Source organism: Myxine glutinosa, chromosome 4, assembly GCF_964187855.1.
Source record: "Myxine glutinosa chromosome 4, kmMyxGlut1.1, whole genome shotgun sequence".
In the NCBI taxonomy this organism is placed as follows: Eukaryota; Metazoa; Chordata; class Myxini; order Myxiniformes; family Myxinidae; genus Myxine; species Myxine glutinosa.
The window spans coordinates 123,650,388-123,938,745 of NC_136264.1; the positions used below are offsets into that span (position 1 = coordinate 123,650,388).

Genomic DNA, 288,358 nt, shown 5'->3' on the forward strand with positions numbered 1-288,358 from the left:
TAAACCCTTATATTATTTTTGTACATATATCTGAATGCAGTTTACCGGGTGGTTGATTTTCACAGTTAAGGCTGCGGGGACTCTCGCCGCTTCCCTCCATTCCGCGCGCTTAGGGGCTTTAGGTTTTGGAATCCGCCATTGAGTTTCCGCCTCTGAGTTAAAGCCTTCGTAATCGGCAATCCGCAACTCTGGTGTTAATCGGAGTTGCACGACAATATGCACCTAATATTATGTAATATTACTGGTGTTATGACCTGGCCCTTGGGTAGAGGGCTCGGGGTATGGCCTATTGCTCCAGAGGTCCTAATTAATGTACTCGGGAAGCCAATACATTCGCCTTGTGTGGGTTGCACGGTTTAAGCAGTCAGATGTGACCGAGCGGAGTTATCATCCAAATGCTGATTCAACTTTACGCCCCCACTCACCGACACACAGTATGCAAATGTATGCAAATCCAGTAATGCCATGCAAACTCAAAACAGTGGAATGAATGTAAATCTATACTCAGGATAAACCAAAACAGGATATACCACCAAGCAATACAACAACCAGAGGAACATCCCACGGACATGTGGTGGTAAAGAACAAGTAATTAAATAATGACAGACAGGCACCAAGACAATGCAGACAAGACAATCAAATCGTTATTTGGCCACGTAGTTATTTGGGTGCTGTATAAACAACAGACCGCTGCCTCAATCGCTGAGGCCTATCTTCACAAAGCCAGTGCCGCATATCGGCTCAAAATCCTTTTAAACTGTCGCTTTGGTCATTTTACACTGAACGGCAAACTTATAAGGGAGGGCATTGCGATTGTGAACATGACAGCTTTGAAGATATCTTTGACTTTGCATGGCAGTAAGCAATAACATGGCAGCCATAGTATAGAAATTGTGGGTGGAGTCAGGCAAACTTATCCAAACAATGGGTGGGACTCACACACATGCATGCACGGCTCCTTTTATAGTAGAGATTTCAAGCCTACTCAACCAGAAAAGGGGCATCTTGTTGCTCAATCCTCTCAGATTTTGCAAGAAAATGTGATCCTCTCAGAAAATTTTGTGACCTGTGACATGGCTAGTGGTTTTGACCAGGAAAATCACCTGGACTCAAATTGAATGCTACCATCGTGTGTAGCACCTCATTCGACTTGTAATGAATCAGGCTTTCGCAAAAAAAGATCAGGTGCCCCAAAACTCATTTTTTGGCAAGTTGCCAGACAAGGGGTAAGTGAGGAGTTTTTTTTTTTTTTTTTTTTTTTTAACTTCAGCGCTATTCTTTACCCTGTCAGGGACGCAAGTCCTAAAGTATTAGTATTGCTGTAAGAATCTGAGTGACTAGTCTTCCAAATTTTGTGAAACACTTTTGGTTTGAAATCTTCCCATTTGTTTATTAAACCCTGAGCTGAATTTTTTTTTTTTACCCTTGCCATTGGAGAAGATATTGCATTTGGGTGTGTCTGTCTGTTTGTCCGCACAGAATTAATATGATTTTCTCTGCAACCGTTGGTCTGATTGACAGGAAATTTTCACCATAGGTGCAACTCCACTTGTATAATTTTTTAAATGATAATTATGACGTCATAGGTCACGTGGTATGGGCGCCATCTTGTAAAAAACGAAAAACTTTGCACCTCTCTATCTACGAAAGCACTGAATAGAAAAATTGACATGGCTCATTGTAAAGAACACTTCATGGGGAATAACATATGTTAATGATGATGTCATAGGTGCCTCCATTATGACGTCATAAATCATCATGTACAAAACTTCATCCGATGAAGAGGAAATTTCTTGAACGTCGTCTGGGGATACATTGGTGGAGAAAAAAAAAAAGATGTCATCGGTCACATGGTTCGGCTGCCATCTTGGAAAAACTGAAAAACCTAGCAACTCTATATCTCTGAAAGCGCTGCATCGAAAAAATTGAGACATGGCTCATTGTAAAGAACTCTCCATGTGGAATAACATATGTTAATGATGATGTCATAGGTGCCCCCATTATGACATCATAATTCAACAAGTACAAAACTTTATGTAATAAAGATGAAATTTCTTGAGCATCATCTAGGGATAAATTGGTGGAAAATAAAAAAGATTACGTCATCTGTCAAGTGGTTCGGCCGCCATATTTGTTTTAACACAAAAGCCTTAAAAAACACTAAAAACACGTCATGGCGAGGGTGTGCAATCTCCGATTGCTCTTTCTTGTTTTCGTTTTTGCTATTGTTACCAAGTTTGGCCCAATGTAACTCATTTGTGGAGTGGGGTGAAGGAGAAGAGCTCCAAAATAAATCATCCTCTCGCATGGTTGTTAAACTGGGCATCCTGACTGCAGGCATTGGTTGGTGTACGTTGTAGATCACATGGTGTCCTTGAAGAGTATGTGAGCACTGACACCCTAAACAAAATCCAAATTCCTTCCCTAACTGCTGCTGGGAAGGCAATGGCAAACCCCCCAGAATAAACTCGTCAAGAAACTGCTTTGGCAACACCGATGTTCTTTAACAGAGTATGCTACATCAGAATCATAAAAAAGTTAATCACAACTCAGCCCTTCTCATCAGAAACAGCCGCATAAAGCAACCACCTGAGGTAAGCCATTTGCTACTCCACAACTGCAGGCTTTACATGCAACACATGCCTGAGAACCCCAATGCCGTCCTCTGTTGCTCCAATAATTGCAAAAGACAAGGCCAGAACATCATTGCTTTGTCATATTTTACACTGGATATCTTCAAACATTTCATTCTTGTATTTTTATTATATTGTGCCACTATTGCAGACCGCTTGTTCTTTTTTGGAATGAACAATTGTTTTTGTTCCGTATTAAAGTCATGTGTACACTGTGATTGGGGGAGCATCCACAAAAGGAAAAAAAAAAACTAGCAAAGAGTGGAAGTGTGCGCATTAAGCCTGGATTTGGAAGTTTACCCTGGAGCAGGTTGCTGGAAGAAATTGTGCATTTTGGGGTTTCTGGGGAGGGTCTGAGAGCTGAAAAAGCTTAGTGAGCTGGACTAGAGGATACTCGATAAAAACAGACATCACCTGTGTGTTACCAACACAAGTCCTTGTGTTTCGGTGTCATTACAGAAGATGCCAAGAATGCTGGAAGCTTCAGATTCCCCAGGTTCCATAAAAGACAGATGTGATGCTGGGGTACTAGCCCATAATGGAGAACAGTACAACATTAAGTTATGGACAAAGGCCTTGTCAGCTGTGAGTAGAAAGGAATGACTTGGCTAAACAGAGGATGCCCAGCTTGTGGCTGACTGTGAAGGCAAACTTTGTGATGTGGTCAGCCCAAGAGAGGTCATGGCTAACGATGATGCAGAGAGGGTAAAGTGATTCAACCTCTTCCTGTGGGTGACCATGCAAAAAGATAGGCTGGCTTGTTTTGACAATTCTCATGGAGTGACAGGGTGAGAATACAAGATTTTCCATGAGGAGAAGACATGTTCCATTTATTAGCATCACTGCACCCGAGGAAGAGCTCATGTTAACCCACAGCAGCACCACCGCACCCCTGCAAGACTAATGCTAACCAACAGCAGCACCTCCGCATCTCTGCAAGACTGATGCTAACCCACAGCAGCACTGCCGCATCCCTGAAAGACAGATGCCGACCCACAGAGGCACCACCTCATCCCCGCAAGACTAATGCTAACCTGCAGCAGCACCGTTGCATCCCTGCAAGACTAATGCTAACCCGCAGCAGCACCGCTGCATCCCTGTGTTACATATTTAGGTGAATGTATGTAAATTACCATGCAGGTCTTTGCTTCCGTGTGTAGTATATTAAGTTGTTGTGTAGTTGTTGTGGTTGGAGGGTCAGGAGCCCTTCTGAAAGAGTGGCAGGAAACGGAAGTGGCCGGAAGCGGAAGTGACGAAAAGGGAGGAAAAAGACACGAGGGAAAGGAAGGTTTTTTTCTTCTTCCTCGCCCCGCGACGACGAGAAGGTGGAATCGACCTTACGCTGCGCGGAAAACGCGCCGTTGCGAAACGTCTGGCGAGAGGAGTTACCTGGGCGGTAAATACCTTTTGACACGTCCAGTCACCGTGAGTTCGTGCACGAAACCAAGCGTCCGGGACAGTTTGCCCCGTCTACAAAGACGCGTACGGGTCCGCACGTTGGGCCTCGCTCGCGTCGAAAGCCGCGCTGGGTTTTGCCCCGTCTACAAAGACGCGTACGGGTCCGCACTTGGGGCCTCGCGCACGTTGGACGCCGCGCTGGGTTTGCCCCGTGGCTTGGCAAGGAGGTGCGCTGCAGCCGCGGCCCCAGTCCGAGACGGCACGTTTAGAGCACGTCCGCCCGGGGCTCGTTCAACCGCCCGTGTGCGGAGAGGAGAGACATTGACCACGGAGGGAGTCAGGAGTGGGGCTCACGTGAGGAATGTATAAGATTAAGATGGCCATCTTAGAGTTTGTGTAGATGAGTTCACATGGTTGTAATATTGATTGTGCCTGGTTGTGTATTGTTGATTGCTCGGGGAAAATCTCCGTGGTTGTGTCTTTGAAAGTGTTTGGTATCATTACCATTGGAAATATATACTTGCACATCAGTTGTCGCCTGGGTGAAATTCCTATGGATTGCGGGGCGAATGCGCCTATATAATACTATTTGCTGGCGAAGGTCCTCTCACGGTCCGGGGGTCACCGAGACCTGGTATGCACTGAGGGGACCACGTAACAGAATTGGGGGCTCGTCCGGGATCTAAAAGTGTATAAAATAATAAAATAATAATATTTTTGGTAATTAAAATTTATTAATTAATTATTAATTGGTAATATTTTTTTTTGAGAAATTGGGGAAAGTCTTGGGGTGAAGGTTAACAGGTGTTAACGATAGGCACCATGGCGTTTGTGGCACAGAACTTTGGGGTAACCCCGAGTGAGGCACAGTTCCGAGCGTTGCTAAAGTCGGATCTCTTGAAATTGGCCAAACATTTTAACTTGGAGGTCCGAACTAATTTGAGGAAGGCAGAGTTGCAGGCCACGGTGATACAATCTATGGTGGGATTAGGAACATGGGACGAGTTAGCCTGGGAGTGGCTACCCGAAGAACCAGAAGACGTGGAGCTCCGGAAACTGGAGTTGCAATTACGGAGCCAGGAACGGATCAAAGAAGAAGAAAGGAAAGCAGAAAAGGAAAGAGCAGAAGAAGAAAGGAAAGCAGAAAAGGAAAGAGCAGAAGAAGAAAGGAAAGCAGAAAAGGAAAGAGCAGAAGAAGAAAGGAAAGCAGAAAAGGAAAGAGCAGAAGAAGAAAGGAAAGCAGAAAAGGAAAGAAAAGAAGAAGAAAGGAAAGCAGAAGAGAGGAGAGAAGAGAAACAAGCAGAGGAAAGGAGAGTGGAACGAGAACTCCAGGAAAGGAGAGCAGAAGAAGAAAGGAAAGCAGAAAAGGAAAGAGCAGAAGAAGAAAGGAAAGCAGAGGAGAGGAGAGAAGAGAAACAAGCAGAGGAAAGGAGAGTGGAAAGAGAACTCCAGGAAAGAAGAGAAAAGGAACAAGCAGAGGAAAGGAGAGCTGCAAGGGACCTCGAAGCAGAGGAGAGAAAAGCGGAAAGGGAGTTAAAGGAACGTGACATGCAGCTTCAGCAAGAAATCAAATTCAAGGAGCTGGAGTTAATGAGAGAACGGGGAGAGGCACCACCCTTGCTGACGGGGTCGACACCTAACCAGAAAACCTGGGATGTGGGCAGACATGTGAGGCTGGTTCCACCGTTCAGTGAAAAAGAAGTCGCGAAATTTTTTCCACACTTTGAGAAAGTGGCTCGACAATTAAACTGGCCGGAGGAGGCATGGACCATACTCGTGCAAAGTGTGCTGGTGGGGAAAGCTCAGGAAATTTATTCGGCGCTACCAATGGACCAATGTGCAGATTATGAGGTACTGAAGAAGCACATCCTCAAAGCCTATGAGTTGGTTCCGGAAGCTTACAGGCAAAAATTCAGGAATGCCAGGAAGAGGGAGAGTGAGACCCATGTGGAGTTTGCCAGAGTGAAAGAAAACATGTTTGATCGGTGGTGTGAGTCAAAAGGAGTCGGGAAAGACTTCGAGACATTGCGGGACTTGATCCTGGTGGAGGAATTCCAGCAGTGTGTCCACGAGGACATCAAAGTGTACCTGCAGGAAAAGAAGGTACCAAAGTTGTGGGACGCAGCCACCATGGCAGATGATTATGCCTTAACCCACCGAATAGGGGTCCACGAACCTAACTCCTCGCCTAGATCTCCGCAGGGGAGGTGGGGAACAGCAGGTGCGGAGAACGACCATACATGGCGGCGGCCTCGAGATGATTATGGGGACAACTATGATACCCCACCGGTTCGAAATCAGAGGGATGCGGGCCCAAGACAAACTTATAGTTCGGGGGGCCCGAGGCAGACCCCGAGTTTTTCCTCCGGGCCTACTTGCGCGTTTTGCAAAAAACCTGGACACTTGATGTCCAGTTGTTACCTCATGAAAAGGGACAACCCAGAGCGGAGTCCGACTATTACAACTCCGAATGCGATGGCTAGCGTAAGAAATCGCCATCAAGAGGGTTACCAACCATTTATTTCCGAGGGGTTTGTGTCACTGGATGGAGCCTCGACTAACCGGAGACCGGTTAGGATATTGAGAGACACAGGGGCCCATCAATCTTTAATGCTTGAAGGCATTTTGCCATGGTCCGAGGAGACGGCAACGAGGGATAGTGTTCGTTTACAGGGGATCGGGGGCGGTGTTAGTGCTCCCCTTCAGGTCATCCAGTTGGAGTCCGATTTGGTGTCAGGACCGGTCACCGTCGGTTTACAAGCCACGTTTCCTGTAGAGGGTGTATCTGTGGTTCTCGGGAATGATTTGGCCGGGGGTCAAGTTTATGGTAACCTGAGGGTTGATAAAGAGCCCAGCAGGGAAAATAACACCACACCAGCTCGGGATGGTGACAAAAGTGCCAAGTTATTTGTAGGGGGACTGAACTTCAAAACAGAGGAAGAAGTTCTGACCTCTGTCTTCAACAGATATGGGCCGCTGGTGGAAGTGCGGTTGGTAAGAGACTGGGAAACGCAACAGTCAAGAGGGTTCGGCTTTGTCACGTTTGCCAGCACAAAAGACGCCAGAGAGGCAGAGAAGAATTGGAATGGCAAGGATTTGGAGGGTCGGACCATAACAGTAGGGAAGGCATTTCGTAGGCGTCGAGAGGTCTACAGGAGAGGACAACTGGGCGGTAGTTTTGGTGGTGGCCGCAGTCAATATTATTATGGAGGCTCCCTGAGTTACGGCCGCTCCCGAAGGAAGAATTGGCAAAGTAGGGGCCGAGAAGAAGACCGGTATTCAGGGGACTACAGGGACCAGTGGTCCCACCCTAATTATTAGGGACGTTCTGAGAAGTTGAAGCACTGAAGGCGGCGGAGCCGCCGAGCCAAGATTCCTACACGAATTAACCGTGAACGCCGTTCCTAAAGGCGTCCATGTAGTGAACTTTCCTGCACGGACTAACCGTGAACTCCACGTTCCTCAAGGCGCCCATGTAGAGAACTTTCCTGCACGGACTAACCGTGAACTCCGCGTTCCTAAAGGCATCCATGTAGTGAATACTCGGCTTGGCCTCCCGGAAAAGTGCTATCGAGTGGCTTAACTGGCTTTATTTTTAAGTGATAACTGTGCCCGGGGGGAACTGATAATGTGGGGGGGTTGAGTTATCTGGTTGTTTCTCCAAATTGGCCGGCAAAGAAAGTTTTCGCTGGGTTCAAACTTTCTTTCTTGAAGGGGGGGAGTGTTACATATTTAGGTGAATGTATGTAAATTACCATGCAGGTCTTTGCTTCCGTGTGTAGTATATTAAGTTGTTGTGTAGTTGTTGTGGTTGGAGGGTCAGGAGCCCTTCTGAAAGAGTGGCAGGAAACGGAAGTGGCCGGAAGCGGAAGTGACGAAAAGGGAGGAAAAAGACACGAGGGAAAGGAAGGTTTTTTTCTTCTTCCTCGCCCCGCGACGACGAGAAGGTGGAATCGACCTTACGCTGCGCGGAAAACGCGCCGTTGCGAAACGTCTGGCGAGAGGAGTTACCTGGGCGGTAAATACCTTTTGACACGTCCAGTCACCGTGAGTTCGTGCACGAAACCAAGCGTCCGGGACAGTTTGCCCCGTCTACAAAGACGCGTACGGGTCCGCACGTTGGGCCTCGCTCGCGTCGAAAGCCGCGCTGGGTTTTGCCCCGTCTACAAAGACGCGTACGGGTCCGCACTTGGGGCCTCGCGCACGTTGGACGCCGCGCTGGGTTTGCCCCGTGGCTTGGCAAGGAGGTGCGCTGCAGCCGCGGCCCCAGTCCGAGACGGCACGTTTAGAGCACGTCCGCCCGGGGCTCGTTCAACCGCCCGTGTGCGGAGAGGAGAGACATTGACCACGGAGGGAGTCAGGAGTGGGGCTCACGTGAGGAATGTATAAGATTAAGATGGCCATCTTAGAGTTTGTGTAGATGAGTTCACATGGTTGTAATATTGATTGTGCCTGGTTGTGTATTGTTGATTGCTCGGGGAAAATCTCCGTGGTTGTGTCTTTGAAAGTGTTTGGTATCATTACCATTGGAAATATATACTTGCACATCAGTTGTCGCCTGGGTGAAATTCCTATGGATTGCGGGGCGAATGCGCCTATATAATACTATTTGCTGGCGAAGGTCCTCTCACGGTCCGGGGGTCACCGAGACCTGGTATGCACTGAGGGGACCACGTAACACCTGCAAGACTGATGCTAACCCATAGCAGCACTGCCACATCCTGCAAGATTGATACGAACCCATAGCAGCACCGCCGCATCCCTGCAAGACTATTGCTAACCCGCAGAAGCACCGCCACATCCCTGCAAGACTAATGCTAACCCATAGCAGCACCGCCGCATCCCTGCAAGACTATTGCTAACCCGCACAAGCACCGCCACATCCCTGCAAGACTAATGCTAACCCATAGCAGCACCGCCGCATCCCTGCAAGACTATTGCTAACCCGCAGAAGCACCGCCACATCCCTGCAAGACTAATGCTAACCCATAGCAGCACCGCCGCATCCCTGCAAGACTATTGCTAACCCGCACAAGCACCGCCACATCCCTGCAAGACTTATGCTAACCCACAGCAGCACTCTCACATCCCTGCAAGATTGATGCTAATCCGCAGAAGCACCGCCACATCCCTGCAAGACTGATGCTAACCCACAGCAGCACTGTCACATCCCTGCAAGACTAATGCTAACCCACAGCAGCACTGCCGCATCCCTGCAAGATTGATGTTAATCCGCAGAAGCACCCCCGCATCCCTGCAAGACTGATGCTAACCCACAGCAGCACTGTCACATCCCTGCAAGACTGATGCTAACCCACAGGAGCACCCCCGCATCCCTGCAAGACTGACGCTAACCCACAGGAGCACTGTCACATCCATGCAAGACTGATGCTAACCCACAGGAGCACCCCCGCAAGACTGATGCTAACCCATAGGAGCACAACCGCATCCCTGCAAGACTGCTGATAACTTCCAGGAGCACCGCCACATCCCTGAAAGACAGATGCCAACCCACAGAAGCACCGCCGCATCCCTGCAAGACTAATGCTAACCCACAGCAGCACTGCCGCATCCCTGCAAGACTGATGCTAACCCACAGGAGTACTACCGCATCCCTGCAAGACTGATGCTAACCCACAGGAGCACTGCCGCATCCCTGCAAGACCGATGCTAACCCACAGGAGCACCCCCGCATCCCTGCAAGACTGATGCTAACCCACAGCCACGTGCTGCATATGACATACGACGACAAAGAGTAGATCATTGTGTTCTGGTTTCTGCCTTTTGTTTTCTACCTCTTTCTCTGCAATATCTCTCTGACATAGTTATAGAGATTACCATGAAGCATCACTTTAAAGGACCGGTGTGCAATCGGCATATGGGTTTTCAGATGTTCACATTTAACACGAATCCTGGACAGGGCTCTCTCGGCCTTAGTGATTACATTAGCAGAACAAAATGGTTCATGTAATAGTTACGAAAACAAGTCTTTTCACTCCAAAATAGTCATCCTGTGGTTGATAAGCAGAGGGATCACTTTAGCCCCCGTGCTGTTTCTTCTTATAAACCTGAACATTTGATGGATGGCTTCCATGAAGTTTTAAGTTCAAGACATCCATCTGTTTTGATGTTATCAGTAGTAGTTTGGGCGTTTGGCATTTCCCAGTGATGGAGTCACGACCTGGCCAGGAGTTATAAATAATGAGACATCGAAACGTTTTTGACGCATCTTGGATGCCCTGGTGCTCCCAATGAAGCATGGAGGAGCAACAGCAACAAACATTTGAAATGATAACATTGACATATGGTGGCAAAGACAGAAACCAAATTGGTGAAGGATTAGTGGGTTCAGGAACCACAACCATATTGGCATCATGGTCACGTACCCAAAAAACGAGTTTTAAAGCTAAATATGAGGACAATTTCTTTCTGTCAGCCAGGATCTATTAATTTTTCACCTTCTCGGCTATAAATCTCGCAATGTTCCCAATTTAATGGAATACAAATCGGGTATGGGCTACAGGAAGAGTTGTGCAGTTCGTGTTGAGCAAGCACTGCATCATCATAAAGTGCAATGCCACATGGGTAAACCGTGGTGACCCGTAATCCAACAATGGATGCAATCTTCATGGAAGAAAACCTTTTCGTCCGAGGCTATACAATATGTATGGTCTTTCACCTGAGGCTGCACAACGCAATAAGCAATCCGACATAGACCCATCAGGAGAGTGAAAAATGCACCTGATTGTCTTCATTACATGCATCACCATGTCTCAGGATAGCTCAATTGCAGGGGAGCAATGGATGCAGGGGGCAAGGGGTTACCACACTTTGGTCATAAAACGTTAACAAATATATCTTCTGCTCCATATTCAATTCATTTATAGTGATTTCTGCTACTTGACAGACATTGTGGAACCACACCCCTCCCACTCCTCCCACGGAAACATTCTGCTTGCCCTCTTGCTCATTACCTCCACAACCAAATGTGGATTGAGGTTATGTTTTCACCCTTGCAATGTAGGAAGTTAGTACTTTTGCATTTTTTTTTTGCTAAAGAAGGAAATAATGTGACTTTTTTTGTAAATTATGTCTTAGCTGGAATGCCATTGGTAACATTTATTGCATGATGTTATTTGGCGGCCATCTCGGATTAAAAAATGGCCACCATTTCAGAAGTATTTGGCCCATAACTTTGGCGTTGAGCTACCAACTATTCCTTTCAAATCAACACTTAATAGCTGAGTTTCAGTTTATATTCACAATAAATGTTAAATAAGTTATCTTGAAGGATCTTCCAAAAGACATCATTGGCACTTTGTATAAACAAAAAAAGCCAGTCAAAGGTTTCAACTTGTGTCACATGGGTGGGACATTATTAATATCATGAATATAAAGTTCAATTACTTCACTTATACATCACAGATTAACACTAGGACAGCACTCGGTAGACCAGTTTAGGTTTGGATCCCACGGATGGGCTGGAACTGGATCCGCACTGTAACCAAAATCAAATCGGCTTGTTATTGTCATTTTCCTAACTCATCCACCTAGTTTTGTCATAATCCGTCCACAACTTTTTGAAATATCATGCTACATATCGTTTTTAGCCCTATCACTCAATGGTGACGAACCACTTAAAAAATTTCAAAACATTATCGTTTCTGGATCCGGAGCTTCACCAAAATCGAATTGATTCGTCCTTGGGTAAACCGTGGTGAGCCGCATCTCCATCAAACACAACCTCCGCACACAACCTCTCCATCAAATTTCGTCCGAATCCGAACACAACTTTTTGAGATATCCTGTTCACAAACAAACAGACAGACAAAGACAGACAGGGGTGAAAACATAACCTCCACCCACATTTGGTCGCAGAGGTAGTAATGGTACATGGACTTTTTAGAATATCGAGCAGAGATCAAATTATAAAATAAAGAGATATAAGAAAAACTGTCACACAGTAAATCTAAAGAGCGAAGGAAACTGTCAATTTTTAAAAAAGTATTGTCGTGTGACTACCCTGTAGTGAACACCGCAGGGCGACACAGATGACCAAACGAGCTTTACTCCAAGGCGTTCAATCCAAAAGTGACGGTATTCTTTACACGCGAGGGAAAGGAGGATGAGGAACTTATCTGGGCAGCTTCCACCCGATGTCTTCGCACCTGGATAACCAATCAACTCAAACGACACAGAATTAAAATGTACAAAAATACCGGCTTTATTGAAGAAATGCCGGTAACCAAATGATGCATGATAAAATAAAGTCCTAACTGGAGCGCCCCATAAAGACTCAAATACAAACAATGGGGAAAATAAATGCATTAATTTGTGGGCACTTAGCACCGAGCTGCTCTTGAACCCCGTCAGGGATCGTCACAGTTCGTCACAGGCCTCTACGTCCTTGCGTGGGAAACCGCAATCTCGTTCATCTCACGATCTCGTTCACCAACACCAAAGCCAGAAGACGTGAGGAAGTTCAGAGCCTCGACCGTTCTCGATCAAAGTCCGGACCCAAGAGACAAGGAAGAGGAGAGCAAGCCAAGAGCGAGGAAATGTCGGGCAGAGCGTTCTTTTATACTCAAGGCTCTGACGTCATCCCACGACATCTCCGTGTCTGCTGCTATCAGCGAGTGCCATCTTAGCAGTCCTTACTTGAACCAAATTCCGGACCAATCACTGCTCTTCGGGGCGTCGCCTTACAAACCTGCCTGTACCTGTGTGCTCGCCATGTTGGTGTTATCAGTGGGAGTGCTCAATGTGCTGCTTCTGGTTGGTTTTTATTTCGTGTCATAAATGCGCGATTTATTGGCTATGTGTGTGTGCTGCATGTGTCATAAGGAACAGAGGAAAAATAACAGAGGCCATTACGTACAGGGGATTACCATTAATCCCTAACTAATTAACATAACCCCACCCCTCGTGATGGGAATGAAGATACGCTCTTCCACGACATACGGTCCACTGGATCCCTACTTATGATATATGAGGGTTTCTTCTTTTTCACGAAAGTCGGAGCACATTACCTATGCAATTCTACCTGGACTAAGGTATTGCCTACCCCCCACAAACATAACAGTACAACAAATACAACAACAACAGGCATTTTAAGGCCATTTTCCCTGCTAGAGTGGGGGTTAGCCTCGCGTTCCCCATGACAATCTTCTCCATTTTGCCCTATTTTCTGCATCTCCCCTTGGTAACCCCCTTGCCCGCATTTCTTCTTCGACCATCTTTAGCCAAGTCTTTCTCGGTCTTCCCCGTCCTCGACTTCCTTCTACATTCATTTCCATCACTCTTCTCAACCAGTCACTTTCATCCTTCCTCAACACATGACCAAACCATCTCAACCTGTTTCTCTTCACAGCATCAATCACAGGCTCTATTCCCATCATCTTTCGCAATTCATCATTTGTCTTCCTCTCTCTCAACGATACTCCACACATCCACCGAACCATTCGCATTTCCACCCTTTCCAGCCTTCGTTGCTGCTCTACGTTCATTACCCATGTCTCGCTCCCATAAATCATAACACTTCTCACACATGCAGCATACACCTTTCCCTTCAGCTTCAACGACACTCCCCTCCTCATCAGCACGCCACTCAGTTCCCGAAACTTCTTCCATGCACATCTCACTCTAGCAACCGTTGCCGAGTCTGATCCACCTTCTCCATTCAGCATGTCTCCGAGGTAGCAAAATGTTTTCACACCTTCCAGCTTCACGCCATCTCCAAGATCCAAGTCAACATTTCCTCCATCTGCAGCTCCCTCTGTGCACACCTTACACTTGAATGTAGCTGCCACACTGGTTAATGACCCTCTCAGCCCACTACATTTTTGATGATTAATCTAATTAAGATTCATTAATCTACTAATCAACGAATTGATTCATCAAAAAACAAAAAACCCACCCATCCCATCTCAACAAACATAACAGTACGAAGGCCAATAAAGAACAAGCATTTGGTGAATTGGAAAATGTATATAATTCAATAATTAAATCAATCTGAATAGAAAGGGAATCATAATGTGGAATCTATCCATGTCTGGTCATCCTTCATTATTTCAGCTAGATTGTTGTTACTAAAAGAAAAAGCTGCTCGTTCTTTCACGTCAACAATTATATCAACTGCTCATTACCTCCGCCACCCAAGGTGGATGGAGGTTACGTTTTCACCCCTGTGTGTTTGTCTGTTAACAAGATATCTCAAAAGTTGTGGATGGATTCAGACGAAATTTGGCAGAGAGGTAGTGTATGTAACAAGGACGAAATGATTAGATTTTGGTGAGGATCTGCATTCGGCCTATCTGTGGGATACAAAACATAAACGGTTCAGCTTGGTGGAGGTGTGCGCTCTACTGAGTGCCGTTCTAGTGTTTCATATTGTTTTATACAATACATGATGGCGCCTCCCAAAGAGCTCCCGCTGTACAAATCAACAACAGATTTTAAGCTCTGCTTTTATTGCCAGACAGATACTTGTGAAAAGTTTGTTGATACTCAATCCAGAACCTTCTATAGGAATCAGCATTTTAAACTTTTCTAAATTGTGTACAGAAAAAGGCAGATTATTGCAATCCAGAACTTTTGCGAGTTGCACAAAAGCTACTAGGAATTACAGTAGATGAGGTTAAAGCTAAGAAAGCTACCTGGCACAGAGAAAACAGAGTGCAGTGCCATAAAACACAGCGAGTCACCTGGACAGAGATAAAGAAGGAAAATTTCTGTTGCTTCACAAGACACAACGTTACTGACAAACAGGAAAACAAGAAGACGTCATGCAGAGCACGATACTTGCAGAATCCGCCCCCCCCCCCCCCCAAATATGCAAATGCTCATTCAAAGTCAATCGGATGAAAATTGAGGATTTTAGAAATTTGGCCTATGTTGACCTTTTGGCCTATGTTCACCTAAAATATAATTTGTGGTTGAATTCAGTGACGAGATATGCAAATGCTCATTCAAAGTCAATCGGATGAAAATTGAGGATTTTAGAAATATGGCCTATGTTGATCTTTTGGCCAATGTCGACCTCAAGAATACTTGGTGGTTGAATTCAGTGACCAGACCTCTAGTGGACCGTATGTCGTGGAAGAGCGTATCTTCGTCTGGTGATTGTTTTGTATTTATTTATGTGAAAGTGTACTTGTATATAACTGTCATCTATCTATAATTCCAGTAATCTCTGTTTGTACGTCTGTACGTTTGTACGTCTGTACGTTTGTCTGTGACCGCTGTTTCTCGACAACCACGGGTCCGATATACTTTTAACTTGCCAGGTATATTGCTGGGGACCCGAGGATGTGCCTTTTCAAGGTTTCATATTAATCGGACAATTACTTACCGAGCTATGTCCAAAAAACGATTCAACCAATCAGAGAGCAGCGAACGATCGCGTGTGCCGAACGTGGAGGACACACTCTGCCTCGGATGGCACATTTGAGAGCGTATTCATTTATTTCACGTTTGCAAACTATGTTGGCGTTAAACTATGTTTTAAAACTAATAAAACCGAATTTGCGATTCATTCGCTTTCCTGCGCGTTTGTGCACGCGATGGCGATTTCTTTACCAAACTCCGGAAGCCGTTCGCTTTGGACCAAACCATTTCATGTAAATAGAGGGGGGGGATATAATTTTAGATATAGATATAGTACGGGCAATGCCCTAGTCTATCTATAATTCCAGTAATCTCTGTGTGTATGTTTGTATGTTTGTATGTTTGTATGTATGTATGTATGTATGTTTGTCTGTGACCGCTGTTTCTCGACAACTACCGGTCCGATATACTTGAAACTTGCCAGGTATATTGCTGGGGACCCGAGGATGTGCCTTTTCAAGGTTTCATATTAATCGGAGAAGTAGTTACCGAGCTATGTCCAAAAAACGATTCAACCAATCAGAGAGCAGCGAGCTATCACGTGTGCCGAACGTGGCGAACAGACTCTGCCTCGGACGGCACATTTGAGAGCGTATTCATTTATTTCACGTTGGAAAACTATGTTGCCGTAAAACTATGTTTTAAAACTAATTAAAACTAATTTGCGATTCATCGTAACTGCGATTTGCGACCTTCCGGACAGTGAAGACTGCACTTCCGGCAGCCAATCACAGAACGCGTTGTTGCGGTTGTGAGAGCGAGCCGAGCTGAGCGCGTGCGCCATTACGGTTCGTAATTCGATTTCTTCCGGACAAAATAATAATTTCTCGATTTCTTATGCGCATTATTTCTCCCAATTCAGTCAGAGCGAAGGGCGGAAGCGAAGAGCGTTGTTTTTTTTGTTTACGGGCGTACGGGCGGGGTAGAGCGTACGGGTAGCGTTTTATTTTTTTTTTGGCAAGGAACGGGCACCCACGTACGGGCATGCCCTAGTTAATTTAAAATAGGCTTCGGCACCATCGAGCAATTTTTTTTTTTAACTCCCAAAAAAAAAATTTTTTTTTTGCCTAAAACACTCCCAGGCACTCACTGATGAACCTATGAAAGTTTCACGAAGATCCGTTCAGCCATCTCTGAGAAAAATGGCGACACACAGACAGACACAACACAGAGACATCTCTCTTATATAGTAGAAGATTCGTTCTCGACCCTACACTTCTATATGTCCGTCTGTGAGCACGATATTTCAAAATGTGGACAGGTTGGGTGCGTGAAAAGGACCGATTTATTATATTTTGGTGAAGATCCAGATCTGAATCCAGATGCGAGAATTTTTAAAGCGATTCTTCACCATTGAGTGTTATGGCCAAAAATTTTAGCCTACATAGCACGACATCTCAAAAACGTTATGGACAGATTCGGACAAAACTTGGTGGACAGGTTGGGTGTCTGACAAGGACTAATCGATTAGATTTTGGTGATGATGCAGATCCGTAACCGAGAGTTTTAAAAGTAATTCTTCACCATTGAGAGATTGGGCCGAAAATGATATATAGCACGATATTTCAAAAGGTTGTGGATAAGTCACGACAAAACTTGGTGGATGAGTTTGGTGGTTACGTGACTGTAATAAGAGATTCGATTTTGGTTCAGGTCCAGATCCGGCCTATCAGTGGGATACAAAACATGAAGTGTTCAGCTTTGGAGGTATGCGCTCTACCGAGTTACTTGGTAGTGTGTTCACCATCATGTGCACTTGATCCCCGACTGAGCGAAACAAACCTTCTGTCTGCTGCTGTTCAAGTACATCAATGCGCTGCATCTCAACGCACCCCATATTTTGGATGGGGACACAAGCTGGGTGTCCAGTCTCCATTTAGGCTTTGGACGTGTTCTTTGTGTTTGAAGAACTGACATGGAGAGGCCAGGCAACTCGATCGTATGGAATAAATCCACCATCAAAATAATCTTTATGTGACGTTTTCATAATGAGAGTCAAGTAACAGCTGCAGCCTCGGAATATTGAAAAGCTCATATCGGAAGGCAGTCGCAATAATTGCACAATTTCACAAATTGCTCGAACATTTTTATATTGCTGCACTTCCACTAATTGCTCCAACAACCAAAAGGTTGTAATGCTTTGTTATTTTTTCAACTGAAATACTGAATGTTCCATCCAATTACTGGCTCAAATTGAGTCTTGAGAGAGGAAGACCTGGGTGAGAGAAATAGAGATATCTGAAGAGTTCCTTCCACTTGTCGGACACTTTCAGACAGACAAAAATTCGTACAACTCAGACAACTCATACAACCAAGGCAGACAAACGAAAGAACTACCAATTTATTTTTTTGTATACAAAGTCGAGGCTCGTGTAAGAGCAACACATAAAAAAGACACAAATAGAGAGCACATACAACGTATAATAAAGGGAGCGCGAGACAGAAGGGGGAGAGAGAGGGAAGCACAACAGTAGAGAACAGGGACTTCGGGAGATCTGTGGAAGGGAGAGGGCTGTGTGTGTGTGTGTGTGTGGGGGGGGGGGGGGGGGGAGATCTGTGGGAGGGAGAGGGCTGTGTGTGTGTGTGTGTGGGGGGGGGGGGGTTGGAGGGGGGAGGGAAGGTGGGAGTGGGGGGGGGGGGGAGCGGTATAAAACAAATGGATACTACTAGGCGTTTCAAGAAAGTGAAACAGAATTATTTTGAAAAAGGTGGATTCGAGGTGTAACAAGCGTTACGCCGAGGTCCCCCGTCGGTGAAGTGATGCGAGTTGACAAAGTGGAAGACGCGAGGCGGCCATCTTGGATTTTGACGTGGCGACCCAATTTTCAATAGCGTTCTTCCTCATGCCTCGATACACCCACACACCAGATTAGAAGTTGGTACTTCGCTTATTTTTCAGGATATTCCGCTCACAAGGTTCAGACATACATGGCGGTGGCCATCTTGGATTTTGACGTGGCGACCCAATTTTCAATAGCGTTCTTCCTCATGTCTCGATACACCCACACACCGAATTAGGCGTTAGTAGTTCATTTACTTTTCAAGATATCACGCTCACAAGGTTTAGATATGGTGACAGCCATCTTGGATTTTGACGTGGCGAACCTAATTTTCAAAAGGGTTCTTCCATATGCCTAGTTGCACCCACACACCAAATTAGAATTCGGTCCTTTGCTTACGCACGCACGGACGCACGTACAGACGGACGCACACATGGATGGAGGGGAAAACCATAGTCCCCCTTTCGCTACGCGGTGCGACGGGGGACAATAACGGGGGTAGAAAAGATATTGACCCCATCATATGGTAAAAAGCCATCCCAGGTACACTCTTCAGATGCTTAGAAGGCTGCGATCAATGCTGCAGCTGATATTCAAAGTGTGGGTACACACGCAAGTCTGAAAAGCTTTTACCTCTTTACCTGGTGAACCTCAAATTCTTAAGGCAAACTTAAATTTCAAACAAAATTCAACAATTACAGTGAACTAACTTAACCTTTGCAATTAACTGACTGACAAATACAATGCCCCGTCAGATCATCAGCTGGGAACAGAGAATAAAGAGGAGAAAGAAGAGGAGAAAGAGAAGAAGAGATGAAGACCAAGAGGAGATGAGAAAGAGAGGAGAAAAAGAGGAGAAAAGTACAGATACATTCAAAGTACACCTCCCCCATGCCAAATAAATAAATAAATAACATCCTTCAGCACGTCATTGCCGGGGCGCCTCATATCAGGTATTATGCAGCACAAAGAGACGGTATTGGGAGGAACAAGTGTTTTTTTGGGGGGTTTTTTTTTTTTGTATACAAGATCGAGGCCCGTGAAAGAGCTAACATTAATCACACAGAAAGACAAACCAACACAAAACATATAACATGGGGAGCAGTAGACAAGATGGGGAAAGGACACAAACACACAACATTTGAGAGCAGGGACATCGAGAGATCTGTGGGAGGGATAGGGCTTTGGGGGGGGGGGGGGGGAGGCATGGAAAGGGGGGTGGGAGAGGTATAAAACATATGGACACTGCAAGGACTTCCAGGAAAGAAGTTGGAATTTCAAACAAAGTGGATCTGGGGTGAATTAGCGGGGGTAGAAAAGATCAAGGTTTTGGATGGGGGAAGATAAGAGATGGTGGTGAAAACAGCTGTTTTAAAGACCTGGAGGGAGGAGTGGGATTGAAGGGAGTGTGGGAGTTTGTTCAAGAGGTGGGAGAAAAGAGGAATGAAAGAGCGAAGGCGAGCAGAGAGCCTAGATTTCGGCAGTTTAACCATCAGAGGGTTGCTGGCAGATTTTGTGCGACCTGTAGGAATATTTGGGGGACAAAGCACAGAGAGAGCTAGGGGAGCAATGCCGGAGACGAGTCGGTCGAAGACAGAAAGACCACGTGCCTGCTGCGGTGAGTGAGTGAAAGGCCCTCAGAGATAGCTTCATCGCAGGAGCTTCCGATGATTCTGAAAGCTTTGGTTTCAACAGCGTGAAGCCGAGTGAGGTGTGAGGCAGGAGCACTGGTCCAGAGGGGAGAACAGTATTCCATTGAGCTGCAGATGAAAGCCTTGTATGTGGTGAGGAGCTCAGGTGTGCCAAGGAAAGACTTCGCACGACGGAGGATGCCCAGTTGGCGACTAGCTTTGGAGGCCAGCTTGGAAATGTGGTTTTCCCAAGAAAGATCATGGCAGATAGTGACACCCAAAAGCTTGAGCGACAGAACTTCTTGGAGAGGATTGTTGAGAAAGTAGATGGGAGGGTTGTCCAGTCGGTCTTTTCGGAGAGACATAGTAAGAGTGTGAGATTTGTCAGGATTGAAAGACATGTCCCACTTGTTTGACCAGTCTGTGATTTTGTCCAGGTCTTCAGAGAGTGAGGAGGCTGCAGACTGCCGATCTGAGGGAAGAGTAATGGAGCGGCAGAGAGTGGAGTCATCAGCAAAGAGATAGAGACGATTTTCCAGAGAGTTGGAGAGATCATTGATAAAGACCAGAAAAAGCACAGGGCCCAGAACACTGCCTTGGGGAACTCCAGCCTGAACAGGAAGGGGAGATGAGAGAAATCCATTCAGGGCCACACGTTGACTACGACCAGAGAGGAAGTCCGCAAGCCATGTGTGGAGATTTCCATGAATACCAAAGGAGGAGAGTTTGGTGAGCAGAGCGGGGTGCCAGACCGTATCGAAGGCACATGATATGTCAAGGGAGACAGCTCTAATTTCCTGTATGGCATTGAGGACCTCCATCCATTGTTGAGACAGCAGAAGCAGCATGTCCAGAGTAGAATGACCTGGTCTGAATCCAAATTGATGATCGGAGATCAAGCCATTGGAGAAGAGGAAGGATTTGATATCCGAAGCAATGATGGATTCCATGACTTTGCTTATAATTGGGAGCAGGCTGATTGGTCTGAAGTTGCAAGGATCTGTTTTAGCACCTTTTTTGTGCAAAGCGGTGATGTTGGCTGATTTCCAAGCAGATGGCAGATGACGTTGAGCAAAAGAGGGTGAAAAGAACAGAGAGAGGGTGAGATAGAGTGGCAGAGCAGGATTTTAGGACCCGTGGGCTGATGCCGTCTGGTCCAGTTGCAGAACCAGTCGAGGTTTGACAAAAACTTCTCCACCTTGTCAGGAGAGGACACAGAGTCCAGGAGCAGTGTACAATAATTGATTGATTAATTGCATAATTAAAATAAATAAAAATCATTAAATAATTTATTAATTAATTGGTTAATAGCATACCTCAACCACCAGTGTTTCATCCGAAGCTGTAACTTTTTGAAAATTAATTAAATAAGTCATTAATCTAAAAACAAAATTAATTATTCAATAAATAACAAATCGATTAGTTAATTAATCAATAAATCAAAAATATCCTTTATAGCCACATCACTTGGTCACTGTCGTGTCCAAATATCAGCTTCCTTGCTCAAAAGGTGCCTGAGATAATGCCCAGAAGAGAAAGAAAATAAATAAGCACTTAATTAATTGATAATAATTAAGAAACTAATCAACTAATTGATTAATCAAAAAACCCACCCATCCCATCTCAACAATCCACCCCACCTGCCCATCCCAACAACCCACTCCACCCATCCCATCTCAACAATCCAGCCCACCTACCTTTCCATCTCAACAATCCAGCCCACCCACGTTTCCATCTCAACAATCCACTCCACCCACCTATCCATCCCACAATCCACTCCACCCACCTATCCATCCATCCATCCATCTCTACAATCCACTCCACCCAGCTATACACATCAGCAATCCACACCACCTACCTTTCCATCTCAACAACCCATCCCACCCATCTGTCATATCACACCCATCCATCTATGATCTATCCATACACCTCACACTCACCGAACATCACAGATACACCTGCGACCCATCCACCAGACACCCACCACACCGAGACAATCCATCCTCTCCCAACCATGACCCACCTTATCCATTCGCCTCCTTCACCAAGACCCATTTTGACACTGATGATGGCATGTCTTCCTCCTCCAAGGGCGTTACTTCATATAAACCCCGCAAAGGGGTTAGCATTTGCTTTTAATCGGTAAATTAACTATCTGTCTGTTTTAATTAAATATTATAGTTATACACCGAATAAACACTCAAATAAGGTCACAGCGGCCCTTTACATTTCACGACGACTTATTCGGCATTCTCATTTTTATTTTAAAAACTTCAATTATTTTTATGTTGAAAACTCAACGGATGTTTGTAAAACATGGAATTTCCATTCAAACCGACAATCCACGCAGTTTACCGAAGAACATTTCAAATCGAGAATCCGCAAATTACATGTAAATGGAAAAACTGTTAACGATGTAAAGGATGTCTGGGACTCACGGGGGATAGAGGGATGTTGGGATCAAAAAATGAGGACAATGTTGCGTACGTAATATGAAAATGGTCAAGAGCAGCAAGGTCATCCATCGACCACCCTCATCAAGGATCCTGATCCCTACCTCCCTATTCCATTCCCCACCACATGCATACATATTAAATAGACAGCATCCTAAATGTACGCTGAAGTTTTGTTTGAGAGTGGCGGTTGTATTGTCGTTCATTTTGTTTTCCAGTGCGTGGATGGAAACTCTTCTCCCAGCAGTAATTTTGGCGTTTCTCGTGATCATTGCTGCTTTCTCTGCTCTACTTGCTACCAGGGCTTCACAGATCTGCTTCCCCAGTCAGCAGGGAGCAAATGGTACATCACAAACACAGGCCACTGCCGCCCTCTAGCGGTGACGATGCACGGGAGGAGTTCCAGTATTACCTGGTGCTAGAAATCCACCTACAAGTTGTGCTGCGATATCAACAATTATCGTAACGTAAGCGGGGCCAGAACGGCTCTGCTGAATATCTGGAAAACAATGTTGTAGTTTTATAAGGTGATGCGTCTGTTGCCATACACATCCGAAGAGGCTGTTCCCATGAAACATGCGAACTACCTGGTCAATTCGTTTGTAGTGCGGAAGCTGCTGCCCAGACATCAACCACACTCTGAGATAGCAAGCTGTGTAACCTGATGTCAAGGAACCTCAAAGAAGATCAGACCACTTGCTACCTGTAGTCCAGGCATGGATTTGGAATATGTTCAGGGTGGTGGAAACAACAGCCCACTCTTCGGGAAGGATACCTGGATTCTTCAGCATTCACCAATTAACGCCAGCAGCTGGGACACCCAGTTTAACCTCCCTTTGAGGGACTGTGACTGCCTTTCAGACACCCGTGTGACAGTTCATCACTGGGTTGAGATTCGAACCCAGGCGAGTGCACGCACCTCCAGTTTAGGCAATACTGGCATGCCCCAAGGTGATATAATCACCTTTGTAAAGGAAGATCAGATCAAGTCGTGCTGAGACGAATGCCAGAGGTCTCTGAAGCCATCATGAGCTCAGCATCCCAAGCAGCACCTGTCCTGTCAAGATGGTACAGAAGGAGCATCTTGTTTGGATTCAATTCCTGACCCGACTACAAACCATCAGATTGGTGCATTGCATCAAAGTGTGCCGTCCCTCGGATGGACAGTTAACTAGAGGCCCTTTTGTCGGTGAACGCTAAAAAATCCCAATGTCTAATGCCAAGAGTACAGTTATTGTCAACATCCTGAACAAATTCCTACCCTAAACTCAAGCAGTTACTGCATCGGCACATTTGGTACCCCCATTAATGATGCTACCTGTGGACCGAATCCGTAACCGATATGCAATCCAATACGCAAACGAACAAACATCTGTTGTCGCATCGCGTTGCATCAACCAGGAACAGAGCATTCCACTCGAGAAAGCATCGACTTGTTTTCTCTTTGTATCCTCGCACCTGCCAGACAGCTGGCACACACCTAATAGTCACCAGCAGCATGTGGTAAACCTCATTTACTGTATCCAGTACCACCAACACATCTTTCGAGATCATATGCTCCATTTTCATCAAGAGATTTCAGACAAAACAAACAACAAATGGACACTAATACAAAGTAAAAGTTCTATTTTGTGTGCTGTATTTTTTTCACCAATTTACACAAAATGATTTGATGTTTTAAACAGACTCATCATACATGTGAGTGTTGCATTCACAGGTAAGCATGTATGACAATACAAAGGGTGATACGAAAGAAAATAAACACCTTGTCAGTTACGACGCATATCAATTATATAGCATAGTCGATCGGTTTCCATTTTAAATTCCTGCCAGCAGTTCTCAGTTCTCACCCGGGACGAACTTGTACAACAAAATCTCTCGAATATAGCATTTGTCTAATTACGATTCAGGTTCGGGTTGACCGCGCCCTCAACTCCTCAATCTCACCCGTTTTGTATCCCATCAAAGTCATGAAAACTCCTCCGCCATTGTTAATCACAACACATTCACTCCCCCCATTCATCCTCTCCGCCATCTTCAGCTTCGCCTCCAGGTCTGGCCGGCAGAGCTGGGAGCGAATTAACCATACGTGCAAGTGCACCTCCAGCCCCCTCCTGTGCACGACCTCCTCCTGTGCTTCCACCACTCCCTGCAGTCTTCTGCCCAGAAATACCTGAAGGTTAGAAGCCAGAGACCCATTTTTGGTGGCATTTATTTATTACATTTGCAAAACCAGTAGAACACCTGATCCTTTGTTTCATATTTCCCTCCCCCAACTCATATCTCACTAGAGCTTTTTGTTTCAGAGCAAAGGGACGAGAATTACACTTTATGAATGCTGGGATAGATTTCAAATCGAATATCACTGATAATTCCAAAATTTATGCATTTTGAAGAGCTCGTCAATCGAGACATAGTATGGCAGATAGGTGCAGGAATTGTGCCTTTGATGATGCAAGCATGGCATTTGGCACACAGTCAGAGTATGTCCTAAGAAAGATATTTGGCTATAGGGCCATCGCAGATTTGTCCTTTTTTGAAAAATGGCCGCCATTGTTGTCACAGGACAAATCTGCGATGGCCCTATAGCCAAATATCTTCCTTAGGGCATACCCTAACTGTGTGCCAACTCTCGTGCTTGTATCATCAAAGGCACAATTCTCCCAAATATTTCATCTATCTGACATACTAAAAATTGGGCGCCATTTTTATTGGACACATCTGTGATGACTCTAATAGTCAGAATATTTAACTGTGTACCAAATACCATGCTTGTATGATTCAAACAACAGTTTATACAAATTAATATACCATATACCATATTATACCATATAAATGGCAGCCATTTTAAAAACATTGTCACAGGACAAATATATGATAACCCTATAGTTAGGGGGTCTTGAATTATGTGCCAAATGTCAAGCTTGTATGACCACAACAACAGTTTATACACAGTAATGTACCAAATACATGTAAAATAACAAGCAATGGAGGCCATTTTGAAAAATGGCCGCCATTGTTGTCACAGGACAAATCTGCGATGGCTCTACAGCCAAATATCTTCCTTAGGGCATACTCTAACTGTGTGCCACATTCTCGTGCTTGTATCAAAGTCACAATTCTCCCAAATATTTCACCTATCTGCCATACTAACAATATTCAAGGAAAGATATGAAAAAAAAAAAAAGAGGATTTGTGTTGGTCCTTCAATTTTAAATAAAGATTGCTGAACATTTGCCATGAGCAGGTTTTGTTGAAGCAAAATGATTACAACTACATATCGGGGATAAATCTACAATGTCTTTGCATTGCTCCACATTCAAGCCCATAGGGTGACGCTTCTATCATGGAAGATGCCAAAAGCCAAGTGCTGACCTTTACGCCTCATCGCGAGTTTGCTGAAAAGGTCTGCCATCAGGTCTCCTCCACCACTGCCTCCTGCAGCGAGAATCATGAGGGCAGGAAGTGTTTCTAAACCATGTAAAAACGTTATTAATAACAAACAAAACAAGGGTGCGTTGACGATTGTACGACATGGGTTTGGTCCAAAATGGGACGGCATGATAGCTCAGAGGTAGCACACTCTCAAACGAGCGATATAGTCGTCCGACCCAAACTAGACTCCAAGCTGTCATCCTGGTTCTTTGTATCCCTCCTTCGGAGGCACGTTGAGACAGGTTTCTTGTCGCTGATGAACGCTAAAGATCTCAAGATGCGTTTCAAAAAGAGCAGGCCATCGGTACCAAATTGCTACCCCAAAGTGCAGGGGCACTATATGATGCAGCCTGCAGTCAAAATTTGCAATCGGATGCTCGTTCAATATGCATTCACGATAAGAGAAAGTGCACAAATGACTAAGTACAGACAAGTAATGGGGAGAAAGAGTGAGTTGCAGAAGAATGTGAATGATGTTCGACCAGAGAAGTAGCAAAGATGGGGAATGGGAAAGAAGGAGATGGAATCAGTGTGGATCCAAATAAGACTTTACTGGCCAGAAACATTCCAGCTTACAAGTGCTCATAAATTACTGCTAAGAAAAACCAGGTCGGCTATCCAAGTGGTCTCAATGCACTCGGCCACCTGGCTCTGACCCCAGCAAGCATGAGCTGAACATCATTAGAGTCTTCTTGGTGCAATATCCTGCTGTTCGTGCTTCTCCCTCTGTATAAATAGCAGGAGAACGGTACATCCTTGCAACAACATAGGCCAGTATCTAAAAGGTGTAGAGTGCAATGGTCACGTGGGTTTGGAAGGCCTTTGTCAGACCAAATATCTTCACCAGCAACACGGCTTGGAAAAAATATGTTAAAAAATCATTAATGGAAGCAGTCATAATGAATAATTAATTATTCATTATATTGAATGAGGCAGACGTCTCACACAGAAACAGCTTCACTTTTCTCTTAATCTGAAAAAGAGTTTTCAGACATGTTCAGCTCCATATTAATAACAAAAACAAACAAAACCCAAATACTTGTTTGTGGTTTTAACCTTTTCTCCACAGCACCTTACAAATGCAGCTCAACAGATTTGGCAAGCACATGATGACAAGGTGCTGCATACACCTGTGATAAAAGAGCTTGCACCTAATAACCCATAAGCAAGAAAATTCGATCCCCCTCTCCATGTAAATTCACTTTCTTACCCTCGAGCCTAAGCTGACCGGATGACCAACAAGTCTGCTCTGATCGATAGCTGCACAGCTCTGCAACCGGTGACCTTTTCCTTTCACCGCTGGTGACTATGGTCACGTGGCATTCGTGTAAAATCGATACGAGAACGTTTGTGGAGAAGAGGAGGGATTCTGAGAGAACCAGCAAGCGAGAGCATTGGAAAGAAAGAGAATAGTGGAATGGGAAAGGTTGGGAGAGAGAGAAAAAGGAAACACGAGGACATTTCCTCTTCACCTGAAAGTTGTTCTTTCTGCTTCTTCTTCTCAAGCTTTCGGTTAGAGGGGTTTCTCAGCTTGCCTCCTCCGATGCCACCGGCTTGACGAATGGACTCCAGTAGAGATGCACGGTCGTTGGAAGGACAGGCGACCTCGCTTGGCATTGCACCTGCACTGCCACAAGCACATAAAAATAGTTTCATTACGTTGCCACAAGCACCGACTTTGGCAGCTGGTTTGCGAGACGCTTTTATGGAAATCGCCCCTAACAGGGCAAAAAGCCACTTGAAGTAAGTGGCTACAGGAATGTTCGATAAAGTTAAAGCAAAACAAAAAGAATGAAATAAAATAAAAAAGATGAAAAGAAGAAGAAGAAAACATTCAAGACAACCACAGAAGTACCAAAAACGCATTCACAAAAGAGGTGGTGACAATGCCAAGTCTCACCAAGGTAAGCAACCACCTTGAAATACAAAACAAAGAATAATAAAAAGTAAACAGTTCAGCTGCAAAAGTCTGGCAGTAGAGGATGAAACTTCAAAGATGTAGGAAGTAGGAATTGATATTCCTCTTAAAGCTGTGTAGATCATAGGATGATGGGAAGCACATTGCAGGAAGTTAATTTACTTGGGACAAAAACATGCCCAAGCTGACACAAAGAAAGTGGGATCGATTGTAGCATTTAAAGTACCCCGGAATGTTACGTGACTTGCTCCAAGGTCACCGGCTTCACCTGGTGTTATGTCACTGGCTGTGTTTGTCTGCAGTCAAGTCCTGCATGCCTGTTGTCGCTGCCTGCACGTGCGCATGGATTTGTGTGACAGCTATTCCATAAGCCTTGCACCATTAAAATGTTTAGTAGTAGTAGTAGTAGTATTAGTTGTGGTGGTAGTAGTCGTAGTAGCTAGGAGCTTCACGAAGCATGAAGCAAATTCAGCTCCGGAAGCAAGGTGGCAAGAAAGATTCGTCTTTCGTGTTCCTTTGATGAAAGTGATATGATAGAGTACAACAATAAAATGCTACCACTGCAATCCAAAATGCTACTGGCCATGCTGAGATGACATTTGCGTATTCCACTAAGTATACATGCATTGCAATGTCAGCACCATGACGAGAGATAAATTTTCGAATTGCAACTGCATGGGCCCTTCTCACCAGGGCAGTGCCTGTCCAATCTCGTTCATTGCAAGATTTCAGCAAGTGAAGCACAAAAACGCAATGTTCGGTAAAAAGAATAAATTAACCCCAAACAAATCTTTTAATTTTTGTACTTTATTTGTACTTTGGTTAAAGTAGAAATGCTTGCCTTTCTGAAGATTTCGGTGAAAAAAAAAAAAATGCTCCGCACGTAAGGTGGATCAAACCAAAAAAATCCATCAGCAATTTGGATAATTCAGCCTGAAAATCTCCAGCCAGATCGCAAATTAATTTTGATCAAACAAATAATAATAGGGCGAAAACATTCTGTCTCAACACAAGCGTTAATTCAGTTTGAATATTTATTTACATACTAAGATGTGTGACTTGTACAACTCGATCTCGGTTACGTCTTAGAGTCTGGTGCTCCTTTCTCCTCCAGCACAGGAAGGTCTTTATGATTCGAGGACTAAAACTAAAATAAGCTAGGCCCAAAAGATGAAATCTCTCTGAATGGTGAGAAAATAAGGACACAATGTTCATTCTTGCGGATTAATGGTAAAGATGTGCGTGGTTGACTTTGGCTCATAGATTTAATAGGCTCGTTCTGAATTAGTTTTTTTTGTGATTTTACAACCAACAAAATTCAATGTTTCCGACTTTTATTCATATTTGGAAATTTGGCTCCAGAATACACAAAAGGCAAAATATTTAAACTGACCTTCACATCAATAAATTTAAATGTCACTTCAACAACAAACTACTATCAACCCTGATATTACTACATAGCAAGTTCTGTATCTGATCGTGGTGGACATTTGTCTTATGCCTATTCCGTAAAAGCTCATCAATGCTAAGATTCCTGTCATTGTATCATCCCAGCATTGTTAATTACGTTCCCTGCAATTTTTGTGTTTTATCCATACCTCCTTGATTCATGATAGTGTGTTTGAGCGAACTCTCCAGGCCTAAGCTAGAAAACATCCCGCTAACCCCCTCCACCGCCGCACGTCCCGCTAACCACCTCCCCGCCCGCACGTCCCAGTCACCCTCTCTCACTGTGGGGTCTGATAAATGGAACAGGTCCTTCAAACCAGGAAAAATCTCAGTCTCACCATATCACTCTGGAAAGATCATTAAACTACCCCACCTATCTATTTATTAGTCATCCACTGGAAAAGGTTCAGCCTCGAACTTCCAAGCCTCACCATCAGCCATGATATTTCCTGGACCACCCACAAAGCAAAGCTTTCCTCCAAAAGCAGCTGCAGAATGGGCATCCTCTTTTGGTCGAAGTATTTCCTTGGAAAATAAGAGCGATTCAGTCTATAAGGCCTATGTCTGTAGTCCAATGGAGTAATGCTCTCTGCAATAGGCTGGGTACCCCAGCATTACATCTGCCTCTCCTGCATTCTGTAGAATATAAAGCTCTCAACATTATTGAATCGCCTATGATGAGGCTAAAACAGAGTCGACAACAACAACAACAACAACAGGCATTTTAAGGCCATTTTCCTTGCTAGAGTGGTGGATAGCCTTGCGGGCCCCATGACAATCTTCTCCATTTTCCCATATTTTCTACATCTCCCCTTGTTAACCCCCTTACCCGCATTTGTTCTTCCACCACCATTAGCCAAGTCTTCCTCGGTCTTCCCTGTCCTCGACTTCCTTCTACATTCATTTCCATCACTCTTCTCACCCCGTCACTTTCATCCTTCCTCAACACATGACCAAACCATGTCAACCTGTTTCTCTTCACAGCATACATCACAGGCTCTATTCCCATCATCTTTCGCAATTCATCATTTGTCTTCCTCTCTCTCAGCGACACTGCGCACATCCACCGAACCATTCACATGTCCACCCTTTCCAGCCTTCGTTGCTGCTCTACATTCATTACCCATGTCTCGCTCCCATAAATCATAACACTTCTCACACATGCAGCATACACCTTCCCCTTCAGCTTCAACGACACTCCCCTCCTCGTCAGCATGCCACTCAGTTCCCAAAACTTCTTCCATGCACATCTCACTCCAGCAACCATCGCCGAGTCTGATCCACCTTATCCATTCAGCATGTCTCCTCGGTAGCAAAACGTTTTCACACCTTCCAGCTTCACACCATCTCCAAGATCCAACTCAACATTTCCTCCATCTGCAGCTCCCTCGATGCACACCTTACACTTGAATGTAGCTGCCACACTGGTTAATGACCCTCGCAGACCACTACATTTTCGATGAACCCACTCAGTGCACATTGTACATTGAATGGAGTTCACTCCGACACCGTTCCTGCACACAGCCACTTCCCAGTCCGACACACCTCACCACATACTTTACCACTTGCAATCCCCAAAGTCTTTCCGATATTCACCTTCAGACCTTTTGCCTCCATACATTCCTTCCACTTGTTCATCTTCTCCTTCAGTCCATCCATACTCTCTGCAATTAACACCAGATCATCTGCATACAACAACTCCCACGGTAAACCGTCCTTTACGTTCCGAACCAGCACCTCCATCACAACTACAAATAGTAGTTGACTTAGTACCAACCCCTGATGCACTCCCACCTTCACCTCAAACTCACCATTGTTCCCTTCATTCGTCCTTACAGCTGTGCGCACTCTCTCGTACATTGCCATCACTACTCTGATCGACCATTCCTCCACTCCTAACTTTCTCAATGCCCATGTCACTACTTTGTGTGCAACCCTATCAAATGCTTTCTCCAGATCAACAAACCCAAGAAACAACTTCTTCCTTTTCTCCATGTACTTCTCCTGCAACTGCCTTACAATAAAAATTGTGTCTGTCGTTCCTCTTCCTGGCATAAATCCAACTGCATTTCTTTGATCTTCACTTTCTTCCTTCTTCTCTTCTCCAACACCCTTTCCAATACCTTCATTCCACGCTCTAATAACTTTATTGCTCGATACAAGCCACAGTCCAGAGGGTCACCTTTCCCCTTGTATCGAGGGACGAGGGTACTCGGTTCCCAATCCACTTGAATGCGGCCTTGTTTCACCACCAGATTACAGATCTCTGTCATTCTCTTCACACCCGAACTTCCCGCTGCCTTTAACATATCTCCCACTACTCCCGTCGGCCCTCCCGCTTTTCTACTCTTCATTGCTTTTATCGCTTCCTCAGCTTCCTTCTCAGTCATGTTCTCTGCCGGTCCTAAAACTGGGTTACTCTCTATGTTGCCGTCCCATTCATTCTCTGCATTCAACAGCATTTCCATACATCTCTTCCATCTTCCTTTTTTTTTTTTTTTTTGTATACAAGATCGAGGCTCGTGAACGAGCTAACATTAATCACACAAAAAGTCAAACCGACACATAAAACACAAAATAAGGGGAGCAGTAGACAAGATGGGGAGAGAGGGGGAAGGACACAAACAAAACATTTGAGAGCAGGGACTTCGAGAGAACTGTGGGAGGGAGAGGGCTTGGGGGGATGTGGGAGAGGTATAAAACATATGGACACTGCAAGGACTTCCAGGAAAGAAGTTGGAATTTTGAAAAAGTGTATCTGGGGTGAATTAGCAGGGGTAGAAAAGATCAAGGTTTTGGATGGGGGAAGACATGAGATGGTGGTGAACAGCTGTTTTAAAGACCTGGAGGGTGGAGTGGGATTGAAGAGAGTGAGGGAGTTTGTTCCAGAGGCAGGAAAAAAGGGGAATGAAAGAGTGAAGGTGAGCAGAGTGCCTAGATTTTGGCAGTTTAACCATAGGAGGGTTGCTGGCAGATCTTGTGCGACCTGCAGGAATATTTGGGGGACAAAGCACAGAAAGCTGGGGGAGCAAGGCCGGAGAGGAGTCGGTAGAAGGCAGAAAGACCACCAACCTGCCTGCTGCGAGTGAGTGAAAGGCCCTCGAAGTTAGCTTCATCGCAGGAGATTCCAATGATTCTGAAAGCTTTGGTTTCAACAGCGTGAAGCCGAGCTGGGTGTGAGGCAGGTCCATAGGGGAGAACAGTATTCCATTAAGCTGCGGATGAAAACCTTGTATGTGGTGAGGAGCTCAGGTGTGCCAAGGAAGGACTTCACATGACAGAGGATGCCAAGTTGGCTTTGGAGGGCAGCTTGGAAATGTGGTTTTCCCAGGAAAGATCATGGCAGATTTTGAGACCCAAAAGCTTGAGTGACAGAACTTCTTGGAGAGGATTGTTCAGAAAGTAGATGGGATGGTTGTCCAGTCGGTCTTTTCGGAGAGACAGTGAGAGTGTGAGATTTGTCGGGATTGAAAGACATGTTCCACTTGTTTGACCAGTGTGTGATTTTCTCTCGGGCTGCAGGGAGTGAGGAGGCTACAGACTGCCGATCTGAGGGATGAGGAATGGAGCGGCAGAGAGTGGAGTCATCAGCAAAGAGATAGAGAGGATTTTCCAGAGAGTAGGAGGGATCATTGATGAAGACGAGAAAAAGCACAGGGCCCAGAACACTGCCTTGGGGAACTTCAGCCTGAACAGGAAGGGATATGAGAGAAAACCATTCAGGGCCACACGTTGACTACGACCAGAGAGGAAGTCTGCAAGCCATGCGTGGAGATTTCCATGGATACCATAGGAGGAAGTCAAGAGAATAAAAGAGAAAATGTCGGGGTGAGCGTACTTTTATACTCAAGGCTCTGACGTCATCCGTGCCTGCTCCACCAATCCCATAGTCCCATCTATGCAGTCCTTGAGCCAATCAATCCCGGACCAATCACTCTTCTTCGGGACGTGGCCTCCCGCACCTGCCTGCTTGAGTTGTGATGTGACGGCTGTGGCACCAGCGGCAGTTGAATGTCCCAGTTCCGGTCGCTTTTAATTTTATTTGGTGTTATAAATGTGGGATCCATCTGGGTCTTTTTGGGTCATCTGATCTGGGTCATCTGATCCATCTTTAATTCCATCTGGGTCCACAACGATTTGTCCCACTTCATCCTTTAAGCAACTCACTCCCATCACATCGCACCTTTCTTTCACTATCTGCTTTGCAATCCTGAATACCACTCTCTGACCCTCTTCTGAATCCAAGCGTTCTCCGAACATTTTCCAATATGCCTCCTGCGCCTTTGCTACTTCTTTTTTGCAGCATTCCTGGCTGCCTTATAACTTTCATGCTCTGCCTCTTCTGCCCCCGTACCCTCCGCCTTTTGCAACCCCTTGAACTTCTTCCGCTTCTCGTCAATCCTCTTTCCAACTTCATCATCCCACCATCATGTTTCCGAGTGTCTCGGTGGTCCATCCACATACCTCACCGAAAGTACCTCCCACATACCTCATTCTAAAGTCCATCCACAAACCTCACCAACGGCTCCCAGCAGACTATCTTTCATTGACATCCAACAACTTTCAAGCTCAACCACATCATCCTCTACCATACTCAGCCTCTCTTTTAATGCCTCCCTCACCGTCACCTCTTTCAACCTCCACACCTTCATTCTCGGTTGGTACTTCACCCGCCGAACTCTCCTCGCACCTTTCACCCTTATGTCACAAACAACCAAGTGGTGCTGTGAAACAGCCTCTGCCCCCGGGATCACCTTTGTGTCCTGGAGGTTCCCCCTATCTCGCCTACACACCAGCAGGTAATCAACGGTTGTCGTCGACCCACCTGACGTGTATGTAACAAGCTTATTATCCGCTTTCTGGAACTGAGTATTACAAATCAACAAACCAGCTCCATCAGAAAACTCCAAAATCCTTTCACCTTCTCCATTCCTCACACCGTATCCGTAACCCCCATGGACTCCCTCAAAACCATCAATACTCCTTCCCACATGTCCATTTGCTAAAACACAGAGTATGTTTATCTCAAATTGCAGGCAGGTCAGTGCTCTGTTTACTGACCGTCTATTCTCCGATATTGCTCCTTTCCTCCCCAGTCCTCCAACCCTCCATATCTACTACAGGATACACACATTCTTCCCACAACCCTCCTCATTAAAGTTCCAAAATCCAGGCTGACTGCACACCTCAACTCTTATTCCTCTCTTCTCCCATATGTGGAACCACCTTCCAGAGGTTGCTCTGTTTCACTCTTCCCCTTCCCCACCCCAGAGCTTCAAGCAAGTAATACACCACCATCTTGTCATCCAATTCTTACCCACGATCTTCCTTACTCCCATTAACCCTGACTTGCTAGTTTCAGTGTTCCCTCTCCTCCTCCCTTTGCCCTGTACCTTAACCCACTACCCCACCCCACCCTACGTAGTCCCCTTAGACCCCGATGGTTTTCACCCCTCGCCCTCAGCCCAAATTGGGCAAAGGGGTATTGTCGTCACGGGCGTCCGTCAACTTTTGGTTTCCGTCAATTTCTAGCAGAACGGCTTGTCCGATTAAATCCATTTTTGCAGTGTGTGTTGGGGTTGAGTAGAGGAAGGTTCAAGGGCGCGCTGCGATTTTCAATATGGCCGCCATCTTGAAATTGGTTTGTCAATTTCAAGCAGAACGGCTTGTCCGATTAAATCCATTTTTGCAGTGTGTGTTGGGGTTGAGTCGAGGAAGGTTCCTTTCGAAAATTGGCGTGCTGCGATTTTCAATATGGCCGCCACGGCAGCCATCTTGAAATTGGTTTCCACCATGCATGGGCTGAGGGGTTACGCCCGCTTTGCGGTGCTATTTATTAATGTTGTGAACAAACGGTAAGTAATGGGTGATGAACATTGTGGTCAAGTTGCATCAGGATTGTGTGTGTGTAGTTTGTGAGAAGAAAGTAAATACCTATTTTGGAGTGGTCAAATCTGAACTCACTTTTACCCCCGTTAGACCCCCTTGTACCCCATTTTTTTTTAATGCCGTGAACAAATTAGAGTTGCAACATACGAAATATAATATTAGCCAAGTTTGGTCACAATCCCATCAGCATTTTCGGAGAAGTTGAAAGTGTTTACGGATTGACGGACGGATGGAAGGACACATGACTGGCCATCCCATAAACTCCTCTGAACTTCGTTTCAGGTGAGCTAAAAACAAAGGAAGAAAGCTTAACAAGCGCACATGCACGAGCACTTACTCCTACTGACCGAGGACAAAAAGTGTGAGCCAGTGGACCGATGTATGTATGCATATATATTACTTCTATCCACTCATCCCAACTCTCTCTTCCTCATATGTGGTGACTTCAATTGTCATCATGCCACCTGGTTGGGTGTGGGTTCCTCTCTCACCAGTCATGGCACCTCAGCAAAGGACTTCTGTGACTCACTGGGATTGACACAATCTGTCAATTTCCCGACCCGGATCTCAGCCAATGGAGTATCTTCTCTTCTAGACTTGGTTATGACTAACTTCCCTGCTAATGTCTGCTGCTCTTCTTCTGCTCCAATCGGTTCTTCTGATCATGTGCTTGTCAAAGTGGACATCTCTCTGGCCATTCTCAGAGAGCCTCCTCAGCGTCGACGAGTCTGGCATTTCACTCAGGCCGACTGGGACGGTCTTCAAGCAGCCATCAATCGTCTGGATTGGTCTCCCATCTCCACTGCCTCTGACATCAATTCTTCCTGGGAATTCTTCCAAAGCAAACTGATCTCTCTCATGCACAGATTTATCCCATCTCGCCTTCAGTTGTCTTACCCTTCCTCCCGTCCATGGTACACTGAATCTTGTGGTGAGGCAGTTGCCCTGAAACAACTTGCCTTTGCCTCTTGGAAGGCTAATCCAACTGAAGGAAATCTCAGTTCCTTCCACCAAGCTCGGAACAAGTGTGTGTCTACCCTCAGGAGTGCCAGGAAGCACTATCTCTCCTCACTCAAGAATGAACTCTCAAACCTGTCTCCTTCCTCCAAATCCTGGTGGCGTCTGGTAAAATCCGTTTCTGGTGTTTGTTCCCCCTCCATCCCCTCCCTTACCTCAAATGGCCACACAGTTGACATCGCACGTGACAAAGCCGAATGCCTCAACTCTGTGTTTGCCTCAAAATCCTTAGTCCCAAACCCATCTCTCTCTGTTCCCACCTTTCCCAGTCGAACCAAACTGCTCCTGGACTCTGTGACCTTCTCTCCTGACAAGGTGGAGGAGTTTTTGTCAAACCTCGACTCTGATTCTGCAACTGGACCAGATGGCATCAGCCCACGGGTCCTAAAATCCTGCTCTGCCGCTCTATCTCACCCTCTCTCTGTTCTTTTCACCCTATCTTTTGCTCAAGGTCATCTGCCAGCATCCTGGAAATCAGCAAACATTACCGCTTTACACAAAAAAGGTGCAAAAACAGATCCTTGCAACTACAGACCAATCAGCCTGCTCCCAATTATCAGCAAAGTCATGGAATCCATCATTGCTTCGGATATGAAATCTTTCCTCTTCTCCAATGGCTTGATCTCTGATCATCAATTTGGTTTCAGACCAGGTCACTCTACTCTGGACATGCTGCTTCTGCTGTCTCAACAATGGATGGAGGTCCTCAATGCCAAACAGGAAATCAGAGCTGTCTCCCTTGACATATCACGTGCCTTCGATACGGTCTGGCACCCAGCTCTGCTCACCAAACTCTCCTCCTATGGTATCCATGGAAATCTCCATGCATGGCTTGCGGACTTCCTCTCTGGTCGTAGTCAACGTGTGGCCCTGAATGGATTTCTCTCATCTCCCATTCCCGTTCAGGCTGGAGTTCCCCAAGGCAGTGTGCTGGGCCCTGTGCTTTTTCTGGTCTTTATCAATGATCTCTCCGACTCTCTGGAAAATCCTCTGTATCTCTTTGCTGATGACTCCACTCTCTGCCGCTCCATTCCTCTTCCCTCAGATCGGCAGTCTGCAGCCTCCTCACTCTCTGAAGACCTGGACAAAATCACAGACTGGTCAAACATGTGGAACATGTCTTTCAATCCTGACAAATCTCACTCTCTTACTATGTCTCTCCGAAAAGATCGACTGGACAACCCTCCCATCTACTTTCTCAACAATCCTCTCCAAGAAGTTCTGTCGCTCAAGCTTTTGGGTCTCACCATCTGCCATGATCTTTCTTGGGAAAACCACATTTCCAAGCTGGCCTCCAAAGCCAGTCGCCGATTGGGCATCCTCCGTCGTGCGAAGTCCTTCCTAGGCACACCTGAGCTCCTCACCACATACAAGGCTTTCATCCGCAGCTCAATGGAATACTGTTCTCCCCTATGGGCTGGTGCTCCTGCCTCACACCTGGCTCGGCTTCACGCTGTTGAATCCAAAGCTTTCAGAATCATTGGAATCTCCGCGATGAAGCTATCTCTGAGGGCCTTTCACTCACTCACCGCAGGCAGGTAGGTGGTCTTTCTGTCTTCTACCGACTCCTCTCCGGCCTTGCTCCCCCAGCTCTCTCTGTGCTCTGTCCCCCAAATATTCCTACAGGTCGCACAAGATCTGCCAGCCACCCTCTGATGGTTAAACTGCCGAAATCTCGGCTCTCTGCTCACCTTCACTCTTTCATTCCTCTTTTCTCCCGCCTCTGGAACAAACTCTCACACTCACTTCAATCACACTCCTCCCTCCAGGTCTTCAAAACAGCTATTCACCACCATCTCTTATCTTCCCCCATCCAAAACCTTGATCTTTTCTACCCCCACTAATTCACCCCAGATCCACCTTGTTTGAAATTCCAACTTCTTTCCTGGAAGTCTTGGCAGTGTCCATATGTTTTATACCTCTCCCACCCCCCCCCCTTCCCATGCCTCCCCCCCAAAGCCCTCTCCCTCCCACAGTTCTCTCGATGTCTCCATGTCTCTCGGTCCCTGCTCTCAAATGTTGTGTTTGTGTCCTTCCCCCTCTCTCCCCATCTTGTCTACCGCTCCCGATGTTATTTGTTTTGTGTGTCTGTTTGTCTTTCTGTGTGATTAATGTTCGCTCTTTCACGAGCCTCGATCTTGTATAAAAAAAAAAAAAAAGAAAAAAAAGTATGTATGTATGTATGTATGTATGTATGTATGTATGTATGTATGTATGTATGTATGTATGTATATATGTATATATGTATATATATATATATATATATATATATATATATATATATATATATATATATATATATATATATATACAGTGGGGAGAACAAGTATTTGATACACTGCCGATTTTGCAGGTTTTCCCACTTACAAAGCACGACAAGGTCTGTAATTTTTATCATAGGTACACTTCAACTGTGGAAGACGGAATCTAAAACAAAAATCCTGAAAATCACATTGTATGATTTTTAAGTAATTAATTTGCATTTTATTGCATGAAATAAGTATTTGATACATCAGAAAAACAGAACTTAATATTTGGTACAGAAACCTTTGTTTGCAATTACAGAGATCAGACGTTTCCTGTAGTTCTTAACCAGGTTTGCACACACTGCAGCAGGGATTTTGGCCCACTCCTCCATACAGATCTTCACCAGATCCTTCAGGTTTCGGGGCTGTCGCTGCGCAACACAGACTTTCAGCTCCCTCCAAAGATTTTCTATTGGGTTCAGGTCTGGAGACTGGCTAGGCCACTCCAGGACCTTGAGATGCTTCGTACGGAGCCACTCCTTAGTTGCCCTGGCTGTGTGTTTCGGGTCGTTGTCATGCTGGAAGACCCAGCCACGCCCCATCTTCAATGCTCTTATTGAGGGAAGGAGATTGTTGGCCAAGATCTCGCGATACATGGCCCCATCCATCCTCCCCTCAATACGGTGCAGTCGTCCTGTCCCCTTTGCAGAAAAGCATCCCCAAAGAATGATGTTTCCACCTCCATGCTTCACGGTTGGGATGGTGTTCTTGGGGTTGTACTCATCCTTCTTCTTCCTCCAAACACGGCGAGTGGAGTTTAAACCAAAAAGCTCTATTTTGGTCTCATCAGACCACATGACCTTCTCCCATTCCTCCTCTGGATCATCCAGATGGTCATTGGCAAACTTCAGACGGGCCTGGACATGCGCTGGCTTGAGCAGAGGGACCTTGCGTGCGCTGCAGGATTTTAATCCATGACGGCGTAGTGTGTTACTTATGGTTTTCTTTGATACTGTGGTCCCAGCTCTCTTCAGGTCATTGACCAGGTCCTGCCGTGTAGTTCTGGGCTGATCCCTCACCTTTCTCATGATCATTGAGGCTCCACGAGGTGAGATCTTGCATGGAGCCCCAGACCGAGGGAGATTGACTGTCATCTTGAACTTCTTCCATTTTCTAATAATTGCACCAACAGTTGTTGCCTTCTCACCAAGCTGCTTGCCTATTGTCCTGTAGCCCATCCCAGCCTTGTGCAAGTCTACAAATTTGTCCCTGATGTCCTTAGACAGCTCTCTGGTCTTGCCCATTGTGGAGAGGTTGGAGTCTGATTGAGTGTGGACAGGTCTGGAGACGGCTTTGCGGTCGGTCTTTGCGGTCTTTGTGGTCGGAGACGGTCTGGAGACGTCTTTTATGCAGATAACGAGTTCAAACAGGTGCAGTTAATACAGGTAATGAGTGGAGAATGGGAGGGCTTCTTAAAGAAAAAACTAACAGGTCTGTGAGAGCCGGAATTCTTACTGGTTGGTAGGTGATCAAATACTTATTTCATGCAATAAAATGCAAATTAATTACTTAAAAATCATACAATGTGATTTTCAGGATTTTTGTTTTAGATTCCGTCTTCCACAGTTGAAGTGTACCTATGATAAAAATTACAGACCTTTACGTGCTTTGTAAGTGGGAAAACCTGCAAAATCGGCAGTGTATCAAATACTTGTTCTCCCCACTGTATATATATATATACATACATACATACATACATACATACATACATACATATATATATATATATATATATATATATATATATATATATATATATATATATATATATATATATAGGGCCTTGAGATCCCCCTCCCCCTTTGGCTTTATGATGTTTGAGCAATGAACAAATATAACCAATTATATGCTTGCTTTGCTTAAATTATTATATCCTTTATATCCTTTGAAACCCTGCTTTTGTTTTATAAAACTTATGTTACATTACTTTTCCTGTTATGTCTCTTAAGGATTGTATACTTTGTGTGACTTTTATGCCTTGTGATGGCATGTTCTCTTACTGTCGAAATATTCCTTTGGAAACTTGCTATATCCTCATAAGGAGTTATATGTTTTGTAAAAGCCAGGCCCTGATGGCATAATCCTTCACTCTGTGAGAGACCAAACCGTATCTTTCCAGTCTCCCATAAGAATGTGTTAGATCACTTTCATGTTGGCATTTTTACGACTATCCACCCTCGTTGAACTTTCCCTTAAACAGGGTTCTAGAAAGTCATCAACATGTTGATTGACCTATGGGTGACCTCGGAGGAACCTATGAGCCCACCCTATCTTTCTCTTTGTCTTGAGAGCTAAAACCACACCCCAATATATTCCTTTATAAAGTGAAGCTAGATCGAATTATTTCAGAGCATCTTGTTGGAACGTTGGTCTTTGTGAGCTTCTGTTCGACGTGTTTTGCTCTCCACAAGCTTGTGTGTATAACGATTCCAATAAATATATCAGTTGTTCCTTCTCAGTCTTGAGTCCTAAGTCAACAGATCCAGTCATATATATATATATATATATATATATATATATATATATATATATATATATATATATATATATATATATATATATATATATACAGTATATATATATACAGTATATATATATATATATATATATATATATATATATATATATATATATATACAGTATATATATATATATATATATATATATATATATACAGTATATATATATATATATATATATATATATATATATATATATATATATATATATACAGTATATATATATATATATATATATATATATATATACAGTATATATATATATATATATATATATATATATATATATATATATATATATATATATACAGTGGTACCTCGGCTTACGAGTGCCCCAACGTACGAGTTTTTCGAGATACGAGCCGTCGCTCGGGCGGTTTGTTGCTTTGGGATACGAGCCGAGATCCGATGTATGAGCTCAAAAAATTTATTTTTTTGAATTTTCCGGTTGTGGCTTCCGGTTCCGGTCACGCAGTTATCTTGCCGTGAAAGCATCTCTGCCGTGTATCGCTGCTGTTTTGTTTGTGAAAGTGGTTTTTTCTGTAAAATTTCGCGTTTTCAACCATGGGTCCGAAGAAAGTGAGTGCCAAGGGTGGGCCTGAGAGGAAGAAGAGGATGATGAGTTTGGATACGAAACACGCAATCGTCGAACAACATGAGCGAGGTATGCGTGTTGTCGACTTGGTGAGGCAGTACGATCGTACTACTTCGACGATATGTACGATTTTGAAGCAGAAGGAGTCGATAAAGGCTATAACGCCAGCCAAGGGCGTTACGACCATTTCAAAGCAACGGACCTCTGTCCATGAAGAGATGGAGAAGTTGTTGTTTGTGTGGTTGACGGAAAAGCAGCTCGCAGGAGATACCATGACCGAGAGCATCATTTGTGAGAAGGCACGAGACATTTACAGGGATTTGGTGCAGCAGACGGCGGGAACATCAACGGACGAGGCATCGGAAGAGTCATTCAAAGCCAGTCGGGGATGGTTTGATAATTTTAAGAAGAGGACCGGCATTCACTCCGTCGTCAGGCATGGTGAGGCAGCAAGCTCGGATGTGAAGGCAGCCGAAGAGTTTATTATAACTTTTGCCGAACTGATAAAAGCGGAAGGATACATCCCCCAGCAAATCTTCAACTGTGACGAGACAGGGCTCTTCTGGAAAAAGATGCCGAGGAGGACGTATATAACGGCAGAGGAGAAGAGCATGCCAGGCCACAAACCCATGAAGGATCGGTTAACCCTTGCACTGTGTGCGAATGCGAGTGGCGACTGCAAGATTAAGCCGCTACTGGTATATCACTCTGAAAACCCCAGAGCGTTTAAGTCTCATAAGATCCTTAAAGAAAAACTGCAGGTTATGTGGAGAGCAAACGCAAAGGCGTGGGTTACCAGGCAGTTATTTGTGGAGTGGGTAAACCTGGTCATTGGTCCTGGCATCAAGAAGTACCTTTTGGAGAATAAGCTACCCCTGCAAGCCCTTCTCGTCCTTGACAATGCTCCCGCACACCCACCAAACCTCGTAGACGACATCCTTGAAGAATTTGCATTCATTAAGGTCCGCTACCTTCCACCCAACACCACCCCTATCCTGCAGCCCATGGACCAGCAGGTGATTTCCAATTTCAAAAAGCTCTTCACCAAGCACCTGTTCCGGCGCTGCTTTGAGGTTACGGAGAGCACAAACCTCACCCTTCGAGAGTTCTGGAAGGATCACTACAATATCGTGGCCTGCCTCAGAATTATCGACATGGCCTGGCAGGGTGTTACAAGGAGGACCTTAAACTCTGCATGGAAGAAGCTGTGGCCTGAGGTTGTGTCCGAAAGTGTTAGTGCTACTGAGGAAGTGTTAGTGGTGGAGGAGATTGTGTCCCTCGGAAGGTCCATGGGCCTGCAAGTGGATGAAGACGACGTTAACGACCTCGTCGAGAAACACAATGAGGAACTGACAACGGAGGAATTAAAGGAGCTACAGCAGCAGCAGAATACGGAGGTTTTGCAGGAACTAAACGCGGAGGAGCCAGAGGCGGAGGAGGTTATCGCGACAAGTGAGATAAAGGAAATGTTGGGAATGTGGGAGAAAATTTCAGAATTTGTTCAAAAGAAACACCCTGAAAAAGTTGCAACAGGTCGTGCGTTGGCGCTGTGTAACGACACTTGCCTCACTCATTTCCGAAAAATTTTGAAAGGGAGGAAGAAACAAACCTCGTTGGACAGGTTTTTAGTGAAACGCCCGGCAAGTGAAAGCGAGGACAGTGTGGCGAAAAAGGCAAAAGGTATCTCCTCCACCTCTGCCAGCATCTTCGTCTGATCTTCAAGGTAAATACATACAGTACACTTAATAAAACCAGTTTATTTCTTTACATTCTCTTGTATTATGTACAGTATATACGAGGTCGTGTTTGTTTATACATTATTTGTTATTTATAAAGTACATTTTTGTTATTTAAAAGCACCTAACAAAAAAAATTGGTGTTTTTTTTTTGAGGCTGGAACGGATTAATAGCATTTCAATGCATTTGAATGGGAAAATTTGCTTTGACTTACGAGCGATTTGGCTTACGAGCTCCGTCACGGAACGGATTAAACTCGTAAGCCGAGGTACCACTGTATATATATATATATATATATAGTTGTGGTTTTGGAATAAAGGTTAATTCCCCCTCGTAGGTAGACGCACCACAACATGAAGCCTCGTGATAGTTCAGTTATTTCTTCGTGAATGTAAGCGTTGTCCTTTCCTGTGTTTAGTTTTGCGTTGAGCAGGCGCGTGGGTAGGGCGGTTCTTTTGGCGATAGCATGCCACGTGGCAGGCCTGAACAAGTCTAGCGAGGCCGAAGGGAGGCGCTGCAGGAGGGAGTGGTCGGTAAGCACGAGCCGCCAATCAGGGCTCGAGGGGAGTGGCTAACCACGACGATGAGGTGGGGTTTTGGAACATTCGATTAGGGCCGGGGCGGAGCCATATAACCCTGCTCCGAGTCCCCCCCCCACCCTGCCCCCCCCCCCCCCCACCGAAGAGGTGAGGTGAGTCCTCAGTATAGAGTCCCTGTATAAAGAGAGTTGCGCCATGCGCTGACCCGAGATTTCTGGTCACGTGATTTCATGGCGCCATTTTGTGTCTAACTTCACCGTGCGTGAACGTCAGCTTGGTACAGGAATGTTGTTTATTGCCAAACAAAATGACTGGTTGTTCTGCTTTTGGTTGTTCAAACCAATCTGGGAAATATAAGATGTATAGATTTCCAAGTGATAAAGTCAGAAGACAAATTTGGGAAGCGAAAGTCAGACGAAAGAGCTGGAAAGCGATCGACTCCTCGAGACTGCCAGGTAGGCCCACGCCGCTTGATGATCGATGTTCAAAAGCAATTCTATCTGCTCGGTTTTTTTTTGGTTGTCTGTCCGTTGAAAACCCTTTTAAAGGGAAGTGATTTGTGTTTGTTTATAATCTTCAAGGAGCTGACCAAAAATGCATTTCCGTGGGAAGAACCCTGCTCAATTTTTTTCGGGTAGTCCTAGCGGACCGCATATTGTCATTGATTGATGAAATGTCCCGGTACAGTGACTGTAGTGAAATTATACCAAGGTGAATCCAGGGGTGCTCGCTACGGAAGGGGCGTCTATAAGACCCGGGACGCGCGGACACTCCAGCGGAACTCACTGTGACATAGTCCTGTAGTTTGAATGGTATGTACGCCCCTAAATGCTGCGCTGACAGTCCTCTCTGAAGGACCATTGTTATATTGAATCTACCATTGCTGCTCATGAAATGCTCTGATTTTAATGCCTGTTGCATGCATGTATTCTTACAGGATGTACTACAGATCTAAATGATATTAAACCTACCCAGAGGTCAAGTCGTGTCTGAGCTTGATTTTCACGACATTTAATATCATTTAGATCGCCGGAATGGCTGACCACAAGATGATCGTGGTACCGATTCTCGGAGCCGACCCTCAAGCTGAGGGATCAGCATCGGAATTCGCTCACTGGCTCAACACGCTGGAGAATTACTTTGCTGCTCACGAAACAGAGCCCACCGCTGCGATAAAGCTGTCCGTGTTACAGTCGAAGGTCTATCACACTGTTTTCCGGAACATTTCTCAATTTGGGACGTACGCTACGGCTCTAGCCGAGCTGAAGCGCCTCTACGTAAAGACACGGAGCGCTGTGCACGGCCGGCATCAACTCTCTCAGCGGCGACAGCAACCATCTGAATCGATCGATCGCTTCGCGCAGGAGTTGCGCTACCTGTTGGCAGACTGCGTGCAGGACGTCCGGACCCACGAGCAAGTGCAGGACGACTTGCTCCGAGATTCATTCATCTCCGGAATTAATTCTGGAGTCTTGCGGCTCCGACTCTTGGAGGTCGCGGATCTGACATTTACAGAAGCACTACGGCTGGCACGCGTATACACAGATGCCCGAGAACAATTGACCGCATATGATCACCCACGAGTCGTGGCGGGGACCTCGCAACTCGCGCGACCTGAGAGGGCTACCGCCGAGGATACGGAGGGGGACCCGACCACCACTACGGCCGAGTCTCTGGGAGCTCCTGAAGCGGACTCCGCTTCCGGCCTCACTGCTGCCGCCGCTGCCTGGCCACGGCCTGACCGGTATGCAAAATGTTATTTTTGTGGAAATCGGCAGCACCCTCGCTCTGAATGCCCGGCCCGGGAGGCGACATGCCACCTGTGCTCCACCAAGGGCCATTTTGCAAAGGTCTGCAGGAAGGCCGCTCGGGGCACGCATCCCCGCGCGACCTTGAATGGGCTCATCGCGGAGCCAACGGATCGAGCGCCGGACGGGGCGCCTCACTCGGCTTTGAAGAGCCGCTCTCCTTCTCGCGGGCCTCTGGCTACCCGCCCGACCTTGGTGAGATACACCGGGCCGCCGAAACAAATGGCGCGAACGCGACCGGTCACAGCGCGACCGACCTTGACTGGCGTTCGAACGCCTACTTCAAACAAGCGACATGCTCCTGCTTTGGAAACTCCTCTCGAAGTGCGGCAAACGCAGCACGTGACACGAGCCCCATCTGACGGCAGCTTTTACGAATTACATGCACCCACTTTGGCATGTGAATCTGCAGACGGCAGAGATCTTTCTCACGTGACGCGAGCGCCATCTGGCGGCGGCTCTTACGAATTACATGCACCCACTTTGGCATATGGATCTGCTGAAGGCAGAGATCTTTCTCACGTGGCTCGAGCGCCATCTGGCGGCTGCTCTTACGACCAACACACACCCACTCTGGCGAATGAAACTGCTGATGAGCCAACTGACTTCAATGCTCCTGCTGAGGCCCAACCTGCGGACGCTGCCTGAAGGATTGCAGCCGGCGTGGGATCCACCCGCGAGGCGCGATCTTCTCGCCCGGCCGGTACTATACCTGTCGGGTCTGCCGGCCTAGCGCAGGCCATCATTCCGCTCACGGTCGCGGGCGTTTTTGCGCAAGCTTTGATTGACACGGGGTCCACGGATAGTTTTATCGATCAGCGACTCGTGCATCAACATGGGTGGCCGGTTCTCGGGACAACCCGCCGGATCTTCATGGCCTCTCAGGGACTTCGGTTGAGCACAAAAGGGGCGTGTCGATTGAAACTTGTGATAAAGGGACGCACGTTCCCGGACGTGTATCTCATGGTATTACCGGCCTTATGCGCTGACGTTCTGTTAGGACTTGATTTCCTTAAGCGGCATGGACGTTTGGAAATAGACTTCGGAGGGCCGGACACGCTCGCTGTGTGCGCCCTCGCTCAAATGGACATGGAGCCACTCTCACTGTTCCCTAACCTGACCACTGATTGTACCCCTGTAGCCGTCAAATCGCGGCGCTACTCTCGCGCGGACGCGCAATTCATTGCGGAAGAAACGGCCCTGCTCTTAAAGGACGGTATCATAGAACACAGTAGGTCACCGTGGCGGGCCCAAGTCTTAGTGGTGCGGAGTGAGGCCCACCGCCGGCGTATGGTAATCGACTATTCGCAGACGATTAATCGTTTTACACAGCTGGATGCCTACCCCTTACCGGGGATGGACGCCCTGGTACGCCAGGTGGCCCTGTATTCCGTTTATAGCACTCTCGATCTGCGTAGTGCGTATCATCAAGTCCCCATCTCTAGGGCTGATCGCGTCTTTACAGCCTTTGAATCGGGTCAGCGGTTGTACCAGTTCACGAGACTTCCCTTTGGGGTAACGAACGGCGTTGCTTGTTTTCAGAGAGCTATGGATGACCTCGTTGCGAAGGAGAATTTGACCGATGTCTTTGTCTATCTGGACAATCTTACGGTTTGTGGGTATGACCAGGAGCATCACGACGCTAATCTGAAATGCTTCCTCGAGGTCGCGCGGAAATATCGCCTAACCATGAATGCGGCTAAGTGTCAATACTCTCTACGCATGGTAGACCTTTTGGGGTACACCGTGACCCATGGCTCCGTCTCTCCGGATAAGGAGCGTCTGCGCCCTTTGCTCGATATGGCTCCGCCTAGCGACCGGGCTTCGCTGAAACGCGCTCTAGGGCTGTTCGCCCACTACTCAAAGTGGGTGCAAAATTTCTCCGCGAAACTCCGCCCCCTCGTGGCCTGCGACACTTTCCCCATGGGCCCGGCCACCCTGGCGGCCTTCGAGGGCCTTAAAGTCGACATCGCTGGCGCCGCTGTCGCGACGATTGACGAGAGTGCCTCTTTCGTTTTGGAGAGTGATGCCTCGGATCATGCGATAGCGGCAACTCTCTCCCAAGGAGGCCGCCCTGTGGCTTTCTTCTCGCGGACTCTCACCTCCGCCGAGCGGAGGCATTCGTCTGTCGAAAAGGAAGCGTACGCGATCGTCGAATCAATTCGGCGATGGCGGCCGTATCTGCTTGGGCGGAGTTTCCAAATCATCACGGACCAACAGAGTGTTGCGTTTATGTACGACACCTTACATGCTCAGCGCATTAAGAATGAGAAAATCACCCGTTGGCGTATCGAACTCGCCGACTTCTGCTACACCATCAAATACCGCCCGGGGAAGGATAACCTGGTCGCTGACGCCTTATCGCGGCCGGCCACTTGCGGGGGTTGTAACTTTGGAGGGGCTGCACACTATGTGTCATCCCGGGGTAACGCGCTTCGCGCATTTTGTGCGCGCGGGCAATCTGCCGTACTCGATTGAGGACATCCGCCGCATCTGCCATGATTGCGCGATCTGTGCGGAACTCAAACCGCGTTTTTATAACCCCCCCATGGGGACACTCGTTAGGGCTACTAGACCGTGGGAGCGCTTGGCGATGGACTTCAAAGGGCCGCTGCCACTGTCGAGCAACTCTCGCTATCTGCTCACTATCGTCGATGAGTATTCCCGATTCCCCTTTGCTTACACGTGCGGGGATATGTCGGCTGCCACGGTTATTCGGTGCCTGCAGAATTTGTTTTCTATGTTCGGGTATCCGGCCTACGTGCATACCGATCGGGGTGCGGTGTTCCTGTCCCAGGAGGTGAGGGGCTACTTGCTCCAGCATAATGTCGCTTCGAGCTACACCACCCCGTACCGGCCCCAAGCGAATGGACAGATCGAACGCTTTAATGGGATTATATGGCGGGCCGTCATGCTAAGCCTTCGGACCCTCGGCCGAGGCCTCGATAAATGGGCGTGGTCACTACCTGCCGCTCTAAACTCGATCCGGGCTCTCCTATGTACTGCCACCAACCAGACTCCTCACGAACGACTGTTCCACCACCCTAGAAGCTCCGGCAGTATCCAATCTTTACCCAGCTGGCTCGCTGAACCGGGGCCCGCCTATCTCAAACGAGCGGTTCGCGCTAGCAAGTACGACCCCCTTGTTGACAAGGTGCAGGTCCTCCAGGCTAATCCCGAGCATGCTCGCGTGTTAACGGCGGATGGCCGCGAGTCTACTGTCTCCGTACGCCATCTCGCCCCATGTGGGGACGACGACAGGGATATCGACGAACCCGTCTACGAGTCTATGGACTCTATCGAAGCTTCCCCTATGGAACTACCACTGTTACTCCCGTCGTCCCCCACTCCCGTGCCCAAAGGCGCAGGGGCGCCCCCTCCGACTCCAACCTCCGGCAGCTATTCCGACGCGGGGGACTCCGGGCTTGGGGACGCCGTGCCCGGTAGATTCCGAACACGAACTGGCAGGGAGGATCGCCGCCCCGACCGCTACGGGTGGACCGACTGACGTGGATTGACGTGCCCATTCGTTTATTGCTGATGCTTGCTTGCAACCTGCCGAGCGGCAGTATAGTTCTAACGGCGGGGAGAATGTAGTGAAATTATACGAAGGTGAACCCAGGGGTGCTCGCTACGGAAGGGGCGTCTATAAGACCCGGGACAACCGGGGCACGCGGACACTCCAGCGGAACTCACTGTGACATAGTTCTGTAGTTTGAATGGTATGTACGCCCCTAAATGCTGCGCTGACAGTCCTCTCTGAAGGACCATTGTTATATTGAATCTACCATTGCTGCTCATGAAATGCTCTGATTTTAATGCCTGTTGCATGCATGTATTCTTACAGGATGTACTACAGATCTAAATGATATTAAACCTACCCAGAGGTCAAGTCGTGTCTGAGCTTGATTTTCACGACAGTGACATTGCCTGGTCTGCGGTTGGGTAGTCTGCGGGCAATGTCACTGTACTTTTTCAGAGGGAATTACTTTTGATTTTATAGGGGTGGGAAACCCATGGTCCGTTTTGTTTTCAGTTGTCTGTCCGTCCATTCAAAACTTATTCCGAGGCAAGTTATTTTTTTGGTTTAAAATCTTTAGCCTAATCGGCAATCATAAAAGCAATTTTAGGGGGGGGACCTGCTCAATTTTTTTGCGGGTTGTGCAGCCATCCATACATCCAAAATTTGACGAGTTATTGTTTGCTTTGTACAGTGCTCATGCGTCTTGTGAGGGGGATGCTCACTTGTGAGGAGTGAACGGAGTAGTGATGAGTTTCACTTGTGAGGAGTGAACGTAGTGGGATGAAGTGTTGGTCTGGTCAGAGTGTTGTATTACGGGCAGAGTTTTCTTACGGTCTGAATGTATGAATCATGTTCTGTACTGAATGTATGAACCAAGTTTTGTACTGAATGTTTACTGTGTTGGCCTCATCGTGTTCCTGGTGAAATTAAACAAGTTATGGCGAATACGACGTCTTATCTGTGCTTTTCCATATCTGTTCGACTCGACGAACCTTGAACACTGCAGGTATTTTTTAAAGTTTTTTCTCTGTTTAATTACGGCTTGGCGCAGTCGAAAATTAAGTGTTAATTAAGTCGCCAGCTATGAAACATATTAATCGATCAGGCAATATCCATCAGAGTTCTGGGCAAGGGTGTAGTAATAAATGAACGTTTCAATCTTACTAGATGCCGATGACGTTTTCCTTATGTCAGAGACAGAAGCTGACTTGCAGCTTGTTAAATCATTACAATGGAAATTGAATATAAATGTCGATAAAACTAAAGTTGTACACTATAGAAATATGGCAATACCACGTACAGAATTTGTTTTAAGTGTGTTAGACTATATGTCGGCTGGAAGTCCTACACCGGAATTGCTCTCGGCACCCTTTAAAAAATATTGGATATGCCCACACTCCTTTCTAAAAGTTATTAAAATTCAGAGAACGACAGCATTGGTTTGTCTTACTTATAATGTTAGCTCTTATATGCAGTGTTGGCTTGTAATATGCATTGCCATACCACTTTTAATATCACCACACAGCTCTTTTTCACGGCAATAGCTGAGTTTTTGACAAAACAAATATCACCTGTATGTAATAATAAGACTAAATATGTGTAGTAAATTTTTTTTTAGCAGGTTTAGAATATACACAAAGAATTAAGTTAAGCACCCCTACACAACGAATTAAGGTAAGCACCCCCTAATATATATTCTTTGTGTATATGTATACATTGGCATATATTCTAAGGTATGTGAGATCAAATAATGATTGGTATGACATTAGCAATTATCCATTGATGAAATTGAGTGATCAAAGTGAAAAAAAGTGATTGGTTGAGTCAGTGATCCGATCACGTGGGTCCTACACACGTTATTGACGCAAAGATCGCTAGAGGTCTTCTCAGAACAATGACTGTACGTTAGAAAACATAAACGTCATCCACACTGTCCGTGATGGACCTATAGCTCCATACTTAAATTGAGGTGAAAATATGCCTAAAATTCCCAAAAAATTTCACCTTAAATTATTCAGAATAAAATATTGAAAACGGCATGATTGTTATGTTTTTATGTGACCATAATATCACTTCTCCAGAAAATATAGCAATATCATGGGTATATTACACTGTTTTGACGACAACAAACTTGTAATGTGCGAGGTTGTAAAAAAACGGGGGGGGGGGGGGGGGGGTGCTTAACTTAATTCTTTGTGTATATATCACCCCATATCGCGAATGTACATGTATATCTAATCCGACACACTTAGACACAAAATGGCGTCCAAATTTGAGTTGACACAACTCTCTATATACAGGGACTCTAGTCCTCAGTTCTCAATCAGAGCCGGAGAGTATCGTGAGTTCAAGTGCTGAGTTACAGTTCCCTGTGAGACGAGTTCAAGTTCTCTGTGAGAGTGATTGGAGTTGGGTTGAGCTTGAGCACGCACGAGAACGCGCCGCCGAACGAGGACATTGAATTGCGGTGATCGAGATTGTACACAAACTTTCCCTGTGCCCCGTGCTCTGCGCTGTATTAATCGCGCGCTCGAGAGGACGACCCATGCCGGGCCACAGACGCGCGATCTCCTCCTGCCTGCCTTCTCCCGCATATGTGCCGTGAACATCAGAGAGCCACGCAGGGCGAGCTGCCCCGAGTGACCGACGGCAAAGCACGTTTGGCGCGCGAACTTCTTCTCTTCTTCTCCCCGTGTGCGAGAGTGGGCCCTGCGTCTGGGTATAAGTTAACATTGTTACGTGCCTGCTCTGTGTCTCTGCGAATCATTGTACATTGTGTAAATAAATTGTGTTCTTCCTCTGATTTGACCGTTCCCGTCCCTTCATCAATTGGCTTCGCATGGTACGAATAGAACCGCACGAATCGGGTTCCATAAAAGTAACAGCACGAGTCACGAGAGATGCATACTAGGCTGGGCCAAATCGGAGGTGATTTTCCTAATTCAATGTAATTTACCTAAAAGTTGTGAGTGAGTATCAGGAACAAAATCATGAAAAAAAAATTCAAAAATATTGACGTTTTACGGTCAGACAGCCCGTTACCATAGCAACAGTTACAGACGACTCAAAAAATGCCTAAATTGACGATTTCTCAAGCTGTGTTTGACCCCCAGAGTTGATTCTGGTACCAAAAGATGCATAATTGAAAGCCAAGGATGATTGGATAGCTTAACAATGTCTGTGACACAATTCAATACCACTTTTATCCAAAAAACTGATTTTTGTCTGAAATTTCAAGCATATTTATGGAAAAAAATTGAAAATTTTGCTTTTTAATCATAGGATAACCATTAATCAAATTAAATTTACTTTAAATTGTCTTTTACAACCTTGTATTGTCCAGTTTTTATAACTGCTATAACGTTGTTTAAATTTGGCCATCTTAATTTCAATAAAAAAAAGTTAACAAAAGCAGCTTACAATCATTAATTTTAATGCCTGCTTTCGGTTGTTACTGTAACCATTCATCAGGCAAGTATGCTGTTTTTGTTTACTTTTCTCATTCAAACATAATATTAATAATTGTTTTTTTTATTGCAGTGCATCACATAGGCAATTAGGCATGGATACAAAAGCCAAGACCGTGTTGTGGCTCTTCGAAAAGTGTCCCCCCATCTTCAATCTACCAGGAAACCAGGGATTCACTGGCCCTTATCCACCAACAGGGGAACTGGTTGTTCTCCAGTACCATGGGTATCACAGACATCTGCAGGAAACCAGCCACCTTCAGTCTAGCAAAAAGGATGCAGTCAAGCTTGTAGTGAAGGACTTGCAGGACCGTCGGCAGCTGGGAGATATCTACACACCCGAAGAGCTGGAAGACATAACCAGTCTCGCTGCATTCATGTCAGTCTTCTACACTAAAGCGTGGTTGACATGTACCAGTGCTGCAGATGCACCATCTAACGACCTGTACCTGATGAAGAACCTCCTCAAGGCTGAGGCCAGCATCGCAAAGAATCCAACAAAGTGGCCTGCCAAATTTCTGTCCTTTGTGACTGTGGCCCGAGAGAAGCTACAAAACCATTTGTGGTACCTCTCAGAGAGATTGGTCTCTTTGGCACTCTTCTCGGACAGAACGTCATCTGACAAGCAGACTATGAGAAGGGCTATGCTCAGGTACCATGGGTCTGCACATAACATGATACAGGAGATGCCAGCCTCACAGCAATTGGGGAGTAAAGCCCTCAAAGACTTTGCTGGTTACGACTCTTGGAGCATGTTTGAACTCTTGGGTATTGACTCCAGTTTTGTCAAGCTCCCCGTTGCACAGTGGCCCACTGCAGACAGCTATCGTCATGGCAAGGAAGTTGTGGCCAAACTCCCAGTTGTCAATGACGCAGCAGAGCGGACACTTGGACTCGCCACAGATTTGAACACTAACAAGGCCCCCACATCTGAGGCACAGCTCCAGGCTCTATACAGGGTTGTGAAGGGCGTCAGGGAGAAGCTGCATGGACTGGCAACATCCACTGAGGTTGTGACTAAGAAATCATTGGCCTCCATTGATTACAATTGGGACTAGGTTTTTTATTTTGTTATCAATGTTCAATGTCAGACCTTAAATTTGAGACAAAAAAGCTTAATCAATGACAAAAGTTAATTTAAAGTACATTTAATTTGACTATAGCTCTGATTAATGATTATCCTATGATTAAAAAGCAAAATTTTCATTTTTTTTTCAAACAAATGCCTTAAATTTGAGATGAAAATGAGTTTTTGGGATAAAAGTTGTATTGAATTGTGTCAAAGACATTGTTAAACTATCCAATCATCCTTGGCTTTCAATTCTGAATCTTTTGGTACCAGAATCAACTCTGGGGGTCACACACAGCCTGAGAAATCATCGATTTAAAGAATTTTTTGAGTCGTCTGTAACGGTTGCTATGGTAACGGGCTGTTTTACCGTAAGACGTCAATACTTTTGAAAAAACATTTCATGGTTTTGTTTCTGTTACCCAGCCACAACTTTTAGGTAAATTACAAACTTGTAGTATGAAAAATTGAGAATCACCCCTGATTTGGCCCAGCCTAATGCATACCGCTCGGGCGTACTCGATTAACACTATCGGACCCGTTCCACTAAAGCGAGCGCTGCTCGTGAGGACCAGCCACTTCCAGCTGTGTCATGCAGTTATATGAATGGTGAAATTCATGTCAGAAGGTAGAGTATGGCCGTGGTGACTAAAGTCGACAGCGGGTCCGATAGGGTTAAGCGTGGCTTGTGCGAGGTTCGGTCCCCGCTTTCGTGGCCGCGTGGGTTAAAGGTACGTGTGAAGTTGACCTGATACCCTTTTTCATGTTTGCTCCGGAAGTGGCGATTCGGCCTCGCGGACCCGAAGACCCAGTGGGGAAAAAGGGGGTTAAACCCCCCCCTATGTAACGGGAACGGGCTTCGGGAGATCCGCAACAAATTGGTGTCAGGAGTGGGATTTGAACCCTGGGAAAAAAAAATTTTGGACAAATTGGCCGCAACAAATTGGTGTCTGGGTGTGTGAGATAATTGGACCTAGAGTGCGCTTCAGACACGAAATTTAGTTTTAAAATCAAATTTGAATTCGTACCATGGCTGGCCAAGGCGGTCAAATGCCGGTGAGGGGAGTAGAGGAAGAATCGATGACCCAGGACCGACAGGGACAGTTGGTAGTGGAGGAAGCAGAAGAGGGGGCAGCAGTTGGTAAAGAAAATGGCGGCTCCTCGCACATGGCGGCGAGAGCCGAGCCCGCGATGCCAGGGTACATGCAATTACTCATGACGCAATTCATGGCAGAAATGAAAGAAATGTGGGACAAACCAAGAAGGGTAATGGAAGAGTGGAGTTGTGATATGAAAGAAATAAGAGAGACATCAACCAGAGAAAGGAACGAAATGTTTGGTCGAATGGATAGGAGGGAGGAGGCGAGATGTGAGAAGAATAAAATGACTACTCGGATGGACACCGAACTAATCGAATCAAGGTGTAACATGGAGGGGTTGAAAACAAAATGGATACCCAGATAGAAGAGTCAAGAAGGGAAAAATGGAGGTGTGACATGGAAAAGATGAGGGAGGAATACAGAAGGGACATGGAAGAGGCAGGGGAGGAGATAGGGCACATGTTGGGCGAAAAGGTCGCGGTGGTGCACGACGAGGTGACGCGGTGTGGGGAACGCGTGGGGAGCGAGCTTGAGCGAAGGACAGCCAAGTTGACCGGGGCTATGGGAATCGCGACGCGGGGTGTAGAGGAGCAGATGATCGTCGAATTGGACAAATAAATTCTGGGGGCGCCGGCGAGGGTTGAGTTGGAAAAAGAAATTTTAGGGGCGCCGACGATTGTCGAGCTAGAAAAAGGAGAAAATTGGGGCTGAAGAGACGGGAGAGACAGGGAGCAAATCGTGGGAGAAAGAGATGGAATGTGAACAAAGTCTGTATTCACACCGTGATGCCGTGCTTGCTAACGAAATAACAAGTTTGCAGGTGATGGCGAAGAAGCCGGGGAAGGAGGTCCCCAAGGTGAGTTGCGAAAATGGCGCGAATGTGTTTGGCGCGAACGTGTTCTCGGCGCGCTTGGGAGAAAGGCGAGACACGGGCGTTCGTGATGGGCCCATTGTGCGGTGTGAGAGGGAGTCCGTACCTGAGTGTGTGAGAGAAAAGTGTGTGCCAGAGTGTGCAGGAAAAGAGTGTGTGCCAGAGCATGAGCGGGAGTGTGCACCTGGGGGTGTGGAAAAAGTGTGCGATGGCCGAGTGTGTTACGGAGTGTGTAACGAGAGAGTGCGCACCTGGGGGTGTGGAAAAAGAGTGTGCAATGGGCGAGTGTGTTACAGAGTGTGTGCAGGAGTGCATACCAGAGTGTGTAACGGAGGGTGAGCGAGAGTGCACACTTGAGTGTGTAAAAGAAGAGTGCACAAAGAAGTGTGTGGGGGGCGCGTGTGCGCCTGGTTGTGCGGTAAAGGAGTGTGTGGAGGAAAAGTGCACACCTGAGTGTGTAAAAAAGAGTGTGTAACGGAGTGTGTGGGAGGCACGTGGGCGCCTGGGTATGCGAGTGCGGAGTGGGTCGCGAGTGGTGAGGACGCGGCTCAAGCATCGACACCGACCGGGGTAGCGCCTAGCGGGACGGGTAGCAGACGCGAGCCCCCGGTGAGTTGTGTGCTGCAGGGACTGGAGGGAATCCGTGCTGCGTCGGTCTCACAAGGACCGGCGTGCACGATTCGTGCCTCCGGGCCCGCACTGTATGGTTGGTGCCGTGCCGGCAAAGGCGATCAGCGAGGTTCAAGGGGAGGTAGGAGTTTCCGGAGATAGGAGTTTCACAAATCCAGAACCACTGCTCATCTTCACTCGTTAATTCTTCTTTTTTCCCCATCTGTGGAACCAACTTCCATACTCTACAACTATAGGGCATGCCTCTTTGTGGTGGGTGTACCCACCAATGCAAGTCAGGGGCCAAATGTTCCCCATTCTTCCATGCTGCCTGGATTTGTCAGAGTGCCGATCGGTCCCCATGGACCAGCCCTTACCCTAGTCTTTCCCCCTCTCTTTCTCTCTCTATAACTCTGATGTGGCCCCGACTTGGTGAAGGCGGGGATATACCATCCTAGATGTAGGGAATATTGGTGCTCCTGGAATATCAATAGGCTGTTTCCGTGCCGCAGGCTTGTCCAGGAGAACTGTCTGGGGCTATACAACACCAACAACAACACCAATTTCCATACTCTACAATCTCGGTCTTCCCCACAGTTCTTCAGGACAGCTGTTCACCACCACCTCAGATAATTCCCCATCCAAAACCATGATCGTTTCTACCTTCGCTAACCCTCCACCCCACCCCCCCCCCCCTTCGACCCCCAAACCCAACTCCTTCCAAATTCCAGCTTTTTTCCCCCCAAGAGTTTGCTTCTGTATCCATCTTGTCCACACAATGCATCCTCCCCTACCCTCTTTCCTCCCCATACCCATATTCCCCCCTCTCTTTCTGTTGTTTTGGTGCGTCCTGATCTGTTCAGTGATCTAGCTCTTCCAGGAGACTTTGTATCCAAAACTAAATAAATAGCACCGCAAAGCAGGCGTAACCCCTCAGCCCATGCATAGTGGAAACCAATTTCAAGATGGCTGCCGTGGCGGCCATATTCAAAATCGCAGCACGCCCATTTTCGAAAGGAACCTTCCTCGACTCAACCCCAACACACACTGCAAAAATGGATTTAATCAGACAAGTCGTTCTGCTTGAAATTGACGGAAACCAATTTCAAGATGGCTACCGTGGCGGCCATATTGAAAATCGCAGCGTGCCCATGAACCTTCCTCTACTCAACCCCAACACATACTGCAAAAATGGATTTAATCAGACAAGCCGTTCTGCTCAAAATTGACGGATACCAATTTCAAGATGGCTGCCGTGGCGGCTAATTAATTGCTCGGCTAATTGCTAATTAATTAAAAAATTAATTTATTGCTAATTTAAATTAAATATTAATATTTAAATTAATTTAATTTAATTAATTTAATTTAATTATTAATTAATATTTATAATTTATTAATTAATAATTAATTAATTAATTGCTAATTAACTGCTCGGCTAATTGAGTACCAGTTCACTGGTAATTCTCTGTTTGTCGTTAAAGGCGGCAAAAAGGGTTGGCGTCAGGAAGGGCATCCGGCCGTAAAACATTGCTTCAAAAAGGGGACCAAAAAACAACAACAACCATGGTTCCCGAAAAAGGCCAACCCCCGCTTTGCGGGGAAAAATGGCCTCTAAAGGTGGTTATTATATATATATTTATAAGCCATTCTGCTTGAAATTGACGGAAACCAATTTCAAGATGGCTGCCGTGGCGGCCAAATTGAAAATCGCAGCGTGCCCATTTTCGAAAGGAACCTTCCTCTACTCAACCCCAACACACACTACAAAAATGGATTTAATCGGACAAGCCGTTCTCCTTGAAATTGACAGAAACCAAAAGTTGACGGACTCCCGGACGACAATACCCCTTGGCCCAATTTGGGCTGAGGGGTGAAAGGGACAGATACACATTGATTTGCAATGCAATACACTTTCACAAACTTTTCACATACAGTATGCTATATCATCACACTTAACACATTGGTTATTGGTTGTTCGCAAGGTCAATTACAATGATGTAATCTATGTGTAGTTTCACTTTGTTTGTTTCTAATCTAAGATTAAAATTCTAAACTGAGGCTGGTGGTCGAGCCTGCACGTTGAGACTGCGCTGTTGCTGACAAAATGTCCAAAATAACCACAGCAGACAATGCGTGGAGCACAACGTGTAAGTCATGCTCACAGAATTTGATGGTGATCAGATTTTCTTTTCCTGTTTATCATTGCCAAAGTTCTCAAGTATTATTTTATCCTTTCACAACACTCACAAAAATTTTTTTCTGACGTTTAATAGAAAACAGGTACAGATACATTCAAAGCACACCACCCTCATGCCAAATACATAAATAACATATCATCCAGCGCACGACATTGCCAGTGCTCCTTCGCACATGGAGACAGAATTGAGAGGGAGCGGTGTGCAATTAATTGATTCATTGCGTAATTAAAATCAATAAATAGTAATCGTAAAATAATTCATTTCTTAATCAACTGGCTAATAGGATACCTAAACCACCAGTGTTTCATCTGAATCTGTAACTTTTTGAAAAAAATAAATTAATTAATCAATTAATCAATCAATAACTAATCATTTAATTGATTAATCAATAAATCAAAAATATGCTTTATAGCCCGTTCGTCCGTCTGTCTGTCCGTCTGTCCGTTCCCAGGTACCGCAAAAACGGCTGAACTGATAACAATGAAATTTTGGGTGGGTAATCCTGGGACCGCCTGGAGTAAAATAGGCTATATTGTTTTTCCAATTTCAGCTTTGGTCTCCAGCATTTTCAGGTTTGGACTCCCGCCTAACGTTATTGTCCCGGGTACCGCAAAAACGGCTGCACCGATCGCAACGATTTTTTGTGTGTATTCCTGGAACCCCTGCAGTAAAATAGGCATAATGCAAATCTTCCAATTTCAGGTTTGGTCTCCAGCCTAACGTTATTTTCCCACACCTCTGGATACGCTTTTTTTCTTTCGAACTTACTGGTTGACATGAAACGCAATCGGTGGATAACTCCAAAAGACCCCAAAGACCCAAAAGCCCCTGTAAGACCCCAAAACCCCCAAAGACCCAAAACACCCCAAAGACCCAAAACACCACAAAGACTCAAAATACCCTTACAGGCCATGGGGCTCCAAAATACCCTGAAGACCCAAATGGCCCCGAAGACCCAAAAGACCCTGAAGACCCAAAATACCCCAAAGACACAAAACACCCTGAAGACCCAAAATACCCTGAAGACCCAAAATACCCTGAAGACCCAAAATACCCCGAAGACCCAAAATACCCTGAAGACACAAAATACCCCAAAGACCCAGAAGACCCAAAAGACCCCGAAAACCCAAAACACCATGAAGACCCAAAATACCCTTAAAGGCCCAGAGGATCCAAAAGACCCTGAAGACCCAAATTGCTTTGAAGACCCAAAAGACCCCAAAAGAACCCAAAGACCCATAACACCCTGAAGACCCAAAAGACCTGGAAAACCCAAAATCCCCTGAAGACCCAAAATACCCCAAAGACCCTAAAAGACCCTTTATACCCAAAAGACCCTTAAATACCCTGAATAACCAAAATACCCCAAAGACCCTTAAAGACCCAGAGGAACCAAAAGACCATTAAGACCTAAAAGTCCATGAAGACACCAAAGACCCCAAAGACTCCAAAACACCCCAAAGACCCAAAATATCCTTAAAGGCCCAGAGGATCCAAATGACTCTGAAGACCCAAATGGCCCTGAAGACCCAAAATACCCTGAAGACCCAAAAGACACCGAAATGGTAAAATATGCCTATCCCTCTGAAACGATGTGTGGTGAGGCGTGCGGAGCGCTCCGAGTCACACTAGTACCAATTATACGATAAAACTTGAGAATAACTGATAAATTATCCATCAACTAAAATACAAGCCATCTTACCACAATCAAAATGACACCACACATTTCAGAAGGGGAGCAGTTGTGAAACAAGATTTATTATAGAAAAACATACATGAAAAAGTATGCTGGAGATAGAAAAAGGTATTTGTTAAATGAAGGGAGGAGAGTGCGGTAGATGAGTGAACTTGAAAAAACAGGATTGAAAATCTGCCAGCAGGGGCGGGGGGGGGGGGGGGGGGGGGGGCGTTGGTGGATGTTAAATATCCCATATTGTCTTTCACAAAGAGTGGGAAAGTTATTGTGGCACCCTCAACAAATTACAAATTACTGCCCCGACTGACTGACTACTGGGAAGGCAACCTCAAACCAGTCAGCACAACTATTTGCTGAGAGACCGCTTTGGCAACACCAACGCTCTGTCAAGAGTATGGTATGTAGATGTCCTTAATACGGCACAAAAAATGTTTAAAATGGCATTTCTGTTCAACTTTTAACACTAAACGTTTCAAGTGATCGCCAGGTTATACCATGCCTACTTAGCTAATGTGAACAACATTAAGGCTATATGGTATTTTTAAAATCAGCATTCTCAATGATAGCAAAGTTAAAAAAATGAATAACTTCCAATTTGAGAGCAAACCAGATTCTAAGGAAAAAATAAATAAATAATTCAGGAGCATATTGAAGTCACGTAAGTAGAAGCAGAACGCACAGGATAGATATCCAAAGGGTAATCTCTCCAGCAAATACATAATTTCATAAAGTAGTCAAATATATTGTTGTGGTTTTGGAATAAAGGTTAATTCCCCCTCGTAGGTAGACGCACCACAACATGAAGCCTCGCGATAGTTCAGTTATTTCTTAGTGAATGTAAGCGTAGTCCTTTCCTGTGTTTAGTTTTGTGTTGAGTAGGCCAGTGAGCTTAGGTGTTCTTTTGGCGCTGAAATGCCACGTGGCAGGCCTGAACAAGTCTGGCGAGGCCGAAGGGAGGCGCTGCAGGAGGGAGTGGCCGGTAAGAATGAGCCGCCAATCAGGGCTCGAGGGGAGTGGCTAACCACGATGACCAGAGGCGGGGGTTGGAACATTCGAGTGAGACTGGGGCGGGGCAATAAAACCCTGCTCCGAACCCCCCCACTGCAGATGAGTCAGAGTCGTGCAGAGGTCAGTCAGAGTCGGAGAGTATCTAGATTTCAAGTGCTGAGTTACAGTTCCCTGTGAGACGAGTTCAAGTCCCTGTGAGAGTGGAGTTGAGTTGAGCTTGAGCACGCACGAGAACGCGCCGCAGAACGAGTGCATTGAATTGCGGTGATCGAGATTGGACACGAACTTTCCCCGTGCCCCGTGCCCTGCGCTGTATTAATCGCACGCTCGAGAGGACGACCCGTGCCGGGCCACAGATGCGCGATCTCCTCCTGCCTGCCTTTGCCTGCATACGTGCCGTGAACATCCGAGAGCAACGCCGGGCGAGCTGCCACGGAGCGACTGACGGCAAAGCGCGCTTGGCGCGCGAACTTCTTCTCTTCTTCTTCCAGTGTGCGTGAGTGGGCCCTGTGTCTGGGCTATGTTAAGATCGATAAAGCTTCTGCTCTGTGTCCCCTTTCCTTCATCCTGATCATTGTAAATAATAATAAATCGTGTTATTCCTTTGATTTGACTGTTCTCGTCCCTTCTATCCATTGGCTTCGCATGGTACGAATAGAACCGCTCGAATCGGGTTCCATAAAAGTAACGGGACGAGTCACGTGATACGCATACCGCTCGGGCATACTCGATTAAGCGTGGCTTGTGCGAGGTTCGGTCCCCGCATTTGTGGCAGCGTGGGTTAAAGGTACGTGCGAAGTTGTCCCGATAACCTTTTTCACGTTTGCTCCGGAAGTGGTGATTCGGCCTCGCGGACCCGAAGACCAAGGGGGGAAAAAAGAGGTTTAACCCCCCCGCCCCCCTTTGTAATGGGAACGGACTTCGGGAGATCCGCAACAATATGTTAAAGAAATAGCATCCATTACATTATGACAACACAAACAAGTCACCCTGTACATCAGTTCCCCAAAATGCCACATTTGAGATAATGTAGCAACATGATTTTGCATTGGGATTTATAACATGACAAGTCTCGATTCTGTATATATATACACTACCGGTCAAAAGTTTTAGAACACCTCAATTTTTCCAGTTTCTATTGACATTTACACAGTTTAATGTCTCAATGTACTCTGAAGTTAAGCATAGAACAAATAATCAATTGGAGATAAAAAAAAAATCATAGAATCATTTTGTTTAACAAAATTTAATTTAAATTTTTGACTCAGCAAAGTAGCCACCTTTTGCAGATGTAACCGCCGAACACACTCGTGGCATTCTTTCTACAATGGAAATCAAATATTGTTCGGGAAGTTCTTCCCAACACTGTTGCAGCAGTTCCCACAAATGTATTGCACTTGTAGGTTGCTTTGCTTTCACCCTTCTGTCCAGTTCATCCCAAACCAGCTCGATGGGGTTTAAGTCTGGAGACTGTGCTGGCCATTCCATGATTTGAAGCCGACCATCTTGTTCTTTTCCTCGAAGGTAGATTTGACATAGCCTGGAGGAGTGTTTAGGGTCATTATCTTGCTGCAGGATGAACCCCTGACCAACTAGGCGTATACCAGAGGGTATTGCATGGCACTGCAAAATGCTGTGGTAGCCCTTTTGGTTCAGGGTGCCAGTCACTCTGTGCAAGTCACCGACTCTGGATCCAGCAAAAGAACCCCAGACCATCATGCTTCCTCCTCCATGTTTGACAGTTGGTGTCACACACTGAGGAACCATCCTTTTGCCTAATCAACGGCATACAAAAACCCTGCGTGATGAACCAAAGATTTCAAATTTTGATTCATCGGTCCATAAGACCTTCTTCCAGTCTTCAGTAGTCCACTGGCGGTGCTTCATGGCCCAGGCAAGCCTCTTTTTCTTATTTTGCCATCTTAGCAATGGCTTTCTTACTGCCACTCGACCTGTCAAACCTGCAGCTCGAAGTCTTCCCTTCACAGTTGAAACTGAGACTTGCTTACTTTGACCAGTATTAAGCTGTGCTTGAAGCTGTTGTCCTGTGAGACGCCTATCACGCAAGCTGACTCTCAGAAACTTGTGTTCTGATTCTGTTGTGGCTTTGGGTCTGCCAGACCTCTTCCTGTCAGAGTTTCCTCCAATTTCCAAGTGCCTTTTGATGGTGCAGGAAACTGTACTCACTGACACCTTGGCTTTCTTTGCAATTTCTCTAAAGGAAAGACCTACACTTTTAAGGGTTATACTGGTCTGTCTGTCTTCCCTTGTTAATTGCCTTTTTCTCGCCATTGTGATAGCAATATACTACTTCCTGCAGTGCAATATTGTCCAAATAATGCTTCAGAGGGTGTAATAACAGTCTGTTCCAATACTGCTTTTATACAGACAGGGGGTTTGTAATCAAGTAATCAGCACAGATTGGGACACCTGTAGGAATTGTTTGCATCAACTTTCAAGGCTTAATTTACTTACATTGCTGCAGAACAGCTGTAAGTTGTTAACCCATTACTTGCTCGCTGAAGAAGGCCTTTTTTTACAATATACTGTAACTGTGCAATTTTCATTATTTTCCCGTATTTGCGAACCTAAACTTTTTTTAAACCTCAAGCAGTTTACTGCTTACCTTTGTACAATTTCAGGTTATTCATTGGACTTGAATTGCTTAAATTTCAATAAAAACTGGAAAAATTGAGGTGTTCTAAACTTTTGACCGGTAGTGTATATATAAACAAAAAGTGAACATTCTTCAGCTTTGGTTTATCAGAGGATTTCCGGTACGGAATTTCCCTGTGTGGATTTTAGAGATTTACAGTTGTGGTTGAATAAAACAATCGACTCGGAATCTGAATGTCTCGGATATTCAGCAGTTTGTCAGTAACCACCACACTACCTTCGACCAGTCACTCCTTTGTGAGTTGTTCTTGCAACATTTGCCACCACACCTCCGCATGATTTTTTTTAATGTTGAAGGCTCCAGTCACGGATTATATAATCCTCATCGAGGCCAGGCCTTAAATAAAATAACGGCATTGATTAATGTGAGAAAAGAGAAATAAAAAATGGAGAAGGTGAAAGGATTTTGGAGTTTGCTGATGGAGCTGATTTGTTGATTTGTAATACTCAGTTCCAGAAAGAGGACAATAAGCTTGTTACATACATGTCAGGTGGGTCGACGACAACCGTTGACTACCTGATGGTGCGTCGGCGAGATAGGGGGCACCTCCGGGACACAAAGGTGATCCCGGGGGAGGAGGCTGTTTCACAGCACCACTTGGTTGTCTGCGACATAAGGGTGAAAGGTGCGAGAAGAGCTCGGCGGGTGAAGTACCAACCGAGAATGAAGGTGTGGAGGTTGAAAGAGGTGACAGTAAGGGAGGCATTAAAAGAGAGGCTGAGTAGGGTAGAGGATGATGTGGTTGAGCTTGAAAGTGGTTGGATGTCAATGAAAGCTAGTCTGTTGGGAGCCGTTGGTGAGGTATGTGGATGGACAAAAGGACCACCGAGGCACTCGGAAACATGGTGGTGGGATGTTGAGGTTGGAAAGAGGATTGACGAGAAGAGGAAGAAGTTCAAAGAGTGGCAGAAGGCGAAGGGTACGGGAGCAGAAACAGCAGAGCATGAAAGTTATAAGGCAGCCAGGAAGGCTGCAAAGAAAGAGGTAGCAAAGGCGCAGGAGGCATGTAGGAAAATGTTCGGAGAACGCTTGGATTCGGAAGAGGGTCAGAAAGCAGTATTCAGGATTGCAAAGCACATAGCGAAAGAGAGGTGTGATGTGATGGGGGTGAGTTGCTTGAAGGATGAAGTGGGACAAATCGTTGTCGACCCAGATGGAATTAAAGGAAGATGGAAAAGATATATGGAAATGCTGTTGAATACAGAGAATGAATGGAATGGCAACATAGAGAGTAACCCAGTATTAGGACCGGCAGAGAAGATAACTGAGAAGGAAGTTGAGGAAGCGATAAAAGCAATGAAGAGTGGAAAAGCGGGAGGGCCGACGGGAGTTGTGGGAGATATGTTGAAGGCAGCAGGAAGTTGGGGTGTGAAGAGAATGACAGAGATCTGGAATCTGGTGGTGAAAGAAGGCCGCATTCCAGTGGTTTGGGAACTGAGTACCCTCGTCCCTCTATACAAGGGGAAAGGTGACCCTCTGGAGTGTGGCTCGTACTGAGCGATAAAGTTATTGGAGCATGGAATGAAGGTATTGGAAAGGGTGTTGGAGAGGAGGATAAGGAAGAAAGTGAAGATCGACGAAATGCAGTTTGGATTTATGCCAGGAAGAGGAACGACAGATGCGCTTTTCATTGTGAGGCAGTTGCAGGAGAAGTACATGGATAAGAGGAAGAAGTTGTTTTTTGGGTTTGTTGATCTGGAGAAAGCATTCGATAGGGTTCCACGCAAAGTATTGACATGGGCATTGAGGAAGTTAGGAGTGGAGGAATGGTTGATCAGAGTAGTGATGGCAATGTACAAAAGAGCACGCACAGCTGTAAGGACGAAGGACGGGAACAGTGGTGAGTTTGAGGTGAAGGTGGGAGTGCATCAGGGGTCGGTACTAAGTCCACTACTATTTGTAGCTGTGATGGAGGTGCTGGCTCAGACCGTAAAGGAGGGTTTACCGTGGGAGTTGTTGTATGCAGATGATCTGGTGTTGATTGCGGAAAGTATGGATGGACTGAAGGAAAAGATGAACAAGTGGAAGGAATGTATGGAGACAAAAGGTCTGAAGGTGAATATCGGAAAGACAAAGGTGATGGCAAGTGGTAAAGCATGTGGTGAGGTGGAAAGAACTGGGAAGTGGCCGTGTGCTGTGTGCAGGAAGGGTGTCGGAGTGAACTCCATTCAATGTACAATGTGTGCTGAGTGGGCTCATCAAAAATGTAGTGGTCTGAGAGGGTCATTAACCAGTGTGGCAGCTACATTCAAATGTAAGGTGTGCACAGAGGGAGCTGCAGATGGAGGAAATGTTGAGTTGGATCTTGGAGACGGCGTGAAGCTGGAAGGTGTGAAAACATTTTGCTATCTCGGAGACATGCTGAATGGAGAAGGTGGATCAGACTCGGCAACGGTTGCTCGAGTGAGATGTGCATGGAAGAAGTTTCGGGAACTGAGTGGCGTGCTGATGAGGAGGAGAGTGTCGCTGAAGCTGAAGGGAAAGGTGTATGCTGCATGTGTGAGAAGTGTTATGATTTATGGGAGCGAGACATGGGTAATGAACGTAGAGCAGCAACGAAGGCTGGAAAGGGTGGAAATGCGAATGGTTCGATGGATGTGCGGAGTATCGTTGAGAGAGAGGAAGACAAATGATGAATTGCGAAAGATGATGGGAATATTGCCTGTGATTGATGCTGTGAAGAGGAACAGGTTGAGATGGTTTGGTCATGTATTGAGGAAGGATGAAAGTGACTGGTTGAGAAGAGTGATGGAAGTTAATGTGGAAGGAAGTAGAGGACGGGGAAGACCGAGAAAGACTTGGCTAAAGATGGTGGAAGAAGAAATGCGGGCAAGGGGGTTAACAAGGAGAGATGCAGAAAATAGGGCAAAATGGAGAAGATTGTCATGGGGACCGCAAGGCTAACCCCCGCTCTAGCAGGGAACATGGCCTTAAAATGCATGTTGTTGTTGTTGTCACAAACCTAAAATTAGAATCAGGTGCACCAGCTCAGGTGCAAATGATTAGAACATCGTTAGAGAGGATCTTGGAGGAACCTGTCTTATTTAAACCTCAGACATTTAGTTTGGTTTGCTATTTGTTCTTGAAGTGTGCGGCGTCACCATGCCTAGATCAAAAGAGCTTTCCGAGGCCTTCAGAAAGAAGGTTATAGATGCCTACGAGTCTGGGAAGGGATTTAAAAATATCTCCAAAGAATTTGAAATCAATCATTCGACTGTCTGGAAGACAAGTGGAGAAGATTCCAAACAACTACCAACTTATCCAGGCCAGGCCGCCCCAGCAAGTTCAGCCTGAGAGCAGACCACAAGATGCTGAAAGAAGTCTCGAAGAACCCCAGAATGTCATCACGGGACCTACAGGTAGCTCTTGCCACTGTTGATGTCAAAGTGCACGAGTCTACCATTAGAAAGAGGCTGCACAAAGTTGATCTACATGGGAGGTGTGCCAGGAGGAAACCTTTGCTGTCCAGAAAGAACATCAGGGCAAGACTAATGTTTGCCAATGAACACCTAGGCAAAGACCAGCACTTCTGGAACAATGTGCTCTGGACAGATGAGTCAAAGGTAGAGCTATTTGGCCACAGTACCAGAAGACATGTTTGGCGAAATCCAAAGACAGCATTTGACCACAAGAACCTGATACCAACTGTAAAGCATGGTGGTGGAAATATTATGGTTTGGGGCAGCTTTGCTGCATCAGGGCCTGGGCAGCTCACCATCATAGAATCCACTATGAATTCTTCATTGTACCAGAGGGTGCTTGAGGATAATGTGAGGCCATCTGTCGGAAAGTTGAAGCTCAACCGAAGGTGGACCTTGCAACATGACAATGACCCTAAACATACCAGTAAATCCACCAAGGAATGGCTGAAAAGAAAGAAATGGAGGGTTCTGGAATGGCCAAGTCAAAGCCCGGATCTAAATCCCATCGAGATGTTGCGGGGGGACTTGAAACGAGCTGTGCATGCAAGAAACCCCTCAAACATCGCACAGCTGAAAGAATTCTGCATGGAGGAGTGGGAACAAATTTCTCCCAGTCGATGTCAGAGACTGTTAGACAGTTATAAGAAACGCCTACTTGAGGTTGTTTCTGCCAAAGGAGGCAATTCCACCTATTAGAGCCAAGGGTGTACTTACTTTTTCCACATGCAAAATTTGCATTTATGTTTATTTAAATTATACAATGGACTACAAAATGTAAATGTTTCATGATATTTGTTATATTATATCACCCTTATCTGTCAATATTGTTGAAATGAAGATCAAATAGCTGTATGTTGAAATATGTTGAAAAAGTCAAAACTTTACATGGGGTGTACTTACTTTTTCACGTGACTGTGGATTCAAAATTGATACAAAACTAAAAACAAACAAAAAAAAAAATTGCAATGCGTTTCGGAGGACCTCCGCCGAACCCCTGAGACTGGCTCACTGAACCCCTGGGGTTCGGTCGAACCCAGGTTAAGAACCACGGCTCTAAAAGCAATTTAGTTGGATTGGGCATCAAAATGCTACTCATGAAAATGCCGAGCTCCTTAAAAATTGCCCTCAGTAAAGAGAAAACAAAATTACCCAGTGCAAGATATACCTTCTCTTGCTCATAACTGTTCAGCTAGCCCTACCATTTAGCAACCATAAACTGGAAGGGGGGAAGAGTGGCTGTGGTTGGTAGAGGTGCCAAACGCACATTTTATTTTGCAGCTGTGAAAATAAATACACTCTTTTGTTATTAAATATGTGCTGTGTTATGCACAGATAATTATTAACCTTTCACCTGTTCCAGAAGGCAATGGAGAGACTATTGCAATCGGTCTGTGGCAGCATGCGAGTCTGCACAAATATCTACCTTGTTATAGATTATTAATTCTCAGATCCAATGTAATCTATTCAATTTAAATTAATTGAAATTAATCCCAACCTTCAATTTAAAATTATAGACTCAACAACAAAAGCAGAGAAAACAAGAATGGTACTGTGGCAGCATGCGAGTCTGTGGCAACATGTGGCAGCATGCAATCGGTCTGTGGCAGCATGCAAGTCTGCAATCAGATCTACCTTGTTATGCAGCATGCAATCGGCCTGTGGCAGCATGCGAGTCTGCACATATATCTACCTTGTTATAGATTATTAATTCACAGATACAATGTAATCTATTCAATTTAAATTAATTGAAATTAATCCCAACCTTCAATTTAAAACTACAGACTCAACAACAAAAGCAGAGAAAACAAGAACTGTACTCGGTAGAGTGCATACCTTCACCATGCTGAACAGTTTACGTTTTGTATCCCACTGATGGGCCAGACCTGGATTCGGACCTGAAACAAAATCTAATCGGCTTGTTATTTTCACCTACACAACTCATCCACCTAGTTTTGTCATAACTCGTCCACAACTTTTTGAAATATCCTGTTATACATCGCTTTGGCCCTATCTCTCAATGGTGAAGAATCACTTCAAAAATTCTCGGATGAGGATTCGGATACCAAAATCAAATATATTAGTCATTGTCACACATCCAACCTATCCACGAAAAATTCGGTCGAATCCATCCACAACTTTATGAGATATCTTCTTCACAGACAAACAGGTGGTGAAAACATAACCCCATCCACCTTGAGTGGTGGATGTAAAATAAAAAAAAGGAAGGAATAAACTGTCCCCACCTCTCTCCCGCTCCACCCCACTACCACCCCGCCCCAGAATAAAAAAAAGTAGATAATCTTTTTTATATAGAAACCCATAGATAGAAGCAAGCAGAAAAGATTACGTCTCATTTAAATAATATTTTTCTGACATGCAGAAGTTACATTAAAAAGGTTTCATCTCCAACATCGGCAACAATCAGCAACACTTCAAAACAGTTAAACATGAAGATTCTGAAAAACCTAAGGACCTCAGAATAAATGTAGTTTGAGGGATTTGGTTGAAGTAAATGCTTAACTGCAGTCTCTGATTGGGCAAGACGATGAACGTGCCACCATATATGATCTTGCATTAAAAAATGTACAACTTAATTTGAGTTTGCGGGGCAATGCAACAGAGTACAGTTTTGCAATTTCACGACAACGTCTTCTTAGGTCACAGCTCAACACAATGAAAGATTAAAGGAGTCCATAGGAATAATAAATAGCACCGCAAAGCGGGCGTAACCCCCCAGCCCATGCATGGTGAAAGGAAGCCATGGCGGCCATATTGAAAATCGCAGCGCGCCCATTTTAGAAAAGCCCCTTCCTCTACTCAACCAATCGCAGCGCACCCATTTTCGAAAGGAACCTTCCTCTACTCAACCCCGACACACACTGCAAAAATCGATTTAATCAGACAAGCCGTTCTCCTTGAAATTGACAGAAACCAAAAGTTGACGGATGCCCGCCCGGACGACATCCCTGACAACAATACCCCTCAGCCCGATGGGCTGAGGGGTGAAAAGGTGTCATGACAGTGGGGGTCAAATAGAGAACAATGGGGATTTATCCTCAGCCAAAGCTACATCTCTCAGAATTTGACTGGCTCCTTTTCCTTTTGTGGCATTATTGTTATAAAGAGAAAATAAATAAAGACAAGTCAATTTTCAGCAAATAAAAAAATAGTTTGTTCAGTTGACATGCTCAATAAAGTGCAATGGAAATAGCGGGTGATGGTGCTCGTTATACTTGCCTTTTTTCTTGGGATTATCTTGGACAAGTGCTGCATTCTGGGAAAATTCCGGTAGGGGTGGTGGTGGTGGTGGTGGTGGCGGTGGCGGTGGAGGCAGTGGGGGCCCAGAAGCTGCTGGGTCAGCTGTGGGGAGAGGAGGTGCTGGTGGTGGTGGTGGTGGTGATGGTACTCCAGCAGGAAGTGATAGATTTGAAGACTCAGTATGACCTGCAGAAAAAAGTTAAAATTACACAATATATCATAGCAAAATACAAATAGCAATCTATATTATAATGCACGAACTGTCAAGAATGGGGGTGGGGGGAAGGGGGAGGAGGGGGAGGGAGGGATGGTCGATCCTTTTGGAGCTAAAGGATTTTTCCTCCGGACACAGGGTCGAACGCGTCGGACGCAGGATGTCATCCCATGGTGCAAACCACTTTCATTTTCCCGTTGCAGTTGTCTTCGGTGCTCACATCGCTAATAATGCCAACTTTGCTTCCCCGTTAGTGTGTTGAGCAACAGTATACATATATGCATAAATTAGTGCTGGACGATAATCGTGCTTTCGATTTACTATCGCGATAACGATAATGGAGATTTATTATCGCGATAACTGCTGCTCATGCTGTAGAATGTAAATCACACTTTGAACCCAGATATTGACTGTGTAATTACTGCATTTAGCTTCTCTCAAAAGATATGCCCATACGAAACGCAGCTCTATAAAATAAAAGAGGTGATATAATATGGAGTGTGTATTCTCCAAGATTTCCGAGGAGGCGGCGGCAGGCAGTGATGAGGAAGAGGTGCCGAGGGCTTGTTGTGATGAAGGCGACTGGCTTCAAGGATGAATGTTGTGATGAAGTTTCATTGAAATAGTTTGTGTAGTTTCGGAGAAGAGAGCAAATACCTATTTTTATTTTTTTGGGGGGGAGGGAGGGGGTTAAACCGTCCCGCCTCCTCCCCGTAGACACCCTGAATAAGTAATGAGTGCAGATTTTGATGCGGTAAATACACCTTCATTAGGCACCATATATGAATGAAGCTTGTCGCCAAGTTTCATCGACATCATGTATTTGGTTCAAGTGATATTGACTGAAGTGTTTACAGACTCACTCACTCACTGACTTACCTACGGACACGGCTCGATTACATAAGTTCACCGGACTAAAGTGCAGGTCCACCTCCCGAGTACGGTCACCTTCTCAATATTTGAGATGATTTTGCCTTCAGTGCTTAACTTCACACACAGAAAAAGCAAACTCAAACAGATCACCCTTGCCTTCACCTCATGGAAGGCTAATCTCATTGAAGGTAATCTCAGTACCTTTCACAAAGCTCGGAACAAGTGTGTCTAACCTCAGGAGAGCCAGGAAACAATATCTCTCTACTCTCAAGACTGAACTCTCAAACCTGTCTCCCTCCTCCAAATCCTGGTGGCATCTGGTCAAATCTGTTTCTGGTGTTTGTTCCCCTCCATCCCCTCCCTTTCCTCAAACGATTAAGGTGGGTTTTCACGGGACACGCGCACGGTTCGCGAAGGATGCGAATGTCAAAAAAATGGCAAAGTCCAACATTCGTATTTTAGGCTCCAAAAGTTCGCCAAACATGCGCGGGGGTTCGGAAGAGTCGTCAATTGTTCGCATGAGTCGTTTTTTGTTCGGCGGGTATTTCAAAAATGTTTGAAATGCCCGCCGAACAAAAAACAACTCCTGCGAACAATTGACGACGCTTCCGAACCCCCGCGCATGTTTGGCGAACTTTTGGAGCCTAAAATACGAATGTTGGACTTTGCCATTTTTTCGACATTCACATCCTTCGCGAACCGTTCGCATGTCCCGTGAAAACCCACCTTTACAGAGCTAACACCACACGTGAAAAAGCTGAATAACTCAACTCTGTGTTTGCCTCAAAATCTTGTGTCCCGAACCGATTTCTCTCTCTGTACCCACCTTTCCCAATCGAACCCAGCTGCACCTGCACTTTAGTGTCCTTCTCTCCTGACAAGGTGGAGAAGTTTTTGTCAAACCTCGACTCATTCTGCAACTGGACCAGACAGCATCAGCCCACGGGTCCCAAAATCCTGCTCTGCCGCTCTATCTCACCATCTCTCTGTTCTCTTCACCCTCTCTTTTGCTCAAGGTCATCTGCCATCTGCTTGGAAATCAGCCAACATTACCGCTTTACACAAAAAAGGTGCAAAAACAGATCCTTGCAACTACAGACCAATCAGCATGCTCCCAATAATCCGCAAGGTCATGGAATCAATCATCGCTTCTGACATCAAATCCTTCCTCTTCTCCAATGGCTTGATCTCGGATCATCAATTTGGATTCGCACCAGGTCATTCTACTCTGGACATGCTGCTTCTGCTGTCTCAACAATGTATGGAGGTCCTTAATGCCAAACAGGAAATCAGAGCTGTCTCCCTTGACATATCACGGGCCTTCGATACGGTCTGGCACCCTGCTTTGCTTACCAAACTCTCCTCTTATGGTATCCATGGAAATCTCCATGCATGGCTTGCGGACTTCCTCTCTGGTCGTAGTCAATGTGTGGCCCTGAATGGTTTTCTCTCTTCTCCCCTTCCTGTTCAGGCTTGAGTTCCCCAAGGCAGTGTTCTGGGCCCTGTGCTTTTTCTGGTCTTCATCAATGATCTCTCCGACTCTCTGCAAAATCCGCTCTATCTCTTTGCTGATGACTCCACACTCTGCCTCTCCATACCTCATCCCTCAGATCGGCAGTCTGCAACCTCCTCACTCTCTGCAGACCTGGACAAAATCACAGACTTGTCAAACAAGTGGAACATGTCTTTCAATCCTGACAAATCTCACACTCTGACTATGTCTCTCCGAAAAGACCTACTGGACAACCCTCCCATCAACTTTCTCAACAATCCTCTCCAAGAAGTTCTGTCACTCAAGCTTTTGGGTATCACTATCTGCCATGATCTTTCTTGGGAAAACCACATTTCCAAGCTGGCCTCCAAAGCCAGTCGCCAACTGGGCATCCTCCGTCATGCGAAGTGCTTCCTTGGCACATCTGAGCTCGTCACCACATACAAGGCTTTCATCCGCAGCTCAATGGAATACTGTTTTCCCCTCTGGGCTAGTGCTCCTGCCTCACACCTTGCTCGGCTTCACGCTGTTGAAACCAAAGCTTTCAGAACCATTGGAATGTCCCGCGATGAAGCCAACTCCGAGGGCCTTTCACTCACTCACCGCAGGCAGGTTGGTGGTCTTTCTGTCTTCTACCGACTCCTCTCTGGCCTTGCTCCCCCAGCTCCCTCTGTGCTCTGTCCCCTATATATTCCTACAGGTCGCACAAGATCTGCCAGCAACCCGCTTATGGTTAAACTGCCAAAATCTAGGCTCTCTGCTCACCTTCACTCTTTCATTCCCCTTTTCTCCCGCCTCCGGAACAAACTCCCCCACTCCCTTCAATCCCACTCCTCCCTCCAGGTCTTTGAAACAGCTGTTCACCACCATCTCTTATCTTCCCCCATCCAAAACCTTGATCTTTTCTACCCCCGCTAATTCACCCCAGATCCATTTATTTTTAAAATTTCAACTTCGTTCCTGGAGGTCCTTGCAGTGTCCATAAGTTTTGTACCTCTCCCACCTCCCCCCCAAGCCCTCTCCCTCCCACAGTTCTCTCGATGTCCCTGCTCTCAAATGTTGTGTTTGTGTTTCCCCCTCTCGCCCCATATTGTCTTCCGCTCCCCTTATTTTGTGTTTTATGTGTCGGTTTGACTTTTGTGTGATTAATGTTAGCTCTTTCACGTGCCTCGATCTTGTATACAAAAAACAAACCAAAAAAAAGTATGGCGGGTGTAAATGTCGAGATTACACCTTGGTCGAGTGGCTGTATCAAGGAGGTGGTGTTGGGCAGCAGGACAATCGCTTGGATGATCACCTGGACGTTCGGGTGAGCCACATCCAGGTCCATTGTCCATGAGCAGGAGAACCTTGAATGCAAGGTTGTTTTTCCGCTGGGTAGCTCTCCACTTGAGGGACGAAACATTTATAAATCCAGTCCATGAAGATTTCTTCCGTCACCCACACTTTCCTGTTGGACCGCCAAAACACAGGCAGCGTTTGTTTGTTCTTGCCCTTGAGAGCACGTGGGTTCAGGGAACAGTACAGCATCATGGGTTTGACCATGCAGTCCCCTTTTGCGTTTGCACAGAGGAGATACCTGGTTCTTGGCGACCTTGAATCCTGATGCTGTGCCCTCGCACGTGCTTCGAGATGAAACTTCTCGTGGGCATCTTTTTCCAGAAGAGGTCGGTCTCGGCAGTGTTGAAGACCTGTACTGGGAGGTATCCCTTCTCGTCGATCAGCCTCAAGAGTTGAGCAGGGAACATTTTTTGGCCACGTCATGGAAGCATGCTCCCCTGTGAGCTTAATATTTTTGATACCATACCGCTCTTTGAAATGGTGCAACCATCCCCTGCTAGCTGGGAATGAACGCACTGCTCCTACCATCATCGCTTCGTGCATGACTCGTGCTTGCATACCCACGCCAGATAAAAAAAAAAAAAAACACCTTTAGAGACCATTTTTCCCCGCAAAGCGGGGGTTGGCCTTTTTCGGGCACCGTGGTTGTTGTTGTTTTTGTTTGTCCCCTTTTTGAAGCAATGTTTTACGGCCAGATGCCCTTCCTGCCGCGAACCCTGTTTGTCGCCTTTTACGACATTAAATAAGTATTTAATGTCGTACTTTCGTACTGTCGACAGTACTGTCATACTGTTGTACTGTCGTAAGTTAAATAAGTACTTAATAAGTATTTAATAAATATTTACGACAGTAAATAAGTTTCGCCTTTGCAAGAATGAGAGGTCCACTCAAAGGCACGTTCTCCTGCATGTTGTCCTCTATCCATATGCTGAGAGCCTTCTCCATCCTTTCTGTGTGGATGTCCCGGACTTGGGCGACCACCTTGGCGCTCGATACAGCGCTCGCTGCAACACTTTTTTGAATCGCCTTCTCATTCTCCCGTATGTAGTGAACGGTGGATTCGTTGATGCCATAATGCCTGCCCACAGAGGCCGGACTCTCACTTCTCTCGAAAGCCGGTCGATCAGCTCCACTTTCTGGCTCAGGCTCATCACTTTCTTCTGCCTCTTGGTAGTCAACAAATCTCCGGCAATGGCCTTGCGCTTTGGAGCTATGATTGAACGATGAGCAGAGTGAGGCAAAAACGCAGGTCAAAGCAACGGGAGAAGAATGATTGAGGCCCAGGACATGGTGGGCACATATACGCATGTGGGCATTGTTAGTAGCTGTGGGAGGGGTGTGTAGTCTGCCCATTGTTTGTGGGGGATGTTATAGGGTGATGCTGTGTTCGGCAGCTGGTAATAGATAAGGTGAAGTATTTTCATTGTGGAACAGCTGGGATTATGCCGTATTGAGCAGCTACTAATTGCACTAATAGATGCAGTGAAGTGTTTTCATTATATAACTCACATGGCATAACGTGTTACACAGCAGGTCATAGATGTTGTGAAGAGTTTTCATTGTGAAACAGCTCGGATGATGCCGTATGGAGCACCTACTAATTGCACTAATAGATGCGGTGAAGTGTTCATTCTTCAACTCGCAGGGCATAACATGTTCTCTGCAGCTGGTGGGACATTGTGCAAAGCTATGTTCATAGTGAGACTGGTAGGACATCTCATGAAGCTCTGTTATAGCATGGCTAAAATATTTTTATGTGACCACGAAAAGCCTGAAAACCCAAAGCGCACGGCCACGAATGTAGAAGCAGGTCAAGCTCGCGGCTGGAATATGTTTTTGTATATGTCTGTCCAGCTGCTTTGTGTGTGGCTGGAAAATGTGTTTTAGATTTGTGTTAGGCTTGTGGCTGTTTTTTTTGTTTTTTTTTTTGCGCCTGCGAAAAACCACGAAAAACCACACGCTGTTCATTGCTGACGAGACCAGGCGATTGCTGCGAGAAGGGATCATAGAGCCGAGTACTTCCCTGTGGATGGTTCAGGTGCTGGTGGTGCATTCGGACAACCATAGGAAGTGCCTAGTCGTCGATTATTGGCAGACTATAAATAGATTCACTCAGTTGGACGCGTACCCGTTACCCAAGATGGATGATCTAGTACACGACGTGGCTAAGTACCGAGTGTTTAGCACCCTGGACTTGAAAAGAGCATATTATCAGATCCCGATACGCGAGACGGACAAACCCTATACGGGTTTAGAATCTGACCAGAGGATATATCAATTTCGCCGCATACCCTTCGGGGTGACAAACAGGGTGGCATGCTTTCAACACACAATCGATGACATTGTGGCAAAAGAGCAATTAAAAGACATTTTTGTGTGCGTTGATAATGTGACGATCTGTAGGCACGCTCAGGACGATCACGACGCCAACTTGTGGCGATGCCTGGATGTGGCAAAAAGTACAATCTGACCTTCAATGAGGATAAGTGCCACGATGCGGCCAGGACAATCGATCTCCTCGGGTGCACGGTGACCGAGGGGGGGGGGGGGGAGGAAATAAAACCCGACGCCGAGAGCCTGCGATCTTTGCTTGACATGGCGCCTCCAAGTGATAAGGCCTCGTTGCGACGGGTCTTAGGGCTATTCGCCCATTATTCTCGGTGGGCGCAGGGTTACTCGGAGAAGATTAGGCCTTTGGTTGATTGTAATGTGCATGGTTATATGATGTGGCAACCAAGATGTGGCAAGAAGATATGCCCTTATCTATGGCTGCCAAGGCCGCTTTCCAGCAGCTGAAGGAAGATATCGTCGGGGAGGGGGTGACCTCCATAGACGACGCAATACCGTTCTTGGTCGAGACAGACGCCTCGGATTGTGCGATTGCAGTGACTCTCACACAAGGGGTGTTCGACCTGTGGCCTGCTTTTCATGCACCCTGACCCAGAGTGAACGCCGCCACTCTGCTATCGAGAAGGAGGCATACGCTATCGTGGAGTATAAAAACCTTACTAACATTTCCTTATATATATTCCAACTGATATATATGGTATAAAAACCATATACACTCAACCCTCGGCTATCGCGAACTCAGCTATCACGTTTCTCTGCTATCGCGGCTACCTAAAAAACTGCACAACACACGACTATCGCGCCCCAAATACGCGCTATAGCGCACCGGAAATGGTGGAAAGGGCGCTACGTCATCACCAAGCGTGGGGAAAGAGAAATCAAGAAGAGGAAGAACTTAACTTACGCTCAAAAATTCGAAATTGTGCAGTTGATAGACAATGGTGAAACAAAGTGAAGTGTTGGAAAGAAATTTGGGAAAAATGAGTCAACAGTGCGAGGTATTTACCAAAACTGTGATTATCGTAGAAACGTAGATAAGATTTAACAATCAACAGTGAAGCAAGGTGCTCCTTTATTAATACGGCACTGGCAGGTTACGAGGAGCAGTATCATGCCCACGTCAACTCCCTCCGCCAAATCACCGAATTCTTACGGCCAGACTCGGCGTCAGAACAAGTGTAATCGGGGGACATTAGGGTAACCGCGGGGGGGGGGGGGGGGGGGGGGGGTACAAACTGCCATTCGAGACCTCAATCTATGATGTAAATGCTTGATAATAAGAGTTTGCCATCAACAACCAACACACCAACCCAGTTCCAATTTAAAAATATGCTGCAACGTCTCTCTCTTACACACACATACACACACACACACACACACACACACACATAAGCAGACACACACACACACACATAAGCAGACACACACACACACACAGACACACACACACACAAATGCAGGCACACACACACACACACACACACACACAAACGCAGGCGCACACACACACACACAAACGCAGGCACACACACACACACACAAACGCAGGCACACACACACACACACACACACACACACACACACACACACACACACACACACACACACACACACACACACACACACACACAAACTGTGTTTTATAGATATACAGACTTGGCAGTTTATACAGTTTTATATATACTAGGGCGTGCCCGCACGTACGTGCTTGCCCGTACGTGCGTGCAAAAAAACATGCGTGCAAACAACAACAACAAAAAAAAAACTTTGAAACCACGTGGCAGTAACGACCACAGAACCCCCCCCTCTATTTACATGAAATGGTTTGGTCCATTCGCAACCCCCCCCCTCTATTTACATGAAATGGTTTGGTCCATTCGCAAAGCCAAAGCGAACGGCTTGCGAGTACGGTGACCATACCTTGGGAACCACTTGTCCGATTAATTTCAAACCTTGAAAAGGCACATCCTCGGGTCCCCAGCAATATACCTGGCAAGTTTCAAGTATATCGGACCGGTAGTTGTCGAGAAACAGCGGTCGCATACAGACACACACACACACACACAGAGATTGCTGGAATTATAGATAGATACAGTTTTATATATATACAGACTTTTATATATATATATATACAGTCGTCAATACGACTCCACCCAAGCCTCAGAACCTACCCAACCACCTCAGCCCCTCATCGTCCCCAAAAAGGTAAATAAAATGGTTTTTTTAAAAAGTACTCTTTTTACCATTTTATTTTTATTTACATATTGTGATTCTTGTTTTATGGCAGAAATGGTAGAAACATAGGTCTTTATGTTTACATAGGTAGGTCTTTATATGGTAGAAACACTATTTACTTCATACAACAAACACTACTTTATATGGTAGAAACAAAGTGACAAAAATAGGTTAAATATGTGGTCAACTTGGGGGTCCTGGCACCAATTAGAATTATTACCATACGTTCTTCAGTTCGGTTATCGCGATTTCGGCTAACGCGCGCCGATAGCGGCACCAATTAGGCGCGATAGCCGAGGGTTGAGTGTATATATATTAAGACTCAAAACACCCCGAAGACCCAAAACACACCGAAGACCCAGAAGACCCCGAAGACCCAAAACACCCCGAAGACCCAAAACACCCCGAAGACCCAAAACACCCCGAAGACCCAAAACACCCCGAAGACCCAAAACACCCCGAAGACCCAAAACACCCCGAAGACCCAAAACACCCCGAAGACCCAAAACACCCCGAAGACCCAAAACACCCCGAAGACCCAAAACACCCCGAAGACCCAAAACACCCCGAAGACCCAAAACACCCCGAAGACCCAAAACACCACGAAGACCCAAAACACCACGAAGACCCAAAACACCACGAAGACCCAAAACACCCCGAAGACCAAAAACACCCCGAAGACCAAAAACACCCCGAAGACCAAAAATACCCCGGAGACCCAAAACACCCCGGAGACCCAAAACACCCCAAAGACCCAAAATACCCCGAAGACCCAAAAGACCCCGAAGACCCAAAATACCCCAAAGACCCAAAATACCCCAAAGACCCAAAACACCCCAAAGACCTAAAATACCCTTAAAGGCCCAGAGGATCCAAAAGACCCCGCAGACACAAAATACCTCGAAGAACCAAAACACCCTGAAGACCCCAAAGACCCTTAAGGACCCAGAGGAACCAAGATATCCTCAAGACCCAAAAGCCCCTGAAGACACCAAAGACCAAAAAGATCCCGAAGACCCCAAAAACCCAAAAGACTCTGAAGACCGAAAAGACACTGAAATGGTCAAAGATGCCTATCCCTCTGAAATGACGTGTGGTGAGGCGCACGGAGCGTGTCGAGTCATGCTAGTCAATCTAATTCGGCATTCAAATTCTGAGAGAACATTTTCCAACATGGCTGTAGGGATGCATAGCAATGCATCAACAATATAATGTTTAACTTATTCAAGGTCCCTTGGTTCGCTAGTGTGGACTTTACTTTTTAGAAACCCCAGAAATAAAAATCTAAAGGTGTTAAGTCGGGTGAACAAGCGGGACATTTCATAGGTCCTCCTTGCCCAACTCCATCGGGCTGGTAAGGTTGGATTTAAAAATGCTTGTGCGCGTACATACGTATGTGCGTACTTTTGTATTTACATACATACGCACGCATACAGTATTTGCAAAACAAACCTCTGCATGCCAATGAATGGAGAGTTGAAAATCTAACTGTCAAATATGAGACAATGTTTTCAGCTTCATGGAAATACCAACGAAATATATTTAAAATAGAATACAGGAAATGCGTTTCCATATTATCATCTTTTGGAATGGGACTAGGTTGTGCATCAATACCAAAGTTGGGGAGCTCTGGCAGCATAGCCGTTAGCAGAGAGGGTGCAATTCCAGGGCCCAGGTCCAAGGTGCATGCGAGATCGTCAGCCACACCAGGAAGGTCAGGAAGGTATGTTGGCACGTCAAGCTCAGGAACTTCTCCGAGATCTGGCACATAGAAATATGACTCGTTCCGCTGGAAAACGACAATCAAATAAGAGAACAAGATTGTACAGTCACTTTACAGCATCTACTCAGATGAGGAAGAAGCAGATCATGTGACCTACATGAAGCTGATAGATAAATGAATGTGCTTAATGCTGGGATGGCAAAGCATTACGTACAGCATTTCCGATTTGCTCCTGTTGCCCAATCGAGATAGGAGCTGCTCCCGGTCCTTTTCCTTGTCCCTCCTGCAGTGCTTTCCTTGTTCTGGTCACAGCTCCCCCGAGGGGGTCAAGCATCACATATTTCTTGTACCTTTATGGCCAGATGAAGAGGGGATTGTGAGAAGGCAGGGAGGCATGAGGGGGGGTGGGTAAGGGGTTGGAGTGAAGGTTTGATTGAAAAAATAAGCAGTCATTAACTCTCTGAATTACCTCTTTCCTAAAAAAGCAACTATCTCTTTCCAAACGTTTTACGAGCAAGCACACTTACATTTCCTCCAACACAGACACATGCACTCACGGGTTCTCAAGTGTGTTAAAGAGCAACAAGGAGCCAACAGATGTAAGATTTTTGGGGAGAGCTCCAAGACCTTCTTCAGCCTCCTCATAGTCGTTCTGCTTTGCCCCACCAGTGGTCACATGGAAAAACTGTAACTTTTCCTACCAAATGCAAAAGAGGGAACGTCCAATCACAGAGGAGTAGTTTGGTTGGTACTTTTTCTTTGAATGAAAGAAAAAGAAATGCAAAATACAATGGTTACAAAAAAAGAGAATGAAAAATACTATCATTATGAAAAAGGGAATGAAAAATATTATGAAAAAGGGAATGAAAAATATTATGCAAAAGGGAATGAAAACTGCTGCAGTTGACAAAAAGGGGGATGAATTGCTGCAATTTAAAAAACTAGCAACGGTACCCGCCTTATGGGCGGGGCTTCAATTGGGAAGCCGAAATGAAAAGGCAGAATTTTTTTATTTTAAACGATTCATATAAACATCCGTCAAATCATATCACACGTAAATCATCAAAATCAAAACAGTATCTTTAGAATTTCAATAAAAGCCACATCACTGTTCATATCGGTAACTATTATTCCATCGCTTCAAATCGATGTCATGGCCAAGGCATTGTTGAACTGGCGTATCTTCTCAATAAACTCCTTTCGGTTGAACATAACTTTGAAATCTTCAGGGTAGGTCTCGAGCAGATTGATTGCAATTTTGCCCTTCTCACAGCAGAATCCAGGTCATTCGTCATTCCAGCAGTGGGCCTTGCAGAAGGGGTACTTAATGTCCTGTATCATACAGACTTGGCAGCTTGTGACCTTGCTGCTTTGCTGGATAGTCAGCTTCCTCAAAGTGCTGGACATCAAACACTGCTCCAGTCCTCCTCTTTTGCGTTAGAGCCACTTTAAGCTGGACTTTCCTAGCGCTCTGGTGTGCAGCTGTATCACATCCTTGTTCACCAGATCTGTATTCCTCGGACTGCCTCCGAGACTGGTGTGTAGCTGTGTCACGTACTTGTTCCTGCCTCCGATAGTCCTCGTCTAGGCGAGCCTTCTTTCTCGCAACAGCTTTCTTGGACGTTTTCGTTAATGATGCTTTCCATTTGGGAGGCATTTTACCGGTTTATCTGAAACAGTACCCGCCCAGAAACACATACCAGAGAAAACAAATCGTTTTGGCAATGGCCTCTCCAATATCCGTTTGTGACGTTTGTCACATTGTCTCCAGTACACGTTTGTGACGATGTTTTCATTGTGACGAAAATATTCGAATTTCACGAATATGTGAATTGTATTGTGTTTCTTTGTGATGTTAGTACAAAATCATTCCATTTTTTTTCCTAAAGAAAAGTGTACAGTTGATATCACGGTTTGAAACACGATGGAATAATAAAATAATAAATAAAATAAAAGGTCTTTAATTTAAAAAAATAATAAAATGTTTAAAGGAATATTTAAAAAAAATTATTTAAATTTAAATTTAAGAAAAGGTTTAAAGGAACAATAAAAGGTCTTTGTCCAAGGTCACCGAGTTCGATAGGTGCAGCTGTGCAGCGATCTGTGCAGCCGTTTGTGCAGCACCCGGGAAAACAACATCGTCACAATGAGAACAATGGACGTTATGCGAACGTGAATGTTATGCGGGAGTCCAAACCTGAGAATACTGGAGACCAAAGCCTAAATTGGAAAAACTAAATAGCCTATTTTACTCCTGGAGATCCCAGGATTACCCACCCAAAATATCGTTTTGATCGGTTGAGCTGTTTTTGCGGTACCTTCGAACAGACAGACAGACATTTGGTGAATTATAGTAAAATGGAATGAAACACTATAGTTTTAAAAAGGGAATTGTAAATGATGCAATTTAAAAATGGGAATCAAATGCTGTGACTTAAAAAAAGGGAATGAAAGGCTGTAATTTAAAAACGGGAACAAAATGCTGCAGTTTAAAAAAGGGTAATGAAATGCTGTACTTTATAAAAGGTAATGAAATGCTGTCATTAAAAAAAATGGAATAAAATGCTGTCGTTTAAAAAAGGGGAATGAAATGTTGTAATATTAACAAAGGGGATGAAATGCAGTGATTTTTAAAAAAGGGAGTGGAATTCTGTAATTTTAAAAAGTGGAATGAAATGCTGTAATTTTTAAAAATGGAGTGAAATGCTGTAGTTCAAAAAGGGGAATGAAATGCTGTAGTCTAAAAATGTAATGAAATGATGTAACCTAAAAATGGAATGAAATGATGTAGTCTAAAAATCGAATGCAATGCTGTAGTTTAAAAGGGGTGAAATTAATTTTAAAAAAGAAAAGAAAACTGCTGAAGTGAAACAGAAAAAAAAAATAATGGAAGGTAAGATCTACAACTGCTACACAGAAGAAAATGGGCACAAATTGACCAACTCTTCAAGTACAACTCCAACAAACATGGCTCATTGTCATCAGTTAAAGAATAATTAAATATTTTACACCCCATTAACCCCATATAATAGACTGAGACTAGTCAGAGTATAATCATAAACTCATGCCAGAAAGGTTGTATTCTCTTGATTGTGTTACATTACCTCGACATCCAACAAACCCCATTTCTTGAGTTGCACATTTCCAGCGTTTGGAAGTGGCAGACCCTTAAGACTCTTAAAACACTTTTTCGGAAATATTTGCACCCGAACCTGAATATCATTTTATGACATCAACATTAGATACTGAATACAAACCACATGCGCAAGAAATAAAAACCACCAGCATATGCATACAACAAGGACCCTTATAAGGGTTCACAAAGGATGTTAATCATAAATTTTCACCAGAGAAAACTTTTTGTTGCAAACTTCTCCCTTCTAATGGTATGAAACAAAAATGCAAGATAAGAAAATTTCTGACCTGTAACTTTCAGATAAGAAGACCCTTAGGCTTGACGTGGTTAGAAAGGGTCTCGGGGGAAGAAAAAAAAAATTAAATTGCCGAGACCGTTCAAATTTCCACTTCGAATACATCAGAAAGATGCATGTGAATAATGATTCAGTGTGTAAGAAGTTTTCATGTTGGTAATTTGCATACAAGAAGGACCCCCAAAAGGGTTCAAAAAGGGTCAAATCAGAAATGCGCACCTGAGAATTTTTTTGTTGCAAACTACTCTGTTCTAATGGTATGAAACACAAATGCAGCGTAAGAAACTTTCTGAACAGGCACTTTCCGATAAGAAGGCCCCATTAGGCTTGAAGGGGTTACAAGACTCCATGTACCATTCCATTAGAACGTATGGCCAAAACACAGGTGGCGAATGAGATGAGAAATAACATGGAGTGGAGTGTTTCAACAATTGAACAAAATTCATAATAACAACACTTCAATGGATTCAACCCAATTGTCAATTAGAGGTAAAAGCCCATTTATTCTCTCTCTCTCTCTACCATGGTGCAAGATGAACCTGTGTTTCCTTAACACACACGATTGTTTAAAGTCTACATACATCTGATCTGAAGTAGCAGTGTTCATAAAATTCTAATTATTGTCATCTTATGTAATGGATAAGTGGGTTTTGAAGTCAACCATTGCCTTATATGTACTCCATTAACAAGCATCATGCATGTTCTCACTGTCATGCACCAATTTGCACCATATTGCACTCAGCTCTTGCTTTTGTCGAAAAGGGTCGGTATTTCATTTGATGTCTACGGAAAGCCATGGATAAAAGACTGCGAGAGAGTGAGACACGAATAACTCACTAATGACAACTGATGTGCAATGCTTCACGGTCACTGGAACTGAACAAATTCACCCTTTCAAAGATATTAAGAAGGGAAGTTCCCAAGTTGATGATGAAGGATTGGACTGAACAATACCATGTCTCAGTGTTGGAAGACAAGGAGATTTATTTGGGTGTTGACGACGAATGCAAAAAATTATCGGTATTGATGGCAATGTAGAACGGGAATTTATTCCATCATTGGCATGTAATCATCCAGAACCAGACATTCACATTGTGTTTCACCTGCTACATGCAGACAGCACACTTAATGAGAAAAGGTGGCGTCAGGAGACACTGATTCCACTCCAGCAGGAGACACTGTTATCCAAGCAGCAGACATGGACATCTTGGTGATCCTACTTCACCATTGCCATAAAGTGAAGGCTAATGTCTGGATGCAGATTGTTACAACCAGCCGCAATAGGCGATACATCAACATGTCGCGCATCGCAGCCGAGATTGGTCCAGAAATGTCTGCTGCACTACCTGGATTTTACACATTTACGGGTGTGATTACACAGCCGCATTCTCATATAAGGGAGAAAAAAAAACGAATGTACGACATTGTTACGCAGGATGAATGGTACGGTACATCTGTGCATTCAAATTACTAGCTTTGGGATCACAGAGTGATGAAACAATTGAGGCACTATAGGATTATACATGCAAGTTGTATGATGCAAAGAAGAAGATACAGGTCAACCCATTGCAAAACTGAGTGTCTGAAAAAGCATTTGGACCAAAGGACACATCAAAACCACTTGACAAATGAAAGGTGTTGATGCAAGCAGCATCTCGCCCTGCGAAGCTGAAATCAGACTATATATCCATCGATCATGCATTGTCACCAGACTGTGGCAAACCGCAGCCAGTGACATCAATACGAGACCGCACTTCGGATGGGAACTACAAAATTAAGCCTACATCTACATCTGGTTCGGTGGACCACAAATGCCAGGTACACGTTCCTCTGCGCAATTTGTGCTCAGCTGATAGTTATGATCATGAGACAGGGGCAGAAGAAACCTAGTGTTTGTCACGGCCAACAGGTCTTTTTAGTAGCTGCGCCAATAGAATGGGAAAAAAAAGTTCCAAAAGAACTATGTGCAATATCAAATACCGATACTTTTAAATGATGTCCTAAAACTCCTCTTTTCATTGCTTACAATCACTCATTTTCAATATCATCCAGTGACTCCTTGATAATTCTGCCTTGATAGATAGACAGGGCATAATGTCTTACGACGCAGCTGGTAATATATGCGGTGTAGTGTTTGTTTTCATTGTATAAGAGCTCGGATGATGCTGTATTCCAGCAGCTGGTAGAAGCACTAATAGATGCGGTGAAATGACTCCTTGATGGCATCAATGCAGCGGGCAATGTTGAACTCTTTCCAACACTGCCGGACGGTGAGCCCCTGGTCGGAGTCCATTTAATCCAAAATGAGGCGAAAGGTGCAGCTGGTGCAATAGGTTTTAAAAGTGGAGATTATACCTTGGGCGAGCAGACGCATCAGGGAGGTAGTGTTGGGTGGCAAGAAGATCAACCTCAATGTATGGGTGGGCCACATTCAGGTTTGAATGCAAGGCTTTGTTTTGCCTGGTACCTTTCCACCTGAGGGACGAAACAGTTATGAAACCAGTCTATGCAAATTGCTGTCGTCACCCATGCCTTCCTCCAAAACACGGGCAGCGTTTGTTTGTTCTTTCCCTTGAGAACATGTGGTTTCAGTGAACGGTACAGCATCATGGGTTTCGTCATACAGTTCCCTTTTGTTTTTGTGCAGAGGAGAAGAGATACCCGGTCCTTGGCGACCTTGAATCCTAATGTCCTCTCACGCTTGGAGATGAAAGTTCTCGTGGGCCTTTTTTCTTTTTTTTTTTTCCAGAAGAGGCAGGTCTAGTCTGCATTGAAGACTTGCTCCAGCAGGTACTCCTTCTCGTCTATCAACTGCGCGAGTTGAACAGGGAATGATTTGGCCACATCATGGTCCGCGGAGGCACGCTCGCCTGTCATTTTTTAATGTTGCGGAGACCATACCGCTCTGTGAAGCGGTGACACCAACCCCTGCTCGCTGAGAATGAACTGGGGCTGCTCGTACCCGGATCGCTTAGCACAACATTCGTGCTAGTGCTACCTGTGCTCGAGCCACTCGTGCCAGCCAGATGCGTGTAAAAATAAGCTCCGCCTTTGCGTGAATGAGAGGTCCCACTCAAAGGCATGTGCTTCTGCGTGTTGTCCTATATGCATATGCTGAGAGCCTTCTCCATCCTTTCTATGTTGACATCTCAGATCTTGGCAACCACCTTGGTGATTGGTACAGTGCTCGCCACAAAACTCTCAGATCGCCTTCACATTCTTTAGTATATAGCGAACGTTTTTTTTTTGTTTGTTTTTTTGTATACTGAATCGAGGCTCGTGAAAGAGCTAACATTTACTTCACAAACAAATCGACCAGACAAACAAAATACACAAAAAGAGGGAGCGGAAGACAAGATGGGGAGAAAAGGGGAAGCACACAAACACAACATCCGAGAGAAGGGAGATGTGTGGAAGGGAGAGGGCCCGGGGGGAGGAGGCATGGGAAGGGGGGCGGGGGGGGGGGGGGGAGGGAGAAGTATAAAGCACAAGGACACCAAGGACTTCCAGGACAGAAGTTGGTATTTCAAAAAGTGGAATTGGGGTGAAATTAGCGGGGGAAGAAAAGATCAAGGTTTTGGATGGGGGAAGATAAGAGATGGTGGTGAACAGCTGTTTTAAAGACTTGGAGGGTGGAGTGGGATTGAAGAGAGTGAGGGAGTTTGTTCCAGAGGCGGGAGAAAAGAGGAATGAAGGAGTGAAGGTGAGCAGAGAGTCTTGATTTTGGCAGTTTAACCAAAAGAGGGTTGCAGGCAGATCTTGTGCGACCTGTAGGAATATTTGCGGGACAGAGCCCAGAGAGAGCTGGGGGGGCAAGGCCAGAGAGGAGTCGGTAGCAGACGGAAAGACCACCAACCTGCCTGCGGTGAGTGAGTGAGAGGCCCTTGGAGTTAGCTTCATCGCGGGAGATTCCAACGATTCTGAATGCTTTGGTTTCAACAGCGCGAAGGCGAGCTAGGTGTGAGGCAGGAGCACCAGCCCAGAGGGGAGAGCAGTATTCCATTGAGCTGCGGATGAAAGCCTTGTATGTGGTGAGGAGGTCAGGTGTGCCAAGGAAGGACTTCGCACGATGGAGGATGCCCAGTCAGCGACTGGCTTTGGAGGCCAGATTTGAAATGTGGTTTTCCCAGGAAAGATCATGGCAGATAGTGTTGTGAAAATCAACCAAATCCACAACTCGTTCCATAGATAGGTTTAATTTCAATTAGATCGTAACATCATCCTGTAAAATACACCATGCAACATATATGTCAGGATCAAGGCATCATATGAGAAAGATTGGATATATCAGTCAATGCAAGCAAGCCTAGAATATAAGTGGGTACGTACCATTCAATTCTACATGTCATTGTATAAAGTCGCAGGAGTGGCCTCGAGTCGCGGACGTCCCGAGGTCTTATAGACACCGCCCAGTGGTTTAAGTGAGCGTCACACCTGGGTTCAACTTACATTTTCACCACATTCTCCCCGCCGTTAGAACTATGCTGCCACTAGGCAGGAAGCGAGCGCGGGTCAGCATTAATGGGTAGAGGAAGTCATTATATCATTATTAGGGTGTCAAAGAAATATCCCTATTGATTCATGTCTTTGCGCCATTGTGTTATGTTTTGCACACTGTCAAAGCGTCTTTAGGGCTTCCTGGAAAGCGCTATACGAAACAAATCCATTATCAGTAGTACAGGTCAGTCGGTGTGGCGAATTACCCTGCCAGCACAGGTTCGGAAACTACCGGGTACGACGTCCCCAAATGCGGAGTCCCCTGCTTCGGAGTAGCCGCTGGAGGCAGGTGTCGGAGGGGCACCTCAGTGCCCTCACCGCTTCAGGCAGGGGTGTATCAGGCGAAGGGAGGGACGGCAGATGTTCTCTAGGCGCACTCATAGCCTGGTTAGCAAACATGTCCGATACTGGCAGACGATGAGCCTGTGGGTCACAATAGTCTAGTCTCACAGGCCTATGTGCTGGATAAGGTGTACCTTTGCGATATGCAACTCATTACATAAGGTGTACCTTGTCGAAGAGCGAATGTCCATTCGTCGCAATGCAACGCATTTCAGGCAGATGTGTCGATGTGGAAGATGTGTAAATCAGTAAGCCATGTCTATTCGTCGCAAGGCAACACATTACAGGAAGATGTGTCGATGTGGAAGATGTGTAAATCAGTAAGCCTCTTTACAGTAAGCTGTAACAGTAAGTAAGATTACATGACAGGAGGCCATGACAGCGTAAGTCAATTACAGTAAGTCTGTACCGGCCTAGGAGTTGTAACAGTAAGTCAGATTACATGACAGGAGGCCATTACAGTAAGTCCATTACAGTAAGTCTGTACCTGCCTTGGCTCCCAAGGGTACATGGTCGATCCACATTAGATCCATGTCATGGAATTGCCGAGGGAGAGAACCGACGAGAGCCATAACGAGAGTTACGCGATGAAATACCCCGGAGTCCCCCTGTTTTGAAATCACGAGACTCGAGCGCTCTCTGACGGCAGCGCGTACGAATTACAAGCTCCGGCAAATAGTTTCAAGCAAAACGTTTGCCACGAGTGCCCTCCGTAGGCTGCCCGAACGACCGGCATGGCAGTTACGACGATGCACAAAACGACCGAAATGCGCCTTCCCAGCGAAGCGCGCAGAATCTCCCGACCCGATACCAGCTACCGTCCCGGAGGGATTGTCCCGGAGAGAAAACGTCGAGATCGAGAAATGGAAAACGTCCCGGATGGATCGACATCCAAGAGAATGGCCCGGATGGATGGATCGACATCCAAGAGGATGGCCCGGATGGATGGATCGACATCCAAGAGGATGGCCCGGATGGATGGATCGACATCCAAGAGGATGGCCCGGATGGATGGATCGACAGCCAAGAGGATGGCCCGGATGAATGGACCATCATCTCACCCCCTCACTCATCCATCCCCCGTCGTGAAGTGTGAGATAACAGCCGCGCACCGCGCACCGAAGTCAAGCGACCTTCACAGTCTGGGTCAGAGGGAACGCAATCAGGCAGCGGCCGGGCGAGGCGTCTCGCAGTCTCGAAATGTGTGGAGGCGAGCCAGGAGAACCTGTCCTAGAAGCAACAAGCCCAGAGTCAAGGGCGATCCGGCGGGCCGGTGCCCACGTGGCTTGCTCAGGAGACGAGGGAGTCGGGCGCAACGCTCAATGTCACCGTGTCATGGGGTCACCGTGCACCCCCAAATGCCCCGCGCCTTATCGATTAACGGCATAAGTCCTCGATGTTGGCTAGTCGCCCTCGAAGGCCGCCACGTTATGACACGCACTTTCGGGCAGGGGCGGTCAGATTGAGTATTTCTGCTATCTGTAGAGGTACCCAGGTAGACGAACTCTGATGACGCAAGCGCGGGAAACAGTTAAATGGCGCTGTAAAGCAAACGCGTGATTTAGTCGATGACGTCATCAATTGGTTCGGGCGCGTGCGGGCGGGTTTGACGGCGAGTTCCAGCTGAGCGGTATCCCCAGACGGAGTAAAGTAGCACTCCGAAATCTAAAGTCTCGCATCCATTGGGCAGCAGCATTCGAGCGGGCTCGAGATCGGTGTACGGAATACGAACCCGGCCGACGAGCGAAAAGTATTATCTAGGGCGCCCCGCGTACGAGGGAAACCGAAAGTTGAGCTCGGCCCGTTGAACCAGTGCGGCTTCGCCGAGTCGAGAGGGCGAGCACGCCGAGTCGAGAGGGCGAGCATGCTTGGCAGCGATAGACTGCACGACCTGAAGTAGCGTCTCGTTTGTTTAGCTGTCGGGTCAAAGGATCGAATACATATCACGCCCTGAAGTAGCGTCTCGTTTGTTAGCTTTCGGGTCAGAGGATCGAATACATATCACGCCCTGAAGTAGCGTCTCGTTTGTTAGCTTTCGGGTCAGAGGATCGAATACATATCACGCCCTGAAGTAGCGTCTCGTTTGTTAGCTTTCGGGTCAAAGGATCGAATACATATCACGCCCTGAAGTAGCGTCTCGTTTGTTAGCTTTCGGGTCAAAGGATCGAATACATATCACGACCTGAAGTAGCGTCTCGTTTGTTTAGCTTTCGGGCCGTGTTTTGTCCGGAGTTTTAGACATAGTTAGTCATATAGAATACACATGGTATACGATCATCTATCATAAGCATAAGCCCGTGTCGTGAAAGGCTATGAAGGTCCCGCTCGACGTCCTTAGAAACTCATCCGTGCTGCGGCGAGTCCTCGAATGGTGCCAAGCGAGCCTCCATTGAGGCGATTCCGGGCAGCGGAGTTCGCTGGCCTCGTTGAGTAGCCACATGTAGGTGGGATTTCGACGAGCCGCGATCAGAATCGCCGGCCTCGCAGAGTGGTGCCCGCGAAGGGTGCAGTGCGCGATTTGCGCGTAGGAGGTGATTCCACCGAGCAGCGATTGATCGGGTTGTGCCCGCGATGGGGCAGCGCGCGATTCGCGCGTAGGAGGTGCTTCCGAGCAGCGATCGGTCGGGCACAGAGTAGTGCACGCGACGGGTGCAGCGTGCGGCGTCGCGTAGGAGGAGGTGATTCCGAGCAGCGATCGGAATCATAGGCCTCACAGAGCGGTGCACGCGATGGGTGCCGCGCGCGCGATTCGCACGTGGAGGTGCTTCCGAGCGCGGCATGACAGTCAAGGGAGTCGTGAACACTCGCGTGGTCATCTCATCTCGGGCCGAGGCACGCAAATCAGTTGGTCGGGCCGTCGGCTCCAAGCGGGTCCGTCGTTCCGACGGGGTTTCGGCTGCAGGACGTTGCCCAGTAGCATCGTTCTCCAGGCGTCTTGCCGGAGTCCGTCATGCCTGCTCCGGCGTTCGGGCCTCAGGAGAGCAGTTCGCGTTTTGACGACGCGGTCCCGCAAAAGGCTTGCGAGGTCCCCATCGCATCCGGTCCTTTTGAGGCAGACCGGCGGCGAGAGTAGTCGGAGCTCCGTAGCTGGCGCTAGCTCGACGGGTCCTCCGCCGGTCATTCTTCTCCGAGGTGGGCCTCGCAGGAGCGCGGAGAATGTTGGGAACGCTCGTCTGTGATCTGCGTTCATCCGGCCATCGCAAGACTCGTGTCCCGCCATTTCCGAAGATCATAATTGAAATTAAGTGTTGTGAAAATCAACCAAATCCACAACTCGTTCCATAGATAGGTTTAATTTCAATTAGATCGTAACATCATCCTGTAAAATACACCATGCAACATATATGTCAGGATCAAGGCATCATATGAGAAAGATTGGATATATCAGTCAATGCAAGCAAGCCTAGAATATAAGTGGGTACGTACCATTCAATTCTACATGTCATTGTATAAAGTCGCAGGAGTGGCCTCGAGTCGCGGACGTCCCGAGGTCTTATAGACACCGCCCAGTGGTTTAAGTGAGCGTCACACCTGGATTCAACTTACATTTTCACCACATTTAGTGAGACCCAAAAGCTTGAGTGACAGAAATTCTTGGAGAGGATTATTCAGAAAGTGGATGGGAGGGTTGTCCAGTCGGTCTTTTCGGAGAGACATCGTAAGAGTGTGAGATTTGTCAGGATTGAAAGACATGTTCCACTTGTTTGCCCAGTCTGTGATTTTGTCAAGGTCTGCAGAGAGTGAGGAGGCTGCAGACTGCCGATCTGAGGGATGAAGAATGGAGCGACAGAGAGTAGAGTCGTCAGCAAAGAGAAAGAGAGGATTTTCAAGAGTCAGAGAGATCATTGATGAAGACCAGAAAAAGCACAAGGCCCAGAACACTGCCTTGGGGAACTCCAGCCTGAACAGGAAGAGGAGATGAGAGAAACCCATTCAGGGCCACACGTTGACTACGACTAGAGAGGAAGTCCACCAGCCATGCGTGGAGATTTCCATGGATACCAAAAGAGGAGAGTTTGGTGAGCAGAGCGGGGTGCCAGACCGTATCGAAGGCATGTGATATGTCAAGGGAGACTGCTCTAATTTCCTGTTTGGCATTGAGGACCTCCATCCATTGTTGAGAAAGCAGAAGCAGCATGTCCAGAGTGGAGTGTCCAGGTCTGAAACCAAATTGATGATCAGAGATCAAGCCATTGGAGAAGAGGAAAGATTTCATATCTGAAGCAATGATGGATTCCATGACTTTGCTGATAATTGGGAGAAGGCTGATTGGTCTGTAGTTGCTGGGATCTGTTTTTGCACCTTTTTTGTGCAAAGCGGTGATGTTGGCAGATTTCCAAGCAGATGGAAGATGACCTTGAGCAAAAGAGAGGGTGAAGAGAACAGAGAGAGGGAGTGAAAGAGCGGAAGAACATGATTTTAGGACCCGTGGGCTGATGCCGTCAGGTCCAGTTGCAGAATCAGAGTTGCGTCAGGTCCAGTTGCAGAAACGTTGGATTTGTTCACGCCATAATGCCTGCCTACAGAGGCCGCACTCTCTTCTCAGGTCCAGCAGCTTCACTTTCTGGCTCAAGCTCATCACTTCCTTCTGCCTCTTCACAGTCGATGCCTCGTCGGTACTGGTCTTGCGCTATGGAGCTATGATCAAATGATGAGCAGGGCAAGAGGCAAAAACACAGGTCAAAGCAACGGGACGAGAAAAATTATCAAGACCCAGGACACGGTGGACATAAGTAGATGCACGGGATTTGTGGGTAGCTGCGGGGTGGATGAGTAGTCTGCTTATTGTTTGCGGGGGGTGTTAGTGGGTGATGCCATATTCTGCAGCTGGTAATAGATGCGGTGGAGTGTTTTCATTGTATAACAGCTCAGAAAATGCTGTATTGAGGAGTTGGTAATAGATGTGTGAAGAATTTAATTCTGTAAAGTAACTCGCGGAGGATGACGTCATATGCAGTTGGGGTGACATGGGCAGCTAGGTTTATAGTGCGAATGGTGGGACATGCCACGCAGTTCACTTATAGTGCGCCTAAAATACTTATTGTGCGGCTACGAAAAGCCATCAAAACACAAAGCGCAGGTCGCAATGTAGAAGCAGGTCATGTTCATAGCTCGTGGAAGACGTTCTTTGCGTACGTGCAGCTGCTGTGTGAGTGGCTGGTGGAAGATATATGTTTTATAACTGTGTTAAGTTCATGGCGCGTGGAAGATTTTACTTCCCCCCCCCCCCCCCCCCCCCCCCCCACGAAAAATTGCGATTACGCGTAACACAGGGCCATGAATGTAGGAGCAGGTCACATTTTATCAACTGCAAATGCACGAGGTTCTCTAATGTTGGGAACACGAATTTCAGGGTTTGACTGTAATCATCTTTCACTCTTGCACTATTCCATTCTATACCACCCACCTTTAAGTCTGTCTCTCCCAAGGGATGGCTTGGAGGAGAAAGGCGATGTCGGATGGGCTGATAACATGTTGGGGATCCAGGAAACAGTGAATGGTGATCCAGAGGGAAAGCTGTGGTTGGATATTTTGCACTCGAGAACACCTAACAGAAGAGGGAAGAAATATGCAAACTTGTGCGTTTTTGGAAAATTACAATTCAATAACTATGGAACTACTTTATCGAACTAACAAGTTAGGGGCATCAGGATAGTTCAGTTGATAGTGTGCTCGTTTTTAACTCGTCTGTTTTTGACATTTGACATTTTTGGAATGCCATTCTGGTGTAGTGGTGTTGGCTTTGCGGTTAGGGTGCCGGCTTGGGATCCTAGGATCCTGGGTTCGAATCCCGGTCGATCGCTGAATTAACGCCAGGGGGGTTGACTCAGCCTGTCATCCTTCCGAGGTCGGCAAATTGAGTACCAGCTTGCTGGGTTGAATGATCCGGTGTGCACCCCGGTTTAGAATAGGTACACCGTATCCCTGCGCATCGTAAGAGGCGACTAAGGGTTGGCGTCAGGAAGGGCATCCAGCCATAAAAACATTGCCTCAAACAGGGAACCATGTCATGGGGCCCGCAAGGCTAACCCCCACTCTAGCGGGGAAAATGGCCTTAAAAAACGATCATTCATTCATTCATTCTGGTGTAGTGGCCACAGGGACTGCCAAATCTCAGAGCACCTTTAAATGAAGACTGTTGGCTGTTCTTCCATCTGCATTATTGTTGTAGGCATTAAATAATCCATATTATGTTTTGAAAAGTGTAGGCTATTGTGAGATGTGACTTGGCCAAATAACCTGCAAGAGTGCTCGAATGTGGCCACTATAAAGGCGTGACAAGCCAAACAGCTTTATGTATGCCTAACTTAACTTCACTCAGCCATTCAAAACTAATGTTCACATAATAAATCAAAGTCATGGGCTTTATGACACATCTGCCTTAGGCTATAGGAAGAGAAAAACATTTTTGTCTATCAATACAAAGGAGGCTGTTACAGTCAAATCTGCTCTGCTAACATCTCAGATTCAAATGTTAATGATGCTGCTCCCATCTTTCTGATCAAAGTTTATTCAATAAATTTAAACTAAATGTGATACCACAAAAACATACAAAATAAGAAAATATTGTCTGATAGAATGGTGCAGAGGCAATGCAATTTCCGTTGTGCTTAAAATCCTGATTCTAAACTGTCGTATTGGTGCTTCAAAGGCAGGGCAATGTATTAAAAATGCATGGTCAGATGTGGCGTTTAGCTGGGTAGAAGTCAACTAGCCTTAGATGGTCGACGATAACAATGCATGTCTTTTGATGAACAGTAGGCAAGGTTATCGCCGGCACTCTGGCCAAGTTTTAAATAATTTCACTGGCGTACTAATAGGGGACACGGCATCAGTGGTACAGCCATGCTCCCAAAAATGATGCATCTGGAAACCAGGTGCTGCACACAAATGTGTTGATAGATGTGGGAAATTTCAAATTTCTTTCACAAGGCCTCTTCTGTGTATTCCTGGGTATTGTTTCCTCTGCTCTGATGGGCACAATTCCTGCACTGGTGGTGATGTGGCAGTGAATGTTGTTCCTTCCTTCCCCACAACCCATGCCATTCTCTACCCCCCACTGCTTGCTCCTAACCTTATGAAGTACATTCAGCTTTCTGTGCTTCTCCTTAATAACAGGGTCATTGTGTGGTCTCCTGACCCCTGACGTCTGGTGACTCCAACGAAGAGGTTTTCTCCCCAAACATTGGAACTCTGCTCACCCCTGTTTGCTCTTCCAAGTCTGTGGAGACTTTAAATGCCACCATGCCAGCTGGCTTGGTGTACATACACTTCAATACATGGCTTCAATACATGCACTTCAATACATGGCTGAGCAACTAAGTTGTTCTGTGAAATGACAGGACTTGGTCTGTTTCTTTTTCAAAACACATCTCCACAAATGGCAACCATTCATTACATGACCTTGTCATGCCAAACTGTTCCTCATCCTCAGCATCTCTCAGTTATTCCCATCATTTGTTGGTAAACTGGGCATCTCTGACAGTTATTAGAGAATCCCAAAAAGTACAGACTTGCAAGGCAATTTGCAAAAGCTGAATGGTCTGGTCTAAATTCTACTCTCTCAATTTAAGACTGGTCTATTTATAATATAATCTCCTAACTTTGACTACTCTGGGAATCTATTTTACATCAGACCAATTTTTCCTCTTCCCAAGTTAATTTCACCCCGCATTCAACTTTTCTGTCCATCATCTCAGCCTTGGTACATTGATGAGGTTAAGTGGTGAGGCCATCACAAGAAAACAAATTACATTCGCCTCCTGGAAGGCAAACTTTAATGACAGCAACCTGCAGTCCCTCTGGACAGTTCAAAACCACTGTCCATCATTCCTACGAAGAGCAAGGACCAAACATAAAGAACACCTGTGACCCAAATTATCCCGTCTGTCATCATCTTCCGGAAGCCTGGTGTTGGCTTAGCGGTTAGGGTGCCGGCTTGGGATCCTACGACCCTGAGTTTGAATCCTGGTCGATCGCTGAATTAACACCAGGGAGGCTGACTCAGCCTGTCATCCTTCCGAGGTCGTCAAAATTGAGTACCAGTTCACTGGTAATTCCCTGTGTGTTGGAGGAAGCGACTAACAGGGTTGGCGGAAGGAAGGGCACCCAGCAGTAAAACAATGCTTCAAAAAGGGGACCATGGTGCCCATAAAAAGGCCAACCCTCGCTCTGTGGGGAAAAATGGCCTCTAAAGGTGGTTCTTCTTCATCATCCCCCAAAGCAGCTGGAGAGAGCTGGTCAGGACTGTTTGGTATACATACCCCTTCCAACCCCCCCCCCCCCCACCCCCCCATAGAGGACAGTCATACTGGACACTGCTACTGAAAAATTATTGAAATCTGTCTTCACTCAAAAGACAAAGGTTTCGTATCCATCCCTCCTGGTGCCCACCCTCACAGAACATTCCCGACAGCATGTGGAATTGTTTCCTGCCATAGTGGAGAGGTTTATTACCAAGTTTGATGCCTTTTCCACACCTGGTCCTGATAGTACCAAGTGTTCCATCTCTTTCTCTCTCGCTCTCGCTCTTTCTTTCTCTTTCTTGCTCTCGCTCTCTCACTTGGTTGGGCAACTTCCTCCAACATGACAAGTAACAAACTACTCTCATATCCATAATAAAGGTTCCAAAACGAATTATATCATCAACAGAACTATCAGCCTTCTCCCCATCACAAGAAAAATATTGGAGTCCATCAATACATCAGACCACAAACACTTGCTCATCTCCGACGACCAGGTTAACTTCCAAAATGGCCATTCCACCTGGGGTATGCTATTCCTTCTGACACAGCAGTGGATGGATGTCCTGAACTACAAGAACGATGTTAGGGCCATCTCTGGATATCTCTCGAGCTTTTAATACTATCTTGCATCCAGCCTCAATTTCCAAGTTGTCTTAATTTGGTATTCATGGCACTCTGCTCTAGTGTTTGTCCGATTTTTTTCTACGAGTGGAAGCAGCAGGTAGCCTTTTAATGACACCCGTTCCCATGATATTTCCCTTCAGGTTGGGGTTCTAAAAGACAGTGTCTTGGGACACACATTATTGTTGATCTATACCTGAAAGATTTAAAATTAATGAGAGACATAGAGGATCTATCTGATGCCACTCTGTACAGGATACATCACACTTGTGAAAGGCTAGCCAATGCAGAATCCCTTTCTTCATATGTGGAAAAGACAAGCCACTGGTCAGCTAGTTGGAGCATGATGCCGATAAGTCACATGTTCTCACACAAGGATCGGCAATCAAACTGTCCAATCCACTTATTTGGAGAGCTACTGGAAGGAGAGCCACTTCTTGGAACTCCTTGGCCTGACTATCCACCATAACCTTTCATGGGAGAATGTTATCACATCAAAGGCCAGTTGTCCGTTGGGTATTCTCCATAGAACGAAGGCATTGCTTAGCTGCATCAAATTCATCACAGTGTACAAGGCTTTCATATGGAGCTCCATGGAGTGTGGCTCTTATTCTGGGCTAGTGCTGCTGCTTCGCATCTAGCTCCACTCGAGGTGTTCTAAAACGAGGCCTTCACACCAATGGTATCTCAAGGTAGGAGGTGGATTACCAAGGACCGTCACTCTCCTACACACAGGAAGTTGGTGGGCTATCTATTTTATACAAGTTTGCATTTGGCCTTGCTTCTCCTGCCCTCTCATACCTTTGACCTCCACATTGTCACTCACATTCTTCAAGAAACCCTCACAAAAATCCAAACTGGTTGCCCACCTGTCGTTCATTGCCCCCCCCCCCCCCTTGTGGAATGGTCTCCCCGTTTCTGTTGTCTCATTATCAGTCTTTCAAATGTGCTGCCATCACTGCACATTCATCACTGCCTCATGCACATCTGCAAACTCTTCTATGCATGCTGATTCTTTCCCATTTTGTTCTTCTCTAGGCCAATATCACTTATTTTTGCATTACTTCTCCTTTCCTCATTGTGAATGTCCACCCTCTCAGGGTTTGTGGACCTACTGCCCTTCATTATTCAGCTCGTCCATTAGCCTAGACCACTGTATATAAAGAAATACACAAGGTCAACAAATTTAAAAATGTTGCATTCAAGCAAACTACAAAATGTGTGGTTCAATTCCTCTATCTAGCATTCCAGACCTAAGGTGGATGGAGGTTATGTTTTCACCCCTGTCTGTTTATTTGTCTGTGAGCAGGATATCTCAAAAAAGTTATGCAAGGATTTGGACGAAATTTCGTGGACAGATTGGGTGTGACAAGGACGAATGGATTCCATTTTGGTGGAAATCTGGATCCAGGTACTATCATTTTAAAAAGTGATTCTTCACCAATGAGTGAAGAGACCAAAAACTATATATCGCATGATATTTCAAAAAGTTGTGGATGGATTATGCCAAAACTTGGTGGTCGAGTTAGGTAGGTGACAAGAACAAGATTTTGGTTGAGCTCTGGATGCAGATCCGGCCTATCAGTCGGCTACATAACATGAACTGTTCAGCCTGGCAGAGGTGTGCGCTCTACCGAGTGCCATTCTGGTTGCTATTATATTAGTTATAACCATGATGAACGAGATCAGCAGTTTATGTTATAATCGCCAGGTAACAGCCACATTTCAGTTAGACAGAGCAATGCTTATCAAACGTATGTGTATTATTAAAAAGAGCCACTCTTGTACAAAGAAGCCATTGCACGAGGTTGCATTGTATTGCACGATCAAATAAGCCATTGCACGAGGTTGAACAATGATATGGATGGTTTGGACCATGTTGCATGTGGACCAGTTAAGGTGCTTGGTCACATGATGATTTCCACTAACAGGGTTAAAAAAAATGAGAGAATAGATAACAGCCCATGAGCCAAAGTTAACTACAGAATTAAAAGAGTTATGCATAAAGTTTAAAATCGACAATAAAATAAAGATGGGTAAAATGCTAATAAAATGAAGAGGAAGAAGGTGGAAAGATTTACAGATACAAGCAGTGGAAGCACAAGGTTGGCGAAGGATGGAACACAGACGGCTAGGCTAATGCTGGATGAAACTGATCTATACAGAACTGGAGAGAACAGAAATATGCAGAAGTAGATGTACACAGTTGGCATACACAGCTAACCTAGGTGAAGAGATCAATGGCAAGAGAAGGAAATACAATGTGGAAATGTCTCGAAGAGCAGGCTTTTGATCTTGATCTACCTTTATGGCCTTCTTGCTGCCTTTGATACGACCGATTTTGGCTTTGGCAGTAGAGATGCGATTATCGATATTTCGCAGACGGTTTCCCTGTTCTTCAATCCGCTGAGAAACTCTAAGGAAGGAGGGAAGAAAGAAGAAATGGAAAAACAAGTGGAGAACTGTGGTCATCACAAAATATTTCAAAGAAGACCAGTTTAAAAAAAGTAATTTGACTTGCATGCTACTGTCACAATTTCATGACTAGCAAGATGGTAACATCTGGTAAAATGGTAATATCTGGATCTGCATCCCGACCTCAACCAACATCGAATCAATTCGTCCTTGTCATACACCCAAACCGTTTCACCAAGTTTCGCCCAAATCCGTCAATAACCTTATGAGATATCCTGTTCACGGACAAACACACAAACAGACCGAAAAAAAGTTGTGAGTGAAAACATAACCTTCGTCCATGTTCAGTGGCAGAGTTAACAAGCATTAATTAATACAGGAAGTTAATGCACTCCTGTACAGGAACGTTTGGATGTTTTCCACATCACATGTACCTTTTTGGTCAAAAGGGACTTGTGCACCCCAAATTTCTTGAAGAAGGAAAAGCAGCAACTTTATTTGGTATTCTCTTCAGCTGCTCAGCCAAAATTGTGTCCAAATAATGGGGCCCTGCATAATGACGAAAGCCTTGACCCTACATTAATGCTTTTTTGTACCTATACAGTCAAGGCTTGTGGAAGAGCTATAACACTGATTGGATCAGAAAGCAACAGAACAAAAGGAGCAGTAGAGAGAAGGGGAAACACCAAGAGCAGAGTTGAATGACAAAATAGAGGCAGACAAACAATGGGTGTGGGGTGAAATGTGGGGCAAGGGCTTGTGGTGGAGAGGAGGGGAGGAGGAAGGGGGGCGGTGGTAAAAGAGATCATGGTTTTGGATGGGGAATGGTCTGAGATGGAGGTGAACAGCTGTTTTGAAGATGGAGATTGAAGAGAATGTGTAAGTTGGTTCCACAGGTGGGGGAAAAAAGAAGACGTGAGCTGAGCCACATAATCGAGAATAGGGAGGCCACGAGACTTCTCGACTCACTTTGGTTCCCATAGAAGAAGTCGTGATATAATTTCCTGCTTGCTTCTCCAACAATGACTGGCAAATGTTTGTCTTCGTTTTTTTTACAGTACTTGATACAAAAGGCAATCCTTTGTATTTTCTATATTCTAGTTTTGTATTTAAATTAATTTTCTGAAATTTGTAGAATTTATTTTTCACTTGGAAGTTATGGGCTAAGATGTGTAAATAAAGGTGGTTAAAGTTTGATTTAATGCAATTTAATTCCAGGCTCTAAGGCAACAAAAGGTGAAAAAATTCAAAGGGGGTGTAGACTTTTTATCAGCACTGGAGCTCTTCATTTATTTGATGTTTTCGCATCTTATATTCAGTGTTGCCCTCAACAACCTTATATAGCAGCATTGCAGTTTCCTCTCAAGTGGCCTGTTGGTGTCCAACTCTCGGCCCCATATAGAAGCATACTGTTATGAATTTGGGTAGTGATATATGTAGAGCAGGGTAGATCCGAGTAGGTAACATGCTTCGACTGTCGCGATAGGGAATCTACCTGTAATAAGTCAGGTGTAGGCGTTTTGTCGGCTAGGATGTATGATTGTGAATCTACCAGGAGATTTGTATGTTAAGTAGTGTAGGGAATAATGAGTAGAGCCCTTGTATGTCTCACCTGGTAATCAAACCTTTGTCCCTTATGGCACTGCAGACCACTTAAGCATTAGTTAGGACCTTTAGTATAACACTAAATGACGCCCTTCCCCCCTGACATGACTTAGGAAGAAATCGGGCAAGGACACCGCCGATAATGGCTGCCACCATTTGCACCTCCGAGAGGCCTACCCGCCTCGCATAGCACGTGCTGTGACCAAGGAATAGGGGACGGGAGTGAGAGTGGCGCAGTGGGCGTGCCCCTGGATGAGCCAGCGAGTCGGGGGAGGCTCCGATTGGCAGGACAGTGCGCCAAAGCTGACGTCATCGGCCAGAGATATTAACAGCGCCGGACGCCTTTGCTGGCAATTGAGCACGAGGAGAGTTCGTGAGCGAGAGTTGAGCGCAGTTGAGCACAGTTGAGTAGGAGTTCAGATCTGAGTCAAGAGTTTGTGCGCACGAGTTTTGGATTGAGAGCTCGTGTGCGCATTTGAGCAGGAGTTGAGCAGGCATTTGAGCAGGAGGACTGTGAGTTCGAGCCACGAGAGTTGGTGTTGAGTTGAGACGAGTTCACTCCTGGCCCCTGGCAGTTCGGTAGAGAGTGACATTCGTGGTCGAGAGTTGGTTTTGCAGTGCGCAGTTTGGCAGTGAGCAATTGAGAAGCGAGTTGGAAGGACGAGACGTGCAGTCACACCTGCGTTCTGTCCGTTCCTGTCTTTTCGTGCTTCGTGTGGGGATCGACCTCGTGTGAAGACGCTGGCCTGCGTTGGGTGCTTTGGAGCGTGGTGCACGGACCTCGTGGGCGGCGAGAGGATCGGAGCTTGGAGCAAGGCCTCGTGGGTGCATCGGGGCCAGGGTGGACGGCAAACAATTCAAGACGACAAAGACAGACACGCCGAGCTCCGCGTGTACATTTTACATAACGTGTCTTTTTATTAATTCATAATCCCTCGTTTTGTTTCTGAAGTCGGTGTGCGGGATCCCGATTTAGGATATTTATTACCGGCACGTGTTTTTCCTGTCTCTGCCTTTATTCAATAAACCCTTCTATTATTTTGCATCCCCATTCAAACCTGTGCCCGCTTGAATTAATTTCCTCTCACAGGACCGGAGCTACGCTGGCGTGCTGCAGTTAAGTGCTTTCGCCGCAGCCTCCATTTCCCTTCTTCCGCCCGCGCGGCCATAGCCGAATCCGTATTTGGGTAGTTGCCTCCGAATAAGACCGTTTAGGCTATCCGCAACTCTGATGTTAATCGGAGTTGCACGACAATACTTTCTAATGTTGTGTGGAAGAATTTCACCTTGAGGTTTCTGTCAAGATTTGATTTCCATATTGTACTCATCTTAAAGTGCTGTCCAAGCCTTGGCTTTTCTTACTACAAAATCGGTTACTTTTGCTGCCCTTTTTAAAGCTTCTCGACTCGTCAGTGTAAGTTCTCCCTCTTGATTGAATAAAATTTGCACCGTCTTTGATACTTAATGAGCAATCTTATTGCCTTTGCCAATGCTTCAACATGGTTTTAGTAGTGGCTGAGCATGCATCTCTTGGTGTGTCTGAGATTAGAGCAATATCATCCGCAAAATCAAGATCAGTTATGTTAACATGAAGCCAAAAACCTCATGTTCACTTACAGCTGTTCTCATGACATTCGAGGACTATGACAAATAAAAATTGTGTCAACTTGGAGAACTATGTTGAAGATTTTGAAGAATTCTGTCTCTCCATCGAGTGTAATTACTTGAGCTCAGTGACATTGTAAATTGTCTCCACTGTCTTTACTATCTTATCTGGTGTATCATACGCTTTTAAAATCAAGGGCATCTCCTCCTTATTTGAAGGAATCGAATGCTTTCTACAAATCCATAAATGTTATCATTGCTGATAATTTGTTTATTTTAATACCTTCTACAAGCCTTCTCGATGATAATCTCTACCAACCGCATCTTATTTTCTGTAACTGTAGCGTAACTCTTTGTGGAGGCAGTAAAGTGTGCATGTTCAATACAAGTTTTCCAGTTGCTTCTTCAAGCTCCAGTATATTATGTTCCACTCTTGATGCTGAATTCATAGTATTGGCCAAAGACCAAATCCAAATCACACCTCTCCAGTTGCATGAATACATAACACTTAAATTGTTCACATAATCGAGTACTATGCTCTTTGTTGGCCAATGAATAATCCACAGCAGGGCACTACCATCAATGATAAATTGCCTCTGGCTGTCAGGTAGTTCTCTCTGAAACTTCTACTTGGAGTTGCCTCTTCAATGCAGATTTTGTTGACGTCATCCTCATCTGACAGTGGTTACTGTAATCAAACATGGATGTAGGTACTTAAGAGCAAGTTCATATTCGAGGACATTCTTCAGACTGATGTCTTCTCGAGATTGTTGTAATACCATAACATGAGAATAGATAAGATTAGAGTCATAGACATCCGTTTTCCCTACTTTAACATGATTCTTTTTCGCAGACATAGTCACCAACTTCTTATGCAACGAGTCATGGAAACCTTAAGGCCCACTAACTTTATGTGTTTCCATTTGGTCTTTCCCAGTAGCTACTGACTTATCAGTATTCACCGACTCTGGGCCTATTCTTAGTCACAATATTAATTCTGCCCTTTGAAGGTACTAAATGATCGAGAGGTTCGATGGAATATTCCAACTTCAAACGATCTGATTTTTTTATGGGATTTCATCGTCAGCATTTGATGTTTGTTTTTTTAAAGGATTTCATCTCTTGTGTACAGTAACTTCTGGTTGGGATTGGCCATCCTTCATCAAAGCAACATCCTTGACAAGTTTACTGCAGATGTGGAGGCTCAGAGTCCATCTTTTGAGTGCCTTGAGCTTTTTGAGGCCATAATCAAATAAATAACAAACAGATATTAAAATTTATATGGATATTTCAGACAGATAAATCCAATAAAAACAATCAGTGTGAGGCTGTTTTTTGGAATATAAGATGCCATTTTGATATATCAATTAAAAAATTTACCCAAAGGTGACAAGATGTCACCCTGTAGATTCTTCCAGTACATTCTGAGGTTACAACAACCAATAAAAAACAGTGTGGATCCTAAACACAAAAACACACTTCTTCAAAAAAAAATAAAAGAAAATGAGAATTTGGCTTCTGGACTATCTATTATATAATACGAAGTGTGGTGCCTCTCAGCAAGTTCGCACGTTCGGCTGTCTCCCATTTCCGGCGGGCGCTTCCTGTGCTGCTTTTGAGAAGCTCCGCATGCAGGTAAAGTTCAACATCCAACCAGAAGAGATGCATGATACCAATAAATATGTGTTTTAAATATACTAGGGCATGCCCGTACTATACATATATCTAAAATTATATCCCCCCCCCTCTATTTACATGAAATGTTTTGGTCCATTCGCAACGCCAAAGCGAACGGCGAACGCTTTACATGAAATGTTTTGGTCCATGAAATGTTTTGATCCATTCGCAACGCCAAAGCGAACGGCGAACGGCTTGCGAGTACAGTGACAATCCCCCCCCCCCCCTCTATTTACATGAAATGGTTTTAATTAGGTTTAAAACATAGTTTAACGCCAACATAGCGGCAACATAGTTTGCCAACGTGAAATAAATGAATACGCTCTCAAATGTGCCGTCCGAGGCAGAGTGTGTTCGCCACGTTCGGCACACGCGATAGCTCGCTGCTCTCTGATTGGTTGAATCGTTTTTTGGACATAGCTCGGTAAGTAATTGTCCGATTAATATGAAACCTTGAAAAGGCACATCCTCGGGTCCCCAGCAATATACCTGGCAAGTTTAAAGTATATCGGACCCGTGGTTGTCGAGAAACAGCGGTCACAGACAAACAAACAAACAAACAAACAAACACACATACAGAGATTACTGGAATTATAGATAGATAAATACAACATGGAATCAGAATTTGTTTATAAACAGTGCGTTAAGACCTGGGCTGACAGGATGGCCTCGAGGTACGCACACTCACACACTTAACTCTAAGCTCTCTCACCTGGTTTCAAATTCCAACACAACTATTAATTGTCATCCCAGTGTTTCACAGGAAGGGCGATTCATTAATGTGTGTGAACTCCTTCCGATGGACGTTAAACTAGACATGCCGTCTACCGACATTAGTTGGTGGATATTAAAGATCCCCACGGTGTTCTTCGCAAAGTGCAAGTGAGCTACCGCCGGCACTATGGCCAAATTCCTGCCCAAACTACTCCTGGGAAGGCAATGGCAAACCATGCAAACCACTCAGTATAGCCCTTGCTCAAGAAGCTGCTTCGGCAGCACTGCCGCTCTGCCACAGATTATGAAGATTATCACAAAGTTGAACAAATCATGTTGGTGATGTTAATAAGAGTAACCTATGTTGAAAGTCTTTGAACAAAGGTTGCAGTGTAAGGCAGTTATTTAATTAAATAGCTCTCTCCATTTAGCATTGTGACCTAAAAATAACGTTTCATAATAAACTTCAAAGAACTCCCAAAAAAGCTTAACTTTAATTATCGGTGGGCTAGATGAAGCAATTCGTTAAGAGTCGAGGGGTTTGGCGTTTCAAACCCCGGCCAAGTTATGAGTTGTATGAAAGACTAAATATGGTGTGTGCTGCCTTCCTTGCTTGACACAACGTTTACAAAGGATAGAGCACTGACATATTGGGAGAGGGAGGGGAGAGTGAAAGGGAGAAGAGTAGTGGTAGCAGAGGGGAGTAGGGCGAGGGGTGAGGGGGAGGATGGTAGAGAAGGGGAGGAGCAGAGAGGAGATGGAAGAGGGGAGAGGGATCTTTTAATACAATTCCATACTCGTGAACCAATTGCCCCAAAATATGTTGTACCATATTATTTTAACATGCGGAAATTCAAGGTCACAATAACAAGACTGAAAGTCTTAACAGCGGCGTAGCTATAGTACTCTACTCGCTGCAATGTGCAGCTGTAAAAACACGTCAGGTTCGACCACTTTGACGACATGTTCGGCCTGTACGGAATATAAATTAAAATGTCGGGCGGTTGAGTCAGCCGTCGTACGCTGCCATACCCTGTAACGACATCATAGACCTAATGACGTAGCGTGACGGACAGACACAAAACTGCCACTACTTTAATATATAAAAGATGATATAATTTAACCTCCAGTAATGTTGCAGTCACTACGAAAGGATTAGTGTTACGATTAGATTTACTATAATATTAACGTAACGTTATCATTGTTACGAAAATGATATTACTATTAAAAAAACCGAGGCTAATTCCTTACTTCCATGGTTATTCTTACCGTACAACACTTAGCATCGATTCATGAACCATACACCACTTCAATCTATAAATTTTGCAATAACGACAAAGGGATTGCAGCGTTAGTTATATTTACTATATTATTAGTATTAACGCTATTATTATTATTACGAAAACAATACTACTTAAGAAACCTGGGCTAATTTGTCCGAAGTGACCTGAAGGTGAGGCATGAAGCCTAAGGCCTATACGTACTGTGTCGTTGGAAGATCCGTAACGTCTATGCTTTCGATATTTGATGATCATTTTAACAATCGGTTTGCTTGTGTTTCACACTGAATGAAAAAGGTAAAGGTAGAGCATGGTTATTGTGATATATGACAAACTTGATGATATGTCTGGCCTGAACGGCATAGGAATCAAAATGGTGGAGTGTCGAGTCAGCCATTGTATGCTGTAATGACATCAGACGTAACCACATCACCCTGTCATGTGACCACATCATCAGCTCTGATTGGTATACGTTTGGGGGACATACATACATACGGACAGAGAAACACTGTTCTAGATGGCTTTACCCTATGTGCTACGCCATAAAAAATCTAAATTATCAATCAAGTTGAAGTTAAAACACGAAACAATGGCTTTTTGGCCAATCTGTCGGTAAATCAAACCACTTGCATTTAAATATTATATTCTGAAAGCAGGATGAAAAGTAATATACAAAATTCCAAAGGGTCCACAGTCTCCACTGAACAACACATTGTAACGAGTTTCCGCAGGCCCCTGTACTTTCTTAGGCCTCAGTCACACTGGATTGTACGATTTCTGGATCGTGCGATTGATGGCAATCTGGCCGAGGTACGACCAATCGGCAATGTTTGCTACGCTCTCCATTTGCGATCGCAAACAGCGATTGGTCTTAGGGGTCATCGTACGATTGGTGGAACGCGTGGTTGTGCGATCAACGATTGGAGAAGATCGATCCAAGATCAATTGTCGGTAATCGTGTGAATAGTGGTGGTGATCAGCGACCAATCGTGCAGTCAATCGTGGCGACTTGCGACCGCTCGGACAATCAATCGTGGCGACCTGCGAACGCTCGCACTACCGATCGTGAGGTTGAACGACAGGTGGCACCACCAATCATCAGGTGGCAGGACCAGTAGCATGACCAATCGTGCGACTACTTGATCATGCACGACTGGTGGTACGACCATGTAAGACCTGTCTGCGACCTCTTACGATTTGGAATCGCAGGTCAGAAGTTTTGAACATGACCATCGACCTTGCTGCGACTGATTTTGCTCTGGCGATCACCCACGACCTCTGCGACCAGTCTGCGACCTCTGCGACTCTTTCTACGATTTGCCTGCGATTCACAAAATTTTTGGTCGCAGCTAGGTCGTAACCTGGTCGCAGGCCCGGTGTGACTGGGGCTTTAAACAAGAAAATGAGGAGGCAATTTGGCCTGACATTGCATTGTTGCACACCTGAGTTAATGTTTTTGCTATGCAGCTTTAAACGACAATCTTTGGGTGACCCAACCAACGTATGTATGTATGAATATATCTTATAGAATTGAAAACTGCTTGGCCGATCTCCACCAAATTTTGCATACATGCGCAGGGTGCCAAAACAGTTCAATCCCACGCACCTCCTCCCCTTGCCCCGCACCCCCACTACCACGAGGGTGGGGAGAAGACTTTTCACCTGTATACATTGTATAGAACAAGTGGTTTAACCATTGGCCGCTGCAGGAGGGAGGGGGTTTTGTAAACAATATATCGCTTCCAGAGAGAGTGGCTATTACTAGCATTTGAACTGCATCTCATCGAGTAGAAACATGTTTCAGTGGGAACAGTTCTAATTATTTCTGAAAGTATTGTTTACTTATTAAAAAAAAAAAATACTAAACCAAGGCCCAATAAGGGCAAAATGACAAAGGATGAAAGGATTACAATTTAGGAATGGCAGTGCAAAATATAAGGTGATTGCAAATGTATGTTTATACAGTGATTGAAAGAAAAAGGTGAGCAGATGGAAACAAAAGATGTTGAGAATGGGAATTTGAGACAACATGAGGTGGAGAAGAGTTGCAACCTGGATCGACTTGGAAGGGTGCGGGGAAGTGCAGTTGAGCATACAGATCGACAAGGAAGTTGCTGGATAAATACATTGTTCAATAAAACTTGTACTTCATAGATTTCAGGAGTGGGGGTGGAGGGGCAGTATAATGAGGGATCAGAAAAGAGGTAACAGAAAAAAAAATGTTACTAATTCAGTAATGTTCTTTGCACAGCTAACATAAATTGTCTTAATTACCTCCACCACTAAAGGTAGACGGAGGTTATGCATTCAACCCTGTTTCTTTGTTTGTTCATGAGCAGGATATCTGAAAAAGATATGGACGAATTTGTACGAAACATTTTTGGGTAGGTTGGGTGTGTGACAAGAACGAATTGATTCAATTTGGGGGAAGATCCAGATCCGGATACTAGAATTCTTTAAGTGATTCTTCACCATCGAGCGATGGGGCCAAAAACGATATACAGTGCCATGATATTTCAAAAAATTGTGGAGAGGTTATGACAAAACTTGGTGGATGAGTTGGGTAGATGACAAGAACAAGCTGATTAGACTTTGGTTCAGGTTCGGATCCAGATCCAGATCCAGATCTATCCTAACAGTGGGATACAAAATGTAAACTGCACAGCCTGGCGGAGGGATGCGCTCTACAGAGTGCCGTTGTAGCTGCTTTTTGTATTTTGCTATATTTCCTTTCATACAATCATTTCAGAAGTTGGTTATGCAACCTCGTATCAAAATATTTTGTGGAAATTCCAAGGGTGGCTGTTGAATCCGACTCTTCCAACAATGGTTTTAAGTTGGTGGTACAGAACAGTGTTATGCCATGTCACAACTTATCTAACCCCATCAACACTACCAAACTCAACCCTCTTACTTGCAGGTTTCCTCTCCTCCTCCGTCTCTATTCTTTTTCAGTCATTCGCTTACTTGCTGCAACCACCTATTGTCCCACTATCAGGGCATTGCCTTTTTGCACCAAGTCACCTCGCTCTTCCTTAACCCGATAATTTGTGTATAAAAAAAAGAGAAGAATTTGGGGCAGGGGAACATACCTCCTCTCCACTTGCACAAAAAACAGGTTCCACCCCAAAATAAATGGAAGAACAAGGATGGAGAACGATTGTCAAATGTGCTATTCCATCACGTTAATAAATCATTGAGATTAAAATTGATGGTCCTATGATCCAACGGCAAACATACTAATTAACAGAAATATGGCACATTTGCAACTTTGACATGACAGCTTACAGACTCGCCAAACAGGCAACCTGTCAACTACAGCCTGCAGCATGGTTGGTGCAACGTTCTGAACATGCATGAAAAGGCAGACACTGAAGGTTCAAATCCAACATCCTATTTGAACCCATTCGTCGTATCCTCATATGTACCATTCATGTGAACACAGTAATATACAGTCACGTGAAAAAGTAAGTACACCCCATGTAAAGTTTTGACTTTTTCAACATATTTTAACATACAGCTATTTGATCTTCATTTCAACAATATTGACAGATAAAGGTGATATAATACAGCAAATATCATGAAACAATTACATTTTGTAGTCCATTGTATAATTTAAATAAACATAAATGCAAATTTCGCATGTGGAAAAAGTAAGTACACCCTTGGCAACAATAGGTGGTATTGCCCCCTTTGGCAGAAACAACTTTTGGTAGATGGAGTGATGACTCCATCTACATCTCGCTGTCTGATAATATGGACCAACTTTATCTACCCATCCCAACTCTCTCTTCATCATATGTGGTGATTTCAATTGTCACCATGTCAGTTGGCTGGGTGTGGGTACCTCTCTCACCAGCCATGGCTCCTCAGCAAAGGACTTCTGCGACTCACTGGGACTGACATAATCTGTCAATTTCCCGACCCAGATCTCAGTCAACGGAGCATCTTCTCTTCTGGACTTGGTTATGACTAACTTCCCTGAAAATGTCTGCTGCTCTTCTTCTGCTCCAATCGGCTCGTCTGATCATGTGCTTGTTAAAGTGGACATCTCTCTGACCATTCTCAGAAAGCCTCCTCAGCATCGACGAGTCTGGCATTTCACTCAGGCCAACTGGCACGGTCTTCAAGCAGCCATCAATCATCGGGACTGGTCTCCCATCTCTACCGCCTCTGACATCAACTCATCCTGGGAATTCTTAAAAAGTAAATTGCTCTCTCTCATGCCCAGATTAATCCCATCTCGTCTTCAGTTGTCATACTCTTCCTCCCATCCATGGTACACGGAATCTTGTGGTGAGGCTGTTGCCCAGAAACAACTTGCCTTTGTCTCCTGGAAAGCAAATCCAATGGAAGGAAATCTCATTTCCTTTCACAAAGCCTGAAACAAGTGTGTGTCCACGCTCAGGAGAGCCAGGAAACAATCTCTCCGTTCTCAAGACCAAACTCTCTTATCTGTCTCCCTCTTCCAAATCCTGGTGGCATCTGGTCAAATCTGTTTCTGGGGTTTGTTCCCCCTCCATCCCCTCCCTCACCTCAAATGGCTACACAGCCGACTCTGCACGTGAAAAAGCTGAATGCCTCAACTCTGTGTTTGCCTCTAAATCTTGTGTCCCAAAAAACCCATCCCTCTCTGTACCCACCATACCCAGTCGTAACCAGCTGCTCCTGGACTCTGTGTCCTTTCCTCCTGACAAGGTGGAAAAGTTTGTCAACCCTCGACTCTGATTCTGCAACTGGACCTGACGGCATCAGCCCACGGGTCCTAAAATCCTGTTCTTTCCCTCTTTCACTCCCTCTCTCTGTTCTCTTCACCCTCTCTTTTGCTCAAGGTCAACTGCCATCTGCTTGGAAATCGGCCAACATCACCGCCTTGCACAAAAAAGGTGCAAAAACAGATCCTAGCAACTATAGACCAATCAGCCTTCTCCCAATTATCAGCAAAGTCATGGAATCCATCATTGCTTCGGATATGAAATCTTTCCTCTTCTCCAATGGCTTGATCTCTGATCATCAATTTGGTTTCAGACCATGTCACTCTACTCTGGACATGCTGCTTCTGCTTTCTCAACAATGGATGGAGGTCCTCAATGCCAAACAGGAAATTAGAGCTGTCTCCCTTGACATATCACGTGCCTTCGATACGGTCTGGCACCCCGCTCTGCTCACCAAACTCTCCTCCTTTGGTATCCATGGAAATCTCCACGCATGGCTGGCGGACTTCCTCTCTAGTCGTAGTCAACGTGTGGCCCTGAATGGGTTTCTCTCACCTCCTCTTCCTGTTCAGGCTGGAGTTCCCCATGGCAGTGTTCTGGGCCCTGTGCTTTTTCTGGTCTTCATCAATGATCTCTCTGACTCTTTTGAAAATCCTCTCTATCTCTTTGCTGATGAATACTCTCTGTCGCTCCATTCCTCATCCCTCAGCTCGGCAGTCTGCAGCCTCCTCACTCTCTGCAGACCTGGACAAAATCACAGACTGGGCAAACAAGTGGAACATGTCTTTCAATCCTGACAAATCTCACACTCTTACGATGTCTCTCTGAAAAGACCGACTGGACAACCCTCCCATCCACTTTCTGAATAATCCTCTCCAAGAAGTTCTGTCACTCAAGCTTTTGGGTCTCAATATCTGCCATGATCTTTCCTGGGAAAACCACATTTCAAATCTGGCCTCCAAAGTCAGTCGCCGACTGGGCATCCTCCATCATGCGAAGTCCTTCCTTGGCACACCTGAGCTCCTCACCACATACAAGGCTTTCATCCGCAGCTCAATGGAATACTGCTCTCCCCTCTGGGCTGGTGCTCCTGCCTCACACCTAGCTCGTCTTCACGCTGTTGAAACCAAAGCGTTCAGAATCATTGGAATCTCCCGCGATGAAGCTAACTCCGAGGGCCTTTCACTCACTCACCGCAGGCAGGTTGGTGGTCTTTCCGTCTTATACCGACTCCTCTCCGGCCTTGCCCCCCCAGCTCTCTCTGGGCTTTGTCCCCCAAATATTCCTACAGGTCGCACAAGATCTGCCTGCAACCCTCTTATGGTTAAACTGCCAAAATCAAGACTCTCTGCTCACCTTCACTCCTTCATTCCTCTTTTCTCCCACCTCTGGAACAAACTCCCTCACTCTCTTCAATCCCACTCCTCCCTCCAGGTCTTTAAAGCAGCTGTTCACCACCATCTCTTATCTTCCCCCATCCAAAACCTTGATCTTTTCTACCCCCGCTAATTTCTACCCCAAATCCACTTTTTTGAAATACCAACTTCTTTCCTGGAAGTCCTTGGTGTCCTTGTGTTTTATACTTCTCCCACCCCCACCCCCCCCCCCTTCCCACACCTCCTCACCCCAAGCCCTCTCCCTCCCACACATCTCCCGATGTCCCTGCTCTCAAATGTTGTGTTTGTGTGCTTCCCCTTCTCTCCCCATCTTGTCTACCGCTCCCTCTTTTTATATATTTTGTTTGTCTGTTTGATTTGTTTGTGTGATAAATGTTAGCTCTTACACGAGCCTCGATTCTGTATTCAAAAAAAAAAAAAAAAAAAAAAAACTCGGCGTTTCTTATATCTGTCCACCAGTCTCTGACATCGACTGGGAGAAATTTTTGCCCACTCCTCCATGCAGAATTCTTTCAGCTGTGCGATGTTTGAGGGGTTTCTTGCATGCACAGCTCGTTTTAAATCCCCCCACAACATCTCGATGGGAATTAGATCTGGGCTTTGACTTGGCCATTCCAGAACCCTCCATTTCTTTCTTCTCAGCCATTCCTTGGTGGATTTACTGGTATGTTTAGGGTCATTGTCATGTTGCAAGGTCCACTTCGGTTGAGCTTCAACTTTCCGACAGATGGCCTCACATTATCCTCAAGCACCCTCTGGTACAATGAAGAATTCATAGTGGATTCTATGATGGTGAGCTGCCCAGGCCCTGATGCAGCAAAGCTGCCCCAAACCATAATATTTCCACCACCATGCTTTACATTTGGTATCAGGTTCTTGTGGTCAAATGCTGTCTTTGGTTTTCGTCAAACATGTCTTCTGGTACTGTGGCCAAATAGCTCTACCTTTGACTCATCTATCCAGAGCACATTGTTCCAGAAGTGCTGGTCTTTGCCTCGGTGTTCAGTGGCAAACTTTAGTCTTGCCCTGATGTTCTTTCTGGACAGCAAAGGTTTCCTCCTGGCACACCTCCCATGTAATTCAAATTTGTGCAGCCTCTTTCTAATGGTGGACTCGTGCACTTTGACATCAACAGTGGCAAGAGTTACCTGTAGGTCCTGTGATGACATTCTGGGGGTTCTTAGAGACTTCTTTCAGCTTCTTGCAGTCTGCTCTCAGGCTGAACTTGCTGGGGCGGCCTGGCCTGAACAAGTTGGCAGTTGTTTGGAATCTTCTCCACTTGTAGATGATCTTCCGGACAGTCGAATGATTGATTTCAAATTGTTTGGAGATCTTTTTAAATCCCTTCCCAGACTTGTAGGCATCTATAACCTTCTTTCTGAAGGCCTCAGAGAGCTCTTTTGATCTAGGCATGGTGATGCCGCACACTTTAATAACAAAGAGCAAACCAAACTAAATGTCTGAGGTTTAAATAAGACAGGTTCCTCCAAGATCCTCTCTGACGATGTTCTAATCATTTGCACCGGAGCTGGTGCACCTGATTCTAATTTCAGGTATTTGAAGTCATGATAAATGTAGGGGTGTACTTACTTTTTCCACATGCAAAATTTGCATTTATGTTTATTTAAATATACAATGGACAACAAAATGTAAATGCTTCATGATATTTGTTATATTATATCACCTTTATCTATCAATATTGTTGAAATGAAGATCAAATAGCTGTATGTTGAAATATGTTGAAAAAGTCAAAAACTTTACATGGGGTGTACTTACTTTTTCACGTGACTGTATATACTTTGGCATGCACCATCTTCAATTCCAAAATTCTACACTCTGTCAAGGACTGTAACCCCCAGCGAATGAAACTGCTTCGGCAGAACCGTCGCTCTGTGGAGTGCATGGTACACAAAACAGACAGACAGACGATTTTGTTTCAAGAGAATTTGGATGTTTAAATTGCTGTATTTCCTACAATTTCATGTGCAGTTCACCAAAACCGAATCAATTCATCCTCGTCGCACACCCAACCTGTCCACTAAGTTTTGTCCGAATACATGCACAATATTTAGAGATCTCGTGCTCCCAGACAACCAAAGGATTTTTAGAGGTTTGGTTTGTTTTCTTTCCAAGTTCAGGTCACAACACTGGGTTTGGGAAACCTTGCACTAAATCAAAAGGAATGCATACATAAACCTCCAAAGTGCAAACATCAGAATATCAGGAAGTATGAGGACATGTCAACAGAAGATTTTGTTACAAAGAACAAAATGGATTTCCAGTGCTGTGAAATTCCAGCTGGTTTTCTGGATTTTGACCAGGAGTCATGAGAGCTCAGAGAGGATTAAAGGGAGGGACTACAGACAGATGAACACTTGAAGGTGGGAAATGACAATGCTGAAAGGTGTGTGACATTTATTGAGGAGTATATATATGGCATCATAACAAAGAAAGAAGAAAGGCTCAATATTTCCTCCTTCAGGTTGTGCAGGACTATAGGGGCTGCTTACCCAACAGCAAAAAGGAAACAATATCAATGCAAAAATGTCTAACCATGCCAGGCCATTGGTACCAGAACACTGCAGTTGAGAATTTTGACCTTATTATTAAGCAACCTCGAAATATGGTGCAAAATTGATAAAATTTGACGTGATTTTTTTATTGTACATTGGAACGGAATTAGAGGGCGACAGTCTTTGAATTACAGGTTTAACTAGAATGGTACTCTTCGATGTCACGAAGTCGATCGATATGCCTCCGCCCACATTATTACATCATACACACTTGCACCAAGTTTGATTTAAATCCATTCAGCTGTTCTCAAGACAAGTATCACATTTTTACCTGACATGACCTCTGACCTTTGATGCCAAAATCTATTCAGTTCATCTGTTCATCATAATATATACTTGCACCAAGTTTGGTCAAAATGTCATCACTGGTTCACAAATTAGCACAGTAACATAATTTTTACCTGATGGGACCTCTAAGCTTTGACCCCATGATCTAATCAGTTCATCCTTACATCATTATACATACTTGTAACAACTTCGACTTGGATCCCTTGAGCTGTTCTCAAGTTGGTAGTCTATTGCAGACTCTGACCTTTGATCTCTTGACCCCAAAATCTAATCAGTTCATCTTTACTTCTTTATACATACCTGCACCAAGTATGATTTAGATCCCTTCAACAGTTCTCAAGTTATCGCTGAAGGAAACCTATCATGTCATGGACGAACGCACAGATGGACAACCCAAAAACATAATGCCTCACCAGCGACTTCATCAGTGGGGACATAAAATTACTATCAGAGGTTGAGGTCGTGCTCAGAGTATCTCAATTGCATCTGTTGTTGTCTAAATGTAATACATATTCAATCAAATGCACATTAGAATGACCAAAAAAAATAGTCTTTGTTTTAACAAAACCAAACAACCAGCAATGTTAACATTTTGTTCAAAGCGAAACAAAAGAAGAAAATGCGAATGTCATTTGCATTGGTGTAGCACTTACTTGAATACTATATAATGTAGCCTTACATGGATGGTGTATTTAACTTGTAAAATAAATTATCTTCTTGCCCTCCAGATCTGGCTGCCAGACTGAATTCCATTTTGCCTTGTGGCTATGGATCCTCATTCAGATATCAATGGATCTCTATTTCAACTTTTAAAGATATTTAGTGTTATTCTGTCAATTTGGGAAAATTCAACCCCAAAAGATCAGTTCATGTTTAAATCATAATCAGTTCATATTTGCATCATTATATAAGTTTGGGCAAAATCCCATTACTGGTCTCCAAGTTATCACGGTAACAGGATTTTTACCGAACATGCCCTTTGACCTCTTAACCCAAAAATGTAATCAGTTCATGTTTACATCAATATACATACCTGTACCAAGTTTGATTTAAATCCCTTCAGCTGTTCTCAAGTTATCACATTTTTACCTGACATGACCTTTGACCTGTTCATGACATAATCCAATCAGTTCATCTTTGCATCATACATACTTATACCTTCTTTTTTTTTTTTCAAAATCCCATCACTTGTTCACAAGTTGGTGTGGCAACATAAATTTTATTTAACATGACCTCTGACCTTTGACATCTTGACTCCAAAAATCTAACCAGTTCCTCTCTGCATCATAATATCTAATTATACCAAGTTTGAATTCGATCCCTTTAGCTGTTCTCAAGTCAAAAACCTATTACAAACTTTAACCTTTGACCTCTTGACCCCAAAATCAAATCAGTTCATCTTTGCATCATAATACATACTTGGACCAATTTTGGTCAGAATCCGATCACTCGTTCTCAAGTTATCGTGGTAACGAAAACCTATCACGGGCGGACAGACAGCTGGACGGACAACCAAAAACATAATACCTCTGGCGACTTCGTCGGCAGAGGTATAAAAAGAAACGTTTTGCAGTGTTGGAATCGGTTGAAGGAATGGCAGATGAATTTTGGCAAGAGATGGAAGACATTGTAAAAGAAAAGACCAAAGACAATATCTCAAAAGCATGCAGAGATGAGAAGGCTAAATGGTTGCCAGAAGAGACAATATATTGCAGGCAAAAGAGAGATGAAAAGGAAAGGCTCATCAAGAGAGGACAAGACAGCGGATAAATGCAAAGATAAGTATTGCAAAGAGGGATACATAGAGATATAAAGTAGCAGAGTGGTAAGAACAGATTTTTTTTTTTTTTTTTTTTTTACAAGATCAAAGAGATTACAGGAAAGTTTAGGTCTAGGATTGGGGTCCTTAAGTGTAGAACAGGAAAAGATCTGACAAACTAGAACAACACTCTTCAACATAACAACGTCGACCAATATGCCTCTGCCCACATTATTACATTATTGTAATACTTGTACCAAGTTTGATTTAAATCCATTCAGCTGTTCTTAAGTTATCACATTTTTACCTGATATGACTTCAGGCCTTTGGCCTTTGACCTCGGGACCCCAAAATCTAATCAATTAATCTTTACATCATTAAACATATCTGTACCAAGTTTGAATTAGATCATTTCAGCCGTTCTCAAGTTATAGACATATTACAGACTTTGACCTTTGACCCCAAACTCCAATTAGTTAACCTTTACATCATTATACATACCTGTACCAAGTTTGAATTAGATCACTTCAGCCATTCTCAACTTAGACATATTACAGACTTTGACCTTTGACATCTTGAGCTCTTGACCCCAAAATCTAATCAGTTTATCTTTACATCATTCTGCATAACTGTACCAAATTTGGTCAGAATCCTATCACTGGTTCACAAGTTATCGTGGTCACAGCATTTTTACCTAACATGACCTCTGACGTTTGGCCTTTGACCTCATGACCCCAAAATCTAATCAGTTCATCTTTACCTCATTATGCATACCTGCACCAAGTTTGACTATGATCCCTTTAGCCCTTCTTAAGTTATTGCAGTAACAAAAACCTATCACGGACGGACGGACAACCTGAAAACATAATGCCTCCAGCACACAGCGACTTCGTTGACAGAGGCATAAAAACACAGTTGAAAAAGATGGAAGGACTTTACCGAAACTCTATACAAACTAGACAGTTCATACACACATTAACACACGCTGTTTGGAGAAGCAACGACATGGACGAATGAATTTGAGTTTTAGCTACCAGCGAAAAATTTGATTGGTCGTGATGACGTAAAAATTCTGTAATCTTTTCCCCCTCAAAGTGCCAAAAAGGCGATTTGTGTTCTACAGTGTTGAAGTATATAATTCAATTGAAATAAAATAAAGATTTTAAAGATCGTACAAAAATTCCAGAAGTTCACTACCATTGACGCAGCGTCTTTTACACCATCTTATGGAAAATATTACATTAGTTATTCGTGCCTGTTTTTGTGTCTTTTATTATGTCTTTAAAAACAGTAGGTTTCCTGGTTGGAATGATTTTCATTTTTTTTTGACTGCCGGACAGACAGAGAGTAAAGAAATTACCTTACTCCTCTCTGCACATGTGCAATTGGGACAAATTCAAAACCAAAGTACTGCTAAACTATAGGTTTGTGTTCCGATTCAACTTCCGATTGGGGTTCAAAATATAACATTCAATTTAAATTTAGTTGTTCCTCGATAATAAACTGATGTTTGTAGACAGGACAGACAGACAGACAGACAGAGAGAGAGAGAGAGAGACAGAAGTGAACCAATTGCTTAACCCCGCTTTGTGCTCCGCGTGCATGGAGTAACGAGATAGTAATAGAATGACAACCTTCAAAGAAAGAATATGAGAAAGAACAAATAGTGATAGAATGTGAGGTACCTAAAGCCTTAAAAGAGCCGGCAAATGGGAAAGCACCAGATGCCGAAGAAAATTCCAATGGAACTATAATGTAGTTTGGGAGGAGGCAATTAAAATTTTAACAGCTATCTGTGCACAGATCTGGAGCAAGATTGTAAGGCCCAAAAGGTGTGTTGCGAATCTCAGAGTACGGCACTCCCCTTACCGAGGGGGGGTTAATCCTCTCGTCTATTAAGCTGGCCGTCTCCGGTCCTGGAGCTATGATGTCACTTCCGGTCAGCGCTGAATAGGGTGGTAGGCCAATTGTTCCTATTACCTAATTACCAGCGCCTTCCGGTAAGCGAGGAAATGAGCCCCGCCCGAGCCGCGGCTGTAATGGACACGCCGAGCGAAGCGAGCCACGACTCAGGCCGTTAACAAAAGGACTAAACCCGATTATAGCGGTTCCTATATCGTGCCACCGATATTCAATGGGGAAAAGACTCAAGCGACCGGATGAGAGGAACCAAAGAATAAGAAGGGTAAAGGAAGAACAAATATGGTTTATTACTATCTAAAAGAGGAAACGAAAGAAGGGAATATACAAGAAGAGGAAACAAAAGGACATAGGGCAACCTTATACACTTATATAACACGCCCATGACAATACAAACAGACTCACACGGAATGGTAGCTGGTAGGGGAGGAAGGTCCAGGCAGATGGTTCCAGGCGAGGGGATGGTCCAGGCTCCGTGTCCGCGGGCGAAGAATGGCTGGCAGCTTAACGTGCGACCCGACCTTACAAACGCGAGGGGTTGGAATGCGCGTATGTATAGCGTGTCGAACGCTCTCAAAACCACGGCAGTTCGTATCGAAAACGATTGTCCCAAACGATCCTCTGCACCATGTTCTTATGTTCGCCGCCTCTGCGCTGTTCTCTCGCATCTGCCGATCTCCCCCGCATCTGCTCTCTTTCTCATCTCCCGAATCCTCTCCTGGTCTCTCCGTAAAAAGGCTTCGCGCTTGCGCTTTTATTACGAGCCTCGTGTATCAAGCCGCGTCCGCTTTGCTCGGCCTACCGGTGAACACGCCTCGGCCCGGATTGGCCGCGAGGGTTCATTGTTACCTCCATTCGTGACGCGTTGATGGGGCCACGCCTAAGTTCCTGGCCGCTCCTCCCTTCTTCTCCAACTTGACCGCGTGTGTAATGGCGTCTTGAGAAGGGCGCTGCAGCTGGCAGAGAGAAGCCATATATGTTGTGGAGGGCAGTTTACGCCGCAATATGGATGGAATAGGAATTGGAGAAGGGGGCTAGGTTATTTGATTAATACAACGCAGATTCAACTATTGGAAACAGATCCTTACCTGAAACACATACTAATGAAATAACTAAAGAAGAATCTATGGTGTCCTATGTGTTGTACATGGCCTAACTAGGGTGCAACCTTTACAAAGGGGTATATTTACAAGAATTATTATTTTACAAAGTGAAGGTTCTAAAAACCGTAACAGGTGGAATGAGTCAGTCTACATGGGATTGCCAATCAAATGGAATGCAAGAGAATGTTCAAATAACCCTACCATTGCCTCAATGTCACATACTAGCAAGATATTACTAAAGATCATTCATCACAGAATAGAAGACTTCATTTTGAAAGAAATACCTTTTGAGCAAGCAGGTTTCAGAAGAGGAAGAGGTACTATATATAAAATCACAAATCTGAGGTGGATCATGTAAAAAGCAAGGGAATATCAAAGGAAGGTGCATCTCTATTTTATAAATGATGACAAAGATTTTGATTTTGTGGATCATGAATCAATATGGATTATGCTCCAAGAGAAACTGGGATGTTGAAGCACCTGATATGTCTGATAAGAACCATGTATACTGAACAAGAAGCTACAGTGAGAACAGGTTATGGAGAGACAGGATGGTTTGGGATTGGAAAAGGGGTCAGACAGCGGTTCATTCTCTCCCCTTATTAGTTCAATCTGTATAGTGAGTACATCACAAGGAAATCAAACTTGGATGATATAGAGGCTGGAGTCAGGATTGGAGGAAGACTTTTCAACAACCTAAGGTATGCTGGCGATACCACTCTGTTGGCAGAAAGTACAGTGAACTTGATTAAACTACTAGACAGTGAAGGAAAGTAAAAAGCTGAGTTTTTATTTCAACCTGAAAAATATGATCAACGATCAGATCATGTCAACTGAAAAGATTGCAGTGTTCAGAATGGGAGACGATCATGTGGAAATAGTGAAAAGTTTAATCTTCCTGGGTTCGAAAATTGAAGCGAGTGGAGAATGTGAAGGAGAAATTAATAGACGGTTAGAACTGGAGAGAACAGCAATGTCAGGATTGACAAAGATCTGGAAAGACAAAGATGTGACAAAACAAACCAAGAGGAGGCTGCTCAATAATGCTCCAATATTTCCAATTGCAATGTATGGATACGAGTCATAGATTGTAAAAAAGAAAAAAAAGGAAGAATATTGACAGTTTTGAAATCTGGTGATGGAGACGAATGTTAAAAATTCAAAGGACTGACTGCAAGAACAAACAAATTGGTGCTTGAACTAGATCAACATGCACATTCGAAGGACTGCTGTGAAAACAGAAACAGTCATACTTTGGACACATCAGGTGTGCAGAAAACGAATGTCTGGAGAAATCAACTATGCTGGAAATGGGTGAAAGAAAAAGAGGAAGAGAAAGACCTTGTGTGTGCTGGATGGATGGGATAAACGCTGCAAACCAAGCTCTCTCTGCCAGGGCTTTGGGAAGTAGTTGAGAGGAGAGATATTTGAAGAAATCTGACCATAAATGTCACCAAAAGTCAGACACAACGAGACAGAAAAAAAAAAAATATATATATATATATATATATATATATATATATATATTGTTACGGAAACGGGGACGGCTCTCCCCTTAGCAGGGGGGGGGGGTTAATCCCCCTTCTATTTGTACTGGCCGTCTCCGCTCCTGAAGCTACCCCGCTCCCTTGTGGGGTGGGATTGGCTGAGGCGATCGGTCAAAGGATTCCCGTACACCCCCGCCGATCTCTCCACAAAGCAGGTGGGCAACTCCGTTCGAAACCACGGACAAGATGGTATTTTGCCGAGCGGTTTTAGCAGCCCGCGGTTCGAACCATTAGCAAGGACTAAACCAGATTCTTAAATGTTGGCCGAAATCGCGCCACAGGTACTCAATGGGGGAAATCACAAAGACGAACGGATGTGAAGGAAAGAAGGCAAAGGTAGGAAGAACAGGGATTTATTAACTAATTATGTACAAATCAAAGAAACCAAGGGAGAAGGAAAGAAACGAAAATAATTTACAGAAGAAGAAGACACAGTGCAATTCTAGCTTATCTACAGGCTTAACTTAAACCCCAGACAACACAGACAACACAGACAAAGAGACGACAGTCAGACTTACACGAATGGGAATGAAGCAGGAATGGCTGGAGAGAGAAGAAGGTTCAGGCGGTCCACAGAACGGCCGGGCCGGGAGCGAGCAGCCGCCGGCTCTCCACCCTCGGGTCCACACCGCCGGGATGCTCGTAGCAACGCGTCAGAGCTTGTTGTGGCTAGGCTGGTTGGGACAGCGTCTCCCTCGGTTCAGCACACCTCCCTCGTAGCTTGTTCAGGCACCTCCCTTCACAGAACTGTTTGCCACGGAACTCCTCAACGACTCTCTGGTGGGGGGCTCTCTCACTCATCTCTTTAAGCAGTCCCTCCCAACCTCCTTTTATGAGGCGCGTGGCGATCAAGCCGCCGGCCTTTTGGAAACGCCCATCAGTGAGCTCGCCTCGGCCTTGATTGGTCGCGAGGGCTCACCGATCCCGCCCCTTGATGAGGCGTTGGCAAAGCCACGCCTTGTTCCTGGCGCTTGGCCGACTCCTCCCCCTGATGACGATGGGCGGCACGCCTTTCTTCCCCGAGCTGACCATGCCGTAATGGAGGCAAATGCAGTTGGCAATTGAAAGGGGATGGAGGTTTTGGGCAATTTGAACAGGGGATCTATCTTATTTCATTTGGTGCAATGCAGAGTCAACTAATGGGCAACAGAGCCTTAAACTGACATAGAATAAAGAGATAACTATTGAGGGAAGCCTATGATTTGCTACGTGCTTGTACATGGACTAGCTAAGGTGCACTTATTTCAATTAACAGCCAATTAAGGGGAAATGTACACAGGAAATTTTATACTAAATTTGCAAAGTGAAGGTTCTAAAAACCATAACAATATATATAATCATAACAGTTTGGTTGAAATACACAATACTTTCACATGTTTTGTCACCTTTTTATTTCTATTAATGAAACACGAATCGTTGCAGCAGTCAACACAAACCAAAAACGATTGACGTGTCCAATTGCTTTGATCAGGCTTAGGAATAGGCGCCTGCGGAACTACGTAACTTCCGGTTAGTGCACCCTCGCGACAACAGTCACGTGATTGGATACGTTGAAAACAAACCACAAAAGGGCACGTGTTACAACCCGAAATTATGGAAACGGTGTAGGTTATTTGATCATAACTCGCTTAATTCTTATCTGATCTTTAAAATTTTAACTTTCCGACAAGCTAGAAGTAATTCTCTTTCTAACAATATGAAGTTTTATGAAAACTAATACGAAATGTTTGTATAGGCGCCCGCGGAACTACTTAACTTCCGGTTGGTGCACCCTTCGCGACAAGTCACGTGATTGGATACGTTGAAAACAAACCACAAAAGGGCACGTGTTACAGCTTACTTCCGGTAGTCTCGCCCTCACTTATTGCTCATCCTGAATTAACCCACCAACTAACCTCATGAGGGGAAAGGAAACTAAAAGACGTGTGTAGTTTCCGGCTCCAACTAACACATGTGGGCTAAAGTTAAATACCTAGCAAAGTAATTATACGTCAGTGCATATCAAGATGTTGGAGGTTTCATAAATTCCTTAATAAAAATATAATTTTGAAATACCATCGTTACGGAGCTGCTGCCGATCCGGAAGTGAACAAGATGACGACGATTCGCCGATTTGATGTCTCAATCCAATCGTGATTTAACATTATATTTTGAGAAATTAATACCACAGTATTAAATTGTGATTGGAATGATGAATGATGCTGTTTGGAATAAAAATATAGACACATTGTGTTTAAATCAGAATGAGGAAATGACGAAAGGGTTTCCATCCGTGACATTAGCGGATTCCACATTTGCAGTTTCGCCATTGACTGGATATAGCAACATTCACACTGGGTACATTTTTTAGGCAAGCCTTTCACGAACCTGCTGTCAATGCCTAATGTTCGACTGAAGGTGGCACAGGAATGTGGAATTTATTGGTTCCATGGTTTCGCATTCGTTTTTTTTTTTAACCTGTCTTTCACGAACCTGGTGTCCATATCTGACGTGCGACTGAAGGTGCTACAGGAACGCTAGTGTATAACTATCGTCTCCATTGCTGTTTCACATTTTACGGAATGATATTAAGATTAATCTCTTTAGTACAGTTGTCAACAACGACACAACACGTCGATTTCGATGCAATCGCGCCGTCACCTAATTGCTCCATCTCCAGGAAGTCCATCCGAGTCACCCGATGAGTCGTCGAAAACACTTCCCGAGTTTGACCGACGTCTCGGCTTCAAATACCACAATCGAACCCACCGAGAAAAGATGTCGCTGGAGACACGGTCCAGGATCTCCAGAGCGTCTCCAAGTTGCTGAATGGCCTCTTGGCGACGAAGTCCTTGCGGAACGAGAGGCACTTGGAAGGCCGGACCGTCTGGATTTAGAGACTCCACGGTTCGAGTGGGCATCATAGATTCACAGGAGACGAAAAGGAGGGGAATAGGAGACGAAAAGGAGGGGAATAGGAGAAAGATGGCGCTACCGAAATAAAAAGCACAGACTATTATCAACTGATACTGTTGAGTGCAGCAACAACTAATACCCCACTGCGTGGTGCTTCTCGCTCAGCTGGTACGGCGGCGCATCCGGTCCAAATAGGACGATTTTAAAATCGCGTTTTACGAAACCCTTCGCATTCCGATGCTTTTTCCTGTTTTTTTTCATTCATTGCCTGGGAAATAATTGCCCTTTTCAATCATAGCCGAGATTACATGTGCACATTGATTTTTTACGTCATTTTTCCATTCAAGCACACTCGTCCACCTCTCCATTCTGACTGGAATAAAACAACTGGACATCACAGCGCCACCCTGGGCTCAAGGTGTTTACATTCCTGGTCACCAATTAAGAGGTCTTCGTGTGAACATAACAATAATTAAACTATAAACGTATCAATTCGGGTTTTCGCTCTGGAATTTCGTTTCTTCATCAATCCATCCTTCCTCGTCTGTTTCGTCTCTAATTATACTCTCACGTCCTCTTTTCCCGCTTATTCTCAGAAATATCCATGTAATAGACCCCACCAGAACAACATCCTCTTCCTCAGTCCATCCCACCAGTACAACACCCTCTTCTTCAGTCTATCCCACCAGTACAACATCTCTTCTTCAGTCGACCCCACCACCACTCTCTTCTTCAGTCCACCCGTCCCCACCAGTCCATCAACCTCTTCTTCAGTCCACCCCAACAGTACAACACCCTCTTCCTCAGTCTATCCCACCAGTACAACATCCTCTTCTTCAGTCGACCCCACCACCACTCTCTTCAGTCCACCCCACCAGTCCAACACTCTCTTCCTCAGTCCATCCCACCAGTACAACATCCTCTTCCTCAGTCCATCCCACCAGTACAACACCCTCTTCCTCAGTCCATCCCACCAGTACAACATCCTCTTCTTCAGTCGACCCCACCACCACTCTCTTCTTCAGTCCACCCGTCCCCACCAGTCCAACAACCTCTTCTTCAGTCCACCCCACCAGTCCAACACCCTCTTCTTCAGTCTATCCCACCAGTAAAACAACCTCTTCTTCAGTCCACCCCACCAGTCCAACACCCTCTTCTTCAGTCTATCCCACCAGTAAAACAACCTCTTCTTCAGTCCACCCCACCAGTCCAACACCCTCTTCATCAGTCCACCCCACCAGTCCAACACTCTCTTCTTCAGTCCAACCCACCAGTCCAACACTCTCTTCTTCAGTCCACCCCACCAGTACAACACCCTCTTCTTCAGTCCACCCCACCAGTACAACACCCTCTTCTTCAGTCCATCCCACCAGTCCAACACCCTCTTCTTCAGTCCATCCCACCAGTCCAACACTCTTCTTCAGTCCATCCCACCAGTCCAACACTCTCTTCTTCAGTCCACCCCACCAGTCCAACACCCTCTTCTTCAGTCCACCCCACCAGTACAGCACTCTTCTTCAGTCCATCCCACCAGTCCAACACTCTCTTCTTCAGTCCACCCCACCAGTCTAACACCCTCTTCTTCAGTCCACCCCACCAGTACAACACCCTCTTCTTCAGTCCATCCCACCAGTCCAACACCCTCTTCTTCAGTCCAACCCACCAGTCCAACAACCTCTTCTTCAGTCCACCCCACCAGTCCAACACTCTTCTTCAGTCCACCCCACCAGTCCAACACCCTCTTCTTCAGTCCACCCCACCAGTCCAACACCCTCTTCTTCAGTCCACCCCACCAGTACAACAACCTCTTCTTCAGTCCACCCCACCAGTCCAACACTCTTCTTCAGTCCACCCCACCAGTCCAACACCCTCTTCTTCAGTCCACCCCACCAGTACAACAACCTCTTCTTCAGTCCACCCCACCAGTCCAACATTCTTCTTCAGTCCACCCCACCAGTCCAACACCCTCTTCTTCAGTCCACCCCACCAGTCCAACACCCTCTTCTTCAGTCCACCCCACCAGTACAACAACCTCTTCTTCAGTCCACCCCACCAGTCCAACACTCTTCTTCAGTCCACCCCACCAGTCCAACACCCTCTTCTTCAGTCCACCCCACCAGTACAACAACCTCTTCTTCAGTCCACCCCACCAGTCCATCACCCTCTTCTTCAGTCCACCCCACCAGTCCAACACTCTTCTTCAGTCCACCCCACCAGTCCAACAACCTCTTCTTCAGTCCACCCCACCAGTCCAACACTCTTCTTCAGTCCACCCCACCAGTCCAACACCCTCTTCTTCAGTCCACCCCACCAGTACAACAACCTCTTCTTCAGTCCACCCCACCAGTCCAACACCCTCTTCTTCAGTCCACCCCACCAGTCCAACACCCTCTTCTTCAGTCCACCCCACCAGTACAACAACCTCTTCTTCAGTCCACCCGTCCCCACCAGTCCAACACTCTTCTTCAGTCCACCTCACCAGTCCAACACCCTCTTCTTCAGTCCACCCCACCAGTCCAACACCCTCTTCTTCAGTCTATCCCACCAGTAAAACAACCTCTTCTTCAGTCCACCCCACCAGTCCAACACCCTCTTCTTCAGTCCACCCCACCAGTACAACACCCTCTTCTTCAGTCCATCCCACCAGTACAACACCCTCTTCTTCAGTCGACCCCAGGAGTCAAACACCCTCTTCTTCAGTCGACTTCACCACCACCAACATCCTCCTCTTCAGTCGACTTCACCACCACCACCAACATTCTCTTCCTCAGTCGACTTCACCACCACAAATCTCCCTTTTTTTCTTACACGGACCCCACCACGGCATCACAACCATCTTCTTCCATAAACCCCACCACAACCCTCTTCTTCAATCGACCCCACCACCACCCTTTTCTTCAGTCGAGCCCACCAGCACCAACACTCTCTTCTTCAGTCGACCCCACCACAACCCTCTTCTTCAATCGACCCCACCACACCCTCTTCTTCAGTCGACCCCACCACACCCTCTTCTTCAGTCGACCCCACCACCACCCTTTTCTTCAGGCGACACCACCACCACCAATTCCCTCTTCTTCAGTCGACCCCACCACCACCCTCTTCTTCAGTGGACTCCATCACCACCAACACCCTCTTTTTCAGTCGACACCACCACCACCACCACTGCCCTCTTCTTCAGTCGACCCCACCGCCACAAATGCCCTCTTCTTCAGTCGACCCCACCACCACAAATGCCCTCTTCTTCAGTCGACCCCACCACCACAAATGCCCTCTTCTTCAGTCGACCCAACCACCACAAATGCCCTCTTCTTCAGTCGACCCCACCACCACAAATGCCTTCTTCAGTCGACCCCACCACCACAAATGCCCTCTTATTCAGTCGGCTCCGTCACCACCAACACCCTCTTCTTCAGTCGACCCCAGCACCACCACTACCGCCCTCTTCTTCAGTCGACCCCTCCACCACCACCGCCCACTTCTTCTGTCGACCCCACCACCACAAATGCCCTCTTCTTCAGTCGACCCTACCACCACAAATGCCCTCTCCTTCAGTCGGCCCCACCACCACAAATGCCCTCTCCTTTAATCGACTTCACCACCACCAACACCCTCCTCTTCAATCGACTTCACCACCACCAACATCCTCTTCCTCAGTCGACTTCACCACCTACCTACCTACCCACACACCCCTCCTTTTTTTTTCTTACGCGGACCAACCCCACCACAACCATCTTCTTCCGTAAACCCCACCACAACCCTCTTCTTCAGTCGATCCCATCACCACCCTATTGTTCAGTCCACTCCATCACAAACCACTCTCATGTGTTCATATATTATGGGTCAGTGTAGCTATCACCTGCCTGGTCAACGACGCGTCCACGGCATCTCGATTCATCCCAACAATTCGTCCACTTACTCAACCCCTCAATGTCCGATTAGGTCGGCCTCCTTCAATATGGCCCTCAACGTCTCGGGTCGTGGTTCCCTGACCCCATCCTTTCACTGGATGACCCATGAGTGTCCACCATTGCCTCTCCCTTTACATGTCCACTTCAAATTGTGATCTGTCCCCATGATGCCAGCAAATCGTCACTCACGAGTCACCACCGTCCGTGCTGCCTCCTATAATAGCTGCATGTCCACCATGTCATCGCCACCCAGCACCCCCTCCCGGTCTCTCAATCCCCCGACCCCCCCACCACCCATTTCCACAAACGTAGGCTAGCTAGCAGCTACTCGAGCTTTTCTCCATCTTTTCCCACAACAGACTCTTCCGAACTATTCCCGCCTCGATATCCCCATCACCTCATCAGCGAATCATCACCAATCATCCATATTCCGGCTCCCTCCTATGTGAGCCTCCTCCTCCTCGCACCTCTTCCTCCTCCCCATCTCTCCCCCGACACGTCCGCGCGCGCATGGCGCACGCACCGCCTTACGCCTTGTCCACGTCTCCGTGAGAGCGCGAGAGGGACACGCGGAGCGCCAAACCGGAGCCCGAGGATATGGAGGAGAGCGTGGACACTCCGAACCGCGCCGTGGAGTTCCTGAAAGAGCTCAACAAGATAATCGAGACGCAGCAAGGACTCATAGCTCGGCAAAGACGTCGGGTGCAGGAGCTTGAGGCGCGCATTGCCGAGCTGCTCCTCCGCAACGCAGCGCTCGCCGAGCAGCAGAGGCAACACCTCGTCGCTTGCCCGCTCACCCTCGCCCTGCAAGCCGCCGCCGCCGCCGCTTTGCCCACCGCGTCCGGGACCGTTCCTCTGCATGCGCCCGGTGTTTCGGCGGCGAGTCCTCCGGCGTCCTGTGGGCACCACCACCACCACCACCACCGGGGTCTAAATTCCCCCGGCGTGTCTTGCACCGCGGCAGAATCCCAAACGGGGTCTCACGACGGGCTGCCGTTCCATCCTCACGAACACCATCGTCCGCATCATAACCTCCATCATCACAGTCTGCAACGCCAGTATCAGCACCATCAGCACCATCAACTTTCTCTCCCTCATCTCCAGCAGCGCCAGCTGTCCGGAGAAGGCGCGCCAGAGCTGCGTCTCGTGTCCTTTCCCGTCGGAAGCATTTCCGAGCCGGTTTTCCTCACCTGCTCCTCGGCCCCGGGCTCTGCCGAGGGTCCCTCGACTGTGGTCCGTGGTGTCGTCGAGCCGCGCCCAGCCCTTCCCATCCCCGTGTGTCTCCTGGCAACACCGACGGCGCTGTCCACGAACCCCGAGCTTCTTCCAACGACCGAGCAGTGAGTAAGAGATGTGGGGTCTACTCATGTATCGTGGTCCTCTCCCCAATGCTGCTTGGTCCCACAGTCTTTAACCAACAACATATTGCGTGTGGTCCCACCGTCTCCTGAGTACCTGGTACCTGTCGTACAATCTGCTGAGCACCTGGTACCTGTAGTACAATCTGCTGAGTACCTGGCACCTGTAGTACAATCTGCTGAGTACCTGGTACCTGTAGTACAATCTGCTGAGTATTTGGTACCTGTAGTACGATCTGCTGAGAACCTGGTACCTGTGGTACAATCTGATGAGTACCTGGTACCTGTAGTACAATCTGCTGAGTACCTGACACCTGTAGTACAATCTGCTGAGTACCTGGTACCTGTAGTACAATCTGCTGAGTACCTGGTACCTTTAGTACAATCTGCTGAGTACCTGGCACCTGTAGTACAATCTGCTGAGTACCTGGCACCTGCAGTACAATCTGCTGAGTATTTGGTACCTGTAGTACAATCTGCTGAGTACCTGGTACCTGTAGTACAATCTGCTGAGTACCTGGTACCTGTAGTACAATCTGCTGAGTACCTGGCACCTGCACTAAAATTTGCTGAGTACCTGGTACCTTTAGTACAATCTGATGAGTACCTGGCACCTGTAGTACAATCTGCTGAGTACCTGGCACCTGCAGTACAATCTGCTGAGTATTTGGTACCTGTAGTACAATCTGCTGAGTACCTGGTACCTTTAGTACAATCTGCTGAGTACCTGGCACCTGCAGTACAATCTGCTGAGTACCTGGCACCTGTAGTACAATCTGCTGAGTACTTGGTACCTGTAGTACAATCTGCTGAGTACCTGGTACCTGTAGTACGATCTGCTGAGTACCTGGTACCTGTAGTACGATCTGCTGAGTACCTGGCACCTGTACTAAAATCTGTGGCATATACAAATCGCACACTTTGCTTTTGATGTTTCTCCAACTGATGGCACTTTCAGACTGCTGTCTGTTTCCATCATTTCCAAACTGATAACTATTATATTGTATGTATTACAATATGTAAGCTTGTCATTTCTCGTAAAGCGTAACATCATCTAACCACCTGTTCTGTTGTTCATAAATGCATTTACATCTAATTCCATGCATGTTCTTATAAGAGCGCTTTGCTTACTCCATTGTTTGTAGGCGTACCATGATAAGCTACATTATAACATAGCCATGGTGTGGTCCACATTGATTGATGTTTTGATTTGAAACAGGTACCCGTACTCTAGAATCGCTGTAGCCCCTAAATTGTTGATTTCCCTGTGGGTAAGTTCCACCGGTGTTTATTGCCTGGGAGGTCTCTCCAAACGCGAAGTGAATGTGAAAAAAGACACCAGGTGGAGTCTCGTGTCGCCTTCTCCATCACTTACCCCCCACCGGGGGCGATCTGGGGTTCATACGACGAGGCCAGCCGGCGCTCCGAGTTTATTGCCACAACTCGCTGCACGCCCTCCGGGGTAAGCAAAATCATATTGTTTTTGCTGTAATTTCCCCCCATCTTGAATCTTGTAAAAAGCGTTCCTAAAATCATATATATATATATATACACACATACATTTACATACACACACATATATATATATATATATATACATACACAAAATATATTGTGTAATGCAGTATACCAGTATACACCGTTGCTATCCTCGCAATGCAATGGCGGGTGGGGGTTAGGAGGGGGGGGGGGGTTGGGGGGGAGATCTGCGGCTGCGCTCAGCGAGTTAACAGCGGATCCAACACCTGGAGTGTGTGTGATACCTGTCGGCATCACAGGGACTGTGCCTAACATGTGTTTTGTGCCACTTCCTTTCCCCATGGGGGGATGGGGGGGTTAAGATGACAGATTTTAGACAGATTGCCACTTTGTCACAAAAGGATGTGTCGCATGTAATTGGGTGGGCCATTGGGCACAGGCTGCCGACCCAGAAACCCACGATGCTGGTTCACCTGGTTGTCTGATCCTTTGTGGTGACCAGATGTGTTTGCTTTGCTGGGTGAACAGGTGACCCTCCTGCCCAATGAAGATTCTGTTGATTTCAAGCTCAACAAGCACAGACCGCTTGGTGTTGCAATATATGAGCAGTTTTAGGATAAAACGAGAGAGAGAGAGAGAGAGAGAGAGAGAGAGAGAGAGAGAGAGAGAGAGAGAGAGAGAGAGAAGAGAAAGAGAAAGAGAAAGAGAAAGAGAAAGAGAAAGAGAAAGAGAAAGAGAAAGAGAAAGAGAAAGTAAGTATTAGTTGGTGAGCCATGCTGTGTGATGTTAGAAAACCCTGCTTTGTGCTGGGCTATTTGTTATGCCAAGCCAGGTGGTCACGCTGCTTACAAAAGGTTCAGATTTGGACCATTTAATGAAACTATTTGTTAAATAATTTAATTCCTTTTTCTCATGAATTTATTAATTTATTAAGTTTTTCATGATTAGAACTGGTTCGTGGTGATATTTGCCCTCACTTATGTGCATGTCATTTTGATCATCATTCTACCTCTGGAAACATATCCGGCGTATTCAGGATTAAACGTCCTACCACAAAGTCTACAAAATCCAGGTACGAGTTACATTTGCCCAAAAGTGCTGAGAGTTTTTCTTTAGCAGATTGCGCATTTTGAAAGGCTGTTATGCAATCCTGACTTTGAAGATTTTTTTTTCAGGAAGACCAGTCATTAGAAGAAAGCAGGGAATGTCGTGACTTTTGCGACGGAACCTTTAGATGACGGGCCGAGCTGGTATAAGGCTGTCCCTGCATCAGCTAGCTTGTCATTTAAAGGGTTCCAGCCCTCAGGACATGCCGAGTTTCATCTGGCAGTGCAGACAGGCAGAATAGAGCGCGGCCATACGCCGAGCCATTACGTGGCTGCATCTCGGGTGCCATAAAATAAGTAAAATGTAATTTGGCTCCAAATTTTACACGAAAGTTATCAAAATCTCTTCCACATTTTGCGGGTTCCGAATTCAATAATAGCAGCGGCTTCTGCGACGACTGTAATGTGTTTGGTTAATTATTTCTGCGCTTTCAGCTCGTAGATTTATAAACCGTTCATCAGGAAAGCCAAATTCATCACCCATATGGTCTGTTTAGGTCATTGTGGGTTGGGAAAAAAATTATCCTAAAAAGATGATCTTATTTATATTCTCATTTTAGCATTTGCTTCGAATCCCGGCAATGCACACCACCTAGACGTTTGTTTATCCTGAATCATTTCCACCACTATGCCACACTGCACCACCAACGGTGTCTGCCTCATTAAATTAAATGGATTTTAATAATAATACACGACGGCGTGGTGATGCGAATGCTACGAAACAAAGAAGCTTATAAAAAAAAAACATTGCATGCACCACCAACTGAGAGTGTTACAATTAAAATTTTAATAAAAAAACAAAGAGTACATAAATGGCAGTACTTCGTCCTTGACTTTCTCTGTCTTTATGTGTTGTTTTTTTCCTTTTTCAAAACTGTTGTGGAATCAACTAGCAGGTAATTTTCTCAAGTTACCAAACTTGTCTCTTCTCCATCTCTATTCCTTGTTCTTCTTCTCTTTTCCTCTTCTTTATCCATCTCTGTTTCTTTTTCTCCTTCTCTATTCCTCTTTCTCCTTCTCTATTCCTCCTCTTTCTCCATCTCTGTTCCTCTTTCTCATTCTCTGTTCCTCTTTCTCCTTCTCTATTCCTCTTTCTGCTTCTCTATTCCTCCTCTTTCTCCATTGCTGTTCCTCTTTCTCCTTCTCTATCCCTCTTTCTCCATCTCTGTTCCTCTTTCTCATTCTCTATCCCTCTTTCTCCATCTCTGTTCCTCTTTCTCTTTCTCTGTTCCTCTTTCTCCTTCTCTATTCCTCTTTCTCCTTCTCTATTCCTCCTCTTTCTCCATCTCTGTTCCTCTTTCTCATTCTCTGTTCCTCTTTCTCTATTCCTCTTTCTCCTTCTCTATTTTCCTCCTCTTTCTCCATTTCTGTTCCTCTTTCTCCTTCTCTATCCCTCTTTCTCCATCTCTGTTCCTCTTTCTCATTCTCTATCCCTCTTTCTCCATCTCTATTCCTCTTTCTCTGTTCCTCTTTCTCCTTCTCTATTCGTCCTCTTTCTCCATCTCTGTTCCTATTTTCCATCTCTGTTCCTGTTTTTCCATCTCTGTACCTCTTTCTTCTTCTCTGTTGCTCTTTCTTCTTCTCTATTGCTCTTTCCTCTTCTCTGTTCCTCCTCTTTCTTCTTCTCTGTTCCTCCTCTTTCTTCTTCTCTGTTCCTCTTCTTTCTCCATCTCGGTCCCTCTTTCTCCATCTCTATTTATCTTTATCCATCTCTATTTATCTTTCCACGTCTCTATTTATCTTTCACCATCTCTATTTATCTTTCTCCATCTCTATTTATTTTTCTCCATCTCTATTTATCTTTCTCCATCTCTATTTATCTTTCTCCATCTCTATTTATCTTTCCACATCTCTATTTATCTTTGCACGTCTCTATTTATCTTTCCACGTCTCTATTTATCTTTCTCCATCTCTATTTATCTTTCCCCATCTCTATTTATCTTTCTCCATCTCTATTTATCTTTCTCCATCTCTATTTATCTTTCCCCATCTCTATTTATCTTTCCCCATCTCTATTTATCTTTCTCCATCTCTATTTATCTTTCCCCATCTCTATTTATCTTTCTCCATCTCTTTTTATCTTTCTCCATCTCTATTTATCTTTCTCCATCTCTATTGATCTTTCTCCATCCCTATTTATCTTTCCACGTCTCTATTTATCTTTTTCCATCTCTATTTATCTTTCTCCATCTCTATTTATCTTTCCACGTCTCTATTTATCTTTTTCCATCTCTATTTATCTTTCTCCATCTCTATTTATCTTTCCATGTCTCTATTTATCTTTCTCCATCTCTATTTATCTTTCCACGTCTCTATTTATCTTTCCACGTCTCTATTTATCTTTCTCCATCTCTATTTATCTTTCTCCATCTCTATTTATCTTTCCACGTCTCTATTTATCTTTTTCCATCTCTATTTATCTTTCTCCATCTCTATTTATCTTTCCCCATCTCTATTTATCTTTCTCCATCTCTATTTATCTTTCCACGTCTCTATTTATCTTTTTCCATCTCCATTTATCTTTCTCCATCTCTATTTATCTTTCCCCATCTCTATTTATCTTTCTCCATCTCTTTTTATCTTTCTCCATCTCTATTTATCTTTCTCCAACTCTATTTATCTTTCTCCATCCCTATTTATCTTTCCACGTCTCTATTTATCTTTTTCCATCTCTATTTATCTTTCTCCATCTCTATTTATCTTTCCATGTCTCTATTTATCTTTCACCATCTCTATTTATCTTTCTCCATCCCTATTTATCTTTCTCCATCTCTATTTATCTTTTTGCATCTCTATCTCTCTTTATCCATCTCTATTTATCTTTTTACATCTTTAGTTATCTTTCTCCATCTCTATTTATCTTTTTACATCTTTAGTTATCTTTCTCCATCAATATTTATCTTTCTCCATCCCTATTTATCTTTCTCCATCTCTATTTATCCTTTTGCATCTCTATCTCTCTTTCTCCATCTCTATTTATCTTTTTACATCTCTAGTTATCTTTCTCCATCTCTATTTATCTTTCTCCATCTCTATTTATCTTTCTCCATCTCTATTTATCTTTCTCCATTTCTGTTCCTCTCTCCCCTCTCTGTTTTTCTCTCTATCTCTTCCTCATACATCACCATGCTTACTTCTCTGTTGGTCAGTAATGCATGGTGCTGGCCAGTGGAAGTCTTCCTGGATTGATCATTCATCTTCGTCGATGTTTCGTTTGATTGATTAAACCTCAGACAAAAGTGATTAATCCACTCAGAGGCATACATGATGAGCGTGGCTGTTCAATCCACTTCCTTACCCCCTCCCCTCCCCCCAATCCTCCACACGTTTCTTCTCGTTCGTATTAGTCTGTCTTTGGAATATTCCAACCACTTATTCTAATTTACATGTTTATGGCTATCTTTCCTTATCTTTCTACTTGTAAAAGAGAGCACTTGCACTTCAGGACTTCCAATTTGTGATGCCTCACAAATACAGTCACGTGAAAAAGTAAGTACACCCCATGTAAAGTTTTGACTTTTTCAACATATTTCAACATACAGCTATTTGATCTTCATTTCAACAATATTGATAGATAAACGTGATATAATATAACAAATATCATGAAACATTTACATTTTGTAGTCCATTGTATAATTTAAATAGACATAAATGCAAATTTCGCATGTGGAAAAAGTAAGTACACCCTTGGCTCTAATAGGTGGTATTGCCTCCTTTGGCAGAAACAACCTCAAGTAGGCATTTCTTATAACTGTCTACCAGTCTCTGACATCGACTGGGAGATATTTTTGCCCACTCCTCCATGCAGAATTCTTTCAGCTGTGCGATGTTTGAGGGGTTTCTTGCATGCACAGCTCGTTTCAAATCCCCCCACAACATCTCGATGGGATTTAGATCCGGGCTTTGACTTGGCCATTCCAGAACCCTCCATTTCTTTCTTTTCAGCCATTCCTTGGTGGATTTACTGGTATGTTTAGGGTCATTGTCATGTTGCAAGGTCCACCTTCGGTTGAGCTTCAACTCTCTGACAGATGGCCTCACATTATCCTCAAGCACCCTCTTGTACAATGATGAATTCATAGTGGATTCTATGATGGTGAGCTTCCCAGGCCCTGATGCAGCAAAGCTGCCCCAAACCATAATATTTCCACCACAATGCTTTACAGTTGGTATCAGGTTCTTGTGGTCAAATGCTGTCTTTGGTTTTTGCCAAACATGTCTTCTGGTACTGTGGCCAAATAGCTCTACCTTTGACTCATCTGTCCAGAGCACATTGTTCCAGAAGTGCTGGTCTTTGCCTAGGTGTTCATTGGCAAACTTTAGTCTTGCCCTGATGTTCTTTCTGGACAGCAAAGGTTTCCTCCTGGCACACCTCCCATGTAGATCAAATGTGTGCAGCCTCTTTCTAATGGTAGACTCGTGCACTTTGACATCAACAGTGGCAAGAGCTACCTGTCGGTCCCGTGATGACATTCTGGGGTTCTTAGAGACTTCTTTCAGCATCTTGCGGTCTGCTATCAGGCTGAACTTGCTGGGGCGGCCTGGCCTGAACAAGTTGGCAGTTGTTTGGAATCTTCTCCACTTGTAGATGATCTTCCGGACAGTCGAATGATTGATTTCAAATTGTTTGGAGATCTTTTTAAATCCCTTCCCAGACTCGTAGGCATCTATAACCCTTCCCAGACTCGTAGGCATCTATAACCTTCTTTCTGAAGGCCTCAGAGAGCTCTTTTGATCTAGGCATGGTGACGCCGCACACTTCAACTACAAAGAGCAAACCAAACTAAATGTCTGCGGTTTAAATAAGACAGGTTCCTCCAAGATCCTCTCGAACGATGTTCTAAATCATTTGCACCTGAGCTGGTGCACCTGATTCTAATTTCAGGTATTTGAAGTCATGATAAATGTAGGGGTGTACTTACTTTTTCCACATGCAAAATTTGCATTTATGTTTATTTAAATTATACAATGGACTACAAAATGTAAATGTTTCATGATATTTGTTATACAGGGTGTTTCAAAAAGATGGACCCGATTTGAAATCGCTATATCTCTTCAACCACGAACCGCCCATAAATGAACCTCTTACCACTTGAAAGGGCGGGGCATAGAGTTTCAAATGACCACCGCTAGATGGCTCTCCCAGCGCACCAACAGCCTCTGGCCTCAGTCGTTTGCAAGATGGCGACCCCGCAACACAAGGCATTTTGCGTTATGCATTTCTGCAAGACTGAATCCGTAATTGCGGTGCAGAGTGCGTTTCAACATCATTTTGGCATTGATCCGCATTCGTCGTTGGTACCAACAATTTGAGGAAACAGGCTGTTTATGTAAGGGGAAGAGCCCAGGGCGACCACGCACTTCAGAGGAAAACGTGAGAAGTATTCAAGAGAGTTTTCTGCTTAGCCCGCGCAAGTCCACTCGTCGTGCCAGCCGAGAACTTACGATCCCTCATACGACTGTCTGGCGTGTGTTAAGGCGACGTTTAATCCTGAGACCATACCGGTTGCAACTGGTACAGGCTCTTCGTACAGGTGACAAAGGAAAGCGTGTAGAATTTAGTGATGCGATGTTACAGAACATGGAAGACGACAGCTTCTTACCGCGTTTGATTATTAGTGATGAAGCAACGTTTCATCTAAGCGGTAAAGTTAACCGTCACAATGTGTGCATATGGGGACTAGAGAATCCACACGAAACTGTAGAGCATGAGCGCGATCCCTCGAAAGTGAACGTGTTTTGTGCCGTTTCTCAAAGAAAGGTTTATGGCCCTTTCTTTTTCGAGGGAAAAACAGTTACGGGGCAAACCTATCTCGAAATGCTGCAGAACTGGCTCTTTCCACAACTTAATGAAGATTCCGATGACTTCATCTTTCAGCAAGACGAAGCACCGCCACATTGGCACCTGCAGGTTCGACGTTTTCTAAATGACACACTGCCTCAACGTTGGATAGGTCGCATGGGACCCCAAGACTTGGCGCTACACTCTTGGCCCCCAAGATCCCCAGACATTACACCCTGCGACTTTTTCTTGTGGGCATACGTCAAAGACCGTGTTTTTGTGCCACCATTAGCGACAAATCTGGATGAACTCAAAAACAGAATCACGGCAGCGGTGACTTCAGTGAAAGAAGACACTCTGAGAGACGTTTGGGACGAATTCAACTATCGTCTCGATGTTGTCCTTGCAGCAGGTGGAGGGCACATAGAGCATTTATAAAATGGTTAGTAAAACTTGATAACTCATTAAACCGTTTGTAACTTTTTGTGTAATTGTAACATGTTGCCATCGTGAAATATACTGCTTTGAAATTGGGTCCATCTTTTTGAAACACCCGTATTATATCACCTTTATCTATCAATATTGTTGTAATGAAGATCAAATAGCTGTATGCTGAAATATGTTGAAAAAGTCAAAACTTTACATGGGGTGTACTTACTTTTTCACGTGACCCTAGGTAAGTCACATAGTGGCTGTCTTACTTTCCATTTGTTTTGTATTGTTCAGTTTGTCTTGTTGATCAATGGTTGCACTCACTTTGGTATTGCCTTGGGGTGTGCATGCTCTTTTCCACTTGATTGCTGAGATTCTTCATAACCCAATGTTGATGATGACCTTGTAAAACTTCAGGGAGCGTCTACACATGTAAAAATTTTGAATGACCTTTTATTTTGTGTAAAAAAAAAGAAAGAAACCTGCCAAAGCTGATTAAATACTTCACATCGGGTTAAGACAAGACCATTGTTAACACGTTTATCTTGTCTTTTTAACTTTGATAACCTTACATGTTTAACCTTCTTCATACCAAAGGTTTCCACAATCATTTCTTGATGTTGAAATGATTATCAAAGATGAGTGTGACCATTGTGCATCCCCTTTTGGAGGATAAGAGGGCCCCTGGTACCTACTTGTCCATGCAAATATTTTCCCCTCTCCCTCAACCCCTCCCCTTTCCATTTCTGCTCTTCATACAGCCTAATATCACAAGCCATGTTTCTTTTAGAGTTTCATAAGCTCCAGATTCTAATAAAGTGCATATGCAGTCAGTATTCCAAGAACACGTTCACCTGCATGCATACTTCAAAGGTTGCTCATTTATGAGCAGATTTTCAGTGTAAAGCTTTCCCATCTGCCTGCACCCTAAATAAGCTTTGGAATCGAAGAAAACTTCGGCAGAATATAATCCAATCTTGTTCTGGAGTGATGTTGGCATTGTTAGCTGAGGCTGCTAGATTAGCTTGGCAACTCACCTGGTTTCGATTCACAACTTTGATTAGCTTGGTAGCTCATTCACCTGGCAACTCATCAATTCCTGAACTCACCAGGTTAGCTCAGTACAACAGATGTAGGATCGTGGCTCAAAGGAACCGGGATGAGGGCCAGATAACTATTAGCTCTGTCTCTTTCTTCAATGTATCTCATCTGATCTCAGTTGTGGAGACTGCCCACGGTGTCAAATTGAGTGTGTGTAGACCTGGTCAGTTGATGTCCGCTCCAATGTTTTGGCATCCCTCATCATTCCATCTTGTGTGATCTCCCTGTCTGCCCTTCCACCTCATCTTCTTCTCTCTTGTAATTTGGCCCTGGATGGGCTCTGTCATTATTTATTTGTTTTCGCAAGTCAAAGCGAAACATGCTGTAACCTGCTAGTGTCGCGGTTTGGGGCTTTCAATGTACCATTCAGTGTATCAACTCTTTCCCAACTTCAGACGAAACTTAGTGATTGCTTCCGTTTTGTTTGTGCGAACATGTGCCTGTATAATAAAATGCCAATTATGTAATGTAATTCTCAAATGAAATGAAACATTCATGATCATGAGATTATGTTTTCTTTACTTGAAAAAAAAGATCTTCCTGAAGCAGTTTAAATTATGGCTCTTGGCTTATTCTATTCATAGTACTGTTTCAATGTAAACCTCATTATTTCAACATCTCGCGGAGTCTCCGGTCTCCATTTTATTGTACTAACGAGACGGATGCTCGGTAAATGTTTCTTTATTTATTCTAACCATATACTAGAGTTTGTTTACAAAAGTATTGACTGACTGTGCTTGATTTGTTGACTACAACCTGAGGAGTAGGCTCTGTCTGCAGTGAAGCGTGAACACCAGTGGGAATCCAGCGCAAAGCTAAGGCAAATAGTATGTATAAAGCCGGCTTGTAGTTTCGGGCTATGCTCATATACTGCAATGTTCTTTGTGCACATGCTGATACATAATATTTAATCTCACGGTTAAAATGCAGGATGTGTTTGCCTTGGACTTGCTTCCCGAATAGAGCTCTCCCTATTGTTTGAAGCATCATACAGCCCACTAATGCCCTTTCTCTCAATTTTGGGTTCATACTTCGGTAAAATCACAATGGTGTTCTGTCATATTTAGTATAGACTTTAAAAAAAAAGAAAAAAAAAAGGTGGAACGTTTAAAGAGTGTCTATGGGATTACGAGACTAGTGGGATTTCAGAATGCCGTGAAAGGGCACAACATCGGTCACAGATGTCAAGAGATTTCAAGCAGGCCATGTCGTCCCTTCTGGAGTTAATTGGGATTATTAATAGTGTATTAGTTTGCTTTTTCGTACGAGCTCCAAGCCTTCTCCCCTCCCCTCTCAACCTTCTCCCCGTCACCCCAGAACTTCATCCTCCCCCTCCTTCCTCTGTTTTTCCATCCCATGCAGAATAGCATTCATCACAGTTTGTCATGCCAGAGTGAAGGAAAATGAAATATCACGTGCAAAATGATCTTGTTCCGGCGAGTCTCCGATTTGATTCGTCTTAACATGCCAGAGCCGGCAGAACTAGCCATGGATAATTCAATTAGGACGTTCTTAGAAAACTTGCAAGACAATAATGCTTAAAGTATATTTCTGCAAGGGCAAACATACAAATCTTATAAATGTTCCTGCGACGACCGAGTAAAAAAAGCTCTTTAGAATGAAAAAAAAAAAATCAAGAGAGAAGATTTTCGAGGGGAAAACTCTCTAATTTGGGTTATTGATTTTATTTGGAATGTATTTTAAGCGATATGATTACAGTGATAAAATTACATTTTCTTGAACTTTGTAATCATTATGAATGTTTTATACTGTGTATATTATTCCATATAAACAGCCTCCCCGATCATTAAAATACAAGCAAAATTTTTAGGTGACCGAGCACTTTGAATTTTCTGAGCAGAAATAATTTAAAAAATTTTTTTTTTTTAGTATTTCCTTGTTATGTCAATGAATCTTTTTTTCGTCATCACTAAAATGTGTCAGAACTGTCTGTAATTTATGTTCATGCCACATTCTATCAAACGATGTCTGTTAAATGTTATATTACTTGGAGATGAGCATTGTGGACAACATTTCATGTCATCCTAAAGAGGAAAAGATGCTGTTTAGATCATCTCTATATTACATACGCAATATTATTGTAGAAATACCCACGCATGCAAACACATATAAGCATGCGCACATGTGCGCACACAAATATATGCACGTACACATGGAGGCGGATACTTTGAGACCTCGGAGAGCTCTGCTGCTCCACCTTCTGAAACCAACATATTGAGATAACAACCAACGACACACACACACACACACACACACACACACACACACACACATACACACACACACACACACACACATACAAACACACACACACACACACACACGCATTCACACACACCATCGATCCACTGCCCTATCCTACCTTTACACTTATCTCCTCCCCTTCATCTCCCTGCTCCTTCATCTATCTCCTTCTCCTCTTTTATTTACCCATCCCCTTCAAAACTCCCTCCTCACCACTCCCCTTCAAAACTCCCCTCTCAACCTCCCCTTCAAAACTCCCCCCTCCCCCCTCACCCCTCCCCTTTAAAACTCCCCCCTCACTCCTCCCCTTCAAAACTCCCCTCCACCCCTCCCCTTCTAATCTCTCCCCCTACTATCTTTCTCTAATTCTCCGCCCTCCACACTCCCCCTCAAACCTGCCTCACCATTTTTCTTCAATTCTCCCCTCCAACCCCATCTCCTCAAAGTTGCCTCTTAGCTCCTCCACAAAGCTGCCTCCTCCCCACTTCCTCTCCCTTCCATCACATACCTCCACCTCCTCCAACCCTCGACTGTGCTCTGCCCCCCCTCAGACAACACCTCACTGTGCCTCATCCCATCACCATCAAACCTTTTGTCCTCCTCATCCTTCCCTTTCTCATAACTCTTCTGCAATCTCTGACACACTATCAACAGCTCTGACACACTATCAGCCCACGGGTCTTAAAATCATGCTCTGCTGCTCTATCTCACCCTCTCTCCGTTCTCTTCACCCTCTCTTTTGCTCAAGGTCATCTGCCATCTGCTTGGAAATTAGCCAACATTACCGCTTTACACAAAAAGGTGCAAAAACAGATCCTCGCAACTACAGACCAATCAGCCTGCTCCCAATAATCAGCAAGGTCATGGAATCAATCATCGCTTCTGACATCAAATCCTTCCTCTTCTCCAATGGCTTAATCTTGGATCATCAATTTGGATTCAGACCAGGTCATTGTACTCTGAACATGCTGCTTCTGCTGCATTGTCTCAACAATGGATGGAGGTCCTTAATACCTAACAGGAAATCAGAGCTGTCTCCCTTGACATATCACGTGCCTTTGATACGGTCTTGCATCCCGCTCTGCTCACCAAACACTCCTCCTAAGGTATCCATGGAAATCTCCACTCATGGCTTGCAGACTTCCTCTCTGGTCGTAGTCAACGTGTGGCCCTGAATGGATTTCTCTCATCTCCCCTTCCTGTTCTGGCTGGAGTTCCCCAAGGCAGTGTTCTGGGCCCTGTGCTATTTCTGGTCTTCATCAATGATCTCTCCGACTCTCCTGAAAATCCTCTCTATATCTTTGCTGATGACTCCACTCTCTGCCATTCCATACTTCATCCCTCAGATCGGCAGTCTGCAGCCTCCTCGCTCTCTGCACACCTGGACAAAATCACAAACTGGTCAAACAAGTGGAACATGTCTTTGAATCCTGACAAATCTCACACTCTTACTACATCTCTCCGAAAAGACGGAGTGGACAACCCTCCCATCTAGTTTCTCAACAATCCTCTCCAAGAAGTTCTGTCAATCAACATTTTGGGTCTCACTATCTGCCATGATCTTTCCTGGGAAAGCCATATTTTTCACCTGGCCTCTAAAACCAGTCGCCGACTGAGCATCCTCCGTCGTGCGAAGTTCTTCCTTTGCACACCTGAGTTCCTCACCACATACAAGGCTTTCATCCACAGCTCAATGGAATACTGTTCTCCCATCTGGGCTGGTGCTCCTGCCTCACACCTAGCTCGACGTCACGCTGTTGAAATCAACGCTTTCAGAATCAATGGTAACTTCCTTCATGAAGCTGATTCTGAGGGTCTTTCACTCTCTCACCGCAGGCAGGTTGGCGGTTTTTCTATGTTCTACCGAATCCTCTACAGCCTTGCTTCCCCTGCTCTGTCTGTGCTCTGTTCCCCAAATATTCCTGCAGGACACACAAGGTCTGCCAGCAAACCTCTTTTGCTGAAACTGCCAAAATCAAAACTCTCTGCTCACCTGCACTCTTTCATTCCTCTTTTTCCCACCTCTGGAACAAACTTCTACAGTCTCTTCAATACCACTCCTCCCTCCTGGTGTTCAAAACAGCTGTTCACCACCATCTCTTATCTTCCCCTGACCAAAGCCTGGATCTTTTCTACCCCTGTTAATCCACCCCAAGCCTAGCTCCTTCCAATTCCCTGTTTTTTTTTCCTGAAAGCCCCTGCAGTGTCCATCTTGTTTATTCTGTTGGAATCAAGCATGGAGCTATCATCCTCATAGCAAGACATTCCTCCATGTGAGATTTTTCATGCCTCGCTGAGAGTATGGATAATACAAAGAAGGAAGTTATTGAATAAGATATTGCATCGGTAGAATTGAGCTGTGAAAAGAAATGCAATGAAAGGAAAATGTAAAAGCAATGCAATTAATTTTTTTTTCAAAGTTTAAAACAACTGCGAGATATTTTGTATTGTGGACCTCACAGCATTTAGGAGTTGATGAGCCATGTTAAAGTTGTCAGTTGCCTAATAATTGTGATGCTGTATGGCAGGAGCCTTTCAGGGAAGTATCTATCAATGCCGTAGATACAAATGATATGGTATGTGCTTCGGTTCCTGCAGCACACGTTAACACGTGCTCACACACTGCAGAGATCATTTCACGTGCAATTCGGTTATGTTCCATTTCAAATTTCAAGAATACTTCAGGTCATTTGAAATTGCATTGAATTATTACAATTTCGCTACATGGTGGTATTGAGAGGCACGCAGGCTTTCTGAACCAGGCATCCTTAAGTGAAACGAATTTTTTGATTTGTTTTCACAGCACTGTATGTATTTGGCCAATTAAATGCTAGCTGACAAGATGAGTGAATTTGCGGTACAAATTCTGGCAAGATCATGACGATGGCTAGCAGAGAAAGCACCTCCCCCCCCCCCCCCCCCCACCACCCACTTCTAAACAGTGAAAGTCTGAGAGTGGAGCCACCTATGAAATAACTTTTAAGAGAAATGATTTACGTGTTTGGACTAAGATACAAATTCCTTGCCAAATAGCATATGTAGAATTTGATTCCCAAAATTATTGTACAGTCTGCAAGAAAGACGTATTCATTTGCACACCAAAGTTAGTAGACCTATGCATTAGCATCTTGTATCTTAATGTTCAGAAAGTGTACTTACTCTGATGTGTAGGAAGTCAAGGTTCATTGAAGAGCTAGAACACAGAATGGACCAGAGTATAACAGAGCAAGAACATTGTGTAAGGAGGGGAAATACACAAACAGCAGGTAGAGGGATACAACAGAGAGACTTTTGGAGGAAGAATTGATATGCGGAAGAACGAGATCAAGGGGATCGGGGCAGAGGACACATGGGATGGAGAAGGTGGACACAAGGTTAAATACAGCAAGAAGAAGAAGGGAAAACTGGGGTGAAACAAAAATGGAACAAAATGTCAAAGAGCATGAAGGAAAGCGAAGAATATGTAATATTCTGGAAGGGAGGTAGGGTTAATGAGGGTAGAAAAAAATCATTAATATGAATGGGGGTGGGGGGTAACCTGAGATGCTGATGAACAGTTGTCTTGAAGCCCCTGGATTGAAGAATGCTATTGAACAGACTGAGGAAGTTTGTTCCACAAATGAGAGAAAAGCAGAGCACAAATGAGAGCAACACCTCATGAGTTGAGGTGAGCAGAGAGACTGGATCTTGGGCGTTTCATCAGAAGTGGGTTACTAGAAGACGACGTGCACCCTGCAAAAACCTACGGGTAGGAGGGGGAGGGGCAAGGAAGACGGAGCACTGAAAGGGCAGAGGGTGAGTACAAGACCAGAGAGGAGGTTTTTTTTGTTTTATTTTATTTTTATGGATATCGCCCCAGACAAGGCATACAGCCACTCTCGGTAGGGGCTAAAAGAAGACAGAGAGGCCACCAACCTGTCTGCGATGTGAGAGCAACAGGCCAGAAACTCAGCTTCATCATAGAAGATTGCAGTGATCTTGAGGGCCTTGGTTTCCACAGGATCAATAAGTACAAGGTGTGAGGCAGGGGCGCCAGCCCATAGGGGAGAGCATTAATCCATCAAGCTGTGGATGAAGCCTTTGTAGTTGTATAAGAGTGTACCAAGGAAGGACAGCATGACGAAGTATGCCCGGTCAGTGACTGGCTTTGGATGACAACTTAAAAGTGGTTTGCCTAAGAAACTAAAATCATAGCTGATAGTGAGGCCCAACAGTTTTAGTGACTAAATTCTTCAAGTTTTGTTGAGGAAGTAGTTGGTAGAGTTTTTTTTTACCAGCTATCAACGTCTGTAGAGAGGGAAGAGGCAGCTGCATGTCTGAAGGATGAGAGATGCTATTGCAGAGGGTGGAGTCATCAGCAAAGAGATAAGCAGGATTTACAGTGATTCGTAAAAATTGTTGATGAAGATGAGAAACAGGGCTGGGCTCAAGACACTGCCTTGGGGAACTGTTGCCTCAATAGGAAGAGGCGATGAGAAGATCCTTTTAAGACCCATATGCTGGCTCATATAATCTTATAACTCATATAAGATTGGAGGAAATCAGTCAGCCATGAGAGTAGTTGGCCTTGGATGCTTTGGGCAGAGAGTTTGGAGAGCAAGACATGATGCCAGACTGTCAAATGCTTGAGATATGTCCAGGGAGACGGCGCTGATCTCATGTCTCATATTGAGGGCTTCCATCCATTATTTAGAATGTAGAAGTGGCATGTCCAGGGTGGAGTGACTCTACCTGAATCTGAGCTGATGATATGAGATCAGGCCTTTCCAAAGAAAGGAAGGATTTGATGTCAACTGTTATGATGGATTCCGTGACTTAACTTTATTTATTTATTTATTTATTTATTATTATTGGTTCACGAGTTATCAGAGTGACAACTATATTCGTCATGGGTGTGTGTCTGTCTGTGTGTCTGTCTGTCTGTCTGTCCGCAGCATAACTACCCGATGATATCATCCGATCTTGATGAAGCTTGGGTGGGAGGTTGATATCATGATCTAGTTGTGTCCTGCCTAGAGTTTGTTGCGCCCATTGTGGGCGGAGCGACGCCCGAAAAGATGTCTTTTTAGGGGGTAATCGAGTTCAAGCTACATCTTCTCCGAGGGAATTGGTGGAATCTGACAGGGGGTTTCGGTATTTGGTTAGGCCAATGTCATGTGTCTAGCCCCACGGAGCTCAATTTTTCATTGTCGCCCCAAGGTCAAGGTCACAAGGTCACGAAATTTAGAAAAGTCGATTTTTGATGGTTTTATTACATTGTTCGCTTCCTGATAGGGTGAAATGTCGTACATGATCTTATATTATCACATACATCATGAAATACAAGTTTTCCAACAAATTTCAGAATCTTCGACCTTTGACCTTTGAAGGTCACAAAGGTCAAAGTTTCAAAGTTGTCGGAATCGAACCAAATTTTCGGTATTGTGTAGCTAACTAACCTCATAATTGATTATACATTATTTTCTATCTCATTTCAAGGTCAGTAACCTTCGTTTTGACATTTCCGGGCCTGGCCTGTCCGGGCCTGTTTCGGTTATAGTCCGTCCTTTGTCATTGAATACCGCTCGCTCGTGAACCATCGTCGTCTCCTGACTTGTTATTATTATTATTATTTTTGTATACAAGATCGAGGCTCGTGTAGGAGCCAGCACATTAAACACAAAAAACATAAACGGACACATAAAACATATAAGAAAGGGAGTGGGAGACAAGTAGGGGGGAGAGAGAGAGAGAGAAGCACACAAGCACAACAGCAGAGAACAGGGACATCCGGAGATCTGTGGAAGGGCTGGGGGGAAGGGGAAGGGGTACACGGTATAAAACAAATTGACACTACCAGGAATTTCAGGAATGAGGTCGGAGATTAAAAGAGGTGGATTTGGGGTGTATTAACGGGGGTAGAAAAGATCAAGGTTTTGAAAGAGGGAAGATAAGAAATGGTGGTGAATAGCTGTTTTAAATACCTGGAGGGAGGAGTGGGATTTAAGAGAGTGTGGGAGTTTGTTCCAGAGGCGGGAGAAAAGAGGAATGAAAGAGTGAAGGTGAGCAGAGAGTCTTGATTTTTGCAGTTTCACCAGAAGATGGTTGCTGGCAGTTCTTGTGCGACCTGAAATAATATTTAGGGTACAGAGCACAGGCAGAGCTGGCTGCGGTGGGAGTGAAAGGCCCTCAGAATCAGCTTCATCGTGGGATATACCAATGATTCTGAAAGCTTTGGATTCAACAGCGTGAAGCCGAGCTACATAGGTGTGAGGCAGGAGCACCAGCCCAGAGGGGAGAGCAGTACTTCATCAAGCTGCGGATGAAAGCTTTGTATGTGATGAGGAGCTCAGAGGTGCCAAGGAAGGACTTCGCATGACGGAGGATGCCCAGTCGGTGACTGGCTTTGGAGGCCAGCTTGGAAATGTGGTTTTCCCAGGAAAGATCATGGCTGATAGTGAGACCCAAAATCTTGAGTGACAGAACTTTGAGAGGATTGTTGAGAGTGTGAGATTTGTCAGGATTTAAAGACATCTTCCACGTGTTTGACCAGTTTGTGATATTATCCAGGTCTGCAGAGTGTGAAGAGGCTGCAGACTGCCAATCTGAGGGATGAGATATGGAACGGCAGAGAGTGGAGTCGTCTGCAAAGAGATAGAGAGGATTTTCCAGAGAGTCGGAGAGTACATTGATGAAGACCAGAAAAAGCACAGGGCCCAGAACACTGCCTTGGGGAACTCCAGCCTGAACAGGGAGGGGACATGAGAGAATTGCATTCAGGGCCACATGTTGACTGCGACTGGAGAGTAAGTCTGCAAGCCATGTGTGGAGATTTCCATGGATACCATAAGAGGAGCGTTTGGTGAGCAGAGCGGGGTGCCAGACCTGTATAGAAGGCACGAGATATGTCAAGGGAGACGGCTCTGATTTCCTGTTTGGCATTGAGGACCTCCATCCATTGTTGAGACAGCAGAAGCTGCATGTCCAGAGTAGAATGATGTGGTCTGAATCCAAATTGATGATCCGAGATCAAGCCATTGGAGAAGTGGAAGGATTTAATATCAGAAGCAATGATCGATTCCATGACCTTGCTGATAATTTGGAGCAGGCTGATTGGTCTGTAGTTGCAAGGATCTGTTTTTGCACCTTTTTTGAGTAAAGCGGTAATGTTGGCTGTTTTGCAAGCAGATGGAAGATGACCTTGAACAAAAGGAAGGGTGAAGAGAACAGAGGGAGGGTGAGATAGAGCAGCAGAGGAGGATTTTAGGACCCGGGGGCTGATGCCGTCTGGTCCAGTTGCAGAATCAGAGTCGAGGTTTGACAGAAACTTCTCCACCTTGTCAGGAGAAAAGGACACAGAGTCCAGGAGCAGCTGCGTACAACTAGGTAAGGTTTACCGGGTAAGGTTTAATACTTTGAATTCGAATAAGGTCTGTGTATTTTTTGCAACACACACGCACACACACACACACACACACACACACATATATTTATTTATATATATATATATATATATATATATATATATATATATATATATATATATACATATATATATATATATATATATATTGTTGCGGTTTTGAGTTTGTACAAATAAAGGTTAATTTTCCCCCTCATAGTTTAGTCACACTACAACACGTAGCCTCGCGATAGTTCATTTATTTCATAGTAAATGTAAGCATAGCCCTTTTCCTGTGTTAGTCTTGCGTTGAGTAGAATAATGAGAGTTAGGTCCTTTCATTGCCTTGCGCCGCCTTATGCCGCCTTATGCCGCCTTTGGCTTTTGGCGCAAATTAACACGAGGCAGGCCTGGCAAATCGAGGCAAGACTAAAGGAGGGTGGAGGAGAAGCCGACGGTAAGAGCGAGCTACCAATCAGGGCTCGAAGGGAGTGGCTGCGGCACTGCGTCACAAGGCGTGGTTAGAACATTCGAGAGATCTAAGGGGGTTGGCAATATAACCTGTTGCGCGAAGCCCCCACCAAAAGTTCTGCGAGAGGTGTTGAACCAAGTTCTGGTGGGAGAGGCGCTTGAGAGAGTTGAGTTCTGCGGAGAGGCGCTTGTTGAACGAGCTCAGAGAGAAGACGCACATGAACCGAGTTATAAAGCGTTCTTACAACTTAAACGCTCGGTTGAGCTTGAGGCAGAGCCTCTATTGGGTTACGTGTGAGAGCGTGCCGGTAATTAATCATGCTGGGGAAAACCGCCAAGCCTGGCGAGAGACGCGTACATTTCCCTCCCGCCTTCCTGCTCTGCCCCTTTGTTCGAGAGACGCGCTGCAAGGATCCCTCCCACCGCCTGCTTGCCTTCATCGACGGACGTGCTGTGACCGGGGAGAGCCACGCCAGGCGGAGCCATTCCTGGACGACCAATTCAGCCCATGAACGTCATCCTACCTTCATTTCCCCCTGTGAGTGTGATCGGGCCCGTGTCTGGGGTTAACTTAAGACTGTATAAGACTGCTCTGTGTCTCTGCTTTCTACTGATCCTTGTACATAATAGTGTAAATAATAATTAAACCTGTGTTCTTCCTTCCATTCGATCGTCCCCGTCATTTCCATCATTGACTTAGCGTGGTACGAATAAAATCCGCTCTAATCGGGTTCCAATACCAAAGGTAACTGCACGGACCACGTGGTACGCAATCCACTCGGTGTACTCAGATTACGCGTGGCTCGTGCGAGGTTTGATTCCCCGCTTCCGCGGCGGCGCAGGTATTTAGGTACGTGTGAGAATTGTCCCGAAACCCTACCTTGCGTTTGCCCGGGAGGGGCGATTCAAGTCTCTCGGTTGCGCCGACCACAGAAGAAAAAGGGGCTTAATCTCCCCTTGGTAAGGGCAGGAGGGTCGCGCGAAAACCGTAACAATATATTTATATACACAAAATAGTGGGGTATGCTTTCACATTGTGTGAACAATAACAAACCGTGCTTCATATGTAGGTGCATAATAAATAGAAGCTTTATGATTATCGGTAAGCATCACCGACCTCCTGCTGGATATCAATTTCAGGTTAATTTATTTATTTATTGTACAGACGCATTTGTAGTTTTTACATCAATTTTCATTGAGATTTTCATTTCACCGTTTACAGTTAGAGAAATTACAATTTTCAAATGCAAGATGGTGATTGACGTTTTTTTAATGGACGTGTTTACGGTTTGTTACTTAAAGCTTTATTTACGGATGCTGTCCGATGGTTCCATGATTTTTCTCAGTGTACCAGCTTCAATGTCCATAGGCACGCTAAATTTCAGCCTCTACGACACCCGGAAGGTACTGACCATTAATATCAGTCAATCAGTGGGTAGAAAGAGCTATATATATTGTCGTGTCTACCCTGTAGTGAAGGCCTCAGGGTGATGGATGGCCGACCGAGCTTTACCTCCGAGGCGTATACCCAACTATGGCGGTACCTTGTGCATGCATGGGGGGTAGTGGAGGGCAGCGAGGGCTTATCTGCATGGATGTACGCGGCATGGGAGTTATCAGATCCCCACAACAAATAAACGTACAAAACTGGCAAAGCAACAATACAACAATTATTATGCAACAAATGATGGTTTAATAGAAATAAATGTCAGGATAACAAAGAAATGAATATACAGTAAAATCTAATTTCCTATATTGAGGGACCTATCCTATATTGACAGACTCGATTACACGGCACAGGGAGAAATAAATGAAAGTAAAAATAATTGTGTAGTGTGGTGCGTTGGCTGGTACTCAGCTCTGGTCTCCCTCACACGACCCTCGAAATCTGATGAGCGTCGACTGGGTCCCATGTCCTGCGCGGGGAAATGCCCGAGGGCACGAAGTCGCGCCACAACTAGCCGGTCCACGTGAGGTAGCCGAAATCCCTCCGCCTCCGATGGCCCAGGGAGAGAGAGAACAATGGCGTGACTGCTTGCACCAAAGCAGCATGAGGGAGAGAACGTGAATGGACCCCTGTGACCAGCCCGGGACAAGAGAGACTGCGACTGTGCGTCCGCTCGCAATGAAACCCAGCGCAAGAGAGAGAGAGAAAATGGCGGGACGTGTCCTTTTTTACTCCTTCTTCTCGAATGTTCTCCCTGACGTCCACTTGCTCCAATCACCGAGAGCCACCCGCTCAGCCAAACCAATCGTCCTTCGGGGCGCGGCCTCACGGCCGCACTTGGTGCCCATCAAGAAGATTTGAGCTGGGTGGTGTCATAGTCACGTCCGGATCCGGTCGGCGATCACTTTATTTAACTTAGGTGCTGATCACATGGCTCGTGGTGTAAGTGTTATACGAACGAAGGGAAAATTACAGAGGCGACTACACACAGGGAATCTATCCTTATACCCTAACTAATTAGCGTAGCTCCACCTCTCGGTAGGCCTTAAGGATAATCCCCAGTGTGTAATTGCCCCTGTGATTTTCCCATACATTTTATTTCATCAAAAAGGGCCGCCATTACAACAACTAGAACTGCCACTTTATAACTGCTGGCAGTGATGACCGGTTTCTTCCGCCTTCCCGCTTTCATACAACCCCACTTTCACATTATTGTTATTTTTTCTCCATCAATGTATCCCTAGATGATGGTCAAGAAATTTCATCCTGATGAAACTAATGCCAACAGATGGGTCGGCCAGCTTAACGTCCACCAACTAATGCCAACAGATTGGACGGCCAGCTTAATGTCGATCAACTAGCCACTTTTTTCAAAACTTTGGCATAATTTATTTGCTCTTTAAGGCAAGTGGTTAAGTGCAGTGTACATGTCTCAGTGCTTATTTTCCTACAGCTAGTCCAGTGTGTGTTTGTGTGTGTGTTGTGTGTGTTTGTGTCATTAGTTGTTATCTCCACATGTGATTTTCAGAAGACAGATCGAAGTCCTCCCAGGGCTCCAAATATCCACCTCCATTTAAATAAGGAATCATGATTCATAGACCACGTTGTGAAGTTTTCTTGTTCTTGAAGTTTTATTCCGATGACTCTTTTTTTTTCAAGATCATCATTGATCCCCGGACAACTTACAACTGTAGTATTCCAGGGATGGTTTTTAAGATATATGTGAGGTTCTTCTTTATAATTCCCGTTGCTACAATTATCACTGGTACAATTTTGGTGCTCTTCAGTTTCCAAGATATTTTCACTCAATTTTTGAGATTTTTTATATGTGGTTATTTGCTTGATTTCTGCATCGTTTAGGCCAAATTCGATAATACTGGCAGCTCTGTTATCAATGCTTCTTTCATTTTTGTATCAAAGTGCTATATCTGGTTGCAATGCTTTGGTTTACTAAGTATCTTGGCAACTAGATGGAATCATCAGGTTGTGCATGAGCATTACTTCCTTGTTTTCAGTCATTGCTTTTGGTTTGTGTCTCCATGAGTTTCCTGGACAACATGGGTTTACATTACAGCTGTTCTGGCACGAATATTTTTTTTACATCATGATAGGAGGTGGATGCTTTCTGTTTCTACCTTACAGAACCTACACCTGTCTGATTGACTCATTGGTGTAGTGTCCTTGATCTTGTGCATTTATTAGTCCACTACCAGTTTCACCAGAGGGGACTATAGGTTTGCTTTCCGTCTGTCTGTCCATCCGTCCGTCTGTCTGTCCCACCTGTGGTTTCCCAGACTTTCCACCCTACCCTTTAACATATTCAACTGAAACTTGGTACATGGCTTTATTATGATGTTACATAACAAGTTCGAGTTTCAGGGTGTTTCGTCAATTTTTCATAGAGTTATGCCCTGTTTGGACTTAGAAAATATCACATCGGTAGGGGACATGTATTGCAAAGCAATTCTCCCTCTTATTATGATTTGTTCTCTATTCCAGTGGGGCTGACCTCTTCTTAGCCATTCCAATGAGGTTTCTTTGTCTATGCCCAATCTGTCCAACTCTTTTTTGAGTTTTCCTGCTCTTTTGTCATTTCCCGGTTGCCGGTGTATATCTGTTGATGTTTCATTTTTTTTTTTCTTTTGTCTTTTTTGCAATCATTGGGGCTGCATTCGTTGCTATTTCGGTTTCATATGTGTCATCTTCCATTTGCACATGTCTTTGGAAATTTTTTTCTAGGTACGTTAGTGATACCTTTACTGGCATGCTGTATTCATGTTTGCATACAAATTGTATTCTCTAGTCTGTTGAGCTTTTTATGTATTCAGCCAGTCTAATGGTTGTCATTTTGTGCACTTGGTTGAGCTCCATCAGGCTGGCACCTCCTTCTAGTCTCAGCAGGTACATTCTTGGGATGCACTGATTTTTGTAAAACATTTTGTGGATAGTGAGGAGTTTCCTTGCTTTGGTCTAGTTTATTGATTTGTTCTTGTGTCCAGTTTATTATTCTGCAGCTGGACTGGAAACCTGGTACTGCAAGTTGGCTTATGGCCTTGATATTTTCTTCAGGAGAGCTATGTTTTCAGGATCATTCGCATTCTATGCAGGTATTATTTGGTAATTATTTTGCCTGTTTGTTTGTGACATATTTGGGAGCTCTCTTCTACTCCGAGGTATTTGTATGATGCTTTCCTCTCTTGCTCCTGTATTGTTGTATTGAGTTTGATTTTCATGTTGTATGTTTTTGTTGGTTTCCCTTTTACAAACTTGCACTTGGCACACTTATCTATACCAAATTCGGTTTTAATATTGTCAGAGTACTGTTTCACTAATTTTAGTTGCTCTGCCAATTTTTGTCATTTGGTGAAAATAGCTTTAAATCATCCATGTACAGTCGATGTGTCACCTTTCCTGTCTCTTACAGGAGGGGCGAAAGGCTGTCACCCTGGAAGATCCCACATTGAAACTTCACCTTTGGTATTTTGATCTTTCCTTCCGAGTGCTGTAATATCATTATGGTATTCCAGAGTTCCATGGCTTTATCATTTTATCATCTATGAATGTGGGACATTCAAAAACTTTTTGGAGTCTATCAAGCTGTGGATAATTTGGTTCTTCTCGGTGTACAGTTTTCGAGAATGACCTTGTTTAGTCGTTGGGGGTATATTGTACCAAGTACTACTAAACAATTGTCTTGCATCCCTTCTATTCTGCCTCTCAGCCTCTTTGTTGTGTTAGGTGGTGGTACATCATTTCTGTGATGAATCCTGTTAAAATTTTGTCTGTTGTTGGTAGACATGTTATTGGTTTATACTTGTGAGGTAGTTGGGTATCCTCAGATTTTGGGTGCGGAAGGTGTTACTTTCTGTGAGCCACTCATCAATTATCTTTTCCTCTTGGATAAGTTAGTTGAATGCTTGAGCATAGTGATTGTGGAGAGCATCTAGTTGCTATAACCAGAAGTTTGGAATTCCATCTGGGCCTGGGCTTTTAAAGTTTGGCATATTTGAAAGTTAAAAAAATAATCATTAAATATCACTGGAGAAATTTCCATTAGGTGTTGCTTTTTTCTTTTCCAAGTTTTAGAACAAATCAATTTCCTTATTGAGTTATTTTGGGTCTTCATAAACTCCATCCTCGGTTTATCTTTCTTGGAAGGGGAGGGGGAATTGATACATTTTACTTTTGTTTCCCTTGTTCGCGTTAGAATCTTTTCAGGTTCTTTTCAAATATGTATTTTTTTCTCCATATTGTTGGCTTCGTCGTAGTTTTTTTCCTTATTATCATCTCCATTTTGAGTTTGGTTTCAGCAACCATTACCTCCAGGTCTTTGTCTTAGCTCTTCATTAGCTTAGCTCTTAATCATTAACTAATGATTTTCGTCATTAGCTTTGGGCTTTGGTTTCCTCTTATTACCCTCGCCAGAGGAGAGGGTATTGCATTTGAGTCTGTTTGTTTGTCTGTTTGTCTGTTTGTCTGCACAGAATAAATATGATTTTCTCTGCAACCGTTGGTCCAATTGACAGGAAATTTTCACCATAGGTGCAACTCAACCTGTAGAATTTTTAAATGATAATTATGATGTCATAGGTCACGTGGTTCGGCCGCCATTTTGGAAATAATCGAAAAAAAATTGCGCCTCTATATCTTGGAAAGCGCTGAATAGAAAAAATTGAGACATGGCTCATTGTAAAGAACTCTCCATGGGGAATAAAATATGTTAATGATGATGTCATAGGTGCCTCCATTATGATATCATAATTCGACAAGTACAAAACTTCATCCAATTAAGATGAAATTTCTTGAGCACCATGTCGGCATAAACTGGTGATGAAAAAAAAATGATGATGTCATCGGTCACGTGGTTCGGCCGCTATTTTGGAAAAACCGAAAATCTTTGCACCTCTATATCTCCGAAAGTGCTGAATAGAAAAAAAATTGAGACATGGCTCATTGTAAAGAACTCTCCATGGGGAATAAAATATGTTAATGATGATATCATAGGTGCCTCCATTATGACGTCATAATTCGACAAGTACAAAACTTCATCCGATCAAGATGAAATTTATTGAGCATATTCTAGGAATAAATTAGTTTAGAAAAAAAATGATGATGACGTCATCGGTCACGTGGTTCGGCCGCCATATTTGTTTTAACAAAAAAGCCTTTCAAACCACTGAAAATACATCCTGGCGAGGGTTTGCAATCTCATTGCTCTTTTTCTTGTTAATCGTTGTGTTTGTACCGTTTCCTTTCTCAGTTGGTCTCTCTGTGTCCTCTAGTCTCCACTTCCATGGTGGTGTTTAGTCTCTGTCTGTAGGGGCTCGTTTGTTTTCATGGCGTTATTTTAATGTTACTTTTTCTTGAATGAGCAGTGCTGCTGCAAACCTCACCGCATTGACTTCCTTCAAGGGGTGTGCTTTTGGTAGCATTCTCCTGAGTGCTCTGTTGATTCTCCATAGTAGTATTTTTGTTCATTTGTTGTTTTCTATACGATGGAGTTGGGGTTTTTCCCTGAGTGGTATCAATCTTGTCTCTTGTATTTTGTTGGCCAAGTCTTCTTCCAGTCTGAGCTGCTCATCATCTTCCTCCTCTTCTTTGCCCAGTTGTTCTCCCTTGTCTTCCTGCTCATCATCTTTCATTCTTGCTCTTATCAATGTGTGTGTGTGTGTGTGTGTGTGTGTGTGTGTGTGTGTGTGTGTGTGTGTGTGTGTTGTTGTTTATTGTTCATTTGCTGTCTGTAGTGGTGCATCATAGAGGCCATTTCTTTCAGATGATGTTCCATGAGACTGCCTCCATGTATTCCCGATTAAGAATTATAACGAACCACCACTGAAGGTTCCTTAATCTAACTATGCATCATTCCCAATTAGTCAGGGAGCATATGTAATCTACTTTGTAAATTTTGCCAAATGTGATTTTTCATTTTTAACTAAGAGTTCACATGTTATTGAACAGACTTAGCTTGTTGCCTGAAAAAAAAGGTCTTTTTTTGGTAAAGTGATGACGTCATCAAAAATTCACCCGAAATTCAATGAACAATTCACAATTGTCGTTTTGAGAAAGTGAGATAACAATATTTGCGGGTTGCTAAACTATGTCTTTTGACACCAGGGGTAGAGCTGTTTTTTTAGATGTACATTGAAAATGTGCCAACCAAAAGATCACCTTGGCAAGGTCATCTTGATGACATCACACTAAATTTATCCATTATGATTATCATATTGTTGTTTTCCCTATGTTATTGGGGAGGGCGCGGAAACTACAGCACCTCCGCTTTAGTTCGTCCCCTGATGTAAATCAAGTGGCATATTCTAACTTCCTGAATGTGACAGCCTAACGCAAAGTGTCAACGATAATCTTTAGTCCAAGTCATATTCAATGCCAAAGGGTTCTTCTCTCTTGTTCGCGCAATATTCTCTTCAACCGCAACACCGGAACGCAATTTTCCATTGACTTTAGTCAAAGCCCTCGTCAGTGTCCAAGGGTCTTCTTTCTTGTTCACCCAATATGCTCCGCAACCGCAAACATCAGAGCACACAAGACCACTTTTGTCTGCAACCACAGTAATTCGTCTTACAATGAGTCTTACAGTTACTATTTCGAAGTTGCAAGATAGCTTTGGGATTGGTGGACAAGCAGGGTTTGTTGGGCAAGCTGTCTGATGATTTCCAAATGAGTGCTGTATGATAAGCCATTCCAGTGCGTGGAACCAGTTTGCCTAAAGAGCAGGAAGTTGTCCTTCTTTTCTTTTTCTTTAAAACAGCATCAAAAGCAACGACGTCACATCATCCGCAATTATGTCACGGGCCTTATATAGGGTCATTCCATGTCAAATCATCAAAGAATCTGCCGTCATCTCTCAGATTTTTGTAAAACTTTGGGAACCAATTGGGACCCATGAAAAACAGCTAGAACTCAAATATTTTTGCTAACAGCCTCTTAATTAGTGAGATACAGGTTAACGAACTTTGGACTAATTAGCGCGATGTCGCGAATTCAAATGGCCATATCTCTAAAAGTATAACACCTAGAGAGCTGGTTTTGGTGTCATTATAAAGGTATTTTCATGCCCTATAAATTTGTCTGGGCAGCATTTTCCGACCTCCAATCACAAAAAAGTTATCACAAAATATAAACTTCAATCGTGAATCCAAAAAATATTTATCCTTCAAATTTCCTCAAATTCATCCCAGATGTACCTTATGATGTCAAGAAGCTTCCACATAAGTTTTGTGATGGGCACTCCAATAGTTTCTGAGATATGAGCAATAATGTACATGTACGTATGGCATATAGGTTCGAAAATCAGCATTTGTAATGTATTATACAATCATTCTAACCTAGCCATGACAGGGAACACAGGGAACAACCATCAATTGCTTTGAAGTATCATATACTTTCATTTTCAACTGGGCCTGAGGGGAATTCTCATCTGGGGAATTCCAACTGGGATTTCCCATGTGGGTAATTCGAGGTGATGCAACTTTCACAGTCTAAGATCCCCAGGGAAAGTCCACGTTGGCTTAGTGTAATGCTTAGGCCTGCCACCAACAGAAATTGGCAGTTCACTTCTGAAGGAGCTGCAGAAAAATGACGACTGCCAAGGAAAAGTTCATCTTGAAGCAGAAATCCTGCTGCAATCCCTTTGGAGCTCATGAAAAACCAAAGTCGTCTGGCTTGAGAGCTGTTAGCCAAAAAGCCATAGCCGCTCATCCAAGCCTCAAACTGCAAAGTGCACAGAAAATCTGTACCCAGTGTCGTAAGAAACTGGCAAAAAGACAACCAGGTGTGGTAGAGACTCAGAGTGAAATACCATTACCAGTGACCAGCAGCGCTATTAGCAGTAGTGAGGACAATGATGGTGGAGGTGAATCACCAATACCAGGCAGTTCAGGGGAGTTTGAATTTCATTCTCCTGAAATGGAACTGAATACACTGAATGAGTCTTTGGGATTGATTGGAGAATCACCTATTCCAAAAAAGAGACTTGCTGCAGATAAATATGTGAAATCCAAAACCAAGAAAATCGGTGACACTGGTTAGTGAACCTAAGTCAGGTTAGTGAACACTGTGTACTTGAACTCACTTATTGATTGTATAATACATTACAAATGCTGATTTTCGAACCTATATGCCATACGTACATGTACATTATTGCTCATATCTCAGAAACTATTGGAGTGCCCATCACAAAATTTATGTGGAAGCTTCTTGACATCATAAGGTACCTCTGGGATGAATTTGAGGAAATTTGAAGGATACATCTTTTGGGGATTCACAATTGAAGTTTATATTTTGTGATAACTTTTTTGTGGTTGGAGGTAGGAAAATGTTGCCCAGACAAATTCATAGAGCATGAAAATACCTTTAAAATGACACCAAAACCAGCTCTCTAGGTGTTATACTTTTAGAGATATGGCCATTTGAATTCGCGACGTCGCGCTAATTAGTCCAAAGTTCGTTAGTCTGTATCTCACTAATTAAGAGGCTGTTAGCAAAAATATTTGAGTTCTTGCCGTTTTTCATGGGTCCCAATTGGTTCACAAAGTTTTACAAAAATCTGAGAGATGATGGCAGATTCTTTGATGATTTGACATGGAATGGCTGATATAACAGACAAATATATCGCTCCATCTGTTTGCATATGACTGGAGGTATTTCGGGTGAAACTCCAAAAAGAGTGAACACATCCAGTATATCATGATCTGCTTCAAGAAAACACTTTACATGGCTGGCTACACCTATAGTAGTAAATATCCCTGTATTATCAGGGCCCTTGAAAGCATACCATCATATCAATGTTTCAGATTTCTTTCTTCCTAGCTTGTTATAAATATCTTGCATTCACACCCTTTCCCCATTCTTTTTAACGACAGTTGTGGATGTGGGCAGCAATGGAAAGTGTGCTGTCAAAATAACAAACACGTCGGTGTCTAATGAAAAGACATCTAGCTTGGTCGCAGGATCTATCCATAACATCAACAGCATGTAGAAGCAACAACTGATCTCCTTCTTCGAGTGAGTGCTGACATGCTTGCATTTTTGGAAGACTCACATCTCAGAGATAGAAAGGTTGGTCTCCATCTGAGTATGGCACGCCATGAGAACCTTCTTAGCTGCTCCTTTTAAATGGTTTAGTGCTTTCATATTCAAATATTTTGTTAGTTCTGACTTCGTATTTATATGTGCAAGAAAATCTTTGATACTCTTAAACTTGCGTGTCATCATTTAAGGGATAATGAATCGAATTTGTTTTCATCGTTCTCGCCTCACTCGCTGCCTCCTTAAATGAGTCTGACAAATACTGATCCGAGAATACTCGGACTTCATCGTACGCATAACTCCTTCTCGCTATACTGTCAACGAACTTCTCAGCAAAATGCCTTGCATTTATCATGTCAGGTGTCTTGATCATGTTAACTTTGCACATGGCGTCTATCAGCAGGACAGATTTGGTGCTATTCTCTTCCACATCTGCAACATCTCCAATTCCATCATTGACGAAAAAACCTTGGCTTTCCCAGACTGCAAGACCATGGATCGTCTGCATTAAAATGATATGGAGGTATAGCTTGCTTGGTGTTGTCTTAGCGGTTAGGGTGCCGGCTTGGGATCCTAGGATCCTGGGTTTGAATCCCGATTGATCGCTGAATTAACGCCAGGGGGGTTGACTCAGCCTGTCATCCTTCCGAGGTCGGCAAATTGAGTACCAGTTCACTGGTAATTCTCTGTGTGTCGCAAGGGGCGACTAATGCTTCAGTCACATTTGGCTCGGCGGCCGTAGGGTCTAAAAAATCTACGGACACTAGCAATTATAGGGCGGCCACAGTATTTCCACGGTCACACAATGTAGCAGTCATATATGTTTTTATTTTTCGGGTAGCCGCACGGGGTATTTAGAAATTGTGGAGACCGAAAACGTGGGGGTGCCGTACGGTCTTTGATTTGATGTCACACGGTGACCTTAGGGCGTCCCTGCGGCGGCCATAGAATTTTCAAGGCAGACGCAAGGTAGCCTCAAGGTGCCCGCAAGGCGACCGCAGGGGGGCCCTAAGGCGAACGTGCGGCCAGACGGACGGTAACGAGTGGGTATATATACCAGTTCTTTTTCATATGTATAACAGCACTTACAGTTGTCATGGCTACGGCTTGTCGAATTGCTACGGCCAACCTAGAAATGAAAAAAGTTATAACTCCGCGCTATAATTCCACGGCGACCCCTACGGCCTGTAAAAAATAGCCATACGCCCTAGGGCCACCCTGAGGCCACCTCAGAAACTCTGCGGCCGCCGCACGTTTCTGTCAATTTAGGGGGGGTACGGCCGCCGTATCCTAGCCGTAGAGCAAATGTGACTGAGGAGTAACAGGGTTGGCGGCAGGAAGGGCATTCGGCCATAAAACATTGCGTCAAAAAGGAGACCACGGTGCCCAAAAAAGGCCAACCCCTGCTCTGCGGGGGAAAATGGCCTCTAAAGGTGGTTCCTGTAAAATTGAATTCATATTGACCAATTGCCTCATGGAGATCTACCTCTGACCTGCTTTTCAAAATGGTTAGTAATCTTGCAAGCAGTTGTCCTTTCTGTGTGATAATTAATAATTTCCCATTGACTTTTGGTTTGGCAACTGCAACCACATCTTTGAAAAAAACGATATTTGTTAATTTTCTGTCGTGGCCAAAACTGCACTGCTTGATCTACCATTCTTTCCGAAACGAATTTGTTTACAGCTTTCTTCCCCAAATCATCGTGATTAAGAACCTCATGTTTTATTGCATCTGTGGGAACCCCAAAAGTGATCATGTTGAACAGATCAGTATTCAGAAAAGGTTACCTTGACTTATGAATGCTAAGCAGACTTTCGCAGCATTTTCTAACATTCTAGTGCCTTTCTGGCCTGATTGTTCATGATGTAGTGGAGATGTCTTTCTGCTTTCTTACCAGCATAAGCTATGAATTCTTCCACCATTCTACTTAAGACAGGTGCCATAATAAAGTATTTCTCCATCGCTTGCTTGGTACAACACACATTTTTCACAATTTTACTCTTTGGAGAGATATTTCTCAAACTGGGAATCAAGTATCTCTTGGATAACATGATACAGTACTCATTCGCATAGAAGTGTGAAATATCAGGCCACGTTGCCCCTTTATGGATGACTTTTATGGACCTGCTGCTTGCGTATTTTATGTTTAACATATCCATCCTGAAGGGTAGAAGAGTGCAATCCTAGTACCGATAGCATGTATAGGGTTCACACCTATTGATGCAGGAAGTACACTACCTAGTTATGCACTACCCAGTAAGTACACTACCTAGTTCACACCTAGTTATGCAGTAAGTACAATAAGTATGCAATTAAGAGGGGACGTTGAGCTTGCCGTCCCGGTATGAAGTGTGGGTGTGATTCATCTTTGGCAGCTCTTTTGTCGGTTTGAGTTTTTTTTGGCGAGCCGTTTTTGTGCATTACTGTCATTTCCAACGATATTTCCTATAGAAAAAACTTTCTCCTCAACGGACAATGAAACTTTACTTTTACAATGCGGCTCCGATAGTGTATAAGGACCATTGAGCAGCTTTTGCCTGAAAAGGCTGCTCAATGGACCTTGCCCACTGTCAGAGCCACATTGGACTTGTATATGAGCTTTTAGCCTGTGATCACAATGGAACACCACCCAGGCAATGCATTTTGTATGAATGCAGCAAAACATGCATGCTGTGCACACGATGATGCGGTGCATGCTTGAATGTAGAACATCACTGATTTACTGTTACAATAATATTTATTTGCTCATAGCTTGAACAACAGCAGAGAATACGCAACCGAGTGCTTAATAACAGTAATGAGCAAGGAGAATTTAATATCCAATCGACTTCAGAAGTAGTCAATAGTGGGCAAGCTTGCAACTGGCTGCACTAACCAGCATGTCCCCCAAACTTCATTAACAGGAAATACTGCTACGGTAACTTGTAAAGAAAAGCATGTCTGAAAAGCACAGGATTCGTCACCAATTTGTCATGATGGATCAACTTGCAGTAAGGTGGTGACGTTTAACAGACATGCTCCACTAATGAAAATCACAGTCGTTCAAAATGGGACAAGGCATTCTTGTTACTATTACAAGAGGAGCTAAGTGTTCTTGGAATTGAACTTGGAGCTAGGCATTATATAGTCAGACTTTGCAACACCCTCATCAGTGTGAGTGTCCAAAAGAAAATTGTCCCTTAATACCTTGTAAGACTGTTTTTTAGAATGTGGCAGTGACTTCGCACATCTTCCTTGGCTACGTTGTTACCCTAATGTTGTTCATCTGTCGGATAGTATTTGCTTGTTTCTTTGATTTTCTTTCCCCCCCCCCCCCCCCCCTACCTCTCACGAACATCTTACCCTTTGTCCAGCGTTTTGAAAACAGAACAAACAAATAAACAACAAAAAAAATTCTATATTAATTCTTTCTCACCTCCCGGACACGTGCTTGTATGCTCTCCTCCTCGTCTCACCTTGTGCCCCACCCCCTATATCTCGTTTTTCTTCCACCTCTGCTCCTGCTTTCTCAAATCCACGTTCTCACTTAGAGACTTTTCCCAGATTGTTTTTCATGGTTTTGTTTAAATATTATTTAAATATGTTTAAACCGCAGCCGTGATGCTGACGCCGCCCTCCCCCCCCCCCCCCCCCCAGAATTTCCATGTTTTGAACGTTTCCCAGTGTGTACCCTGGATTAGAATAGGTACACTGTATCCCTGCGTGTTGTAAGAGGCGACTAAGAGGGTTGGCGTCAGGAAGGGCATCCGGCCATAAAAACATTGCCTAAAAAGAGAACCATGACAATTACAACTACATATGGGCAGGGTACAGCCCGAAGTGGAGATCGGTTTCTGAGGTTTGGGACATGGAATGTAGGAACTGAAACAGGGAGATCAGGAAAAGTGGTGGAAATATTGGTCAGAAGAAGAGTGGACATATGTTGTGTGCAGGAGACGAGATGGAAGGGAAGTGGTGTGAGAATGGTGAAGAGTAGGCAGGGAAAGAAATACAAGTTTGTGTGGCAAGGGTGCCTGGAGGGCGTGAATGGTGAGGGAGTCCTGTTTTCTGAGGAGTTTGTAGACAGTGTGGTGAGTGTGACTGGAGTGAGTGATAGGTTGATGATGGTGAAAATGATGATTGGAAAGCTCTTGGTGAACGTCATCTCGGGATATGCTTCGCAGGTTGGTCGGAGCGATGAAGAGAAGGACAAGTTCTGGTGTGCGATGGAGAAGCTGATGGAAAACGTGAAAGATGAGGAAGTTGTTGTGGTAGGAGGAGACCTAAATGGACATGTGGGAAGGAGTATGGATGGTTTTGAGGGAGTTCATGGGGGTTACGGATATGGTGTGAGAAATGGAGAAGGTGAAAGGATTTTGAAGTTTGCTGATGGAGCTGATTTGTTGATTTGTAATACTCAGTTCCAGAAAGAGGATAATAAGCTTGCTACATACACGTCAGGTGGGTCGACGACAACCGTTGACTACCTGATGGTGCGTAGGCGAGATAGGGGGCACCTCCGGGACACAAAGTTGATCCCGGGGGAGGAGGCTGTTTCACAGCACCACTTGGTTGTCTGCGACATAAGGGTGAAAGGTGCAAGGAGAGCTCGGCGGGTGAAGTACCAACCGAGAATGAAGGTGTGGAGGTTGAAAGAGGTGACAGTAAGGGAGGCATTAAAAGAGAGGCTGAGTTGGGTAGAGGATGATGTGGTTGAGCTTGAAAATGGTTGGATGTCAATGAAAGCTAGTCTGTTGGGAGCCGTTGGTGAGGTATGTGGATGGACAAAAGGACCACCGAGGCACTCGGAAACATGGTGGTGGGATGATGAAGTTGGAAAGAGGATTGACGAGAAGAGAATGAAGTTCAAGGAGTGGCAGAAGGTGTAGGGTGAGGGAGCAGAAACAGCAGAGCATGAAAGTTATAAGGCAGCCAAGAAGGCTGCAAAGAAAGAGGTGGCAAAGGTGCAGGAGGCATGTAGGAAAATGTTCGGAGAATGCTTGGATTCGGAAGAGGGTGAGAGAGCAGTATTCAGGATTGCAAAGCAGATAGCGAAAGAGAGGTGTGATGTGATGGGGGTGAGTTGCTTGAAGGATGAAGTGGGACAAATCGTTGTGGACCCAGATGGAATTAAAGGAAGATGGAAAAGATATATGGAAATGCTGTTGAATACAGAGAATGAATGGGATGGCAACATCGAGAGTAACCCAGTTTTAGGACCGGCAGAGAAGATAACTGAGAAGGAAGTTGAGGAAGCGATAAAAGCAATGAAGAGTAGAAAAGCGGGAGGGCCGACGGGAGTTGTGGGAGATATGTTGAAGGCAGCAGGAAGTTGGGGTGTGAAGAGAATGACAGAGATCTGTAATCTGGCGGTGAAAGAAGGCCGCATTCCAGTGGATTGGGAACTGAGTACCCTCGTCCCTCTATACAAGGGGAAAGGTGACCCTCTAGAGTGTGGCTCGTTCCGAGCGATAAAGTTATTGGAGCATGGAGTGAAGGTATTGGAAAGGGTGTTGGAGAGGAGTATAAGGAAGAAAGTGAATATCGACGAAATGCAGTTTGCATTTATGCCAGGAAGAGGGACGACAGGCTCGCCTTTTATTGTGAGGCAGTTGTAGGAGAAGTACATGGAGAAGAGGATGAAGTTGTTTCTTGGGTTTGTTGATCTGGAGAAAGCATTCGATCGGGTTCCACGCAAAGTATTGACATGGGCAATGAGGAAGTTAGGAGTGGAGGAATGGTTGATCAGAGTAGTGATGGCAATGTACAAAAGAGCGCGCACAGCTGTAAGGACGAAGGACGGGAACAGTGGTGAGTTTGAGGTGAGGGTGGGAGTGCATCAGGGGTCGGTACTAAGTCCACTACTATTTGTAGCTGTGATGGAGGTGCTGGCTCAGAACGTAAAGGAGGGTTTACCGTGGGAGTTGTTGTATGCAGATGATCTGGTGTTGATTGCGGAAAGTATGGATGGACTGAAGGAAAAGATGAACAAGTGGAAGGAATGTATGGAGACAAAAGGTCTGAAGGTGAATATCGGAAAGACGAAGGTGATGGCAAGTGGTAAAGCATGTGTTGAGGTGGAAAGAACTGGGAAGTGGCCCTGTGCTGTGTGCAGGAAGGGTGTCGGAGTGAACTCCATTCAATGTACAATGTGCGCTGAGTGGGTTCATCAAAAATGTAGTGGTCTGAGAGGGTCATTAACCAGTGTGGCAGCTACATTCAAATGTAAGGTGTGCACAGAGGGAGATGCACATGGAGGAAATGTTGAGTTGGATCTTGGAGACGGCGTGAAGCTGGAAGGTGTGAAAACATTTTGCTACCTCGGAGACATGCTGAATGGAGAAGGTGGATCAGACTGGGCAACGGTTGCTCGAGTGAGATGTGCATGGAAGAAGTTTCAGGAACTGAGTGGCGTGCTGATGATGAGGGGAGTGTCGTTGAAGCTGAAGGGAAAGGTGTATGCTGCATGTGTGAGAAGTGTTATGATTTATGGGAGCGAGACATGGGTAATGAACGTAGAGCAGCAACGAAGGTTGGTAAGGCTGGAAATGCGAATGGTTCGACGGATGTGCGGAGTATCGTTGAGAGAGAGGAAGACAAATGATGAATTGCGAAAGATGATGGGAATAGAGCCTGTGATTGATGCTGTGAAGAGGAACAGGTTGAGATGGTTTGGTCATGTCTTGAGGAAGGATGAAAGTGACTGGTTGAGAAGAGTGATGGAAATGAATGTAGAAGGAAGTAGAGGACTGGGAAGACCGAGAAAGACTTGGCTAAAGATGGTGGAAGAAGAAATGCGGGCAAGGGGGTTAACAAGGAGAGATGCAGAAAATAGGGCAAAATGGAGAAGATTGTCATGGGGACCGCAAGGCTAACCCCCGCTCTAGTAGGGAAAATGGCCTTTAAAATGCATGTTGTTGTTGTTGTCGGATATGCCTTGGAATGGCGTGTTACTGGACCAGCTATGCTTGGTGCTCATAAACTAATAAATACAGATCTTGTGGAATCCATGCCAAATGTTCAAGCCAAAGGTGGTCTTACCCACTATTGAGACATCGTTTTATATACAGTACAATCCTTTCCTGGGCAGTGTGCTCTGATCCTTCCACGAAGTAGAAAGTAGCACATCATCATGAAGTTGTGTATAAAATGTATTTTAAGAAAACTGACTGGTCTGACCCGTAATCCCTATCAAATGTGCCTTGCAGGTGTAGGGCGGCACATTATAAGGAGAAGATGAATTGTGGTCCATGTTGAAATTGCAGAATGCTCTGTCCTTGGGATATCAAAACTTGAGCTGCACTCTCTGCACTTTTACCATGATTTCTACAAAGCATTCATTGAGAGCACGGGTTTCAGCAAAAGGGTTGCAATCGGCAAAATATATGTGGTATAATCCCAATCGTGAGTTTTATGTATTTATTGCATTTGAGTTCAATGTTTAAAAGTCCCTTAGATAATGAAGGAAAGTGTTATTATCTGTTTGTCTAACCTTATGTCTCAGAGGTAGTGTTTTCCTCTGAGCTGTCTAGCTTGGAGTTGATTCTAGGCCCGATGAAAAATTGCCAGATTGGTGTTTCTCGCGCTGCTCATTGCATGAATGAGTGTGCTGTCGCATGGATGGATGTTAACATCAAATAGTTGTTATGCCAGGTATCCATCTGCAAGCATTTGCTGGTGGACATTAAAAATACCGTGGTGTCTTTCGCAAAGAGTCAGTGTTTTTGGATTTTTTAAGGAAATCTTTATGGAATGCGGCCGGTACATCCCAGGTCAAATTCAAAGTTCCTGCCCTAACATGCAAGGGCACTGCATCAGAAGCACAGCCACAGTGATCAGTAATAATTCAACCAGCAGACCTAACTTGTAATCGAATCCGGGGCCGAAATGTATATTCAATAACTATAACTATGGTGTGGATGCCAATACATTTATTGCAGGTGTAGCAAGTTGGGGTTGGCAGGGTAGCTTGGATGTATGCGCACCTAGGTTTTAATCTCACCTCTGAGCTGTCTAACCTGGGTTTAAATCTTGACCCAGCTCGAAACTATCACATTTTGTGATTCGCAAGCCAGGACGATACATCAATGACCAATGTGTACAGTGTGTACAATCCATCGGAAGCCGGAGGAACCGTCTGCCAACACTAGTCTGCCAACCACCTTTGTCTGTCTGCCAACACAAGATCCCTCAGTGTCTTTAGTGAAGAGCGGGCGAGTTATTTCCAGCATCTCGGCCAGTTTATTATATTAATTACATTATTTATTATATAATTAATATTATATAAAATATTAATTAGCAAAGGTACCCGGCGTTGCCCGGGTTCCAAATATGTAGAAAGTAAATGACTTGACTTATAGCAAGTTGTTATGTAGTTCATGTTGTATGTAATTATATGTACATAACATAAGAACTTGCTATAAGTTGTCATTTAAGTTAAAAATGAGTGAGTGAGTTGGTGATTTAGGTCCAAGTTCAATCCATTTAGGGACTATATCTCAGAACGGGCTACATTTGGTGGTCTTCACAAATTTTTGCCGCTGCTGGGATTGGAACGCGGATCGTCTGCGTGGCAAGCAAGCACATGATCCACTGGGCCACCAGCGCTGCCTAGGTAAAATATTAACAGACATGTGTTTTAGTCAGCAAGAGCTCTGGGGTAGACAACATTTCTTGTTCTGCCGTTTGGTGCTCTGATGAAAAGATGTGTGCTTGCCCCAACACGTGAGCATGCAACGTAGAGTTGACCATGAGAGAAACATGGACTTGTCAGTTCAACTCCAGCAACCTTGAGAGACTGTCCCTGAGACTTGTTGATGGTCATAGCAAATGATCGTCTCACTGGAAACTGAAGGCGCTTGAACTGAAATGGCATATCTGTTGGGATGATGGGAATCCGTGGAATAAAAACATCCTCTCCCTTGGCACAACCAGTCATAATGTTGGCTTCGATCACATGGGGCATAAGAGTTTTGACAGCGAGTCTTGTACCGCTACAGAGTTTTGGTGCATCCAAATTTCGTAGCAACATAATGGGGGCTCCCACTTTCAGTTGCAGATTGTGAGGTGGAACGCCGGTGAGCTGAAGAGAGTTTAGAAACTCTGTTGGATAGTTGACAACGTCGTCAAGATCAACTACAGTGTCAACTGACTTGTACCATGTGGATTGGTCTGGTAGCTGTTGAATGATGGTGGCATTAATATCCTGCACAATGTCATTCTTGGGAGCATGGATGGCACGTTCACAAAACCACTCATGGTTTTTATAATTCTGTGAGAGGCTAGGATAAACCTTTAATAGCATTTCTTCAGATGTGTTGATGATTGTTCCACAATTTGGGGGTATTGTGACATCTCCAGTCTCAGTGTCTACTGGTAGCTGACCATTGCCCAGTTGAAGCAAAACCTTTGGAAACTGGTCTGCTGAGACATCTCTATTAAGTGCAACTCTCATGTTGGTAGAAAGATGGAGTTTTTCCACTCGTCTCCAAATATAGGATTCTTTGAGGCATGCTCTCAACTCATCAGCAGGTGTACCCTTTGGAATGACTGGTAGAGTTTGCCTGAAATCTCCAGAGAGCAAGAGTGTGACTCCACCCATGATTTTAGTGTTACCTCCGAGATCCTGTAAGGTGCGATCGAGAGCCTCAAATGCAAGTCTGTGAGACATTGTGCACTCATCCCATACTATCAGCTTGGCCTGCTTTAGAACCTGTGCCTGTCCAGATCCTTTGCCAATATTGCACACAGGACTCTCATTGTGGGCCAGGTTGAGTGGCAGCTTAAAGGCAGAATGAGCAGTCCTGCCACCTGTGAGCAAAGTTGCAGCAATTCCAGATGAGGCCACTGCCATAACAATCTGCTGTAGTGAACGAACTTGTGCCAAAATTAAGTTGATCAAAAACGTTTTGCCTGTTCCACCAGGGGCATCAAGGAAAACAATTCCACCCGAGTCAGATGTCAACAATTGTTTGATCCTTGTATAAGCTTCTTTTTGATCTGGAACCAAGAGTGGTTCATTTTGGTGGACATACTGTTGCAGCTGTTGAATGTCATAGGTGGTTGCCTGAAGCATCTCTCGACTGAGAGTTGCAGGTTCAGTTCGTACAGGAGCAGGCAGTCCACACTGTTGAAGATCCTTGCCAACCATGGACTGTACAGTATTTTCAATGAGTACCAGTTCTTGGTTGTACATGGCAGAGGTAAACTGCAGGTTTGGGTTTTTTGACTCTTGTTGTGCTTGATACAGTATGTCTTCTGTCATGCTGGCCTGGTGACAAAGTTGCTCAGGATTTATGCCAAAGTTGCTCAGGATTTATGCCAAAGTTGCTCAGGATTGGATGGTGAAAAGGCACAGATAATGATAGCAAAGAGGCTCCTCATCTTGCTTGGAGAATGCGAGACTGCAGCCTCTTCCAAGGTACTGTTCCAGTGTGCATCATCTTCCAAGAGACCTCCTCTCAGGCAAGCTTCACGGTATGTTGCACAGACATATCCAGCAACTGTCTTGAAATCCTGGAATGAGGTTGGACCATGAATGTTGTGCAGGAGGAGTCTGAGATATAAGTACTCAGAGTTGCTGGGAGGAACAGTGTAGACACGACCTAACACTTAACTGGATCTGATGTGAGGGTGTTCAGGGATTGTTGCACCTTGCTTTCTTGGCTGAAATGCCTTTTTCCCTTCTTGCCAGGTGTAATATCTGGGCACTTCACAGTAGAGAAGACTTCTAGCAAAGGAAGCCTGTTTGCACAAATCAAAGAATGCAGTTAGTTTGGTCCTAGGTGGCTGCTGGGCTCGCTGCAGCACGGTTTCTTCTGTGAAGTAAACTCTTTCCCCATTTTCCAAATGGATCTCAAGATGCATAACACTGGGGTGGCGTTCATGAATGGGAAAGTTCAGAATACGCCACACAGCCTCATTACTGCTGATGTAACGACCCATCTGATATGCTGGTACCTCATCATTTTTGGTTTCCTCTCTCTGCAGACCAAAGACTGCCTGATCAGTACCTTTGTTGACGTACTTCAAGACATACTTGATAGACTTGACTGAGTAGCATGCTTCAACATTAATGTGTGATTTGAAGATGCGTGAAAGGAGAGGGTTGAAGGGCACCACCCACTGATTGTCAATGACAATTTCTTGTTGTTTCACTCTGAGAGTAGTGGTGAAGCCTCCATCACCTGGCTTTCTTCTGTACAAAGGATATCCATCCTGATCTGTCTGAGTTTCTGTAAGAAGAGGTCTGGGGTATCGTTTTGTGCATTTTTCCACTTTCATGCAAGGAGAATGAGTGTTGATGTGACCACAGGGACCATGGAGCATGTGCTTCACCACTACTTCGTGCAATACTTTGTCCACGGTAGGATTTGGAATCTCTGCACTGATGATATCATCTACCTGAGCTGGACGAATCTTATCCTTAAGCCAGACCAAAATGTGGATGTGTGGCAATCCATGCTTTTGCCATTCAATGGAGTACATGTAACATCTGCAATCTCCAAAAACAGCACCTTTTGTGATGAGATTCATAAGTGAAATAACCTTCGGGCGAAACACTCTGGCAAGAAGATCATGCCTGTCTTGGGCTGTCTGACCAAGCATAAGTTCTGCTGTGATCTCGGGCCATGTAGGATTGCAGGTAAAAGTGATAAACAGATCAGGTCTACCACAGTAGCGAACATAAGTCATGGCATCCTGTGTGTTTTCATGCATGTAGCGAGGACCCCCTGTGAATGAAGAGGGCAGTATAACCAACTGTCCAACATTGGCAGCATGACCATCATTTGCAACAGCATCTCTAAGGTGAACATAGCTTTCCACTCTTAATCTCTTCTGGCTGTGTCTGATGTAGCACAATCGCTCAGACTCAATCTTGGCATACATGTCAACAATGAATTGGTGGAAGAGCTGACCATATCGCAGAATATGACTGTCCATTTGTCTGACCATAATTCGGGAGGAATAGAAGTCATTGGCAGACACTTTTTCCCCATCATGTCTTTGGTGTTCAAAGTGATATCCATCCTCACCTTTCCAGAATATGAGAGGATACTGCAAGGCATCATAGGCCTTATTAGTTTCAGAAATACGAATCAGTTTGTCATCTTGCTGTTGGAGAATGATGTCTCGCCGATTGAATATTTGTCCAGATATGAGGACAGCCACATCCGAAACAGTAGGAGCATTAAAGCGCCGTGGATGCTGTCCTGTTGGAGTTCTGTCAGCATGGATGATTACTTTCCAGTTTGGCTGTGTTGATTATGCAAAGTAGTGTGAAAACTCTTAACATAATTATTATGAGCATGGAGCATCTGCTGAAGGGCCAGCACAATTTCCTCTCTGACAGTTGTAATATTTCTGCAGCGCTGCTGTACCTGCTGCTGCTCATCACCCAGGAAATAAATTTGAAGAAACTTTGGGTCTTCATTAGGTAAGGGCAAAAGCGAACCAGCCAAATGGTAAACCTGTCCCTGAACCTTAAAAGTTGGCATCCATATTTGTTGCTGCACAATGCTTGTAGTACCAAATGAGGTAATTTGAAAGCAGGAGTTGTACTTTCGTATGTTTGCCAAGAAATGGTGGGAGTCTCTGTTGCTGCCAGCTAAAAGTGACTTTAGTGGTTCAGGTGGTTCTGTGAGGGGTGGGAGAAGTACTTTGCCTCCAGCACAACACATTCCAGGTGATTCAGCCTTCCACTTCTTTGCTCTATGGTGTTTACAGATGACATACATTCCACCGATGTGAACAATAGAATCACCTTCATAGTTGATGGAGGAGTCATATTGAAAGGCAGCAAGCTTCTTGTTCTGCCACTTGCTTGCTCTCACTGCTGTCTGCCTGGTGTGGTGTGCATCAAGTCGTGCTCTTGTCTGGACCGGAGTTTCTGCTGCCCTGGCTGCTGAATGTCTGGCTAAATCAGCCGCTTTTCTAGAAGTTGTCTGGGCCGGAGTTTCTGCAGTCCTGAGTGCTGTCTGCCTGGTCTGCTGTGCAGCAATTCACGCTTGTGTTTGAGCAGGAGTTTGAGCTGATCTGAGTTGTGCCTGTCTGGTCTGCTGTGCAGCAATTCACGCTTGTGTTTGAGCAGGAGTTTGAGCTGATCTCAGTTGTGCCTGTCTGGTCTGCTGTGCAGCAATTCACGCTTGTGTTTGAGCAGGAGTTTGAGCTGATCTCAGTTGTGCCTGTCTGGCTAACTGGGCTGCAAGTCGAGCTTCTCTCTCTGCTGAGGACTCTCTTTGTCTCTTTTGTTGTACTTGTATTGCATGTGCATCTGCACTTGCAGAACATTGCCTCTTAGGTCCCATTTACGAAGTTACTGAGAAGTGATTGTCTGTAAGAAAGGAGAAAAACACAAATTTATTGAAACGTTAGTGTTGAGTAGTATATGACACCACTGAGTGAAGAACAATATCCATATGGACTGAAAATCATACGTTAGTGTTGAGTAGTATATGACACCACTGAGTGAAAAACATTCATTGTTGGCGTTGGAATTTTTTGGTTCATCAGTGATTCTGTGGTGCATAGGGACCCCTGTGCCAAATTTGGTGAATATCCATTGAGAAATGGCGACGCTGTTTCAGAACAAACAAACAAACAGACAACCTTTCATGCTTATAATATAGATTATTACCCTCGGTGTTTACCCCGGTTTAGAATAGGTACACCGTATCCCTGCGTGTCGTAAGTGGCGACTAAAAGAGTTGGCGTCAGGAAGGGCATCCGGCCATAAAAACATTGCCTCAAAAAGGGAACCATGACAATTACAACTACATATGGGCAGGGTACAGCCCGAAGTACCCCGTGGGGGACCCCACTCCCTCTCGTCAAAACTCAAGGTGGGGAACCCGATCGAAGCAAGGGTGGAAATCACTCCATTTATGATGACGAAATGTCTGATGCCCGACGTGGAGATCGGTTTCTGAGGTTTGGGACATGGAATGTAGGCACAATGACAGGGAGATCAGGAGAAGTGGTAGAAGTATTGGTCAGAAGAAGAGTGGACATATGTTGTGTGCAGGAGACGAGATGGAAGGGAAGTGGTGTGAGAATGGTGAAGGGTAGGCAGGGACAGAAATACAAGTTTGTGTGGCAAGGGTGCCCAGAAGGCATGCATGGTGTTGGTGTCCTGTTTTCTGAGGAGTTTGTAGACAGTGTGGTGAGTGTGACTAGAGTGAGTGATAGGTTGATGATGGTGAAAATGATGATTGGAAAGCTCTTCGTGAACGTCATCTCGGGATATGCTCCGCAGGTTGGTCGGAGCGATGAAGAGAAGGACAAGTTCTGGTGTGCAATAGAGAAGCTGATGGAAAACGTGAAAGATAAGGAAGTTGTTGTGGTAGGAGGAGACCTAAGTGGACATGTGGGAAGGAGTATGGACGGTTTTGAGGGAGTTCATGGGGGTTACGGATATGGTGTGAGAAATGGAGAAGGTGAAAGGATTTTGGAGTTTGCTGATGGAGCTGATTTGTTGATTTGTAATACTCAGTTCCAGAAAGAGGATAATAAGCTTGTTACATACACGTCAGGTGGGTCGACGACAACTGTTGACTACCTGCTGGTGTGTAGGCGAGATAGGGGGCACCTCTGGGACACAAAGGTGATCCCGGGGGATGAGGCTGTTTCACAGCACCACTTGGTTGTCTTCGACATAAGGGTGAAAGGTGCGAGGAGAGCTCGGCGGGTGAAGTACCAACCGAGAATGAAGGTGTGGAGGTTGAAAGAGGTGACAGTAAGGGAGGCATTAAAAGAGAGGCTGAGTAGGGTCGAGGATGATGTGGTTGAGCTTGAAAGTGGTTGGATGTCAATGAAAGATAGTCTGTTGGGAGCCGTTAGTGAGGTATGTGGATGGACAAAAGGACCACCAAGGCACTCGGAAACATGGTGGTGGGATGATGAAGTTGGAAAGAAGATTGACGAGAAGAGGAAGAAGTTCAAGGAGTGGCAGAAGGCGAAGGGTATGGGGGCAGAAAAGGCAGAGCATGAAAGTTATAAGGCAGCCAAGAATGCTGCAAAGAAAGAGGTAGCAAAGGCTCAGGAGGAATGTAGGAAAATGTTTGGAGAACGCTTGGATTTGGAAGAGTGTCAGAGAGCGGTATTCAGGATTGCAAAGCAGATAGCAAAAGAGAGGTGTGATGTGATGGGGGTGAGTTGCTTGAAGGATGAAGTGGGACAAATCGTTGTGGACCCAGATGGAATTAAAGGAAGATGGAAGAGATATATGGAAATACTGTTGAATGCAGAGAATGAATGGGATGGCAACATAGAGAGTAACCCAGTTTTAGGACCGGCAGAGAAGATAACCGAGAAGGAAGTTGAGGAAGCGATAAAAGCAATGAAGAGTAGAAAAGCGGCAGGGCCGACGGGAGTTGTGGGAGATATGTTGAAGGCAGCGGGAAATTGAGGTTGTGAAGAGAATGACAGAGATCTGCAATCTGGTGGTGAAAGAAGGCGGCATTCCAGTGGATTGGGAACTGAGTACCCTCGTCCCTCTATACAAGGGGAAAGGTGACCCTCTGGACTGTGGCTCGTATCGAGCGATAAAGTTATTGGAGCATGGAATGAAGGTATTGGAAAGGGTGTTGGAGAGGAGGATAAGGAAGAAAGTGAAGATTGACGAAATGCAGTTTGGATTTATGCCAGGAAGAGGAACGACAGACGTGCTTTTTATTGTGAGGCAGTTGCAGGAGAAGTACATGGAGAAGAGGAATAAGTTGTTTCTTGGGTTTGTTGATCTGGAGAAAGCATTCGATAGGGTTCCACGTGAAGTAGTGATATGGGCATTGAGGAAGTTATGAGTGGAGGAATGGTTGATCAGAGTAGTGATGGCAAGGTACCAAAGAGCGCCATCACAGCTATAAGGACGAAGGACGGGAACAGTGGTGAGTTTGAGGTGAAGGTGGGAGTGCATCAGGGGTCGGTACTAAGTCCACTACTATTTGTAGCTGTGATGGAGGTGCTGGCTCGGAACGTAAAGGAGGGTTTACTGTGGGGCTTGTTGTATGCAGATGATCTGGTGTTGATTGCAGAAAGTATGGATGGACTGAAGGAGAAGATGAACAAGTGGAAGGAATGTATGGAGACAAAAGGTCTGAAGGTGAATATCAGAAAAACGAAGGTGATGGCAAGTGGGAAAGCATGTGGTGAGGTGGAAAGAACTGGGAAGTGGCCATGTCCTGTGTGCAGGAAGGGTGTTGGTGTGAATTCCATTCAATATACAATGTGCGCTGAGTGGGTTCATCAAAAATGTAGTGGTTTGAGAGTGTGATTAACCAGTGTGGCAGCCACATTCAAGTGTAAGGTGTGCATAGAGGGAGCTGCAGATGGAGGAAATGTTGAGTTGGATCTTGGAGACGGCATGAAGCTGGAAAGTGTGAAAACATTTTGTTACCTCGGAGACATGCTGAATGGAGAAGGTGGATCAGACTCAGCAAATGTTGCTGGAGTGAGATGTGCATGGAAGAAGTTTCGGGAACTGAGTGGCGTGCTGACGAGGAGGGGAGTGTCGTTGAAGCTGAAGGGAAAGGTGTATGCTGCATGTGTGAGAAGTGTTATGATTTATGGGAGCGAGACACGGGTAATGAACGTAGAGCAGCAACGAAGGCTGGAAAGGGTGGTAATGCGAATGGTTTGGTGGATGTGTGGAGTATCCTTGAGAGAGAGGAAGACAAATGATGAATTGCGAAAGATGATGGGAATAGAGCCTGTGATGGATGCTGTGAAGAGAAACAGTTTGAGATGGTTTGGTCATGTGTTGAGGAAGGATGAAAGTGACTGGTTGAGAAGAGTGATGTGAATGTCGAAGGAAGTAGAGAATGGGGAAGACCGAGAAAGACTTGGCTGAAGATGGTCGAAGAAGAAATGCGGGCAAGGGGGTTAACAAGGGGAGATGCAGAAAATAGGGCAAAATGGAGAAGATTGTCATGGGGACCGCAAGGCTAACCCCCACTCTTGCAGGGAAAATGGCCTTAAAATGCATGTTGTTTTGTTGTATTACCCGCGCCAGAGGAGAAGCTATTGCATTTGGGTCTGTTTGTTTGTCTGTCCACACAGAGTGAGTGTGCTTTACTCTGCAACCGTTGGTCCGATTGACACGAAATTTTCACTATCGGAGCGCCTCCTCCTGTAGAAGTTTCTTATGAAAATTATGACGTCATAAGCCACGTGGTACGGGCGCCATCTTGGGAAAAACGAACAACTTTGCACCTCTATATCTCCGAAACCACTCCATGGAGAAAATTGATACATGGCTCATTGTGAAGTACTCCCCATGGGGAACAACATATATTCATGATTGTTTCATCAGTGTCTTCATGATGACGTCATAATTAGACAAGTAGAATGCTTGATCATTGATGTGATTAGTTTGAAATTTCTTGAACGTGATCTACAAAACATTGCATGGGAGAATTAAATTGACTAGAGAAATACCCGTGCTATGCACGGGTGGGAGGCCAGAAGCAAACAGGCAATGCAGATACGGTGAATGCTGAAGCATGAAACCAATAAATTCCACATCCCTGTCGCACCTTCAGCTGCACGTCAGACATGGACAGCAAGTTCGTGAAGGACTTCCATGAAAAACTTACCCGTTCGCAAACAAACGGGTACGTTCACGTAGAGAAACATCGATCGTGGGTCCGTGGCGAATCTGCATATGGCGATGGCAAAATATCAGAAATTGAAGGCTTTTTTCTTTTAAACGATTCATATGAACATCCGTTGAATCATATCACACGCAGATCATCAAAATCTAAACTGTATCTTTAGAATTTCAATAAAAGCCACATCACTGTTCATATCGGTAAATATTATTCCATCGTGTTTCAAATCGTGATCGATACACTATGATCGTGATGATCGTGATCGTGAATCGTGATCGATAATCGTGTTCACAATCGCTATGTTGTATGTACTCCCTATACGTGTACCAAATTCCCGAAACGTGTAACTGTACCAAATCTGCAGTTAAAAGGATTTTGAGCCGATAGGTGTTACGGCCTTGGCAAGATCGATGGAGACAGCGATCTGTTAGATCTGAACCTCCTTCATGCCGAAGTGCAGATCCTCCTTCATGCCACATCTGATCGATGCAGCCGTTCAGCGATCGGTGCAGTCGTTTGTGTGGCACACGGTGCAGCGATCGGTGCAGTCGTTTGTGCGGCACACAGTGCAGCGATCGGTGCAAACGTGGACTCCCACACTGCCACATCCTGCTGATACTTGCTCCCGCATGACGTTATTTTCCCGGGTGCCGCACAAACGACTGCACCGATCGAGATTTAACGGATGTTTATATAAATCGTTCAAAAGAAAAAAAAGCCTTCAATTTCCGATATTTAGCCTTTTCATTTGGGCCTCCCAATTGAAGCCCCGCCCATAGGGCGGGTACCGTTGCTCGACGTAAGAAGACGTCACAATGAACGTCGTGTGAACGCGAATGTTATGCCGGAGTCCAAACCTGAGAATGCTGGAGACTAAAGCTGAAATTGGGAAAACTAAATAGCTTATTTTACTCCTGGGGATCCAAGGATTACCCACCGAAAATATATTTGCGATTGGTTCAGCAGTTTTTACGGTACCTTCGAACAGACAGACAGACGGACATTTGGTGAATTATAGTAAGAGATGCACGTGGTTTGGATTGAAAATAAATCTACGTGGTCAATAAACCACACAAATACAGCAGCTAATAAACACCACACAAAATACACCACACAAACACGTCTAGGCGAGGGTCTGCAATCTCTGATTGCTCTTTCTTGTTATTATTTGTAGACAAAGTCATGGATCATGGAGGTGCTAGAACATAGAATGGATCAGGATGTAGCAGAACAAAAGGAATAGTAGAGAGTGTGACAAAATAGAGGGAAACTTGGTCAAATAATGGATGTGTAGAGGAATGAGGGATCGGGGCCGGAGGATGCACAGGGTGGACAAGACGGATAAAGAAGCAAACCCTCAGGAAGGAAAGACTGGACATTTGGAAAAAAGTGGGCTTATGGAGAGTTAATGGGGGTAGAATAGATAATGGTTATGGATGGGGATGATCTGATATTGTGGTGAATAGCCTTCTTGAAGACCTTAAAGAATTTCGAATTTTCTTCCCTGACTAATTGCTGGGAAGGCAATAACAGCTCCCAGCACAACCATGCCAAGAGACTGCTTTAGCAGCTCTGTTAAGTGTGTGTAGTGCATTGATGGTGATAGCAAGCTGAGCCATTTTCCTCGAGGTGGATAGAAAAGCAAAAAAAAAAAAAAAAGAAAGAAGAAGAAATTCCCCTCAGAAAATGTCTTGACGGGTTATACGAGGTATATTTTACAAATGGAGCCATGTGATAAGGAATTCTCCAGGCACGGCCCTTTGCTAATTGGAAAATGTCAACCACATTGCCTTTTGCTAAAACCTGAAGATGGAAGATAATGATAGTCCCTAGTGTGGAAGATTGCAAGGTATTTGGGGTAGGTGGATTGAGGGTGGCAGAATGATGGTGGAAACAGTGATTTTAATGCTAAATGAAGCTGCTGATGTGCACGTACAAGTAGATCTTCGGATATTAGGCACTTCGTTCGATAACACGACTAAAAACATATGAAAAATCATCTGTTCTGCAATTTATGATTTATTCGTCAACATTCAAATTGCTTTTGTAAAAGCCTGGTGTTGGCTAAGTGGTTAGGGTGCCGGCTTGGGATCCTAGGATCCTGGGTTTGAATCCCGGTCAATCACTGAATCAACAACAGGGTGGTTGACTCAGTCTGTCATTCTTCTGAGGTTGGCAAATTCATTACCATTTTACTGGTAATTCTCTGTGCGTTGCAAGAGGTGACTAACAGGGTTGGCGGCAGGAAGGGCATCCGGCCATAAAACATTGCTTTAAAAAGGGGACTCTTAAGACCCCTAAGACACTTCAGAAGCCTAATACCCAGTAGACCTTAAAGACACTATAGACCCCCTCATACCCTCAAGACCCCTAATATCCTTCAGAACCCTAAGCTCCTTTAGAATCCTCACTCGCCCTGCACTGCCCTCTCCCCACCTCACCCCCAGGAATACCTTTGGCTACGGCTTCCCCTTCGCTCCCACCTTTTGTTCATATGTGTGTTGTACCGTCCACCAAACAGTGATGACTCCATCTACATCTCGCTGTCTGAGAATATGGACCAACTTCTATCTACCCATCCCAACTCTCTCTTCCTCATATGTGGTGATTTCAACTGTCACCATGCCAGTTGGCTGGGTGTGGGTACCGCTCTCACCAGCCATGGCTCTTCAGCAAAGGACTTCTGTGACTCACTGGGACTGACACAATCTGTCAATTTCCCGACCCGGATTTCAGTCAACGGAGCATCTTCTCTTCTGGACTTGGTTATGACTAACTTCCCTGAAAATGTCTGCTGCTCTTCTTCTGCTCCAATCGGCTCTTCTGATCATGTGCTTGTTAAAGTGGACATCTCTCTGACCATTCTCAGAGAGCCTCCTCAGCGTCGACGAGTCTGGCATTTCACTCAGGCCAACTGGCACGGTCTTCAAGCAGCCATCAATCATCTGGACTGGTCTCCCATCTCTACTGCCTCTGACATAAATTCTTCCTGGGAATTCTTCCAAAGCAAACTGCTCTCTCTCATGCACAGATTTATCCCATCTCGTCTTCTGTTGTCTTACCCTTCCTCCCGTCCATGGTACACGGAATCTTGTGGTGAGGCTATTGCCCAGAAACAACTTGCTTTCGTCTCCTGGAAAGCAAATCCAACGGAAGGAAATCTCATTTCCTTTCACAAAGCCCGAAACAAGTGTGTGTCCACCCTCAGGAGAGCCAGGAAACAATATCTCTCCATTCTCAGGACCGAACTCTCTTATCTGTCTCCCTCTTCCAAATCCTGGTGGCGTCTGGTCAAATCTGTTTCTGGTGTTTGTTCCCCCTCCATCCCCTCCCTCACCTCAAATGGCCACACGGCTGACTCCGCGCGTGAAAAAGCTGAATGCCTCAACTCTGTGTTTGCCTCTAAATCTTCTGTCCCAAACCCATCCCTCTCTGTACCCACCGTACCCAGTCGTACCCAGCTGCTCCTGGACTCTGTGTCCTTTCCTCCTGACAAGGTGGAAAAGTTTCTGTCAACCCTCGACTCGGATTCTGCAACTGGACCTGACGGCATCAGCCCACGGGTCCTAAAATCCTGTTCTTCCGCTCTTTCACTCCCTCTCTCTGTTCTCTTCACCCTCTCTTTTGCTCAAGGTCATCTTCCATCTGCTTGGAAATCTGCCAACATCACCGCTTTGCACAAAAAAGGTGCAAAAACAGATCCCAGCAACTACAGACCAATCAGCCTTCTCCCAATTATCAGCAAAGTCATGGAATCCATCATTGCTTCAGATATGAAATCTTTCCTCTTCTCCAATGCCTTGATCTCTGATCATCAATTTGGTTTCAGACCTGGACACTCTACTCTGGACATGCTGCTTCTGCTTTCTCAACAATGGATGGAGGTCCTCAATGCCAAACAGGAAATTAGAGCAGTCTCCCTTGACATATCACGTGCCTTCGATACGGTCTGGCACCCCGCTCTGCTCACCAAACTCTCCTCTTTTGGTATCAATGGAAATCTCCACGCATGGCTGGCGGACTTCCTCTCTAGTCGTAGTCAACGTGTGGCCCTGAATGGGTTTCTCTCATCTCCTCTTCCTGTTCAGGCTGGAGTTCCACAAGGCAGTGTTCTGGGCCCTGTGCTTCTGTGGTCTTCCTCAATGATCTCTCTGACTCTCTGGAAAATCCTCTGTATCTCTTTGCTGATGACTCTACTCTCTGTCGCTCCATTCTTCATCCCTCAGATCGGCAGTCTGCTGCCTCCTCACTCTCTGCAGACCTGGACAAAATCACAGACTGGGCAAACAAGTGGAACATGTCTTTCAATCCTGACAAATCTCACACTCTTACGATGTCTCTCCGAAAAGACCGACTGGACAACCCTCCCATCCACTTTCTGAATAATCCTCTCCAAGAAGTTCTGTCACTCAAGCTTTTGGGTCTCACTATCTGCCATGATCTTTCCTGGGAAAACCACATTTCAAATCTGGCCTCCAAAGCCAGTCTCCGACTGGGCATCCTCCGTCGTGCAAAGTCCTTCCTTGGCACACCTGAGCTCCTCACCACATACAAGGCTTTCATCCGCAGCTCAATGGAATACTGCTCTCCCCTCTGGGTTGGTGCTCCTGCCTCACACCTAGCTCGTCTTCACGCTGTTGAAACCAAAGCATTCAGAATCATTGGAATCTCCCGCGATGAAGCTAACTCCAAGGGCCTCTCACTCACTCACCGCAGGCAGGTTGGTGGTCTTTCCATCTTCTACCGACTCCTCTCTGGCCTTGCCCCCCTAGCTCTCTCTGGGCTCTGTCCCGCAAATATTCCTACAGGTCGCACAAGATCTGCCTGCAACCCTCTTATGGTCAAACTGCCAAAATCAAGACTCTCTGCTCACCTTCACTCCTTCATTCCTCTCTTCTCCCGCCTCTGGAACAAACTCCCTCACTCTCTTCAATCCCACTCCACCCTCCAGGTCTTTAAAACTGCTGTTCACCACCATCTCTTATCTTCCCCCATCCAAAACCTTGATCTTTTCTACCCCCGCTAATTTCACCCCAATTCCACTTTTTTGAAATACCAACTTCTGTCCTGGAAGTCCTTGGTGTCCTTGTGTTTTATACTTCTCCCTCCACCCCCCCACCCCCCATTCCCACGCCTCCTCCCCCCAAGCCCTCTCCCTTCCACACATCTCCCTGCTCTCAAATGTTGTGTTTGTGTGCTTCCCCTTCTCTCCCCATCTTGTTTTCCACTCCCTCTTTTTGTGTGTTTTGTTTGTCTGGTTGATTTGTTTGTGAAGTAAATGTTAGCTCTTTCACGAGCCTCGATTCAGTATACAAAAAATAAATAAAAAATAAAAAATCCTGAGACTCTCAAGACCATTACGACCCTATAGAACCCTAAAACTATTTAAGGCCCCAAATACCCTTTATAGCCCAAAGACCCTCTAGAACCTTAAGACCCCATTATACCATTTAGAACCCTTAGACGCCTAAGACCTTATTTCCCCCATTCGACCCTTTAGAACTCCTAATGACCTTAAGACCCCTTTGACTCATTTTCTACCCTTTAGACCCTTTAGGCCTTTTGACCTTCACACATTTCAGACCTTTTAATACCTCATTGACCCCTTTGACCTTTAGATCATTTTTCGATGTTTTAAGTCCCTTTGGGCCCCTATAGACATCTCTGACCCTTTATACCTCAAATTACACACTATAGACCCTTCAACCATTTAAGACCCTATCGATAAATTAAGACCCTTTATACACTTTGACCCATTAGATCCCATTAGAACTTTGACCCAATTTGACCCATTAGATCCATTTAGACCTTTTTAGAACTTTCGACCTTTACATGTTTTGACCTTTCGACTTCAGACCATTTGACCTTTACACCTTTACAACTTTTCAGTCCTTTGACCTTTTTCACCTTTACAACTAGACCATTTAGATGATTCACTTGTAATCAATGACTTTTCATTTAGTACATCCTTCCATTTATTTGCCACACAAAATACACCACACGAAACAAGTCCTGGTGAGAGTCTGCAATCTCTGATTGCTATTTCTAGTCCATATTTGTTTTGGCCCATTCCATGTCATGTGTGTTACATTTCAGAGATGTCTTTCAGGAATTAACACACAGGATTGCACCATCCAAAAAGAGGATCATCCTTGTATTTTTACCATTATTGTAATATTATCGACCTTTTGTAACGTCCTTTTAACTGCCATGGAAACAAATGGATGATAAGCTGCCTTTTCCTCTGCTTTTATGCTGTCATGTTTGTTGCATTCAAATGATGTGATTTCAAAAATGTTGAACGCGTTGCAAACAGTCAATGAAGCAAATGGCTTTATTCCCATCAATTGTATTTGTAAGTCTTGTGTCGTAACTTTCCGATCTTCCAGACGTATGGTGATGGTGATGATGCCAGGTCCTCAGATATGTATTCCAATTTGGATGTCGTGTGTGTTACCATCATGTTTTCCAAAAGGGACGCACGACTATCGGGGATGCCTCTCTGCAGTGGTTGTACCCCCCAACGCTAGTTGGCGTCCAAATCTTCCCGATTTTTCCCTGCTACCCAGATTCGTCAGGGCAGCTCAGTCAGGGTCAGATATCCGATCGGTCCCCATGGAACGGCCCTTTTACTCTTGCCTCTCTTTCTTTCTTTCTTTCTTTGTCTCTCTCTCTCTCTCTCTCTCTCTCTCTCTCTGTGTCACCACCTGTCGGCTGTCAGTGCGTTTGGTGCGGTGTCATGGCGTCTGCTCGTGGTTTGGCATTGTAGCTCCGTGCTCGTGGTTTGTATCTTTACCCTCCCCTTACCTCTTCTCACCTTTGTGCCGTCCTTTGTTTATACCCCTTCCACGTTATCATCCCTCCCCCCCCCCCTCTTGAGAGTGAGAAAGTGAGAGAGCACACGTGGTGAGACCGATAAAGGTTCCCCCTTAGGGCAGTTCCCTCTTCGGTTTTTTTTCGCTTCGTGTTACAAATCATACTTTTTTCCGTTTCTTTTTTCGTAAATATTTTTATTTTTCGTTAGTTTATTGGAGCTTTTTGGCTTCATTAACCCTTTATACATTTATCCTTTGTTTAAACGTGGAAATGATGGCGGATAGCTCTCGTTACACGTCTCTTGAAGTGCTAACCCGGAAGCATGGGTTAGTTTGTTCACCTCCGTCGGGAATCGACGTCGAGGCCATTATCCTTGCCGTCGGAGAGATAATCGGTTTGGATAATGTAAAAGCGGCTTCTCGCATGAATAAACGTGTGGTAATCTTTGTTTCCACAGTGCCCATGGTTGCTCAAATAGTCGAGCACGGGCTTTTTTTTGGTCCCGACGTGTTTGTTCAGGTATGTCCACTCGACACGCCAGCAGTTCAGGTTTCTCTCTCTAACGCTCCTCCGTTCCTTAAGAACAAAGACCTGGTTACTGAACTAAACAAACTTGGTTCTGTCGTCTCTTCAGTTACTATGGTTCCTGTATGAGGGAAAAATAACCGTTTAAAACACGTCATGTCCTTTCGTCGTTTTGTTTATATGATTTTACCGCGTGGTGTAACCTCTTTAAATGCGGTATTGCCCTTCAAGGTCGAAGGTCACACTTATTGGGTCTTTGTCTCCACAGAGTCTCTAGTTTGTTTTGAGTGTGGTCAATATGGTCATTTAAAGGACTCGTGCCCGAAAAAGTCCACAGATAGAGTCACTAGCCTGAATGGTGATGAACAGCAGGGCTCTACTGAGATCATTGTCGATGATGTAAACAATATGGATGGTGCTGATGCAAACCCCATTGTAGACAAACAGAGAACCAGGAAAAGAACCCTCCCACCTTCTAGCGACCTCAACGAGCCTGAAAATAAGGTCTTGGCCGGTCCTCCAACCTTTGCTCAAGTGGTTAGTGAAGGTAATGGTGGAGTGTGACCTCCTCCTCAGCAGTTGCCTCCAGTTGAGGTAATCCCTCAGCCTCCTCTGCCTTCAGAATATTCTGAGGGTAATGTGATAAATGCTGAAAATGTATGTGTTGGCCAGACAGCACCTGAGTCGCTCCGGTGTTCTGAGGGTAAACCTCCATGTGAGGTTGAGCCTCCATGTGTGTCCCTTGCTGAAGCTTGTGTTGATTGTGCCACCCCTCCCTCTGTGGGGAGTGGTCAGTGTGTCGGAACTAGTGATGTGTCTGTGATCGAATCCTCCATTGAGGCAGCTGAGCCTTGTCAAGCTCATGGTCAGCAGGGTGATAGTGCTGAAGTCTCAGATTGTCGCGTCGATGAGCTCGTTGCTTCGGCAATGGACTCTCAATGCAATGATTGTGACTCTGATGGGGGTTCTTCCATTGCTTCACTGAGTGATGGTGAGGCCGACTTCTCATCAGAGCATGTCTCTGTAGACTCTGTCCCTCCTGCTGAAATCATGGATTTCCTACAAAAAACTTACCGTAAAAGGCGCGTGAAAATTTGCGATTTCTTCGTTGACACTCACGCCTTCATTAGTGGGGCTCAGGAAGTTCAACAACGATCTGCGGCCCTTCATATTTCTGATCAATCACTGAAAAGACTGAAGAGGTACCTTGTCACAGCAAGGAAAGAATTAAACCTGTAATGGCTGTGTTGTCGCCTATGTTTCTATGAACATAGCAAGCTTGAACATTAATGGTGGGCGCAGTCAGCTGTGTAGGTCCCAGACTGTGCAATTAGCCAGGAGGGAAAAGATTGATGTACTTTTATTGCAAGAAACTCGTGCCACTGCAGACTGCATGGCTGATTGGCAGCAACAGCTGATTGGCACTTGGTTTTTTTAGTAATACAGATTCTGTGAGTGCGGGTATTGCTTTTTTTGTCAGTTCACGTTTGTCTGTCTCCCCCCCCCCCCCTATCTTTAAGGAAATCGTACCAGGCTATCTAGCCTCTGTAGAGTTTGAATACAATCAGCAACGATTTATGTTTGTTAACGTCTATGCTCCAAGGATAGTACAGATAGAGGAACTTTTTATAATCAGTCCTTTAATTTCCTGAGACACCTCTCTTCTGATACGTTGTTGTGCTTAGGGGGTGACTTTAACTGTACTTTAAACCCAACTTTAGATAGGAACAGTGCAGAGCCACATCCAGCATCAAGTAGGCCTCTTTCCAATATAATTTCGCGGCATGACCTCAACAATGTATGGTGGCAACAACACCCAAACCTGCAGCAATTTAGCTGGTGTCGGGTTTTACTAAATCATCTTTCACTTGCTCGTCTTGATAAATTTTATATTCCTAACTCTGCTATCAATCTTGTGACATATACGGATATTGTCCCTTCTGGTTTCTCTGATCATTCTTTGGTAAAACTGTGCTTTTCTTTTCCTCGTTTCAAATGCCGCACCCTGTATTGGTCCTTTAACACCTCACTTCTGAGCGATCCTTTCTTTAAATAATCCTTTGTGGTTTTTTGGGACAAGGTTGTGTATTTCCAACATCGTTTCCTAAATCTCTGTCAGTGGTGGGACTATGCTAAAGCGCAGATCCGTGTTTTCTGTCAGCAATACAAAACCAATTGCTCTCAAAGTAAACAATTATGTATTGATGCCTTGAAACAAGAAATTCTACGATTGCAGGAAGGTGCTGAGGTCCTCAGTGATGAAAGATGGTGTCAACTCCTCTTTGAAAAACAAACTCTGCTTAAGGAATTAATTCAAGAAAATGGTATTGGTGCCTTAGTCAGGCTGAGAGTGAATGGTTTACTGTCTTCAGACACATGTTGTAAAGATTTCTTTAAGTTTGAGAAGATGACCAAGGCGAGCCAGCAAATACTTAGTCTTCGGGTTAGTGATGGTCATATTCTTAGTGATAATACGGAGATTGTTCATTTTGTTCGGTCTTACTTTGAGAGTGTGTTTTCCTTTATGCCTAATGATGTGCCTGCAATGCAGAATATTACGACCAATTTACCGCAGATAGATGAGCATCAGCGGCATGTCTTGGATGAGAACATTACTCTCGGTGAACTTAAAACTGCGCTGGATGACCTTGCTGATCATAAGGCTCCTGGTTTTGATGGGTTACCAGCTGAATTTTATAAAACCTTTTGGGACATGCTTGGTCCTGCTTTGCACTCAGTGTTTTTATACAGTCTGCGTGAGGGATTGTTACCCCTTAGTTGTCGACGTGCAGTTGTTTGCCTTATTCCTAAGAAAAACGACATGCAATTGATACAGCACTGGCGCCCAATTTCTCTTCTCTGCACAGATTACAAGATTTTTGCCAAAGCGCTGGCTAACCGTGTAGAGACTGTTTTAAGCACAGTTATACATCAGGATCAATCATACTGTGTTATGCACAGATCTATGCACGATAACATTTTTTTGGTTCGAGACCTGTGGTATGTGTGTGCATTTCAACAACAACATACCGCTCTCTTTTGTATTGACCAAGAAAAGGCTTTTGACTCTGTTAATCATGAGTATTTGTTTCACATTTTAAAGCAATTTGGTTTTGGGGCATCTTTTATTTCTTATATCGTATTTCATCTTCATATTTCTTATGTATCCTTATTGTATAATCACATTTTTAGCTTGGTCAAAATCAATGATGGTCTCTGTTCACCTTTGCGGATTGGGAGGGGAATTCGGCAAGGTTGTCCCTTATCTGGAATCTTGTACTCTCTTTGCATTGAGCCCCTTTTGATTCGTTTACGATCTTCTCTTATGGGATTTTCAGTGACTCCATCAGAAAATCCCGTTATCATTTCAGCCTATGCTGATGATGTATGTGTTGCTGTTCGCAGCAGTAATGACATTGCTCTGCTATTTGAGTGTCTACGGGTCTGCTCTCAAGCATGTACAACGCAAATGAATTGGTCGAAATGCAAAGCAGTTTGGGTCGGCGGTACGCCACCTTCTGCCCTTCCAATTCTCCCTATGAATTTGACATGGGGAAAAGAAGGTGTGAAATACCTCGGTGTTTATCTTGAAACCCCAGGTTTTGTCAAAAGGAATCGGGATTGTTTTGCTCCATGAAATTAGCAATAAATTAAACAGATGGAGAGGAATTTTGTCGACCTTGTCTTTCCGAGGTCGTGCCCTGGTCATTAACAACCTGGTGGCCCCTCTCTTATGGCATAAAATGATTGCCTTGCAGCCACCTGCAACTTTGGTGTCGTCAATCCAAAAATGTTTACTTGACTTATTTTGGGACGGCAAACACTGGCTAAAGCCAGAGACTATTTGCCTTCCGCTGGCAGAAGGGGGTCATGGGCTTATGGACATTCTTTGTCGGGTGATGGCCTTCTGAGTCTCTACAGCTCATCGTTTTATATTTCTGGAGGCCTTGCCCTGGAAATCTACTGCAAACTGTATATTAAAACAAGCCGGCATGCTAGTCTACAATTGTGATCTCTTTTTCATGGAGCTGCAACATGTCGATGCTTTGCTGCTCCCGGACTTTTACCAAGATGTCTTGAACGTCTGGCGGTCCATTTCAGTAACTCGGCAAATGGGGACATACAACAGTGAAAGGTTCCTCCGGGAACCCCTTTTCTACAATGCCCTCTTTCCTGCTATTCCTCACTCACGTGCTTTTGTGCAACGTTTTTTGAGTGCTGGCGTGAAAACGACTCGGGACCTTCGTGACTGTAACAGGAATAGTTGGTTCTCCGCAGGACATCTTCAAGTAAGAACTGGCATCAAATCTTTGAGGAGCGTAGCCAAGGTCCGACAGGAAATCCTGTGTGTTTTTAGGCACTTGGGCCTGAGCTCAACCGCCAACATTGGTGACCACCATACACCACCACAGATCTGTGCTAGCTCTAGCCTGCTGGCTGATCACGCCACAACATCTATCTTGTTATCCTCATCGCCACTTTCCAGCAAGGATAAAAAGAGACTGTATCGTTTGTGTATTTCAGTCTGGTTTCCCTCGTTACAGCCAGTTTCTTTTGGGGCTCGATGGAAAGAGAAACTGCCTTCTGGGTCTCCCTCCCATCCGCAATGGTCTGCAATGTATGTTTCACCGATTGTTAAAAGGACTGGTGATATTGCTTGGAGACTCGCCCATATGGTGTTGCCCTCCAATGTTTTATTACATCGTTTTAACGAGGATAATTCAGTGGAATGCCCTTTTTGTATGATTTCTGAAGACCTTTTCCATGCTTACGTAGATTGTGCAAGACTCTCTCCCTTCTTTGGTTTTTTTATCAACTTTTTTTAATCGTATGAACTTTTCTTTTTCTACACGTGTTTTTATTTTTGGAATACCACTTAGTTACAAAAAACGCTCTGAGACTGCTCTTGTTAATTTCTTAATTTCTATTGGAAAATTAGCAATCTACAAAACAAGAAAAGCAAAGCTCCTGGCAAATGCTGATATTTTATGTGATGTGGTAATTGTGTTTAAGGCTCTGGTCATGGCAAGGTTATGCTTGGAATTTTCCTTTTGCCAAATGAAAGATGATTTACAAACCTTTGTGGAAAAATGGTGTGCAAAGGGTGGGTTTTGTAAACTTGATAACGGTTTGTTAAGTTTTTTATTTCAGTGTTTGGTGTTTTTATTGTTATTGTTTAGCTGCACATGTTTGGAATTGTGGTGACTTTATTATTTGCATGACTCGTGTGGTTTTCTTACCTTTATAATAAAAGAGCTTCAAAAGTCAAAGTCTCTCTCTCTCTCTCTCTCTCTCTCTCTTTCTCTCTCACTCTCACTCTCACTCTCACACTCACTCTCACTCTCACTCTCTCTCACACCCCCTACTGGCTGCTTGTGTGTTGGGCGTGGCAAGATGGCATCTGTGTGCAACTGTTCTGTGTTGTGGTGAGCCCTCAGTGTGGTTTTCTCCTCTCCTGTCCTCCCCTCCCTCTCCTTTTCCATCTTGTGTGCTTTGGCGTTTTGTTTTCATCCTTTCTACACCTTTGTCTTTGAGAGAGAGAGGATTGAGAGCGGCCCATTTTATCTGCGGCCTACCGGCTCCGGCGACGCTTTGTAAGCCTTTTTGTCCCCCATCGCACCGCAGAGCAATAGGGGCACTATCGTTTTCCCCTGCGTCCGTGTGTGCGTCCATGCGTGCGTGTGTGCGTGCGTGCGTTGAAACTTGTGAGCGGAATATCTTTAAAAATAAATGAACGACTAACTTCTAATCCGGTGTGTGGGTGTATCTAGGCATAAGGAAGAACGCTATTAAAAATTGGGTCGCCACGTCAAAATCCAAGATGGCCGCCGCCCTATATGTCTGAACCTTGTGAGTGAAATTACTTGAAAAACAAGCGTTACGCCTAGGTCCCCCGTCGGTGAAGTGATGCGAGTTGACAAAGTGGAAGACGCATGGCGGCCATCTTGGATTTTGACGTGGCGACCCAATTTTCAATAGCGTTCTTCCTTATGCCTAGATACACCCACACACCAGATTAGAAGTTGGTACTTCGCTTATTTTTCAAGATATTCCGCTCACAAGGTTCAGACATACATGGCGGCGGCCATCTTGGATTTTGACGTGGTGACCCAATTTTCAATAGCGTACTTCCTTATGCGTTGATACACTGCACCCACACACCAAATTCGAAGTTGGTACTTCGCTCATTTTTCAAGATATTCATCTCACAAGGTTCAGACATACATGGCGGCGGCCATATTGGATTTTGACGTGGCGACCCAATTTTCAATGGCGTTCTTCCTTGTGCCTAGATACACCCACACACCAGATTAGAAGTTGGTACTTCGCTTATTTTTCAAGATATTTCGCTCACAAGGTTCAGACATATATATGGTGGCGGCCATTTTGGATTTTGACGTGGCGACCCAATTTTCAATAGTATTCTTCCTTATGCCGAGATACACCCACACACCAAATTAGAAGTTGGTACTTCGCTTATTTTTCAAGATATTCATCTCACAAGGTTCAGACATACATGGCGGCGGCCATCTTGGATTTTGACGTGGCGACCCAATTTTCAATAGCGTTCTTCCTTGTGCCTCGATACACCCACACACCAAATTAGATGTTGGTACTTCGCTTATTTTTCAAGATATTCATCTCACAATGTTCAGACATACATGGCGGCGGCCATCTTGGATTTTGACGTGGTGACCCAATTTTCACTGGCGTCCTTCCTTATGCGTAGATACACCCACGCACCAGATTATAAGTTGGTACTTCGCTTATTTTTCAAGATATTTCGCTCACAAGGTTCAGACATATATATGGTGGCGGCCATCTTGGATTTTGACGTGGCGACCCAATTTTCAATAGCGTTCTTCCTTATGCCGAGATACACCCACACACCGGATTAGAAGTTGGTACTTCGCTTATTCTTCAAGATATTCAGCTCACAAGGTTCAGACATACATGGCATCAAACATACATGGCGGCGGCCATCTTGGATTTTGACATGGGTTGCACCCACACACCAAATTCGAATGCGGTCCTTCGCTTACGCCCGCACGCACGCCCGCACGCACGCATGCACGGACGGACGGACGGACACACGGACGGAGGGGAAAACCATAGTCTCCCTTTCGCTCCGTGGTGCGACGGGGGACAATAATCGAACTACTAACTTCAAATCTGGTGTGTGGGTGTATCTACGCATAAGGAAGAAAGCTATTGAAAATTGGGTCGCCATGTCAAAATCCAAGATGGCCGCCACCATATATATGTCTGAACATTGTGAGCGGAATATCTTGAAAAATAAGCGAAGTACCAACTTCTAATCAGGTGTGTGGGTGTATCTAGGCATAAGGAAGAACGCTCTTGAAAATTTGGTCGCCACGTCAAAATCCAAGATGGCCGCCACCATATAAATGTCTGAACATTGTGGGCGAAATATCTTGAAAAATAAACGAACTACTAACTTATAATCGAGTGTGTGGGTGTATCTACGCATAAGGAAGAACGCTGTTGAAAATTGGGTCGCCACGTCAAATCCAAGATGGCCGCCTGCGTCTTCCACTTTGTCAACTCACATCACTTCAACGACGGGGGACCTAGGCATAACGCTTGTTGTGCTTATAATGCACGTTTGTTATTTATTTTAGTTAGATGTATTGAGGTTTGGTACCTTCTTGTCCGGTTCGGACAAGTGGGGTGCGGGGGGTGTTAATTCGCTGGTATGGCGAATACACTTTCTCTGTTAGAGGTAATCGACAACTTGACAAGGTAGCATGCATTGGTGTGTGTTCCACCTGAAGGAACTTCCACCGAGGACGTTGTTTTGTCGGTGGGGAAAATAATCGATTGTGAGAATGTACAAGCAGCGTCGAGAATGAATCAGAAAGTTGTTGTATTTGTGTGCGATGAAAAATTCGTTCACGATGTTGTAAGTGCGGGATTAACCACAGAGAATGGTCTCTTTGTCTTGGCTTCGCCTATGGACACTCTGTCGATGAGAGTCGTCATATCTAATTTCCCTCCATTTATAACCTGCGATCAGCTGATGTCTGTCCTGTCACGATACAGAACAGTTTTGTCGAAAATCACAATGATTCCGCTCCGGTCTCACGATGAACGAGTTAAACACGTGATGAGCTTTCGACGGCAGGTGTATGTGGTGCTTCCGGATTGAGGCGCTGACATGGGGTTAAACATCACATTCAAGGTAAAGTTGAACAACCATGAGTACCAGATGTATGCGTCATCGGCCTCATTAACATGTTTTAATTGCGGAGCTTTTGGCCACGTGAAAAGGTTTTGTCTGAAGGTATCGTGTGTAAGGTGCGGGGAAGCAGGTCATAGTGATGCTGATTGTAAGAAAGATACCACTCCGGTCTCTAACGTACAAAACAAAGTAAACCGAAATGCCCGAATGGTTCCTACCGCCGCTCCCTCACACACGAGGAGTCGGGATAATACTCCTGTTCGTGTTAGTGAAAATGACAACACCACTGATTCGGTAAATAATGAAATAATCCCGGATAACCCACCTGTTGTGGCTGATGGTTCATGTAGTGAGGAGATGGAAGAGGATCCCATTGTGGTGACAAAAAAAACGAAGAGCATCTGGTGCTTGTAACTCTAACAGTACGGTGAAAAAGGTAGTGTTGGATAAAGACAGTGTGGGTGAAGACACCCCTAAACGTCTTTCTCAGGTGTCCACAAGCTGTATTGACACCAGGGAGAAGGAACCTGAATTAATTAATTCTGAAACATTATTGGGCAGTACCAAAAATTTGGGAGACAAAGTAGATGGCGAGAGTAAAGATGAAAAGCCGCCACCTTCACTACCTGCTGATACCGAGCGGATTTGGGAATGTTTCAGCCCCGAGCTCCTCTTTATCAATGCAAGAACTAAATCATGACACTGGTTCACTAACTGAGCTAGTGAACATCTCCCTACTGGAGCGTGAAGCCGAGATTTCAGCTCCTGGTAAATGTCCCGGGTACCAGAGTGAAGGTGACTCTACAATAGAACATTCCAGCAAATCTTCGGACTTGGCTAGAATCAAAATGGGGACGGCGCAGACTGATATATGTGACCCGGGCAGAGCTGTTTCGGATTTGTCAGCATCAGATGAGGAAGTTGAGATGACTGGGTTGTCTCAATCTTCATCGTATCAGTCACCCATAGCTCCTCAACTTATTGTTTCCTTTCTAAAGGAAACCGACCGACAGCGAAATGTGATCAGAAAAGATCATTTTCCTGATTTAATTTCATTCATCCAGGCTGCAAAGGACATAATTAGGAAGCCGGATGAATGTGATTTGACAAGGTCGCAATTTCATCGGCTTAGAAAGGTTGTTACAAAAGCAGGGAGCGAGATTTCCCAACAACCGCTCAAGTCTTTTGAGAATCCATGAAAAAATTCACCTTTGGAACCTTAAATATGAACGGCGGAAGTGCAAGCCACAACCCGCCAGGTTCAGGTGAAAAGTTTATTTGAGCGCAAGAAAATTGATGTACTCTTACTCCAGGAAACCCATATAATTAAAAATGTGGAGTATGACTGGTATCGCCTCTTTAAGGGACAGTGTTTTTTTTAGTAACTTGTCTTCTTCTTCTGCTGAGAGAGAGGAAGACAAATGATGAATTGCGAAAGATGATGGGAATAGAGCCTGTGATTGATGCTGTGAAGAGGAACAGGTTGAGATGGTTTGGTCATGTGTTGAGGAAGGATGAAAGTGACTGGTTGAGAAGACTGATGGAAATGAATGTAGAAGGAAGTAGAGGACAGGGAAAACCGAGAAAGACTTGGCTAAAGATGGTGGAAGAAGAAATGCGGGCAAGGGGGTTAACAAGGGGAGATGCAGAAAATAGGGCAAAATGGAGAAGATTGTCATGGGGACCGCAAGGCTAACCCCTGCTCTAGTAGGGAAAATGGCCTTTAAAATGCATGTTGTTGTTTGTTGTTGTCTTCTTCTTCTGCTGGTGTGGCCTTTTTACTCAGACCAGGACTATAGTCAGGTTCACTATGTCAATAAATTATATTTCGTTCAAAATCATGGTAGATTAGCAAACCTATACATTTTTGGAAAGGTTATAGCATAAGGAAACTAAAAATCAATGTTTACATTTGGAGAGATACCTGTGTGGCGGCCATTTTGGATTTTCAAAATGGCCACTGTAAAATACATATTTTGTTCTATTTCTGCCTCTAATTACCCTAAAAACTTTAAAATATATACTAAACCTATATTTTCAGGGACAAGGAATCCAATGAAAGTATCAAATTAGTGCTATGGGGATTGGTAAGACACGAATCAAAGGTTTTGAATTGCAAAATACTGTCTTTATATTCGCGATAAGTTGCATAATCAAATACATGTTGTTGTGAAAATCAACCAAATCCACAACTCGTCCCATAGATAGGTTTAATTTCAATTAGATCGTAACATCATCCTGTAAAATACACCATGCAACATATATGTCAGGATCAAGGCATCATATGAGAAAGATTGGATATATCAGTCAATGCCAGCAAGCCTAGAATATAAGTGGGTACGTACCATTCAATTCTACATGTCATTGTATAAAGTCGCAGGAGTGGCCTCGAGTCGCGGACGTCCCGAGGTCTTATAGACACCGCCCAGTGGTTTAAGCGAGCGTCACACCTGGGTTCAACTTACATTTTCACCACATTCTCCCCGCCGTTAGAACTATGCTGCCACTAGGCAGGAAGCGAGCGCGCGTCAGCATTAATGGGTAGAGGAAGTCATTGTATCATTATTAGGGTGTCAAAGAAATATCCCTATTGATTCTTGTCTTTGCGCCATTGTGTTATGTTTCGCACACTGTCAAAGTGTCTTCAGGGCTTCCTGGAAAGCGCTATACGAAACAAATCCATTATCAGTAGTACAGGTCAGTCGGTCCATCCGTAGCGGTCAGTGTGGCGAATTACCCTGCCAGCACAGGTTCGGAAACTACCGGGTACGACGTCCCCAAATCCGGAGTCCCCTGCTTCGGAGTAGCCGCTGGAGGCAGGTGTCGGAGGGGCACCTCAGTGCCCTCACCACTTCAGGCAGGGGTGTATCAGGCGAAGGGAGGGACGGCAGATGTTCTCTAGGCGCACTCAAAGCCTGGTTAGCAAACATGTCCGATACTGGCAGACGATGAGCCTGTGGGTCACAATAGTCTAGTCTCACAGGCCTATGTGCTGGATAAGGTGTACCTTTTCGATATGCAACTCATTACATAAGGTGTACCTTGCACGTAAGGTGTACCTTGTCGAAGAGCGAAGGTCCATTCGTCGCAATGCAACGCATTTCAGGCAGATGTGTCGATGTGGAAGATGTGTAAATCAGTAAGCCATGTCTATTCGTCGCAAGGCAACACATTACAGGAAGATGTGTCGATGTGGAAGATGTGTAAATCAGTAAGCCTCTTTACAGTAAGCTGTAACAGTAAGTAAGATTACATGACAGGAGGCCATGACAGTGTAAGTCAATTACAGTAAGTCTGTACCGGCCTAGGAGTTGTAACAGTAAGTAAGATTACATGACAGGAGGCCATTACAGTAAGTCTATTACAGTAAGTCTGTACCTGCCTTGGCTCCCAAGGGTACATGGTCGATCCACATTAGATCCATGTCATGGAATTGCCGAGGGAGAGAACCGACGAGAGCCATAACGAGAGTTACGCGATACCCCGGAGTCCCCCTGTTTTGAAATCACGAGACTCGAGCGCTCTCTGACGGCAGCGCATACGAATTACAAGCTCCGGCAAATAGTTTCAAGCAAAACGTTTGCCACGAGTGCCCTCCGAAGGCTGCCCGAACGACCGGCATGGCAGATTACGACGATGCACAAAACGACCGAAATGCGCCTTCCCAGCGAAGCGCGCAGAATCTCCCGACCTGCAGCACAGCGCGCAGAGAATCGGAGAAGATCGGCTATACCGGCTACCGGCTACCGAGAGAACGTCCCGGATGGATTGTCCATCCATGGCCCGTTCGGCCGTACCGGCTACCGAGAGACATCCCGGATGGATCGACATCCAAGAGGATGGCCCGGATGGATGGATCCATGGCCCGTCCTATTGACTACGCGGCGATACCGGCTATACCGGCTACCGTCCCGGAGGGATTGGCCCGGAGAGAAAACGTCGAGATCGAGAAATGGAAAACGTCCCGGATGGATCGACATCCAAGAGGATGGCCCGGATGGATCGATCGACATCCAAGAGGATGGCCCAGATGGATGGATCGACATCCAAGAGGATGGCCCGGATGGATGGATCGACATCCAAGAGGATGGCCCGGATGGATGGATCGACATCCAAGAGGATGGCCCGGATGGATGGATCGACATCCAAGAGGATGGCCCGGATGGATGGATCGACATCCAAGAGGATGGCCCGGATGGATGGATCGACATCCAAGAGGATGGCCCGGATGGATGGATCGACATCCAAGAGGATGGCCCGGATGGATGGATCGACATCCAAGAGGATGGCCCGGATGGATGGATCGACATCCAAGAGGATGGCCCGGATGGATGGATCGACATCCAAGAGGATGGCCCGGATGGATGGATCGACATCCAAAAGGATGGCCCGGATGGATGGACCATCATCTCACCCCCTCACTCATCCATCCGCCCCCCCCCCCCCCCCCGTCGTGAAGTGTGAGATAACAGCCGCGCACCGCGCACCGAAGTCGAGCGACCTTCACAGTCTGGGTCAGAGGGAACGCAATCAGGCAGCGGCCGGGCGAGGCGTCTCGCAGTCTCGAAATGTGTGGAGGCGAGCCAGGAGACCTGTCCTAGAAGCAACAAGCCCAGAGTCAAGGGCGATCCGTCGGGCCGGTGCCCACGTGGCTTGCTCAGGAGACGAGGGAGTCGGGCGCAACGCTCAATGTCACCGTGTCATGGGGTCACCGTGCACCCCCAAATGCCCCGTGCCTTATCGATTAACGGCATAAGTCCTCGATGTTGGCTAGTCGCCCTCGAAGGCCGCCACGTTATGACACGCACTTTCGGGCAGGGGCGGTCAGATTGAGTATTTCTGCTATCTATAGAGGTACCCAGGTAGACGAACTCTGATGACGCAAGCACGGGAAACAGTTAAATGGCGCTGTAACGCAAACGCGTGATTTAGTCGATGACGTCATCAATTGGTTCGGGCGCGTGCGGGCGGGTTTGACGGCGAGTTCCAGCTGAGCGGTATCCCCAGACGGAGTAAAGTAGCACTCCGAAATCTAAAGTCTCGTGTCCATTGGGCAGCAGCATTCGAGCGGGCTCGAGATCGGTGTACGGAATACGAACCCGGCCGACGAGTGAAAAGTATTATCGAGGGCGCACCGCGTACGAGGGAAACCGAAAGTTGAGCTCGGCCCGTTGAACCAGTGCGGCTTCACCGAGTCGAGAGGGCGAGCACGCCGAGTCGAGAGGGCGAGCATGCTTGGCAGCGATAGACTGCACGACCTGAAGTAGCGTCTCGTTTGTTTAGCTGTCGGGTCAAAGGATCGAATACATATCACGCCCTGAAGTAGCGTCTCGTTTGTTAGCTTTCGGGTCAAAGGATCGAATACATATCACGCCCTGAAGAAGCGTCTCGTTTGTTTAGCTTTCGGGCCGTGTTTTGTCCGGAGTTTTAGACATAGTTAGTCATATAGAATACACATGGTATACGATCATCTATCATAAGCATAAGCCCGAGTGTCGTGAAAGGCTATGAAGGTCCCGCTCGATGTCCTTAGAAACTCATCCGTGCTGCGGCGAGTCCTCGAATGGTGCCAAGCGAGCCTCCATTGAGGCGATTCCGGGCAGCGGAGTTCGCCGGCCTCGTTGAGTAGCCACATGTAGGTGGGATTTCGACGAGCCGCGATCAGAATCGCCGGCCTCGCAGAGTGGTGCCCGCGAAGGGCGCAGTGCGCGATTTGCGCGTAGGAGGTGATTCTACCGAGCAGCGATTGATCGGGTTGTGCCCGCGATGGGGCAGCGCGCGATTTGCGCGTAGGAGGTGATTCCGACGTGCAGCGATTGGAATCGCCGGCCTCGCAGAGTGGTGCCCGCGTTGGGCGCAGCGTGGCTTCGCGTGGGAGATTCCGATGTGCAGCGATTGGAATCGCCGGCCTCGCAGAGTGGTGCCCACGTTGGGCGCAGCGTGGCTGCGTGTAGGAGGAGGTGATTCCGAGCAGCGATCGGAATCGTAGGCCTCTCGTAGGCCTCACAGAGTAGTGCACGCGACGGGTGCAGCGCGCGCGATTCGCGCGAGGAGGTGCTTCCGAGCAGCGGTCGGTCGGGCACAGAGTAGTGCACGCGACGGGTGCAGCGTGCGGCGTCGCGTAGGAGGAGGTGATTCCGAGCAGCGATCGGAATCGTAGGCCTCACAGAGCAGTGCACGCGACGGGTGCCGCGCGCGCGATTCGCGCGTGGAGGTGCTTCCGAGCGCGGCATGACAGTCAAGGGAGTCGTGAACATTCGCGTGGTCATCTCATCTCGGGCCGAGGCACGCAAATCAGTTGGTCGGGCCGTCGGCTCCAAGCGGGTCCGTCGTTCCGACGGGGTTTCGGCCACAGGACGTTGCCCAGTAGCATCGTTCTCCAGGCGTCTTGCCGGAGTCCGTCATGCCTGCTCCGGCGTTCGGGCCTCAGGAGAGCAGTTCGCGTTTTGACGACGCGGTCCCGCAAAAGGCTTGCGAGGTCCCCATCGCATTCGGTCCTTTTGAGGCAGACCGGCGGCGAGAGTAGTCGGAGCTCCGTAGCTGGAGCTAGCTCGGCGGGTCCTCCACCGGTCATTCTTCTCCGAGGTGGGCCTCGCAGGAGCGCGGAGAATGTCGGGAACGCTCGTCTGTGATCTGCGTTCATCCGGCCATCGCAAGACTCTTGTCCCGCCATTTCCGAAGATCATAATTGAAATGAAGTGTTGTGAAAATCAACCAAATCCACAACTCGTCCCATAGATAGGTTTAATTTCAATTAGATCGTAACATCATCCTGTAAAATACACCATGCAACATATATGTCAGGATCAAGGCATCATATGAGAAAGATTGGATATCTATCTATAATTCCAGTAATCTCTGTGTGTGTGTGTGTCTGTGTGTGTGTGTGTGTGTGTGTTTGTCTGTGACCGCTGTTTCTCGACAACCACGGGTCCGATATACTTGAAACTTGCCAGGTATATTGCTGGGGACCTGAGGATGTGCCTTTTCAAGGTTTCATATTAATCGGAGAAGTAGTTACCGAGCTATGGCGATTTAGCCGTTCGCCGTTCGCTTTGGCTTTGCGAATGGACCAAACCATTCATGTAAATAGAGGGGGGGGGGGGGGGGGGGTTCTGTGGTCGTTCGCTTTGGCTTTGCGAATGGACCAAACCATTTCATGTAAATAGAGGGGGGGGGTTCTGTGGTCGTTACTGCCACGCGGTTTGGAATGTTTTTCCGAACGGGCACCCACGTACGGGCACGTCCTAGTATCAGTCAATGCCAGCAAGCCTAGAATATAAGTGGGTACGTACCATTCAATTCTACATGTCATTGTATAAAGTCGCAGGAGTGGCCTCGAGTCGCGGACGTCCCGAGGTCTTATAGACACCGCCCAGTGGTTTAAGTGAGCGTCACACCTGGGTTCAACTTACATTTTCACCACACATGTTATCATTTTGTACAGGCAGTTAATAACATCAAAATGTGTCACAATAATTCATATCACCAAACATACACAGGCAGTCAGCAAAATCATATATACACATGCAGTCAGTATAACTTCACATCTACACAGGCAGTCAATGACAAAATATACACAGGCAGTCAATGGCATCAAACATACACGATTACAGAATATGCCATTTAGAGTTCGTCATCACTGTCCTGTGTGTCGTATCTGACAATATAGTCCGCATCGTTTTCACAGTCCATTCCACACAAGCAAAGGTTGGTCAAATTGATTGGCAAATCGAATTGGTCGAATGGTCGATCGAATCGAATTCGATGAGTCGAATCGAATGGAATCGATCGAATTGGTCGAATGGTCGAATGGTCGATCGAAGCGATTGGTCGAATGGTCGAATTGGTCGAATGGAATTGGTCGATTGGTCGAATTTTTAGGGTGACATAGTCACAATTTCGGTCTTCGAGGCCGGCCGATAGGCACAGTGCGACCAGAAGGGACGAAGTTCTCCTGACCACGTGGCCCTCGACTTGGTGGGGTTTGTCCGCACAATGTGGGCGCTTCCAGGATGAACTTTAGCCAGGGAGCGTTTGGGCGCCCCGGTCTGATACTGCCGCCCACGCGCAGAACGACGTGTGAGTGCACGTGGGTCCCGGCGGTCCCACTGGCCTAGCGCTACCATGTTTAGACAGCGAACTCAGTCCCCGGGCACCGGCACCTACTCCTGGAAGTTTGAGAGAATAGCGGCGCCGGGCACGGTAGGACACCCGCGGAGCCCAGGCGGACCAGGGACGCGCGAGCCTACGCGTTAGCGTGCTACGGCGGAATCAACGGCTTCGGCCACGGCCGGGCCGATATTCGGCCCGGTCGCACCGGAAATGGACTGGTTCGACGCCCGCGCTGGAGAGGTCGCGGGCGACTGAGATGTATTAACAAATTAATTAATTAATTTGAGACGTCCGATTTCTAGTGTTTGGAAATTTGGAAGAGCTTGACCCTAGCCTTTCCCTGGCGAGGGCAAGGAGGAACTTAACGCTTGACACTTAAGCTTAGTTTGAAGTGCACCCTGACCAGCGCTCACGGTGGGACGGCAAGGCAACCAGAAGGGACGAGGTTCTCCTGACCACGTGGCCCTCGATCTGGGAAGCGAGAGGCGTTCCATTAGTGGACGCGCCCCTCACGCCCGACTTTTGGGCGGCCCCGGCAGGCCATTTGTTTTGACGTTCCGTGACAGGCCCCGCACCCCCACCTCCTGGCCGACCGGGCGACCGGAATGAATCCCGGTGTCCCGATCCGAACCTTCAGAGCGGGCCGGCTGGGGAGTGACTGGCACCCCGTACCTGCACTTTCCGTCCCTGCGGTCCCAAATACCGGAACCACCCGAATACCACTTTATTCGACAAAATGAGGTGCGGCCTACATCTAGGCAAGGCCGCGTGACGTCATCGCGCTTTCACCTTAAAAGACTTATTTGATATGTTAATATTTTGATATAAGCCTTAGAAAACCAACCCTATAGAAGTCAATACCTCCAACGACACAGGCGCACATTCGTGCCGCGTGACGTGGTGACGTCATCGCGCTTTCACCTTAAAAGACTTATTTGATATAAGTTAATATTTTGATATAAGCCTTAGAAATCAACCCTATAGAAGTCAATACCTCCAACGACACAGGCGCGCATTCGTGCCGCGTGACGTGGTGACGTCATCGCGCTTTCACCTTAAAAGACTTATTTGATATAAGTTAATATCTTGATATAAGCCTTAGAAAACCAACCCTATAGAAGTCAATACCTCCAATACCTTTTAGGGTGACATTGTCACAATTTCGGTCTTCGAGGCCGGCCGATAGGCACAGTGTGACCAGAAGGGACGAGGTTCTCCTGACCACATGGCCCTCGACTTGGTGGGGTTTGTCCGCACAATGTGGGCGCTTCCAGGATGAACTTTAGCCGGGGAGCGTTTGGGCGCCCCGGTCTGATACTGCCGCCCACGCGCAGAACAACGTGTGAGTGCACGTGGGTCCCGGCGGTCCCACTGGCCTAGCGCTACCATGTTTAGACAGCGAACTCCGTCCCCGGGCACCGGCACCTACTCCCGGAAGTTTGAGAGAATAGCGGCGCCGGGCACGGTAGGACACCCGCGGAGCCCCGGCGGACCAGGGACGCGCGAGCCTACGCGTTAGCGTGCTACGGCGGAATCAACGGCTTCGGCCACGGCCGATACTCGGCCGGGTCGCACCGGAAATGGACTGGTTCGACGCCCGCGCTGGAGAGGTCGCGGGCGACTGAGATGTATTAACAAATTAATTAATTAATTTGAGACGTCCGATTTCTCGAGTTTGGAAATTTGGAAGAGCTTGACCCTAGCCTTTCCCTTGCGAGGGCAAGGAGGAACTTAACGCTTGACACTTAAGCTTAGTTTGAAGTGCACCCTGACCAGCGCTCACGGTGGGACAGCAAGGCAACCAGAAGGGACGAGGTTCTCCTGACCACGTGGCCCTTAGCTCGTGACCTTAGCTCTTAGCTCTTTCACGAGCCTCGATTCAGTATACAAAAAAAAATAAAAAAATAAAAAAAAATTGGTCGAATTGGTCCGAATTGGCAAATGTAAACATTGATTTTCAGATTTTCCATGTAATAACGTTTCCAAAAATGTATAGGTTTGCTAATCTACCATGATTTTGAACGAAAGAACATAGTGAACCTGACTACTAGTACCTGAGTCATGCCTCTTCCAGGAGGTGATTAAAGGCTGGTTTATTTCACTGGAACTGGTCATTAATAATTTTCGTTTTACACTATTCAATGTTTACGCATCAAGTGAGAGTGTGGAACGAAGAGCATTCTTTTCATCTTTGATCCGACACATGCAGTCGATAGATCTCAATAATTACCCTCGCCAGTGGAGAGCGTATTGCATTTTAGTCTGTTTGTTACTTGCCGGAATAGATTCCGGCAAGTATGTTGGTTGGTTGGTTTGTCTGTCTGTCTGTTTGTCTGTTTGTCCGCAGTGCTATGTCTACATCGTTGCACTTTACACACATATTTGCCTTGCCCTGGAATAGTCTGTGCCCAATTTTTAACTCTCTCGGCCCAAGGTCAAGCTCAAGGTCACCCAAAATGTGAAAATCGTTTTGTGCTAACTAGCAACTGTACCCGCCATATGGGTGGGGCTTCAATTGGGAGGCCCAAATGAAAAGGCAAAATATCAGAAATTGAAGGCTTTTTTAATTTTAAACGATTTATATAAACATCCGTTCAATCATATCACATGCAAATCATGAAAATCTAAACAGTATCTTTAGAATTTCAATAATATTCTTACAGCCGGCGACAACTTACAGCCAACATGGGTTGGTGCTCGCCGTCACTGTGATGCAAAGCGAAAGACGCCTCAGAGCTGTCACATTCACAATCGCTATGTCATATGTACTCCCGATACGTGTTTCCTTCTTTGTAAAAAGGATTTTGGATTTGGAGTCGATTTTGAGCTGATTTTGATTTTGGATTTTGAAAAGGATTTTGGATTATGAAGGATTTTGGATTTTTGGATTTAGAAAAGGATTTTGAGCCGATAGGTGTTATGGCATTGGCAAGATCGATAGAGACAGCGATCTGTTAGTTTATACACCGCCCAAATAGCTATGTGGAATTTTCTCATGCAGAGATTAAACCCACGTCGTTTGAACTTTGGCGGAGGTCATTATGTACTTTTAATGATCCAAAATGCCCAATAAAAAAGTACATTCTGGCAAGTCCTCGGTCTCTGACCGATTTTTCATTTGTTTGTCTGTCTGTTTGTTTGTTTGTCCACACAGAATAAATATAATTTTCTCTGCAACTGTTGGTCCGATTGACAGGAAATTTTCGCCAAAGGTGCAGCTCCACCGGTATAATTTTTTAATGATAATTATGATGTCATCGGTCACATGGTTCGGCCGCCATCTTGGAAAAAACGGAAAATATTGCACCTCTATATCTCCAAAAGTGCTGCATCGGGAAAATTGAGCCATGGCTCATTGTAAAGAACTCTCCATGTGGAATAACATCTGTTAATGATGATGTCATAGGTGCCTCCATTATGACATCATAATTTGACAAGTACAAAACTTCATCCGATCAAGATGAAATTTCTTCAGCATAATCGGGATAAATTGGTTGGTGGAAAAAAAAAATGATGACGTCATCGGTCACGTGGTTCGGCCGCCATATTTGTTTTAACGCAAAAGCCTTAAAAACCACTGAAAACACATCCTGGCGAGGGTCTGCAATTTCTGATTGCTCTTTCTTTTTGTATTTGCATGGGTGTTGACTTTAATTGTACCTTTGAACCCAATATAGACCGAAATATAGCAGAACCTCATCCCGAATACAACAACACAACAACATGCATTTTAAGGCCATTTTCCCTGCTAGAGCGGGGGTTAGCCTTGCGGTCCCCATGACAATCTTCTCCATCTTGCCCTATTTTCTGCATCTCTCCTTGTTAACCCCCTTGCCCGCATTTCTTCTTCCACCATCTTTAGCCAAGTCTTTCTCGGTCTTCCCCGTCCTCTACTTCCTTCTACATTCATTTCCATCACTCTTCTCAACCAGTCACTTTCATCCTTCCTCAACACATGACCAAACCATCTCAACCTGTTCCTCTTCACAGCATCAATCACAGGCTCTATTCCCATCATTTTTCGCAATTCATCATTTGTCTTCCTCTCTCTCAACGATACTCCACACATCCATCGAACCATTCACATTTCCACCCTTTCCAACCTTCGTTGCTGCTCTACGTTCATTACCCATGTCTCGCTCCCATAAATCATAACACTTCTCACACATGCAGCATACACCTTTCCCTTCAGCTTCAGCGACACTCTCCTCCTCATCAGCACGCCACTCAATTCCCGAAACTTCTTTTGCTCACCCTGTATATATATATACAGTCACATGAAAAAGTAAGTACACCCCATGTAAAGTTTTGACCTTTTCAACATATTTCAACATACAGCTATTTCATCATCATTTCAACAATATTGATAGATAAAGGTGATATAATATAACAAAAATCATGAAACATTCACATTTTGTCGTCCATTGTATAATTTAAATAAACATAAATGCAACTTTTGCATGTGGAAAAAGTAAGTACACCCTTGGCTCTAATAGGTGGTATTGCCCCCTTTGGCAGAAACAACCTCAAGGAGGCGTTTCTTATAACTGTCTACCAGTCTCTGACATCGACAGTGAGAAATTTTTGCCCACTCCTCCATGCAGAATTCTTTCAGCTGTGCGATGTTTGAGGGGTTTCTTGCATGCACAGCTCGTTTCAAATCCCCCCACAACATCTCGATGGGATTTAGATCCGGGCTTTGACTTGGCCATTCCAGAACCCTCCATTGCTTTATTTTCAGCCATTGCTTGTTGGATTTACTGGTATGTTTAGGGTCATTGTCATGTTGCAAGGTTCACCTTCGGTTGAGCTTCAACTTTCCGACAGATGGCCTCACATTATCCTCAAGAACCCTCTGGTATAATGAAGAATTAATAGTGGATTCTATGATGGTGAGCTGCCCAGGCCCTGATGCAGCAAAGCTGCGCAAAACCATAATATTTCCACCACCATGCTTTACAGTTGGTATCAGGTTCTTGTGGTCAAATGTTGTCTTTGGTTTTCGCCAAACATGTCTTCTGGTACTGTGGCCAAATAGCTCTATCTTTGACTCATCTGTCCAGAGCACATTGTTCCAGAAGTGCTGGTCTTTGCCTAGGTGTTCATTGGCAAACTTTAGTCTTGCCCTGATGTTCTTTCTGGACAGCAAAGGTTTCCTCCTGGCACACCTCCCATGCAGATCAAATTTGTGCAGCCTCTTTCTAATGGTAGACCCATGCACTTTGACATCAACAGTGGCAAGAGCTACCTGTAGGTCCGGTGATGACATTCTGGGGTTCTTAGAGACTTCTTTCAGCATCTTGTGGTCTGCTCTCGGGCTGAACTTGCTGGGGCGGCCTGGCCTGAACAAGTTGGCAGTTGTTTGGAATTTTCTCCACTTGTAGATGATCTTCCGGACAGTCGAGTGATTGATTTCAAATTGTTTGGAGATCTTTTTAAATCCCTTCCCAGACTCGTAGGCATCTATAACCTTCTTTCTGAAGGCCTCAGAGAGCTCTTTTGATCTTGGAATGGTGACGCCGCACACTTCAACAACAAAGAGCAAACCAAACTAAGTATCTGAGGTTTAAATAAGACAGGTTCCTCCAAGATCCTCTCTAACAATGTTCTAATCATTTGCACCTGAGCTGGTGCACCTGATTCTAATTTTAGGTATTTGAAGTAGTGATAAATGTGGGGTGTACTTGCTTTTTCCACATGCGAAATTTGCATTTATGTTTATTTAAATTATACAATGGACTACAAAATGTAAATGTTTCATGATATTTGTTATATTATATCACCTTTATCTGTCAATATTGTTGAAATGAAGATCAAATAGCTGTATGTTGAAAAAGTCAAAACTTTACATGGGGTGTACTTACTTTTTCACATGACTGTATATATCTTTCTGTCTCTCTCTCTCTCTCTTTCTCTTCTCTCTCTGGCTGTGGGGGATATCTGGGTCACTCCTGGGAGATCGATCGGCTGTCTCCATGCTGTGAACGTGTTGGAGAGAACTGTCTGGGTCTATACAACAACAACAACAACAATAACAACAAAAGGGACACACGTAATCTGGTCACTCGTACTCTGTTTCTAAAATGTCAGGAGTGTTTTATTGGATGTAAGGAATAATGTTTTTCATGTAGATTTTTCACTCTTCACCTTTTGGCAACAAGATATCAAATTGTAAGGTTCCTTTTGAAGCATTTCTTTATCTACAAACTCCATTTTGATTGCAGAGAAAGGATAAAAGCACCCTCCAGCCATCTTTTCGCAGATAATGGGTTCCATAACAATGTTTTTTTAACGTCTTCCTTAGATTCATATGGCCCTGATTTCACTAAGGTCTAATCCCCAATGGTAAAGCAGTTGTAGATGAGATTGGGGAATCTTCCAAATTCCTGGCGAAGGCCAAGGTAATGAACACATATAGAGATTCAATGATTGTTCAAAACTCAGCAGAGTTATTTTCTGCTGTGCAGCTGTTGATGCCTGAGGTGACACAGATCATAATATTATTGACTTTATCAATGAATATCACCCGTTGGAAAATGCAAAGGAGGTATTTGACGTCCGTAAAATTCACGTCATCGAGTGTAACGATGGTAATGAACTGAATTTGTGGGAGACCACCAGAGAAGATGACTTATCCACTCTGTATTCCTCCTGATTCCAGAAGTCCCTGTTTCCATCTAAAATGGATGTAGGAGTTGGCATTTGCTGAACACAATGACGACAATGTTTTTGGGAAAGGGTTGTGTGTTGTCCATGAAGGGTGAATGTGTGAATGGCCAAACACAGTGATTCACGGCACGATGGCTTTTTCAAAATGAAGCCAATGCACCAAGGTCTGGGCATGGCCAGTGCTGGCTAATGCCAAAACACCACTACAAACAAGAAAATGTTCTCTAGATTCTGGAACATTCATCATACATTATTCTTACTCATTTTCACTCCTCACCTTTATATCCTCTCGCTTTTATTTCTCTTTATGCAGTTATTTTATTCAAGGCCTGGCCTCGATGAGGACTATATAGTCCGCGCCTGGAGCCTTCAACATAAAAAAGTAACTGGACATACCACATTGCTTTTCTATAAAATCTCCAAAATGATCCATGCATTTCTGCCAGTGCTACTCGAGTTTAAGAATCCTGCTGTGGTAGAAGGCCGTTCCAACACTTCGCAACCAGCTAAACATGGCTTTCTGGGCTGCCTCGTTGTTTTCATAGTGCTGGCCTATCGTGTCATCATTTACGGGCCTGAACAGATGGTAGTCTGAGGGGGCCCTGTCCGGACTGTTATGTGCAGGGGTGGGGGAGCACTTCCCAGCCATTCGTTGAGATTTCCTCCAATGTCAGATGCACAGTGTGAGGTTGGACCCTAACTACTATTGGAAAATACCCTTTAGATATTCAGACCCCTTTGACATCTTAGACCCTTCAGACATTTACACCCCTTAAACATCTAAGACTTGCAGACCTGTTTACACACCACACATACATCTATTACGTCTTCTTGCAATACACAGACTATACTTTCTTCAACAAGTAATGTGCAATCTCCATTCACCCGGAGGCCAGCTGGGTATTCTGCTAGGTTGAACAAAATGTGCATATTGGGTCGCTGAATTGGTTTACCAATCAAAACTTTAAAGCATACGCTATTGTTTATTTGGATTTCACAAGTACCCTTTACACCCCTTAGACAGCATTGTCTGGTTGAAATATGACAGATTGTTTCATCAAACTTTTTCCCGAAGTGAACGTTTCTGTTTCTTGAGCATCTGAACGTGGTGAGCCATGTTCATGGTTTCCTCTTTGTTCATGGTTTCATGTTCATGGTTTCATGTTCATAGTTTCATGTTCATGGTTTCATGTTCATGGTTCATGTTTCATGTTCATGGTTTCATGTTCATGGATCATGTTCATGTTTCATGTTCATGGTTTCATGTTCACGGTTTCATGTTCATAGTTTCATGTTCATGGTTTCCTCTTTGTTCATGGTTTCATGTTCACGGTTTCATGTTCATGTTTCATGTTCATGGTTTCCTCTTTGTTCATGGTTTCATGTTCACGGTTTCATGTTAATAGTTTCATGTTCATCGTTTCATGTTCATGTTTCATGTTCATGGTTTCATGTTCATGGTTTCATGTTCATGGTTTTCCCTTTTTTCATGGGTACATGTTCATGTTTCATGTTTCATGTTCATGTTTCATGTTCATATTCATGTTCATGGTTTCCTCTTTGTTCATGGTTTCATGTTCATGTTTCATATTCATGTTCATGGTTTCCTCTTTGTTCATGGTTTCATGTTCATGGTTTCATATTCATAGTTTCATGTTCATGGTTTCATGTTCATGTTTCATGTTCATGTTTCATGTTCATGGTTTCATGTTCATGGTTTCCTCTTTTATCATGGTTTCATGTTCATAGTTTCATGTTCATAGTTTCATGTTCATGTTCATGTTCATGGTTTCCTCTTTGTTCATGGTTTCATGTTCATAGTTTCATGTTCATGGTTGCATGTTCATGTTTCATGTTCATGTTCATGGTTTCCTCTTTGTTCATGGTTTCATGTTCATGTTTTTTTTTTTTGTTTTTTTTTGTTTGTTTGTATACAAAATCGAGGCTCGTGAAAGAGCGAACATTAATCACACAGAAAGACAAACAGACACATAAAACAAATAACATCAGGAGCGGTAGACAAGATGGGGAGAGGGGGAAGGACACAAACACAACATTTGAGAGATGTTTCATGAACATGGTGTTCATGATGGTCATGATGTCATGTCATGACATGTCATGACATGTTATGTCATGTCATGATGTCATCATGATGGTCATGATGGTCATGAACATGGTTCATGAACATGGTCATGATGTTTCAATATGAAGAGAGAGATGTTTCATGTTCATGTTCATGGTTTCCTCTTTGTTCATGGTGTCATGTTCATGTTTCATGTTCATGTTCATGTTCATGGTTTCCTCTGTTCATGGTTTCATGTTCATGTTTCATGTTCATGGTTTCCTCTTTGTTCATGGTGTCATGTTCATGTTTCATGTTCATGTTCATGGTTTCCTCTTTGTTCATGGTTTCATGTTCATGTTCATGGTTTCCTCTTTGTTCATGGTTTCATGTTCATGTTTCATGTTCATGGTTTCCTCTTTGTTCATAGTTTCATGTTCATGGTTTCATGTTCATGGTTTCATGTTCATGTTTCATGTTCATGGTTTCCTCTTTGTTCATGGTTTCATGTTCATGTTTCATGTTCATGTTCATGGTTTCCTCTTTGTTCATGGTTTCATGTTCATGTTCATGGTTTCCTCTTTGGGCAGGAAATCAACCAGTATGCATCCCATCGCAGAAGACGGTTCCCATAACTTTGCCAGTGGAGGGTACTCTTTTGGTCTTCTTTTTTGGGAATGTGGTGTGATGCTCCTGTACATGCCAAACTGTGCTGTGATCTCCCTAACCGTCACTCTTCGTTCCTCATTGATGAACACATCAACTTTCTTCTCGTTGAGTTCAGTCGTAACAAACTCTCGGCAAACCGTAACAAACTCTCAGAATGGCTGATCGGCAATGTACGTGTTTCCGTGCTTGAAGTGTTTCACTAAATTTCTGACACTGCTAGCACCCATGCAGCACTCAACAGACATAGATATCTGCAGTTGAGTTGTTCTCCTTCATGAGGAATTCAATCACTGCACGTTGGCGAAAGGATATGTCGTGGACAGCCATTTTGCCACATTGGATTGTGGAAGCAGCAGTGGCAAACACAGATCCAGCCTATCAGTGAGATACAGATCGTTAACTGCTTAGCCTGGTGGAGGTAGGCACACTACCAAGTGCCGTTTTACTTTCACTTGCACTCATTAATTCCTCACAAAATAAGGTCATTATCCTGCGCTCACGAAGCGAAAAGTGGCATTAAGCATTCATCTGCGTACGTGTGCCACCGTTCGTGTCTGCATTTTAAAAATTCATTTCCTCGGCAACCGTTGGTCCGATTGATACGAAATTTTACCATAGGAGTGCCTCCACCTGTATATATTTTTTATTCATAATTATGACGTCATAGGTCACGTGGTATGGACGCCATCTTGGAAAAACGTTACACCTCTATATCTCGCAAACCGCTCAATTAAAAAAATTGAAACATGGCTCATTGTCAAGTACTCACCATGGGGAATAAGATAGGTTGATGGTGATCTCATCGGTGCCTTAATTATGACGTCATAATTCGACAAGTACAACACTTGATCTGATCAGTATGAATAAAACAAAAATTCCTCTGCAACTGTTAGTCCGATGCACACGAAATTTTCAGAATATGTGCGGCTCCTCCTGTATAATTTTTAAATGATAATTATAACGTCATAGGGTCACATGGTACAGATGCCATCTTGAAAAAAATCGAAAAAATTTGCACCTCTATATCTCCGAAACCGCTCCATGTATAAAATTGAAACATGGCTCATTGTAAAGAACTCCATATGTGGAATAGGTGTTGCTAACGATGACGTCATTGGTGCCATAATTATGACATCATAATTCGACAGGGACAACGCTTAGTCTGATCAGTTTGAAATGTATTGAGCGTGATCTATGCAACAATTCTATTAGAGAATATAAATTTATGATGTCATCGCTCACGTGGTCTGGCAGCCATATTGGATGAAAGAAAAAAATGTTCAAAAACAGAATAGTTGGCTCGCAACAAGTTGACTGCACAGGGTAAGTATTCTATGAATACCATCTCGTTTTGTTGTGGATTTTTCAATTGCAATGACAGGCCTAGCATGACTCAGCACTATGGCTGTCAGTAATCAACGTACTTATTGGTTGGTTGGAGTTTGAAAGCAGGTCCCTCTTAGTGGGGCATTGTGACATCCTCAGTAGTACAAGCACAGATGCCAATGGGGGCATTGTGACGTCACAGATGTGTGAATGAATGGCACATTACACGTTATTCATACAGCATGAGAAAAGCCACAAACATTGTTTTCAAATTGTTTTGGAAAATCCTGATTGTGTTTTTAAGTTACAATGAACAATGCTTCCAAACACAGATTCCTACAGGCTCTACAGTGATTAATAACATTCACAAGCCTTTTGTTTATTTATTTTTCATAACTAAATGGACAGAATTGAATTTGATGAACATAACAATACATTTTGATAGAATGCAAGTGTGTGACATTAATGGGCGTTAAGTGAGTCTGAATGAGTCATTAACAGCAAGTTTGTGCTCTTGACTTGAAAAAGCAGACGAGCCTGGGGATGGGGGAATTTATGCATATTCAGTACTGTATTTATATCAAATATTGCAGTGCACACATTAAAGTGCCTTATCTCATTAAATAGTGTGCTTTGCAATCCCAAAATGAAAATCAAGACGTCAAGGCATATGCGACACTCTTGTTGAGAAAAATGGCTTCCACAGCTTTAATCGATAGGGAAACCTTATTAAGGATCGGTTAATCCAAACTGGAAAACGTATCATATCAAATTCCCGTTGAATATAAATTGCTGTTCTGAACGTGTTTTGGGCGAGCTGAACTGGCAGGCCGACAGGGCATCTCAGAGGTGGCACACATTTTGCCTCTGAGCTGTCCTTCTGAGTTTGATTCCTGACTCCCGACTATGAACTGTCACCTGTTGTTTTGCAGGCATGGGAAGCTAAAGTGGGTGTCTGGTGGATGTTAAAGAGCCCACGCTGTTTTTCGAAATTGTAGGCCATTGTGTGCCAGTGCTCTGTGCCAAATTTTGAATTCCTGCCCTAATCTACAGGGGGCAGTGCATCAGTAGCGTTGACACTTCCAGATGCAGTGTGATGCAACTTGCAACCGTGCAGAAGAAGAAGAAGAGGAGCACTCATTTCATCTGGCTCATTCATCACAGTAAGCTGGTTCTCATTTTGCCAACCCCGGAAGGATGACAGGCTGAGTCAACCCTCCTTGTGTTAATTCAATGGTTTGACAGGGGCTTGAACTCAAGACCCTGAGATTTCAAGCCACCTTAACCGTTAAGCATCTGCAACCATGTGCTTCATACAAATTAACGAATGACCATTTCGGAGAGCTGGATTACCGCATATGAGAGCATTCCTCTTCTTTCTGGATGAGGTGATGTCACATCGTAGAACGTACAATTAATCAGGTCTGTGCATGATCTGATTAAGAAAATTAAAGTCTTGATGCTTGAACAGTGACATAGTAATCTTTCTCTCACTACGTTTGGGAGATGTCATTGAAATGGTTTCACGTCTGACCCCAGTAAAAAAATAAATTGAAAGTCGGCTTAAAATACCTTAAAATTATGCTTTTTATGATTGTAAATGCAACAGCAACATTTGCTTGAAGTGAATTTGCCATTTTGGTACATGAGCAGGAAATGCTATTTTGTGTTTTTCTATCTCAGCTACAAAAGTATAGAGCTCTCTCCATATTATACTTACAATATTAGTTGAGGGTATAGTGGATTGAGGGAGGGGGGTTGTTGTTTTTTGTATACAAAGTAGAGACTCGTGTAAGAGCTAACACATAAAACATGAAAACATAAACACACATGAAACATCATCAAGGGAGTGGGACCCAACAGGGAGAGATAGAGTGAAGCTCAAAAACAGTAGAGAGTAGGGACGTCGGGAGATCTGTGGAAGGGAGAGGCCTGGGGTGGGGTACATGGGATAAACAAAATGGACACTACAGGAACTTTCAGGAAAGAAAACGGAATTTGAAAAAGGTGGATTTGGGGTTTATTAACGGGGGTGCAAAAGATCGAGGTTTTGGATTTTTTTTTTTGATTTTTTTTTGTACACAAGATCGAGGCTCGTGAAAGAGCTAACATTAATCACACAAAAAGACAAACCGACACACAAAACACAAAAACAAGGGGAGCGGCAGACAAGATGGGGAGAGAGGGGGAAGGACACAAAAGAGAGGGGGAAGGACACAAACACAACATTTGAGAGCAGGGACATCGGGAGGACTTGGGGGGAGGTGGGAGAGGAATAAAACATATGAACACTGCAAGGACTCTGGGGTGAATTACCGGGGGTAGAAAATATCAAGGTTTTCGATGGGGGAAGATAAGAGATGGTGGTGAACAGCTGTTTTAAAGACCTGGAGGGAGGAGTGGGATTGAAGAGAGTGGGGGAGTTTGTTCCAGAGGCGGGAGAAAAGATGAATGAAGGAGTAAAGGTGAGCAGAGAGTCTTGATTTTCGCAATTTCACCAGAAGAGCGTTACTGGCAAATCTTCTGCATCCTGCAGGAATATTTGGGGGACAGAGCACAGACAGAGCAGGGCGAGCTAGGCTGGAGAGGAGTCGGTAGAAGACAGAAAGACCACCAACCTGCCTGCGGTGAGTGAGTGAAAGGCCCTCAGAATGAGCTTCATCATGGGAGATTCCAATGATTCTAAAGGCCTTGTTTTCTACAGCGTGAAGCCGAGCTAGGTGTGAGAGGGGAGAACAGTATTCCATTGAGCTGCGGATGAAAGCCTTGTATGTGGTGAGGAGCTCAGAGGTGCCAAGGAAGGACTTCGCACGATGGAGGATGCCCAGTCGTCGACTGGCTTTGGAGGCCAGCTTGGAAATGTGGTTTTCCCAGGAAAGATCATGTTAGATAGTGAGACCCAAAAACTTAAGTGACAGAACTTCTTTGAGAGGATTGTTGAGAAAGTAGATGGTAGGGTTTTCCAGATGGTGTTTTCAGAGAGACATAGTGAGGGTGTGAGATTTGTCAGGATTGAAAGACATGTTCCACTTGTTTGACCAAGTGGAAGAAGTGCGAGCCAACTGCTCAAAACAGTCTGTGATATTGTCCAGGTCTGCAGAGAGTGAAGAGGCTGCTGCCTGCCGATCTGAGGGTTGAGATATGGAGCGGCAGAGAGTGGTCATCAGCAAAAAGATAGAGAGGATTTTCCAGAGAGTCTGAGAGATCATTGATGAAGACCAGAAAAAGCACAGGGCCCAGAACACTGCCTTGAGGAACTCCAGCCTGAACAGGAAGAGTTTTTTTTTTTGCTATACAAGATCGAGGCTCGTGTAGGAGCTAACATTAATCACACAAAAAAAAACGGACACATACAACATATAATAAAGGGAGCGGTAGACAAGATGGGGATGGAGAGGGAAGCACACAAGTACAACAGTGGAGAACAGGGTCATCGGGAGATCTGTGGCAGGAGAGGGCTTGGGGGAAGGAGGGATGGGAAGGGGGGGGGGGGGTGGGGGTGGGAGAAGTATAAAACACATGGACACTGCTGTAACTTCCAGGAAAGAAGTTGGTATTTTTAAAAAGTGGATCTGGGGTGAATTAACGGGGGTAGAAAAAATCAAGGTTTTGGATGGGGGAAGACAAGAGATGGTGGTGAACAGCTGTTTTAAAGACCTGGAGGGGGAGGAGTGGGATTGAAGAGAGTGAGGGAGTTTGTTCCAGAGGCGGGAGTAAAGAGGAATGAAAGAGTGAAGATGAACAGAGAGTCTTGATTTTGGCAGTTTAACCATAAGAGGGTTGCTGGCAGATCTTGTGCGTCCTGTAGGAATATTTGGGGGACAGAGCACAGATAGATTGACTTTAAAATACCCCAAATAAAACTAGAGTTGTAGACATTCACAAACAAATGCAATATGTTTCTCCCACCGCGATCCACATTCACCCCTATAAAATCAAAAGGTAGACACTTGACCAATGTTTATCTACTTTCGTCTGAAGTGCGTCTGTGGCCTGGTATTCGTTTGTGCAGGTGTTGTCCACCATTGGTTAAAAAAGAAAAGGCTTGGCATGCTAAAAACCTAGTTTAATCTCATGACCAAGGCAAGCCAAAAACCTTAGTTTTGCCACCGAGTTTGAACTTTGACCCCTGTTTAATCCCACGAGTGGCCTGAAATGTTTCTACTCATCCCGATCCGTCTGTTCGAAAGCACTGAATTTTGTCAAATTCCACCTCCATTGACTGCAATACAGTATAAGGGAATGACGAGGGAAAATGTGAATTTATAGGTTCGCCTTTAAGCTTTTACCCTTAAAATCTGAATGGGGAAGGGTGGGAAGCCTAAATCAAAAAAAAGGAAGGTGTCTGGGTGTATTGCACCAACATACTGGCACGTGCTCCTCCCCAAACCCCCTGGTCACGGTGTACCTCCGAGCCCCGAGAGGAGTCACGGCAGAAAATGTGTTATTCTGTATGTCAAAGAGATCAATGGTGAAGCCACACCAATTGTTACCAACAAACAAATATTGTATTAAGATTACACAAGAATAACAGTACAACAATAATAGTAATCAAAAGTACAATCAATATATATATCCTATGATGGTACCATCAGGTTCGTACAATATAACTCACTGTGAATGAGCCAAGTGAGCAATTCCAAGCAAAACAATTCCAAGTGAGCGAAAAGAAGAAGATTCCCAATGTCTCTAATCCCGGCTTCAAGCCAAAGTCGATCCGCTCCAGCGATCGTCAGAACAATGTCCAATCGAGACCAGAATCCCGTTGGGTTGGCAGTTACAGTCCTGCTGCCAAAGCTGCGCAAAGGCGCCCTCAAGGCGACTGGGAAATCACACCCTTGGGTATGGACGTTCCACGGCTCACAGTCGGCGAACTGCAAATTAACCTTCAAAATACACGTTGCACACACACACACCAGATACGTCTGAATGCGGTGAAAACGGCTGAAGCGAAGCAAAGACCTTGCGTGATGCACACACACACACCAGATACGTCTGAATGCGGTGAAAACGGCTGAAGCGAAGCAAAGACCTTGCGCGATGCGCAAAGCGTGCGAGTCAAAATGGCCGACGGCCCGTTCTCGAGGCGTAACGGCGCGACGATGATTCTCCTCGGAATACACCGCCAAAAACCTGACACGCAGGTTTATCTGTCACAGCGATAACAACTCTGTTGCAGGAATCCCTTTCCCGGGAAACCCGAAGTTCGCGAGTGACCTCCGTTCATCAACGTTTGCTCCAGACCTCAAAGCAGCTCGGCTTTCTTGTCGAACTCACTCGCTCCGCCTTCTTTTTCTCCTCTTCGTCTTCGTCGTCGTTCGGTTCCGGTTTCATTTTAAACATTAATTTTTTACCTTTTGAAAATAGTAATATCTATTTCCCTTAAACGACAACAATAATAGTACATGGAATCAAAAATGTTTACAGTGGCTGAAAACCACAACAACGGAAGTGATGAATCCGGAACAATACCTCCATGTCAAATTTGAAGAGGAACAATGAAGGAATGGTGTGCGATTGTATTTGCTGGGAAGAAAGAAAGAAACATTGGAAATACAAATGCCTCACTTCCATGAGTGGGGGGAGACAGAATTGAGAAAAGAAAGTGATATGTGGCGAGTAGTTTTTCCTTTTAGTTTGTTAGGTGGTGGACTAGGGTGGACTGGTCTATAAAATTGAGAATTAAATTCTATTCCTGGTATTGATTGCAGTGAGGTCACATTGGAGATATAGGGGCTGTAGCTCTGGTAAGATGCTGAAGGTCTAATAGGCAGAACCTTTAAAAACTGTTTAGCCAGAAGAGCCTGTAAAAAAATGTATATATACAGTCACATGAAAAAGTAAGTACACCCCATGTAAAGTTTTGACTTTTTCAACATATTTCAACATACAGCTATTTGATCTTCATTTCAACAATATTGATAGATAAAGGTGATATAATATAACAAATATCATGAAACATTTACATTTTGTAGTCCACTGTATAATTTAAATAAACATAAATGCAAATTTCGCATGTGGAAAAAGTAAGTGCACCCCATGAAATGTTTTTTAAAAATCTTTTAATCTTTTTTAACTTTTCGCTTTTATGTTTTTGTTTTTTTAAATCTTTTTTTAAAACATATGTGGACATATCAATATTTGATCTTCATTTAAACTATCTATAGATAAAGGTGATCTAATTGAACAAAAAACAATGAAAGATTGACTTTGCAATAATTTATTCAACAAAAAATTAACAGAGATGCCATTTCCTTCTGTGGAACAAGTAAGTACACCCTTGGCTCTAATAGGTGGTATTGCCACCTTTGGCAGAAACAACCTCAAGTAGGCCTTTCTTATAAGTGTCTACCAGTCTCTGACATTGACTGGGATTAATTTTTGCCCATTCCTCCATGCAGAATTATTTCAGCTGTGCGATGTTTGAGGGGTTTCTTGCATGCACAGCTCGTTTCAAATCCCCCCACAACATCTCGATGGGATTTAGATCCGGGCTTTGACTTGGCCACTCCAGAACCCTCCATTTCTTTCTTTTCAGCCATTCCTTGGTGGATTTACTGGTATGTTTAGGGTCATTGTCATGTTGCAAGTTCTACCTTCGGTTGAGCTTCAACTCTCCGACAAAAAACCACCTTTAGAAGCCATTTTTCCCCGCAAAGCGGGGGTTGGCCTTTTTCGGGAACTGTGGTTGTTGTTGTTTTTCGGTCCCCTTTTTGAAGCAATGTTTTACGGCTGGATGCCCTTCCTGACGCCAACCCTTTTTGCCGCCTTTAACGACAACCAGGGAATTACCAGTGAACTGGTACTCAATTAGCCGACCTCGGAAAGATGACAGGCTGAGTCAACCCCCCTGGCGTTAATTCAGCAATCGACCCGGGATTCGAACCCAGGATCCTTGGATCCTAAGCCGGCACCCTAGCCGCTAGCCCAACACCAGGGTTTGACAACACCAGGGTTTCACTAAATGATCCGACAGATGGCCTCATATTATCCTCAAGCACCCTCTGGTGCAATGACGAATTCATAGTGGATTATATGATGGTGAGCTGCCCAGAATTGAGAAACTGATGCAGCAAAGCTGCCCCAAACCATAATATTTCCACCACCATGCTTTACAGTTGGTATCATGTTCTCGTGGTCAAATGCTGTCTTTGATTTTCGCCAAACATGTCTTCTGGTACTGTGGCCAAATAGCTCTACCTTTGACTCATCTGTCCAGAGCACATTGTTCCAGAAGTGCTGGTCTTTGCCTAGGTGTCCATTGGCAAAATTTAATCTTGCCCTGATGTTCTTTCTGGACAGCAAAGGTTTCCTCCTGGCACACCTCCCATGTAGATCAAATTTGTGCAGCCTCTTTTTAATGGTAGACTCGTGCACTTTGACATCAACAGTGGCAAGAGCTACCTGTCGGTCCCGTGATGACATTCTGGGGTTCTTAGAGACTTCTTTCAGCATCTTGCGGTCTGCTCTCGGGCTGAACTTGCTGGGGCAGCCTGACCTGAACAAGTTGGCAGTTGTTTGGAATCTTCTCCACTTGTAGATGATCTTCCGGACAGTCGAATGATTGATTTCAAATTGTTTGGAGATCTTTTTAAATCCATTCCCAGACTCGTAGGCATCTATAACCTTCTTTCTGAAGGCCTCAGAGAGCTCTTTTGATCTTGGCATGGTGATGCCGCACACTTCAACAACAAAGAGCAAACCAAACTAAATGTCTGAGGTTTAAATAAGACAGGTTCCTCCAAGATCCTCTAACGATGTTCTAATCATTTGCACCTGAGCTGGTGCACCTGATTCTAATATTAGGTATTTGAAGTAGTGATAAATGTAGGGGTGTACTTACTTTTTCCACATGCGAAATTTGCATTGATGTTTATTTAAATTATACAATGGACTACAAAATGTAAAAGTTTCATGATATTTGTTGTATTATATCACCTTTATCTATCAATATTGTTGAAATGAAGTTCAAATAGCTGTATGTTGAAATATGTTGAAAAAGTCAAAACTTTACAAGGGGTGTACTTACTTTTTCACGTGACTGTATATACTTTTTTTTTAAAGGCTCTTCTGGCTAAACTGTTTTTTAAGGTTCTGTCTATGAGACCTTCAGCATCTTACCAGAGCTACAGCCCCTATATCTCAATATGTGTATTGCTGCTACGTGGTCCCTGATTCCCCTTCCCCCTATGGAAGGTTAGTTGAGGTTTCCTACACAATGCCTGCACAGTCCTGGGTGAAGACAGTGACATGAAGATGAAGGTAGTTGAAACGTCATACCTGAGCTTTGCCTTTCGGGATGCTATACTCTGTCTCGTTGGTGGCGCCCTCATTATTGAATCCTATTTTGTTGTCTGTGCCCAGTTTTTTCTTTGCTTATGCAGGCTACATGCATAATTCCATGAAACTTTATTAATGAGATTTTGTTGTTCACTAATGATATTCTAACATTGATGACCTTGAGACCCAGGTTTTTGTAAAGTTAAATTTCCAAGTTTTTGAGTTCAACTTTAGATTGAGTTTTAATGATGCTTGCATCACATTTTGCATATGAAGTCATCTTACGACTCCAATCTACAAAGTGAGAACCACACCAAATGAGATGATAAGGTCAGCAACGACCGCCCTGCTTGACATTTATGTATCCAGCTGCCAAATGTGCTCAGTCTGAGGACTGAGGTCGCATAAGCACAGATGATGCTTTCCCCGTGTACATTTAGAAGAAATAACCTATTTTACTACAATTCAACCTGCACCATAAACTATATCCTTATCTCTGATCATTGCATACTTTGGCAGTTTGAATAGGCAACCCCATTTATTGCTGCTCTTTCCTCCCAAGATTGAATTGAGGTGGCACAAAACAAATTCATCTTTGGGTCTGACCCTCTCCACTTGCGATAAATATTTTTTTGTTTTTAATATAAATGCTTCTTTTTTTCCTTTATCTCCCTCCCTGACATTGAACTGTAGATGCATTTACAGTACTGTATATCCCTTGCAGCTTCCATTCCTGACAAAACTTTTACCTCAACAGTTTTATTACTTGTACAGTATTTGATGCTGCACTGCCTCATCAGACCACAGCTCATGAAATGAGTCCCAAGAGTGGTACCATGCACAAACTTCCTTGCTTGCCTTTGACAAAGGCAAGCAAGGAAGTTTGTGCATGGTACCGCTTTTCTAAATTGTTCAGCCACTCCTTGGCCCAGGCAATGTGATGGGTAGACTATTTAATGACGGATGATTTGATGGCTGATTAAATAGACTCGTGATTGGTGTACCCAGCATGAACTATTGGCTGCTTGAGCACAAAATGAACAGGTCTTTCATCGGATGTGCATTTTTTCAGGGTGAAAATATTCTGGTGCAAAGCAACGCAAAGCAACTTTTAATAAGTGTTTAGAATCCAAATAGTGTGAATTTTCTTCCCTGTTATTCTCTTATATTTGTTGCATCTCTGGACTGCACACCCTATCTTCGGCACCGTGATCAACTTTACATTCATCAGGTTTTTGCAATGTAGATGTCTCCATCAGATGTCTACAATTACATTTTAGGCTCATCATATTGCTACATCAGATGCCACACGTGTTAGATGTATACACCATAACATGTACTACTCCTGACTACACCCTCTGCACTAGCAATTAGCACTTTACAAATTTAACGTTTCATTACCCCAAGTGCAAAGTGGGGTTTTTTTTTTTTTTTTATGTTGAAGGCTCCAGGCATGGACTACATAGTCCTCATCGACGCCAGGCCTTAAATAAAAGAGAAGGAAAGTGTATGATGAAAAGTGTATGATGTTTTTTTTTTTGAGCAAGAGAGGTTGAGCTCGGTAGTTATACCTTGAGTGAGATAGAAAGTAAGACCGGCAATCCTGACACGGAGAGTGTAAGGTTGTTCCGGGCACCACTTTACCGCTCCCAAGTCAGAACGGTAGTACTGCCCTGGGCAGTTTCTGTCTATAACCTACAGTCACGTGAAAAAGTAAGTACACCTCATGTAAAGTTTTGACTTTTTCAACTTATTTCAACATACAGCTATTTGATCTTCATTTCAACAATATTGATAGATACAACAACAACAACAACATGCATTTTAAGGTCATTTTCCCTGCTAGAGCGGGGTTAGCCTTGCGGTCCCCATGACAATCTTCTCCATTTTGCCCTATTTTCTGCATCCCTCCTTGTTAACCCCCTTGCCCGCATTTCTTCTTCCACCATCTTTAGCCAAGTCTTTCTCGGTCTTCCCCATCCTCTACTTCCTTCTACATTCATTTCCATCACTCTTCTCAACCAGTCACATTCATCCTTCCTCAACACATGACCAAACCATCTCAACAATATTGATAGATAAAGGTGATATAATATAACAAATATCATGAAACATTTACATTTTGTATTCCATTGTATAATTTAAATAAACATAAATGCAAATTTCGCATGTGGAAAAAGTAAGTACACCCTTGGCTCTAATAGGTGGTATTGTTCCCTTTGGGAGAAACAACCTCAAGTAGGCGTTTCTTATGACTGTCTACCAGTCTCTGACATCGACTGGGAGAAATTTTTGCCCACTCCTCCATGCAGAATTCTTTCAGCTGTGCGATGTTTGAGGGGTTTCTTGCATGCACAGCTCGTTTCAAATCCCCCCACAACATCTCGATGGGATTTAGATCCGGGCTTTGACTTAGCCATTCCAGAACCCTCCATTTCTTTCTTTTCAGCCATTCCTTGGTGGATTTACTGGTATGTTTGGGGTCATTGTCATGTTGCAAGGTCCACCTTCGGTTGAGCTTCAACTTTCCGACAGATGGCCTCACATTATCCTCAAGCACCCTCTGGTACAATGAAGAATTCATCGTGGATTATATGATGGTGAGCTGCCCAGGCCCTGATGCAGCAAAGCTGTCCCAAACCATAATATTTCCACAACCATGCTTTACAGTTGGTAGCAGGTTCTTGTGGTCAAATGCTGTCTTTGGTTTTCGCCAAACATGTCTTCTGGTACTGTGGCCAAATAGCTCTACCTTTGATTCATCTGTCCAGAGCACATTGTTCCAGAAGTGCTGGTCTTTGCCTAGGTGTTCATTGGCAAACTTTAGTCTTGCCCTGATGTTCTTTCTGGACAGAAAAGGTTTCCTCCTGGCACACCTCCCATGTCGATCGAATTTGTGCAGCCTCTTTCTTATGGTCGACTCGTGCACTTTGACATCAACAGTGGGAAGTGTTACCTGTAGGTCCCGTGATGACATTCTGGGGTTCTTGGAGACTTCTTTCAGCATCTTGCAGTCTACTCTCGGGCTGAACTTGCTGGGGTGGCCTGGCCTGAACAAGTTTGCAGTTGTTTGGAATCTTCTCCACTTGTAGATGATCTTCCGGACAGTCGAATGATTGATTTCAAATTGTTTGGAGATCTTTTTAAATCCCTTCCCAGACTTGTAGGCATGTATAACCTTCTTTATGAAGGCCTCAGATAGCTCTTTTGATCTAGGCATGGTGGCGCCGCACACTTCAACAACAAAGAGCAAACCAAACTAAATGTCTGAGGTTTAAATAAGACAGGTTCCTCCAAGATCCTCTCTAACGATGTTCTAATCATTTGCACCTGAGCTGGTGCACCTGATTCTAATTTTAGGTATTTGAAGTAGTGATAAATGTAGGGGTGTACTTACTTTTTCCAAATGTGAAATTTGCATTTATGTTTATTTAAATTACACAGTGCGTATCAAAAAAAAGGTAACCCGAATTCAAGGGGTTAATATGCAAAGGTTATTTAGTTTGACAATTTACATGTGGTTTACCAATTATGAGGATATCCTCAGCTTTCCATTGATGCCTTTCATGCATCATTGCTGTCACACATGACCGGGTACATGTTCATTGAAAATGACAAGTTCAAATCACATTTTTACAAGTTTGGCTAATCGGTGCAAGACAGTTTTAAATGGACGCATCACTTGTCGACTGCCAAGTTGATTATGTAAAATTGTTAAGCTGGTCTGGTAATCGTCGGTTGCGTTATCCTTTGTTTAAGATGGGTATTTAAGATGGGCCTACAGTGTACGGGTTTAGAGACAGTTTGAGTCATTGACAAGATGGTTCAACTTACGAGTGAACAGCGGACCTTCGTGGTTACAGCCTTTCACCAAACTGGAAGTTTGCAGCGAACTCGTGATGCGTTCAGGGAACGTTTCCCAGAACGGGAGCCTCCAGCAGCCAAAACCATCTGTGCGAATGTCAGAAAATACCAAGAGCATGGCACTAGCCTCAACCGCAACAAGGAGAATTCTGGTAGGAGGCACACTGGGCGATCGGAAATGAACATTGCAGCAGTAAGGCAGCAAGTTGTGGAGCATCCTTGGGATACCAGCGCAAGACGAAATGGGACGGGATTGCCTTCGGCAACATTCAACCGAATCACAAGACTGGACATCCACGAACATCCATATCGGATTCACATCCGGCATCAACTTACGCCAGGGGATTTTGCCAGGAGGCTGGTGCTTGCCGGATGGTTGATAGCACGTTGCGAAGCAGATGTCAATTTCCTGCAGTATCTCGTTATCGGTGACGAAGCTGCTTTCGCCATGGACGGCAAGGTCAATACCAATAATGTTCTTGAATATGTACCGACAGGACAATCCCCGGAATTTAATTTTGACACCAACATGAATCGACAAAAGTGGACTGTTTGGTTGGGACTTTGTGGAAGTGGTCAGGTGATCGGACCATTTTTCTTTCAAAGGAATGTCAATGGTGACAGGTATCTACAGATGATCAATCATGATGTTTTACCGCAGCTGGAGGAGAACTTTGCACAGGTTCATGGTGTCTTCAGATATCTCTGGGTGGCCCAAGACGGCGCCCCAGCACAACGTCTTATCGCTGTCCGAGATCGACTGAGGGAACTCTTTGGAGACCGAGTCATCACCCTCAAACATGCAGTGGAATGGCTGCCAAGATCACCTGTCCTCACACCATGTGATTATTTCCTTTGGGGACATTTAAAGAACAAGGTGTTCGTAACTCCTTCCCGTGATCTTGACGAATTGCAGGGCCGTATTCAACATGAAGTGGATGCTTTGCGCAATGACCCGGCTATGGTGAGACAAGCAGTTCAGGGCATGCTCCGCTGCTGTGAGCTTTGTGTTGAAAGGGGAGGTGGACACGTTGAAGGTGTGGGTGCATAAAGGCCAATCATTCCTGAGAAAAGTTCACATCTGACGTTATTTTTGCACCAGTTGTCCTGACTTGCATCGATTAGCCAAACTTGTAAAAATGCGATTTGAACTTGTCATTTTCAATGAACATGTACTCGGTCATGTGTGACAGCAATAATGCATGGAAGGTATCAATGGAAAACTGAGGATCTCCTCTTAATTAGTAAACCACATGTAAATTGTCAAAATAAATAACCTTTGCATATTAACCCCTTGAATTCGGATTACCTTTTTTTCGATACGCACTGTACAATGGACTACAAAATGTAAATGTGTCATGATATTTGTTATATTATATCAACTTTATCTGTCAATATTGTTGAAATGAAAATCAAATAGCTGTATGTTGAAATATGTTGAAAAAGTCAAAACTTTACATGGGGTGTACTTACTTTTTCACATGACTGAACTACCTAAAAGGTTAAGCAAACTGTCTGTCTACCGACCAGTGTTGTAGTCAAGTCCACCTGGTCCGAGTCCAAGTCCGAGTCCAAACTGTCCGAGTCAAAGTCCGAGTCTTGCGGTCGAAGTCCGAGCCCAGTAGTCCCAAGTCCGAGTACTTGGCATTTCCAGTCCGAGTCCTGTTACACTTTTTACATTGTCAGGTTTCTTTCTGTCGAGGAAACCGATCCTGACCATATTTAAAAGATTCGGTGACTTATTTAATCTGTAAGTCGTGTTTAGAATCATGAATTTTGCTCCTTATTTATGCTCAAATTCTGTTATTTTTTTGCCATACAGGAACATACGACCACTTTCTGAACTCATATCAATCCCCTTCACACTGTGATATGATTGTTTTAAAATTGGAAACCGATTCTGACATATTTAAAAGATTCGGTGACTTATGTAATCTGTAAGTCGTGTTTAGAATCATGAATTTTGCTCCTTATTTATGCTCAAATTCCTTTACTTTTTGCCATACAGGAACATACGACCACTTTCTGAACTCATATCAATCCTCTTCACACTGTGATATGATTGTTTTAAAATTCACGTTGAATTATGCAACCCTAACTCTCAAGTCTCTAACCCTAACAAAAATAAAAGTTTCCATTCATGTCATTGAATTTTAATTATATAATTTCGAAACTTCATAAAACTTTTTTTATAAACCCTAACCCTAACATCTTGGCCCTACAAAACGAATGTGGAATAAAGATATTATTAAGTATAAAATTGAGAAATCGAATCGGCTGAATATAAATTCATATATATACCTGTCAATGTTTTTCTCTTCTTAAATGTTAATTTTACATCGATCAATCGGATTTAAATATACCATTTGTTAGGTTCTACTTTCAACATATATGATGCTTTTCATGCAGGTAAATCTAGTTTGAAAATTAGAAAAATAATATCGCATCTGCCAAATTGCCGTTCAATCGAATCACCATACTGTACAGTGTATAAATACAGTCACGTGAAAAAGTAAGCACACCCCATGTAAAGTTTTGACTTTTTCAACATATTTCAACATAGAGCTATTTGATCTTCATTTCAACAATATTGATAGATAAAGGTGATATAATATAACAAATATCATGAAACATTTACATTTTGTAGTCCATTGTATAATTTAAATGAACATAAATGCAAATTTCGCATGTGGAAAAAGTAAGTACACCACTACATTTATCACTACTTCAAATACCTAAAATTAGAATCAGGTGCACCAGCTCAGGTGCAAATGATTAGAACATCGTTAGAGAGGATATTGGGAGGAACCTGTCTTATTTAAACCTCAGACATTTAGTTTGGTTTGCTCTTTGTTGTTGAAGTGTGCGGCGTCACCATGCTAAGTTCAAAAGAGCTCTCTGGGGCCTTCAGAAAGAAGGTTATAGATGCCTACGAGTCTGGGAAGGGATTGAAAAAGATCTCCAAACAATTTGAAATCAATCATTCGACTGTCCGGAAGATCATCTACAAGTGGAGAAGATTCCAAACAACTGCCAACTTGTTCAGGCCAGGCCGCCCCAGCAAGTTCAGCCCGAGAGCAGACCGCAAGATGCTGAAAGAAGTCTCGAAGAACCCCAGAATGTCATCACGGGAACGACAGGTAGCTCTTGCCACTGTTGATGTCAAAGTGCACGAGTCTACCATTAGAAAGAGGCTGCACAAATTTGATCTACATGGGAGGTGTGCCAGGAGGAAACCTTTGCTGTCCAGAAAGAACATCAGGGCAAGACTAAAGTTTGCCAATAAACACCTAGGCAAAGACCAGCACTTCTGGAACAATGTGCTCTGGGCAGATGAGTCAAAGGTCGAACTATTTGGCCACAGTACCAGAAGACATGTTTGGCGAAAACCAAAGACAGCATGTGATCACAAGAACCTGATACCAACTGTGAAGCATGGTGGTGGAAATATTATGGTTTGGGGCAGCTTTGCTGCATCAGGGCCTGAGCAGTTCACCATCATATAATCCACTATTAATTCTTCATTGTACCAGATGGTACTTGAGGATAATGTGAGGCCATCTGTCGAAAAGTTGAAGCTCAACCGAAGGTGGACCTTGCAACATGACAATGACCCTAAACATACCAGTAAATCCACCAAGGAATGGCTGAAAAGAAAGAAATGGAGGGTTCTGGAATGGCCAAGTCAAAGACCGGATCTAAATCCCATCGAGATGTTGTGGGGGCATTTGAAACAAGCTGTGCATGCAAGAAACCCCTCAAACATCACACAGCTGAAAGAATTCTGCATGGAGGAGTGGGCAAAAATTTCTCCCAGTCGATGTCAGAGACTGGTAGACAGTTATAAGAAACGCCTACTTGAGGTTGTTTCTGCCAAAGGGGGCAATACCACCTATTAGAGCCAAGGGTGTACTTACTTTTTCCACATGCGAAATTTGCATTTATCTTTATTTAAATTATACAATGGACTACAAAATGTAAAAAAAAAAAAAAAAAAAAAACCTTTAGAGGCCATTTTTATCCACAAAGCGGGGGTTGGCCTTTTTCGGGGACCGTGGTTGTTGGTTTTTTTTTTGAAGTCCCCTTTTTGAAGCAATGTTTTACGGCCGGATGCCCTTCCTGCCGCCAACCCTGTCTGTCACCTTTTACGACAAGCAGGGAATTACCAGTGAACTGGTACTCAATTAGCCAACCTTGGAAGGATGACAGGCTGAGTCAACCCCCCTGGCATTAATTCAGCGATCGACCAGGATTCAAACCCAGGATCCTAGGATGCTAAGCTGGCACCCTAGCCGCTAGCCCAACACCAGGGACGACAAAATGTAAATGTTTCATGATATTTGTTATTTTATATCACCTTTATCTATCAATATTGTTGAAATGAAGATCAAATAGCTGTATGTTGAAATATGTTGAAAAAGTCAAAACTTTACATGGGGTGTACTTACTTTTTCACGTGACTGTATATATATATATATACATATATATATATATATATATATATATATATATATATATATATATATATATATATATATATATATATATATATATATATATATATATATATACATACAGTGCATTCAGAAAGTATTCAGACTCCTTCACTTTTTCACATTTTGTTATGTTGCAGCCTTGTGCTGAAATCGTTTAAATTCATTTTTTCCCTCATCAATCTACACTCAATACCCCATAATGACAAAGAGAAAAGAGGATTTTAGAAGGTTTTGCAAATTTATTAAAAAGAAAAAACTGAAATATCACATTGACATAAGTATTCATACCCTTTGCTATGACACTTGAAATTAAGCTCAGGTGCCTCCCATTTCTCTTGATCCTCTTTGAGATGTTTCTACACCTTGATTGGAGTCCACCTGTGGTAAATTCAATTGATTGAGCATGATTTGGAAAGGCACACACCTGTCTATATAAGGTCTCACAGCTGACAATGCATATCAGAGCAAAAACCAAGCCATGAGGTCAAAGGAACTGCCTGCAGAGCTCAGAGACAGGATTGTGTCGAAGCACAGATGTGGCGAAGCCTACAAAAAAATCTCTGCTGCATTGAAGGTTCCCAAGAGCAGAGTGGCCTCCATAATTCTTAAATGGAAGAAGTTTGGAACAACCAGGACTCTTCCTAGAGCTGGCCGTCCGGCCAAACTGAGCAATCGGGGGAGAAGGGCCTTGGTAAGAGAGGTGACCAAGAACCGGATGGTCACTTTGGCTGACCTCCAGAGATCCTGTGTGGAGATGGGATAAACTTCCAGAAGGACAACCATCACTGCAATACTCCACCGCATCAGTGTCTCTACTGTGAGGCGCTTGAGAAGTCAGGGCCTGGTGGCAAGGCGGCCTTACAGAGGTCCAGTGTTGAACGCAGTGCATCGGCGGAACAGACTAAGATGGTGTCTGCAGCATCACCGATGGACACAGCAACAGTGAAGTGCAGTTTTGTTCAGTGATGAGTCCAGATTTTGCCTCCATGCTGCTGATGGGCGTCAACGGGTATGGCGCAGAGGTGGGGAAAGTTTGGCATCATGCTGTATTCGCCAGATCAAGCGTTGGGGAGGACCTAGTGTGATGGTATGGGCTGGCATTTCCACCCGTTTCAGGACACCTCTGGTCGTCATCGAAGGTAATCTCACTCGTCAGCGTTATGTCAAAGAAGTTTTGAGACCTCATGTGCTGCCATTTCTCCAGGCTCATCCTGACATCGCAGTTTTCCAGCAGGACAACACTCGACCCCATGCTGCTCGCCTGACCACCAACTTTCTCCAGGAACAGGGTGTTGAAGTGATGCCTTGGATGCCTTGTTCCCCTGACCTCAATCCCATTGAGCATTTATGGGATGAGCTTGGTCGACGTCTTACATCGAGGATATCAACAGCTGTCAATCGGCAAATGCTCTTTCAAGGCTTGCAGGAGGAGTGGAACAGACTTCCCCAGGACCGCATCAGATGCCTGGTACAGAGTATGCGTCGGAGGTGTACAACCTGCATCACAGCTCAGGGAGGACACACACGGTATTGATGACTGCTGTCATTCTGTCTTTGACTGTTAGGAGTGTTGTGTCCATTCCTGTGTCATTTTGTTTTGACTGTATTCAGGTGCGTGCCTTTGTGTTGCAATGCTGTGACTTTTGTTGCACCACCCCTTGTGATGTTCATGATTTTTGTTTTTTGTGATTGAGGCAACCTCTTGTTTATTGATATGTGTTTCGTAATGATAGCTGAACTTTACATCTGTGTTCAAATATTTTTCATTTTTGCATGGAGGATTTCAATGAGTATCCTTCTAAATATTTAATAAGTTTATTTTGATGTTGAGTATAGTTTTATCATGCATTTTCTTTGTTACCAGCAATTTCGTAAATAAAGCCGGCATTTTCTTGTACATTTTAATTCCGTGTCGGTTTGAGTTGATTTATTGCAGGGTCGAGGACGTCGGGTGGACTCGTGAATGTAAGCGCTTACGGCTTCTCCTCCACTTGCTCCCCGCACTTATAACGACAGTCCGCCATTGAAATGAACGCCTCGGAGTTAAAGCTTATTTGGTCATCTGTGTCACCCTGCGGTGCTAATCACAGGGCAGGCACACGACAGTATGATACTATATTTATGAAACATTTTTTTTCAACATAGTTTAAGAAAGATTGCTTAAGGTAGTGTATAAGTAGATGACTCATTCCCAGTTTCTTTTTACACTCCAAAACCTCATTCTTATTACGATACAGAAATGTACCTTATTTTTGTAGAGCACTTAAAACTAGAACACCACTCAGTAGAGCGCATACTCCCGCCGTGGATCAAGTTGGAATAATACTGTTGTGGATCTCGCCACCGGCCTTCTCCCCTTACCAAGGGGGGATTAGTCCCCTTGTCTTTGACTGGCCGACGGCACCCGGGACCTATGACGTCCTTCCCGGACAGCGCGAAATAGGGTCGTAGGACTAGAATCACTATTACCTAATTACTCGCGCTGCCCAGAAACGAGGAAATAAGCCCCGCACGAATCATGCGTGCTGAGACGCCGAGCGGTGCGTACATGCGATCCGTGCCATTTATATGGTGAACCCGGTTCTAGCGATCTTACGCGTACCACGCTTCGCCAATGGAGAAATCATAGAAGCGGTCGAATTGGGAAGAAAGGCAGAACAGAATTTATTCACACTATTTACAATGCTTCCAGAAAAGAGGGACACAGTGCAGCCTTAAAAACAGTCTTAACTTACTCCCAGGACAAACGGGCCCGTCTCACACACAGACACACTCACACGGGGTTTGCAGCTGCGGGATGATGTTCACCACGTCCAGGGATGGCTCTCGTGCAGCTCCCTCCAGCCTCCGGCTCGTCCCGGGCAGATGGTAAGTCGAGGGGCAGGAGCTCTCCACGTGTCGTTGGCGCACACGGGATAATACGGGGCGAACGGTAGGGTCTGGGCTCTGGCGGTTGGCGGTTATCACTCGTGCTATTGCCGCGTTCACTCGCGTGGCTGAATAAGCGATATTCGCCACTGGCGCGTCTGGCTGCCTTTCCTTCGGCGCGTACGTAATACTGAGATATAGCTCAATGTCCCCAAAGCGAGCGCTGCTTCAGTCGAGTCCTGTTCACCACTCACTCGTGCTCTCTCTCGTGCTCCTTGTAACAAGTGCCCTCTCTCTCAAGTCCTTTTATCACGCCCTTTCCCAACGAGTCCTCTCACCACTCCTCGAAGTTCTCTTCGTTTCCAAGGGCTTTGTGCACAGGCTTTTTTAGGCACGCCCCGCGAACCTTCTAGCATTTACCAGACGCGCCTTACCACGCCCTGTCACGCCATGCCCTTAGAGCCCTGGTTGGCTGGTGGCCCTTACTGTCATTGCCTCTGACGCGCTGCCTTGACGCCGCCCCACCCCTACCCCGCGCTCCTCCCTCTTAGGCCTACCTCGTGTTACTCGACTAGCGAGCGAACAAAGGGCAGCGAATGCTGCTAGCAGCCAAAGCGTAACAAATGCTGCAGGTAGCCAAAGCGTAACAAGCTGAGGGGAATAGCCAAATGGGGCGCGGGATCAATTATGTCCATAGAGGTGGAATTGGAGGGTGGACGCAAAATGAAAGGACCTAAACTCATGTCTTTACATAACGCAGATATTATTAGTGGAAATGGCCTATAATTATACATACTATGACAAAACTAATACTCTAAGGTGGCCAACGTGTTGCTCGTGGACTAACTATGGGGGGCAACCCTTTAAACTTTAATGATCAACATGTGCCAATGTCAAAACCGTAGCACTGCCCCCCTGCTTCGCCAGACTCGTCCCCGAGTCGAACCCACACAAGTGAGAACGACCGGTTTTGAGAAAGGTTCAGGACTACTCTTTAAATTACGTGTGACACTTAGATGTGGTTTCCCTCTACATTTAATCGAACACCCTGTGTGTGACAGTTTTACAACACCAGATATGTCCCACCTGCTGCGTTGTGCACTAACTAACAGACTCACACCCACAGCTAACCGAATTGCGGAATGAATTCTCAAACTAAACATAAAGACGGTGGGGAGCATGTTATTTACAAGACTAAACGAATTATTTACATCTCTATAACCCAGGACCTGTTCTTTTTGGGAAAGAAATTTGGAGGAGAGAAACAACAATGCAATACACCAATACACCAATACACAAGAATGCACCAAAATGCACAAAAATGCACAATCACATGTCGTAATCAAATGTCACAGTTGCTGCTTGGCTGCTGCTTGGCTGCATCTTCTTGCTTCCTGCTTCGTCTTCGGTGTGCCATAATAAAAACTTACAGGTCTTCTTTCCTGACACACCAGAACACAATGTACAAACCGGGTCCATTTTTATTTCCCAGCAGGGCCAATCTTATGGTCCATCTGCATGACATCGACGCCACTTAAAATCAGTGGTCCGCAGGTGCAAGGTAACGTTTGCAGCAAACGTCTGCTCAGCAAAGATGCCAGGCCACAGAACGTGTGGTCCATAAGGTGTATTGGTGCAGCAAAAGGTAGCAGGGGCGCCGCACAAGTGCAGCCAGGCACAGCTGCACTGTTCAGGGTTCCTGCACACTCCCCTCAAAAATGGGTCCATGGGTGGGGAGGAAGACAAAGCACAGTTCGCGGAGGAAAGGGCGCAAGGGTACACATCATACAAGGTAATGCAACATGAGGGGCGCGGGTGAGCGAGCAGAGAAAGCTCGTCCCTAGCCGTTCGTAACCCCCCATGTCAGCCTACACTACCCTTGCCCTTCCCTGTATTTACAATTTACAAATTCGTCTCTACGTCTTGTCTCCCATATCCCCCTCTATACCAAATTCGTCGTCCAATCCCTCCCAAGAAGGAAGAGATGGAATACCCACAATGTCACACTCACGTCGAGATGCGTCTCACTGACTCAAATCGTTTACAAAACCTGGTGTGGAGTTCCGTCTCCTTGATGAGTGGATGTGGATGGTGCGAAGAGATTCCTCATCCTAACTATACTCTAATAACATTAACTCATTTAAACTACCAGGGGTCTTGCCCTGACAATCCAATTGGCCATCGTTACACTATGTGGTTCTAAAAACCAATTCTCATTGACCAACCCTGTGGTGCCCTCCAATTTGGGTCTCACTCCCCAATTTTTCAATACTGTGCCTTCGCACAATTTCGGGGCTGGGATGTGTGGCTGCACTAGCAGGTCCAATTACCTGCGCACCTCCGCCACTGAAGTCGCCACCCGAGCTTACCATGCTCCTTGCGACTACCCTAAATCGTGGAAGGCCCCTCCTGGCTCTCTCACCCCTCTGATGCCCTCTCTGGCTTTGGGCTACCCAGGTCCTTCTCTCAGATCCTCGGGCCCCACTGAACACTACTCTGACTCTAACTGGCACCCAGAGCGTACCTGCGGCCTCACCTGGCCGACAGACTACCAGTGGCGGAGTGCCCCAATAACCATACGCACCAACAAAGCCCACACGCCCAGCCATTTCCACAGACTCATGCACCCATCCAAGCACGACCTTGCCACTACCTGCACCACAGGTGTCAATATCCAATAATTTACCTAAGCCCTCTACCTGACTTTAAACTACCCTCCCCGGGTATTCGTGAAGGAGTCCATCTTCCCCCATTCACTCCTTTGCACCATGCATTCCACACCTTTTACGTCACACCAAGCATTCCACACCACTCATTCCACACCATTTATTCCACACACCTGTTCTCCACTTGCACCCCATGCAAGTCAATTCACTCAACACAATTCCATTCGTCCTCAATACACCACTTATACACTACTACATACACACAGCATCATCGAACTAACTACTTCCCTCTAACGCTCGTGCTTTCCCGTCTTCCCTTACACTAAGCACTTCCCTCGTCATTAACATCCATCTAATCTCTCTACGTCCCCTCTACTTGTACAAAAGTCACTACTTAAATCTCACGTCTCCTACTGTCATCTCTAAATCCCTAACAATATTCTAGCCCGCCCTTGGCTAGTTTTCACTGCCACCCCATAATCTATAGCTCATTTTCCTCCATATGAATGGTAAAGTTACCATTCGCCAACACAATGGCTAACTGTCCACTCCACTCGAGCCTCTCCGTGCGGCAATACATTTCCATCACAGCTCGGCTTCGGAAAGCCGAGCAATGCATGCGGGTGGTTGGTCTCCTGTTGGTTGGGTCCGTCCGGCATTTTCGATTCAGGGGAGGAGGCATGCTTGGGCCAAGGTTCCAGGCGCCATCCCTGCGCGGAGCCTTTCGGTCCCCAGCACGATGGCCCAACCTCTCCCGGTCGGAGCACCGCGCCCGCCAGGGGCGAAGTTCCGACCTCTCCTACCCCCCCCCCCCTCGAACCATGCCAATCGCCTTTACGACGCGGCATCGACCGTACAGGGCTGGGCCCGGCACGAATTGTGCACAGCGCTCCTTGCGAGACCACCGCGACAACGATTCCCGCCGGTCCCCGCAGCACACAAAGCACGCCACGCACCGAGAGCTCGCGTCGGCTATCCGTCGCCCTAAATGCTAACCCCCCGGTCTGGGTCGATGCTTGAGCCGCATTCTCACACCACGCGACCCTTTCCATACTCACACATCGAGGCGCTCCAGCGCCTCTCATACACCCCCTGCATTCCGTTATTGCACTTTCTTGTGCACACTCGTTCCCCGCACACTCCGGTGCACACTCGTTCCCCGCACACTCCGGTGCACACCACTCAGGCGCACTCACGCCGCTCGCACACTCCATCATCACACACCCTCGCGCACATCCTGGCGCACTCATACCCACGGGTGTGCAATCTCCTGTTGCACACCCAATCATGCGCTCTGGTGTGCACTCCCGCACTCTCTCTACAACACGCTCCGGTGTGCATTCTCGCACACCCTCTTCGGCTATCGCACACTCTGTGTCACACTCCGTTCCACACTCTTCCCACATACACTCCGTTATACACCCGTGCTTCGGTGCCGTTCGCACACGCGTGCCATTCACCCTCACACATCGCACCACGGACCTTCCACGAGCGCCCGGGTGACGTCGCGATCCCAAGCGCGCGAAAAAACTTTTCGCGCCAAACATTTTCACGCCATACATTTTCGCGCCATACACGCTCCTACTCACCTTCGGGATTCTCTTCTCCTGCAACCGCACCTGCAAACCTTTATTGGGGTTAGGCAGCATGACATCACGATGTGAATACAGACTTTGCACATATTCCATCACCATCTCCGATTTAATTTCTGCCTTTGCCGTCTCTTCGTCCCCAATTTCCACGATACTTTCTTTTTCTTTTTCTAGCCCAACGACCGCCGGCGTGCTTCAAATTTTCTCTTCCAATTCGGCGGCTGTCGGCTTTTCCATACCCTGAGTCACGATTTCTACCCCAGTCATTTTAACTGCGCCTCGCTCAGGTTTGCTTTCCACGCGTTCCTCGCACCGCGTTACCTCGTCGCGTACCAATGCGACTTTCCCGCTCGACCTGCGCCTTATGTCCTCCCCCATCTTTTTTATTAACTCCCCTCGGGTGTCCATTTTGCTTACCATCCCGTTTTTCGCCTCTTCCAATTGACCACCCGTCTTGTTTTCCAACCCTTTTATTTCCCGGGTAGATTTGTCGCCCATTTCCTTCAATTGGCCACCAATTTTTTCTATGTCCCGGGTGGATTTGTCCCCCAATTTTTTTAATTGGCCACTCATTTTGTTTTCCAATTTATTTAACCCGTCTTTCATTTCCCTCATTTCGTTGCTTTGCACCACGAAGCATGCTTTGATTTGCGCCATGAAGGTGCCCATATCCATTGGCGCCGCGGGCTCAGTTTCCGCTGCCTCGTGCGAGGCGCCGCCATTTCTACCCCTACGGCTGGCCCCTCATCAATGTCCTCCTCTACTTCTCCCAATTCTTCCCGGGGGTCCTGGGTCATCGATTCTGGCTCCTCATCTATCTCCTCATTTACCCCCACCGGCATCCGACCGTCTTCGCTAGCCATGGCACGAATTTAATTTGGATATTATACTAAATTTTGGTCGCTCGTAATTTTGGCCAAATTTGTCCAAAAAAATTTGGTTTGGGTTCCAAATCCCACTCCTGACACCAATTGTTGTGGATCTCGCCGCCAGCCTTCTCCCCTTACCAAGGGGGGATTAGTCCCCTTGTCTTTGCCTGGCCGACTGGACCCGGGACCAATAACGTCCTTCCCGGACAGCGCGAAATAGGGTCATAGGACTAGAATCACTATTACCTAATTACTCGCGCTGCCCAGAAACGAGGAAATAAGCCCCGCACGAATCACGCGTGCTGAGACGCCGAGCGGTGCGTACACGCGATCCTTGCCCGTTTATATGGTGAACCCGGTTCTAGCGATCTTACTCGTACCACGCTTAGCCAATGGAGAAATCACAGAAGCGGTCGAATTGGGAAGAAAGGAAGAACAGAATTTATTCACACTATTTACAATGATTCCAGAAAAGAAGGACACAGTGCAGCCTTAAAAACAGTCTTAACTTACTCCCAGGACAAACGGGCCCGTCTCACACACAGACACACCCACACAGGGTTTGCAGCTGCGGGATGATGTTCACCACGTCCAGGGATGGCTCTCGTGCAGCTCCCTCCGGCCTCCGGCTCGTCCCGGGCAGATGGTAAGTCGATGGGCAGGAGCTCTCCGCATGTCGTTGGCGCACACGGGATAATACAGGGCGAACGGTAGGGTCTGGGCTCTGCGGTTGGCAGTTATCACTCGCGCTATTGCCGCGTTCACTCGCGTGGCTGAATAAGCGATATTTGCCACCGGCGCGTCTGGCTGCCTTTCCTTCGGCGCGTATGTGATACTGAGATATAGCGCAATGTCCCCAAAGCGAGCGCTGCTTCAGTCGAGTCCTGTTCACCACTCACTCATGCTCTCTCTCGTGCTCCTTGTAACAAGTGCCCTCTCTCTCAAGTCCTTTTATCACGCCCTTTCCCAACGAGTCCTCTCACCACTCCTCGAAGTTCTCTTCGTTTCCAAGGGCTTTGTGCACAGGCTTTTATAGGCACGCCCCGCGAACCTTCTAGCATTTACCAGATGCGCCTTACCACGCCCTGTCATGCCATGCCCTTAGAGCCCTGGTTGGCTGGTGGCCCTTACCGTCATTGCCTCTGATGCGCTGCCTTGACGCCACCCCACCCCGACCCCGCGCTCCTCCCTCTTAGGCCTACCTCGTGTTACTCGACTAGCGAGCGAACAAAGGGCAGCGAATGCTGCTGGCAGCCAAAGCGTAACAAATGCTGCGGGTAGCCAAAGCGTAACAAACTGAGGGGATTAGCCAAATGGGGCACGGGATCAATTATGTCCATAGAGGTGGAATTGGAGGGTGGACGCAAAATGAAAGGACCTAAACTCATGTCTTTACACAACGCAGATATTACTAATGGAAATGGCCTATACTTACACATACTATGACATAACTAATACTCTCAGGTGGCCTACGTGTTGCTCGTGGACTAACTATGGGGGGCAACCCTTTAACCTTTAATGATCAATATGTGCCAATCTCAAAACCGTCGCAATACGTTTTGTTTAACATCCCCTCTCCCCAAAACAATAAATGAAAAAGAAAGTAGGCCCTAACTGTCAGAGAATTTATTTTGATGTATCTCGGAATTAGAGGAGAAAACATCATTTAAGAATAAGAATAAAAGCATTAATGCAGTAAAACAGAAAAAAAAATTCCCAAAAAACATTCCCCCCCCAAAAATTCCTTGATCCGGAATAATATCCTGAGCTTCACCAAAAACTAATCAATTCTTCCTTATCCCAAGGGCAATCATGCCACCAACTTTCATCCAAATCCGTTCAGAACTTTTCCAGATATCTTGTTCACGAACATACGAACACACACGCACACACACACACACACACACACACACACACACACACACACACACACACACACACACACACACACACACGGCCGACGGACACAATCGAATGCATTACTCCCTGGCGGGAGTAACTAAAGCATTGGTGGCGTATAGAGTTAAGCCATTTAGTGTTTATGTTTAAAGTGATTCAGCGAATCGTTAAAAGTGCTCTCTGGAAGAGCAAAATGTCATTTGGATCGCGCACCATTATACAAAGGTACGATATTCGTGTTATCTCTGAAAATCTGGAACATCAGTTGGAGTTATTTTCATTTCCCTTTGCAGGATTGTTTAATTCTGTCTGATAATCCTTTATAATCAACTGCTTCGTAGGTATAACGCATTACGTGTTTGCACAGTACAAGCGTTTTGGCGGAAACCCATAAGGCCTGGTTACTGTATGTGTGAGTTGCTGCTGTACACTAAAAGTTTTACTGTACACTTTTTATTTCTACTGTGTCCTAAATGTTTTACTGCTTTCTAAATTTTGCCAGACTCGAGCAAGAATTGAGCCGAGTCCGAGTTCTTGGCATTCAGAGTCCGAGTCCGAGTCCAGAGGAGTTGAGTGGGAGTCCGAGTTCCGCAAAATGTGGCCCTTGAGTTCAGACTGGTTTCCGACATCACTGCTATCGACGTCAGTCTATTATTGAGGGACTACTTAATTTCAATTTAAATTTATGGTTTGAACACTGTAGAACATGAATTGGAACATGAATAGGAATACGAACCTGCAGTTTAGCAGTGCATTGGCTCTGAATTTGGCAAATTGTATGGAATCTCATCCTGATCGTGCATGCACATAGAGGAATACGGTAATTTTATCACTGTCTGCCTATCTGGCAGTCAAACAAAATTGATGATCATTCCAAACAGGAAATGTACTGCTTTAAGGACTTCATGAAGGACACAAAAAACAGGCACGATTAACTAAGAAACTTAACCTGTTAGCAATAATTGACTGGTTTCCCAAGCACACGGATCATCATCTGGGCACCGTTCTTCCTTGAGGTTTCGATCCTTTGGGACAACACACACACACACACACACACACACACACACACACACACACACACACACACACACACACACACACGAAATGTTGCAACTCACAATAATGAAAACTGCTCTTACATTAATATCGTTTTTCATTTTTGTTGATGATTTGTTGGATTACAATGCCAGTGTACCATGACACTACTTATACAGATATTGAGGCTTGTAGAAGAGCAGAACGGCAGGGGGAAATGGATCAAAAGACAAAATCTGGCAAAGGGAAAACAGTGGGATAACAACCAACAGATGCACACGGAGAGTAAACTGTTGGAGAAGGGTGAGAATAAGATTTCAGTCGTTATTTCCCCGCACGCTCGAAGCGTAAGGTGGGATTAAGCAATTGGTTGAGTTTGTCTGTCTGTTTTTGCGCAGGGAAAGAGTACATGAGATAATTATTTTCCTCTGTCTGCCTGTCTCCCAATCAAACAAAATTGAAAATCATTCCAAACAGGAAAGTTACTGTTTTCAAGGACGTCATAAAGTACGCAAACAACAGGCACGGAGAACTAGTGTAACGTGCTAAATAAGGTGTTGTAAATGAAGGCGGATCAATGGCGGTTAAGTTCCGAAAAAGGTCTTTTTTATACAGCCTTTAAAACCTTTATTTTATTTAAATTGAACTATATACTTGAACACTGGAGAACACAAATCACTTTCTTGTCACTTCCAACGACATTCAATTTAGCAGTATTTTTACAAAATATTACGCTATCTCGACCAATTAAGTTTGCCGCTCTTGCTCTCAGGGTTGGAGAACATCAAGATTCAGCCAAAACCGCACATTGTAGGAAATATAAGTTGTGCTCGGAAATGCAAAGCAAGAACAAGCGATTAGATTTTTGTTTCAGGTCCGGATCCAGATCCGGCCTACCAGTGGGATACAAAACGTAAACTGTTCAGCCTGGCAGGGGTATGCGCTCTACCAAGGGCCATTATAGATCATATTGTGCTTTGATTAATCTCTGAATAAGATAAGTCAACAATGTACCTTGATCCTTAAGGTATTGATGTTACAACAGAAAACTACAACTAGCCATTTTAGCTTTCTATTTGGAAATTTTGTTAAATTTGGCTCGCATGAGAAGCTTTCAAAGCCATGAAGAGCTACGCACAGCTGGCAGGTGGTAGCTAGCAACCCAAGCATAAATTAATTGAAATTTTCTCCCAAAGTAAGAGAGCAGCATATGTTTCCCCAAATTTGAGGATGACAAGCAGAATATGATGGTTTTAAGCTGAGGTGCCTGATCTGAACCTGTTTAATGTTCTCATTTCCTGTAGATGAAGTATCCAGAATAAAATGTACCGAAACACACGATTACAAGAACAAACCACATAATTGTACCATTAACAGTTTTCATACTAATCAGCCCCAGTATGTTTTGTAACCCTCTGGACGCTCCCAATTTCCTACACGAATATCTCTCTCTTTCTATCTCTGTCTCCTATTCTCTCTCTCTCTCTCTCTCTCTCTTTCTCTCTCTCAATCTCTCTCTCTATCTCTCTATCTCTCTCTCTCTCACTCTCTCCCCCCCCCCCCTCCCCTCGCTCTTCTCTCTCTCTCTCTCTCTCTCTCTCTCTCTCCCTCTCTCTCTCACTAAAAGAGCTTAAAAGTCAAAAAAAAGTCAAAGTCTCTCACTCTCTCTCTATCTCTCTCTCTTTCTCTCACTCTCTCTCTATCTCTCTGTCTCTCACTCTCTCTCTCTCTCTCTCTCTCTTTCTCTCGCTCTCACTCTCTCTTTCTTTCTCTCGCTCTCACTCTCTCTTTCTTTCTCTCGCTCTCACTCTCTCTTTCTTTCTCTCTCTCTCTCTCTCTCTCTCTCTCTCTCTCTTAATCTCTCTCTCTCACTCTCTCCCCCCCCCTCGCTCTTCTCTCTCTCTCTTCAATATTTCACAGAGGAATGAAACAAATGGCCAAATGAAATGTGTATAGCCAGTGGGAGGAACATGTGTCATGGAGGGCTGTGGAGCTGCATGTGTGGGAGGTTTTTGGCATTGTTTCTACTTTGCCTGCATCTCTTTTTGGCTCTGTGAGGTCATGCTTCATTGCCTGCTATACCTCCTGGCTGTTTTAATCTACATTTATCATGCACAATATCAGATTTCTTTAATAAGCACAAGCTTTGGTATACAAAGTTTGGCATTCCTATATGTGAACCAAGCTCTTGAATTGGTGAAATCAACAGAATGTTGGTTGAGGTATGCTAACAGCCTGGGAAGCAAGGAGAAGCTGACGTTTCATGCATTAATTAACCCTTTGTCAGAGCAAAAGAGCAAGGGGTTAATTCGCAAAACATCAGTTTCTCCTTGCTTCCAATGATGGCGAGCATCATATCTCAATCAGCATCCTGTTGATTTAATGGATTGTTGGACTTGTCTACTGTCACAGATCGACAATAGCCTTCACCAGCAAGGCTAGTTCTTCATTCTACACCGAGCCCACATCCAATGCAAATTTGTTCGTCCTTGATAAATTAATGTAAAAGTACAACTCGGTTTCATAATATCTGTGTGCTGCATGTGATGTATGCACAAGCTTCCCCATGAGGCAGACATCACTGCAAAAATGAATTATAAATAAAAAATAAAATAAAAACCAAGATGAGATACACATTTACCAAGTTTATTGCTTCTTCCTGCTTATGCAGAACAAAGTATGAACAAGCTTATCGAGACTTGGTCAACAATTGTACATGGTTATAAAAAGCAAAGGTGAAAATGATGTTAAATGTACCCATATGGACAGTGCCCATATCTATAGGACCCATTTTTTGGCAGTTTCATCACAAACCATTGTACATGTGCACATCTGTACATTTTTTTTTTTTGTTTGCGCATTTCTATGTTATTCTTTCCTGGCCGAACTGTAACACCTGTAGGCCCCAGATTTTGGGTGTAGGTATGTCAGAATCTGTGCAACGTTTCAATCAAGCTCCCACTCGTTGGCCTTGACGTCCATTTCGAGGCCACCAAAGGCCGCTATAAAGTGTATATTGGGATGTGGGGTCAGGTATTGCTGCCGCCAGCCCACAAGCAAAAGGTAAACACCATGAGACCAATAACTCCATAGCTGTTCAATGGTCCAACATGTCCTGAAACCGGTGTGAAAAGCTCACCCACCCACAAGCAAAAGGTAAACACCATGAGACCAATAACTCCATAGCTGTTCAATGGTCCAACATGTCCTGAAACCGGTGTGAAAAGCTCACCCAGCCAGGCAGCGCTGGGTATTCCACACCCACCCCGCCCCCAGGCAGCGTCGGGTAGCCCCTGCTAGTAATATATATTATAAGTACAATTATAATATTTTAAAGGTTATATTTTTGGTGTTTATGTACCACACTCTTTACAGAGTGTTGATTCTGCCGAAGCAGTTCCTCAGCAGAGGTTTTGCTGGGTGTTTTGCCATTTGCTTTCCCAACATTTTGGCCTTTCTTTGTCCTTTTAAATGCTGTGCCAAGCAAGGAAGCAGCCAGTACCATTTTTTAAACGTTTTTGGTATTACTCGGTCGGGATTGGAATCACCGACTTCCCAGACTTAGAGCCGACGCTCTAACCGTTACACCATCGAGTCTGGTTGGAGATTATATATTCTCGTATGTTATGTGCTTTTGCAGAAAATAATTAATTTGGTGACTTGTTTTCTTCATGCGTAAGTCGCAGAAGATTTACATTAATTACTCTTTGCATTATAGACAAATCAAGGGCTGTTGTAATCTGCATTCAAGCATTACATTGAATGCATATATCTATATAAGAGAGAGGGTATGTGTACGGAGGTGTTCCTTATTGGTTGTTATCTCCATATGAGGGTTTCAGAAGGTTGAACGGTGCCCTCTCAGATCTTAAAGTATCCACCTTCGTGCGTGCGTGAACATGAGTGTATGTGAATGCGCATGCATATATGTGTGGGTACATGTGTGTGTTTGCACGTTGCTGTTGTTGGCTGCTATCTCCACACGTGTGGGTTTCAGGAGGTATAAAGGAGAAAAAATACCAGGTCTCAAAATTATCCACCTCGTGTGTGTGTGTGTGTGTGTGTGTGTGTGTGTGTGTGTCATTGTTTATCTCTTTTTGCGGGTTTCAGGAGGTGGAACGGAGTCCTCCCAGGACCCAAAGTATCCACCTCCTCTTCGGTTAGGGATCACAGTTTATGGACCAGGCTGTTCAACTTTTTCAGAGTTTTGTTCCAAGGAATCTTTTCATGATCGTCACAGAACACCGGAATCCCTCCAGTTGTACTTCATTTGTGTTAATATTCCCGGGGATGTTTTTTTAAAATCTCAGTGAGGTTCTTCTTTATCATTCATGTTGCTTCAATTATCACTGGTACAATTTTGATGCTCTTCGGCTTCCAAGATCTCTTGACCTCATTTTTGAGGTCCTGGTATTTGGTCATTTTCTTGATTTCTGCGTTATTTAGGCCAAAATTGCTGGGTACTGATATCTCAATCAGCAATGCTGTGTTTTCCTTTTTGTTCCTGAGTATAATGTCATGACGCATTGCTTTGTTTTCTATGTTCACACTCGATGGAATCACTCGGTCGCACATGAACATGACGTCCTCATTGTCAATGGTTCGTGTTTCCATGAGTTTTCTGGGACTGAGGTGTTTAATTTTTGCAGATATGCCAATGAATCACTTGCCGTACTTTGTTGTGTTGCTGTGTGTATAGTTGTTCTGATAAGTTTTTTTGCATCCCGAGAGCAGGTGACTCAAACTCTCTGTTTCTGTCTTTCTTACAGAATATACACTTGTCCATCTGGCTTAGTCCCACCATGTTTTTAAATCCATTGGTGTCGTGTCCTTGATCTTGGGCATTTGTCATGATTCGTTTGCCGTCCCAGTTGAGCTGACCTCTTCTTAGCCATTCCAATAAGCCTTCTTTGTCTAGCCCTACTCTGTCAAATTATTTGTGTTATTTTCCTGTTGTCATTCTCCCAGTTGTTGGTGTATATTTCTTGATACTTAGTGTTCTAACTGCTGTGTTTTGTTTCAAGGTCAGTTTTTATGTTGTCTGTTTTTTTTGGTTTACCTTGTACAAATGTGCAATTGGCGCACTTGTCTAGTCCAAATCCCATTTGAATGTCCTCCTACGTTTTACTAGTTGTCCCCCGTCGCACAGCGGAGCGAAAGGGGGACTATGGTTTTCCCCTCCATCCGCGTGTCCGTCCGTCCGTCCGTGCGTGCGGGCGTGCGTGTGTGCGTGCGGGCGTGCGTAAGCGAAGGACCGCATTCGAATTTGGTGTGTGGGTGCAACCCACGTCAAAATCCAAGATGGCCGCCGCCATGTATGTCTGATGCCATGTATGTCTGAACCTTGTGAGCTGAATATCTTGAAAAATAAGCGAAGTACCAACTTCTAATCCGGTGTGTGGGTGTATCTAGGCACAAGGAAGAACGCTATTGAAAATTGGGTCGCCACGTCAAAATCCAAGATGGCCGCCGCCATGTATGTCTGAACCTTGAGAGCGGAATATCTTGAAAAATAAGCGAAGTACCAACTTCTAATGTGGTGTGTGGGTGTATCTCGGCATAAGGTAGAACGCTATAGAAAATTGGGTCGCCACGTCAAAATCCAAGATTGCCGCCTCCATGTATGTCTGAACCTTGTGAGCGAAATATCATATCATAGCATGTTTTCTGCGTCTTCCACTTTGTCAACTCGCATCACTTCCCCGACGGGGGACCGAGGCGTAACGCTTGTTTTCGTTGTTCTGTCAATTTTTCATCATTTGGTGAGAAGAGCTTTAAATCATCCATGTACAGTAGATGTTTCACCTTTCCTATTTCTTTGGATGTTCTTCTATTGGTTGTTAGGGTGTATCCATGTCCTTGTTCATTAATGGACCAGAGCAATGGTCCATTAATGGCCAGACTTAGTGGGTCCAGAGCCACACAAAACAGAAGGGGGGAAAGACCGTCTCCCTGGAAGATTCCACGCCGTATCTTCACATCTGGTATTTCGATTTTTCCTTCTGAGTGCTGTAATATCGATGTGGTATTCCATTGCTTTCTCAATCAGTTTGATTATTTGGGGATTTATTTTGTATATTTGCATTTTATCATTCACCAATGTGGGACACTGTCAACAGCTTTCTTTTAGTCTATCCAGGCGGTGGACAATTTAGTTCTCCGCATTTTGTAATTTTCAAGTATGGCGTTGTTCAGTAGTAGGTGGTCAATTGTTCCATAACGTCTCTTACATCCGTATTGTTCTGCCTATAAACCTCCTTGCTGAGTTAGATGATGGTACCTCATTTCTGTGATGATTCCTCTCAGCAGTTTGTATGTGGTTGGTAGGCATGTTATCGGCCGGTTTTTGTGGTGGAGTTGGTTTCCTCCGATTTTGGGATGAGAAAGGTGTTCCCTTCTACGAGCCAATTATCCACTGCCTTTTCCTCTTGGATCAGTTCGTTAAATGTCCTGCCGTAGTGATTGTGAAGAGCATCAAGTTGTTTTAGCCATAAATTTGGAATTCCATCTGGGCCTGGGCTTTTGAAGTTTGGCATTTTTTTGACGTTGTTTTCTAATTTTCGCTTCATCAATAATCACTGAGGGCATTTTAGTCAGGTTCACTATGTTTTTTCGTTCAAAATCATGGTAGATTAGCAAACCTATACATTTTTGGAAACGTTATTACATGGAAAATCTGAAAATCAATGTTTACATTTTCCAATTCCGACCAATTCGATTCGACCAATTCGACCAATTCGACCAATCGACCAATTCCATTCGACCAATTCGACCATTCGACCATTCGACCAATCGCTTCGATCGACCATTCGACCAATTCGATCGATTCATCGAATTCGATTCGATCGACCATTCGACCAATTCGATTTGCCAATCAATTTGACCGACCTTTGCTTGTGTGGAACGGACTGTGAAAACGATGCGGACTATATTGTCGGATACGACACACAGGACAGTGATGACGAACTCTAAATGGCATATTCTGTAATCGTGTATGTTTGATGCCATTGACTGCCTGTGTATATTTTGTCATTGACTGCCTGTGTAGATGTGAAGTTATACTGACTGCATGTGTATATATGATTTTGCTGACTGCCTGTGTATGTTTGGTGATATGAATTATTGTGACACATTTTGATGTTATTAACTGCCTGTACAAAATGATAACATGTATTTGATTATGCAACTTATCGCGAATATAAAGACAGTATTTTGCAATTCAAAACCTTTGATTCGTGTCTTACCATTCCCCATAGCACTAATTTGATACTTTCATTGGATTCCTTGTCCCTGAAAATATAGGTTTAGTATATTTTAAAAAGTTTTTAGGGTAATTAGAGGCAGAAATAGAACAAAATATGTATTTTACAGTGGCCATTTTGAAAATCCAAAATGGCCGCCATACAGGTATCTCTCCAAATGTAAACATTGATTTTTAGTTTCCTTATGCTATAACCTTTCCAAAAATGTATAGGTTTGCTAATCTACCATGATTTTGAACGAAATATAATTTATTGACATAGTGAACCTGACTATTTCCTCAAGATGTTGCTTCTTCTTTTCCAAGTTTGGGATCAATTCTGCTTCCTTGTTATGTTCTTTTCGATCTTCAAAAATTCCTTTCCAGATGTTTTCTAGTTTTTCTTTTTCAGGGGGGAGTTGACACATTCTGCTTTTGTTTCCCTAATTCACAGTAAAATCTCTTTGGGTTACTTTTAAACATGTGGTTTTGTTACCTCTGCCACCAAAGGTGGATGTAGGTTATGTTTTCACCCCTGTCTGGCTGTCTGTTTGTTTTTGAACAAGATATCTCAAGAAATTGTAGACGGATTCAAACGAAATTTGGCGGAAAGGTAGTGTATGTGACGAGGACAAAATGATTAGATTTTGGTAAGGATCCGAATTCGGATCCGGCTACTAGAATTTTAAAAGTGATTCTTCACCATTGGGAGATAGGGCCAAAAAAAACATATAGTACGGTGTCTCTAAAGGTTGTGGACGGATTTGGACAAAACTTGGTGGAGAGGTTGGGTATGTTACAAAGACAAATCGGTTAGATTTTGGTGAAGATCTGCTTATGGATTCGGATATGAGAATTATTTATTTTTTAAGTGATTCTTCACCATTGAGAGATCGGGCGAAAAGTGATATATAACTTGATATTTTAAAAAGTTATGGATGAGTTATGACTAAACTTGGGGGATGAGTTGGTTAGGTGACAAAAAAGCTGATTAGATTTTGGTTTCGGTCCGAATCCAGATCCGGCCTATCAGTGGGATACAAAACGTACCTGGTGGAGGGATGCTCTCTACTGAGTGCCGTTCTAGTTTTCCCCTGTTGTTTCCTTCTTCATAATTTTTATCTTCCTTTCTTTCTATGTTGAGTTTGTTTTCAACATCCAAGCACTCAAAGTCTTTGTCTTCAATTTTGTGTTTGTTTTTTATTCTTTGGATTCTCTATGTAAGTTTTGAGTATCTGTTTCCTTTCCTGAACTGCTGTATTTGTCCCGCAGTTGCTCTCTTCATGTCTCTAATCTGTTGGAGGATTATATCCATGTCTTCATGGTAGAATTTGGTTTCTATTTGTAGGGCCCGTTTTTTTTTCCTCTTCTGGTCTTGTTTGCCCCTTACTTTTTCTTGAATGAATAGCGCCGCTGTGAAATTACACGATATTGATTTCCTTCAATGTGGATGATTTTAAAATCATTTTTCTAATTGAATGGTTGGTTCGCCTCACTAAGATTTTTGTCCGTTTATTGTTTTCTATGCGATAGAGTTTTGGTCTTTCTCTGAGTTTTATCAATTTCATCTCTTCTATTTCGTTGGCGAACTCTTCTTCCAGTCTATGCTGCTCTTCATGATCTTCACCATCCTCCTCTCCCTCATTATACTGCTCTCCCTTGTCTTTCTGCCGATCACCATCTGCATTTTCCATTCTTATCCCCCTCGTTTGTGCCTGAGTCAGTCTTTGTCTCTGAACTGGTCTTTCCCCTCTTTTCGGGGGACGTCGTCATCTTTCCTTTTGCCACACTCTTTCTTTGTTGCATTTGGCCCGGCTCTATGTCGGGGTTTCGTCCTCCATCTCGTTGCACAGCCAAAACTTCCTGTTGTGCCATCTCGGCCAAATTCCTGCCATCTCTGTTTTCACCTTCAAGCCAGCGTTTAGCTTCCCTCACCCTAATCTCTCTTGCCACTTGTTGCCTTGCCCTTGATATAATCTCTGCTATTCTATCTTCATCTAGATATATTTTAATTGTTGTAAAGATCTTCTCAAATTTATCAAGGGGGACTCTCTCTGTCCGAGAGGCCAGTTTCGTTTTTTAAATTCCCCCATGTCCCTGAACCACCTTTACTCCCCCATGCCTCATGTATGGAATACATCTTGCATTGGAGGATTATATCCACGTGTGTGTGTGTGTGTGTGTGTGTGTGTGTGTGTGTGTGTGTGTGTGTGTGTGTAATCTTTTCTTTGATTTCTATCCAATTCCATACACCTGGGCCAATTGCCTCAAAATCTGCTGTACCATATTATTTTCACACAAGGAGGGTTCATGTCACAATAAAATTTTTTAACGAGGCCATTCGGCACATCATTGCTGTGGTGAAATCCACGGTTAATTTTTACTACAGCTATACACATCAATCTTATTGGTGGTTTACTAAAGTCTAAATAACCTGATATTGATTGGGTGACCTAACTTGTTAATTAATTATAATAGGGTTTGTGTGTGTGTGTGTGTGTGTGTGTGTGTGTGTGTGTGTGTGTGTGTGTGTGTGTGTGTGTGTGTGTGTGTGTGTGTGTTCCAAAGAAGTAAAGAAAAGCACAACTTACCAAAAATTGGTACATAGTGCTACTCCATCAATTTTGCAACAAACAGGAGAGAGGAAGCATTCCTAGTCAGGTGACATTTAATTAGTAAGTTAACCAATGAACAGCAGCTTTCTCAAATCTTGATCCAATGTCTGACACATACAATACATGGCTTGGTTTTTCTTATAATCAACACACAAGTAGAAATATTCATGGGCATTCAAAATGCTCAGTTTCATTGCATCATGTTTCCTAGGAAAGACAAAAGAGTTAACAGAGTTTTGATGAAGAATGGTGATCAGCTGTGAGAGTGGGAATCTCCATAAAGATGATTTTTAAAACCATCCTCATCATCCTTCAATCAATCAAAAGTCTTTTTTCACCCCAATGATTTTTGGTCGAATCTGGTAAAATCTGCCTTAAAATTTTCACTGTATAATTGAATTTCACTCACTTTTCTTTCCGTTTCTCAGGCCTTTTACTCACTCACCGCAGGCAGGTTGGTGGTCTTTCTGTCTTCTACCGACTCCTCTCCGGCCTTGCCCCCCCAGCTCCCTCTGTGCTCTGTCCCCCAAATATTCCTTCAGGTCGCATAAGATGTCTGTGGGCTGCAACCCTCTTATGGTGAAATTGCCAAAATCAAGACTCTCTGCTCACCTTCACTCTTTCATTCCTCTTTACTCCCGCATCTGGAACAAACTCCCTCACTCTCTTCAATCCCACTCCTCCCTCCAGGTCTTTAAAACAGCTGTTCACCACCATCTCTTATCTTCCCCCATCCAAAACCTTGATCTTTTCTACCCCCGTTAATTCACCCCAGATGCACTTTTTTGAAATACCAACTTCTTTCCTGGAAGTCCTAGCAGTGTCCATGTGTTTTATGCCTATCCCAATTCCCATGCCTCCTGCCGCCCCCCACCCCCCAGCCCTCTCCCTCCCACAGATCTCCCGATGTCCCTGTTCTCTGCTGTTGTACTTGTTTGCTTCCCTCTCTCTCCCCATCTTGTCTCCTGCTCCCTTTATTGTATGTTTTTATTGGGGGGGGGGGGGGGGGGGTATTTTTTACATGAAAAAAAAATTGCATACACATCTTTCCATTATTCTGTTGTTAATATTTTGGCCCCAAATCCGACATGGCCAAGCTCTGCATGGACGTTGAGTACTTTGTCGATCTTTATCACCCTTGTAGAGAAATAAGTAAACTTATTTGAAAGTAGATTCAATACAAATACAAATATGAACAGCACATCTCCTTTGAGCAACAGTTTCTTCTTAAGTACCTATTTCATCGGCAGAATGGAAATTGTTGAAAGCATTAAAGCTCCACCAAATAATGCAAAGTTTCATTATCGCTGTCTGCCTTGGATGGCTGCTTAAGTACATGTGGGCTTTCGGCAATTGTAAATTTCTGTGACATTTTGTAATCAGCTGATTCTGTAATGAAAATTTTAATTCTGGTAACATTCTTAAAGTTCACTTTTTAATGTAACTTTCACTGGAAGCAATTACAAAGCACATAAATGATCCCAAAGAAAGTTAGTTCATGTTTTTTTAACTGCCTCTCCTCCGGTCTGGCTCCCTCGACTGTCCCTCCTCTCTCTTCCAACCTCCTCCCCCGCATCCCCCACCCCCATCTCCCCCCTCTCTCCCTTTCTCTCTCTCTCTCTCCCCTCTCTCTCGCTCTCTTCCTCTCTTTCTCTTCCCCCCTCTCTCAGGTGTCTCTGACCCTCCCAGCAATTTCAAGATGCCCAAGTTCTTCTAGTAACCCTTTCCAGGGTAAACTCCCAAAATCCAGGCTGACTGCACACCTCAGCTCTTGTTCCTGGCTTCTGCCGCCTGTGAAACTGTCTTCCTAAGAATGTTCTATCACACTCTTCCCTCCAGGCTTCAAGTAGGCCATGCACTGCCATCTTCAGTCGTCCACAATCTTTTTTGTACACCACTCCTTTCCTATGCCATCTCCAGGCGCTGCATGACCTCATTGCCGGGCACCGAAGGGGGCCCGGCGATGATGCGCGCTGAAAGGGAGTCCTCAGTTTTCACTGTGGCTTCTTGTTTGTTTGTTTGTCCGGGTGATATCTCAGCCATCCTTTGAGCTAGGAAGCTGAAATTTCGGCACAGTCGTGAGCACATACTTTGGCAAAAACGCTATTTTTGTTTTTTATTATTATTTATTTATTTTAATTTCACAATTGATCAATCAATTATTGTACACCTCTCCCTCGCAATACAGTCTCTATGTGCTGCATGGTGGTATTGCAATGCCGCGCTGGAGGATGTTATTTATTTGGCATGAGGCAGTGTACTTTGAATGTATCTATAGTTGTTACTTGCAAAATCGAAGATTTTTTCAAGTATATTGGTCGGTTGCATTTGTTATTCTGTCAGTCTGTCTGTTTGTTTGTTTGTCACCGGCCTACAAGTCACATTCTAAACCGATCGTCATGAAACTTCACCAAGTTGTAGAGTTCGTCACAATTGAGAAGCCTATTGATTTTCAGGTCAAAGGTCATCTGGAGGTCAATTTTCTAAAATCGCCATTTTTAATTCGATTGACTTGAAAATTGAACAGCATTTGCACATTGAGTCACTAAATTGGAAAACCAACTATTTTTGAGGTCAAAAGGTCAAAGGTCAACTCAAGGTTAAACTTCCAAAATCATCAATTTTCATCTGAAAACCTGTCAATTTTCATCCGATTGACTTGAGTTTTGATCAAGATTGTCAATTTTAATCTTGATGAAATGGACAATTTGCTGGATCAATGGCAACTTTTTTTGGGGAATGGGGGTGGATTTTGCAAGTATCGTGCTCTGCCTGACGTCTTCTTCTTTTCTTGTTTGTTTGTTTGTCCGGGCGATATCTCAGAAATCCTTTGAGCTAGGAAGCTGAAATTTGGGCACAATAGTGAGCAAGTCCTTTGGAAAAATGTTATTTTTTTGTTTTTTGATCAATCAATTAATTGTTAAGTTACATAATTATTATCGATTAATTAAGTACTTGTTTATTTCCTTTCTCTTCTGGGCATTATATCAGGCACATTTTGAGTTAGGAAGCTGATATTTGGACATGACAATGACCAAGTGATTTTGCTGTAAAGGCTATTTTTGATTTATTGGTTAATCAATTTATCGATTATTTAATTATTCGATTAATGACTTTTTTTAAAGTTGCAGATGCGGATGAAATGGTGGTGGTTTAGGTATTCTATTAGGCAATTGACTAATTATTTTATTATTTAACGATTGTTATTTATTTATTTTCATTATTTATCATTTATTTATTTTCTTTCTCATCTGGGCAATATCTCAGGCACCTTTTGAGCGAGGAAGCTGATATTTAGACCCGACAGTGACCAAGTGATGTGGCTATAAAGGATATTTTTGATTTATTCATAAATCAATCAATCGATTAATTATTCATTGATTAATCAATTATTTCATTTTTTCGATTAATGAGTTATTTAATTAATTTTTAAAAAGTTACAGCTTTGGGTGAAGCACTGGTGGTTTAGGTATGATATCAGCCAATTTATTAAGAAAATATTTTATGATCATTATTTATTGATTTTAATTATGCAATTAATCAATTATTGTGCACCTCCCTCCCAATACAGTCTCTATGAACTGCACGGCGGTATCGCCGGGCTCCTTAGGCGACCCGGCAATTCCGCGCTGGAGGATATTAATTTATTTGGCATGGGGGCGGTGTACTTTGAATGTATCTGTACTTGTTTTTTTTTGGTTTTTACCCTAATTAACCCTGCCTCGCCTGACTATCTTACTTGCAGGTTGCTGTGTTTCCTCCCCTCCTCTCTCTCTTCCTTTACCATTTGTTCCTGTCCTTGTTTAATACTAGGGCATGCCCGTACTATATCTATATCTAAAATTATATCCCCCCCCCCTCTATTTACATGAAATGGTTTGGTCCAAAGCGAACGGCTTGCGAGTACGGTGACAATCCCCCCCCTCTATTTACATGAAATGGTTTGGTCCAAAGCGAACGGCTTGCGGAGTTTGGTAAAGAAATCGCCATAGCATGCACAAACGCGCAGGAAAGCGAAAGAATCGCAAATTAGTTTTAATTAGTTTTAAAACATCGTTTAACGCCAACATAGCGGCAACATAGTTTGCCAACGTGAAATAAATGAATACGCTCTCAAATGTGCCGTCCGAGGCAGAGTCTGTTCGCCACGTTCGGCACACGTGATAGCTCGCTGCTCTCTGATTGGTTGAATCGTTTTTTGGACATAGCTCCGTAACTACTTCTCCGATTAATATGAAACCTTGAAAAGGCACATCCTCGGGTCCCCAGCAATATACCTGGCAAGTTTCAAGTATATCGGACCCGTGGTTGTCGAGAAACAGCGGTCACAGACAAACATACAAACATACACACAGAGATTACTGGAATTATAGATACTAGGGCATGCCCGTACTATATATATATCTAAAATTATATCCCCCCCCTCTATTTACATGAAATGGTTTGGTCCAAAGCGAACGGCTTGCGAGTACGGTGACAATCCCCCCCCTCTATTTACATGAAATGGTTTGGTCCAAAGCGAACGGCTTGCGAGTACGGTGACAATCCCCCCCCTCTATTTACATGAAATGGTTTGGTCCAAAGCGAACGGCTTGCGAGTACGGTGACAATCCCCCCCCTCTATTTACATGAAATGGTTTGGTCCAAAGCGAACGGCTTGCGGAGTTTGGTAAAGAAATCGCCATAGCTCGGTAACTACTTGTCCGATTAATATGAAACCTTGAAAAGGCACATCCTCGGGTCCCCAGCAATATACCTGGCAAGTTTCAAGTATATCGGACCCGTGGTTGTCGAGAAACAGCGGTCACAGACAAACATACAAACATACAAACATACAAACATACAAACATACACACAGAGATTACTGGAATTATAGATAGACTAGGGCATGCCCGTACTATATCTATATCTAAAATTATATCCCCCCCCCCTCTATTTACATTAAATGGTTTGGTCCAAAGCGAACGGCTTGCGGAGTTTGGTAAAGAAATCGCCAGAGCATGCACAAACGCGCAGGAAAGCGAAAGAATCGCAAATTAGTTTTAATTAGTTTTAAAACATCGTTTAACGCCAACATAGCGGCAACATAGTTTGCCAACGTGAAATAAATGAATACGCTCTCAAATGTGCCGTCCGAGGCAGAGTCTGTTCGCCACGTTCGGCACACGTGATAGCTCGCTGCTCTCTGATTGGTTGAATAGTTTTTTGGACATAGCTCGGTAACTACTTCTCCGATTAATATGAAACCTTGAAAAGGCACATCCTCGGGTCCCCAGCAATATACCTGGCAAGTTTAAAGTATATCGGACCCGTGGTTGTCGAGAAACAGCGGTCACAGACATACAAACATACAAACATACAAACATACAAACATACAAACATACACACAGAGATTACTGGAATTATAGATAGATTGTTTAATATGTCCAAGAGTTACCCCACTGTCAATTCTACCCCCCACCCCCTTTCTCTCCCCCCTTGTCACCTTGCTCTTCTATGATCCTCGATCTTGTTTAAATAAAAAAGGAAAAAAATCCTGCAAAAACATTCCAAGCAATTATTGTATTGTAGGAGCTGCGCTCCAACGTAAATCGGAAGAATGGACGCGACAAAAAGCTGGAATTCATCCGAGTTTCTTTATTGTGTCAAATCAACTCGGGTACTCTGAAAAGCCCGTTTATCGGGCAGCAATATATATACACATTATCCCGGAGCGTTTGCCCGGGAAAGGCGAGACCGGGCGTGCCCGGGCGTCCTGGGCGAACCCTGGAAAGGCGAGTCTGGACATGCCCGGGCGTCCTGGACGAGGCCTGGCAAGTCGAGAGCGGGCATGCCTGGGCATCCTGGACGAGCCCTGGAAAGGCGAGGCTGGGCATGCCCGGGCGTTCTGGGCGAACCCTGGAAAGGCGAGTCTGGACATGCCCGGGCGTCCTGGACGAGGCCTGGCAAGTCGAGAGCGGGCATGCCCGGGCGTCCTGGATGAGCCCTGGAAAGGCGAGGCTGGGCGTGCCCGGGCGTCCTGGGCGAGCCCGGCATGGTGATCGCTCCGCGTCCTCGGTGGGTGCAAGGCGATTGTGTATACCCAGCGGTAGCCGCTACACACGTCCCCCCAGAATCGACTTGCACCGGCAGGGTCAATTTAAGGGGGGTCCTGATGACCCGGCCGAAGCGACCCCTGGCGGGTCGTGGGGGGGGGGTCCGGTGTGGTGGTGGGCGGTCGAGTGGGGGGCACCGTGGACGGGGGGCGGCCTCGCCGCGGCGGAAGGGCCAACCGTGGCGGTTGGTCGATGTCCACGTGCGCCGGCTTGAGGCGGTCCACCGCAATCCGGTCCGACCTGCCGCCGATGTCGATGACGAACGACTTGTCGTCCCGTCGCAGGACCCGGAAGGGCCCGTCGTACGGCGACCGGAGTTGCCACCAATGTGCGTCATGCCGCACAAAAACGTACTCCGCTGTGCGAAGCGCTGGGGGGACGTAGGACTGGGGGTCACCATGGTGGGACGTTGGCACGGGGGCAAACCGTCGGGCGGTCTCCTGGAGGTCCGAGCGCTGGTGAGCTGCGGACCAGGGACTGTTAGCGTCGGGCACGAATTCGCCCGGGACGCGTAGCGCCTGGCCATAGACAAGCTCGGCGGTGGACGCCCGGAGGTCCTCCTTGGGGGCCGTGCGGAGGCCCAAAAGGACCCACGGCAGCCGGTCGGCCCAACCGCCATCCTGAAGGCCGGCCATGAGCGCGGCCTTCATGGAGCGGTGGAACCGCTCGCACAACCCGTTGGCTTGGGGATGGTAGGCCATAGTACGGTGGAGCTTGACCCCCAGGTTGCGGGCGACCGCGCCCCACAGCTCGGAGGTGAACTGCGGTCCGCGGTCCGACGAGATGTCCGCCGGTGCGCCGAAGCGGGCGACCCAGGTGGCGATGAAAGCCTGCGCCACGTCAGCGGTGGTGGTGGAGATGAGGGGAACGGCCTCCGGCCACCTGGTGGTCCTGTCCACCATGGTGAGCAGGTGTGTGAAACCCCGTGATGGGGGGAGGGGGCCCACCAGGTCCACGTTGACGTGGTTGAAACGTCGTTCGGGCACAGTGAAAGGTGCCAGCGGGGCCTGGGTGTGTCGGTGGACCTTGGCCTGTTGGCAGGCTGTGCAGGTGCTGGTCCAATCGCGGACGTCCCGTCGAAGGCCGTGCCAGACGAATCGCGCCGACACCAGCTTCTGGGAAGCTTTCCGGCCTGGGTGGGAAAGGCCGTGGAGGGAGGCGAAGATGCGGCGTTGCCAGGTAACGGGCACGATGGGGCGAGGTTGGCCTTGGGAGACGTCGCAGAGCAGGACAGTGTCCGCGAAGGGTATGTCGGCCAGGCGGAGGCCCGTGTCCGCCGCCCGGAGGGCTTGCACCGTGGTGTCGGTGGTTTGGTCCGCCGCCATAAGCGCGAAGTCCACGCCGAGGTGGACTGCGTTCGCGCTGGCCCGAGAAAGACAGTCGGCCACAGCGTTGTCTTTGCCGGCGACGTGCCGGATGTCCGTGGTAAACTCCGACACGGCGGAGAGGTGGCGCTGTTGGCGGGCCGACCACGGCTCCGTGACCTTGGCCATTGCGTAAACCAACGGCTTGTGGTCGACGAACGCCGTGAAGGGTCGGCCCTCCAGGAGGTGGCGGAAATGGCGAACGGCCAGGTGTAGACCGAGGAGCTCACGGTCAAACGTGCTATATTTGAGCTCGTTCGGCCGGAGTTGCCGGCTGAAAAAAGCGAGTGGCTGCCAAACCCCGTTCACCCATTGCTCATGTACGGCGCCCACCTCGTAGTCGGAGGCATCCGTGGTGAGGGCGATGGGAGCGTTGAGCACCGGGTGAGCGAGCAGTGTTGCGTCGGCAAGGGCCCGCTTTGAATTTTTAAAGGCCGCATCCATTGCTGCGGACCAGACGACGTCGTGCTTGGCCGGCTTGCCCCGGAGGGCTTCGTAGAGGGGCCGCATGAGTTGAGCAGCGCGGGGCACGAAGCGGTGATAGAAATTCACCATTCCCAGGAATTCCTGCAGGGTCTTTATGGAGCGGGGACGCGGAAACGTGGTGATGGCCTCGACCTTGGTTGGCAGCGGCATGGCCCCGTTCTTGGTGATGTGGTGGCCCAAAAAATCAACGGCCGTCGTGCCGAAGTGGCATTTGGTCGGGTTGACGATGAGGCCGTGCTCGCTGAGGTGCCCGAACAGTGTTCGGAGGTGGAGGAGGTGCTCGGCCCGGGACGTGCTGGCGACGAGGATGTCGTCCAGGTAAACGAAGAGGAACGGCAGGTCGCGCAGCACGCCGTCCATCAAGCGCTGGAACGCCTGAGCCGCGTTCTTGAGGCCAAACGGCATTCGCAGGAATTCGAATAAGCCGAACGGCGTGATGACGGCCGTTTTTGGGACGTCGGCCGCCCTGACAGGTACCTGGAGGTATCCCCGTATTAAATCGATCTTCGAAAAAATGACCCGTCCTGCCAAACGGGCGGAGAAGTCTTGGATGTGCGGGATCGGATACCTGTCGGGGGTGGTAGCGTCGTTAAGGCGGCGGTAGTCGCCACATGGGCGCCAGCCGCCCCCTGGTTTTGGGACGATGTGTAGTGGCGAAGCCCACACACTATCGGAGCGCCGCATGATGCCGAGGTGTTCCAAAGCGTCGAACTCGGCTTTGGCCACAGAGAGCTTGGCTTGGTCGAGGCGGCAGGCTCTGGCGTAGACCGGCGGGCCCGTGGTTCGTATGTGGTGCTCGATCCCATGTCGTACTGCGACGGCCGAAAACGTCGGCCGCGTGAGGGCCGGGAACTCCGTGAGCAGGCGAGCAAACTCGTTCGCCGCCGGGAGGGCGCATGCCAGCTCGGTCGGAGCGGAGCTGCTCAATGTGCATGCCAGGGAGCTGAAGGTCTCGGCGTTGATGAGGCGACGCCGTTGGACGTCAACCAGCAGTCCGTGTGCGCAGAGGAAGTCGGCGCCTAGCAGAGCCATGGGCACGCTTGCGGTTACAAAAGTCCAATTAAAGCGTTGGCCGCCGAAGCAGAGGGTGACGTTGCGCGGGCCGAAGGTGCGGATGGCCGAACCGTTGGCCGCAACCAAGGAGGGGCCGCAAACCGCGGACTGCCTGTCCTGATCGGAGGCGGGTATGACGCTCAGTTGGGTGCCGGTGTCACACAGGAAGCGCCGTCCGGACGCTTTGTCCGTGATGAAAATTAAGTTGCCCGTGTGGCCGGCGCTCATGGCTGGTAATGAACGCCGGCCCGGCCGTTTCCCGGCTTGCCGAAGGTGCACGGGGGTTGGCATGTCCGGGCCTTCTGTCCGAACCTGGCATGATAATAACACCATGCCTGGTCAGGTGGAGGCCCCGGTCGTCGTGCTGGAGGTGGTCGGCGCGGCGTAGCGGCCGCCAATTGCGTCGGCAGTTCGGTCGTCGACCGTGCCGGGTGCTCGGGCGCCATGGGCGTTGCTTCGGACGGTGGTGGGCTCCAGGTCGCTGCTCCAATGCGTTGGCCTGCCGCGGAGATCTTGTCGGCTTCCCTGGCGAGGGCGCGGGGATCCGTGATCGTCGTGCTTGTCAGGGCGAGGCGTACCTGGCTAGGCAGCTGACGGAGGAACATCTACCGGAACAGGAAAGCCGGAGAGTGCTCGCCGAGCAGCGAAAGCATGTAGTCCATTCGCTCGGACGGGCGCGTGTCGCCGAGCTCGGGCAGGTCGAGCAGGCGCCGTGCGCGTTCCGCTGATGAGAGGGCGAAAGCGTCGAGGAGGAGCTTTTTAATTGCGTCGTATTTGTCAGCGGCTGGCGGGCGCTCGAGGAGGCTCAGGGCGCGGGCCGCGGTGGCTGAGCCGAGTGCTGCTACCACATGGTGGAAGCTGGTGTCGTCGGCCGTGATGCCTCGCAGGGCGAACAGGGAGTCCGCCTGGGCGAACCAAACCGCCGCGTGAGCCTCCCAGAAGGTAGGCAGTTTGAGGGCAACTGCCGTGTCCATGTCGGGTCACCAATGTAGGAGCTGCGCTCCAACGTAAATCGGAAGTATGGACGCGACAAAAAGCTGGAATTCGTCCGAGTTTCTTTATTGTGTCAAATCAACTCGGGTACTCTGAAAAGCCCGTTTATCGGGCAGCAATATATATACACATTATCCCGGAGCGTTTGCCCGGGAAAGGCGAGACCGGGCGTGCCCGGGCATCCTGGGCGAACCCTGGAAAGGCGAGTCTGGACATGCCCGGGCGTCCTGGACGAGGCCTGGCAAGTCGAGAGCGAGCATGCCCGGGCGTCCTGGACGAGCCCTGGAAAGGCAAGGCTGGGCGTGCCCGGGCGTTCTGGGCGAACCCTGGAAAGGCGAGTCTGGGCATGCCCGGGTGTCCTGGACGAGGCCTGGCAAGTCGAGAGCGGGCATGCCCGGGCGTCCTGGACGAGCCCTGGAAAGGCGAGGCTGGGCGTGCCCGGGCGTCCTGGGCGAGCCCGGCATGGTGATCGCTCCGCGTCCTCGGTAGGTGCAAGGCGATTGTGTATACCCAGCGGTAGCCGCTACAGTATCATTAATAAAATATTATTTCTTCATTGCAACGTTTTTAATGCGGGATTTCTAAGAACAAGTCTACTGAGAAATCTGGATCTCCAAAATTATTTTTTGCTTTTTGTCAAGGGTTAATGTTGTAAAAAAAACAATTATACAAATTTAGTAAGTCTTTCTCAATCTTTTTTGTATTGCTTAAGTACATCACCTGGCTGAAGAAATCGCAGAGATATGGATTTATATAATCACCTGTACATTGTGTGGTTTGAATTACCAAATGTTGCATAACTTTACCAATAACTGAATAACTTGATGTATTATATCATCATTATCATTATCAACATTCCTCAATGCTGCCAAAGCAGTCTCTTGACAAGGGTTATGCTGTGTGGTTTGGCATTGTCTTCCTAACCATCAATCAGGTGTAGTCATCATCAAACTTGGTATTTGTTCAGAGTGCCTGTGATAACTCGCCTCCTCGTCATCAAAGACAACGTGATTTCTTGAACATATACCAATAACTAATGCAGATAGACGAGTCCTCCGGTTTTTCGTCCTTCCTGTGGACAGCTCACACATTGTTGGATCACGTTACCTGTGAAACCCCAGGCTGAAAGTTTATAGCTGAGTCGAGATTCGAACCCAGACGAGACGGCTCAAAGGTGAGTGAGTGTGCATACCTCTTGGCTATTCTGTGAGCCCAAATCTCATGTATATGCAGTACAAATGTCGGGAAAGTTATTTTTTCTTTGTTCACCATATTTGACCAGCTGCTGACTTCTTGCTCTCCAGATTATAAAAATGTCCAATTCTCTTTGTTGCCTTCTTCATGTTTTACATTTGAACTTGAGCTCTTTGCACACTACCTGCTGCTTTTCAAGCTGATAAAATACTCCTGTCTTATAACTTACAATCCATTAGTGTGTATACATTCTGCATAATTAATTACACTTTTGATTTAATTATGCGGCCTTCATTATGATAAGAATAAAATACATTTACACCTTTAAAATTTTTCCAGCCCCATGGTCATGGCTTTATAAGAAGAACAAGCTAAGAAGACTGCATTTGCTTCCTCGTGTACCGTGTAAATGCATAATTTCATTGGAACGTTTCAATATTCTTTTTATGACATTTTTTGGTTTGTGGTGTAAATGTACCATTAATGTTTATCACCAAAATTAGTATATCAGACCACATAACTTAGTGACTTATCAAAATAGTTATCATACATAATAAGACATTTGTTACCCTTGCCAAAGGAGAGGATACACATAATGTGCTAACTTAGGCGACAAACACCACCTTGTGGTAGCCAGTATTACACGTTATCTTTTCGATGCAAACCGCACAAAACAAATTCTGGTGAGGGTCTGCAATCTGATTGCTCTTTCTTGTTTTGGATGAAAGTAACTGGTTAGTGAACTATTTGTGCCTTTTCTTACATTGTTGGACTCCAGAAGTACGAGGGTGTGTTGAAGAGTAATGCCTTCTATTCTTTTTCTCCAAAACAGGTGAAGCTATTCGAATGAAACAAAGCACAATCTGCACATTCGTTCTTCCCACCACTGGGTGCAAAGTTCGTGGTTTGGACATTAGATGTCTCAGTGCTACGTCATTCAAGATGGCAGAGGGCAGCACGACGTTGTCCGTGCGGTTAAAGCAGCGTGCAGATATTGAGTTTCTAACAGCAGAAAATGTGCCTCCTATCGACATTCATCGACGAATGAAGGCTCTGTATCGTGATGGTTGCATTGACGTGAGTACTGTCTGTCAATGGGCTAGGCGTACTAAAAACTGTAACGCGGGATAAACCCACCCGCAAGACAAACAGCGTTCTGGGACACCAATATTGGCAACAGAGACGTCTCACCAACAATGTGCTGACCAGCTTATCAAAGGGAACCGGCGCATATCACAGAAGGTTCTCACTACTCCGCTTGGCATTTCACTTGAGCGAGTGCAGGCTGCTGTGACGAGTGCAGGCTGCTGTGACGAGTGCAGGCTGCTGTGACGAGTGCAGGCTGCTGTGACGAGTGCAGGCTGCTGTGACGAGTACAGGCTGCTGTGACGAGTGCAGGCTGCTGTGACGAGTGCAGGCTGCTGTGACGAGTGCAGGCTGCTGTGACAAGTGCAGGCTGCTGTGACGAGTGCAGGCTGCTGTGACGAGTGCAGGCTGCTGTGACGAGTGCAGGCTGCTGTGACACACAGTAGCTTCCCTGAATGGTGACTGATGCAATGAAGGATAAGTGGATGGAAGTGTGCAGAGCTGTTGTTGTGCTATGAGTGTGAAGGTGACCAGTACCTGCTCAATATTGTGACAGTAGATGTAAGAAATGGTCTATGGAGAACCGCTAAACATATCACCAGCACTAAAAAAAATTCAATACATTGAAACGCTACAGGAAATACTAAACTACACATTACATTAAAAATACTGAAGGCACGGATTTGGAGGTTCGTCCTGAGATTCAGATAGTTTTCCTCCAATATGACAATGGAGAGTCTCACATGAGTGCACGAATGACTGAAGCAATTGGTCGTCTCGGTTTCACTGCTTTCCAGCACCCGCCATGTCACCCCGCCTTGGCTTCGTCAGATTTCCATCTCTTCCCTAAACTTAAGAAACACCTTCGTAGAGAGAGAACATTTTTCTTCTGACGATGATATCAAGACCACTGTGAAGCGCTGGTTAACTTAGCAGTTGTATTGCAACAGTATCACAAAACTACTCAAAAGTTGACAGACATATGTGGACCGCATGCAGTTGTGGTTATGTTGAGAATTAAATAATGTACCATGGTGGAAAAAATATTGATGTTCATATCTGTCTTTGTTTCATTGGAATATCTATACCTGTTTTGGAGAAAAAGAAGAGGAGGCAATACTTTTCAACATGCCCTCATACACGTTATCTACTAAACACGATGTACCTTGCTGTTAAAATGAGTCTGTTGATTGATCAACTCCAGATGCTGAATACATGACATGTGCTGCAATTTTATCTACAATTTTGAGAAATAGTGTCTCTAACCTCTTTAATGAAAATGAAACGAATCGCATCCAATACCTGTGGCCTTATGCTGCATAGTGGTAAGAAGATAAGCTTAAAGATAACCTTTAAAATGTTGTATCTATCTATAAAATGAGCCGTGTGTGTGCATCGGTGCGTGCAGGTGAGTTCCACCTATTGGTTGGACAGTTTTCCTGCCTCCGCCCACAATTTCTATATTTTACCCTTTAGAACCCCTTCTCTCAACTCTCAAGCAGCATTTTTACTGTGGAGATTATGTAGGTTTGCTATTGTTTCCGACTATTGGTTCACTATTTATCAAACAGAGTGACCACTATATTCGTCATGGGTGTGTGTGTGTGTGTGTCTGTCTGTCTGTCCGCAGCATAACTACCCGATGATATCATCTGATCGTGATGAAACTTGGGTGGGAGGTTGATATCATGATCTAGTTGTGTCCTGCCTAGAGTGGGCGTATTCCGCATTGTGGGCGGAGCCACGCCCGAAAAAGATGTCTTTTTAGGGGGTAATCGAGTTCAAGCTACATCTTCTCCGAGGGAGTTGGCGGAATCTGACAGGGGTTTCGGTATTTGCTTAGGCCAATGTCATGTGTCTAGCCCCACGGAGCTCGATTTTTCATTTTCGCCCCAAGGTCAAGGTCACAAGGTCACGAAATTTAGAAAAGTCGATTTTTGATGGTTTTATTACATTGTTCGCTTCCTGATAGGGTGAAATGTCGTACATGATCTTATATTATCACATACATCATGAAATACTAGTTTTCCAACAAATTTCAGAATCTTCGACCTTTGACCTTTGAAGGTCACAAAGGTCAAATTTTCAAAGTTGTCGGAATCGAACCGAATTTTCGATATTGTGTAGCTAATTAACCTCATAATTGATTATACATTATTTTCTATCTCATTTCAAGGTCAAATTCTATTTTTTTCATTATTTTCTATCAAGGTCATTTTCACTCCTCTCCGGCCTTGCCCCCCCAGCTCTCTCTGGGCTCTGTCCCCCAAATATTCCTACAGGTCGCACAAGATCTGCCTGCAACCCTCTTATGGTTAACCTGCGAAAATCAAGACTCTCTGCTCACCTTCATTCCTTCATTCCTCTTTTCTCCCGCCTCTGGAACAAACTCCCTCACTCTCTTCAATCCCACTCCTCCCTCCAGGTCTTTAAAACAGCTGTTCACCACCATCTCTTATCTTCCCCCATCCAAAACCTTGATCTTTTCTACCCCCGCTAATTTCACCCCAAATCCACTTTTTTGAAATACCAACTTCTTTCCTGGAAGTCCTTGGTGTCCTTGTGTTTTATACTTCTCCCACCCACCTCCCCCTTCCCACGCATCCTCCCCCCAAGCCCTCCCCCTCCCACACATCTCCCGATGTCCCTGCTCTCAAATGTTGTGTTTGTGTGCTTCCTCTTCTTTCCCCATCTTGTCTACCGCTCCCTCTTTTAATATATTTTGTTTGTCTGTTTGATTTTTTTTTTTGGGATAAATGTTAGCTCTTTCACGAGCCTCGATTCTGTATACAAAAAAGAAAAAGGAAAAAAAAGGTCAGTAACCTTCGTTTTGACATTTCCAGGCCAGCACCACACACAGTTATGTACAGCTAGCTCTTAAAGGCCTGTGCACGCAGCGCATTGGGGCCCTTTGTAAGAAAGGCATGTACATCGCATGTCGGAGGCCGACACCTGCCACGTGGGCCCCCGATCCCCCCAGTCCGGGCCTGTTTCGGTTATAGTCCGTCCTTTGTCATTGAATACCGCTCGCTCGTGAACCATCGTCGTCTCCTGACTTGTTTTCTCTTAAAATTGTGATGGATTTCTGTGAAGTCGGTGATATCATGATAGATAAGGAGCATAACGGGGCCATGACAGGGGAGAATAAAGCGTTATATATTCCACTGTTTTGATGTGGGAATGCCCGATTGCTTTTATGGTGGGAGGAGAGTGAGAGTAATATGGAACAGATTTGAAGGGAGAGGATGAGGCTTTGGGATTGGGCGAGGGGAAGAGATGGGATAGAGTTGGAAGGCAGAGACTGAGGCTTTTTTGTTGAGTTGTCAGAATTGCATGTGTAAATCACAGTAAAAATGTGTGTGTGCCGTTGGTGTCCTATGTCCGGTCGCAGTGCTTAGTTTTCTGTGTTCACGCTGGATGGGAACATCAGCATTATGTCTTTGTTTTCAAGGATTGCTTTTGGTTCAAGTTTCGATGAGTTTTGTGAAACTGGGATATTGAAATTTCTGCAGATGTGCCAGTGACTTACTCTACATACCTTGTTGTGCCTTTGGATGTACAGCTGTTCTGACATGAGTTTTTTACATCCCGATAGGAGGTGACTCGTGCTTTCTGTTTCTACCTTGCAGAGCCTACACCTGTCTGATTGACTCAGTCCTACTATCTTCTGAAAGTCATTGGTGTTGTGTCCTTGGTTTTGGGTATTTATAATGATTTGTTCTCCATCCCAGTTGAGCTGACCTCTTCTTTGCCATTCCAGTGATCCTTCTTTGCTATACCCAATCTGTCCAACTCTTTTTTTAATATTTCCTTGCTCTTTTGTCTTTCTCCCAGTTGTCACTTTCTATCTGCTGGTATGTCATCTTGTATTTCTCTTTTGTATTTTTTGCAATCGTTGGGGCTGTATTTGTTTCTGTTTCGGTTTGGTGTGTGGCATCTTCCAATTGCACCTGTTTTGGGTTTTTTTTGCAAGGTGAGTGAGAGATACCTCTTCTGGCTTGTTGTGTTCATGCTTGTACACAAATTGTATTCGGTAGTCTGTTGAGCTTTTCACATACTCTGCTAGTCCTACAGTCGTCGCTCAGTGCACTTGATTGAGTTCCATCAGGCCGCCACCTCCTTCTTTCCTCGGCAGGTAAATTCTTGGAATGTACTGATTTTTGTAGACCATTTTGTGGATAGTGAGGAGTTTCCTTGTTTTGATATCGAGTTTTTTTTTATTTCCGCTTGTGGCCAGTTTACTATTCCACAGCTGTACTGGAACACTTGTACTACTAGTTGCTTTATGGCTTTGATTTTGTTTCTTGGGGTGACATGTTTTCAGGATCAGCCTCGTTCTATGCAGGTATTCTTTGGTAATTGTTTTGCGCATTTTTATGACAAATTTGGTGGCCCTCTTATACTCCAAGGTATTTGTAAGATGCTTCGTTGTCTAGCTCCTGTATTGTTGTATCTTGGTCGATTATATATTATCCGTTTTTGTTGGTCTACCTTGCATGAATGTGAACTTGGCACACTTATCTAGGCCAAATTCCATTTTGATGTCGTTGGAGAACCGTTTCACTAATTTCAGTTGTTCTGACAATTTTTTGTCATTCGGTGCAAAGAGTTTAAAGTGTATGTGTGTGTGTATGTGTGCATGTGTGTGTGCATGCTTTGTAGTGTTGTCGTGCACATGCGTGTTTTTGCATGCATTTGCATGACACGCACGTTTTTGCATTTGCAAACACGCATGTGCACATGCGTGTTTTTGAGGGCATTTGTGATCTGAGCCCACATGACCTGTGTTAGTCCCTGATGACGTCCAACATTAAGATTTTTCTCTTCTCTTTTGACACAACATTCAATTGGCAGTCTGGGGGATGCGAGACTGTAGCAATACTCGTGTGTGTGTGTGTGTGTGTGTGTGTGTGTGTGTGTGTGTGTGTGTGTGTGTCTCTGTGTGTATGTATATACGTATATATATATATATATATATATATATATATATATATATATGTGTGTGCGTGTGTGTGTGTATGTCTGTGTGTGTGTGTGTGTGTGTGTGTGTGTGTGTGTGTGTGTGTGTGTGTGTGTGTGTGTGTGTGTGTCTTTGCCCACATCTATATATTTTCGCTTTAAAATAGTTTTCTCTGCAACCGCTTGTCCAATCAATGTGAAACTTTAAAAATAGGAGGGAGTCCCCATGCATAATATTTTTTTGCTGACTCTGACGTTGCAGGCCACATGGTATGGCAGCCATATTGGATTAAAGGAAAACATTTGGACATCATTTTCTCCGTAACCGCTCAATGAAATAAATTGAAACTTGGTATATGTCATCCACTCCCCATGGGGTATATAGGGTGATACCGATGATGTCATTGGTGAAGTGGTGTTCCAGCCATAATTGGTTGAATTTAAATCCTTACCCAAAAATCTAAAATTTCATATAGCAGATCTGTGACCCTATGTGAGTGAAGAATTTAATTTATGGCATCATAACCCATGCCAAGAAACTGTGACATAATAGGGTGCATGTATGATACAGGCATATATATATGGGTCATAATAGCAGTGGGCCATAATATCGTGTTCATTAAACGATGGTATTTATGTTCAGAATGAATGTGTGAGGCAGACAGACTATGCGTTCTATGAGTGTCATTTTAGTTTTGTGCTTTTCTTTTTGTACCGGTATCTTCCATTTTGTAGGGGTGTCACAATTTTGGTGATTATAAGTTATACAGCTGCTCTTTGATGGCGTCAAATCATACTTTTCAATTGTGTGTGTTCATCGATTTTGCATGACATTTGTTTCTCATAGTAAGCTGTCTGTGTAAACATAAGGCCTTTCAGGCGTGAATCCAGAAATCTCAAGATGAGGGAGGAAGGAGTGATGGTGCAGAAAGGGGGGTCAGTGGGGATGTGGAGGTCCTCCCCCAAGAAATTTTGAAAAATTGATTGTTGGAAATGGCATTTCCTGGGTTCTTGGAAGTTTCTGCAGTTCCTTGCGTTCTTCCCTGGCCCAACAGCTCAGCAGATTCACGATGACTAATGGGCCAGAGTGGCAAACTGGTGAGCAGACATAGCCAGCTGGAATCCTTAGTAGTCAAAACAAGAATAACCGCACTGTGGTCACACCTGCAACGAAATGCGGCAATGGGCTGGTTGGGAAACACGCATTTAAAGCACTCTTAAAAGATGACCAGCGTGATTGGGAAACACATTTAATGTACTATTAAAAAAATAACTTGACACCTTTTCCATGTCAACCCCACCACGGTTATATCAGAACTAGCTGATTTGACACACGGTCACAGATTGTTTAACCCCAATATGGGACCATTCAAAAATTACACAACACTATTTTTATGCCTCCACCGACGAAGTCGATGGAGGCATTATGTTTTCAGGTTGTCCGTCCTGCTGTCCGTCTGTCCATCCATCCGTCTGTGATTGGTTTTCGTTACCGCGATAACTTGAGAACGGCTGAAGGGATCTTAGTTAAACTTGGTGCAGTTATATGTAATGAGGTAAATGAGGTAAATAAATGAGGTAAATAAATGTAATGAGGTAAAGATGAACTGATTATATTTTGAGGTCATAGGTCAAAGTCTGTAATAGCCCTATAACTTGAGAACGGCTGAAGTGATCTAATTCAAACTTGGTACATGTGTGTATAATGATGAAAAGATTAACTGATTAGAATTTAGAGTGAAGAGGTCAAAGGTCAAAGTCTGTAATAGCCCTATAACTTGAGAACGGCTGAAGTGATCTAATTCAAACTTGGTACATGTGTGTATAATGATGAAAAGATTAACTGATTAGAATTTAGAGTGAAGAGGTCAAAGGTCAAAGTCTGTAATAGGTCTATAACTTGAGTGGCTGAAATGATCAAATTCAAACTTGGTAGAGGTATGTATAATGATGTAAAGATTAACTAATTCGATTTTGGGGTCAAAGGTCAAAGTAAAAATCTGTAATAGGTCTATAACTTGAGCGGCTGAAGTGATCAAATTCAAACTTGGTACAGGTATGTATAAGGATGTAAAGATTAACTAATTAGATTTTGGAGGTCAAAGGTCAAAGTCAAAATCTGTAATAGGTCTATAACTTGAGCGGCTGAAGTGATCAAATTCAAACTTGGTACAGGTATGTATAATGATGTAAAGATTAACTAATTCGATTTTGGGGTCAAAGGTCAAAGTCAAAATCTGTAATAGGTCTATAATTTGAGCGGCTGAAGTGATCAAATTCAAACTTGGTACATGTGTGTATAATGATGTAAAGATTAACTGATTAGAATGTAGAGTGAAGAGGTCAAAGGTCAAAATCTGTAATAGGTCTATAACTTGAGCGGCTGAAGTGATCAAATTCAAACTTGGTACAGGTATGTATAATGATGTAAAGATTAACTGATCAGATTTTGGGGTGAAGAGGTCAACGGTCAAAGTCTGTAATAGGTCTATAACTTGAGAACGGCTGAAGTTATCTAATTCAAACTTGGTACAGGTATGTACGTATAATGATGTAAAGATTAACTGATTAGAATTTGGGGGTCAAGAGGTCAAAGTCTGTAATAGGTCTATAACTTGAGAACAGCTGAAGTGATCCAATTCAAACTTGGTACATATATGTACAATGATGTAAATATTAACTGCTTCGATTTTGGGGTCGAGATTAACTTGATTACCATGTGTTCTGATGTGTCAATTGGGAAACTCACATTTAAAGGGCGATTAAAATATTATCTCGACACATTTCTTCAGGTGTTTATACGAGTACTGTAAAGAAACATATAATTGACTCACACATGATGAGAAAGTTGAATGGTGTGCACCACTTTGTGTCTGCACTGGACTGTATCCAATATCACAGCAAATAATTTATCAACGAAAAGCCGAAAGTGTGGGAGGGTGAGGGGGATTGGTGCGCACCGGCTGTACACTCCTCCCCCCCCCCCCCCCCCATCCGCCAACACCTTTCATTTCCCAAAACAACATCCACATCTTCCTTGTTGATGTCAAAACAATTCCCTCCAAGTGTACTCACTCTGTCAAAGGCAGCCATTTTTTTTTCACTTCAATGGCTTGGTTGCAACTCAGGCTTGTTTGGTAAATGTACTTTGAGCAATGCACATAATATGTTTGATTCGGGGTGGGGGATTGAGGGGGTGTAGGTGGTTTGGAAGGGTGCTTGACAGTATATTAAGAATATGTAATACTCTGATTACCTTTAGATTGTCTTGGGCAGTGTATGCAGAGAAATGGTTTCTACCTGACAACATCCATTAATTTGGGGAGTCAATTGCTCATTCCACCAAATTTCTTACACTCTTGTGCCAACAGTTAGTGTGTCATACGATAACGCAATATGGAATAATGGCTCATTTCTCTTTCAGCACATAACAAAATATTACAATACTTATTCACACTATCAGTCACATTTGTCATATTGGAAATATATAATTTCGGCGGCCCAGCTTTTCACACATGCCTGTGAATATAGTATACATAGCTTATAACACATCTTTATGTGATTTACTGACCTTTATGCTGTTCTATATATAGCCTGTTTTTTAAAAGATGTAATTCTAATGATTTTATTTGTCATATTTGCTATCTGAGCTCCTTACAAGCCCTGCAAGCGTTGTAATACAATCCTGTGAAGGTCTTCCACATGTGTCGTACAGATATTTAAATAATAATTAACACCAGAACTGCCACTTTATAACTGCTGGCAGTGATGACCGGTTTCCTCCGCCTTCCCACTTTCATACAACCCCGCTTTCATTGGACATGCTTTCATTGGACATGCTTTGATACAACCCCGCTTTTTATGCCACCCCTCTTTGATACAACCCCACTTTAATCATAATTATAGCTACACCAAAAAGTCATATGGCTGGAGAAGATAAAATGTAGAGTTTCTTCTTCTTCACACAATAACAACTTCTACCTTACCAACTGTGCAACCAATCATGTTGAAATTTTACAAACTTATTACACTTTACCCCTTCTATATCACTTTGATCAATGAAGTGGCTCAGTAGGTACAAGGTTTTTAAGATTCCCGTTTAATTATTTATCAGTGCCAAACCATGTGACCTATCGCTGATTCCAAAAGGCCATTTTATCAATAAGACATGGGGATCAAGTGAGTGAGGTTTCCACTCTATGATCAAAAATGAGGGGGGAGGTAGAGTTTTAAAGGTGTATGCTTCAAAAAATTATAGCTCCCAAACCATGTAACCAATGACGTCACAGCCCCCAAAACTTTTTGTTTGTCATATGAATGCGGTCATTCATGTAAAGTTTGGCCTCGATCTGTTCAGCTGTTTCGGAGAAAAAGGGTTTTTAGTGGTTTTAAAGGCTTATCACTTAAAACATTATGGCGGCCGACCCACGTGACCTATGACGTCATTATTTATTTTTTCTGCATCAATTTATACTGAGATGATGCTCAAGAAATTTCATCCTGATCAGATCATTCAATTTTTTTACTTGTCAAATTATGATGTCATAATGGAGGCACATATGACATCATCATTCACAAGCGTTATTTTCCATAGAGAGTTCATTTTAATGAGACATGTTTCAATTTTTTCTGTCCAGCACTTTTTGAGATATAGAGGTGCAAAGTGTTTCGCTTTTTCCAAGATGGCGCCCGTACCACATGACTTATTATGTCAACATTACCATTAAAATATTCTACAGGCGAATGCGCTTCGATCATGAAAATTTCCTATAAATCCGTCCAACAACTGCAGAGAAAATGATTTTTAAATTAAATAAATCTGTAAAATGGCAGTGGCACAATTCGTTAGATGGCCTGAGAAGAAAAAGTGTTGTTTCTTCTTCTTCCAACAATAACCACTTCTGGTTTCCAGGCCGTACAACCAATCATGTTGAAATTTTAAATACTTATTCCCCTTGAGGACGGATATTTAACGATAAAGTTTCAAGTCATTCAATGCAGCGGTTCAAGAGATAGAAGCTTTTAAAGATTTTCATTCAAATATTTATTGCGGCCAAACCATGTGACTTATCGCAACTTCCCAAGTAACGTTTTAACTTCCCCACATGGGGAACATTTGTATACAGTTGCCACTCTATATGTTCAAAATTGAGGGAGGAGATAGGTTTTAGTTCATGCTTAAAATCATCATAACTCCGAAACCATGTAATGTATGACGTCATTATCACTGAACTTTTTGTTCATAATGGGTATGCGATTATGCATGCATAGTTTGGGCTCGATCTGTTCAGCCGTTGCGGAGAAAAAGGCATTTTAGTGGTTTTACGAAAAACAATATGGCGGTCGAACCATGATGTCAATTTTTTGGGGATCCTGAATGTTTTTTCACTTAGGTCATACACAAAAAATATCATATTTGTGGCATCAAGGGTTGTATTTGTCGAATTCTAACCTCATAACGTTCACACTTTTAATATTCTAAATAAACATATTTTTGGTCCCATTGCAGAGTTCTTTGGAATGAGCCATGATTCCATTTTTTCCATTGAGCCGTTTCGGAGATATGGAGGGGCAAATTTGAAGGTTTTTTTCCAAGATGGCGGCCATACCATGTGATGTATGATGTTATATTTAGCAGTATAAATTCTACATGTCTGGCCACTCACTTGGTGAAAATTTCGTGTCAATCGGAGCAACGGTTGCAGAAAACATTGATTTTAAAGTTTTCGGACATGAAAAAAGTGGCGGAATAAAAAGTAGGGAAAAAGAAAAATTCGAGGAGTTTTAATAGGTATTCCTCTACATTAAATGTAGAGGAAACCTAATTATAGGAAAAGGTAATCACAATCTGTATGTAATTATCTATAAATTGCATTCACATGGGAGTTTTTTCAGGTTGTCTAAAAAAAACCCTAGGGGGCACCCCACCTCCTTTTGAAACCACCAATAGTTTCACAAGCCTGTGCAGAGTCTGGAAACTTCCTTGCAGGTAATATACACAGAATTACCAAAATTCACTCTCAACATGATCTTCAGAGAAAGTGATACTTATGGAGTAGAGACACCATCATATACAATGTGAGATGGTGGCCACTTCTAAGATGGATGCCGGTATTTACACTACTCACAATAAGTTAGGGATATTGTGGGAGTGAGTTTATTTTTTTTATAGGGGTTAGGGTTAGGGTATTGAAATCAAGAATGCTGTGTTTTTCACACTCATTAATAACCATAGAATTAGGACCAACAGCTTTTTTCAACATAATTAATACACAAAATCAACCACACCGAAGAACCTGCCAATATCCCTAACTTATTGTGAGTAGTGTATTATCTCTGGACAGGACAATATCAACCAATCAGCTCCACTGCAGATGTTCAACAATTAGCCACTTTTGTAACTTGCAAAAAAATTTTTTGGCACTTTTGTTGCAAAGTTGGTTGATAAAGTTCAATAGTAGGGATAAGGGACACATGCTCCCTGCTTGACAATGTGACGATAAACACCAGACATGTTTTGGGGTATTTTACATGCACGGGCAATATACGAGGTACTATATCGACATTTGAAATTATAAAGCCAATTGTTGGCCGAACAGTTGAGCTAGCTGGCTTCAGATCTTATGGTCTTGTGTTCGAGCCCTTGTGCCATTAAGTACCACCAGGCGGGTTGACTCAGTCTGTCATTCTTCAGAAGTAAGCAAAATGAGTGACAGCTTACTGAAAGCAAGGGGCATCAGCGGCGCAGCTGCATTTCCAGCAATGATGGAACCAGCAGCCACAAGCTGCATATGAATTTGTGATGATGATGTTAAAAAAAGCCATTTGAGGGTGCTGCGAGTATTTGCAACAATTCTCTAAATTGCTGCCTGACCCATATTAAATCTTCTAATGTGATCACCAATAACTATATATGGATCAGCATTCTTCAGAAATAATGCATCCATCATTCAATCGATCATGAACCATAATTTATACAGAGTGCTGGTGCTGCTGAAGCGGTTTCTTAGCAAGTCTTTGAATTCTGGATGGGTTGCCAGTCCGACACAGGATACTCCACTGAGTGTGCAGCCTGTGGATACTGGTTGCATCAATTCTGGGAGTGCAGCCGTGCGACCGATGGAGTGCCTCCTGTAGGCTTAGAGCAGGAATTTGGCCAAGGTGCAGGTGATAGCTCACCTACTCTTCACGAAGGACAACATCTTTAACTTCCACAACGAATGCTGGCATAGTGGAAGCCTAGTTTAATGTCCATCCGAGGGACGGCACACACACATTGATGAATTGCCTTGCCTGTGAAGCACCAGGATGGCAGCTTATAGCTGGGCCGGGATTCAAATGCAGACTAGAAAGCTAAAAGGCAAATATGCATATCTCTCGGCTATCCTGCCAGCCAAAGGAAAATGCAGATTAGTTGTTTTTCATGTACATGCACATAGTCAAGGCTTGTGGAAGAGCTAGAACACAGAACGGAAATAAAGACGCAACATAACAAAAGAAACGGCAGAAGGAGAAGGGGGAAATGTCAACAGCAGGGTGGAGGGAGAAAATAGATGGAGACTGGAAGACAAGGCATGTGGTATTGCCAACGCCACCCTTATGCTGCAATTGTGACCTTTATTCGACGACGCAAAACCCCATTCCTAACAGTTATTAGAATTGTTTCCCATTCGTCTGAGGAAAATTTGGAGAAAATTGGAGGTTACTGTACTTATATTTTGGCGGTGTATAGGCTGAGAGTAGCTGGTCTGCACACTTAATGGAAGTAAAAAATATTATAACCATCATTATTATTACCAGTGGTCATCTTCTGGTGATATTCATGATCAGATTTCTCCAAACATCCCTATGCTGATCTGCTTCCCAAAGCATGCTGAGACGGCTTGGTCGCCCTTTATCCCATCCATCCACCACATCCACATGGCAAGGTATGCCTCTTCCTCTTCTTCCCTAAACAGCCTGGTCGACTTTTCCAGACTTTTTATTTTTCTGCATACATGATTTGTCCAAAGCCAGACAGTTTCCGTTTTAACATCAGTGCTTCTAATGTACATGGTGGTCTAATTTATTCAAGCACTGATTTGTTCGTTCTCCTTGCAGTCCATGGAATTTCAAAATTCGTCTCCAACGCCACATTTCAAAATTGTCAATCTTCTTCCTTTCTGCATTTTTCACTGTCCATGACTGACATCCATACATTCAGTGGTGTAGTGCCAAATTTTGAGGTACTGGAGCCCTGCAAAAATGTCAGCCCTGACGTCATCGCCAGATCTTATCTAACGCGTCACACTAGATTTGAACATTGCACTAACCATTTGAGTCCCCAAAATGAATGATAAATGAAATATGCACATTTTATCATGATAAATAAAATAATATGACCCCACTGCAAAGCCGCAATGAGCCGGCGAAGCCAAAGCCTCGATTGGACCTTTTCGCAATTGTTATACTTCTGCATCCGCAAGATGGCTGCGTCCACTGCGCTTCGGATTCTCGAGCCAAGGCATAATCAGGTTTTCAACATAATACGTACTCGTTTATTGACAACACCGGCTTCGCCGGCTACTAGTACCCCACTGCAAAGCCGCAATGAGCCGGCGAAGCCAAAGCCTCTTGCCACTATTTTACCCATCACTATGGCATCAGTAGGTTAGGTAGTTGGTAGTAGGTAGGTGTAGTAGGTACCGTACCTCGTTCAAAATGACACCATTTGCATTCTGGATGAGATCAAAATTTATAAAATTTCCTTCTAGATTAATTTGGTGAATTCCGTCTCAACTTCGGATATTTCCGGCAGTGAAAAACTATCCCCTACGGCCGCGAGATTTCTAAAAAAGAATTCTTCGTCAATTTTAGAATATTTGACGCCGTTTTCAGCCTCTGAAATGCGGCAATAAGCTTTTTTGAAATATTTTTTCAAATGCTCGAGTCTCATTGGTTCCGGTATTTGGTGACGATTTTCGTTGAAGATAACCAGGGCCCGTGTGGGCCCGGGGAACGAGGTAGGTCTTAAAGTATCTTAATTACAAATTAGAGGTGCATAAGATTGTGAATCAAAAAAAGATGGGTGAAGCAAACTCCTTTTGAACTTTTCCCAATTTTTTATGCATACTTCCGCATCCGCAAGATGGCGGCCTCCACTGAGTGATTTGGTGCGTCAAAGCTTGGAATTCTCAAAGGATCCAGCAAAATCTGGCTTTTCAACATAATATGTACGCGTTCATTCACAACACCGGCTTCGCCGGATATTAATTCACAAACACACACACACACACACACACACACACACACACACACACACACACACACACACACACACACACACACACACACACACACACACACACCAGAATCCCCTTTTAATAAAATGTCACCGTTTTCGACAAAACGATGTTTTTGAAGAAATAAAGAGAAGTTTAATTTTTTTTTTCTTTGTTGCATGTGGTAAGGGCTGGCAAGATGGCCTAGAGATATGCACACTCGCTTCTAAACTTTCTAGTCTGGGCCTACGGTTGGACGTTAAGCTGCGTAGCTGGTCTGCGAGCATTATTTGTTGAGTTTGTTTATTTCTTGGAATTGACAAAATAAGATAAAGCTTTGGGGCCAGATAAGCATCCGAGAGTATTGAAGGAGATGGCAGAGCACAAAAGCATGATGTTCATATATACAGTATATAACATAATGCTTATCTGTTCTGCCAACACGAGTCCGTGTCATTGATGTATTACAGGCCTACCTTTCTTTGTACCACGTGATAGCCATTCTTCACTAGAACAGCCACATCACCGATCCACCAAGACCTCAACTAGTTGTAATCATCCGAACTTTTCCATGCCGTCACGTCTTCCAGGATGTAAATACTTTTTGTGAGCAAAAGATAATTCATGAAATCTGGATATAAAATGGTTGGGAAGTTTGTCTCGTTTCTGGACCTTGTTGTATTCAGCCATTCATCCAGGTCTGTGTTACCTCTCCAACCTGTGTTGTTATAGTATCGCTCTCGAGACAAGGTGTCCAACTTATCGACATATCCAAGGTTTTATCCCATTATTTAGCAGTGAAAGCACAATAACTCAACCGATCTGAATGTGGTTGTTTACTATTAGTTACTTTTTAAACTGTTGCACAGCTAAGCTCTGCCTTCGATGGAATGACGTGTCGCAGCGCCGCTCCAGTACGCCCCAGCTGGACTACTCCCCTGTAGACTAGACGGATTTCTGAGAAATGTTAATGTTAGGTGCATTTTTGGGTGAAAGTTGGGAACCTCACTTTTCGACATAATTAGGGTTTGCTGAATTCGATTAGCCCGGTTCCCAAGCCGAATTTTGAGTTTTTGACCTTCTAATTAGCATAAACAAAATGGCCGCCAAATTGCCATTTTTGGACTATTTCTTTGAACAAGCATTTATATGTCATGTATATACATGCAGCTCTTTTACTTTAACTTTACAACTTTTACCCCAAAATGCATCTAGAAGCTTATACATGGCCTTTTTTCATAAATCCGTCTAGTCTACTGTTGTAACTGGAAATACCAGAGCATTATTCAGCAGCCTCCTCTTGCTTTGTTTTGCCACATCTTTGTCTTTCCAGATCTTTATCAATCCTGACATTGCTGATGCTAACCGTCTATTGATTCCTCCTCTACATTCTCCACTCACTACAATTTTAAAACCCAGGAAGATGAAACTTTCCACCATTACCACATGACCATCTTCCAATCTGAACACACCAATCTTCTCAGTTGACAAGGTTTCGGTATTTTATGTCTGCAGCGCTTTCATCAAGTTCACTTGACTTTCTGCCAACAGAGTAATATCATCAGCATACCTTAGGTTGTTTATACATCCTCCTCCAACCCTGACTCCAGCCACTGTCATCCAAGTTAGGTTTTTCGTCAAAATTATTATTACCACAAATTATTCGGTCAATTTCCATCTTGTGATAATGGATTGATAATAAAATTAATATGAGGGCTGGCAGGATGGTCCTGAGGAACGCTCACTCGCCTCTAGGTTGTGTTCGATTCTCAACCCAGCTATAAAATGTCATCCCGGTGATTCACAGTGACGGTGATTCATCAATCTGTGTGCCGTCCCTCAGATGGACGTTCAAATAATCATCCCACCTGCTGGCATTAGTTGGTGGCCGTTATAAAGATCCAACACTCCTTCACTCCTTCATTCCTCTTTTCTCCCGCCTCTGGAACAAACTCCCTCACTCTCTTCAATCCCACTCCAGGTCTTTAAAACAGCTGTTCACCACCATCTCTTATCTTCCCCCATCCAAAACCTTGATCTTTTCTACCCCCGCTAATTTCACCCCAATTCCACTTTTTTGAAATACCAACTTCTGTCCTGGAAGTCCTTGGCGTCCTTGTGTTTTATACTTCTCCCTCCCCCCCCCCCTTTTCCCACGCCTCCTCCCCCCAAGCCCTCTCCCTTCCACACATCTCCCTGCTCTCAAATGTTGTGTTTGTGTGCTTCCCCTTCTCTCCCCATCTTGTTTTCCGCTCCCTCTTTTTATATATTTTGTTTGTCTGGTTGATTTGTTTGTGAAGTAAATGTTAGCTCTTTCATGAGCCTCGATTCAGTATACAAAAAAAACAAAACAAAAAAAAACCAGTAGGTGAGCTATCGCTGGCACCTTTACAAAACTCCTGCCCTAATCTTAGTCAAAAGTCAGGCCTGGCCAGCTGATTCGTGAAAGGCTTGGGCAATGTTTCCCCCACCAATCTCACAAGAACATGGGGATAATTGCGGCCGTTAAAGAGGAATATTAACACACATTTACATGGTATGCACATACACAGTACATGCCTCTTCCTGCCCATTCCCTGAGGGAGCAGGTGTTTCTCGTAGTTTATAAACATGCATGGTCACCTTTTTTGTCGAAAAGGATAATTTGTAAAAGCGTTATTTTCCTGCTGACCTCCATCCTCTCACCACCAATTGATACTCAATTAAAGCAACAGCGTTTTTCTAGGATGCTTGCACATGAATGCCGAATTTAATTTTTTTTAAAGAACTTCCTATTGCATTGAATATATATATATATATATATATATATATATATATATATATATATATATATATATATATATATATATATATATATATGTGTATATATATATATATATATATATATTGTCAAGTCTGTGGCCGATGAAGACCAGCCTTGGACAGATAGCCGAACGTTGCTTTAACGCCGAGGCGTATTTCAAAACTTGGCGGGATTATCTTTTCGCACATGCGGGAGAGACCCAAAGCCTTATCTGATCGGACGGCCGCCCACGGGGTTTATTACTCGAACCCCCAAACAATTAAACGGACACGACACAAAAGTAAAATGAAACAAATAATGAATTTAATGAAATAAGGCAATGAGGTAAAAATGAATGTTGAAGTAACAACTAAATCCTAATTTGAGACGTCTCCACTCACGCATAATTACACGACACAGAGAGAAATAAAATAAAAATAAAATCCCCCTTTGATTTGGCACTCAGCTCTGGTCTCGACGAGTACTTCGTTGGGATCGGTCGCTGAGAGGACCGCGCATCGAAATGCCTGAACAATGGCACCGGTCAAGCGTGCCTGCCCACCGAGCCGTGCATCAGGCAGCCAAACGTCCCCCCATTCGATTCCAAAGTCGGCACAAGAGAGAGCGAGGCCGCTTCTTCCTCCTCCTCTCCACAATCGCACATGAGCCAGGAATGCGACTGCTCGCCACGCAGCCAGGACCAAGAAAGCCAACAATGCGACCATTCATCACGCAGCCAGAACCAAGAGAGCCAACAACGCTACCATTCATCACGCAGCCAGGGCCAGGAGAGGCCGAGAGGAGGGTGGGGACAGGGGGGAGTGGGGGGGGGGGGGGTGGGATGCATCCTCCTTTGTCCCTCACTGACGTCACCGCCAAACCAATCACCCGAGCCTCATTAGCTCATCCCATCTCCTTAACCACTCACGAAGCGTTCAAATTACAATTTGTAATTATTGTTGTAATGGCGGCCCTTTTTGATGAAATAAAACACAAGGGCAAATCACAGGAGGGCAATCACACATTGGGAATGATCTTTAAGCCCTACCTAATTAGCATAGCTCCACCCCTCGAATGGAGACAAATATAGGATCTTATTCTACACAGATCTTAATATTCTATACAGATAGATCTTATTCTACTTAAGCTATACAGCTTGCTTCGATCTCTGCACAGCATCGAAGTCCTTTCCAATACAAGGGTGTGGTGCTGACCGGGCCGCCGTGGTGCTGACCGGGCAAACGTGGTGTGGTGCTGACCAGGCTGACGTGGTGTGGTGCTGACCGGACTGCCGTGGTGTGGTCCTGACCGGGCTGACGTGGTGTGGTGCTGACCGGGCCGACGTGGTGTGGTACTGACCGGGCCGACGTGGTGTGGTGCTGACCAGACTGCCGTGGTGTGGGTCCTGACCAGGCTGACGTGGTGTGGTGCTGACCGGGCCGACGTGGTGTGGTGCTGACCGGGCCGCCGTGGTGTGGTGCTGACCGGGCCACCATGGTGTGGTGCTGACTGGGCCGCCGTGGTGTGGTGCTGAGCGGGCTAACGTGGTGTGGTGCTGACTGGGCCGACGTGGTGTGGTGCTGATCGGGCCGATATGGTGTGGTGCTGACCGGGCCGACGTGGTGTGGTGCTGACTGGGCCGACGTGGTGTGGTGCTGACCGGGCCGACGTGGTGTGGTGCTGACCGGGCCGACGTGGTGTGGTGCTGACCGGATCGCCGTGGCGTGGTGCTGACGGGGCCCCCGCAGCCGTGATGCCCCCCCCCCCCCCCCAGAATTCCCATGTTTTAAACGTTTCCCAGAGTGTACGCTGGATTGGAATAGGTACACCGTATCCCTGCATGTCGTAAGAGATGACTAAGAAGGTTGGCGTCAGGAAGGGCATCCGGCCATAAAAACATTGCCTCAAAAAGAGAACCATGACAACTACAACTACATATGGGCAGGGTACAGGCCGAAGTGGAGATCGGTTTCTGAGGTTTGGGACATGGAATGTAGGGACAATGACAGGGAGATCAGGAGAAGTGGTGGAAGTATTGGTCAGAAGAAGAGTGGACATATGTTGTGTGCAGGAGACGAGATAGAAGGGAAGTGGTGTGAGAATGGTGAAGAGTAGGCAGGGACAGAAATACAAGTTTGTGTGGCAAGGGTGCCTGGAGAGCGTGAATGGTGTTGGTGTCCTGTTTTCTCAGGAGTTTGTAGACAGTGTGGTGAGTGTGACTGGAGTTAGTGATAGGTTGATGATGTTGAAAATGATGATTGGAAAGCTCTTGGTGAACGTCATCTCGGGATATGCTCCGCAGGTTGGTCGGAGCGATGAAGAGAAGGACAAGTTCTGTTGTGCGATAGAGAAGCTGATGGAAAACGTGAAAGATGATGAAGTTGTTGTGGTAGGAGGAGACCTAAATGGACATGTGGGAAGGAGTATGGATGGTTTTGAGGGAGTTCATGGGGGTTACGGATATGGTGTGAGAAATGGAGAAGGTGAAAGGATTTTGAAGTTTGCTGATGGAGCTGATTTGTTGATTTGTAATACTCAGTTCCAGAAAGAGGATAATAAGCTTGCTACATACACGTCAGGTGGGTCGACGACAACCGTTGACTACCTGATGGTGCGTAGGCGAGATAGGGGGCACCTCCGGGACACAAAGTTGATCCCGGGGGAGGAGGCTGTTTCACAGCACCACTTGGTTGTCTGCGACATAAGGGTGAAAGGTGCGAGGAGAGCTCGGCGGGTGAAGTACCAACCGAGAATGAAGGTGTGGAGGTTGAAAGAGGTGACAGTAAGGGAGGCATTAAAAGAGAGGCTGAGTAGGGTAGAGGATGATGTGGTTGAACTTGAAAGTGGTTGGATGTCAATGAAAGCTAGTCTGTTGGGAGCCGTTGGTGAGGTATGTGGATGGACAAAAGGACCACCGAGGCACTCGGAAACATGGTGGTGGGATGATGAAGTTGGAAAGAGGATTGACGAGAAGAGGAAGAAGTTCAAGGAGTGGCAGAAGGCGAAGGGTACGGGAGCAGAAACAGCAGAGCACGAAAGTTATAAGGCAGCCAAGAAGGCTGCAAAGAAAGAGGTAGCAAAGGCGCAGGAGGCATGTCGGAAAATGTTCGGAGAACGCTTGGATTCGGAAGAGGGTCAGAGAGCAGTATTCAGGATTGCAAAGCAGATAGCGAAAGAGAGGTGTGATGTGATAGGGTGAGTTGCTTGAAGGATGAAGTGGGACAAATCGTTGTGGACCCAGATGGAATTAAAGGAAGATGGAAAAGATATATGGAAATGCTGTTGAATACAGAGAATGAATCGGATGGCAACATCGAGAGTAACCCAGTTTTAGGACCGGCAGAGAAGATAACTGAGAAGGAAGTTGAGGAAGCGATAAAAGCAATGAAGAGTAGAAAAGCGGGAGGGCCGATGGGAGTTGTGGGAGATATGTTGAAGGCAGAAGGAAGTTGGGGTGTACTTACTTTTTCCACATGCGAAATTTGCATTTATGTTTATTTAAATTATACAATGGACTAAAAATAAAAATAAAAAACACCTTTAGAGGCCATTTTTCCCCGCAAAGCGGGGGTTGGCCTTTTTTGGCCAACTGTGGTTGTTGTTGTTTTTTTTTGTTGGTCCCCTTTTTGAAGCAATGTTTTACGGCCGGATGCCCTTCCTGCCGCCAACCCTGTTTGTCGCCTTTTACGACAAGCAGGGAATTACCAGTGAACTGGTACTCAATTAGCCGACCTCGGAAGGATGAACAGGCTGAGTTGAACCCCCCTGGCGTTAATTCAGCGATCGACTGGGATTCGAACCCAGGATCCTAGGATCCTAAGCTGGCACCCTAGCCGCTAGCCCAACACCAGGGACTAAAAAATGATAAATGTTTCATGATATTTGTTATATTATATCACCTTTATCTGTCAATATTGTCGAAATGAAGATCAAATAGCTATGTTGAAATATGTTGAAAAAGTCAAAACTTTACATGGGGTGTACTTACTTTTTCACGTGACTGTATATTGTTGTGGTTTTGCAAACCCCCCCCCCCCCCCCCCAGGTTAATTACACAACAACATGTAGCCTGCAGTCGTCAGTTATTTCTTCTTAAATGTAAAGATTAGCTCCCTTCCCATTGTGTAGTAATTAAAGCAGATATGCATTGAGTTTAGGCAGGATTTCAAACTTTCGTGCAGTTGAAGGAAGATGTTGGTTTATGTGCAGGTAGGCATGGCTAAAAATACAGTCCACGTGATCAGCATGTAACCAATGAGAGGTCATGGACACGTATGCAACCAATCAGGTCGTGGACACTTCAACAGCAAACTTCACCAGCAAACGATCAATGAGAGATCGTGGACACGCAAACAACCACAACCAATGAGAGATCATGGACACGGAAACAACCATTCATGTCGTGGACAACTCGCCAGCAAACTACCAGTGTTGCTTCGGCCAATGGGAGGCCATGGAAAATTCTAGAAAGCATTTTGCCCCAATATAAACCAGTGCCCATTGCACTTCGGGTCTCTCTCTCGCTGCCCTCTCTCGTTGTCGTCATTCAAGCTGGCTGTCCGATGTGCTAGTTTATCTTTCCGGTGCTGAATCCTGGATCGTCGTTCCTGCTGACTTTGATGCGACGGTTCGTCCTGCGGACCTTCTTCAAGCTGCGCATCCTGAACGGCCCGGGAGGTGCCCGGGTTAACATGTGCGATTCATCCCCCCCCCCCCCCCCCCCCGTGTGTGTGTAAGGCGCCTGTTGGGATTTAGATAGGCATGAATTGATAAGCCTGCCTCTCGTCCTTGTTCTGTGAATAATAAATAAAAGTGTACGTTTCGTTTCCTTTCAACCTGTTCGTGTATGTCTTTTACCCCATTGGCCCAGCATAGTCCGAACCGAATTTGACTCTTTAATTAAGCCCATAAATCACGCAGCAAAACTGTAATTCACACCAGCGCAAAAAACCTGCTCGGCGCACTCGATTGGAATAAGGTGTGAAATCGTGAGAGGGGGTTCAATTCCCAGTCTTTCTAACCACGTGGTCTCAAAGGTATTTGGGTAGTGACCAATAACCCTTCACCCATGGTTGGGGGATTGGCATTTGAAGTTGCTTAGCAACCCATCGACCGCATGTTTAGTCACGACGACCCCGTGGATCCGGTGTCTGTGGGGGAAACGGGGACTTCAAACCCCCCCCCCCCCTTAGTCCATCGACAGACCCGGGATCCGCAACAATATATATATATATATATATATATATATATATATATATATTGTTGCGAATATGGAATTTGGCCTCCATATCCGCTTGTAAATATTCCCCTATTTCCCCAATACTCCCCAACTATCCCCAATCCCCCATTCCCTAGTCCCATTGTCTGTAAACAACAATCAGTAGAGCCGACCTTCCCCTATTTCCCCCATTAAATGTCGCACCCAGGTTCACCGCATCTCACGTAGACAACTATAGGACATCTTGCTAGTTATTCTTAGTCTATGTCAGTTAAGGACTCGTTTCCATTAATTCTGACTCTTCGTTGCACCAGAATGTGATTGTATGGCACCAGTAGTGAGTTTAGGACCTCCCCATACCTCCCCGCATCTCTTCCCCATGAAGAAACTACAATACAACAACAACAACAACTACAACAGCAGAGGGGGGCGGCGCAGCGACGGCGCAGGGAGTGTGCGTCCTCACACCGGCGTGGTTAGCCGCCATTGCCCATGCGCTCCACGGGGTTACCACGAAGGGGCTGGCTGTCAGCTCCTCGTCAAGGGCGGAGCCTGGTAACCCCCCCCGCACCCAATGACAAGCAACGGGCCGATTCCATCTGGGGCGGAGCTAACGAGCCGAGGGCGTGTCACTCCCCGCCGGATATACGCGGCGACTTACCGGATGTGAGGTCAGATGCGCCTGAACTACGGAGAGCAGAGGAAGCCACCGCCACCCCCAGCGCGACGATACCTCCCCGCATCTTTGGACCGGACCGAACCGGGTCGATTCTGCCCTGAGCCCAGGTGCACCTGGAGCCATCGACTGCCTGCCTTTCCTTGCCATCAATCCCCGTGTGAGTCAGCCTTTTGTCCCGTTTATCTGTCGTCTGTTGGGGTTAATATAAGAGTGTGTCTAAGTGCTTGTCTTTCTATGCTGTCCCTCTCATTTCTGTAGTCTAACCTTCCGCCATAATATAACCTCCTCCGGAGGTCTTGAGAACTGAACCCTTGGTGTCGTGTCATTTGAATCCAGCAGTTGTGTCCTTTTCCTTCATTGATTTAGCATAGCGCGATTTGGTCAACGTCGGGTGGAATCGGGTGAGTTGGGGAAGAATCGGGGCAACTGTTAGGTCGCGGCAATACCACCGCTCGGTAAATAACATCTAAGCCGCGTCCGTAACAATTGGTGTCAGGAGTGTCGGATTCGAACCCGGGACTAAATTTATTAGGCCCAAATTTGTAGTAGAATCGATTCGGAGCGCGTTTCCCGCGCAAAATTATAACGGCGAAATTTGATTTTGTGATACGAAAATAAAAACCCGAATTTTGAAAGTCGCGCTATGGCAGACCAAGACAGCTGGGGTCCGGTAGTGGAGAGTGAGGCAGGGTCGGTCCAGGACCAAATTGAGGGACGCGAGGAGACCGAAGCAGTGGGGGTAGCAGGTTCGCAAAGTAGCGCCGTCACGCACGAAGTAGCGGGCGCGCAAAATGGCGCCTCGCAGATGGCCACGGCGTCCACGCCCGCGACCGTGGCAGCGCCCCTGGTGGATTTGAACCTTTTTTTTATACAAATAAAGGCCCTTATGGCCCAGAATAGTGAGCGATTGGAGGGCCAAATGGGGGTAATGGGGAACCGGATGGATGCTCAGGGTGAGCGATTAGAGGGCCAAATGGGGGTAATGAGGGACGAAGCGAGGGGTACTGGTGAGGGATTAGACAATAATTTTAGGGGATTAGACAATAATTTTAGGGGATTAGACAATAATTTTAAGGGATTAGACGAGAAATTTGGGAAATTAGACAATAGATTAGGGGAAATACAGGAGGGGTTAATGGGGGTAGAAAACAGAATGGCCGCTCAAGAGAATCAAATGGAAGGGATGCAAAAAGGGTTAGAGGGGTTAGAAAACACCATGGAAGGCAAATTGAGGGACATGAGGGACCAAGCGGAAAGGGAAGTTAAACAAATGGGGCAGCAGATAGAGGGGGTCAGAATGGGGGTAGAAACCAAACTGGATGCTCACAGGGAGGAAATGGAGCAGATGAGGGTGGCATCTGGGCAGGAGATGCAAGTGATGGGAGAGGAGATCAGAAGAGGAGTGAGTGAGGAGGTCGGAGGAGTGCACGAGGAGGTGAGGCACTGTCAGGAGCACATGGAGAAGGAGGTGAGAAAGGGGACTGTAAAATTGCAAGGTGGTATAGAGGAGTTGACGCTGGGAGTAGAACAACTGACAGTGGGACAAAAGGAGTTGGGGGACCAGGTAAAGAAGAACACAGCGGTAACAGAAGGTTTAAAATCGACACAGAAGGAGATGAAAAAGGACGTAGGGGTAATTAAAAAAGAGTGTCAGATGGTACGTGAGGGACTGACAACGAGGTTGGACGAGGTGATAGAGGTAATGGAAACGAAGGACCGGCAGGTGAGGACGCACATGGAAACGGTCAAGGTAGCCTTAGAGGATGAGCTTGAGGAGACGTACCGGGGAATAAAAGAGGTGAAGCAGCAATTAGAAGAAGTGGAAGAAGGGGTGAGCGAAATTAAGAAGCGACAGAGAGGGGATAAGAAAGAGATAAAAGAGGAGATAAAAGAATTGGTCCAAAGTCTGTGTTCGGATCGTAATGATGTGCTCATTAACCGGATGAGGGATTCGCAGGTGATGGAGGAGAAGCGAAGAGGAAGAGGACCCGGTGTAAGTGATGACCAATATGGTCGGGCGTATGATGCGCCAGGGGATTTAAGAAGCTTGGGGGTCGAGATGGACCCGGGTGTTCGTGAGAGGCCGTTGGTGAAGTGTGCGACAGGGCTGGTGTGCGAAAAAGGAGGTGTGCGAGAAAGTCCGACTCTGGGGTGTGTGAGGAAAAAGTGCGTGCCAAGGAGTGAGGGTGCTGGCGAGAGTGAGTCGGTCGTAGCGCGTGTGCGAGGGAGCACATGGAAGCGCGGTGTGGTAAGTGTTACAGAGGGTGTGACGGGAGAGTGTGCGCAAGAGTGTGCGCGAGAAAGGTGTGTGACGGACAGGTGCATGGGGAAAGAGTGCGCTGTCAAAGGCAAGGAAGAATGCACGCCTGTGGTGAGTGTTACAGAGGGTGTAACGGGAGAGTGTGCGCGAGAAAGGTGTGTAACGGACAGGTGCATGAGGAAAGAGTGCGCTGTCAAGAGTAAGGGTGAGTGCGCTGTCAAGAGTGGAGGTGAGTGTAGTATGAGTGGCACGGAGCGTGAGTTGGTTGTGACAGGTGAGCGAGGATGTACACCTGGGATGGAAGGATGCACACCTGGAATGGTAGAGCGTGAGTGGGAATGCACGCTGGAGTTGGTGGTGAGGCACGTGGTTGGGTGTGCGAATGAGAGCACACCTGTGATTGTCACAGAGGAGGTGACAGAGGAGGGGGCGCGAAGAGGTGTGTTGGTGAGGTGTGCGAGCGGCGAATGTGTGCCAAGGTGTTCGGTGGTCAGGTGTGTGACCAAGGCTGT

The 288,358-nt window shown here is 45.0% G+C and overlaps 1 protein-coding gene across 1 annotated transcript; it reads right to left on the minus strand.

Annotated features, from left to right (window-relative positions):
- Window positions 1-23,902: 23,902 nt before the first annotated feature.
- On the minus strand, window positions 23,903-125,436 carry WASHC1 (WASH complex subunit 1). The gene is made up of 10 exons (XM_068113313.2): window positions 125,101-125,436; window positions 100,059-100,170; window positions 94,295-94,435; window positions 81,175-81,314; window positions 80,832-80,967; window positions 80,509-80,683; window positions 70,370-70,576; window positions 27,188-27,337; window positions 25,656-25,718; window positions 23,903-24,453 (listed from the first exon to the last, which is right to left on the minus strand). Exons 1-10 carry the CDS (start codon window positions 125,253-125,255, stop codon window positions 24,287-24,289), a joined length of 1,446 nt encoding a protein of 481 aa, XP_067969414.2. The 5' UTR covers window positions 125,256-125,436; the 3' UTR covers window positions 23,903-24,286.
- Window positions 125,437-288,358: the final 162,922 nt, after the last annotated feature.

What these genes read in the sequence shown, in the direction of transcription:
- WASHC1 (XM_068113313.2), bottom strand. Translation starts at nt 125,255, where the DNA reads ATGATGCCCACTCGAACCGTGGAGTCTCTAAATCCAGACGGTCCGGCC. An exon ending in TCCAGCGACATCTTTTCTCG is followed by an intron (nt 100,171 to 125,100) that starts GTGGGTTCGATT and finishes CTCCTTCCTTAG; the next exon opens with AGTTTCTCAGCGGATTGAAG. An exon ending in ACTCGCGATGAGGCGTAAAG is followed by an intron (nt 24,454 to 25,655) that starts GTCAGCACTTGG and finishes TCTAACCTTCAG; the next exon opens with GTATTTCTGGGCAGAAGACT.